This window comes from Nelumbo lutea, chromosome 8, assembly GCF_056320005.1.
Source record: "Nelumbo lutea isolate HS-2025 chromosome 8, American lotus-T2T, whole genome shotgun sequence".
Taxonomy (NCBI): domain Eukaryota; kingdom Viridiplantae; phylum Streptophyta; class Magnoliopsida; order Proteales; family Nelumbonaceae; genus Nelumbo; species Nelumbo lutea.
Genome location: NC_142691.1, coordinates 18,403,432 through 18,691,789, shown reverse-complemented (window position 1 = coordinate 18,691,789; position 288,358 = coordinate 18,403,432). Strand labels below are relative to the sequence as shown.

The 288,358-nt window shown below is 38.8% G+C and overlaps 10 protein-coding genes across 19 annotated transcripts; 3 read left to right on the top strand and 7 right to left on the bottom strand.

The window, feature by feature from the left end:
• Nucleotides 1-3,092: 3,092 nt before the first annotated feature.
• LOC148843125 (3-isopropylmalate dehydrogenase 2, chloroplastic-like) lies at nucleotides 3,093-18,450 on the bottom strand. Its single transcript, XM_088957603.1, has 11 exons — nucleotides 18,230-18,450; nucleotides 17,983-18,112; nucleotides 17,756-17,867; nucleotides 16,950-17,025; nucleotides 16,737-16,825; nucleotides 14,493-14,579; nucleotides 12,646-12,762; nucleotides 12,359-12,466; nucleotides 12,133-12,186; nucleotides 10,451-10,603; nucleotides 3,093-3,454 (listed from the first exon to the last, which is right to left on the bottom strand). The coding sequence occupies exons 1-11, from the start codon at nucleotides 18,432-18,434 to the stop codon at nucleotides 3,365-3,367; spliced, it is 1,221 nt and encodes a 406-aa protein (XP_088813729.1). The 5' UTR covers nucleotides 18,435-18,450; the 3' UTR covers nucleotides 3,093-3,364.
• Nucleotides 18,451-48,042: 29,592 nt separating this feature from the next.
• Nucleotides 48,043-50,269, bottom strand: LOC148843124 (zingipain-2-like). The gene is made up of 5 exons (XM_088957602.1): nucleotides 49,669-50,269; nucleotides 49,310-49,539; nucleotides 48,960-49,088; nucleotides 48,459-48,770; nucleotides 48,043-48,247 (listed from the first exon to the last, which is right to left on the bottom strand). Exons 1-4 carry the CDS (start codon nucleotides 50,138-50,140, stop codon nucleotides 48,510-48,512), a joined length of 1,092 nt encoding a protein of 363 aa, XP_088813728.1. The 5' UTR covers nucleotides 50,141-50,269; the 3' UTR covers nucleotides 48,043-48,247; nucleotides 48,459-48,509.
• Nucleotides 50,270-56,269: 6,000 nt separating this feature from the next.
• On the bottom strand, nucleotides 56,270-128,137 carry LOC148843123 (ubiquitin-like domain-containing protein CIP73). Of its 6 annotated transcripts, none has more exons than XR_016103237.1 (16): nucleotides 127,856-128,137; nucleotides 100,586-100,738; nucleotides 88,201-88,318; nucleotides 86,799-86,906; nucleotides 73,893-74,011; nucleotides 73,693-73,758; nucleotides 73,254-73,415; nucleotides 73,094-73,163; nucleotides 72,818-72,996; nucleotides 66,840-67,004; nucleotides 66,671-66,742; nucleotides 66,456-66,588; nucleotides 65,921-66,346; nucleotides 63,804-64,209; nucleotides 63,530-63,610; nucleotides 56,270-56,529 (listed from the first exon to the last, which is right to left on the bottom strand). XR_016103237.1 is itself a non-coding variant. In XM_088957596.1 (16 exons), exons 2-16 carry the CDS (start codon nucleotides 100,712-100,714, stop codon nucleotides 56,521-56,523), a joined length of 2,055 nt encoding a protein of 684 aa, XP_088813722.1. In that variant the 5' UTR covers nucleotides 100,715-100,738; nucleotides 127,856-128,137; the 3' UTR covers nucleotides 56,270-56,520. The 6 variants fall into 6 exon arrangements, 5 of the variants coding, with proteins under 5 accessions (XP_088813722.1, XP_088813723.1, XP_088813724.1 ...); XM_088957596.1 differs by having other exon boundaries at nucleotides 63,804-63,997; nucleotides 65,921-66,370; XM_088957597.1 differs by having other exon boundaries at nucleotides 63,804-63,997.
• A 14,917-nt stretch (nucleotides 128,138-143,054) lies between these two features.
• LOC148843122 (uncharacterized) lies at nucleotides 143,055-144,747 on the bottom strand. The gene is made up of 5 exons (XM_088958690.1): nucleotides 144,425-144,747; nucleotides 144,281-144,330; nucleotides 144,080-144,161; nucleotides 143,645-143,706; nucleotides 143,055-143,502 (listed from the first exon to the last, which is right to left on the bottom strand). Exons 1-5 carry the CDS (start codon nucleotides 144,486-144,488, stop codon nucleotides 143,296-143,298), a joined length of 465 nt encoding a protein of 154 aa, XP_088814816.1. The 5' UTR covers nucleotides 144,489-144,747; the 3' UTR covers nucleotides 143,055-143,295.
• A 21,741-nt stretch (nucleotides 144,748-166,488) lies between these two features.
• Nucleotides 166,489-168,571, bottom strand: LOC148843121 (P34 probable thiol protease-like). Its single transcript, XM_088958521.1, has 5 exons — nucleotides 167,986-168,571; nucleotides 167,606-167,835; nucleotides 167,230-167,358; nucleotides 166,758-167,039; nucleotides 166,489-166,655 (listed from the first exon to the last, which is right to left on the bottom strand). Exons 1-4 carry the CDS (start codon nucleotides 168,455-168,457, stop codon nucleotides 166,809-166,811), a joined length of 1,062 nt encoding a protein of 353 aa, XP_088814647.1. The 5' UTR covers nucleotides 168,458-168,571; the 3' UTR covers nucleotides 166,489-166,655; nucleotides 166,758-166,808.
• Nucleotides 168,572-173,461: 4,890 nt separating this feature from the next.
• LOC148843120 (E3 ubiquitin-protein ligase MBR1-like) lies at nucleotides 173,462-188,670 on the top strand. Its single transcript, XM_088958721.1, has 7 exons — nucleotides 173,462-173,599; nucleotides 184,752-184,941; nucleotides 185,152-185,817; nucleotides 187,596-187,694; nucleotides 187,810-187,950; nucleotides 188,059-188,276; nucleotides 188,358-188,670. Exons 1-6 carry the CDS (start codon nucleotides 173,547-173,549, stop codon nucleotides 188,215-188,217), a joined length of 1,308 nt encoding a protein of 435 aa, XP_088814847.1. The 5' UTR covers nucleotides 173,462-173,546; the 3' UTR covers nucleotides 188,218-188,276; nucleotides 188,358-188,670.
• A 22,604-nt stretch (nucleotides 188,671-211,274) lies between these two features.
• Nucleotides 211,275-237,177, top strand: LOC148843119 (S-adenosyl-L-methionine-dependent methyltransferases superfamily protein). 5 transcript variants are annotated; one of them, XR_016103318.1, is made up of 10 exons: nucleotides 211,275-211,588; nucleotides 224,319-224,419; nucleotides 224,514-224,654; nucleotides 227,981-228,062; nucleotides 228,363-228,556; nucleotides 232,390-232,501; nucleotides 233,942-234,055; nucleotides 235,151-235,285; nucleotides 235,630-235,769; nucleotides 236,670-237,177. XR_016103318.1 is itself a non-coding variant. In XM_088958114.1 (9 exons), the coding sequence occupies exons 1-8, from the start codon at nucleotides 211,436-211,438 to the stop codon at nucleotides 235,277-235,279; spliced, it is 1,026 nt and encodes a 341-aa protein (XP_088814240.1). In that variant the 5' UTR covers nucleotides 211,275-211,435; the 3' UTR covers nucleotides 235,280-235,285; nucleotides 235,681-235,922. The 5 variants fall into 5 exon arrangements, 2 of the variants coding, with proteins under 2 accessions (XP_088814240.1, XP_088814239.1); XR_016103319.1 differs by lacking the exon at nucleotides 236,670-237,177 and adding an exon at nucleotides 235,956-236,398 and having other exon boundaries at nucleotides 235,681-235,769; XR_016103317.1 differs by lacking the exon at nucleotides 236,670-237,177 and adding an exon at nucleotides 235,956-236,398.
• A 10,690-nt stretch (nucleotides 237,178-247,867) lies between these two features.
• On the top strand, nucleotides 247,868-249,266 carry LOC148843118 (PLATZ transcription factor family protein). Its single transcript, XM_088959307.1, has 4 exons — nucleotides 247,868-247,999; nucleotides 248,110-248,355; nucleotides 248,482-248,622; nucleotides 248,721-249,266. The coding sequence occupies exons 1-4, from the start codon at nucleotides 247,997-247,999 to the stop codon at nucleotides 249,063-249,065; spliced, it is 735 nt and encodes a 244-aa protein (XP_088815433.1). The 5' UTR covers nucleotides 247,868-247,996; the 3' UTR covers nucleotides 249,066-249,266.
• A 7,555-nt stretch (nucleotides 249,267-256,821) lies between these two features.
• Nucleotides 256,822-257,331, bottom strand: LOC148843117 (uncharacterized). Its single transcript, XM_088959374.1, has one exon. It carries the CDS (start codon nucleotides 257,329-257,331, stop codon nucleotides 256,822-256,824), a length of 510 nt encoding a protein of 169 aa, XP_088815500.1.
• A 25,602-nt stretch (nucleotides 257,332-282,933) lies between these two features.
• Nucleotides 282,934-283,413, bottom strand: LOC148843116 (uncharacterized). Its single transcript, XM_088959372.1, has one exon. It carries the CDS (start codon nucleotides 283,411-283,413, stop codon nucleotides 282,934-282,936), a length of 480 nt encoding a protein of 159 aa, XP_088815498.1.
• Between the last annotated feature and the right edge of the window lie 4,945 nt (nucleotides 283,414-288,358).

Here is a 288,358-nt window from a genome sequence, read left to right as displayed (position 1 = left end):
ATTTCATGTTGCATAGAAGCTTCCTAGCTCCTGAGTGGTGGGTGGGCCATCTCATCAATTATCAGCCTAGGCTCACAGCTAATCCCATGCACAAAAGTGTGGTGGTGATTAATCAGTTCAGTTTGGCATTTCTTGAAGTGATGGACCATGGAAATTTCATAGACTGAATACATTTCTGTTGAATTAATTTCATGCTTGATTGAGAGATGTCACCTTCCCCTAATGAAGCAACCAAAAGGCAATTTGATTTTTTTAATAGATGGTGGGTATATCTGAGCAGACCCATCTAGAGAAATGGGGCCAAAATTAAAAGCAGAGGGGATGACTGCAAATTTACTAAAACCTAGGGCACCCAAATGTAATGACAAAATTCAGGAGAATAAGGTTAAAATCTCTCAGCAAAACAGAGTCTGTAACGGTCTAACTCAAACTGCGCCATTCACTCAAGCCAAAGATGCAAATATCTTCACAAATTGAAACCCTAATATTTGATATTTCTATCGGACATTGACATTATTCTTTGATTGTTCTCTCATTGCTTAAGATCCTCAGAGGAATGCAAACCCAACACGTGTTTGGCCTTCAGACGACCCATTTGATCACTCTTGACGACACAATAATTATGGCAAAAGTTGGTCCATTGGAATGTGACGCACACCTCCTCCTCTTCCTCTTCCCTCTTGTCCACTAACAGAGGCACAGCAGTGTGAAACAGAAGAAACTTCTGTGTAAAACTACGATTAATCTCTGCCCACATTTATGTATTGGACCAAACGATGCAAGTTTTGTCTTTTGTTTGTTAAAACATCTTTTGCCCTGGAAAATGTCTGTTTCACTGAGATTTTATTTGAAGAAAAATCTGCTTTGATCTCCCTTGATTTATTTGCTTGTTCGAATATGGGTTTCTTTTTTTTTTTTTTGTGTCCACGGCGTTGGGCAGAAAAAGGTTTCTCTGTTTTCTGTTTTAGGTTTACCTAATGCCAACATTGCAGGGATCGCTTTCAAGTTTCAATTGCTTGGATTGCAGAGCGACACGCAATGTGCCCACAAAACATTACAAGCGGAGGCAGCTTGACCCATAGCGTGGTTTCATGTCATCCAACAGAAGTGAAACTTCAAATCATGCACCGTATAGCTTTTTTAAAACAAGTTTTTCGTGCTCTTGATCTATTTGGGTTCTCACTTTTTATCTGACCCAAGTGGGTGTTCGGGTCAATAATTCCACCATCCACCATTATTTAGCATGTGTTTGGATGCCTGTGCTGTCGTATTAGTACCATTTCAGCATTTTTTGCAAAAGTAGAATTCGGTTTATGTGTAGGCAGTTTCATTTTAATGCTGCCTCTAACAACAAGTAGGCATTTATTCACTGTATTGCTTATGTGGTGTCTAATGACACCTAAATAAAGTGTCAATATAAACATATTCATCATTGTTTTTCTCGATTTTTCAAACAAATCAAATACAAAAGGTTTAGTGAATTTGCGTTCATGGTTCCAAATACATACTTGAACATTGAAAAAGGTCAGTTTGGGAAGAGTGCAAATAGAAATCACGTATATCATAAAGCTTTGTATATGGTACATCTAAATCTTGTACTTGTATACACTGGTATTTGTATTATTTATCAAACATAGCCTGAGAATGTAAACAGTGTGAATTCAAAGCAAATCAGGTGGCATCCAAATTCAAATCCAATAAAATATAAAGGGTTCAATTATGATTCGAAAAAGGTAGCATAATGATTTGAATTCGACTTGATATCCGATAAATCTTTAAAAAGGCTACTTGAATTGGAATTCGAATGAAATTTGGAATATTTGAATTCGAACAATTAATTCAAGTATCTGAATCTGAATCAAATCTAGTTGAATTACTTTATCATTATAAGTTTCATAAAATAAAGAAATAATCTATAATATAATTTTATTAGATAAATAGCAGGTATTTGGATAATCCCATATGTTGTAATTAATTCAGATATTAATTTAATCAATTACTGCATTTAAATTATCCAAATTTGATTGGATTATGTCAAATTTTGAATACAACGTCAGACTTTTCCTATATTGCTCACACAACCTTAATTAAAATGCTATGTAGACCTTGGTACTGAGATACATGGTGCATGGTGGGATCCATCAGGACCAAAGAGAGAGTGCATCAGGTGAACCAGGTTAAATGCCTTTTAATCTTATTGGACTTTTGCGTCACTTTATGCTATTCTCTGCATTGTACATGTTCTCCAACCAAATCTTGCTTTGTTCTTTTTCTGATTCAGTGATATATGAATTGCCAGGTCGTCTTTTTGCTTAGACCACAATAATAGATGCATTCAATCAAATTAGTTTTTTATTGGAATATTTTATTATATTTAAAAAGGCACACTTTGTACGTAAGCAAATGATGTCAGCTTCTGATTGGAATCCGAGGTGATTCAAGAAAATACACGTCGGATTCCAATCAAAAGGTTCACAGAATTTTCTTACGTAAGAACGTGCTTCCCACGCCATAAAAAGATAATGCCACTTTAGCTTAGTATTATTATCTATCTTTATTTATTAGTTTGGAACATGAGAAATACTTGGGATTTGGGAAGTTATGATTGAAATAGGTCCCTCCGAAACCGTTAGATTTCAAAAAATATATATTATTATTTGAACATGGTAGGTAGGGCCGTTAACTGGATTCCCATCTGATGGCTCTGGGTAGTGCCCGGCCATTTGATAACAGCTGAGGTGGCTGAACATTCATTGATCTGAAACAACACCACCATATATTGATATGGCCCCACTTTAAATTAGAGAAAAACGACAGCACCAAATCCAAAACCATAATTCTTGATTTTAGCCCTGCACTAGACATTGTCGTAACAAAAGTAAACTCTATTTGCTTTGTCAAGTTTTTAAAGGAAAAGTTGCGGGTTCTTTAATGGTTCAAGCTGAAATTGGATAGACTACCATACACCCAAACAGCCATACTTTTAAGGGGTTGGTTTTAGGCCTGCCTAATGTCTGAAACTGGTCAAAATCCGAAACGCCCCTTTTATTTAGAATTTCGGGGCCGGCTGATTCAATACGATATGCCCGATATAGAAATTTTAAACCTTGATTTTATTCACGAACGACAAAAATAACAAGTCCTTCAGTACAGAAACTCCCCTAAGGCAATAATATTTAATCACATTTTAGCTTGCAGCATTCCACACCTTCCTTCTTATTGCTTATAAAAAAATAGCTCAAATACAACACAAGCAATATAACTCGATTTGTTCACGACTGCCAAACACCAAGGCTTTTACTCTTGATGAAGATACAGTTTATGGAATATAATCCTCTTACTGCCAATTTTCAGCAATTGGGGTTCATGATTTTCGACTCCTAACAGCAGCCGCTCTTTGAGAATCAACTGCTTTTAGCACTGTTTCTCCCATTTCTTTGCATCCTACCAATTTCTGAAGACAAAAAATTGTTGTCAGTGATAGAAGAACACGAAAATAAAGTACTAGAGAAGAAAAAAGTTTGGAGGTGCTGAATGGACGAAACAAGCATGGAGCCTTGAATGTTGGATCTATGTTTAGTGTCCAAATTCTTTCAGATACTTTTTTAATCTTAGAAACTAATTCACATTTTCTTTGAATATGACACATCGCTCAAGATATAATCTTGGCTTTGGAGACCAACTAGACACAAATGAGAAAAGGTCGTTCACAATCACTCTCAAAATATCCAAGCTATATGACAAAGCAAACGTCCTATCTAATATCATTACCAAAGTAGGAAACAATCATTGTATCTCCACAATCTTTCTATACTCCAACAAACCCGATCTAGCCTATAAAAAATAATGGCAAGACCATGATAGCTTGGCCGTAAAATGAAAAAAAGAGACCACTGCTCAAAAAAAAAAAAAAAGCAAAAGGAAAAAACAGCCCCATGGGTAACTGTCAAAAATTTTAATGATGCTGGAAATAGTACAATGTTGTCTTAAACCCCAAAAAGTGCGGTAAGCCTCGGCTAACACTGTCCCTCATTGCCCCTTGTTTTGCCAAACCATCTGCCAGCCCATTTGCAGATTGCGGAATCCAATTCACTGCTACGCTCAATTCCCCTATCATCTTTTTGATTTTTTTTATCAGTAAAACAGAATCAAAATTTTATTTATTATGAGAAACAACAGAATACAACAAGTCGTGAGGAAAGCAAACCCATCACAGAAATAACTGCGCCCCCCCCCCCCAACTGAAACTGCAAATATGCCCAAAACATTTGTTATCTCTGAACCCCCTGCTTAGCAAGACTGTCTGCCAAGTTGTTAGTAGATCGTCTGACCCATCTAACTTGAACATTCATGTCTTTTGCAAGTCATTTAAAGCATCGGAACACATTTCTCAACTGCCAAGTCACTCCTATTCCTTTTTTAGTCATCCCACTACAATTTTTGAGTCACCTTCAACGATCAGCCTATCAACTCCCATTTCCTTGGCTTTCTCAATCCCACATACAGCTGCCAGAAATTCTTCTCTGGCTGAATCACCCTGCTAAATTGGACCTGAGAACAATGCACAAATAACCCCACCCTCACCTCTCAAGTACTCCAATTCCTGAGGGACCTGGGCTACCCATACTGCTTCCATCAAAATTCAGCTCCAGCCAACCGACCACACCTCTAAGACTTTTTGTTTCCTAGAGGTCTGCTATAGGCCCCCAAATCCTGAAAAAGTCCTCCATTTTGAAGTTCGTGAAGAGTTTCAAGGTCTTAATCCAATGATCCACACTAAGGGTAATGGTCTCTATCATTGTCTCCTCTCCTCCCTAAAGATTCTTGAATTTCTTTCTTCCCACATTGTCCAGACCACTACTGCTCTTGTACATCTCCACAGGATCCTGCCCCTCCTTTTTTGCTCCTAAACACAATAGGGTTAAAACAACCTCTCCAAACTGGCAGGAGGGAACCATCTGCAACTAAAAAGAGAAAAGAACCATTCCCAGATGCAGCAAACAAAGGGACAGGAGATTAAGAGATGAAAAGCAGTCTCACCGTTCAACTTACAAAGAATACACCAATTGGGGGACAAGGACACTTTGGCCATTTCCTCTTAAGCAAGTCACAGGTGTTGATGCAGCCATGGACAACCTCCCAACAGAAGGCACTAATCTTTAGGGGAATAGGAACGAACCAATAGGATAGGAGGGAGAGAAGGGAGTAGAAACAAGAGATTTGAAGGAATTATAGGAGAAAGCCCCAATAAGATAAGGGGACCAAAATTGGGTATCTCTACCCTCCACATCAAAGAAAATAGAGCTAAAAATGTTCAATAAGTTGGGTACATCAGGGATTTCCAACTCTCTAAGGTTTCTGGTAGAGCCCAAATTTCAATTCAGCCTAGAGGAAGAAGGATGATGTTGAATGAAATCAGCCACAACCCTATCTTCAAGGCTAGAAAGAGCAAAGAGGGAGGAAAGTATCTCTCAACGGAGATTCCCCAACCCAAACATCAAACATCCTCTAAAATCCTATCTTGTTGAGAGAAGCCAAATCATATTTTGCAAAACTAAGAAAACAAGGGAGGATACTATGTATAGCTTTCCAAGGTCCAATCAGAGTAGCTCTATATAGACAACCAGCATCCCATCCATTCCTTGATTGCCCATGAATACTAGACACAACCTTATGCCATAAGATCATGTAGGTTCCACTTAGCCATCCAATTACAACTCTTGAATCTCCTTCAACAACCAGAGTTTTGGTGATCACAGATTTTGCCTCTCTTGTGTCATGGAGAATTACACAAGTTTCTGCCTTGATTGAGTCTCCAATCTCTATAGGACCTGAGAACATTAAACTAACGTTTCCTTCCTCATTTCTGAAAAAAGGGCCCACTATACACTACCAAACAAGAAAGAAAAGAGAAAAACAAAAAAACAAAAAGAATCTCATTGTCTTTTCAAGACCCATGTTGCTTATCAATCAAAAATTGATCCATACTCTACTGTTAATTTAGATAATTGCATTAAAGCATGCTATCCTTCAGTTCTATGCAGTTTGCACCATAAAACCCAATATAGCTGGTCCTGAAGGAGACTAATAGGAAGAAGGAACTGAACAACTAAAGTACCCATCATTGGTCACCTTACACAAAGCAATAGCCACACCCTCATGAAACTTTGTCTGAAATCCAGGAGTGGGCTCAAAGCTCCCAAAAAGTTGAACCTGAGAAACCTAGAGCCCGTTTGGGTGGGCTTGTGCGGTGAATGAACAGCATTAACAGAGCTGATTCCAAGAAATAGCCACACCCTCATGAAACTTTGTCTGAAATCCAGGAGTGGGCTCAAAGCTCCCAAAGTGTTGAACCTGAGAAACCTAGAGCCCGTTTGGGTGGGCTTGTGCGGTGAATGAACAGCATTGACAGAGCTGATTCCAAGAAGCTGTCTACGATAGCTTCTCCAGAAAGTTGCTTTTTGGGCTCATGTAAACCTATTTTTTGCTTTCCAGATTTTTACCAAACTTCATGACTTTCTGGGTTTCTTGGCTCATACAATGCCAGAAGACGTTGCATAAAAGCCCTCCCAATTGGGCACCTAAATTGCAAAATGGGAAGCCAAAAAGCAGTACCAAGATGTCTAGAAAATCAGAGGCAAGATGGAACAGGAGCATACACTACCACCCAAAAGTTTTCCAATAGTCAACTAGTAAACGCCTGTCTTGGTCACCTTATGAAATTTGGCCTGAATTCCAGGAGTGACCCCTTCCTCTTCCAATAATCAACAAATTATCTACCATGCACCCTCATAGCAAGGATAAACAAGAGGAAGAGGTGATCACCCTGCTGTGCAAAGTATCGAGTGGATCATATTCGTACCCAAGGCCATGGATACATTGATATACACAGGGTTTGAAGGATTAAAAAGCTTGGGATGATGGGCATCCCTCTGAAGCTAATAATCCATAAGGGGTGTATTGTACCCATATCCATGGTCATGGATACATTGATATATACAGGGTTTGGGGGCTTTGAAAGTTTGGGATGATAGAGGTCATCCCTCTATAGCTGATAAAAAATAAAAAATGTAAAATAAACAAGGGTATTGGCCTCTATTAATATGTGCTGATACCCAATTTTTGGCATCCATTGGTGTCTATCGATGCTTTGATCTTTCCATGCACCTATAGAGCTTCCAGAGAGAAAAAGACCAAAGTCATACTAGTTCAGCTCAACTCATCTCAGCCTTAATCCCAACTATTTGGCGTCAACTGCATGAGTTCTATCCCACCATTAAACTCCATCAAGAGCAACGTTTTCTGTCAATGATAAACAAGGGAGAGAGGTTTGCTTGTTGTTATTAGGAGAGAGAGAGAGAGTTTTGTGATTGAAACTAAGACTACCCATGACTCCAATTCCATATGCTCAACCTATTGTTCAGGAGTTGTGATCCCCACCAACACAACAAAGAATGAAACTGAACTTTGATGGGAGCTTTAGAGGTAATCCGGGCCCTTCAGGTATATGGGGAATATTCGGAGATGAAAATGGCAGAATTGTGGCTATGTTTTCAGGGCCAATAGGAGTGGGGGACTCATTGAGAGCAGAGGTGATGGCCTTGCTTCAAGGTGTAAGATATGCCAAACAATTGGGATTACACCAAGTTGAGATAGAGGGAGACTCTAAACTGTCAATTGATTGATTGCAATCAGGTAAGTTGGGAGCCTTGATTTATAGACAGCCAGCCCATAAGGGAAATCCTCAATATAACAAGGGAGATTGGTGCTTGCTTCAAATGGACAAAAAGATCAGCTAATGGCTTAGCTCATACGTTGGCTAAACAAGGGACTGTAAGGGAGGGTATGTTCTTGGCAGTTTTGCAATAAAGATTACTGGGGACTCAATATCTATTTAGGGGTTGACAGTTGTACTTTATATTGTATTAATGAAGTTACAGTTTCCAATAAAATAAATAAATAGTTGGAAGCAGGACTTTTGGGCACACCATACTTGAGCAAGAAAAGGAGACTAATTTTAGCCTAGTCCTAGATAGAAATAGTTAGAAGCTGATAAATACAAGGGGTATGGGTAGACCCTAAGGCTGGAAGACTCAAGCTCAATTTTGATGGATGCAACCTAGGCAACCCTGGGGAATTTGGAATTGGAAGGGGTTGTTAGAACAGCAAGATTTGCCTCAGTTATTCTGGACCAATTAGACAGGGCATTGTACTAAAGGCAGAAATACGAGCACGCATTCAAGGTCTCAAGCTTATCTCTATGTGTGGATAGAAGAATTTAATAGTGGATTGCATGGATGCAAACTGATGGAGACATCCTTGGAGTTACAGGCCACTGGTTAGACAGGCTCAAGCATTGGGCAGACAGTTGAACAGCTTGCTCAAGTGGGTAACAAATGTCATGGCTGATGCTCTGGCAAGAACATGGCTAACAAGAGATTGCCTCCTATGGAGAGCACCTGGACCGGGTATGAATGTGTAAAATTTATCATGTTAAATTTTGGTACTGTCAAGGTCTGCCTTGTACTCCAAGCAAGGGGTAAATAGAAATCAGGTTTTCTGGACTGAATTGTAATTGGGTAGGGAAGTATTTTTTGATGTTTGGCCTCATTGGGGTTTAACTGTACTGGGGTTTCTTCACAATTGTGAATTTTAATCAATGAAATGTTTTTGCTACCAATAAAAAAAGGTCTGCCTTGTACTTTCCTTTTCTGCTCTGCTTTTGAGTAGGAAGTGTTAATTTCATGATTGAATACAAATAACTGTTATTGACAAAAAACATCCCATCATCTGAGGGACAATGCAGTGCCCATCATCTGGAGAATAATCTAGCATTGCACAAAACAATTCAGGATCACAAAGGATTGGCTAAAAGTTATCCGTCATACTGCTAATGGAGTTAAATGGAGTCCCACTAGTGAGGCAAAAGAAGCCATAGAACATACCTCACCTTTTTTTTTCAAAAGAAAAAAATCGCATGAATCTAAAGCATTTTGCCAATTTTCTCCAATTTAACTCGAAGCCTAAGTGCCTAACTTATGAATATAAGCAAAGAAATTCCAGCTTGTCCACTGACAAGATTTCTAGGTTATTGTCTGATCTCGAGACCAAAAGTGCATCAATTCCCAATATTCCTAACCATTTATTTAATTAGAAATAAAGAATTAAAACCAAATTACTCAGTTTTTGTGTTAAAATACTAGTTTCTTTGGGTTCAACCCACATGTATGCTGCCTTGAACCCTCAAAGAGGTTCAAAGCCTGAACTGAAGCAAAAAAGAACTCAAAATCATGTTCACAAGCAACAAATGTTGATCATTTTCTTGTTCTTTTTTTTCTTTTCCTGGGACAAAAAAGGGGCTCAAACTCTCTATTTTCTGAAATTCTTTTCTTTCTTCCATTTTTTAAGGATATGTTGATTTTTTTATGTTTCAAATGAAGTTTAATGCATTTTTTGCAAAGATTATAGATAGCCCAGCAGCAGTTTAAAGCTCAACTCAGCATCAACTCAGGCCAGCCCAGCTGCAGGATGCACCACTTATATTTTCTCAAGAAAGCTATGTCACACCAGGCAGTGAGCTCCCAGATGTATGAATTCTGTTATAGCTTCCCCGTCCAGATCAGATCTGAGATCATGAGTTCACTAAATACCAACATGATGGAGAAATGGCCAAATGGGATAGTCTTGAAGTTCAAATAACTCCTCTATTTCTGAGGAGGTTGGCTCTCCCTTGAAGAGAACCCTGTGTTAGGCAGTATCCTAATAGGAACATAGGAAATTACCCTAGGATTCATGGTTTTTATTAAAAAATAGTCATCACCTAGCCTAGCCAAAAAGAGAGAGCATTAAAAAAAACCTGAAATTACAAATTTGGAATAAATATGGAGGTTGGATGGGGTAGATTGGACACATCAGGTGACTTTATTTATTTATTTATTATTTTTTGGAGTTCTGGGGAGGTACTGGTTTAGGAAGGCATGAAAATATGCTGCTACTGAGCTACTCATAGAAGAATCTTGCCGCTTGAAAATGTTGATATTGATTATGATTTTTGTTTGAAATTATATAACAAAGAAGTGTCTTTTCTTATCGGACATTGGTTTAAAAGCCTGTTAGGTGGCCTGGAAGCGTACTTATGATGAATATGCTTCATAAGGAGTTCTTGTTATTCATTGGGTTCAATAGTTATTTCAGTGTCTTATTATTACCTTTGTGATCTCTTATCACCAGTCATTGTATCTTCTTATTATAGTTAAAATTTCCCTTTAATAAGAAAACAGATAATAAAGAAAGGTCTTTTCCAGGTAATAAACTTCTGTTAGTGCTTTGTTATACTAATGCTTAGACCTAACCAATCAAGGATGTTAGTAACTTAATCTTGTTTTCAAGGAAGTTAGGACTATTTAGATTAAGGGAGGAACATAATTGAGTAAACTAAAAGTACATATACCTTTCCAGATGAGAATATGTCACCCGTTCGAAATCCTTTATCCAAAGTCTCCATCACAGCATTCTCAATTCTCTTTGCAGCATTTTCTTCCCCTAGGCCATACCTTAAAAGCATAGCAGCACTAAGCACCGTTGCTAGTGGATTTGCCTTGTTCTGCATAATAGGCAAGATATACTAAATTGTCAACTTCAATTACCCCCCAAAAAAAGCTAATTTCTGATGTTGTACTAAACAGCTGAATCTCATTGTTAACTGGAAGAAAACACAGAAAATGAAGCAAAATGAACCTTCATCTATGTGATTCAACCAATTTAAACATGGCAATGTAGGTGCGTAGAACCCTAAGTCACCACAATTGGATGGACTGAATGCGCAGAATGGGATGGAACCATTGGAGTGCCAACTTTGACAAGCTCCAAGATTTTGAACCATGAACAGTGTTTTAAAAGTGTATGGGCCAATTTGCGCCCGAGGCGCAAGGCAAGGTGTGCACCTTTTTGATGCAAGGCACAAAAATACAAAAAATGCCAAGAAGATTAAAAAAGCAAGGCATACACCTTTTGAAAATGCTGCGGCTAAGACCTAGGCACGCACATACCCTAAAATGTGCCTCACCTGCTCTAGGCGCATCTCAGATGGGAAGAAGAATATGCACAGCTCCTATCAATAAATAGGTCTATTTTGACTGGTGTTTTCAAAAGCGCAAAGCACAAAAAAAGTGCAATGGCCATTTTGTGCCCAAGGCACAAGGTGCAAGGTGCAAGGCAAGGTGTGCATCTTTTTTAAGGAATACACAAAATTGGAAAAAAATATAAAAATGCAAAATACAAAAAAAAGTAAAAAATCAAAATAAATTAAGAAAATATTTAAAATAATATTAATTAAAAAAATTCAAACTTTAATTTTAAACTAAAAGTTTTAAAAAACCAATCAACTCAAATTAAAATACATAAACATAGCATAAAACATATTCAAAGTGAAAAATACAAAATAAAATAAAAATAGCATAAAAAACATATTCGTGCATGTCAAACTTTTTATTTCTTTATTTCTTTCCAATTGCATTATTTCAAATAACTAATGTGACGTTAAAAATATTTCATTCCTGATTCTACGAGCCACCTTTATACCAAGCCCCTCGAGGCAAAGCCCAAACAAGTCCATGTTCGCTTGCTGTGCTCGCTCACCGAAACTCAAGAATGAAGAGCCCCCTTATTTACTAATGTTGTCTATTCATTAATCCTGATAGAATATAATTTAGAAGATAATTAAAATTTCAAAATCAATTTTTTGTAGGGATTAAGAATTTAAAACCCTAACATGGATTTGTTAGGGCTTGCTTCAAGGGGGCTTGGTTGGGGGTCTAGGGGCAGAGCCCTTGGCCCAACCGCTAGGCTTAAAAATAGCAAAAAAGCACAAATTTTGAAAAAGGTGCACACCTGGGCTGAAGCGCAAGGTGTACCAGGCGCATGCCTTTCGAAAGTGCTGCACCTGGGGCCTAGGCAAGCCTTTTAAATCACTGATTTTGACAATAAATTGGTCTTATATAAGTGGAACATCAAGAATTTTATGAACTGGTGGTGGCTAACTTTAGACAGCTATTGTGACTAAGCAACAACCACAGGATAAATAAATGCATTTTCTTGTAGCAATGAGAAATATGAATATAACAAGAGTATTACCTGTCCAGCGATATCAGGAGCAGAACCATGGATAGGTTCAAAAAGTCCAGGTCCCTGCAGGAAAAGCACGGAATCAAAGATAGTAATCTAAATAGATAATACAAAAGGTATTAGAGTTCATTCAATTGTCACGAGAAAAGTTGGGAGGCTTTTAGACAATGTATATAATACCAAGAAAATAGAATTTTGAAATTGTAAAAAAAAAAAATCTAGAATCTGCAAATACCGATTCACCAAGACTTGCTGATGGAAGCATTCCTATACTCCCAGTAAGCATTGAAGCCTCATCAGACAAAATGTCACCAAAGATGTTGTTTGTCACAATTGTATCAAACTGCAATAATTAAAACTAAGCCAGCATGAGATACTGTCTTCCATCAAGTTTCAAGATCAAAACCATTTTCTATCACTGTGCACAAAACTTTTGTTATTCTGTTCCTTTCATTGAACTTCCACAACCCCAAATGTTATAAGTAGAGAAAGAACAATTAAATGAAATGGAAAGTTTTGTACCTGCTTTGGATCACGAATAAGTTGCATTGCGGCATTGTCAACATACATGTGTGAGAGCTCAATGTCTGGATATTCAGAGGCAACCATTGTCACTCTTTTCCTCCATAGCATTGATGCCTGCCAATTTCCAAATGACATAAACTTATTTAGTTTCTTTTTTTGTGTTTTTTGACTATGTACTTATCATATGTTCCTACATTAGCAGTACAAAGGAACCAGTTACAAAACCATGACGGCAACCATCTTTTGGGGGAAGACGAGAATGAGGGGAAGTCCTAATGTAGGGCTGATCATGGACCAGTTTGGGCATATGGGCTTTCCGGGCCTAATGAGCAAAGGGTTTGGGCCCATGATATCCAATAATAAAAAATTAATTATTTAAATTTTTTTAATTAAATAAAATATAATACATGAAAAAAAACATGGCACAAGCTCAAGTTAAATTGGGCTTTGGGTCCATGAACAAAAAAGACATGGGCCTCATTTAATTCCTAGAGTTGGTTTGGCTTGGCTTACTTATCCTTTTATAGATGAAGGCAAGGCCTGCCTTCCCATTCTTGAGCAATGTGGAACTTGGAACAATATTAAATATTGAGTGCTACCATTGAGTGTTTTTTCAAGTCCCACATTGCTTAGGCAATGAGAATGAAGGCCTTGCCTTCATCAATATAAAGCCTTGCCTAGGAGGACAATTCACATACTTGAGTTGGCTCTAGTGTTCACACATGAAATATAACATATGAAAAATATATACAACAAAATATAATATATAATATGTATAATATATAATGTATATTTAAAGATATATTATATCATATTACAGGCTGGGCTTGAATATTTGGCCCAAGTCCAGCCCAGAATTTTTTGGGCTTGATGCAGGCCCAATCCAGGCCCGGCTTGCACACAAAAACCTGGGTCCAGGCCCAGAAATTTGCAGGCTGGTTCGGGCTGGGCCAAGAATGATCACCCCTATCCTAATGGTAGACAACTCATAGAATGGCTAAAACAGCAAAGGTGGGCATTTTACATGGTAATCACACCCTATAGAATATGTCTGTAACATGGAACATTGACTATATATAGACAAGGTAGGTAACACAAGATGAACAATCAAAACCAAAATCCAATTTCAACCAATGATTTGCTGCCTGCACAGCAGAAAATGACAAGAATAAGCCAAGATGTTTTCATTATTGGACATAAACTCCAAAACACCACTGAACTGTTTTATCCTTTTGTGTTATCTGCCAGCCACTGAGATAAGATATGTCAAGAATTTTGGCATTTTGAAAAACGCATTGGGGTATAATTATATGGAAAGGGATTTCCAGATTTTGAAAGGTTAGGCCATTACCCAATGTATTATGCAACTCACGGAATTCTAGTAAACAAGTTTATGGAACTCTTCAAAACTTCTCCCTATAGACATATAGGACCCATGAAAAGACACCAAGACAAAGTCAGGCATCTTTTCATGAGTCCCACCTGACCTGTAAAAAAGAAATCTAAGAGTTGCATAAACTTATTGTTTACTAACAATGCACTATATAACTCAGCATTAACAAATAAAAGAGAATCCTATTAGCTTTTTAGAACACCAAGTTTACATTCTTAGCTGTTCTTTTAACATGTATCACACAATGTATGAAAAGAATGTACAAGCAAAGAAGATCCCCAATGCTTAGAAAATATTCACATAAAAAAACCTATTAGCTTTTTAGAAGACCAAATTTACATTTGTTTAGAAAATATGCAATGATAATATTTCTTAGCTGTTCTTTCAACATGCACCACATGATGTATGAAAAGAATGTACAAGCAAAGAATCCCCAATGCTACAAGGTTACCTCCAAAACATTTGCCTTGTCAACAGAACATAGTTTTCCACGTCGCTTCCGAGCAGTCTCAAATGCAACACGAGCAATACGGTCAATCTGATTGCATTTCTAACAATCTTTAGTACAAACTTACAACAGAAAGGTATTACAAAGGGGGAAAAAAGACATAAAAGAAAGAAGATTTCTGCATAAACACCAAAGGAAAAATAAGGAGTAACATAAAAGATTTATTACAATTGAGAACACCTGTGGAAGAGACATCAGATTTTATGGTTACAATGGGTCTTCACCAAGGTTTAGCATTGAGTCCTTATTTATTTGCGCAAATCATGGATGAATTGACTAAACATATTTAGGAGGTCCCACGGTGCATTTTGCTTGCTGATGATATCATTTTAATTAATGAAACTAAGGCTCAGTATGGAAGGAGTACAAATACAAATATGTACAATATAAATACATACAAAATAATACAAAATGTAAGGTTTTGCACTCTACATATTTGTATTTGTACTCCTTCCAAACTGAGACTAACGAAGGATTAAATGCAAAGTTAAGCTTATGGACAGATTTCTTAGAAATAAAAGGTTTTAAATTAAGTAGGACATGTATGGGAGTGCAAATCAAGGTACACTTAGGATTGGAGACCAAGAGATAACTCAATGTGACCTTTGTTGGAATCTTGGTTTGATAATTCATAACATGGGAGAGATTGAAGAGGATGTCACATTGGTCATCCATATAATTAGAGCTGAACGGGCAAAATGGAGGGATGCATTTGGGCTGAGTTTTGTGTGATAGGTGAATACCTCTTGATTAAAAGGAAAAATCTATCAAACAGTTGTAAGACCAACTATGTTGTATGGTGCAGAGTGTTGGATAGGCAAGAAATATGTCCAAAAAATAAGTGTGACAAAACTGTGCATATTGAGATGGATGAGTGGAAAAACTAGATAGAATCAGAAATGAAGTCATTCATAAGAACTTAGAAGTAGCTCCAATAGGTGATAAAATGAGAGAAAGTAGACTAAAATGGTTTGCAAGAATATATACAATCGAAACTAGGAGAATTTTGAAAATATGATACAAAATACAACAAAAGGACACAGCCATCTCAAGTTCTGCTAATATAGGAGCACATTCTAAAGAGTGACATTAAATGAAATTAATAAAACTTATTCTTTTCATATTACCAAATTTCTTTGTTCTTTTAGTGTTACTTTTTACCTTTTGAAAAATAACCTGGCCCAAGTTACCTGGATCCCAGCATATCAAATAGGGAGAAAATGATAACTGGGCTTTATCTCAAATTCATTTCACTGTGAGGACTGAGGAGTAAACACCACTCAATCTAAATAGCAAGTGGAAACTGTCTTCCTTGCTTTTTCCATCTCAACATGAAGGCAAGCTGAAATTAGACAGTATTGCTAAAATGGGTAGTTTAATGGCATAGCAACTTGAATTTGGAAGATTGACAAGAAAAGAAAATGAGAAATTAAATGGTATATTTTCTAGATTATCAATAAGTTTATTAGGTTAATTTCATAACAATAATAAACAAAGAAAAAAAGATCACATCCAAAATCAAATTTTTGGACTACCAGGGAAGTACCCGATCAAAGTTCAACCGTTCTGGACAATCATAAGAAATCCATATATGCATGCATTAAATTCTTCACTTACAATTTTGATCAATTTCAGATATTGAACATTATCTATCTAAATTGGATTCGGGATATCTTTTAAATGGCAGCCCCTATATGGTTGCCAAATATACAAACCTGTCAATATCTCCAGCATACAAATCAAGAAGAGAGAGATAGCCATTTCCTGTCGTAGTCTACTCCAAACTTGTGTGTTATTTGTCTAAGATGTTTTTCAACAGATTGTTCGTTTATGGGGGCATCTCTATGATGGTAAAAGCCTGCAGTTCTTGAAACGATCAGTTTAGATTATATTGTTATCTGAAACCATAACTTTTCATAGAAGTAAAATACTAATTGCTTATTTTGTTTAAAAAAATATAAAAATGTTGATTTTTTTTTAAATCGTGAAATGACCTCGTTTCTCTTTTTTGTTGGCATTCCTATCATGATCCCAATTTAGATGGCAAGCCTATGTCAGCAGTAAAAAAAAATCATTTCACTACATACAGTTACCAAACACCCAGCATATTTTCCATTTAAATATGGTCAGTACAGGACAAATAATTTACATATGAGACAAGTAAGCTGTATAAGACAATTCTGTCACCTCATAAGTAGCGTACACCTCGGTGTTGAAACCAATCTTCTCACCTTTCTCATTTGTTCCAAAACCCCTTGGCTTTCCAAAATAAATTCCTGGTGACATGAAAGAGAGAGAGAGAGAGAGAGAGAAGAAAAGAAATGGTGAAATTTTCAATACAATAGTTGTTATAAGTTATTTAAAAACAGCAGTATTGTCAGTAACATATAGAAATCTAACCTCCAGTAAGCTCTCTGACAACCATGAGGTCAACCCCTTCAGCCACCTCTTTCTTCAAAGTTGATGAGTCAACTAACTGGGATTTTAGCAGAAAAGAAGTAAGCATATAATAGTTAAAACAGCATGTTATTGTAAAACAATCTTCATATGTAATATATCCCTCATTATCAGGGGTGCTGAAGATAAAAAAGGGATTCTTGTTTAAAAAAAAAGGGTGAATATAATCAATATATGCAGTTTTTTTTATATCAGAACGTTTTTATATTAATTATTCTCTTACGTGGCTACACGCTCATAATAATGTTGTTATTTGTCATTAAGAAATTAAAAATACAAAAGAACAAGAGAAACATAATCCAAACTAAAAATACAAGGACAATATGTGATATGAACATCCATGTTTAAGTTCCCATTTGGTTGCAATTAGGATAACTTGGACCATTAGTTAATTCAAGAAGTTCTTCATTAAACTATGATTTGGGCAGATGATCAAATAGCCACACATCAGTAAATGGTGCCAAGCACCAAAGCATGCATCCTCTTGTCTTTTCCTATGCATACAGAGTCTGAGTTTTAGACAATGAAATCTAAACCAGTGCATAACTGCATATATGGAATATACATTTGCTTTCCCTTTGTCCCTCGCAAGTCTCTAACTGGCTAACTCCCTATATCTCGCAGCACAAATATGAATTTAAAACTTTGAAAAATACAAATGAACATAATATCAAGAACTACAGAGTCTACAGACAAACTAGTCCCGGTTATTTAAGAAAAACAGGAAGGAAAAATGCGACATTTATTACTTGTGGCATAACAGTAGCTGGCCTCAAGTTTGCAAAGACCCCAAGTCCCGCCCGAAGCTGAAGCAAACCCGTCTCTGGCTTCAAATGTTTCTCATTATTATCCCACTTATATCTACCAAAAAAAATCAAATTCGTGGGAAATTTATATTGAAACTTAATTTAAAATATGAAAACAAATATAAAACTAATAAACTCAAGGAACAACAACTGAGAAAAGAAAAATTCACCCTCCAATTGCTCCGAGAAGAATTGCATCAGATTGCTTAGCTACCGAAAGTGTTTCTTCCGGCAAGGGAACCCCAGTCAAGTCTAGCGCAGCTCCACCTACAGGCATCTCCTGAAACCTAAACCCGAATCCTGGAAAAATAAATACTCTAATAAGTTGATACTACACCTTCTGAAACTCTAAAACCCTAAACCCCAATTAAACATGGAAAGAAAAAATGAACCTCAATAGAAGAAGCTTCATTGTACCTTCTTGGGATCCTACGAGCTTAAGGACGTCTTTGGCGACGGAGATGACCTCGGGACCAATGCCATCGCCGGGAAGCAGAGTAATGGTGTAGCGTTTGTGTGTTGAGGTCACAGAGCACTGAATCCTTCCGCATTTTGGAAGGCAAGAAGGTCTGGAAGGAACTATGGCCCTGAACGGCCTCACATTGAACTGCAGAGAAGCCATTGATCGACTCCGCCGTGTCAATTGCTAGAAACTTCGACATCAGTTTTATTACAGGCTCTAGGGCGTTGTCAGTGATGTCGACGGGATCTCCTGAACCAAAATTTGTGTACAAATCCTGAGAGCACAGCATCCATCCGTACATAAAGAATATCTCCCCGTGAACTTCACACACGAGTTCGGGAGATATCCCTGATGGGCGGAAAGATGCTGTGCTTTAAGTTTGTACACGATTCCTTATTTCAGCAGAATAGAAAAACGGAAAAATTATATATTTTGTGATTACATGGCATAATTTATAACGCTCTTCTACGGATGATTTGTAATTTTTATATGATATATGTACGGGGTGGAGTTGAAAATAAAAACTGATTTATAAACTAGATTTTATGCTTATTTCAGTTTTAGAAGGTTAACCGCAAATTCGATTTCTGAGGTGGAGGGATCGGTAAAAATCCCCAATTTCAATGTGTCTTGAACGAGTCCGGATCTCCTGCACACGAGAATCCTGTCATGCAGAGGATGTGTGGCGATAAATGTGGGCAGAGGTCGTGTTCACTCAACCTATATTTTTGCTATCTTTTATTGATAAAATATAAGGGTGTGTTTGATTACTGAGAAAATTGGACTGAGAAAGGATAGGTTGAGAAATATTTGAGAGAAAATTTATTTTCTCAGTTAGTTATAATGTGTTTATTTGTTGAGAAAACTTTTGTTAGAAAATCCACTTTCTATTGTTTGTTTTGCAAGAAAATTTATAGGAGAAAATGGCTGAACTTCCGGCCATTGAGGGAAAAACATGGGGTTGGGGAAAAAAGAATATAATAGTAAGAGTCTTCAATCAAACTAAAAGAGTAGGATGATCTTATTTTCCAGATATTGTTAAAGATTCGTTCAATCCTTTCAGTTGCAGGATTTAACAACATTTTCAACGTCTAGACTTGCGGAATATCCTTCACCAACGATGCCTTTTTTCCAGATAAGAGTTCGTCGATGCCTTTTTCTCTAATCGTTGTGAAGACGCTCTTCACCAACGATGCCATTGCATGGCGGGCTGTGGTAGAGGCGGCGGCGTAGACAAACGCGGCGACATGGGATGCGGGCGATCGACCTTACGCCATCACATGGCGGGCTGTGTTGAGACCCTCTTCTCTTTGCTTTTGATTTTGGGAAGGTCGGTCGCCCACGTCCGCGTCTGCGTCCGGCGGCAATTGGGAGGAGTAAGGTCGGTCTCCCTCTTCTGTTATGCTCTGCAATGGTGATTTAGGGTCGGGATGCGGGCATGGTGTGTCAAGGTCTAGGTGGAGGGCGTGGAGTGGGGGTTCAATATAGAGGCGGCACTTCCGGTGGCGACGCTCAGCAGCAGCCTCCTCCGCTAAGGAATAGGCGAATGAGCGAACAGAGAGGAGGTTATGGTTGGGATGCTGGAGGAGGATGTGGTGATGATCGGCGACAGTGGTGGAGGTGGTGGAGGTGCTGATAACAGGAAGAAGATGGTTAGTGGTGGAGAGAGAGAGGAGATGATCGACTTCTTGCTCTGACAAAGCCCGAGCAATTTTCTTAGCGTTTTCTTTTCTCATCGGGGTCACACTGTTTTGGCGCGACCCCACTCACTTAATTTTGGGATCCCGCATTCCTCTTGTTTCTTATCCAAAAACACTGTTTACCAACAAACAAACACAATAAAGGGAGAATCATTCGGGAATATTCCCTTTTCTTATCCCTTTCTCAGTAAACAAACAAAACCTTAGGTTAGAGGTGGTGTCTATAACATGAATGTTTTGCTTATTAAATTCCACTAATTTCTAGTGAAAAATTTTCACTAATTAAATAAATAGCCCATAATTTTAATGATATAAAAACTTATGTTTTTAAAAAATCATAGAAATCAAGCCATATTTTAATCTGTGTGGCAAGCTAGCGTTTTTACCAATAATGTCATCTTGTCACTAACCAAGATGGTAAGAAGATTTCAAGGCAATACATCCACTAATACACCATACTTCAATAACTTATCTTTATCACTTGGGATTTGATAAGAATACCAAAATAATAATAAAATAATAATAATAATAATAATAATAATAATAATAATAATTATTATTATTATTATTATTATTATTATTATTATTATTATTACCATTGTTAATATCATCATGATCATCATCGCTTTAAATTGCTAATGTATAGTAGTAGTTGTAATGAATAAAATTGAACATCAACACAATGATCGTGATATTTATAGAAAATTGGCCAATGAAATTTCCACATGCATCATCAATTGATATGATGTTGCATCATCAATTGATATAATGATGTTACAGGTTTTATATTTTCAGATTTTCACTTGACTAAAAGTGTTTGGTTCCTTTCATTAATTACTGTTACATTATTAATTGTCACTTTTTAGTTTATATTATTCCTCTCACTACGAGCTATATTTAAGATATTAACTCCTAATCTCTTTAATAAAACCTATATTTAAAGATTTTTGTTTATATTATTCCCTTTTTTAGGTCATGCTCATTTTTTTAATGCCTCTTATTGCTTATATACTTTTAAGAGGTATCAAAAGTGTCTAGTTCCCATTTTATTTTCAGCCATAATATGCACCACATTATGTACAATAACAATAATGCTCACTTTTGTTTTCCAAAAATACCTCAAAAGACTATTCTTTTTGTTTATGCTCTAATGGCCCACAACAACAACAATAATACTAATAATAACAATAAAAAAATAATAATGATAATTTAGTACTCTTATTATTATTATTCTTAGTATTGCTACTACTATTATTATTTTATTAATTATGTATGTATTATATAATTATTTAATAATTTATTATTTTGATTAATTAATTAATGCATGATTATCAATTACTAATAATAATATTAATATAAATAATTAATTGTTGCTTTAAGTATTTATTAATAATAATTATTAATTAGTACTAATTATTAATTAGTACTAATTATTAATTATTACTAATAATTAATAATAACTAATAATAATTAATTATTAATTATTACAACAACAACGACAACGACAACGACAATGACAACGACGACAACGACAACGACAATAACAACAACAACAACAACAACAACAACAACAACAACAACAATACTAATAATAATAATAATAATAATTTATTAATCTTATTATTATTATTATTATTATTCCTAGTATTACTATTACTATTATTATTTTATTAATTATGTATGTATTATTTAATTATTTAATAATTTATTATTTTGATTAATTAATTAATACATGATTATCAATTATTATTAATAATTTTAATATAAACAATTAATTATTGTTTTAATTATTAATTACTACTAATAATTAAATTAATTACATTATTAATAATTATTTAATTATTTATTTTGAATATTAAATAAACAATTAATTAATGTTCATTTTCTTAAAAATATTTATTAAATTATACTTTTTATTAATTCCACTATTTATTTATTTATTTGTTAATTAGTTTGTTATGTAATTAAGCAATTTATCTCATTTCTAGGGTTAAAATGGTCAATTGTCATTTTTCAGAACTCAACATTTAGATTTTAGAATAACATTCTTTACATTGAGACTTTAGAACTAAGAAAAGCTCAAAAATTCTAATGCACCTCTAAAGTAATTATTACAATTTTAAAAGCATTTAGATGTCAAACTTCGATGCAGCAGACATGCCCTTAGTAGGGGGTGGTCTTAGTTTAGAATCTATAATTTGAAAAAAAAAACTTCTAGAAAGTGTCACTTTAGTTCACCATTAATGGGCACTACAATGGGTATGAAAATTGTCAAACTTCGTCTTTTTCTTTCTTTTTCTCTTTTCTTCTTCTTCTTCTTCTTCTTCTTCTATGTCCATTAACAAGCAAAAATTTCAGTGATGGGAGACAAGTCTACATCCTTAATGGCTAGAATTCAATTATTGATGTTGTTGTATATCACTTAAATGTCAAACTCTACAAAATCAATGGCAAGCTTTTTGACAATCTTAAAGGAAAGAATTGAGTTTTCTTTTATGGCTTGCATTCTCCGGTTGAACCAGTGCAAAATGTTTATGGTACATCCTCTTTGTCTAGTGACAATAAATTTTGGCATGTAAGGCTGGTGACAAAAGGTGGTTTGTACTTTGAGGTCTAAGGTATTGGATAGAGGGCTAAACAGAAAAGGGGGAAGAAAGGGGAGAAAAGAAAGTGGCCAGACCCCTAGAGGGGCTTCTTACATAGCCTCCAATGAGGGGTCAAGCCAATATAGTTCATTGGGATTGGAATTCCAGTGAGAAAAGGAAGAAAATGGTGGATAACTACATAGGAAAGTGAGAAAAGACTGATATGAATGAGGGAGGGAGAGAGGAAATGGTCTAGCATAAGGATGACCAAGCAAGAGTAGTTTTCAAGCCCCCTTGAAATGGATGAAAATCACCTATTTATAGTTTTTGGGTGCACATCTAGAAGTTTCTTAAGTTGTGTTTTCCCCATTTTCCCTCTTGTTCTAGAATGTTCTTTACACACATTTAAAATCATCTTATTAATTGTCATTTCCATATTTACCCCTTTTGTTATTTAAATCACATGTTTATTTCCTTGCTTAGTTGAATTTATTTCTAGAATGTTCATTTATCATGCACATGTTTATTCTTATCCAATAATGCTTTCTTCGTTTCTAGAACATTCATGCATTAATTTTGTTATTGTGTTGAAATATTCAGCACTTATATTTAATCAATAAAATAGGCTGAATTGACTCGGGTTTGGTTGGCAATCTCCTTACATGGCATTTTCAATGTGTCTTGAACACCATCATTACCTGAGAAAAGGAAATTTTAGAAGAGAAAATGATAGATAAAATAATCAATAAAAGGAAAGCAAAATAATTTAAAACTCCTAGAGCAAAAAAGAAAAAAAAAAACTCCCTTTTCTCTTTAGAGCTTGAAAAATGTGGCTCAAGCACTGTCATTACCTAAAAGAAAAGGAGACTTTAGATGTAATTAAAGAGCAAGCAATGGATAATAATAAATAAAAGGAAAGGAAAATTCAAAATTGCTAGAGCAAAAAAAAAAAAAAAAACAAAGAAGAAGAAAAAACTCATTTTTTTCAGTGCTAGAGAATAAAACAATAGCTTTGAATCAGCCCTCACCTTTAGACATTGGCCGTATTAGAGAGCCAGCATGGCATTTTCTAGGACCTGATTGAGATTTTAGGATTTTAGAGCCATAGATAAAAAACAAAAAAAAAAGAAAACGAAGAAGGGAAAGTTTTCAAGGGAGATAGATACAAACAAGGGGAGGGGTGGACACAATGATAATTCTAAAGGAAGTGGAGCCAGGGGTATATATTATGACTCTGGATCTCCTGTCCACAAGAAACCTGCCTACGTCTACCCACAATACACTACCCCCTGTGAATTGGGAACATCTCCCTTGCATAATAACTATGCAGAGGATGAGATGTTCTCCATGTGTGGCTGCAATAAACGTGGGCAGAGTTCTTGTGGGTAGGAGATCTGGACTCATATATTATATTGATGAAGCCTAAAGGGGAGAAATAACAGAAGAAAGGAGTGGACACAACACTTGTCTCATCCATATCCCATAAGATATTAATTTTGATTCTTATAATAAATAAAAATAGTTAAATCTAAATGGATCTAAATAGATGGAAATGAGAAGACATTTCTCGAGACTCTTGATGTTCTTAGAAGAGAATGTGATCCTCCTCGGGTTCTTCCAAACTTGGATTAGTAGGCTTCTTCACCGCATACGCCATGATTCAGTTTGTTCATTTTTGCTGATGCTTCTCTATGCATACAGTAATAAATCATCCACTCATTCCAAAAACTAATGAAACAATAGGAGTGAATATGACCAACAATGCATATACTATCTTCTCTTGATGTAAAAGCAAGCATATGGCATGAACTTTGAAAGCTGGCTTTTGTTACTTTGTACTTTGGCTTCCAATCTATTTTGAAACTTAAACTTTTGTATAAAATTTGTTTGAAACATGTTGAAATTTCGGAAGTGGCATTGCCCTAGTTCATAATTTCTAAAGGTTAAAAGAGAGTAGGGAAGAAACACCACTAATCTAGTTCGTTTTCGAGAAAGAAGATGATGAATAGTGTATTTTTCAAAGGGTAATTTTGGATTTTGAAATGTTTCTAATTGTACATGAACTCATGGATCAGATAATGTACAAAATGCTAATGGCTGGATTAAAGTGGCACTTTTTGAAAGTTGAGAATGATGACTATATAGGCCATATGAAATTGGCCACATGATAAAAATGCATCTAAAATTAATATAATAATGATTATACATCTAAAATTGGACATATGAAATTGCCATCAGCATTTGATGTGATGACGCTGCATCATGATCTCCTAGTGGATGCATTTATACTTTTATTAATAGTATGAATGGGTTCTATATTTTTCATTCTCATGACTAAAATACCTTATTTTTGAATTTGGTCCCTTCTATTGTTTTTAATATCTCAAAATTCCAAAGTTTATCGAATTAGGGTAACCAAGCAGCTAATCCAATTAGCCACACTGCATCTAGTAGTACAATGCACGTCAGACATTACTCTCTTTAATCCTCAACTTTCCTAGTCAAATTTGTCTGTGAAACATGAATAAAAGGATGTGATGCATCATCACCATTATATTGTGGAGAAAATTGGCCAAATGAAGTTTTCATTTTTTTTTGGATTATGTCTAACCAGTTTAAGCACAACCCAATTTTCATTTTATTATTTCTATTAAGTTTTTTAATTGTAAGCAGGATTTAAATAGACTTGACATTATAATTTTTATTAGTAATAAAATCACTTATAATTACAATATGATTTATAATTAATGATTAATTATTATAATTTTACTATTTCTACTTATTTGTTATCTATTATTTTTCTCTTATTAGATTTTTTAGACATCTTGTTCAACTTATCTTAATTTAGTATTTAGATTTTAATTTAAATAATATTAGAAGAAAAGGTTAGATAATTTTTATGAGAAACTTCCCATGATTTTCTAGCAATCCTATAAACCCGCCTTATGTTTAGACTCTAACAAAAACCTTCTTAGGGCTCAGTTTAAGATAAGTGCACTGGTTCAACCTGTTTATTAACAACTTCTAGCTAGGGAAGGTTTATGTAGGTTTCCCTAAGCCCAGAGTAGATTCTGGTTCAACCTGTTTTGACAGGCCGGATCATTGGCTTCCACCCTTACTTCCCTACTGCTCTCTTTTCCACAGATGCTCCATACAGACCCGAATAAAGAATGTTAAGCCACTGATGTGCATGAATACTTTTGTGCTATCTATACCTTTTGACAATGGGGAAAGGGGAAGGACACAAATGCTAAGCCACTGGTTCCCGGTTTTGACGAGACATCACATCTCCTCCCCACAAGGGGCCGTCCCACAACGCCCCACAGCACATTCACGCCGTGATTTGGGAACATCTCCCGATCGATGATGTTATCATTGGATGTTATCATCGATCGGAAGATATTCCCAATTCAAGGCGGGAATGTGCTGTGGGGCGTTGTGGGGTGGCCCCTTGTGGGGCGGACTCTTTTCACAATCTAATTAACCATCTAATTCTGTTGGAGTCTGATAAAATTTCTAATTTTGTTGATGCTCCCTACATCAGCCCAGCACTATTTGTTGAGAACAAACATGGCTACATTGACATTTAGGCAATGGTCCATGATGAAGGAAGATTTGGCCTGACCTCGTAATCACTCAACATGTGGCAAAGGCAAACAGCTCGACACAACAGCGCACCCAGGGCGCAAGCATCAAAGGGAAGAAACCAGCAGTCCGAACTCCCTACTAGGAGCCTGAACTCCCTATGAGGAGCCCGACCTCCCTACGAGGAGCCCGACCTCCCTACTAAGAGCCCGAACTCCCTACGAGGAGCCCGACTTCCCTACTAAGAGCCCGATCTCCCTACTAAGAGCCCAAACTCCCTACGAGGAGCCCGAACTCTCCCTTAGGCCCCGAGCCACACAAGGCAGTGACCCGAATTGGCCCGCCTCATGGCAGTTCGGGACACTCCCCTATCCGAACTCAAGACCACCTTGTTCGCCACTCCAGCACTTCGCCTCCAGGATGCCAAACTGAACAAACGTACCATACCTGACACTGAGGAGGTCCGTATCCAAGGGCGGTGCACCTGACTGACTTGGGATCTGACGCTTGACAGCCGCACTTCAACGGTCACCTACCACCGCCACCTGCCACCGTCGGTCGTTGACAGCTAGGACCAGCCGGATTGTGCACCATCAAGTGGCGCCATCTGTGGGAAAATGCTTCTAAAAGCCTCCCTCTAGACTCTCATAACCTCTCTTCTTCAAAAACCCCAACACTCATGGCTTCTTCCAGCAACACCGGACGTGGCACGGAGACAAACACCACCGGGGAACAACTTCAAGTCCCCGTGGTGTGTGTCGGACAGTTCACCATCCCCCTTTCGGTGGATGGTATCCCCAGCTTGAATGCGCCACAAGCAGTGGCACCCATAAACCTTCCTGCCATGAGCATCCCCTTTCCTCTCCCTATCAAGACAACCTCTACTGAACCAACTGCCGTCCCCCTGGCAACCAGCCAAACCGGTTGGATGATCTGATGCAATGCAAGCGGGCAATGCAAGCCCAAATGCAACAATTCCAGCAACACTAGCTCCAACTGCACCAAGTACTGCACAACATCTCCCAGTATCACTATTAACAGCAGTTCCACCAACTGCCGCTGAACCAACCACTACTTCCACCTCGGCACCCTGCTCCGAAGTCGGTTAAGGCCTCCCCACAGGATAGACGCCCCCACCAGGGAAAAGCCTCCCGGCCCCAGAACCCCCCTAATAGCCAGGCCTCGTCCCCAGGCCGAAGAGAGAGAAAAATCACCCCCGCCTCGCAGCTCGCAGACGGGTCAGAAACCTTGACGCAAGGTCAACACCTCGGCGCTCCAGGCCCGAGTTCCCACCCACGGAAAACCGATTCAGTTCCCTGGCAGCAGACTACCAGTATTCCGGGCCCATCGAGCTCGGCAACACAGAGACCAGCAGCGCCAGTACCAGGCCCACTCAACAACGAAGGCGTCGGCAAATTCACCGAACTGCCACCCGTGTCCTGCCTGAGCTCAGAGGTAAGGAAGAGACGAGCTCGGACGAGGTAAGAGCTGCCCCGATTCTCTCAGTTCCTTCCCCCTCGCATCAGAACTCTTGGCAGTCCCCTTGCCCAGAGATTTCAAGCTCCCACCTTTGGACAAGTATGATGGGTCCTTCGACCCCAATGATCACGTTGATGCTTTTCAGTCCCAAATGCACCTCGTCAGGGCCTGTGAATCGTGCATGTGCGTGGCCTTCACCACCACCTTCAGGGGGGTAGTCCGCACTTGGTACAGGAACCTGGCCCTTGGGTCGATAAGATGCTGGGCCCAGTTCGTGCAGGTCTTCACTGCACACTTTGTCACCAGCAAGCGATGCCCCAGAACAGAGGAAAGCATCTTCGGAGTAGTCCAGAGAGAAGGAAAATCCATCTGGGGCTACATCAAGCGGTTCAATGAAGCGTGCTTACAGATACCGCAGTTAGACCCCGCGGTGCAGCTCGCGGCGGCCAAGAGAGGAGTAACGCACAAAGAGTTCAAATGGCACATGGTAGCTAACCAGCCCGCAACCGTGGCCGAATTCCTCAAGCTCGTGGATAAGTTCATGAGAACAGAGGAAGAAATCAACCAACGGACCGAAAGCGGGAACGAGAAAAGAAAGAGGGAAGGCGAGCCCTCCAACCCAGTCGATAGAAAAAACCCGACCCGAGAGCCTAAGCCGAACCAGTCGTTCCGAACTCCCTTAGCAGTTCGGACGGATTACACGTCATTAAACACGAGGCAGACCGAGATCTTAATGATGATCAAGGACGCCCCATAGGTAAAGTGGCCACCTCGCTTAAAGGGAAATCTGAACGAGAGAAATAAAAATTTGTATTTTAGTTTCCATAGAGACCACAGTCATAGTATCGAGCAGTGTAATAATCTCCGGGATGAGTTAGAGGAACTCATCCATCGCGGATACTTAAGGAATTTTGTACAACATGATAATAATAATAACAATAAGGCAGGTCGGCAAGGGGAGCACGGAAAGGATGCCCCCGAATCTAGCAGCAGACCAGCCAAACCGTTGCAGCGACAGCCTCCAGAAGAGAGGCCAGTTCGGGGAACCATCCATGTAATTGTGGGAGGTTCGGTGGTAGCAGGGTGTACTTCGGAAGCGGCCCAGACGTCAATTCGCAAAGCGGCCCAAGAGGAACAGAACCCCCCAAAAAGACCAAAGACTGAAGGGTCGATCTTCTATGCGGAAGACGATGCGCGAGGGGTCCACTACCCCCACGATGACGCGCTTGTCATTAAACTAAGGATCAGCGACTTCGAGGTCAGGCGTGTACTCGTGGATTCGGGCAGCTCAACAGACATCCTCTTCAAGTCAGCATTTGACCAGCTACAGTTACAGAGGAGCAAGCTGAAGCCCGCGAACACTCCTCTGGTGGGTTTCAACGGAGAGGAAGTCAGGCCCCTCGAAAAAATAACAGTACCTGTGGAAGTCGGCACATGGCCTTGTGCGGTCAGACTCAACCATGATTTCCTGGTGGTCACGACCTCCTCCCCATACAATGTCATAATAAGGCGGCCAATTACGCATATCCTGCGGGTAGTGGTCTCCACATACTATTTGACAATGATGTTCCCTACAGACTTCGGTGTGGGGGTAGCATGGGGCGACTAGCTCGAGTCCCGCAAGTGTTATGTTGCCGCCCTGAAGGGAAAAACCAAGGTGGCCGACGACCTTCAACTGGAGCGGCCTACGGAGCAAGGCGAGGAACGAGCTTTGCCCACAGAGGAAACAGTCACAGTCCTGACTTCGGCTACAGACCCAGCTCGCACACTACAGATCGGTGCTTCCATCGAGGAACCACTACGAACCGAACTGGTGAGTTTTTTACTTCAAAATTTAGATATTTTTGCTTGGTCTACGGCTGACATGCTCGGTATTAACCCCAGCCTGATAACTCATAAACTTAATACTGACCCTGTAGTCAGACCCGTTAGACAGAAGAAATGCAACTTAGCCCCAAAGCGCTGGAGGGCGGTCGACGAGGAGGTCGAAAAGCTCCTCGCAGCAGATTTCATAAGGGAAGTCCATTACCCGACCTGGGTAGCCAACCCAGTGTTGGTGAAAAAGGCAAATGGCAAGTGGCGCATGTGCGTCGACTACACCGACCTGAACTGAGCTTGCTCGAAAGATTGCTTCCCCCTCGCCAGAATTGACCGCCTAGTGGACGCGACCTCGGGACATGAGTTGCTAAGCTTCCTAGACGCCTACTCGGGCTACAATCAAATCAGGATGGACCAGTCCGATGAGGAAAAAACCAGCTTCATAACCGAGTTTGGCCTGTATTGCTACAAGGTCATGCCCTTCGGGTTAAAAAATGCTGGGGCAACCTTCCAAAGACTTGTAAATAGGCTGTTTCGGCCCTTGATTGGCACGAAGATAGAATGTTATGTAGACGACATGGTTGTCAAGACGCAGTTTTCACAGGAATTAATACAAGACTTAGATTCTATCTTCCAAATCTTGCGTCAATTTAGCATGAAACTGAACTCTAACAAATGTGTCTTTGGTGTCACCTCGGGCAAGTTCCTAGGGTACATTGTCAACCGGCATGGTATTGAGGCCAACCCGGACAAGATAAAGGCCATCCTAGATATGAGACCACCCCGGAAAGTAAAAGAAGTTCAGAGGCTAAACGACCGCATAGCCGCTCTAAGCCGCTTCATGTCCAAATCAGCAGACCGCTGCCTGCCCTTCTTCAAAGCAATCAAAGGCAAAGGGTTCGAGTGGACCCGAGACTGCCAGCTCGCGTTCGACGAGCTAAAAAGCTACCTCGCTAGTGTGCCTACCTTAGCTCGGCCTGAGGAGGGCGAGGTCTTAGAACTGTACCTCTTGGCAAGCGACGAGGTGGTCAGTTCGGTACTAATAAAAGAAGTAGACCGGGTCCAACGACCCATCTATTACGTTAGTAAAATTTTGCAGGGAGCAGAGACAAGGTACCTGCAGATAGAAAAGCTAGCATACGCACTAGTGATAGTAGCTCGGAAACACCGCCCGTACTTCCAGGCTCACACCGTCATCGTCCTGACTAACAAACCTCTGAGGCAAGTTTTACTCAAGCTCGAGGTTTCCGATCGACTGACGAAATGGGCCATTGAACTCAGTGAGTACGACCTCTAGTACAAGCCAAGAACTGCTATTAAGGCCCAAGCCTTGGCAGATTTTATCGCCGAGTGCACGTTTAGCCTCGAAGCCCCTGAGCCGGTCGAGCCTGAGATCCCCAGTTCAGGCGAGCTTGGAGCTCCCAAGCCAATAGAGTCTGAACCTCGTGAAGTAGCAGCCAGTGTAGCATCTCTCTTGGTTAGGCCAAACGCGAATTGGGATGAGGAGCCCTGGATCCTTCACGTAGATGTCTCGAACCAGCAGGGCAGCGGGGTTGGAATAGTGCTACGCGGCCCGAGCGGAACGAAATTGGAATATGCACTACGCTTTGAATTTGCGGCATCCAACAACGAGGCGGAGTACGAGACACTAATAGCCGGGCTGAACCTAGCGCGCAAGGTCGGAGCAAAGCACATAGTTATCTGTAGTGATTCCCAGCTCGTGGTCAACCAGGTTACGGGCGAATATGAAGCACGTGAGCTCACTATGATTGCATACTTGGCAAAAGTAAAGGAGGCTCTACTCAACTTCTTGTCACACTTCATCAGGCAAATCCCAAGGTCAGAGAACACTGAGGCCGATGCCCTGTCCCGGTTAGCCAGCACGAGTCACAACGCCATGAGAACCGTGTACATAGAGGACTTACCTCGGCCCAACATTCTCGATGGGGCAGAAGAGGTCGCTCCCGTCCTTGAAGTAGAGCCGAGCTGGATCGACCCACTTGCAAGCTTCCTGCTAGATGAAACCCTCTTTGCGGACCGCAATGCAGCCAAGAGGGTGCAGCACCAGGCAGCCAAATACGTCATAATAGACGAACGGTTGTACCGACGATCCTACACTCTCCCCTACTTGCGTTGCTTGCGACCTGCCGAAGCCGAGCTCGTACTCCGCTCATGAAGGTCTGTGCGGCGGACACCTGGGGGGCAGAGCCCTCGCCCAAAAGGCACTTAGACAAGGATACTACTGGCCAACGATGAAGGCAGAAGCCGTCGAGCTCGTCAGAAAATGCGACAAGTGTCAGAAGCATGCCAATATTCACCATCAGCCTGTTGCCAACCTCAAGTACCTCACCAGTCCATGGCCCTTTGCACAATGGGGCATCGACCTCCTGGGGCCATTCCCGCCAGCAACAGGTGGGAGAAAGTTCCTAGTGGTGGCAGTAGATTACTTCACAAAGTGGATAGAAGCTGAACCTCTGGCAACAGTCACAGCCCGAAACATACAGAACTTCTTTTGGAAGAACATAGTATGTCGCTTTGGGCTACCTCGGGTACTGATCTCTGACAACGGCAAATAGTTCGAGGATATCAAGTTCTAAGAATGGTGCCAAAATATGGGAATTCGTCAGAACTTCACATCGGTCGCACACCCGCAGGCAAACGGTCAGACAGAAGTAATGAACAATGCCATCCTCCGCGAACTGAAAGCACGACTAGACCGAGCTAAAGGGTTGTGGGCGGATGAGCTACCAAGTGTTTTGTGGGCTCACCGAACTACGGAAAAAACCGCCATGGGAGAAACCCTTTAACCTCACCTATGGCACCGAAACGGTAATCCCGGTGGAAATCGAAATACCTACACTATGACTAGAAGCATATGACGACCAGACAAACGGAGATGAGTTACGCACCAACCTCGACCTACTGGATGAGGTAAGAGACCTCGCGCACATCCGAACAGCGGCCTACCAGCAAAAAGTAGCTCGGTACTACAATGCCAGAGTAAAGAAGAGGAGCTTCCGCGTCGGCGACCTGGTTCTTCGTAAGATCATGGTACCCGAATGCAGCATGGGCAAACTCAGACCAAATTGGGAAGGACCCTACAGAGTAAAGAAAGTACTCGGGGGGGCATACGAGCTCGAAACCTTAGAGGGTACGCAAGTACCCCGAGCATGGAACATCGTCAACCTAAGGCGATACTACCTATAGACCACCAAGCGAAGTGGATAAAATCACCACCAAAACAGGCCACGTGAGCGCGATAACCCAGGCAGGAAACAGATCTGACGTATGGTCAGTTCGGCAAATACGTTCAGTTTGGGAGAAAGAACAACCAACACTTAACCAAAAGAAAAGTCATTCAATTTCAAAGTAAGGTAGTACATTTCAAAAAAAAAAAATTACAGGCCCGGAGCTACTTCATTATCATAAGGCACTTCAACGATACCCGAAGGCCCTGCCTCGCCCTCAGAGTCTGGCTCACCATTAGCAGCATTGGCCATCTTCTGAGTTATGCGCGAAGTGGATATGACACTAATATCGAGCTTGGGGTACGTATTCTAGATCATCCACCGGCTTAGCTTGAAACCCCTTCGGTATGAATCCACCATTAGGTCATCAAAGCTCGGCGAGGCGATGTACTCATCGACAACCTTCTTCTTGGCATCTTCAATACCTTGAGAAAAGATCTACGTCCTCTCCCTAATGTCCTCCTGAAGGTATTCGACCTGATGCTGCAAATCCAGCCTCAGGTCCGCCATGTGCTTCACTATGACTCCCATGGCCTCGGCATCTCTCTGAGACCTCGCTTGCCTGGCCTCTGCAGCACGAGCAGCCGCCTCAGCAGCTTAGGAAGCCGCCTCAGCAGCTCGAGAAGTCGTCTCAGCAGCACGGAGAGCCTCTTCAGCAGCTCGCGCCTACCTCAAGCTCCTTTCCACCTGGGCCGCCAAGGCGTGGATAGAAGAGTTCACCTACCAAAAAGAACGAGTGAGTAACAGCACGACAAGAAGGATAAAAGCAAAAGAGCTCGATAAAAAGTCTGACTTACCACCATGGCATGAGTAACAGCACGGTAGGCCACCTGGTGCAGAGGGAGATCAGTCCACGCCAGCACGACAAGAAGGATAAAAGCAAAAGAGCTCGATAAAAAGTCTGACTTACCACCATGGCATGAGTAATAGCACGGCAGGCCACCTGGTGCAGAGGGAGATCAGTCCACGCAGCGACCTCCTCGGGGAAAATGGCCTCCTTACTCTTCTGAAGAGTGTAGGTCGACAACAACACACTCCTGAATTCCCCTGGGGCCCCCGAGCCCGAGGGCCTAGCTCACGTATGAGCAGACCCAGAGTAAGTAGGAGCACCAGAGTAGGTGGGAGCCCCCGTGTAAGTAGTCTCAGCATACGGGCCCCCTGCCGCTTCTTGCATTGGAAGAGCCATCTCGGGCTTCCTGGGTGGATCCCCCGACGGGTAGTCCGGTACCTTGGGCTCCGCATCCCGGGGCAGCTCGGCGCGAGTTCTCTTGGCAACTCGCTTCCTCCTCTTCATGCCTTGAAACAAGCGCCCACCACGAGTCCCTTTTGAGTCCATCACACCTGCAAAAAAGAGTTCGGCATCAGAAAAAACCAGACAGAACAAAATAGAACCTCCAAGTGAGGAACCTACCCGAACTCAGGCCAGCCGCAATGAGCTTGGCCTCCGTCAGATACTGTTGGCACTTTAGCCCAAGCCGCGCCCATTGCCGGAGGCCCTTCATCGTCTCTTTTTCAAGCGTAACATCGGAGTCAGAGGCAGCCACCCCCCACCCGGTCTGAAACGGCCATCCCAGCACACTTCGCACCTCAAAGTAGTCCCGCTTCCACGCCGGGACCTTGTTAGGAAGATCATGTAAGAGCTTAAAACCCAGGCGAGGAGACAGGTAATATGCCCGCCTACGCCCGGGGAGGAGACCCGCTTGCTTCTTAAGCATTAAGATGGAAGAGAAGATCTCTAAGTCTAAAGGAAAGCCCTGTTCGCTAAATAGGGAGATTGTCCCCACCAAATTACGAATGGAATTCGGGTGAAGCTGGCCGACCGTAACGCCGAAGTGATTCAAAACCTCAACAAAGAGGGGATGGAAAGGCAATCGCAGCCCCTCAACGAGCTGCTCACGGAATATCACGATCTCATCAGGACCGTGTTCCCAAGGAAAGCTACCCGAAGGTATAAAATAAGCGTACTCCCCAGGAAAATTGTAATAGGTAATAAGGGATTGGAGTCCCTCAGGCGTCATGGTCGAGGGGCCAAACTTGTCTAACGTTCGACCCCGACGAGAGGTGGACGCCAAACTACCCGAGGCGACTCGACCTATGGGTTCGAACTCTTCCTCGAGATCTACCTCCAGCTCGCTAGGACTATCAGGGGATGCGACTCGGTTCATAGAACCTGCATCTGACCCACTTGAAGAACCGTCTAAGCATTCCGAGCTAGACATCGAGGAGAGAAGGTAGATTCTAGGAAGATACTCACCCGGAAAAAAGCTTCAACAAGACTACGAGAACTTGAACGAGCGAAAACTTGGAAACGCAAACTGAAAGCCTGGGCACGAGCTGAAACTTGGACCCGAGCTCAAGAGGCAGCACCGAAGTGAAAGTGACTGGGGTCCCCCATTATTTATACCCACAGTGACCAAGAAGCAACAACATAGATCAAAGCCAATCCGACAGCCCACAGTCGCGCTGACTGCACGTCCCCTGAGACCGAGACGTGATTGGCGCACGTCTTTTTGAAACTGATAGAGCATCGATGCACGTCTTTCTGAAACTGACAGAGCGTCGGTGCACGTCTTTCTAAAACTAATAGAATGACAGCGTACGTCTCCTCACATTAAAAGCAGCAGCGATACGTTTTCAAAATTTGAAAGGATGCTTGCTGTCACGTCTCCCAGCGGTGCGGTTTTTTTATTTTAAAATAAAGCGCGCGCTGTCACGTCTGGCAGCATTTATAGGCAGGTCGGCGCGTCTTCCGTCTTCTGGGCGCTCGAAGAAACTAACGCTGACAACGCACCTCGCGCTATCAGTCAACCAAGATTCGAAGTACGGGACAAATCCACCTGCCACCTTGCGAACTCCCCACGCCAAGGCAAGACCCTTGGCACGAGGAGTGGGGGGCAATTGATGAAGGAAGATTTGGCCCGACCTCGTAATCACTCAACACGTGGCAAAGGCAAACAGCTCGGCACAACAGCGCACCCAGGGTGCAAGCACCAAAGGGAAGAAACCAGCAGTCCGAACTCCCTACTAGGAGCCTGAACTCCCTACGAGGAGCCCGACCTCCCTACGAGGAGCCCGACCTCCCTACTAAGAGCCCAATCTCCCTACTAAGAGCCCAAACTCCCTACGAGGAGCCCGACCTCCCTACTAAGAGCCCGAACTCCCTATTAGGAGCCCGACCTCCCTACTAAGAGCCTGAACTCCCTACGAGGAGCCTGAACTCTCCCTTAGGCCCCGAGCCACACAAGGAAGTGACTCGAATTGGCCTGCCTCATGGTAGTTCGGGACACTCCCCTATCCGAACTCAAGACCACCTCGTTCTCCACTCCAGCACTTCGCCTACAGGACGCCGAACTGAACAAACGTACCATACCTGACACCGAGGAGGTCCGTATCCAAGGGCGGCGCACCTGACTGACTTGGGATCTGACGCTTGACAGCCACACTTCAACGGTCACCTACCACCGCCACCTGCCACTGTCATCGCCAGTCGCAGAGACGGCTCCGACAAAAGGGAGCAATGGCGGTTCTGTCCAGTAGAGAGGATGACACCCGAACTTGCAGGAGACCAAAGGTAATCGTACCCAACCTGACAGAAGCTTAGGAGTGAGTGCACGAGGTGGCTATAAAAGGCTCCCTACCCCCAAGAACAAGGTACGTGAACTTTGCGCCACCTGGTTTTATCTTGCCTAAGAATTCTAACTTGAGCTTCGGAGCATTTATACCGGGTTCCCCCCGGAGCTTCCTCATCTTCTCTATTTTAGGCTCCCTATAGCTCCGTTCAGAGGCAAGGTCGTTGACAGCTAGGACCAGCTGGATTGCGCACCATCAGTCCACTTAAATTTTGTGGGGTTGATGGCATTCACATACGGATCCTCAAAGACCTAAAAAAAGCCCACTTTGAATAACCATATAAAGCCCACAACAAGTCAGCACTTAGAGAGACTTCTATACCATTTGCTCCAACTCACCTCAACATATCTTGGATGAGAGTAATACTAAAGAAAGTTATGTTTTTATTTTGGACAAATAAAAAGGAAAATAAGAGGAAGAAAGGAATTTGCAAAAATCCAATCTAGGTAAATTTGCAAAAATCCATGGTTACCTGATATATCTAGTCTTCCCCACAACCGAAAGAAAGCAGCCCCCAGACATATGCTATAGAAGGAATGAGTTCTCACACTGTCACACAAGGGGTGTCAATTGGACTAGATTTGGTCCATTCCGGTCCAGTCCAATGTAAATCCATTACAAAGGGACCAGGTCCAATCTAATCCAATGAATATTATGGACCATTTTGGACTGGTCCAATTCAATGTCTGGACCGCCCAATCTGTTCAAATTTGTTTTAATTTAGATTGGTTTCAATCCAAACCTCCTCCATCGATTCCTATATTCTTATCTTATATCAATGGATTAGATATTGGCTCAATCCAACCCAATCCAATATAAGTTCATTATGGACCAGGACCAATCCAATCCTATAAATACTTTGGACCGTTAAGTCTAGATTGGTCCAATTCAATGTCTTATTGGTCCATCCAATCTGTCCAAATTGATTTTGGTTTGGATGGGGTACAATCCAAAACCAATCCATTAACACCCTTACACACTAAAGTTGTGCTCCTAACTAATAAGAGGGCAATCATTTGAATTGAATGAGTGCAAAGTAAAAAATATGAAATCAATGGTCAGCTGATACATTTCAGGTGAATGCTAAACAAATGGGGAATGGCTAGTGCTTAGTGCGACTCAAAATAGATTTGTTTAGGCTTACTTTGGAAGGAGTACAAATAGAAATATGTAGAGTGCAAAATTTTATATTTTGTACTATTTTGTATATATTTATGTTGTACATATTTGTATTCGTACTCTTTCCAAATTGAGCCTTAAGGATGGCAACGGAATGAGGTAGGTTGCCAAGTCTCCAGTAGGCTGGCAGAGGTAGGTTGCCAGGTCTCTAGAGATAGATCGCCAGGTCTCCGAAGGTAGGTCGCTAGGTTGGTAGACATAGGTCGCCAACTGGGACTCCATCATTTTGGCTAAGGCAAGTCACTGCCTACGTGGTGCCGATGTGTCATCCAGCTATTTTGAGAAGTCACGTGTCATGATATCAGTGGAGGGCCAAATCTGCCCTCATCAATTGCCCCCCACTTCCGATTTGAGGTTAGCTCAGCAAAGGGAGTAGCTTGCTATAGGCCCATTCGACCCAGAATGACTAGTTTGATGAGTTCATAAGTGTCGTTTGCTCCCCAAGTCAGAAGAATCTAGGGGTTGAATGCAACATTACACAGGAATTCACCATCTTGACTATCAGGGCATAGGAGCAAACTCATTTGCTCGAGGAGAGGCGGAGTAGGCACTTTGAGGACATCTATCGTACTAGGGATGCAATCGTCAATGAGTTTGAGCAATTCAGCCGAACACTTTAGGAATGAAGTTTGTCATGCCATCCTCAAGAGGGGCTTCAAACTATGTGACTGCCTCCTTTAGTCACTCCACTTATGTAGACTTCAACGTAATGTCCCTCTAGCCAGTCCTTAAAGGAGTAGCTGACAAGGTCAATGCGGAGCTTGAAACCAAGGTGGAGGATGATTGTAAAGAAGTTGACCAAGTTTGCATGTCTGTCGAGGTGCTGAAAGAGAACTAGTCTTCGTTTCCTTCATTTCTCCTTTTTCTTTATTAGGTCGGTGGTGGGATACCGACGTCCTTTGAGATCGATTTAAGTGTAGTAGCGACATCGTGAAAACGCTGCTGAGCTAGATAGATGGGGGCTGACCTACACAGGTTGGCCTACTTGTTGTCGATGCATTTCAAGGTCGGCTTAGGGGGGCTTAATGCTAAAAGCGGTTTGGCTTCCCCTTAGTAGATTTTCGCCAACGTGCATGTACTGCAAGTTGACTCGTCCAGGTCACCAAAGCGGTTATAATTTTGGATGTCAAAATGATACCGAGCTAAATAGATGGGGGCAAACCTGCATAGACTGGCCTACCTATTGCCAACACATTTCGAGGTCAGCTTAGGGGGCCTTGATACTGAAAGCGATTTGGCTTCTCCTTAGAGTGCAGTTTGACTAGATCGCCAAAGTGGATGATCATTTTGTAGTAGCACGACTGCATCTATGCCATCATGGGGGACAACCTTCTTAGGTATGCATTTGTTGGTCAGTGCTGCACATGTACTGCACCTGCTTCTAGAATTGTTGGCCGCCTGCTCCTACTAGAACCATGGGCGGTCACCTTGAGGGGGTTGCTTTATTGCTTATAGGTTGCCTACACTTGCGAGAACCATGAAAGGATTGGCCTGTGAGGCTGGCTTGATATTCAATTAGCTACCCATTCTCATGGGAGCCATGGAGAGCTCGATCAACAGTGAGGCTATGTAGTTGGGATGGGAGATAATCTAGGCCAAACTACTAAAGCTCGCTCGAGCTGGTCATTTAATTTCTGCCCCCCCTTGTGATACGTGTGTCATTGCTGGTGTTTGAATGGCAAGTCGGTTCCACGGTTGCACTACGTCAGTCCTCAGAGGCGCTGGTTGTCTACTTCTACGATAAGCCACAGGGAGCTCAACCTATGGGGGCAGCTCTACTAACTACAAGTTGCGAACTCGCACGGGAACCTTGAAAGGCTCGACCCATAAGGGTGACTGCAGTCCGTTGGCCGTCGAATCCTGCGGGAACCGCGAAGGACTCGACCATAGGAGCAACCTCGCAAACAGAGCTGATGAGGCTTTGTCTAGGCTGATTATGTGTGTCGCAAGTCGGTTCGTTCAGGTCACCAAAGTGAGTCTCAATTAGGTCTCCAAAATTTTAACATGCCAATTTTCTCTCAGCACCTTGGCCTACAGACACCTCGTCACCTTGGCAGGGTTAACCTGTGAGTAAGGGTGGCAACGAGCCGAGATTTTCACGAGTTGCTCGAGTTCGGCTCGTGAAAATTTTGGCTTGGCTCGGTTTCAACCGAGTTCGAGCTCAAGCTCAATTCACTGGCTCGATTATGAAACAAGCTGAATTCGAGCCTACTAGAGCTCGAGCTTATTAGAGCCGAGCTTGAGCCTACTAGAGCTCGGCTCGTGAGGCTCGCAAGTCGGCTTGAATATATATATATATATAGAAAATAATATATAATAAAAATATTATAACTATTAATTATTGTAATTCTTAAATTTTTTAATATCAAATAAAATATACTTTTATATATAATTTTTATTTTTATAAAATATTTTTTTCTCAAAATTGAGCTCGAGCTTATGAATTTTTGACTCGAACCGAGCTCGAGCTCAAGTTCGAGCCTTGTAGAATAGTCCCGAGTCGAGCTCAAGCCTCGTACTATTCAGCTTGGTTCGGCTCAAATCCACCCCTACATGTGAGGGTGGCTCCACAAACTACTGGCCATCAACTCCCACGTAGAGCATGAAGGGCTCGACCTGTGGAGCGACCTCACAGTTAGGGAGATTCTGTCTGGGCAAGACTGTTGGAACTTGTCTAGGCTAATCATTCTGATTCTCCCCCCCCCCTATGGGTAGGGGTGATCATTTCAGCCCAGCCTGGGCCCGGGCCCACATCAGGCCCGCAAATTTTAGGGCCGGGCTTGGACTTAATGCTTCAAGCCCGGCCTGACCCGCATATATTTAAACTTACACACATTTTGTGTATAATGTATACATATGTATACATGTTATTTTACATTATATTATATATTTTACATATAAATATTATGACATGACATGTATAATTTATCTTATATGTAATATTTTATATTATATAATGTATAAATAAGTTTATATGCATATTATGTCATTTAATATATAGATATGTAATGTTTTATATATGAGTGCCATTGGCACAGAATCAGGCCCGGCCCGGCCCAGGCTTGTATAGACTTGGGCTAGGTCTTATGTTTCAGGCCCGGAGCCCTAGACCAGGCTAGGCCCAGGCCCGGGCCTAACCTGTAGGGTTCCTTCAATCCAAGCGTTGCTGTTGTTGCTTGAGGATGCCATTACCTAAGGCTCAGAGAACGGGTGAGAACTTAGCTTTTGTGTAGCGGTTTCCACATACGACACCAATTGATTATGTGCGATCTAACAACTCCCTTTTAGCTAATGACTCAGATGCTGAGTTGGAGAATCTCTTGCTGGAAGGTGACTCACATGTTGAGCTGAATAAGGCCGAGCTAAGAGGTAGCTCAGATGCCGAGCTAAGTTAAGGATGAACTGTACAGTTTTCTGAGGAGACCTGTAGGGAAATAGTAATAGAGTGCTCAGGTTACTTTACCTGAGGTGGGCACTCTGATGCTTAAATCAACGAATTGGAGATTTTTTAGAGAGCTAGAGAGTTGTGAGAAATAAATTGAACATGCCTTCTAAGGTTGGAAATGAGATCATTATATAGGCATAAGGAACCGAGAGCTTCTTGTAATGCGTTTGAGATTCCTGAGGAACCACGTTCTCCATGTTCGGAGGAGAGGGATAGAGTTCGTTCAATCAACTCCGATGTAGATGATATAGAAAAGTGGGTGTAACATTCGAGCGTCATGGTCCTAGAGAAGTAAAAAACAGTAACTTACTTAAGGAAGAAGTCGGCGAGCATGTCTCATAGGTCACCACCTGGACCCCAATCAGGTTGGAAAGTCGTCAAGGAGGTTGCTCCTCACGTCAAGGTCCCTTGGGCCGGTAACGACAAGGTACTAAAATTGTGTATGAGGTCAGTAGATGGGTCTCCATTAGGTCGGCGGAGATAGGTCTCCAGGTCGAAGGAGGTAGGTCACCAGGTCTCCAGTAGGTCAGCAGAGGTAGGTTGCTAGGTCTCCAATGGGTATCTGGAGGTAGGTCGCCAGGTCTCTAGTAGGTCGGCGAAGGTGGGTCACCAGTTCTCCGGAGGTAGGTTGCTAGGTCGGTGGAGGTAGGTTGCTTGGTCTCCGGAGGTAGGCCACCAAGTTGGAAGAGGTAGGTCGCTAGGTCGATGGAGGTAGGTCGCTAGGTCTCCGGAAGTAGGTCACCAAGTCGGTGGAGGTAGGTCGCTAGCTGGGACTCCATCATTTTGACTAAGGCGAGTCATCGTCTACGTGGTGCCAGGGTGTCATCCAATTGTTTTGAGAAGCCACATGCCATGATATCGGTGGAGGGCCAAGTCTGCCCTCATTAGTAGCCATGTGAAGAAAAAGAAAGTTTCCATTGAATGAAGAGGACAAACTCAAAATTTCTGGCAGGGAGGTCTTTGTTTAGTGATACTTTGAAACCACATGGCTGCATAGCAAAAAACTAAAGCTCTATCACACCAGAGAGACTAGTGCAAAACAAATAGCTTCTCTAGTAGTTCTTCTAAGATTTCCGCATTATTAGTGCCTTCTAGTTTTGTTTTGATGCAAAGACAAGACTTGGAGGCATATATTCTCTTCTATATTCTACTTTCTTTCATCTTGCAACCTTGCATCGGGAATATCTCCCCATGAAATAAAACACATGAGTAGGAAGATATTCCCAATGCAAGGCTATAAAGGCTACTTGAATGGGCGTTGCCCTGACGGACGAAGATCGGCTTCGATCAGGTGCTCACACCATCCCAAGAGCCTCTTGCAACTTTGCATCGGGAATATTTCCCCATGAAATAAAGCACATGAGTAGAGATATATTCCTAATGCAAGGCTGTAAAGGCTGCACAAACTGGCATTGCCCTGATTGATGCTGAACTCTTTCCTATGGTGCTAGATCTCTAATTTCTTTTGATCTTCAACCTGGGATCTTTTACTATTTTCTTGCAAGTTGTCTGCTCCACGCTAAAGTAAAGGTTTTCCTCTGTACGTGTCATCGAAACATGGTGGATCTGATAACAATCAAAAGTCCTTGGAACGAGTCCAGATCTCTTGCCAATAAAAGACATTCCAACACTTGTGATCTTACACTGAATATCTCACACATGGTGGCTCCCAATCTTGGTGAGATGTGTGGTGTCAGATCATATTGGTAGGGTGTTGGAACTTTGTAACTTGTTTTGTTGGCAGATGATCCTAATTGCTTTGGAAGGGCTCGGATTCAACTTGGAAGGATGCAGAGGTACCTGCAAGAGAGAGGACAGCCAGAGGCCTGGGGTGATATCTCGTTACTCTGATGAACAACTCAGTAAGGGCCAAGTTGTCTGAGGTATATTAGGCAATAGTAAATGCAACTAAAAGTGTGTAATGATATGAAACCTACCACTCGAAATTTCCTACTCACTTTTCCTACCCATTTTCTATTCGTCGTGAATTGGAGCCGCACATCTCTATTGTGAATTAAGAGATGTGTGACTCCAATTCATGGCAGATAGGGTGTGGGTAGGAAAGGTTTGTAGGAAATCTAGGCTCGAAACCTAGTTTCATAAAGGTTGGGGATGTTCGTGCCAATCTACACATGGTGATAACGAGTAGGACACTTGGAAGAAAGGTGGGACATGCTTAGGTTACTTGTATGCCACATTTAACCGTGTGTTGAAGAAGCCTGGGCCCAATAGATGGGTAGGTGAGACAAATGCATCACCAGGTGGTTGTCTCTATGTATACGTGGTGAGCTCGGGTGTATTTTTTTGGTGCAGCTCGTCTTGACAAAATGTGCTTCCTTATTCATGTAGAGATAAGTGTATTTCTTCGTTGAGCTTGGAAGGAGTACAAATACAAATATGTAGAGTGCAAAACCATATATTTTGTATTATTTTGTATGTATTTACGCTGTATATATTTGCATTTGTACTCTTTCCAAACTCAGCAACTTACAATTGACAGAGTAACTCAGATAGGATGAGTGTTGGACTCAGTCCGGATCAGGTAGATACATTGATTTCAGCACGTTCAATGAGTACTTAGAAAAATTTTTGACACCTGCCCCTAAAAATACCTCCAACCTATCCTTGAAAAAGATTAAAAACTGTTTTTGACAGTTGTTATAATTTTTATCAAATGCTCATTGAACATACTTACTATATTGTGCCTACTAGATCCGGTCCCAGTTGGACCGTCCAAAATGAGCACTGGTTATCTAAAGTTGCCACGTGTCTTGATCTCACTGACCGAGGTCACTTCCACTCCATCAGGATCCAAAAGGAAAAGGTAAAATGGTGGAGTAACAAGACAACCAACTCAGATGTTGTTGATACAGATATAGCTATTGTGAATGGTGGCCATCTTGAAATAGAAATGCAAAAGCGTGAAGAAGTAGAAAAGTTGGAAGCCTTCCTAGGTTTTCAGGTACAAAGCTCAAGCCCTCCCAAAAACATGCAAAGATGATTAGGAATTTACGATGCAGTTCATATTAATTTTACTTATAGTGTGTGGTTGAAAATTTATTTGGAAGACTTAATGGAGAGGGAAGTGCTTTGAAAATATGACTAGGTAAACTTTTAAGTCCAATAGTTCAGCTTGTGGAGAAAGTTTAGTGTTTTTGCTTGATGTCCTTGCTTAAATCGATTTTCGATTTTCTATTAATCTGTCAGCTCCTCAACAAGTGCCTCCATCAGATTTCCTATTATATATTGATATTTTTATCATCCTTACAAATTGACAATCCACGACTGTGTAAGCAGAAGCAGAAGAATTGAAGCTTCAGGAAGATTGCAAACAGAATGGTGGGTCATGAAGCACAAAATATGCCCACTAATAGATAAAGCACAAAATCTATTCACTCCCTCATATCTAGTGAGGTGGTTCGGACAGGGTTCAATCTATGGTAAGCTGAGCTATTGTGCCGAGCTGTGAAGCCGAGCTAAGAGTTGCTGAAATGAAAGAGAGATTAGAGTGCTTGGGTAAATTTTACCTAGAAAGACACTTCGATGCTTAAGTTAGTGAGTAGTTCTCCTAGAGAAATTGAGAGAGAGTGAGAGCTTATTTGCACATACCTTTTTAGAGTGTCCCTGGGTTCTGTTTATAGTTATTAGGTGTCCAGGTGTCATTGGTCAACGTCTTTGAGTTTTCTACAGAGCTGTTTCCATAGTTTGAGGGAGTGCTGGGCTGTTGGTTGCTAAATTTGTGCGGTAGTGACAGGTTGCCTGCGGGTCTCATGGCGTGTGGTTTGGTAAGCTGTCCCAATAGTTTCAGTAATGGTACTAAATTGGATATGGCACGCGAGACGGTTTCGGGCGAGCTGTCATTGTCGGTGGGCCGAGCTCGCTTCAGCTTAGCCATGCACCTGTTATAAACTACCACATGTTGAGCTGGTGAGCTGTCTTGCTGAGTTGGACGCTGTGTTGCTAACAGCGTCCACGTGTCCTCCATAAAGTGGGTTGATCAAAATGCCCCTTATCAGTGGGCTCTGATCGATGGCTTACAAAAAGTTGTCAACCTTGGTATAAAATCCTTCTTGTCTACACTAACTCAACAAGAATTGTGAATAGTACATATAATGATGATGAAGAAGATTGGATGTGAGGTAGGGATACTTGGTGGACCTTAGATCACACCATGTGGCATTGGCCATATCAAATTCTGGCCGCACACCACCAATTGCTTCCAACCACTCCTAAGGCAAGGTTATCTATAAAGGGGGCACTCACCTCAAGGTAAGAGAGGAAAAGAGAACTATTCTTGGCTGTCAAGGACTAAGCTATGAGCTCTCATCTCTTGCTTGGTCTGACCCCTTTTTAAGCACTCGACTAACTTGGACCATCGGAGTCTCCGCCCCTGGGGTAACACTCAGGGCCTCTGGTGTGTGCTCTTCTCCTGTTTACAGATTGGACCAATTGGCCTCAGACACTAGCGAAATCACCTTGTTGCCCTTGTTCTTATATTTGGTAGCAACAATTGAAACCGTATGTGGGAACATTTTCAAAACTTCTCTCTAAAAACAACAAAACTTAATCCATCAAGTTTCCGATATAGATGATAAGTAAGACAACACTCCTAACGCTTAGAACCTAGTCATGATGAACCAATTCAAGATGGTCCTAGACAGGTTGGACAACCTAGTCGAGTGGTTGGATGAGGTAGGGCGTTCGACAGGAGGCCGCCCCTATTGGGAGCCAGGGGAAACACAATGAACGATCCACCCATGAACCACTGAGCCAATGCCTGATTGGCCAGGGGAATGCCGACAGGCTAGTAAGTCCCCGTAAAAGACCTCTTGTCTCCCCAACCGGAGAGGCAAACCTGTGGGGTCCCTCGCGACTTATCAACAAAGAGTTGCTAAATATTACAACTCCTGGGTCAGAGAGTGCCACTTCAAGGAAGGTGATTTCGTCCTTAGGAAGGTTATGGTTCCTAAGCCCAATGTTGGAAAGCTTGGACCTAACTAGAAGGGGCCCTACAAGATCAAATAGGTGGTGGGCCCCGGTACCTTTTGGTTGAAGTGCATTAGTGGAAGACTAGTACCTTGTACATGGAACCCCGAGAACCTATGAATGTATTATTAATGATGTAAACATGGCTAGTGAAAATTTTGTGAATAAAGTGTACAAGTTCCTAAGTTCCTCACCTTGGCTTGATTCACCCTAGTGTAAACGTTCTTGTTTACAAGTTCCTCTCAATTATTGATAATGATTTTCATTTAAAAAAAAATATTAACTATTGGTAGACAATTGTGTGTTATTTTATTTATTGATTTATAATAATTATTATTACTTATTACTAATAATTAAATTATTGATTGATTGAATGAATGAATGAATTAATTAATAGTTATGAACTTATGTAATCAATTCATACTTAATTTTAAGAATAATTGATAATATGTATAATGTATAAATTATTAATAAATAGTTAGTTACTTAATTAATAATTACATAATTTTTTTTTTGTTTTAAATATTAATTAATTAATATTCATCTTCCTAAAAATATTGAATAATTTATATTTTTTTGAATTCAATTATTTATTTATTAATTTATGTTCATGGTTAATTGTTAACGAATTTGTTTAGCAGTTAAATAAACTATTTCATTTATAGGGTACAATGGTTAATTTTCATTTTTCCTGTAGTGAACCAAGAAAAACTTACCAACTCCAATACTCCTGTAAAAGTAATTATTATAATTTCAAAAGCATTCGAATGTCACAAATGGTTAATTTTCAATCCCCCTTTCTTTCTCTTGAACTATTCATTATAGATCCAAAGAACCCATGCTACGTCCTCACTATCATCACTTTTAGCAACAAGTTCCATCATCGCAATGCATCCTCTAATGGGATTCCATTATTTTAGTTTGTTTGAAAATGCACTTGAAGATTGTAATAAACAGAAGGTTGTGGACCAAAAAGCAGCAACCTAGTAGAGGAGGTTGAATTCCTCTCTTTGATTTTTCCCACATTCAGAGCCCATCTATCTGTATTCTTTTTCCCTCTTCTTGTGTTATTGGAAAGTAACCTTATAGGAAATTAGAGACAAACAAATTGGACAATCCAAAACCACATCGAATATTTCTCCAATCATTAATTTGAAAACAAACAAATGTGAAGAGAGTACTGCAACTAATTTCTTTCTCTTTTTAAAATTTTTAGATTATTTATCTTCTTGTTTGGACATTTTCGAAACAACAGAAGAGGAGTGAGAAGAGGGCAGTTCGAGCAGCACCACTCAAAAGTCAAATGTATAACCCAAATACATTACATCTAAAAGAGAAGGCAAAGATATTTGGAAGGAGGCGCACCATTAGTTGAATTACTAAACATCACCACTGGAACCTAGATAATCTCTCACTGAAAGTCACAAGTGGTTCCTAGCTATCATTAACCACTCAACTCAACAGAAAGCGTACACTCCATTGAGGTTGTATATGCTCAAATGGTCGTTGTTAATTAGAAACCATGTCCAAGCATTTCTCCATATTTACAAATCCATCACAAAAACAAGCTTAAAAGTGTTGTGTTGTTTTATTTTATTTTTCACACTTCACTTTTAAGACTTTCTTTGCTTCTTCCTTTTGCGAATGTTGAGATTTTAGAGAGTGGAAGTTTTGAAAATTTAAAGAATCTTAAAAGGCAAAGGAGTTGTTTTATTGATTTTGTGAGATATAACAGTGCACTACTTTGAAGTTTTTACCTTTAGTTTTGAAATTGGTAAGGGTTTTATTTTATGTTCATGAGAATAATTAAAAGGTGTGTCAACCCTAAATGAATTTAGAATATTCTACATGAAAGTGAATGTTGCGTTTCGGATGTTATAAAGCCATCATTATAATTGCTAACTGAACATATAGTTTGATGACTCGCCTCTGTTATTTTATGCAAGATGCATATATGATGGAAAAAAACATATTGAATTAGAATCGATAGCTTTTTTTTTTTTTTATGGGCTATGTATGGAGTGGAACCAATCCTTTTGCTTTGGATAGCCGTAAATGCAAGTGAAAGATTGAGAGGTTGTGGCCCATATATAAAATATATGATTTACCCCATTATGAAGATCACTAACTATGTGATATTTATTAATTTATCAAACAGTGCTTCCACACATTATTATTTACTACACATGAACTTTAACGAGCCTCTCTCTTTAGTTTTATTAATAGCGACATCCTCCTTCAGCTGGAATGTTATGAAAGGGTTTGGAAGCTTCTTTTATTTATTATAGTTACGCTCATCGAATCTCCACATAAAGTCCTACAAGGAAAATCATAATATTAGCACAATAAATATATAAAAAAAAATAATAATAATAATAACTAAAAAAGAAAGCCATATTCCTTGTTTTAATCAATTTCTTTTCTATCTTAACATGCTTAGCCAAAGTTATTATCAAATCAAAAGCCTGATATTAAACCACTGAAATCCAAAATAGAGGTAAAAGATGAAAGTTAGAAATGCAACCAACCTTGACATAAGGCTAGTCTTCATACTAAACTTTCTGCAACGGCATGAACATTTAAGCCGGGATGGATGTGAATGACGAAGTCGCATATTTCGTGGGATAGCGAATATATGCATTGATGTTGCATACTCCATATGGTAATTTATGGTTTCTTTCCATTAACATATATCCTGAGATGCCCCAGTCATTTCCATATGAGTTCTTAATTATCCAATAATCAGTGCCAGAAGACGTGGTCCCATAACCCACGATCAAAACTGCATGATTGATGCTTGATGGATTGTTTGTTGGGCAGCTTGACCCTTTGTAGATCCCCTGATTGTTGAGCACTCTAACCGATTAATTTGTGATTATCGGACAAAAGTTTTCCTTAGAAAATAAGTCTTTGTGAAAAGATAATGAAAATGGCATGCAAGAAAATGATTAGGTTATGGTAGTGTTGCTTCCCTCTAGATTATTATGTATTCAAATATTCGAAATATATAGAATGCAGTAGTAACTTACTCCTCTGTATTGACTAAAATCTGCTGGAGCTAATATCAATGCACTAACAGGTTGTTGAAAAACTGCACAAAGAATGGATTCTTCATCATTATAAACCAAACTATATCCATCAATTGTTGCTGCTTTAACCTGACCAAAATAGTGAAAAGGGTAGTCGTTAACTTATTATATCTACGCCACTTTGATGTATTATCCAAATAAAAAACCATACAAAGAAGAAATAATAAGTGTTATTGGTTTAAAGTGATAGTTTTTCATTATCTAATCTCTCTCTTTCACACACACACATCTTAACACAACCGTACAACATTGGTAGGAAGAACAATAAATGGATCAAAAAGAAAACTAACCACATCATTTTTGCAAATCCCTTTTTGTCCAATGTAGGGATAATTGTCTTCACTAGATATACCCCCATTACCGATGACCCACTGGAAAGCCACAGATATCCAACCTCCTCGACAATCACCTTTGGGACTACAATCCAGTATTTGTTGTTCTGATAGACTTATAAGGTTTCTAGTGACGATATAGTTTATTCCTTCTATCGCGCCTGCAGATGAGAATGCCCAGCAGCTTCCTACCAAGAAAGATACATCAAAGACTAATTAGAAGAAGACATGGGAACAAAATACAATTAAATTCTAAGCATTTCTAGCACCTTTCGTGAGTAAAATTTAATATACAATTTGCAACTAAATATACTAACCACAATATCCCTGATTTTTAACCTCGGTTACAGCTCCCTGAATTCTCCAATCAAATGTTGAGGGAGGAGTGCATGAAGCCTTAACCCTCGTTTTATTTGCTTCAAGCGACATGAGTTGTGTAGTATTCAATTTTGAAAGATAAATCTCACTAAACTCTTCAAAACTCATATCGGAAAATTGTGTGAGTCCCAAAATATGATCAGATGGCCCTCTCTTGGAGTTCCAATCGATTATGTAAGCCAGCTTACTTTGAAATATCTTGAATCGCCTCTCCTTTTCTTCTAGGCTTGCATACGCCTTTCCATGCTTATGTATCCATCGCTCAAAGAGTAGAGAAATTCCTTCATCCGAGAATATTTCATCAGAATCATAACCCAAAATGGAGTATTGAACAGGAACACCTAAATTAAAGTTGAATAGGGACAAGAGCACTAAGAAGACAAGTATCAAGTTATTTTTCATGACACCCATTGTTGCACCCTCGTGTAGGAGTAAAATGATAAGCAACTAACAGAAGAAGAATGGTTTTTCTTGTTGTAACTATATATCTATATCTATATATATATATATAGCAATGAGACTAGTAGATAGGAACTCTCTGCGAGGAGAGTGGATTCGCTAATCTTGATGGTTATGTTACGAGTTGTTGGGACCAATAATAATGTCCCATCCAGGCCATAAATCATTTGATGATTCACTCAACCTATACGATTACCTTTTTTATTGATAAAATATCAAGGTTGGAGCTGGTGTTCTATAACATGAAAGTTTTGCCCATTGAATTCCATAAATTTCCAGAGAAAAATTTTCACTACTTAATCTATTGGCCATAATTTTAATGATATAAAAACCTATGTTTTTGAAATGGTGTAAAAATGAAACCTTATTTTAATCCAAGTGTCAGTCTAGCGGTTCAACCAAAAACTTCATTTGCTTATTGCCAATGTGTAGTAGTAGTACTGTTTGTTGTTGTAATAGTAGTAGTGAGCAAAAATGAACATCAATACAACGATGATGGTATCTAGAGAAAATTGGAAAAATAAAATTTCCACATCCAACGCCATTTGATATGATGTTGCTTCATCACTTGTTTATGCATCTATATTACTATTCAAGTATGAACGAATGGGGTTTTAGATCTTCAAACTTTCACCTGAATAAAATACTTTAGTTTTGAATTTTGCCCCTTTCCATTGTGATGGTGGAAATTTTATCTTATTCCCTATCATTATGACCTTTCATTGAGGTATTAACTCCCTAACTCTTTCAATCAATACTATATTTAAAGATTTTAATTTGTTTATATTATTCCTTCTCTAAGGCCATGTACGTATTCTCTTAATGCCTCTAATCTCTTATCTCTTAACACAACTTTAACAGGCATTAAGAATGTTCATTTCCAATTTTATCATTGGCATTAACATGCATCACATCATGTACAATATCAATAATAGTCACTTTTATTTTCCAAAAATACCTAGAAAGATTATTTCTTTTATGTATGCTATGATGACCTTGTATAATACCAGTAATAATAGTAATGATGATGATGATGATGATGATAATAATAATAATAGTAATAATAATAATAATAACAATAACAATAATAATAATAATAATAATAATAATAATATATTATCCTTATTACTATGACTACCAGTACTACTACTATGACTACTACTTTATTAATTATGCATGTATTATTTAATTATCTATATTGAATGATGTTATTATTTAGTTAATTATGTAACAATATATTATTTGTATTAATTAATGGTTATCAATTATTGATAATGATTTTAATTTTCTAAAAAAATATTTACTATTTGTAGACAAATGTGTATTATTTTATTTATTGATTTATAATAATTATTATTACTTATTACTAATAATTAAATTATTTATTGAATTAATTAATTAATTAATATTTATGAATTTTATGTAATCAATTCATAATTAATTATTTTTGTTAGTTTTAAGAATAATTGATAATATGTATAATTTATAAATTATTAATAATTAGTTAGTTACTTAATTAATAATTACATAATTATTTATTTTAAATATGAATTAATTAATGTTCATCTTCCTAAAAATATTTAATAATTCATATTCTTTGAAATCAATTATTTATTTATTATTTTATGTTCATAGTTAATTGTTAATGAATTTGTTTAGCAGTTAAATAAACTATTTCATTTATAAGGTACAATGGTTAATTTTCAATTTTCCTATTCTGAACCAAGAAAAACTCACCAACTCCAATACTCTTCTAAAAGTAATTATTATAATTTCAAAAGCATTCGAATGTCAGACTTTGAATACACCTGGTGCCTTTTGTACTGGGTGCTTTTGTCTTCTATCAAATGATGATGGCATACAACCAATTTATTGCTCTACGATATAACAATGATGCATAATCATCATTGTATAAGTTTTAGTTGCATTTTTATACCTTCAACATTATAGATTATAGATTTAAGAGTAAATTGTAGATTAATACCCATACTTTGAAAAGTGTTACTACAATACTGAAGTCAGGCCACCTCCAAAGTATAGTGTACTAATATGCAATTTACTCTTAAATGTATAATCTATAATTTTAAAGGTATAAGAATGCAACTAAATTTAATAGAATGATGATTATGTATCTTCATTACCGTAGAGTAAATTGGCCCTATGAAACCGCCATCATCATTTGATAGAGGCCAAAAGCACCCCAAAAAGCATTTGGTGAAAAAGCAGTAAATGGGTATCCATCAGATGGAAATGAGAAGACTTTTCTCAAAATTCTTGACATTCTTAAAGGAGAGTGTGATCCTAAAGTGGTGAATGTACTCCTAGGGTTTTTTCTAAGCTTGGCTTAGTAGGCTTCATTGTTGTGTAGACCATGATTCAATCCGTTCATTGTTGATGCAGCTTCTCTATGCATACAATAATAAACCATCCACATATTCCAAAAACTACTTAAAAAATAGGAGTGAATGACCAACAATGCCTCTACTATCATCTCTTGATGTAAAAGCAAGCACATGAAATAGCATGCTTAAACTTATACTTTGGCTCCAAATCTATTTTAAAGCTTAAACCTTTATAGGAAATTTGTTCGAAACATGTTGAAATATAGGGACAGGCATTTCCCTCTAGTTCATAATTTCTAAAGGTTAAAAGAGAGAGTAGGGAAGGAACATATCACCACCCCAAAGTATAGGGTACTAATTTGCAATATACTCGTACATCTATAATCTAAAATTTTTAAAAGAATAAAAATGCAACTAAAATTAATAGAACGCTGATTATGCATCATCATTATATCGTAGAGCAAATTTGCCAAGTAAAATTGCCACCATCAATTGATAAATGGCAAAAGTACCTCCCAAAGGCTTTTGGTGAAAAAAGAGTAAATGGGTTCTTTCCTCTAAAAAAAGATAACCAATAGAAAATGCAGTTGATGCGCGACATATGGCTTTTAGCATTTTCAAGAAGCGCTTATTCTTCATATTTCCCTTTTTCAGTTTTAACCATCAAAACTTTTCTTAATATGCAAAAAGTCTCCGCCCACTCTAAAACCCTCTCTCAATCTTTTTTTTTTTTCACTTTTCCTTTCCATTTTCACTACTTCTCACCACTTGTAGCAGCGGCAATCTACAACCAATTTTGACTGCCAACCATTTTTTCTTAAAACACCGAAATCCCCACCACTCCATATCACCCCTTCTTTGTTTTTCCCTTTTATTCTTGTTTGCTCTTAATTAAATGCCTCCAAAAGTGGTTTTTGTGACGAGCCAAGAATGATTCATACGTTTTCTCGTTTTGTTTATACAAAGAGCTTGAATTAGTTAAAACCCCCTTGACATTAGAAACATTAGTTTATGTTTTAATATTCATACACGGTGATGGGTAATATCATCTTTATATTGGCAAAAACCTATTTTGAATAAATATTTTTTTTAAATAAGTGTTTATTTCATCACAAAAAAGCACCTTACCAGGTAGATTTTAAGAACCTTTTTATAAGTGCTTCTAGAAAAGCCCATTTAGAGGAAAGAAGCCCCACCAAATGCAGCTTAAAAGCTTTGAGAAGACACAAGGTATGTTTTAGCCTTTATGAGAAAACTCAGGGTATGTTTAAGTCTTTTACCCTGAATTTAATTAATATAATTTATTAGTGAGAAATACCTTAAATATAAGATTTAATGAAAGAGAATGGTTGTTAATACCTTAAATAAAAGATTTATTGAAGATGAATTAAACAAGGTAAAAAGTAATAATTCAAATTACACTTTAACCCTCACAATTAGAGATGGACTAAATTCAAAACTAGGGGTATTTTAGTTAAAGAAAAGTTCTACACCCTGCTTCATACTTTTTATAGCAGTATAAAAGTATAATTATAGATATAGTTATATAATTACGCTAGTTCAGTTACATGCTCTATAAATCCACATACAACAATGTAATTGTATTTCGAAATTGCACGCATATGCATACTTGGCTTCATCATCGAAGGAACAAGTTCTTCACAGTAATTGTATGTAGTGATAAATCTGTAATCAATAGGGAACATTTCATCACACTAGGCCAATCTCATGTTAATTACCCGGTTCTCCATTTGTCTATGTTTTCTTTGTTGGCTTGATAATTTCATAATATTCTTTTGCAGTTTAATGGAATAAATTTAAATTTTGTCAAAAAGGTTTTCCTTGAAGCAGGCCTGATTTAGAGGTAGGAGACATGTTAGGTTAACTCAATTAATCTATTTTTATAATATCATCTTTTGCATCAATAGGTGCATTGCATTACTTGAGTAATTAATCTAGTACTAGAAACTAAAGGGAGTCCTTGAAAAAAAAATCTGTTATTCTTTGGGTGCCGCTGATTGCTTTCTTTTAAGCTATGGATTCATTAGTTTGTAGCTTCAGAATGTCCTATATTTACGACCTTCTGGAAGATGGGTTCATTAATTTTGCAGCTTGAAATTGTGAAGAACATTGAAAACTTGATCTTTTCGTGTTTTATGAACTGTTGAAAACCTTTTTATGAAGGTATGTTCGTTGATTTTCAGCCTGAAATTTTCCATAACCCCTAAATACATTTTGAAGATTTGTGAGCTGTAGAAGAAATTCTTGTGGGCTAAAATGGGTTATGGATGCTTAGGGGAAGGATTTCCCACTGCTTCAATTGAAGCATATCCATCATCTTCCAAGTATGTTCAGCTTGAAGTGGGATATGAAATAATGAGTTGGTGTAGAACACTTGTGGGTCTCTGGATGAGTCTTGTGCCATTGTAGCAGGTATAGAACACTTGTCACACTCTTTTTTGTCAATTTAAGGGTATTAGTTGGACTAGATTTGGTCCAATCCGATTCAGTTTAATGTGAGTCCATTATAAATGGACCTGGTCCAATCCAATCCAATGAATATTTTGGATCAGTCCAATTCAATGTCTGGACCGTTCACTCTGTTCAAATTCGTTTTGGTTTAGATTGGTTCAATGTAAACCCGGTCCATTGACACCTATATTCTTATGTTATATCAATGGACCAGAAATTGGTTTAATCCAACCGAATCCAATATAAATTAATTACAGATGGACCAGGTCCAATCCAATAATAAATGTTTTGGTCCAATCCAATGTCTTGTTGGTCAGTTCAATCTGCCCAAATTGATTTTGGACCGGACGAAGTCCAATCCAAAACCGGTCAGACAACTGAGTATGGATACACGCTTTTACATTAAGAAGGGCCAAAGGAATAGAATTTAAAGAAAGATGATAGAAAACATGCTTAGATACAAATGCTCTTAAGAACGAGGAATCCAAGAGCTACTTAAAACAGGTGATAACGCTATGATAGTTATCTACTGGAAAACCACTGAAATTGATGTCTTTTTTTATTGTATTTTATTTTGCAATTTCCAATTTTTTGTATTTTCTGTTTTAGCATGTAATATGTATTTTTCTGTATTTTTATATATTCTCTTATTTTCTGCAATTCCTGCATAAATATGCATTAATGCTTGAAGGCTCTGAAACGTGCTTGTATGGAACCTACAAGAAAATCACATCCCACAAACACGAAAAAAATTACGATGTACAATCGTCAGAAATGATGCTTCGGGCAGTGGTAGTGTCGCCCCTTTGAATCGAATGATACACAATTTTTTTCTTTTGTTCTTTTCTTGTGGTAGTGTTGCGTGTGTCGAGGATTATCGATACTTCAAAAATCATGGCCAAACTGATATGCAAGTAAATTCAGTCAGACCCTGTTTATCTTTTTGGACACAGAACCCACACAAAAGGTCATGTATGATCCACCTGGGAAGTGGGGACAGTGAGACACCCAATTGCCGGTTTAGAATAGCTAGAATCCTTTTGATATTATACGAAGGTCGAAGGTCAAGCTATTCTCCTTTTCCAACAAAAATAAATAAATGAAAGACTTTCTACTGACGTGCATACGATCTGAAAGACTGAAATGCAAGATCAACCATCGTGTTCTTGAGAGGCTGAAATAACTAAGCGTGTGAATGTATGCATGTACGAGGTTATAATTTACAGATGGAATTGAAACCAAGATGCCGTTCACAGTAAAGATGTAATTAACTAAATTACGAAGAGAAGATTGAATTTACTACGTAAGGAATGTCACATTATTTTCACATGTTGCTCACAGTAAAACAAAAAAAAAAAAAAGTGAAAGTTTGATACATCCTGCCACTTGTGACCAAAGAGAAAAAAAAATGCCTCCAATTACCTGTACGATGAAGTAGTTGAATCTTGTGATTAGAGTTAAGCATCCATTTTCACAGTTGTATGTTGACCATAGCCGCATTCTTTTGGAACAGATTACTCACTCCTTCTGCATCAAGAACACCAAACTTCAAAATCCTAAGAATTGATGCAACTTAGAATGGATATCCATTTTGAAAACAAGTACATGTTAGACTCCATACAAGGTAACAATTCTTGACCTCTTTATTCTAATAATTCTAATCAATCTTCGGTGGGGTTAAGAATTGATAACCAATCAAACTGGTATTTATGTATCTTGCTTTTTCAGTATCATAGAAGTTGCCTTTCTTTTCTTGTTCAATTCTTTATTGTGATTAGCATAGTTGTCAAGGCAACGGCTAGTCGGGTGCCTAGGTGACAAGGTGCCCTTTGAGGCTCGCCTCGCCTAATCACCTAACAATTTTCTACTTCCTAATATAAAATACTTTTTTATTCATTCTTTTTTGAGATTATAATTATAAAATAGACATTATTAAACTAAAATAATCATTTTGTGTGTTTATATACAATTTCTTTTTATTTCTTCTTATTTATTAGGGTTTAATCAACACAAACATTGCTAAATGCTGTATTGAACCCTCAAAGGCTTAAAAACCTGAACCAATAAGTAAAGAAGAACTAAAAATTTTATCTAATCAGCACATTTTCCTCTTACATATATTCTTCTTCTACTACTTCTGCTGCTACTACTATCATAATTATTTTCTTTTCCTATAACAAAAATAAGGGTTCAGCCCCTATATTTTTTGAATTTTATTTTCCTTCTTCCTTTTCTTCTCATGAATATGTTGATTTTCTATACTTCAATATGAAATTTATACTTTTCTTATGAAAATCATGAATAATTATTAAAGAAATATGGTTATGGTACCCTAGGAAACTACCCTAGAATCTATGTTTTTAACATAAAAAATCCATTGCCTAGGTGACGCCTAGGTGACTAGGCACCCCCAGTCGCCTAGCCTCACCTTGTTGCCTTGAAAACTATGGTGATTAGGACAGTTTTTGAGTGATTATAACCTAGGAAAATGACTAGATATGCTGCGCAAGATAAAATTTGATAGTTTTTGGGTTTCATATAGATTATGGCCTTTGGTTAAAAGAGCTTTTTGGGTTTTATGGGCCATAAGTAGGCTAGACTATGGCCATTGGTTAAGAGGTTGAGATAAATCTTAATGCCTCAACTAAATTCTTAAAACTTTAAATTTTGTAACAGACAATTTAGGTTTCCTTGAGGAGGCAAGTGCTGCAACTAGGGACTTGGGGTGCAGGGTGCTGTGAACAGTCTTTGTTTGAAAATCTGGCATGGAGGAGTGGGAGGACTTCCTTTGTCGTTGTTTGGTTATTTGCTTCTCAGATGGTTGTCCAGATATGGTTGAGGTTGAGAGCTGGGTTTGCCTTATCTTGCACAACCTGCAGAGAAGAGAATGTTTGTCAAGAAGTTGGAAGAGAGTAAGATGCTTCTCATCTCTTCTGAGGAAGAAGCCGGTGGAGCACTGCACTCTGTGAAGTCTTGTTTAAATGGACTTTGTTTCCCCCTGTCCCGGTGGATCCCAATGAGACACTTCAAAAGGCAGAGACATGGACAGTGGTGGATCCGAGTTTGTGGAGTTCCCCTGCATGCCTGGTGCCCTGCTGTGTTCAAAGAAATCGGGGATGCAGTCGGAGGTCTCATTAAGGCAGACCCATCCAACATTTCTTGGAAGAATGTTGATTCTCTTCAGCTGTTCTTTTGGAGTAAATGAGTTTGGAACATTCCCAAAACCACTGAACTGGTGGTCAGGTACCTCCTACGTTTAGCAGTAGAAGATGTCGTTTCTCAGGCAACCGTTTCTGTCAGGTCTGTCACTGGTCGACTGGTTTCCCTGAGGCCCTGTTGTGTTCCCCCATCAGAAGACAGGGTTGATTTGAATTTTCCTGGAGCAAGGCTTTTTCAGGCAGGGACGAATACCAGTTGCGGTGAGTAGCAGGTGAATCAGGAGGCTCCACTCTATATCGTTTTAGTAGAGTTAACAATGATGTTGCAGATCATGCCCAAGGAGAAGACAGAAACAGGTTTTGACCCCAGACATCAATCTATGCACCTATTGGTTCCCAGGAACAATCTGATTTGTCTTTTCTTTGGTTCCAAGCCATTCTCTCCATCGTTGCAATCCCAAGAATTAGTTCTGTGGGGCTCTCTTTGGCAAAGACTTTTGGAGATAAAAAGGTCCAAGTATTTGTGGTAGGCCTCATAATTCTCGGCAAGGTCCTTTTGTTGTCAGAGGGCCCCAAAAGCATTTGATTCCAGCTGATCAGGAAGACTCTATTGACTTGACCCCTGAGTGTCAGCATGCCTGTTTCCAAGTGTTCTCACCTGACCACTGAAGCCTCATACTGGATTGGGCAAGTGGACCAAGAAGATCCACTTTCGGTGGTTGATTGTCACCTCCCTTCTTTTCAGGTGGAGCAATTGATGAATTCTTGCAATTTTCTTGGGGTCTCTTCCATGGATGGTCAAGAAGATCAAGTCTGAGATTGGTTAAAATCCAAAGAAAACAAAGTGGTGAGAGATCGTGATGTGTCGCTGGATCTCATTACAAATCAGGAATCGGATTTGGATTTGTTTAGCACCTCATCCGGTTGTTCTTCTGAAAGTTTGGACTACTTACACGATCTTAGAAGACCCAAACACCTTGTGGAATTTTATGACATTGTGGTAGCAAAGCCTACCACTAGTGGCATTCAGAATGCCAGAGAAATGGATAGAAGAGGTAGAGGAAGGCCTCAATCCATGGCGCACAAAGCACCAAAGGGAGGGGTAGAAGAGGCAGAGGAAGGTCAACGATCAGTAGGGGTGCTCACAGTTCGGTTAACCGAACTGTGGGCTTATTTTTTAAACCGAACTGGTACTACCAATTTCTGGAAAACTGGTAACCAAAATCAAACTGAAGCCAATCAATTAACTGGTTGACTAGTTCGATTAACCGTTGGTTCAGTTCATTAGTGTTTCGGTTTTTTTATATTTACAATATATATTATAAATAAAAATAAAGCCATATAATAAAAAATAGAAATACATATAAAATATTATATTCTAAATAATAAATTATATATCATATATTATAAATATATATATATATATATTTTTTATATAATGCATATTTCTTAATTATAATATATGAATAATATAAAATATATATGAAAAAAATATATACTATACATAAATATACATATAATATATAGAAATATATGTATATCGGTTGTTTCCATTAACTGCCAATTTTTTATATTGGTTAACCGAAACCAAATTGACCGGTTCGATTAACTGAAATTTTAAAGTTTGGTCTCGTTGGTTTGATTTTTCAGTTTTTCTTGCTCACCCCTAGCGATCAAACGATAGAGTTATTTTCTCTTCCATGTTGGCATAGTTGGCCTCAGGTCTTAGTGGCTAGGGTGGTGAGGCTCATTAGGTGTGGGCCCTTTGTTTGTCACCTCTTACTGTTAGGTTTTTGTTGTCTCTGTTTGGACCTAGCAGTCCCTAGCTGGGTGGAGTTCCGATCTGCCGACCACAACACATCGCTGGCCATGTTTACCCAGCTGCACATTGGGACATCTCTTGTACTTTATATCACTGACAACCCCTATTTGCAGTTGGGCAAATGTGGCCAGCAATGTGTTGGTCAGCAGGTCAGGACTCAGCTGGGTGTGGTCTAGGTTTTCTGGGTCCCTCTGTTGTTGCTTGCAATCGTTTTTTGTCGTTTTTGGCCTAGTCCAGTTGGGTTTGTCTCTAGGTTTTTAGGTTTTAGGTGGTCTTTTTTTTTTTTTTAGGTGGGTGGGGGGCTGTTTTTGTTCTTGGTTGTGTATGCCTTGTATACATTGATATAGAAGTAAATTATGCCTTGTATACGATTTTGTTTTTTTTTATCAATAACTGAAACAAATTCATTGATATCGATGTAAATTAAGCATAAGAAATGCAACAAGGAGAGAGAATCTCTCTTTCTCTCCCAAAAGAAAGAAAAAATTACAATACAACCCAGAAGGCCAGAACAGAAGACTTCTTCCCACCCCTTGTTTGGGCCAATGTATCAGCAAAGGAATTAGCATCCCTTTTTACCCATTGTACACAAAACTCAGAGTCTTGTAACAAGATGCCTATTTTCCTTCTCATAGATATAAGCCCACCATCCAGCATCCTCCTCCAGTTGCAACCAATTTATAACCAGTATAGAGTCCCCTCCGACCAACTTACTATTATTCAATTCCTTAGCTTTTTGAATCCTTCCAAAACAACCAAAATTTCAGCCCTCATCGAGTCGCTTACACCAATAGGACCTGAAAATAGCACAATAACCCTTCCCTCCTCATCCCTGAAGACTCCAACAATACCTGAAGGACCTGGATTTCCTTCACTGCTGCCATCAAAGTTTAGCTTTATGAAACCAGAAATTAGGTGGGGACCAAACTAGCTTGGTCACAACTCTGTAAGAAGACAAGCCAACAATTTCAAACCACTTCCTCATCTCTTCACTAGCATGAAAATCCTCAAAAGAGTTTCAACTTCACCCAATGGACCACACTAATCATAATAATTTCAATTAGAGAACTCCAAATTCTTTCAACACTAGAGAAAGTTCTTTGATTCCTTTCTTCCTAAACTGTCCAGCAAACCACTAGCCTTATACACCTCCACAGAGTTCTTCCCCTCTTCTTTGGCCAAGAAAGAAAGAGGCAAACGGGTTTTGTACATTTGGCGGGGAACTCCACCTACACCAAAACAAAGAAAGAAACCATTCCCAAATTGAAGAAGAAAGAGAGTAGGTGATTAATAACTGATAGCAGGACTCACCTTTGGCTTTACAGAGAGAACACCAGTGAGGAGATAAAGGACCAATTGGGTTTCTTTCTTTGGAGCAAGTCACAAGTGTTAATTCTTTCCACAAATAATTCCCATAAAAAAACTCTTATCCTAGGTGGAATAGGTCTACTCCACTCTCTAATAAGAAAAGGAACCCCAAGGTTGTCACTCAATTGAATTAGGGATTTATAGAATGACGCACAAGAAAAAGGACTTGAGAAAGAAAGATTCCAAATTCAAGAATCTCCTCTTGTCGGCTTGAAAATCACTCTCAAGGCTTTGGAGCAAAGACGGAACATCATTCATGAAGTCCACTTCAAAATCCCAAATCCCACTCGAGACCAGATCTTGAATTGGATTGAACCAAAAAAAGAGGAGATAGGTTCATCTTTACGATTTTGATAGACCAAAAAGAGAACGATGTTGGTCCTTTAGGGGAGAGTTACCCAACCAAACAAACATGTTCCCAGAATTTGGCAAAGTTCCCAAAGCATGGTTTATACTTGATAAATGGAAAAATAAAGTATGAGATGGATGGGTTTCCATGGAGAAGCTCATGTAGCCCCAATCTGAAATCCAGAGTCCTATCCTTCAGCCACAAGGCCATGAATGCTGATGACCACCTTTTTCCCACAACTTATCTCTACTCACCTTTACCATGAGGCCAATTTCTTAGTGAACCTCTCAATCTCTGGATTCCAAAAATTGCTATTCCTAGGGCTATCCCCTAAAGGAAGACCCAAATGGGTCAAGGGCCATTGAGAGACCACAAAACCCAAAATTTCCGCTCTCTTAGTTATTTCCTCATTCATATTCAAACCCACAATACAACTTTTGTGAAGGTTGATTTTTTGGTTGCACATTTTTTCAAAGAGCTCTACAATCCGCTTTAAGTTCCTTACTCAATTTAGATCCCCTCCTTCACAATCCAATATTGTGTCGTCAGAAAATTACAAATGAGTAACTAGTATTTCACCCTGCCTACTCTCCAACCCCTTATTAATCCTTGAGAATCAGTCCTCATTACTAATCTCTCAAAAACATCAACAATCAAAGTGAAAATGAAAGGAGAGAGGGAGTCTCCTTGCCTTAAACCTCTGAGGGCTGGAAAATGATCCACCGCCATACCATTCACCAAAATCAAATAGTGACAAGTCCAACCACACCCCAAGATCCATTTACACCAACAACCTCTCTTTTTTCTTTTTAATAGATTAACCTTACATTCCCCCCCCCCCCCAAAAAAAAAAAGGAAAAAAAAAAAAAAGAAACGGTGGCTTCTCAATATTTTTCCTCTTGTTTTTCTCTCTTTTGTTCTTATTGACTAAACCTAGATACTTTAATTTCATATAGGCCATTTCAGAAGTTAAGGATTAGGAAAAAATTTACCATCCTCCAGCTTTCCAATAAGAAAGTTTCGAACATGTAGGATCCAGTAATGTTTTAAAACATGGACGCGTGAAGTGAGGGGTTCCACTAACTGGAGGCATGAGGCATAGTTCAAAACATAAGAGACGTAAACCTCCATAAGAGGGGGAGGAAGGAAGGAAGGAGGATCTCATTTTTCTATATTTTTAATTAAAACTGTTTATATTAAGAAGAAATGAAGATGCATAACACTAGCTGAAAGGATGCATAACACTAGCTGAAAGGGAGGGTCTTGTTGAAGCAGAGGCAAGCGAGCAAAGTGAGCAAGTTTTTAAAACACTGGATCCACCATTTGATGGCTCCTAATTACACAGGTCAAGAAGCCTAAGCCAATCATAGCATTTTTTACAACTAGAAGAATACCAGTAATTTAGCCAATCACAATTTAGTTCTCGAGATCTCCACAGTATCCTTGAAATATGGTGGATCTCTTAATTATGCATGAAGAGGATGACAGACAAACTAACTGTATTTATCAGGATCCTATATTTATTGATAATGTATGTACTAATTACATGCATAACTTAACATTTGCATGTGATATTTAGGGTCAGTGAAATTGAGTATCTCTGCAAATGCATTGTCTCCAGCTCTACAAACATATCTGTTTCTTGATTACCTACATAATTACTATAGCCTATGTTTGGAGTTCAGACTTTTGGTAATCGGCATCTAGTTCCAAAAAAATTTGACAGTCCATATCATTCAATGCAAGATGGGTTGAGTTGTGACTTTTATTAGGCCCAGATCTTGAAGCACAATGAATAAAGAGATAACAGGTGAGAGAGAGAGAGAGAACCTTCTGACGTTTTGAATTTGGAGCAGTCGGAATATGATCACTGCACCTACGCAAGTTCCCAGTGCTAGAGCTCTCTGTGGTCTACGCACATGACATCGTATAATGGAAACTAAATCAGTTATTTGAGGTTCATGTAACAAGAAAAACAAGAGGAAACACAAAAAAAAACACGTTGCCCTTTCCCAGAAAGTTTTTATTATGCATTTAATAAATTGGCAAGGGTCTGGACCTGTTTTCCTCTTATATTTTTTCATGATTGCATGAGTATACTTACTTGTGTTGAAGAACCACAATCAGCTCTATGCCCCGAAGTGTCTATACTTTCTGGTAATATAACATCTTGCTCTGTAGCTGTGATTTGGGATATCACGGGTATAACTTGGCGAAGCAAATTGGATAAGAATATCCCATCATCAGATCCCACTCCAGAGGCTGCATCCCTTGCATCAGCAGCATTTCTGGTTATCCCTACATGTTCAGTAGCAGAGCCAAAAGTCATGCCATGGAAATTAACATTAGCAACACTGATTTGCTCACCAGGAAAAAGAGTCCTTAACAACTGATCAAATCTGTTGGGAATCTATGCTGCAGACTCTCGACCATTTTGGGTCCCACTACTTGACCATTTTGCATCAGTATCATGTTTTTTGACAGTTCTAGCATTCATGGTTAAAAGGTCCCTACAATTCAATTTAATTAATCAGATCTTTTTGATAACTTCCAGGAGTGTTCTAAAACATGTATGTTTTTGTTATCATTTGTTTTTGAAATTGCCACATCAGCAAAAAACAAAAGAAAGTTCTCAAACTGTATTTTTGTTTTGAAAAGTAAAAACAAGTTGGTATTGTTTCAAAAGAAAACAATACATATTTTTTAAACCATCAAAACTACAATTTTTAAAACATGTTAAATAACCAGATAAAAACATGCTCTTTACCTTTTTCAAAAAAAAAAAAAAAAAAAGAAACTCAAGAACATATTTTTGGTTTCAATTTGGAAACAAAAGGCACACATATAAACATGTTTTCTTTGTTGTTTTAAGAACCAATTTGCTTTCAACCCGGTTGGGTTCTTTTTTTTTTATAGAAAATTGCAACAAGGAAAACAGTTCACTTTGGAGAACACTCCCTTGATCACTCATATAATTGAAATTAAATCGAATTTATAACTTCAAGACTGATTGAACCCTTTCTTTTATTGGATCCATTCAGTGAGATGGCTTTTGCTCTGCACTATGGTCCTAAGCCTGAATGGAGAAGTGTTGTGCATGCTTGGCAAATAGAATGTTTGGACTCTTCTTATGTATCTTTTTCTTTTTTTTTCTATTTTAAAGATAGGTAATGAATTCATTGAGAAGAGGAGTAATCTATGAATAATAAGCTACTACTGTAAAATTTTAGTAGCTATGCTCTGAATTTCTGATTATTTGAATCATTAATGGTCTTGTAGTCATAGTTGGATAAGTTAGATTGTAAGTGGGTTTTCCTAATTGGTTTAGAAGTTATGTTAACAAGTTGGAGTTATTTTAGTAGGCTAGAGTCGTAGTCCTATAAATAAGACCTCTCTTTTTGATATCAAATAAAAAGTGAGTTTTCTATTTCTAATGGTATAGTTTATCTAATTTTTTGGATGGTGTTGATTCCTTCAAGAAGCTATTGCATGCTAGTCTTAATAGAACCTCTAGGTTCAAATTCCTAGAGAAGACTAAGTACTGATACATAGGTTATTTTTATCTTCCAGTTTTTATTTTGCAGTAAATCTTGCATCAGTATGGTACCAAAGCAGTTGACCCTGCATCAAGGTGAACAAGAGATCGGATTTTCCAATCCATATGGAAATTGGGAACAATAATAGATAAAACCTTTGATGCAGTGGATTCTAGGAAAAGAAGAATGTAACCTGTATGTATGAGAGCAAGCATGTTGAATTATTGGGACATGAGAAGCTTCCTTGTTCTTTAGCCTTTTGTTATGTTAATGGGCTTTAGTTGTAAAGAGCCAAGGCCGTCATTTATTTCCTTATTCTTTCTGCTGCCTATTAAGGTCATCATTGTTATTTCCTTTTCCATTAGGATGGTTTCAACAAATCATTAAGATGGGCTGGAAAACAGCTATGATCTCTTCCTCCCAAAACCTTCTCTTCTCTCTTTTCTCTTTCTCTCTTCTATTCTGATCTGTTTTCTCTATATTTAAGCACATAATCTCTAATGAAATCATAGGATTTATTGCTACTTTTCTTCCTACTGTAATGATGGAAAAGTCAAGGAAATTTATTGCTATGGACTTTGGCAAATAGGCAAGTCTTTTAAGACCAAAAGTATACCACCCAAAATGACAAAAACAGAATTAAGTTAAAATTACAAAATGAAACAATTAAACCTAAATTTTCTACCTTGATCATTTTGTGGGGTTGTATTTGTTGAATTGACATCTCTTGCAGAAGCATCATGGTTTAATCCTATATTTTGGTGTTGCACTGCAGATTCAGGGCTTGGACATTGCTCAGTTTCAGGAACACTTGGAGGTCGTTCAGAAGCCACTTGGGAACCTCTTGGACTGCTGAAATGGCCAGAAGTTACATGTTGAACCCTAGCAAGAAGTGGATAGAATAACCCTAGAGAACTACCAGATGGATCAGAAGGTGGACGATTGACTGGAGCAGGAACTGCTGCAACCACAGTTCTGATTGGTACTACCCTTACTCCAGACTCTCCAGTAAAAGAATGACCACCTGCGGCCCCTGCTAAAACAGGTCTTGCTGGATTTGTTTGCCCTGGAGGTTGCTGTACACCAGCTTGTTCCCCTTGATTAACATTGGCTGTGGGAATTGAGGACCCAGTTACTAAAATGGATGTAAACGGTTAGAAGAATTGGACACCCAACATCCAAATGTCAACAACATTTTAGGCATAAAATAAAGACAGCACCTGTACGTATCCGTATATCAATATTCCTTGGAATAAAACCAGAAGCAAGAGTACTACCAACCAAACTAGAACCAGAATGTACAGCTCCCATGGGGACTGCACCAAAACTTGTTCCTGGTTGAAAAGGAAGAGGCTGCTCAAACAAAGTTTAATTAGTTTCGGGGGAAGAAAAGAGACCACCATAAAACAAATAATTTTAAGTGTACGAGCATAACCTGCACCATTATAGGATTGGGACCAGATGTTGATATGAAAACTGAGGGTCCAGCATTAACAACAGCCTCGGACTGGTGTAAGAAAACGGCATCACATCACTAGGCCTGTATACATTTTGTTTCTGGAAAATACAGCAGAATACATAAAGGAACTAAAAAATAAACTTACGGGTGTACGGCCCATTCGCAGTGTCATGGTTGCCCGACCAAGCTCAAGTAGTAGAGCACCTAAATTTTGCAAAATAACTCCTGATCTCATTGCATTAGACTGAACTGTCATCCGCATCAGTGGATCAGTCATATTTGCTTGACCCTCCAGTTGTCTTGTAAGTTGCTGTCAAATATAATATGATGCCACAGATTATGTTAAAGCATAAATAGACTTGAATGGTGACAAACAGAAAGAAGAGTCAGAAGAAAACTGGTAACAAAAAGCTTGCTAGTGTAAGTATATGGACAACGAGATAACAGCACATCACATAGTGATCGTAGCACAATGAGGTAACAGCACATTGGCACAGAACAACAAGTGACATATGCCATGAGACAATGCAGTCAGCCATCGCATAGCGATCGTAGAACAATGAGATAACAGCACATCGGCACAGAACAATAACAGACATCTCACAAGTTTATATCAGCTACCTTTTAATAGCACACCACATCGCAACTCCTTATCTCTTTCTCACATTGCGACATCGCAATCCCCCACCTGGTGATTGGCTACCTATCGCTAAGTTCTTCATCAAAGCTCTCAATGCATCCATCGTGTATACATACTCAACTTCCCCATCGCCTTCCCTTATCATATCCTGCATTGTGACACAAGCCCGGCAATATCTGATCACGTGTGTCGGATCTGTATTGCAAGAGGATTGTCACAGTTCCATATTGTACTCCTATCTTGGGAACACCCATTGTGATTTTGTCATAGTTTTACATTGCTTGTCACAAACACAAGTCAACATTTAAGCATTCTTGAGGCAAAACCTCCCCTAGCACACTCACCAAGGAACTCAAAAGGGGCAGATGGGCAGTAACTGCACTCTGCTTACATGTGTACTGACACAGGGTTACATAATTAGGCACTTGGCTAGAGGTTTTCTAGATGCTTCCAAAGGCTTCTAGCCAACTCTGCATGCTTCCAGGCTGTTCCAAAGCATTCTAGGGTGTTCTAGAGTGTTCTCCATGCATCTAAAAAGGGTTGGATTCTGGTGGAACCTTGTGGAACAATCTAGATTTGTGTGAAACGTCCTAGAGTAGTTTGGAGTGGTGTAGACTTTCTCTAGAGTGTTCTTGTACCTTATGAAATGGGCATCCCATAGAAGAGTGTAGAAGGTAGAATGTTCTAGAGGTGCTTCTAGATGATGCCAAGTGTACATAGTTCTAGAGAATTCTTTGAGGAGGTTAGTGTATAAATAGGGGTCCCCTCCCTCATTTACAAACCATCCAAGTTAGATGTAATTCAGATTAATAAATCTGTAAATAAATCTCAACTTTCAGCAAGAAGAAAGTAGGAAGAAGAGAAAACAGTAGAGGGAAGAAGAAGACGAAGGAGAAGAAAGGGAAGAGAAGAAGAGAGTGTTCAATGCCCTCTAATCCTTTTATTAACCTTGTTTAATCAAAGCTAATTACAGATCTTCCCTTAAGTGGGCGGCCAACTCAGCACTTAAAAAGAAATAAAAGAAGTTTAACAGGCACATTAACAAGTAAACAAAATAAATGAACAACTAATAAGAAAATAAACCACTAGGGCCCATTCGGTCCATTCTCTCTACACTCCCCCTCAAACTAAGCATAGATATCAATCATGCCCAGCTTGCTTATATAATGTATCAGCTTTCCTTTTGGAACACCTTTTGTCAAAACATCAGCCAACTATTCTTCAGAAGCAACAAATGGCAAGCAAACATCCCTAAGGCAACTTTCTCCCCTAAAAAATGTCTGTTAACTTCTATGTACTTGGTTCTGTCATGTTGGACCAGATTATGTGCAATGTTAATAGCTGCCTGGTTATCACAATATAGCATCATTGGCTTCTCACAATCAATGCCCAATTCTTCCAAAAGTGACCTAAGCCACAATAGTTCTGACACTCCATGCATCATTGGCTTCTCACAATCAATGCCCAATTCTTCCAAAAGTGACCTAAGCCACAATAGTTCTGACACTCCATGTGCCATTGCCTTGTACTCTGCCCTAGCTAAAGATCTAGCCACTATAGATTGCTTCTTACTCCATGAAACAATGTTTCCTGCCACCATAGCACAGTATCCTAAAGTAGATCTCCTAATCATCAATACATCCAGCCCATTGTATGCTTCCAACTTCATGTCCATGCTTAGCAAACAAGATACCCTTTTCTAGAGTACCTTTCAGGTAACACAAAACCCTCTCTGTAGCTGCTAAATGTGTATCTCTAGGGAATGCATGAACTGGCTAATGAGACTCACTGCATAAGAAATATCAGTTTTACACCTGAATACAGAGCCACTATCTTGCCTTCATTATCTCTAAAAACACCTCCTTATACCAAATGGGCCTGGATTACCTATACAACTTCCATCAAAGTTCAGTTTTACCCTTTGTTGTACCGGTGGGGACCAAACTTCCTGTATCATAGCTTTGGAAGAAGTAGTAGTTGCCACAATACCCCAATTTCTATAAATTTCTTCAGTTGAGAAATCCTTAAAAAGATCACATGATTTCAACTAATGGATAACCTTAGTGGTTACTCCTTCCATTGTCTCAGCAGAACCCAAGTAGAGACTACAAACATGGGGGGAGAGGCACATATTTGGTCTCTTTTTCTGCAATAAATCCAAGGTATTGATTTTTTGGAGTGCCACTTCCTAGCAAAAGGCCTGAATTCTTGGAGGTACAGGGCTACCCCACACCTCCTTTGAAGAAAAGTTCCCTACAAGGTTAGAGGTTTGAAGCAAAATGTTGTAGAAAGAAGAGCAACTGAAAAAACTAGAAGGGGAAGGTTTCCAAATTCCGCTATCCCTACAAGAGCGATCAAGAAAGACTTTCCCTAATTGAGTGATCAAATCATCAACCATCCCCATTTCAGAATCCCTTAGACCTCTTCTCAAGCCCAAATCCCAGGAGTTATCAACAAACACTGAAGAGATCACTTTTCTTTTGTTTTCAAACAATGAGTAAACAGAAGGAAATCTATCTCTAAGGGAGTTTTTACCAACCCAAACATCTTCCCAAAACAAGACTTTATTTCCAGCATAGACATCATATTTGAAATAAGGGAGCATAAGAGGCAAAATACTTCAAATAGCTTTGCAAGGAGAACATCAAGAAGCCCCAAGGTCGAGTCCTGCATCCTAGCCATTATCTGCCAATCCATGAATACTAACAATCACTCTAGACCAAAGTCTATCATGTTCCATCAGTAGTCTCCAAATTCCCTAGTAGAGTCGTGTTTCTTAATCTTATATTTCCTAACCCAAGGCCTCCATCATCCCTACTCCTAGAAACCACCTCCCACTTCACTAAGTGATCCTTCTTAGTGTCCCATGGCTCCCACAAGAAACCCTCATTATCTTCTCCAACTGGTTTGCTACTTTTACCGGAATCTAAAGGTAGACAGGAAATAAACTAGTAGGTTGGCCAAGGTTGACTTGATTAAGGTTATCCTAGCCCCTAAAGAGATGTAATTCCTCTTCCAATTTGCTAGCCTCTTGGAAAATCTTTCAATCATAGGGTAACAAAAACTCTCAACCATTGGGCTCCCTCCCAGTGGTAGCCCCAAATATTGTGAAGGCCAACCCCCCACTTCGCACCCCAAAATCCTAGTTAGGGAATCCACCTCCTCTCCCCCTAAATTGAGCCATGCCACACAATTTTTCCCTACTTTACTTTAAGATTAGACTTCCTTTCAAATTGAAGCACCAATCTTTTAAGTTTCGTAATTCCCCTTACTCCCCATCACAAAACAAGATGATGTCATCTGCAAATTGTAAGTGTGTGACCACCACCTCCTCCCTACCAATCCTCCAACCTCTTATCAAATTGTTAGGATCAGACCTCGAAATCATGGCACTCAAAACATCATCTACTAGGTAGGGTAAAGAGGAATGGGGACAACGTATCTCCTTGCCTAATACCCCTTTTTGCAGGGAAGAAACCCTTACCTACACCATTCACCAGTACTGAGAAATGACATGAAGAAATGCATCCCTTTACCCATCTGCACCATCTCTCCCCAAACCCTCTACGCTTGAGAACTGCTAGTAAAAAGTCCCAGTCCACCATGTCATATGCCTTTTCAAGACCCAATTTGCAAACCAGCCCCTTTTCCTTTCTCCTCCTCTTCACCTCAACACATTCATTGGCAATAAGTATTTGATCTACAATTTGTCTTCCTTCTACAAAGGCCCTTGATACGGTGAGATTAGAGATAGAAGGGTTTTTTTAATCTTATAGCTAGGACCTTAGAGATGACTTTATACATGCTTCCCAACAGGCTTATAGGTCTGAAATCCTTTGGTTGGAGAGCGTACTTCTTCTTAGGAACCAAGGTAATAAAAGTTGCATTTGCTCCCGAATTAAATTTGCCTCTCTCATAGAACTCTTCAAAAACCTCCAACAAATCCTCTTCAATTATCTCCTAGCAATATTGATAGAAGGCCATTGAAAAACCATCAGGCCCAGGAGCTTTAGATCGATCCTGGAGAATATTGCATTTCTCACTTCTTGGACCTCAAATATTTTTTCCAAAGATTCCAATAAGACACTATCTTTCACCCTCAACTCCAAGTCCTTTAAGCTCTCATTAGGTCTCCTTGGGTTGTCTTACACTAATTTGAAGTGATTAACCAGTGCTTGAGCTATATCCTCTTCCCTTGTCAACAATTACCCATCCCACTCCAAATTTGATACAGAATTCTTCCTTCTCCTCCCATTTGCCAACAAATGAAAAAACCTTGCATTGTTGTCCCCTTCCTTTAGCCATTTGCACCTAGATTTTTGCCTCCAACTTATCTCCTCCTTCCTAAGAAGATCTTTTAATTCCTGTTTCAAATTCCATCTTTCCACTATACCTTCTTCCCCCAACCTACTTTTAACTTGTAGTCCATCTAACTCCTGCACTCTCCGACTGATTTCCACTTTCCTTTCCTCTACTCTACCAAAAACCTCTTTGTTGCAAATCTTGAGTCTAGCTTTCGAGAGTTGTAGTTTCTTGTAAAGCCTATATCCTTTCCATTGGAATTCCACTTGGTCCACTTCCCACCATTTTTCTACCTTAGCTAGAAACTTTGGATGAAGTAACCACATGTTTTCAACCGTAAAAGGGCACTAGCCTCCACCCACTTTTTCTTGAGACAACCTGATTGGGCAATGATCTGAAACAGGTCTTGGCAATGCTGTAACACCTAAAATCCCCCATTCAGCTTCCCAATCCACTGTAAAGAGGAATCTATCTAAATGACAACAATTAGGGCTTTCTTGGAAGTTTGACCGGGTAAATTTTGCTTGCTGAAGAGGGAGGTCCCGTAATTCAAAATTTTCCACAAAGAGATTAAGAAACACTCCCAGATTTGGAGGGAGATCCAAGTGAGTGCCACATGACTTAACCAACAAGAGCAGTTGAGTTGTGACAGTACACCAGGCAAGTGCAGGAACTCAAGCACCGAGATAACCGCATGGACACATAACTGACACAAGTGACTCAGATCTAAGAAACTCATAACAGCCTCGTAACAACTTTCCCAAAGAGGAAAAGCTTCCCTCCCTTTCCCTAGGAAAACTATAAATAGTGGATCTCCGAAGGACCTTCTCATGCAATCATAACCTAGACACTCTGCCCCTCTGAAGCCCAAACTTCTCTTATCCCTGCTCTAACTCTCTAAGTTCTCTTCTCTAACCTCAGATCTTGGATCTGTGAAGCCTTCACCCTACAACTGCCCTAGCACGCTTGAAACTACCCTCCGAGCCATCTACCGTCTTTCAGGTAGACCTCTGTGGTGCCTCTCCCCTCGGCACACAGCTAGAAACTCATGTCTCCATTCAGAGCCATGGTTATATATGGTTGGAAAATATCGAGCTTGTAGCAGAATGTCTCCCAAATATTAAAAATTACAGAATAAACAGTTCCAACAAAAACAAGAAGAAACCAAACCTAGTACATACATATAGGCATTCTCCAGCTTGTTCAATGAGCATATGTCGTGTGGAGTGGATCACTTCTGCCAATGATGCTGGTGTAGGTAGACCTGCCTGTCCTGCACTTGAATGTGGTGCAGAATCATGTTCCTGTCCTTCATTACCAGTGACACCAGCAGGTTGAGTATTGTTGTTGTAACTCCTTGCTGTTAATTGCCACATATTAATCAACCATCTCAATAACAAGAAACTTGGAAAGATCAAGACCAGTGAACTTGTTTAGGAATCCAATAGAACACTCACTAATGACATGAAATTCATGCCTCATTCGAGTTAAATACTGAGACAATGTTGCTAAAGAATCAGGAATAACCTACAAAAATAGAAAGAACACAATATGAAACAAACGTCAACAGGAAAGAAGACAACAATACTGTGTTAAGTATAAAGGCATGGAATTTACAGGTGGCTGCAGAGGCCCCAAAGAAACTGCAGATGGAAATCGGAAAGCACCATGCAGTGGATCAGATTGAACCCCTGCAGCAGGCTGGCTAGGTTGAGGTCGCATTGAATCATGTGGAACACTAGCACCAATTGTTCTGTCAATCCTTTCAGAAGCAGACTCCTACCAAAGAAAAGATTAAAGGTGAACGCTTCTGATGCAATATTGACTAGAAAGAGCAGTACTAGGATCAAAGGAACCATTGCTTGGACATTTGATGGATTTCCATCCAGTCTATAAGGCCACATCAATTATTTATAAAAACAGAGAGAATAATGACAGGTGGAAGACACTCATTTCAAGAACCTTATGATTGTAATTGGCTTAAGCTTAAACTAAAATGTAAAGGAGTCAAGGTACAGGAGGTATTCTGTGGTGTTTGCCATTGAAAAATTATTACCCTACGATTGCCCCCTTCACTGTTGCTCCCATTAGTTAAAATAGAACCAAGAACAGCTGAAACAATCTGTTCATACAAAATAAATAAATAAATAAGCAGAAGCATCTATAAAGTGGATTGATTCCATTATAATAAATAAAATGCTTTTATCATAAGATAAGCATAGATTTCTTCAGTTGCATTTAGATTTGAAATCTTACCCGGTTGATATCTGGAAGAGTTCCATCTCCTTGATCAGCTATGTTGAAGGTTCCAAGTACTACACTATGAGCTACCTGATTACCTTGGCCGTGGCTGGCATTTGTGGTAGGCTCACTTGCTGCAAATGGAAATGCTGACAGAGGATAAGTTGCTTATTTCAATTCCTTCAGAAAATTATAAATTCATCATTACCATCTAAGCCCTGTCCCAAACATATGGGGTTGGATACATGAATCCTGTTTTACCATTCCATTCTATTCAGTGCCAAATCCATCATTAAATTATGGGAGTTTAAATCATTTCATACTACTTCCACCCAAGACCTTTCCAACCTGCCCCTAGCTCTTCTTGCCCCTACAACTTGCAACAGATCACTTCTCAGGTGCCGTAGACAGACTTCTATGCATGTGACAAAACCATTTCAGTCTATTTTCTCTCATTTAGTCATTTTAATATTGCATCAGTTTCTTGGAAATAGAGACAGATCAAGTTAAAGCTAAATATTTAGGTATGCTTTACTGATTCAAAAAAAATCCACAATCAGATAATAAGAAATGAACTTTGCCATCAATAGCAAAGTTTTCCAGATTATGATTAGAGATAAATAGTAAAATAAAGGAAACAAATCGATTAGTAGTATCCAGTATGTATCCCTATTAAAAGCTTAAGGCTTCTAGAATTCTATCAGGTAACTCAATTCAAACCTGTTGGTTTTGGTACTTTATCTAGATGATTAAATGCATGGATAGTACCAAACTATTTCAGAGACCATGACAGAGACTATTTATCACTCATCTGCAATTTTGACATGACTAATTTCTTTTAAATGATACATCTTGTACAACTTAAGTACCTAATCTGTATGCTTCTGTTTTGACTCAAAACATAGAACGCAAGATCAAACTTAGCAAGATTTTAGCCTATAACAGTGGAGAGGTGCACAACCTTGGGGAATTGGCAAAGGCAGCAAGACACTGGTCCAGATGGTAGAACAAAATATCATCTTGCAGGCTGGTCTCATTTTGTTTTTCAATGGAAATGGGAGCTTGTCAATAGACCACTTACAGGTATGAAATGACCCCTTGTCAGATAGTGGTGGTCATGCTATCATGGACATACAGGAAGGAAAAGAGAAATATTATGAATATCAAGGTTTAAAATGTTGATGCTGATGGAAATTTCAGTCACCCAAATATAGGACCTTTGTTGGATATGTCATATGGAAATATTGTAAAAAGTATATACATTGTAGAAATATTGTGAAATATGTAGAAATATGCACTAATATTTTGTGAAATGACAAAAGAAGCATTGTTACACCATTCTAGACTATCGTCTTATTCCAAACCATCACACAATGTGTTTCTCTCCACTTACAAGTTTCTCTCTAATAAAATGCTTGTCCACTTCGATGTGTTTCGTCCTATCATGGAGGACTGGATTAGCTGCAATGTTGATAGCAGCCTTATTGTCGCCATTCTCCTAACAGATTTCTTATCCACGTGATTTCAGCAACTTCATGAGACATAGCTTTGTATTCTGCTTCAAGACTAAACCTAGCCACCACACTTTGCTTCTTACTTCTCCATGTGACTAGGTTTCCCCCTACAAAGGCACAATATCCACTGGTAGATTTTCGGTCATCAACTGCCCCTGCCCAATCAGCATCAGTATATACCTCCACCTTTAAATGTCCATGTTTCTGGAACAGCAAACCAGCTCCAGGAAACTTCTTGAGGTATCTGAGGATCCTCTCTGTAGCTTCAAGGTGAGTTGTCTTAGGACTGTGCATGAACTAACTAAGGACACCCACTGCATAAACAATATCAAGCCTGGTCATAGACAAATACAAGAGTCTTCCTACAAGTTTCTGAAACTTCTTCACATCTTTCAAGAACTCTCCCTGACCGTCTCCCAAATGATGGTTAGGTTCAATTGGTGAGTCAATTGGTCTCACCCCCAGTTTGCATGTATCTTCTAGTAGATCTAGTACATATTTCCATTGGAAAACAAAGAGTCCAACCATATAACTCCAAATGGTCATGAAAGAAGTTGATGATCTCTTCCTTGGGGTTAGAACTGGGATGCCTTTCCTGAGTTACCATGGGACCAGCCTCTTGAGATGCCATATTAGCTGAGTTATACCTTTTCTAATTCTGCTGACTTGGTTTCTTGCCCTGATCAGTTGTTGACTTCTTACCCAAATCCTGTGTCCATTTAGGTTTTCCATGGAGATCCCAACAGGTATCTCTAGTGTGTCTTGCCTTCTAGCAGTGAGTGCATCAAAGCTTACTCTTATCATCTGTTCTCTTCTGAGAGTCACCCTTCTTAGAACCACCTCCAACATTAGTATCTGAACTTCCCCGGACAGCTAGAGCAATTGGCTCCCCCTCTGTAGAATTCATCACATTTCTTCTACTTTCTTCTAACTGAACCAAGGCATAAACCTCCTGAACTGATGGCAAGTCTTTACTTCCCAAGATCTGCACCCTAATGGACTCATATGAAGGCTTCAGCCCCAAGAGGAAAGCAAATACCCATTGCTGAGATACAAGTGATTTGTATGCATTTGCATCCTCATCACACTTTCAGTTAACATTTTGATAGTGATCAAGTTCTTTCCATATCGATGTCAGATCCGAATAGTACACCGAGAGACTCCTTTCTCCCTGCTTACAAGTGGACGATTCAGCTTGCAGTTGGTATATCTTGGCATAGTGTCTCTGCTCTGAATAGGTGGACTTCGTTTGTTCCCATATTTCACAAGCAGTTTCAGCCCACATAAAAGTTTTTCTCACCTGTGGCAGCATGGAAACCAAGAGCCAAAACATCACCATACTATTTTCTTGGTTCCATCTATTATATTCAGCACTTCCGCTCTTCGGTTCCTTCACTTTCCCATTGATGTATCTTACTTTTCCCCTAGTAGTGATGTAGAGTTTTATTCCCCTCGACCATTCAAGGTAATTCAGACCATCAAAGGGAACAAAAACCATGGGGAAACTCGTATCCATTCCCCCACTTACCTCATTTTGATTTCCAAAATTCCTTGAAGTAGCAGAATTCTCAGAAGACATGGTCAACACATATTTTTTTATCAAAAACTTCAACTTAGGATCCCTCCTTATATCAGAACAAAAAACTCCACACACAACAAGTGATTAGCCCACCCACACTGCATCTTTTGGACTTAATCTGAGCACAAGACCAGCACCAATTTCCAGAATAAACAAGATGACAGATCTCATTTTCAGACCTGTACAGAGTAGCAGTCCCAGCCTACTAGTTTTCTCAGCAGGTCTACAAGCAATAATCACAAGGGGAGATCCTCACACACAAGGCATCAAGCCAACAAGTAGAGAAAGCAAGTCATGCGTGACCTACAACAGCCTTTCACAGGTACAGGATCACGCGATCCAAAACAAATAGAGGAAAAACCTCACAAGGGTGTGCCAACATTCAGTGGTTCAGGTCAATTCGTTTTCCTCTTGGTACAAGACCAAGGGAAGAGAAGAAAAGAAAAGAAAAGAAAAAAATGGGGCAGTACCAGTTGCAAGTCTGATTCGAACAACTCAAATGTACTCCTTTGTTCCACCCAGATTCAGCAGCTTGGAGAAGACACTTGATCGCCCAGATTCAATGGCCATGCTCTGATACCATCTTGACAGTAAATTTGATTGAAGGTTACAGCAAAGAGAAGAGAAGAGAATAGAAGAGGAGAGAAGAGAAGAGAAGAAGGAAGGAAGAAGTGTTGAGGCAATGGAACAGTGCTGGCGGCTCCAGCTTCATTATAATATATAGGGTGAAAAAATAAGAAGGGAAATGACCCTTGTCCCTCTACTATGTGATAGTACAATAATAGATTAAAATAAATGTAGAGAACACTGATGTGGGCCCCACTGCAGTGGTCCCCACAGTGTTCGTAGGACAGCAGTATTTGTTTCAGTTATAGTAGTGTCAGTTTGCTAATTCAGCTGTTATTTATTTCAGTTTTATTTACTTTCTTTATTATGTAAGTACCAAGGGCAGATGTGTCCTTTCATCATGTACTAAACATAAACCTATAAATATTAAGAGAGTGACGGCGGCAGATCTGTCAAGAATCTGTCCCTCCTTTCAGCAACTTGTGTTCTCTTGCTTCTCTTCTATTCTCTCCCTTTTCTCTCATCTTCTTTTCTGTTTTACAAACCTAAGACCTTTTAGGATTCAAGACTGATTACAGTCTTGATCTTCTACTTGGTATCAGAGCCTATCTAGGGCTTCTCATGTGTATCTAGTCCAGCCGATCACATGAGAACTAGCTAGGGCTGGAAGCCTTGAAGAAGTTTTTCGGCGGCTGAATCTTGGAGATTACCAGGAGAGGTTCGCAGCAGTTGAAGACTTGCCGCAGCCTGCAGAGAGTTGGTAATCAGGAAGAGGCAGCGAAGGTTAGGGTTCAGGTAACCCTAGAAGACAATACACGGAAGGCAAGTAATCAATAAGTAAGTTTGTTTCTTTACTGATTTTTAGAGATTGCAATCAGCCAAGATAGGTTGGACCTATCTAGAAAGAGGGGCCGAACTGTGTTCAAGTTTGCTCTAGGGTTTGGCTTGCCGAACTGTGATTAAGTTTGTGTCTAGGGTTTAATTGTTGGGCCGAACCCTCCTCTTCAAAGGGGATTAGTTTTTTAGGGTTTCACAGTGCCCTACGACAAGTCCTACTGGTGCGGACTGCTTGGAGAGTGCAGCTGAGCACTTTAGAGATTTCAGATCCCTAATTTTCTTCAAACCAACAGTTGAAACCCTATTTTTGCTCTCACAGTAGTGGGCCCCACAGTAGTGGTTCCAGAGAACAGCGTCTCAGGTTGATAGGCGATTGATTTCAGATCAGTTTTGTGTTGGTATTCCTGATCGGATCAGACCAGTTTCAGATCAGTTTCAGATCGGTTTTGTGTTGGTATTTCTGATCAGATCAGATCAGTTTCAGATCAGATCAGTTTCGGATCAGCTTTCATACTTACTTCCTTGACTCTGTTTTCTGGTATAATTGCTCTAACAGTTTGTAGCCACTGAATCTTGATCAAAGATGGAGTTCAAGGGTCAGGGAGATAGTAGTTTTGGAAACCACAGTTATGGTAATGTATCTGAAACCGGGTTTCAGATTACAACTATGAGATTTGATGGGTCAAATTATTTGGAGTGGGCACAATCAACCATGATGGCTATTGGAGGAAGGGAAAAACTGGGTTACCTCTTGGGAGATGTGAAAGAACCTTCCAAGGAGGACCCAATATACACCAAGTGGGTTCAAGAGAACTATTTAGTTATGGCATGGCTGTGTAATTCCATGCAGCCACATATCAGCCGAAATTACTTGTAGGTAAAGACAGCCAAAGAAATATGGGATGTTGTGAAAGAAACCTATTCCCAACCCCTCAATGTTGCCAGAGCCTATGAATTGAAGTGTGAGGTGAACAGCCTTAAACAAGGAGAGAAGCCAGTTTCTGTCTACTTCTCTACCTTGAAATCCTTGTGGCATGAGATTGACCATCTAGAGACCCTTGAGTGGGAGAGTCCCAAAGATGCACAGACTCACAGAAAACAAGTTGAGACAAATAGGGTATTTGAGTTTCTGGCTGGTTTGAATTCAGAATATGACATTGTGCGACAACAGATATTGACAAGAGATAGTGTGACCCTTTCTCAAGCATACTCCTTGGTGCATAGTGAAGAGACCAGGAGGAAAGTTATGATGCAGCCTTAGCCTTCTTTCCCAGTCTTGACAGCTATTAAACCCAAGTCAGGGGGTGACTCAGAAAGGGACCGGAAGAAGGAAGATAAACGGGATCTGATATGTGATCATTGCAAGAAACCCAAGCACACAAAAGATACTTGTTGGAAGCTACATCCTCACTTGGTCCCAGCAAAACTGAGAAATAAGAAGGATAATGCTCATATGGCAGTGAACACTGATTCAACATCCTCATCAGGTACATCCCTGGAGACTTTAGCTGTTGTTCGGGCTGCCCTCATACAGTTGGAAAAGGAAGTTGGAAGTTCAGCTCAGCCATCCCAGTCCCCATCAGCTCCTGCTACATCTGCATTTGCACATTCAGGTACTCGAGCCTCAGCTTACCATGCTTCAACTCCAGGTAATACTGATCACTGCTGGGTAATAGATTTAGGTGCATCTGACCATATGACTAGCTTGCCATCTTTGTTTACTTCTTATCACTTGTCCTCTGGCCGAGATAGAGTATCCACTGCTGATGGCTCTCTTGTTCCCATTTCGGGCAAGGGGGAGATCAAGTTATCGAACACTATCTCTTTATCTTCTATTTTGCATGTTCCTAAGCTTGATACCGACCTCCTTTCAATTAGTAGTATTACCAAACACATGAACTGTTCAGTAACCTTTTTCCCTGACCGATGTGCTTTTCAGGATTTGGAGACGAGGAAGGTGATTGGAACTGGCCGTGAGACGAACGGGATCTATCTGCTTGGGGAGAGTACCCGACGGGAAGAGTCAGTGGATAAGAAGTCTTTTGTTTCCCAGTTTGTGAGTTCGGTTATGCTTTGGCATAACCGATTAGGTCATTTGTCTTTTAAGTCTTTGAAGAGTCTGTTTCCTGCTTTATTTGAGTCTGTAGAGCTATCAGAGTTGAGGTGTCAGAGTTGTGAGCTTGCCAAACATTGTAGAACCTCTTATTCTTTGAGTAATAAAAGGAGTAATTTCCCTTTTGATATTGTGCATACTGATGTTTGGGGGCCATATCATATCTCTTCTATGGGTGGGTACAGATATTTTCTACTGTTTGTTGATGACCATACCCGGTTTTCTTGGGTTATGCATTCTCGGAATGAGGTTCCTGCTCTGACCCAAAACTTCCATCAGATGATTCTCACTCAGTTTGGAACTAAAATCAAAGTCCTCAGATCTGATAATGCAAAGGAATACTTTGCTCAACCATTGACCTCCTACCTTCGTAGCCATGGAGTTATTCACCAGAGCACTTGCCCTTATACACCACAGCAAAACGGCGTTGCCGAAAGGAAGAATAGGCATATCTTGGAGGTGGCTAGAAGCATTATGTTTACCTCCAATGTACCTATTCGCTTCTGGGGTGATGCTATCCTCACGGCAGTTTATCTCATTAATCGAGTTCCTTCTCGGGTCCTTGATATGAGAACCCCCTTTTCCCTTCTTTACCCAGACAAGGAGTTGTTCATTGTTCCCCTTAAAACCTTTGGTTGTACCTGTTTCGTCCAGCTTCTCGGGCCTCATCATTCCAAGTTTGACCCTAAGGCCTCCAAATGCATTTTCCTTGGTTATGCACAAATTCAAAAGGGTTATTACTGCTATGATCCGGTTTCAGGGAAACGGTTTGTCTCTATGGATGTCACCTTCTTTGCGGAGACACCCTACTATCCTAGGGTTTCTCCTCAGGGGGAGAGCAGTAAAAGTGGGGCTGTTTTGAGTTTCTTTCCTCAGGGGGAGAGTAGTGAGAGTGGAAGTGGGGCTGTTTTGAACAGTGAGAGTGGAAGTGGGGCTGTTCCTTTACCTATTCCACTGGGTAATGAAGGTTGTAGTGGTGAGGGTGGTCAGAGGGAGTCGGAGTTGAGAGTCTATCACAGGCGAGCAGGCAGGTTGATCCTAGTCTTCGGCAGTCCCGGCCAGATCCAGCTCCTCCTGCGGCTCCAGATCCAGAGCCTACTGAGATACCTCTCGCTGTTGCCACTTCCCCTCCTGTGGATGACCTTGATCTCCCTATTGCCATTCGCAAAGGGAAACGACATTGCACCACTTCTACAGCTCACAACATCTCACAGTTCCTATCCTATGATCGTCTATCACCATCTTACCGGTCCTATCTCACTTCTATTGCCGATGTCCCTATTCCAAGAACAGTGCAAGAAGCCTTATCGGTTCCAGAATGGAAAGATGCAATGCAAGTCGAAATGGATGCCCTGTTGAAGAATAATACCTGGACACTGGTTGACCCACCAAAAGGAAAGAAACCGGTGGGATGCAGATGGGTATTCACTGTGAAGCATAATGCTGATGGCTTTATTGAAAGATACAAAGCCCGACTGGTTGCAAAGGGATTCACTCAGACTTATGGTATAGACTACTTGGAGACCTTTGCCCCAGTAGCCAAGATGACCACCATTCGAGTTTTGTTATCCCTTGCAGCAAATCATTCTTGGCCCCTGTTTCAGATGGATGTTAAAAATGCCTTTCTGAATGGAGACTTACAAGAAGAGGTTTACATGCAGTTGCCTCCTGGAATCTATGATACAGAGACAGGTAAGAAGGTTTGCCGACTGAACAAGGCATTGTATGGTTTGAAGCAGTCACCTAGAGCCTGGTTTGATAGGTTCAAATTAGCCCTTGGAAGGTTTGGTTATGTACAGGCCCAGTCAGATCATACACTATTCATCAAAAGGATGGAGTCCTCTCTGACACTACTAGCAGTATATGTAGATGATATTGTGGTGACAGGAAATGACAGTCATGAGATTGAGTCTCTCAAGCAGCTCCTTCATCAAGAGTTTGAGGTAAAATATCTTGGTGCACTACGGTATTTTTTGGGTATTGAGGTTGTTAGATCCAAGCAGGGGATTTTTATCTCTCAGAGAAAATATGTTCTAGATCTGTTGGTGGAAACTGGAAAGCTGGGTGTTAAGCCGGCCGATACACCCATCGAACAAAATCACAAGATTAGTGCAGAGGGTGAGGACCCTCTTGAGGACAAAGTTATGTTCCAACGGTTGGTTGGAAAGCTTCTATATCTCTGTCTCACTCGACCGGATATCAGCTATGCAGTTAGTGTTGTCAGCCAGTACATGCACTCCCCTAGAACTTCTCATCTTCTTGTGGCAGAACGAATATTAGCATACTTGAAGAGATACCCGGGTAGAGGTATATTACTCAAGAACAATAATCATATGAGGGTGGAAGTCTATACAGATGTCGATTGGGCTGGAAGTGTTGATGACAAAAGGTCTACCTCTGGATATTGTGCCCTTGTGGGAGGTAACCTTGTCTCTTGAAGGAGTAAGAAGCAGAGTGTTGTTTCCCGCTCCAGTGCTGAAGCAGAATACAGGTCAATGGCTAATGGAGTGGCTGAAATCTTATGGCTGAGGTCACTACTTGAAGAGTTGGGTATTGACTATGAAAAGCCCTTAATGTTGTATTGTGATAATCAGGCAGCTATTAATATAGCCCACAACCCAGTGCAGCATGACAGAACTAAACATATCGAAGTTGATCGACATTTTGTGCGAGAAAGAGTTATATCACAAGAAGTGTGTCTTCCGTACATCATATCCAATATGCAGCTCGCGGATATCCTCACCAAGGTTGTACCGAGGAAGAAGTTAGAGATAGACCTATCCAAGTTGGGCATGATAGATATCTACTCCCAACTTGAGGGGGGAGTGTAGAGAACACTGATGTGGGCCCCACTGCAGTGGTCCCCACCGTGTTCGTAGAACAGCAGTATTTGTTTCAGTTATAGTAGTGTCAGTTTGAGTCAGTTTGCTAATTCAGCTGTTGTTTATTTCAGTTTTATTTACTTTCTTTATTATGTAAGTACCAAGGGCAGATGTGTCCTTTCATCATGTACTAAACATAAACCTATATATATTAAGAGAGTGACGGCGGCAGATCTGTCAAGAATCTGTCCCTCCTTTCAGCAACTTGTGTTCTCTTGCTTCTCTTCTATTCTCTCCCTTTTCTCTCATCTTCTTTTCTGTTCTACAAACCTAAAACCTTTTAGGATTCAAGACTGATTACAGTCTTGATCTTCTACTATAAAAAAGGCTTTAATCAGCCAAACAGACCCTAACAAACATAAAATCAATTATTTTAACACTTTCAACAAAGACAAAAAAGATTATAGAGTAGCCCGGAACATTTTAACATTTTAATATTTTATTAGTATGAAATAATACCATGTATGCATCTCTTTTGGTTCTAATAAATAATTAGAATTAAATCACATTATCCATTTAATATTTTTATTATTATAAAAACGGTGGGTGCAGCAGGCTTTTATGTGATAGGAGAATACCACATAGATTAAAAGGAAATTTTGATAAATAGTTGTAAGACCAACTATGTTGTGTGGAGCAAAGTGTTGGGCAGTCAAGAAACAACATGTTCAGAAAATGAGTATGGCATAAATGCAAATGCTAAGATAGATGAGTGGAAAAACTAGAAATGAAAGGATCAAGAATGAATCCATCCATAGAAACCTAGGAGCAGCTCCAATAAGTGATAAAATGAGAGAGAGACTAAATTGGTTTAGTCATGTGCATAGAAGACCACCAACAGCTCTAGTTAGAATAAGTGATTTGTTACAAGTTGAATGACATAGAAGAGCTAGGGGTAGACCAAAAAGGACATGAGTAGAAGTAGTAAGAAATGATTTAAGCACCAAGAATTTAATAGTGGATATTCTTTTTGATAATTATAATTTAATTTAATAGTGGATATGGCTTTAAATAGAACAGATTGGCAAAACATGATTCATGTGGCCGACCCCATATAGTTGGGATCAGTGTTTTAAAAGGCGTGGAAGGCATATGCCTAGAGGTGTGCCTCCAGGTGAGGCGCTCCCAAAACGCCCTGAGGCGTATGCTAGAGGCGCTTACACCTCTAAGGCGTAAGCCTCAGGTGCAAGAGGCGTAAGCCTCAGGTGCTTTTCTCACGAGGCGTGCTAGAGGCATACGCCTCATGCACATCTTATATAAAAAGACAGAAAAAAAAAAAGAAAAAAGAAAAAAAAGGAAAGGAAAAGAAAGGGAAGGGAGAGAAAAAGAAAGAGAAGAAAAATAAAGGAGAAAAGGAAATAAAAGAAAAGGAAAGGGAAGGGAAGAAAAGATAAGGGGAAAGAAAAAATGTTATGCATCTTTATTCTTCTTAGTATAAAAGATTTTTATTAAAAATAAAGAAAAAATGAGATCCCCCTTCCTCTTCATCCTCCTCCCCTTCCTCCTTACTCCTAACCCCCCTCCACTTAAGGAGGCTTATGGCTCCTTGTGTTCGGGAGGCTTACGCCTCTTGAATTCTGAACTACGCCTCAGACATCTAGGTAGTGGAACGCCTCGCGTCACGCCTCCACGTTTTAAAACAATGGTTGGAATATGGATGACGATGATGATGATGATAAAAACCCAGGTAGAGGCCACTCTTGTGCTTCGTTAGACCTGAAGTTGCAGTGCTTCCAACTCCAGGTATGCAAACTAAAACCTTCTTCTCCCCCCCTCCCCCTTCTTTAATGTCTCTTTTTCACTTTTTGTATGAAATGAAATCTTTTTACTTATGCTTGTACTCCAAATGTATGCTGAGTTGTCAATATATGGTTGGAAATATTATACATTTTTCTTATCAATAACAGAGTCGAATTCATTAAAATAAAAACAAAAGAGTACAAGGATGAAAACAGTGATAAACTCTATTAGCTCTCCAAAAAAAAGAAAAAAGATGACAATATTGCCCAAAAAAGTTGATTTCTTCCCACCCCTTGTTTAACCAAAAAACCAGTAAAAGAGTTAGCATCTCTTTCCACCCAATGTAAGATGACCTCCATGTCTTGTAACAAGTTTCTAATTCTCCTTTTCTCATGAATATAGCCCCACCAACCAGCACCGTCCTCTTTTTGCAACCAATTTATAACCAACTTGGACTCCCCTTCAATCACCAATTTACGGATAAGCAATTCCTTGGCTTTTTGCACTCCTTCCAACACAGCCTTTTTTTGTTTGTTGGAATGATATGGTTGACATTTACCTAAATGGTCAAAATATTAACCAATATATTGTATTTTATTAATTCAAGTGAAGGTTTATGCCAATGGTCTCAACTCTCAACACCAACATATGTTGATCACATTTCTGAAATGTCGTGACATTTTAAACCATAACATTGGAGAGGTGTACAACCTTGAAGAATTGGCAAAGGCAGTGAGGCACTGGAGTGTGATGTGGACAAACTTCTAGCATAAAATCTAGGCTTTCCTTTAGGAGCAGTCAATAGGGCCACCCACCATCTTGGGATGGTCCAGATGATAAAACAAAATATCACCTTGCAGGTTGGTGTGATGATGATTGAAGCAGAACTCAAGTGTGACACAATTGCAAAGACACAGAAGTTTCAAGAAGCATGCTCATTTGAGGTATGAGGTGTTTGTGTTTGTTTCCAAAATCAAGTGTGGAGCATATCTTCCTTTTGCACAGATTTTCTTATTGTTCTGTATGGCAGCAAATACACACTAGCCATTAATCGCTATGAAATGTTTTTTCTTTTACTTTTTTGAGTGCCACCACTGTGAAATGCTGCATTCATGTAATATGGAATTCCTTGTTTTGGAGGCACTCAAATGACTGGGAGATAGAATCATTGTTGCAGCTGCTAACCAATTGGAAGGTCATCCATTGTCATGATAAAGGCCCTTTTCTAAACAATGTGTATAGGATAAAAACAAAACATATCTGATGCCTTTGCCATAGAGATTTTCTAGAAAGATGGACAAGTTAGAACATCTATTGGATTGAACAAGCTTAAACTTTGATGCAGATGGAAAGATGGATTAGCATATACTTCAGTAAATATGTAAAGGTTGTATGATATGAGATAACCAAACCATGATGAATAAATCTCTTTCTTGATTTCCTATGGTTTGATGAGTTCTGTCTGATCATTACTGCTAAAAAACAACAAAAAGGCATGTTGATGAAATCATGTAGAATCATGAAACCATAAAATTAATATTCCCCTCAAGAAGCATTTTGTGATAATATTTACCGATCAAAGTGAAACAGGCTTAGTTAAAGATATAAAAAAATAATTGAAATACTGCCGCAACTCATTCGGCATCTAAAATCAAAGAAATCCATAGGATCTCTAAAAGCATCGCACACCTGAATGATCATGTAAACCCTCAGATCCCATGAAGCCCATTGTGGATGCAGATGGAGGAGGAACTGGTTGTCTGACTACCAAATGCAAAGTGTGCCCATCTTCCACATCTAAATCAAATTAAGAAATCCAATGTTGAATTTTACCAAACTATCACACAGAGGATGACAAAAGTACAGCAGATTAGAGTAGAAAAGGCTCACTTATAATATATTTATAATACTTTGAAGGTCTACAGAAGTAATATCAAGAATCTGAAAAACTGACATCACAAATGTGCTGCACATGCAAAGGTTAATATGCTAAAAATAAAATGAGATAAAAAAAGTGGTGTCCATGGATATTTATTTTTGCTTTCTGGGACATAACCTACAGTTGATAGAAGTAATCATAGACAATCTAAGCCATGATATCAAAAAGGTCAGAAGGTACTTTCTTCATGAATTTGAATAACATTTTCCTTTATATCCAAGTTATTGTAATTCTGTATAAGACATTCCACATATGCAGTATTTGTATGCCAGCATTCAATATTTTTTACCAGCAACAGTAAAGTATAGTTGTATTAATGTAGCAAATTGAAATACTCTAAGCATCCCAAAACCAGGTTAATTATACAAGCATGATGAAGAGAATCAGTCTCACAAATTTCCCTCCCCCAGCCTGCCCTGCCCCTCAAGGCTATGTTGCATAGAATGGTACTAAGGTCCAAAATGAAGAAATGAAAATTAAGAAAAACAAGGGAGAAAAAATAAATTAATAAGAAAAGGATTCTCCAAGAATGTTTAAAGAAAAAAAGGCCAGAAATAGTCAAGATTAGAGTATGGTCCTGAGAGTTAAACAGCTTTAGCTTGATGCTTTCCATCAGTCCTAGCTTCTTAGGATTTTGGCATATTGGTAGGGTACAAAAATTTGATACAATAGCCTACTCAAAATATAAACCCTGCATTTAAATCATGGAAAAGGCTAACTGCACAAGAATGAGAGCTGCCAAGAGTGACAACATGCATTTGGAAAGTTTCAGGTGACAAAGTAAGTTATTAGCAATCCAATCCACATTAAAATACTTTCCGAAATACTAGTAAAAAATTAAAGATGATTTGAGGGCAGAAATGAATGTTTTAAAATGTGTACAACCTTGCAGTGGACTGCTTAAAATGGGAAGCAGACCCTTTTTGGGTAGGTCTGAACCGCAGAACTATGGCAGAAGACTGGTTTGCACAACTCAAACGAGCAAGCCAAATAAGAAAGCTAGAAAGAAAGAACTTAAACAAATTGATGCAATGCAGTTCTGAATGAAGAGGAAGTGAGGAACATTAGCTAAGCATATGTTACCATAACCAATAAAAAAACAGAAGAAACACAACCAATAAGAAAAAAGGAATAAGTAATGGAAGAGGATACGGTAAGCTGAAAGGAGTTGATCATCCTTCAAAACTTTTCCACGGCATATTAGGCGCTGTTGTTCTGATAATACACCAGTGACTGTTGCAATCTGTTCCTTCAACGCAGGAACAGGAACCTGCCGATCATCAAAAATTTGAGAACAAAAAATATTTATCCAATGCAAAGAGAAACAGGTTTTCTAGAAAGAAAATGGATGACCATCACACCATGACAAAATATATTTTTTTTTTTGGAAAAGGTAAAGTAATATTTATTAAGAAAAAGATACACATTGGAGGCTGAGATCAGTCCCAGAAATGGCTAACTGATCTAAAACAACAATTACATGAGCCATCAAGAAACAGAAAATAACACATCTGATACATTACAATTTCTAAATTCAGCAGTCACAAACAGCCATGAAACCAACTCGCCCACCAACTACTGAGATAGATCCTCCGGACTAAGAGACTTGTCATTAAATACCCTTCTATTCCTCTCAGTCCAGATACACCAGATAACCACAAATGGAATCAGTTTCCAGAGAACCTTCCTTTTCTTGCTCAAACCCTTAATCTGCCAACAGTTCAACAACTCTTTAACCGACCTCGGCATCACCCAGCTAATCTTCACAATGTTGAAGAGATGATTCCATAAATGAGCAGAAAACGGACAGTGGATACACAAATTATCAGTGGATTCAATACTGCAACCACATAAACTACAAGACAAGTCTGGGATCTGAATGCCTCTTCTCACCAGATTTTCCTTGGAAAGACCCTTATTTAGAGCCATGGTCCAAACAAGGAAGCATGCTTTTGTCGGCCTGTTTGGATTCCATATTTGCCGAGCTGGGAAATCAGACCCACCCCTCCTTCCAATCAAAGCAGCCAGGGATTTAACCGAAAATAGACCATCTGAATTCCACCTCCAAAACCACTTGTCCTCCAAATTATAATCCAGAGTGTGATTTTGGAGACATGACAGGAGATTTGCTGCCTCTTCCACCTCCCAATCAAAAAGATTTCTGCTGAAAGAGGGAATCCAAAGAACTGAACCATTCGAAATGCTATAACACTCAGCAACTGAGGCCTCTTGATGCACACTGAAATAAGAGCGGGAAGGACTCAGCAAGAGGAACATCTGAGAATCAAGGGTCCTTCCAGAATTTGGTCCTATTACCATTCCCCACCCATATTGAGACTCCATAGGTCTTCATAATCCCTTTCCAAAGGGAACTACCCCAGTTATGAGGAGGATCCCTAGTACTCCAGTTTACCCAACTCACACCATACTTACTAGCAATGAGAGATCTCCATTAAGTATCAAGCTCTACAGAAATATCCATATCCATTTACCGAGCCGAGCAGAGTTAAAATTTTTCAGCTTCCTTATGCCTAGCCCCCCCCCCCCCTCAGATTTGGGGAGGCAAACTTGCTCCCAACTCACCAAATGCACTTTTTTTTCCTCCTCCCAGCCTCTCCAAAGGAAATCCCTTTGAAGTTTTTCAATCTGATTTGCAACCTTCTTAGGAATATAAAACAGAGACAGGAAATAGGTAGGCAAATTGGAGAGAGTGCTCTTAATCAGAGTCAACCTCCCAAAAGAAAGATATTTCGCCTTCCAAGAAGCCAGCTTCCTTTCCAATCTCTCAATAACTGGGTCCCAAATTGCAGAGGAACCACCACTAACCCCTAGCGGGAGGCCCAATATTTAATTGGAAGGGAACCAATCTGACAAGCCAAAATATCTCAACATTCAGCTAAGTTAGAGACTTGGCCAACTGGGATGATCTGGCTCTTCTTCTAGTTTACTTTTAGCGCTGTAATCACTTCAAACCAAGATAGGGTTCCAAGGACAAGTTCCACCTGAGAGGGAGAGGCATCCACAAAACATAGAGTATCATCTGCAAATTGAAGAATGTTCACCTTCGCTCCCCCCGGCACCATAGCAAAACCAGCCCACTCTCCCGAGCCTGCAGCTTTAAGATACCATGACAAAATCTACATAGGCTTAGCTTAAATATGAGCTATATGGGGTCAATTACAAGAATCCTATTCCATCATTGTGAACCATCAAGACCCAAGTTTTCTGTGCAATCATAAGTCCTTAAGTCGTTTTTTATCAATTCAGACCACACTCTCTTTGATCCTCTCCTTACTCCATCAGAGCCTCCTACTTGAACCCTGCAGTCATTGATATTCATCCACATGATCTAAGTCAACTTTCCCTAATTTTGTCACTAATAGGAGCTACTCCTTGATCTTCTCTAATGTGTTAACTTCTGACTCTGCATGTGCATTTTTTGGGGGTGAGGGTATCTAAGTTCAAAAATGCTTGATCAATCTCCAATTGCTTACCATCAAGCCCCAAATAAGGGAGAAAAGCAATGTTAAGACTCAGAACGGACTAAAAAGCAGAACGCTTAACGGGTCACCATTTTCCCGGTTAACCAGGTAGTTAGCCTTTTTCTTATCAGAACGATTATCCCATTCAACTCATGAAAACTGTCATTTAACTGGTAGTGGAAAGGCTGTTGGTTCCCAATTTTCATGGTCTGACCATACCATCCATTCCAGTCCAAATCTTGCAACACTGGAGAAAAGTTCTTTCAGTTTCCATAGCCACTTCCCGATCCAGACAAAGTTTTAGTTGAAAAATCCAAGGCAAGAGACCATACATGCACATGAAATGCAAGATCACAAGAAACTATTACCCTGGTAAATCAGTTTTCCAGTCCAATTTGGTCCTGACCACACTTCCCCAAGGAAAGGTTGGTAGCGAGTGAATTAGCAGGCCTTGCGAGCCATCTAAACAAGATGTTTCACTCTAGCTGCCAGGGCCATCACCTCCATGAACAAGTATCCCAAACTAGAAGATGACGAGGACTACAATTCATATACCCACATAACAACCTGGGAATTCCCATAAACCTCATTATCTCCATGCCCAAGGAATGCAACAACCTGAATCCCCAGAGCAACAGTAATATACTAATATTCAATAATAATTATTTTTTCTTTTAACAAATCAGTAATAATATTAGATATGACTTGGTATAATTGAGAATTTCCAAATGTACTAACATGGACAAATAAAGAGAGATGGGAGGTAAAAAACCTTGCTAGAATGCTAGGTTTTGAGGTAGGAGATTGACCTTTACAGTATTTGGGACTACCTTGGTGGTGGTGGTGGGGGGGAGGGGGGGACCCAAATTCTGATAGCTTCCGACATCCATAGTGCAAAGGTTTACAAAGAGGCTTGCAAGGTGGAAAAGAAGTTATATTTCTTTAGGGGGTAGGATAACTCTAATAAAGTCAACCTTGACTAATTTGCCAGTCTACAACCTATCTACCTTTAGGATCCCCACCAAAGTGGCCAATCAACAAGAGAAACTAATGAGGGGCATTTTGTGGGACCCAAGATGTTAGGCACCACTTCAAGGGGATGCTACCTCCTGAGAAAAACAAAAGACAGAGAGAGAGAGAGAGAGACTGAGAGAGATTGCTTGAATGATTTCCCCCCTTCTTATTCCTCTTGACCTTTTATACTGTACATAAGTATTACATCAAGATCAAGACCCGGTAATTACATCCTTGTTCAACTGAATTTGCCGATGTGGCTCCTTTCTTTCTCCTTCTAGAATATACTTGTTGTATTATTGGTTTGGCTGCCAAACGGCATCACTAAAAATTCAGTGACCATAGTGTATATGGAAAGCCATTTTGTGAATGTCATGTATATGCATTTTCACTTGATGATAGCCCAATCAGAGATCCAATTTGGAGAAAATAGCCGCAGACTATAATTCATTTAGCAGTTCTTCAATGACTGGTATAGGAAAACAGTCCCTTACTGGTATAGGAAAACAGTCCCTTACCGCAGACTATAATTCGTCCCGTTTTTTGACGAGGAGCACCAGGGCTGAAAATGGGCTGGAACTCGGCCTGATAAATGTCTTTTGAATCAGCTCCCGAACATGCTTCACAATCTCAGTTTTCTGAGATGGGGAGTAGCGATAGGGCCTCATGTTTGTTGGGGCTGCCCCGGGTACCAGCTGGATGTGATGGTCATGTAGGCGATGAGGTGGCAAGGCCTGCAGTTCCTAGAAAACATCCTCAAATTCTGCTAATATTTTATGGAGTTGTGACTGCTTCTCCTCAGGTAAGTTTTCAGTTTGGGGTGATTGTAACATCAGCACAGTGGGCTCTAAGCCCATTCGCAGAATGATGTGATTCTGGCCTCGACTACAGCCCCTTGTGATTGTTCTCAGGCTCTGTTGTTGGAAGGGTGCTGGTTGAACCCCTTGTGAATGATAAATTTTATCCTCCGGGTGAAATCCATTGTCATGTGTTGCCAGTCACAAATGACTGAGCCCAGCTGTTTCAGCCACTATTCCCATCACGATGTCAGCCCCACTGGATTCTAATGGGTGCAGGTCAACTCTTACTACATAATCCTGAATTTGGATTGGTACTTCTTTGCAAATTCCTTCGCACTTGATGTGGTTCCCATCTTCCACATACACGTCAAATGGGGAGACATAATGGGCTTGCAGGCCCAACAGTTTGGTGAGGCTTATGGTGATGAAGTTATAAAACTCCCTATATTTTCCAATCTTTTTCTGCAGATAATATAAATTAAAATTTGCAATATGTTGTTCACTGTTCGGTTTCCTCCCTCCCTGGTGTGGGAGCATTTCCTGAAACCTCTGGACATCAGCTGGGTTATGCCAAGGTCGGTCAAGGAGCTGCTGTGCTGTTGGAAAATTGAAGGCTTAAACAAGAAAGGAAAATTAGTGTGGAAGACCATTCCTGCAGCTGCTTTGTGGTCCATTCGGGCTGAAAGGAATAATAGAATTTTTTATAATAGAGCTAAAAGTCTTGAAGAGTTGGTGCAGAGAACTGTGGGCAAGCTTATCTCTTGGGTGTCTGTTACTGAGGATTTTAAGCATCTGAATTTGTCTCATTTGTTTCGTTCTCAGTCTTGGTGGAGTCTGTAACCTGATTTGCTCCCAGGCCATCTTTTTGGCCTGGGTATTGTTGTATTTTCTCCTTCTTGATTGAATAAATTTACCTTACCTTTTCCCAAAAAAAAAAAAAAAAATGTTGCTTCCTGTTCTACATCCTTGGTACCAACACTCTCTTATTGGTCCCCTCCCTATGAAGGCTAAGTTAGGCTTAACTTTGATGGTTGTAGCTGCAGAAATCCAATGCATCAGGCATTGGGGGAGTTTTAGACACCATGATGGCAAATTAGCAGCTTTATATTGAGGACCTATTGCAGCTGGTAACTCTGTAAGAATAAAATTATTGGCAGCTCTTCAAGACTAAGAATAGGGAGGGACATCCACCTAAACTGACTGGTAGTAGAAAGTGAGTCAAGGACTATTCTTAGGAGTCTCAAGCAAGGGAGTAAGGGACCTTAGCAGTATAGACATTTTTTGAGGAAAAAACAAACACCTTGCTGGAGTATTGGAAGCTTCATTCCATCAAATTCATAGAGGAAGAAACTGTTTGGCAGATGGGATAGCTAAACAGAAGGCTAACAGATCTAAAGTGTACTTGGGGATTATCCCAATCCAAGGTGGGATGTACAAAATGCAAATCCTAAGTTTAGTGAACTGAGAAATCCAAACTAGATTGTACTGTGCATATTACTCGATTCTTTTAATAATGTAGAGAGACTGGGCCGAATGGGCCCTAGTATCTATTCTTTTATTCTTATAGTGTGTTATTTATTTGTTTGTTAATGGGCCTGTCTTAGTGGGCCTGTTATTTCTTTTGTATAAGCTTACTTTAAGTTTCTGCTTAGCTGGCCGCCCACTTAAGGGCATACTTGTAATTAGCTTAATGAATGAAGACTAACAAAAGGATTAGAGAGGGGAGAGAGGAGATTATCGAACTCTTCTTCTTTCTTTTTTTTTTTTTTGATAAATATCGAACTCTTCTTCTTCTTCCTCTTCTTTTCTCCATCTTCTTCCTTTGTACTGCTGTCCACTACTTTTCTTCTACTTTTCTCTCTAATTTTAATCAAGTTTATATCAGTTTAGATGACTGATTCACTTCTTGGTATCAGAGTAGGTTTCTTTCTTCCCTATTTTTTCTTTTTCTCTTTTCCCATACACCCTCCGGTTAGGAGAGTGTATGGAGAGATAGGTTCTCTATAGTTCAGAGGATCTTTTGCCTAGTTGGTAAAGAGTTTGGAGAGTTGAAGTCTGACCAAAAACAGCCAAGAAGTGATGCTGTATTTTTTTCTGCCCAAAACCCTAGCTGATTAGAGAGTTCCGAAGTTACAGGTAAAGAAGAAGCTTTTGGTGTGGCGCTCAGTGCTTGGGAGGTGTCTTTTGACTTCTAAAAGAGGGAGGTTCAGTTCTGGAAGAGATAGGGAAGCTCTAGTAGGAGCAGCTGCATCTTCTCCCTAGTTTTCAAACATTTGGGTACTGTTTTGACTTCAAATAAGTTTATAAAGACTAAAACCCTAGTTTTTTTATTTTCATTTGATCAATGGAGCAACACGGAAGTGAGTTCAAGCAGATGCTAGTATCCAGGCTTGGCTCGGTGGATTCCATTTTAACTGGTGTGACGACAATTAAGTTAGATGGAACCAATTATCTTGCTTGGGCATAGTCTATACGGATTTATGTCTGTAGTAGAGATAAATTAGGGTATCTCATAGGCAATAAGGTGAAACCCAAAGAGACAAACCTTGCATTTGAGAAATGGATGCAGGAGAACCATATAGTAATAGGATGGTTGGTCAACTCTATGCAGCCCCATATAAGTCAGCATTATCTTTGGACATCTTTAGCCAAGGAGATCTAGGATAGTGTCACAGAAACCTATTCACAGAAGTTGAATGTGGCAAGAGCCTACAAGCTAAAAAGTGATGTGAAAAACTTAAGACAAGGGGGAGAAGAGTGTGGCAATTTACTACTCTATGCTGAAATCACTATGGCAGGAAATTGATGTTATGGAGACAGTTGTATGCAAGGTTCAAAATATCGATACGCCTGATACGCTGGTAGGGGCATATCGAGCGAATCGATACACATTTTGGTTGTTTTTTTTTCGCAACCGGTTCAGGGGGGGCAATTTAGGTCTCCTCTACCCCCTGAACTAGTCAGATCTCCGATACACCCACTATAGGGGCATATTGGAGGGGTCCCGGAACGATACGTATCGACCGATACGGGCCGATACGTGTTGATACTTTGAACCTTGGTTCAAAGTATGCAAGGTTCAAAAGTATGGAGACAGTTGTATGCAAGGTTCAAAATATCGATACGTCTGATACACCGGTAAGGGCGTATCGAGCGAATCGATACACATTTTGGTTGCTTTTTTTTTCGCAACCGGTTCACGGGGCCGGTTTAGGCCTCTACCACCTGAACCGGTCAGACCTCCGATACACCCACAATAATGGTATATCGGAGGGGTTCCAGAATGATAGGTATCAGCCGATACGGGCCAATACGTGTTGATACTTTGAACCTTGGTTGTATGGAAGAGTGCAAAGGATTTAGAGACATTTAGGAAGTTGGTGGAACGAAATAGGGTGTTTGAGTTTCTTACAAGACTCAACCCCGAGTTTGACATTATTCGGTAGAATATTCTGGCCAAGGATGAGGTAACTCTTGCCCAGGCATATGCTATGGTAAGCAGTGAAGAGAGTAGGCAGCAGGCTCAGTTATAGAGTCCACCTACTAGGTGTGCACTTGGGCGGGCCCAACCCGAGCCCAAGCAGGCCCAACTTGGAATTTTACACAGGTTTGGCTTGGATTTTCAATCCTCAAGCTGGGCTCGAGCCCAAGAAGTCGGACTTTTTTATTTTTCAGGCTGGGCTCGGGCCTAGCGCTTAGGTAGCCCGAACCCGGCCCAATTATATGCATTTATACATACATATATATGTTTATGTGTGTATGTAAATGTTGCATACATATTTACATACATAAATATGTGTATATATATTTGTATAAATACATTTGTATATGTATAATTTTAGTGGGTTCATTGACCAACCCGAGCCCGTCCCGGGCCCGAGCCCAATCCAAATATGCATCAAATTACAGGGTGGGATGGGCTCAGGTTGGGAAAATTGGGCTTGACCTCAGGCTCGGGCTCGGGCCTTAAGCCCAAATTTTAGGGTCGGACCTAGGTTGATCATAAACCCGGCCCAACCCACCCGACTTGAACCCCTACCACCTACAAAACACTTTGCACATGCTGGAATAAAGGAGAAGGGTCCAACTGAGAAGAAAGAGCTGATATGTGAATACTGCAAGAAACCAAGGCATACTAAGGGCACTTGCTGGAAACTTCATCTAGATCTTCTACCAAACAGGTTTAAGAATAACAACAATTTTAAGACTGGTCAAACAAAAAAGCCTAAGATTGCTAATGTTGCCATAGTACCCGAAAGAGGGAATAAGGAGAGCGAAGAAAGTCAACCATGGAACAATTGGCAGCAATGAAGGCAGATTTTGAAAAGTATGGAAGGTTGTTAAATCACTTGGAAGTCATTGTCTCTACATCCCACTCTTCAGGCAACACATCATCATCATCCGTGTTTGCTCACTCAAGTATTTGTGCTTCTACAAACCATGCTTTTGTTTCAGGTAATCATAAAATCCCTTGGATCAATGATTCGGATGCATCAGACTATATGACCAACTTGTCTAACCTCTTTTGTTCATATCACCTTCTCTCTGGTAAAGAGAAAATACCTCTTGTAGATAGGTCTCTTGCTCCCATCTCTGGCAAGGGTGACATCAAGACCTCTGACACCCTTATTTTATCCTCTATTCTTCATGTCCCCAAACTTAATACAAATCTTTTATCTGTTAGCAGCTTAACTAAATGCATGAACTATAGCATAACCTTCTTTCCTACTCATTGTGTTTTTCAGGACCTGAAATCTCGAAGGATGATTGGGAGTGGTCCTGAGGCGAATGGAATATACTTGTTCGACACACCTAAGAGGATCTTTGGACCACCTCATGGAGTAGCCTTGGAGTCAATTTTGTCAGAGTTCATTGATAGAGTCATGTTATGTCATTCTCGGTTTGGCCATTTGTCTTTTTTTGCTTTGAGTCATTTGTTTCCAAATATGTTTAAGAGAGTATCTCTATCAAGTCTTCATTGTAAGTCTTGTGAATTTGCAAAGCACTGTAAACAATCTTATTCAATAAGCAATAAAAGATCCATTTCTCCTTTTCATATTGTGCACTCTGATGTGTGGGGGTCATATCATTTGCCTATTATGGGGGGTTACAAGTACTTTATCCTTTTTATTGATGATTATTCTCATTATACTAGGATTTATCTCATGAGATCTTGGGATGAAGTACCAACTATTGTGCAAAAATTTCATGAACTTATCCTTACCCAGTTTAACACCCGAATCAAAATTTTCATTCTGATAATGCTAAGGAGTATTTTGAGAAGAACTTCTCATCCTATCTTGAACCTTTTTGGGTTATTCATCAAAGTTCTTGTTCCTACGCTACACAGCAGAATGGAGTGGCAGAAAGGGAGAACCGTCATGTGGTTGAGGTTGCCAAATCCCTCCTTTTTGCATCCCATGTTCCTATTAAATTTTGGGGAGATGTTGTCCTTACTACTACCTTTTTTATTAACCATATGCCTTCCCAGGTTTTGGGCTTCAAAACCCCTTTTAGCCTTCTCTTTCCGGATGAGGATCTCTTTTCTCTTCCTCTCCATGTTTTTGGGTGCACCTGCTATTTACATGTTCACAGCCACCAAGGCACAAATTTGAACCTAAGGCTCGTAAGTGTGTTTTTCTAGGATATGCCTCCACACAGAAGGGATATTGCTATTTTGATCCGGTCAATGGCACCCGTTTTGTCTATAGGGATGTCACATTTGCTGAGTCTACTCCTTTCTTTAGTATTCCTCCTCAAGGGGAGCAATTTGAGGAGCCCTTTGCTATGTCTCCAGTAGTTCATCTTCTTGTTCCTTTTGAGTCATCTGCTGAGTTGTCCTCTTCTCCCACTGTGACTACCTCGAGGATTCCTGCTCCTCCTCCTCCTCCTCCACCACCTCATCCTATAATTCCCTCACACCCTGTTCTCCAAAGGTGGTACCAAAGACACAGATTCAGGCATGGGCAAGTTGTTTCCACTCCTGTAGAAGAGCCTCTTGCTTCTCCCATCATTACTAAGGTAACAGGTCAGCCTTCCTCTGACCCATTTACTTCCTTCCCAAACCTTGATCTTCCTATTGCTCTTTGCAAAGGCAAGAGGAAGTGTACAACCCATTATATCTCTAAACACCTATCCTATAGCCTTCTATCCCCTTCCTACTACTCTTTTCTTGCTTCTAATTCTTCACATGTGATACTCAAGTCTGTACCAGAAGCCCTACCTAAACCTGAATGGAAGGATACTATGATGGCTGAATTGGATGCTTTGCATAAGAACTATACCTAGGATATTGTGGATATTCCAGAAGGGAAGGAATCAATGGGTTGTAAATGGGTATTTACCATTAAATATCATTTTGATGGCTCTATTAAGAGGTTTAAGGCCAAATTGGCTGCTAAAGGCTACACTCAGATGTATGGTATTGATTATCTTGAGAATTTTGCTCCTGTGGCTAAGATGACCACAGTCCGGGTTTTGTTGTCCCTGGCTACTACTTTTGATTGGCCTCTCCCCCAATTTGATGTTAATATGTCTTTACTTTCGAGAGTGTATGGAAAGGAAATGCAAGGGAAGGTGTGTAAACTGCAGAAATCCATTTATGGTCTCAAACAATCCCTTCGGGCCTGGTTTGAAAGATTCAGGGCTGCTCTTGTCTCATTTGGTTACAAACAAACTCAATCTGACAATACCTTATTCTTGAAAAGAAGTAACTCTTTGGTAACTTTTCTGATTGTTTATGTTGATGACATTGTGGTCATGGGTAACGACACCCAGGAGGTCAGTAAACTCAAAAAGTTTCTTAACTCTGAATTTGAGATCAAGGGTTTAAGAGATCTCAGGTATTTCTTGGGAATTGAAATTACTAGATCTAAGGATGGTATTTTCATTTCTCAATGCAAGTATGTTCTTGACCTCCTTGCAGAGACTGGTAAACTTGGTGCTAAACCAGCCTCCACCCCTATCGATCCCAATCATAAGCTTTCTGCTACAGACGGTGAACTTTTATCTGATAGGGGAGTGTTTTAGAGACTACTTGAGAACTTTTATCTGATAGGGGAGTGTTACATCGGATATTTCCTATGCAGAGTGTTATTAGTCAGTTTATACATTCTCTCAGAGATACACATTTAGCTACAACAGAAATAGTTCTGTGTTACTTGAAAGGTACTCTAGGGAAAGGTATTCTATTTGTCAAACATGGACACATGAAGCTGGAGGCATACACTAATGCTAATTGGGTCGGATGTATTGATGATTGGAGATCCACCTCGGGATATTGTGCTTTCATCGTAGGGAACATTGTTTCATGGAGGAGTAAGAAACAGTCTGTAGTTGTCAAATCCTTTGCTGAAGCAAAATCCAGGGTAATGGCACATGGTGTGTCAGAATTACTATAGATGTAATCACTTTTAAAAGAATTGAGAGTTGACTATGAAAAGCCAATGATGCTCTACCATGACAACCAGGCAGCTATCAACATTGCACATAATCCTGTTCAACATGATAGAACTAAGCACATTGAGGTTGATAGACATTTTATACGGGAAAGAGTTTCCTTAAGAGAAGTTTGCTTGCCATTTATTGCTTCAGAATAACAGTTGGCTAATGTTTTGACCAAGGGAGTTCCAAGAGGGAAGCTGACACACTATATAAGCAAGCTGGGCATGATTAACATCTATGCTAAGTTTGAGGGGGAGTGTAGAGAGACTAGGCTGAATGGGCCCTAATATCTATTCTTTTATTCTTGCAGTGTGTTATTTATTTGTTTGTTAATGGGCCTGTCTTAGTGGGCCTATTATTTCTTTTGTATAAGCTTACTTTAATTTTCTACTTAGCTGGTCGCCCACTTAAGGGCATACTTGTAATTAGCTTAATGAATGAAGATTAACAAAAGGAATAGAGAGGAAGAGAGGAGATTATTGAACTCTTCTTCTTCCTCTTCTTTTCTCCATATTCTTCCTTTGTACTACTGTCCACTGCTTTTCTCTCTAATATTAATCAAGTTTTTTATATCAGTTTTAGAGGACTGATTCACTTCTAATAAATTAATAAAGTTTTTGTTAATGATAAAAAATATATGTGTAATCCTAATGTACAACAAAGAAAGGATCATATATAAAGAAGGAATAAATGGCACTCACATCATTAAGAAAGAAGTAATAAAAAATCAGAACCACCAAAAACATATTAAGACCAATGATTAATTAGATTAACAACCAAAAAAACTAATGGTATTACACATTTATTCACTCTCAAAGTGTACGTCTGAGAATCCAAAGTTTTTATCTTTATCTCCACGGTAGCCTCAGAACATTCAGCCTCAGCGCCCCCAGAAATCAATACTTCATTGGCATCATTGGTCCCCATCCTCTTCAGAACGTCACTTTGCACCTATAAGGGACCCGACAGTGAAAAACAGCATCAGAATAAGAAGCATTGCATCACAATAATCAATTCTACGGAAAATTGGGAACAGAAATACTATCTCTGCATATTGTTCTTTTTCATTTTTGATAAGTCTATCTCTACATATTGTTACTATTAGTTCAAAAGACCATCAAGTGGTCACTCAGAATACTACATCCCAAATTCTAAAAACAATCTCGAGAAGCCAGATGGGTATTGAAAACATTGCAATCTGACAGACTATTCTTTATAGTGCCACTATTTTCAGGGAAGATATGTTACTTCCGACAATTCTGACAGAGCAGAGAGGAATAACCTACAAAATGTTAAGAGTGTTTGACCAAAACAATCAAAAGTTTAGGGCTGCAAATGGTCTGTTTGTTTGAATTAAAATTCAATCCAGTTAAGGATGGCACTATAAAGAGCTGCCACTTGGACAGTTGATGGAGCAAATGCAGATTTTTTTTTTATAGAAAAGATATCACATTTCCATTAAATCAGAAAGAAATTACAAGAACAGTCCACCACTACCTTGATGGACAGTTGATGCTGCCTCTTCAAACATGGAACACATAAAACACATAATCTAAAGCAAAAGTACATGACTACTGATACAAATTTACAGTTGAGCCCAAAATAGTGTTTCCCTATTTGTCCCTTGTTTTGCCAATCTATCAACAAAGGCATTAGCTGATCTCCTCACCCACTGTACAGTAACAGACATGTTCCTTGTCAACCATTTGTAGTTCTTTAGCTCATTCTCGTAACCCCACACGACATCCTCCGGATTATTTAACCACTCCACCACTACCTTGAGTCCCCTTCAATCAGCAACTGCTTCACAACCAAGTCTTTTGCAAGGAGGACCCCTTGTATGGCAACGAGCAATTCTGCCTTTAACAGAATTCCCAACGCCCAATGGTCCAGAGTAGAGGAGGATAACCTCTCCAGCCTCATTTCTCAAAACACCTCCCAACCCAGATGGCCCTGGGTTGCCCAGGCTACTCCCATCAAAATTCAGCTTCAAAAAACCTTGAGGAGGGTAGGCCCAGTTTGTAGAAACCCTTTCCTTTGAAGATGAACAGTTTGCTACTGCTAACTAGTTCCTCCATAAATCATTAAAAGAGAATTGGTGAAACAGTTCCATAGTCTTTAACCAATGTATTGCCCTATTCATAGTGAGTCCTTCAAAGGACAAAACATCAATAGGAAGGACAGGAGAGTTTAGATTTGAGAGAATTCAAGTCACTTTTATGTGAAATCTTTCTATAATCAGATGGCAAGGCAAGAAGGTAGCAAAAGTCCCTACTAACGTGATATAGAACAAATCTGTGCCCTCCAAAGTAGCTTTCTATCTTTGGGAGGCCTATTTAAAAAATATACTAACATGGGATAATCTGATGAAGAGAGGGATGCAGGTGGATAGAGCTGATTGTGAACTGTGTGCAGAGATTATGGAACCGGCTGATCATATTTTGCTAAATTGTAAATTTCCAACTCAATATGGTCCAAGATTTTGAAGATTTTGCTGTAGATGGATGTTTTCCTGCAACAATTCCAGGCTTCTTGAGGGGGTGGAGGATAGAAGGCTAAAATAGAAGAAGAATAGTCATCTGGAACAAGTACCTGCTGTCTTTTGGATGATTTGGCAAGAAAGGAACAATACAATTTTTCAAAGGTTCAGCTGAAGTAGTATGCTCAAAGATAGTTGGAAAATTGTATTCATGGATTGGTATACAAAAACTATTTAAAGGAAAAGATTACAAGTCTTTTTGTTATTTTTATATGAAAATCTTTTTGTTAACTGTCAGGATTGAGGGTTTAGGGAACATGGATGTATCCTTTGTAAATTCCCTTTGTACAGCCTACTATAGGGGCTCCTTTTTGCTTTAATGAAACTCATAAATTACCTTCTCTCACTTTCAAAAAAAAAAAAAAGGATCTAAGTATATCTAATTCAATCCAATCCATTTGCAACACTACAAAACCTGCGATGCAAATTAAAGTTGTCAAAATTTTAGAACCATCCTCCTAAACAAGCATAACATAATGACGAATTAACTTCCACATGGAAAAAGTTTGGTAGTTGAGTTATTTAGAGAAGAGGCCCACATGAGCAAGGAGTGCTCCACATGGCAGTTCCCCCCAGGCCATCATCCTCTAGTAATAGGAAATTGCAGCTAAGCCCTTGCCACGTATCTCTCCCCCCCCCAGCATTCTAATTTTATATTTTCATTATTTACCATAATCAAATAATTAGCACTTACATAAAATAATCATATAAAGTGCTTCATCTTGTTCCGATTTAAAAACAAAAAATGGAACAAGCAGAAGCACAGCCTATCATTTCTTCTAGGTTTTTCTTTTCCCTAATAAAATCTGAATGCTTATAAGCAATTGAGGAAGTGAACAGAGCAGAAGAGAAGAAGACAATTTCTATGGAAGAAAAATTCAGAAGGACAAGGCGAAACTGGATTTCAATAAGGTTTGCTACCAAGAAGAAATCAAATGGAGATAAAAATCCAGATGCCTATGGCTGAAACAGAGGGATAAAAACACAATTTTCTTTCACAAAATGGCTAATGGGAGAAGAAGACAAAATCTTATCAAGAGACTGGAGGAAGGGGATTAGGTGTTGAGGGAGAGGGAAGAATCAGAAGTGAGATCATCAACTTGTACAAGAACCTCTACAAAGAAAGGTGGAAAAGGAGACCAAAGCTAGATGGACTGGATTTCAATAAGGTTTGCTACCAAGAAGAAATCAAATGGAGATAAAGATCCAGATGCCTATGGCTGAAACAGGGGGATAAAAACACAATTTTATTTCACAAAATGGCTAATGGGAGAAGAAGACAAAATCTTATCAAGAGACTGGAGGAAGGGGATTAGGTGATTGAGGGAGAGGGAAGAATCAGAAGTGAGATCATCAACTTATACAAGAACCTCTACAAAGAAAGGTGGAAAGGAGATCAAAGCTAGATGGACTGAATTTTATATCACTATCCCAAGAAGATGTTAGCCATCTGGAGGCAGTTCTTATTGAGGAAAAAAATTTTAGTGCTATCAAAGAAATGGAAGGGGATAAGGCCCCCGGCCTAGATGGTTTCACGATGGAATTTTATAAAAAAAAAATGCTGGAGTCTCATCAAGGGAGACTTAATGAAGATGTTTGAAGAGTTACACCAAAATGGAGCTTTAGAAAGGAGCTTAAACTCCACTTTTTATCTCTAATCCCCAAGAAGAAAGGGGCTTCTTGCTTAAAGACTTCAAACCTATAAGCCTAATTGGCAGTGTTTATAAAGTGATCACAAAGTGCTGTCTAAAAGATTGAGATCAGTGATGGGGAAATTGATTTCAGATTCTCAAGGAGCTTTTTTCAATCGGAGGCAGATCATCGACGGGGTTTTAATAGCAAACGAGCTGACTGATTCAAGGCGAAGAAATGGAAAAGTGGGAGTCCTATTCAAAATAGATTTGGAGAAAGATTTCAACCATGTAAATTGGGAATACAAGGACTATATGCTTATGAGGTTTAACTTTGGAAGGAAATGGAGGAACTAGATGAAGGTGTGCACAAACACAGCAAGCTTCTCAGTGTTAATAAATGGCAGCTCGGCAGGTAATTTTCACAGTTCCAGGGGAATGAGACAGGGAGGTCCTCTATCTCCACTGCTATTCAGTTGCATAGTGGAGGCCCTCAGCTCAATGGTGAGCAGAGTGACTGAGGGGGGCATCTTAGAAGGCTTCAAAGTGGGAGAGGAGTCGGGGTGTTACTTCTTTTTTTTTTGAAAGGTAAGGTAATTTTATTAATAACAGAAAAAATGATACAACACGGTCCTCGCTAGAGAAGGACTGCCCCAGGAACAGATCAGATTACAGACTCAAAAGAAACCAACTCAAATTACTGGCAGTAGGAGATGGTTCCAACATCAAGCAATTGGCAGAAGTAGTAGGCTGCAAAATGGGGAAATTGCAGATGAAATACTTAGGAATGTCTCTCAGGGAAAGATGCATTTCCAAGAAAATTTAGGAGCCAATGGTGGTGGAAAAATTGAAAGGAAATTAGCTTCTTGGAAGCCAAGATACCTGTCAAAGGGTGGAAATTAAACCTAGATAAAAAGTGTGTTTTCTTCTCTTAAGGTGATTTATCTAAAAAAGGAAAAGTCATCTGGGGAGTAATTCCACCAGCAGCTCTACGGACAAGTTGGACAGAGAAGAACAAGAGGCTTTTAGAGTATGTTGAGGTTTTAGACAGTTTTGTGCAGTTTGTAGTGTAGTTTTTGATTATTTATTGTTTAGATAGGAAGTGGGGACCACAGCACACTTGTTGGGTCCTTTTGTGCGGTTATTTTAAGTGTTTTATGCTGTTTTATGTGTTAGCCGCCCTATAAGGGCATATTGGTCTTTGTACTCTTTATTATTTTAATCTATAAATAATAGTGAAGAGAGCAGCCAGAATTATTGCTCTCTTTTCTCTCAAATCTCCTCTTCTCATTCTTCTCTCTTTCCTTCTTCTTCAAGAAATATTCTTCTTCTTTTACAGATTTTTATTTCAGCAATCTTTTACTTGTTATCAGAGCTCGGCTAGGGTTTCTTGGAGTTCTTCCATGCAGTCCTAAACCAGCCGATTGCATTAGGAGATAAAGGGTTGATCGATCTTCTTCAGATTGCCCAGTTCTTGGATTTTTTGGTGTTTTCTAGTCATCAAGAGGAGGATCTATGTTTTGGCATCAAAATCATAAAGAATTGAAGTGTTGGGAAGAGTCCTAGTCAAGTTGGACTCTTCAATTTTGATCTAATCTTAGGGACACTCATGTATCGTTGGACTTCTCTAGGTATTCTATAGGGGGTGGTTAGACTTTTAAGAATTTCTGAGCCCTCTGGAGTGACTGATTCATATTTCTCTCCAGTAGGAGACAGTGGGAGGAGAGAAATTTCTGTCCGAATAGGATTTTCTTCTTCCAAAAAGGTATGTTACCCTTGTGTGATGAGATCAATTTGATCTTGGAGGCTTCTTACCTAGTTTTGAGCTGTTTGAAGTTAAATGGAGAGTTGGAGTACCGTGCATAAGTCCACCAGTAACATGGGTCTGGCTGTTAGAGGTAGTAGTGATATTTTTTTGTCTAGAATCATTACTATAGTGAAATTTGATGGTACAAATTACCTAGAATGGGTACAATCAGCCAAGATGGCTATTGGTGCTCGTGGGAAACTAGGGTACATCACTGAGGAGGAGAAGAAACCTGAAACAGATCCCTCTCAGTGGGTACAGGAGAATTACATGGAGATAGACTTGTTGTGTAACTCTAATGTTACCTCACAATGGTAAAAATTTCTTGAGTGTTAATACTGCAAAGGAGATTTTGGATGGAGTGACTGAAACCTATTCCTAGAAACAAAATGTAGCTAGAGCCTATCAATTAAGGAATCAGGTGATTAGTGCAAAATAGGGAGATAGACCTTTTGCCATGTATTTCTTCACGTTGAAAACTCTTTGGCAAGAGATAGACCACTTAGAAATTGTGGTTTTGGAGAGTATGAAGAATGCAGCAACCTATTAGGGGTTGGTAGAAAAGAATTGGGTTTTTGAGTTCTTGGTTGGGTTGAACCCTGAATTCGACATTGCCAGACAATACCTCCTTTCTAGAGAAAGTGTGACTCTTTCTCAAGCTTATGTCTGTCTCTGGAGAGAAAAGCAAGAGGAGTGTCATGTTGAGACAGCCTGGGATTGATTAGTCAGCTATGATTAGTACAGTCAAATCGAAGCCAAATGGAGACAAAGGGAGTAGTGAGGCTAGGAGGGAGGACAAGAAAGACTTGGTGTGTGACTATTGTAAGAAGACAAAGCATACCAAAGACACTTGTTGGAAGCTTTACCATCATCTCATACCAACTCAGGTCAAAAACAAGAAGGGAAATGCAAATGTGGCAATTACAAGACTCTTCAAGACCCCTTTCCCAAGCTGATTTGTAGCCCATTGCAATAGCAGCAGTAGAACTGGACTGGAGAAGTATGGACATCTTATGAGTAAGAAGGATTCAGCCAATTCTAGTTCTTCAGATGGGTAGTACAGTGCAGGAGACAATCACACTACTTCCTTTGCTCATACAGGTAGTTCATATGCGATTGCAAATCATGCATCCACCTCAAGTAAGGAGGGACCTTCCTGGATTATAGACTCAAGAGCACCTGAGCACATGACCAATATATCTACCTGTTTTAGTTCTTACCAATTGTGCTCTAGTAAAGATAAAGTCTCTACAGCAGATGGTTCCCATATTTCAATTGTTGGGAAAGGGACTGCTAGAGTGACTAATGACATTAGACTCCATACTAATCTTCTTTCTATAAGCACTCTGATAAAAAATTTGAACTATTCAGTGACCTTCCTTCTTGGTAATTATGTCTTATGGGATCTGGAATCAAAGAGGACGATTGGGAGTAGTTGTGAGGTGAATGGGGTCTACCTTTTGGATGAGATTCCAAGACATTAGAGTCATCATGTTAGTAACAGCAGTGGTAGTGGATCAGAGTCAGTGAGTCAGATTATGCTCTGGCATAATCTTTGGGTCTTCTTTCTTTCATTTCATTAAGGTCTTTGTTTCCAAAGTTGTTTGAGTCTGTTCAGTTGTCTAGCTTAGAATGTGAAAGTTGTCGATTAGGAAAGCATTATAGACATTCCTTTAAGCCAAGTAATAAAAGTTCCTTTGCTTTTGATATTGTTCACACTAATGTATGGGGACCTTACCACATTTCTTCCATGGGTAGTTACCGTTATTTTCTCTTATTTATGAATAATCATACACAGTATTCTTGGATATACTTGATGAGATCATGTGATGAAATACATATTTTGCTGTGACAATTCTACCAGATGGTTCTCACACAATTTGGAGTGAGGACTAAAGTCTTCAGATCAGATAATGCTAGAGAATACTTTGAGGACTTGACAACATATTTTTTGGAGAATGGTGAGGTTCATCAAAGTAGTGTGTATACACCAAAACAAAATGGGGTAGCAGAGAGGAAAAATAGACACATTGTGGAGGTGGCAAGAAGCCTTATGGTGTGTGCCTCAATTCCTATTTGTTTTTGGAGGGATGCAGTTCTCACAGCTGTGTATCTGATTAACCGTGTTCCTTCACGCACTTTGGGGTTTAAAGCACCTTTTAGCTTACTTTTTCCAACTATGGAGATAAACCATATGCCTTTAAGAGTCTTTGGGTGTATTTCCTTTGTTCACATTCTTGGTCCTCATCACAAGAAATTGGACCCAAAGGCCAAGAAATGTGTTTTCCTTGGGTATGCTTAAAACCAAAAGGGGTATTGTTGTTATGATCTAGTGATAGGGAGCAGGTTTGTCACTATGGATATTACCTTCTTTGAGTCTACTTTCTTTTTCTCGAGTGGTTCTCCTCATGGGGAATGTTTTGGGGAGGAGAACTCACAGTCTATCCCTCTTCTTGTTTCATTTATTCCTTCATCTGATCCTTCTGTTCCATCATCAACAACTCCAATCCCACTTCCTAATCCACTACGGCCAGCTTCACAGTCCTATCAGTGTTGACAAAAGAGGGTTGACTCCACACATGCTTAGGTAGAAGAACCTACACCATTCTCCGTTAGTCTATCTGAGATCCCAAGTTCAACTGATACAATTCCAGGTATTTCCCTTGAGCATGAGCTTGTTATTTCCCCTAATAATGATGTTTCTATACCTAACATTGTTGTTGCAGCTGATCCCACTGATCTTGATCTTCCCATTGCACTTCGCAAAGGGAAGAGAAAGTATACAACCCATTGCATTTCACACCATCTTTTCAATAATGCCTTATCATCCTCCTACCATACTCTCCTTTCTTCCTTGGATTCTGTGTCTATACACAGGAATGTCAATGAGGCTCTCTCCAAACCTAAGTGAAAAATAGCTATACAAGAAGAAATTAAAACTTTTGTTAAGAATTAGACAAGCTAGATAGTTTATCTTCCTATAGACAAAGAGACAATCGGATGTAGTTGGGTGTTTACTGTGAAGTACAGGGCTGATGGCAATATAGAAGGGTACAAGGCAAAGTTGGTTGCAAAAGGGTATACACAAACCTATGGTATTGAAAACCTAGAGACTTTTGCACCAATTGCTGAGATGAGTTCAGTTCAAATTCTCTTGTTCCTAGTAGCTACCTATTCATGGCCTCTATTCTAGCTTGATGTTAAAAATACTTTTCTTAATGGTAATCTGCAAGAGGAGGTATATATGGGCATTCCAACTAGTTTTTATGAAATGTTGGTAAGGGAAAAGTTTGCAAGCTGAAGAAATCACTATACGGTTGAAATAGTCACCTAAGGCATGGTTTGACAGGTTCAAAGGGGCACTTATCCGTTTTGGGTACACACAAACTCAATCCGATCATACTCTCTTTGTAAAAAGGAGAGAGGCACTCTTGTCAGTATTGATTGTATATGTAGATGAATTAGTTATTATAGGAATTGATCTAAAGGAGATTGATGCACTCAAGAAGTCGATACATCAAGAGTTTGAGATCAAGGATCTACGTGAACTGATATTTTCTAGGAATTGATGTTGCAATATCCAAGCATGGGGTTTTCATCTCTCGAAGGAAGTATGTGTTAGACTTACTACAAGAAACTGGGAAGATAGAAACTAAACCAATTGATACTCCTATTGACCCAAATCATAGAATTAATGCTTTGGATGGTGAGTTGGTTAAGGATGTGGGAAGATATCAGAGGATGGTAGGTCAGCTACTAAATTTATGTATGACACGTCCAAACATTTCCTATGTTGTTAGTGTGGTGAGCCAGTATGTGCATGCTCCTCGGGTTAAACTCTAGGAAGCCATTAAGAGGATACTAGCATACCTGAAAAAGCATCCTAGCAGAGGAATCCTTTCTCAGATCATGAAAATTTAAAACTAGAGTCTTACACAAATGCAAATTGGGCAGGTTGTTTAAATGACGAGATCTACATCAGGGGTATACACCTATGTGGGAGGAAACTTTTAGTGAATATATGAGGTCTCTACTGAGTGAGATTGGAATAAAAGCTGAAGAGCCCATGATATTATATTGTGACAACCAAGATGCAATCAATATTGCCCACAATCTAATTCAGCATGGCAAGACTAAATACATTGAGGTTGATAAGCACTTCATAAGAGAAAGGGTGACAATCATAAAAGTTTACTTGCCTTATGTCTCCTCTGAATTACAGTTGGCTAATATCTTCACCAAAGGGGTTGCAAAGAACAAACTTGAACACAACCTACACAAGTTGGGAATGTGTGACATTTACTCCCAACTTTTTTTTTTGGAAAAAGGTAAAGTAATTTTATTCAATGAGAAAGTAGATTACAACAAGATTCAAGCCAATTAGATCATCCTAGGCCAAAAACAGATTACAAGAACATCCATGATTTAGTACAAAGTAGGAGAGAAACATTCCGACTTTTAAACTCCTCATTCACCAACACCCAGGAACAAATCTTCCCCGCCATTTTCTACACAATCTCATCTGGACTTTTTGATTGATTACAGAAAATTCTATTGTTTCTTTCCATCCAAATGGACCAAAGAACAACCTGCGGAATAGTATTCCAAACAAGCCTGCATTTCTTACTAAGACCCTCCAATCTCCAACTCATAAACAGCTCCTTCACAGACTTAGGCATAGCCCAACACACCTCTAGTTTCTCGAAGAAATGTTCCCAGATTGAAGAGGAAATCGGACAGTGAATGCACAAATGATCTATAGATTCAGCACCCATGCCGCATAAAACACAGAAGGGATCAAGAATCTGAACACCCCTTCTCTCCAAGTTGACCCTAGTTAAACAGTTATTCAAAACCATTGTCCAAACTAGGAAGTTAACCTTGGAGGGACAGATGGGGTTCCAAATATGCCCATCCGGGAAGTTCTCCTGACCTGAGCTGCACATCTTAAGGAAAAGGGATTTAACTGTGAAGCTACCATCTGCATTCCACTTCCAAGTCCATTCATCTTCCATACTCATGTCAATTCTCTGATTTTGAATCTGCCCCAACGGACCTACATACTCCTCCACTTCCTAGTCTAGCAAATTCTTCCTACATAGGGGAGTCCAAGTAAAGGAGCCCCTAGAGGTACTAATGTTATTAGCAACTGAAGAATCTTGATTCACTGCAATTTGGAACAGTCGGGGAAAAGCATCAACCAAGGGACCTTCCTCACACCTGGAATCCTTCCAAAACTTAATTCTATCCCCTTTTCCAACTTTAAACTTCCCCGTTCACAAAAAGAGTACCGAACTTAGAATCACCAGCCCAGAGAGAGCTACCCCCAAATGAAAGGGGATCAAGAGTTTTTCAATTTCCCCAATGTTAGAATCACCAGCCCAGTAGCTACACCAAGCATTTCTCTCATAAGCAAATCTCCCAACTTGAAGGGGAGTGTTGAGGTTTTAGACAGTTTTGTGCAGTTTGTAGTGGTGGTTTTTTATTATCTATTGTTTAGATAGGAAGTGAAGACCACAGCACTCTTGTGGGTCCTTTTTGAGCAATTATTTTAAGTGTTTTATGCTGTTTTATGTGCTAGCTGCCCTATAAGGGCATATTGGTCTTTGTACTCATTATTTTAAACCATAAACAATAGTGAAGAGGGTGGCGAGAATTATTGCTCTCTTTTCTCTCAAATCTCCTCTCTTCTCTTCCTTCTCTCTTTCCTTCTTCAAGAAATATTCTTTTTCTTTTACAGATTTTTATTTCAACAATCTTGTACTGAGGACAAGTACAATTCAGAAGACACAATTTTATAAATTTTTTGGGGAAGAATCTACTCTTGGGTGGTTCTGTGGTTTCACACAAATATTTCAAGAACGCCATACAATACTTTTTTTTGACATCTGCAATATTTTTGTATTTCTTGACTAGAAATCTTTGGGATGTATAAAGTTTCTTTGTTTTCCTGCTCAGTGCCTTACTGTGCAGGTCTCTGTAATTTTGTTTTTCTTATTTAATGAAATACTTGACCTTTTCTCAAAAAAAAAATCTGGATGCATATTACATGTTTGATGAATGGTCTAAAATGAGTCTTGCTGAGGTACTAGTTTATCTATATATTTGAGCTTATTCAAGCTTGTTTCTCTGTCTTGTATTTCCCTCTTTCTATATTTTTGTGTTGCCTTGTCCCTTTGGGGCTTTTTCCTTCCTGGTGAGGAATTTTCTCCTTATTGGAGGCTTTGATTGTGATTTGTTATTGGCTTTCATTGATCTCTGTTCCTTTGCTTATTTAGCTTCGTTACTGGTTGAACTTTTGTCTCCTTGTTAGCTGTTTCTTGTGTGTATCTGAGATGCTTAGATTTGTGTTTTTCTCTGTGTTGAGGCTGGCCTGTTACAGCCTCAAGGGGCAGGATGTTGATTATGAGTTAGAATTGTTGGGGCCTTAGTCGAGCACTAGCAGTTCGTGTGATTAGGAATCTGGTTTCCCAAGAAAATATTGGCATTGTCTTTCTTTCAGAAATTAAAATACCTAAGAAGAAGGCCTATAGAGAGGTTGTTTCTTTTAATCTTACAAATCTTCATATTGTTCCCCCTGAAGGTCATGCTGCTAGACTCTTGGTGATGTGGAGAAATAATGTGGATATTAATTTAATTCTTGCTACTACAAGGTACTTTCTTTTCTTGGTCAATTCTAATCTTGTTAGCAACACTTGGCTTCTTATTTTTGTCTGTGGTGAATCTGTTAGATCTAGGAGAAATAGATATAGGCCTGACTTTTGTAATCATGTTAAGGATTTGAATTGCCCTATGATGATTATTGGGGATTTAAATGAGGTTTATTGTTATTCTGGAGATGATTTATCCATGATGGACTTGAATTGTTTGAACATGAGTGGTATGAGTAGATCTATAAATTCCAAAAGTTGTAGAGTCATGTTTGAACATGAGGTATACTAGGCTTAATATGTGAAAAGGAATTAATAAATTACTAAAAGGTTGGATAGATTTTTTTAGCTCTCATGATTAGATCGAACTTTATCCCAATGCTTTGGCATCTACTTTGCCTAAATGGGGGTCGGATCATAATCCTATCACTGTGAATCTTAACCATGAGTTCAGTCAAAGGCCTAAACCCTTAAAATTTCACAATATATGGTTGTCTGATCCTACTTTTTTTATCAAGGAGAGTTGGAACTTTGATATAAAGGGTTATGCAGGGCTTAGGACTTGTTGAACTGGATAGGATTAAAAGAAATGTGAAGTCTTGGAACCATAGACAGTTTGAGGATGTAAGAAGAAAGCTTAAATTTTAAGAGGAAAGAGTTGATTTTCTAAATTGAAAGTAGGATTAGTACAACAATAGGGAGAATGGGGAACTTTGTGGAGGCCAATCAGTGGAGAAGATTTCTAAAGGTGGAGGCGAAAAGCTTTCTGATGGAGGAACTAAAAATCAGAGGACAGACCAGTATGAAAATCAGGGAAGATAAGAAGGCTTTAGTACCGTTGGTTGGTCTGGACGTGCTAGAATGGTTCGCAGATTTTATAGCAAAAGCAAGTGCAAGAGGAAAGGAGAGAAGCTGGAAAGAGCTCACCACGAAGGTGGGAAGAAGATATCTGGTAGAATGCAGAAGAAATCATAAGGGGTCATTCATAGCGCTCTCGGAGATTTTTGACAAGAATAGGAAACAACTGGTCTGTTTACCTGAAGGAAAAAAGAGTCAGGGGTGGATGGAGATAGTAAGAGCTCTGAAGGAATTTGCATCAAGAGTTAAAGCAGAAAAGAAAATAGGCTCAGAAAAGAAGAAGGAAGAAGAGGAGTTTTCAAGAACAGTAGTCAATATTGAATCTCCTAGGCAATGTGCCTCTACCTTGGTGCAAACTGGAACTAACGCAGCTCTGTTAGTAACAGCTGAAAGAGGAGATTGGACAAGGAAGCTGATTGTCAAAATAGATAAACCATCTAGAGGATGGAAGGAAATTGTGGGTACTTTTACAAAACACTTAAAGTTGAGAACAGAATATACCCTTACACCCTTTGACACATGTAAAGCCCTGCTGGATCCACTTGAAAACAGAGTAGAAGTTGAAGCTGTATGTCTATAGGATGATTTTGGCTCGATTTATATCTTCAGGTGGTCCCCTTCTTCCAACTCAAAGGTATTCTTGATCTCAAACATAGTTTTCAAGGCGCCAAGGCGAGGCTGGGCGTCAGGGGGGCGCCTTGTCACCTAGTTGACTAGACGGGCACCTAGGTGTCACCTAGGCGTTGGATTTTTTTATATAGAAAACATAGATCCTAGGGTAGTTCCCTAGGTACCATAGCCATATTTCCTTAATAATTATTCATAATTTTCATAAGAAAAGTATAGAGTTCATGTTAAAGTATAGAAAATCAACAAATTCATGAAAAGAAAAAAAAAAGAAGGAAAATAATATTCAAAAAATATAGGGGCTGAACCCTTATTTTTGTTATAGGAAAAGAAGAAAAGAAATAGTAGTAGTAGTAGTAGTAGTAGACAAAATTTTAAGTTCTTCCTTATTAGTTCAGGTTTTAAAGTCTTTGAGGGTTCAATACAGCATTTAGCAATGTTTGTATTGATTAAACCCTAACAAATAAGAAAATAATAAAATGAAATTAGTATATAAACACACGAAATGAATATTTTAGTTTAATAGTGCCTATTTTATAATTATAATGTCAAAAATAAAGAATAAAAAAGTATTTTACAATACATAGTACAAAACTGCTTGAAGATTAGGCGAGGCGAGCCTCAAAGGGCGCCTTGACAACTATGATCTCAAATGGGGTGGTAGTGCGTATCGTGGGTTTACCTTTCCAACTTTGGAAAGATGAAGTTGCAGAAGCGATAGCAGTGATGTGTGGAGCGAAATTCGAGGGTGTATTCTGGGGAGATCTCAGGTCTGCAGCTATCCTGTTGAATGGAGTCAAGCCCAAGGATATTCCTAGGAAAGTGAATGTGAAGGTGGAAGGTGCTTTCATGGAGGTGTGGTTGGCTTCCTCCATGGAAGCCGAACTGTGGAGGGAAGATAGGAAGAAGGAAGATGCAAAGGTTGAAGATGAAGTCTTGCATGGCAGCAAAGGATTGGAGGACCTGCAAAGGAAGGAAAGTTATACAAAAAGAGCGAACAAAACTTGGGAAGTTCAAAAGACTTGCAGAAGATGGAGAGTTTGAAACGTGCGCAACAAGCTAGCTGCTGGGCCGCTGACAAATCTTATGCCCATGCAGTTACAAGTGGCGCCTATTACAAATGATATTCTGCGAGAAGGCCAGTAAAAGTTAGGAGGTTATGCTGAAAATGGGGAGATCAAACAGTCGGGCCAAGGGGAAAAAGATAAAAAGAGGTTTGGTGGGCCCAGAACTCTAAAAGTTGGGCCGGCTAAATCGGAAGTAGGGGGTATTGGGCTCTTTAAAGAAGGCCCTAAAAGATCAAGGGCGGAGGCTTTAAATGGGCCGCAAAAATCAGACCCACTTAAGGCGGGTCAGGTGGAAACAGGAAGCCCATTCCAGGGGCCCAACCCAAAAGCTAATTACTTAAAAGGGCGCATGACTAAGCATGTGCCTTTGATAGATGGTTATTACCATCTATCTTCTTCTTCTTCAAGTGAACAGACCGAGCAGCGGGAAGACTGAACTCGGCGCATACTAGAGCTTCGAAACAATGGATTCCGACGGTAAGATTAGAGAAGTCGTCACCAGAAAAGCGTAATCCAAGGTGTGTTAAATGAAGAGATTTAGAGGAAAGAAGGAGGGAGCTCTCTGAGAATGAATATTTGAGCGATTCTGAATCGGATGATTCTGAGAGTCTAGGTAGCATCGATCTCAGCAGATCAAAGGACACTTATGAAGAAGATAACTTTCGTACGAAAGTATTATTTCAGGAGGAGGGAGATGATTCTCAAAGTTTTGAGGGAGACCTGAAGAGTATGATGGAATGGCAGAAAGCATCTACAGTTGGGACTCAGGTTCTGTCTATACCTGCAAGGGAGATTAACTTCTTAGCCCAGGGAGAACAGGTTATGGGTTTGGAAAGAAAAAACTCTACCGGATTGCTCTGTATGGTATCGCCTAAAGCCAGACAGCATTGGAAGACTAACTCGGATGCGGAAGTTGACAAGTTGTTGATCTCCCATGAAAATTCTCCTAAGCAGATCAGACCACAGGAGATAAGATTAGACTTGCCTCCCTATGTCGGTCCTGTTCCCTTGGAACAAGCTCATTTGGTTCCCAACAATGAAGGTAATTTTGTCAATTCGATTTTAGTTACTGATGCTTTTCCTGTGGTTGAAACAGATACTCCAGTATTCCGAAAGGAATCTTTAGGCGAGGAGGAAAACAGAGAGCTTAGCAATGGTGAAGGTGAGAGGAGTGAGGGAGAGTTGGAGTTAAGAAGAAGCGGGAGGAAGAGTTAGAAAAAATATGGGAGCAAATCTGTGCATTATTGGAGTATAAAGCAAAGGAGGAGGGGTTAGATGATAGGGAACCTGAAGCAAATTTTCAGAACAAGGAGAGTTACAGAAGTTCTAGGCTAGGGGGGAGGTGGGTGAAGGCAGTGGGTCGGCTAAAAAGATAGAGGGGAATGTGAGAAGGAGAAAGAAAAAGAGATCAGAAGTGGAGAGACTAATATCAGATATAGAGGGTGATATCGAGTTTAGTGGAAGGGGAGAGAGAAGGAAGGGTTCTTTGTGAGATGGGACCGGGTTAGTAAGGGGCGTTTGAAAGGAGTTTTACTATGAAAATCATTAATTGGAATGTGAGAGGGCTAGGTAGTGCAAGAAAGAGAAGGGCAATTAAAGACCTGCTGAGAAGAGAGAAGCCTGATATAGTCGTGTTACAAGAAACCAAGTTGGCAAATTTGGAGAGAAGATGGGTCAGAAGTGTGTGGAAATCAAGAGGAGTGTGCTGGACTTTAGCTCCCTCATGGGGAGCCTCGGGAGGGATAGTGACCTTGTGGAGGGAGGATGTTGTAGAATCCGTGGAAGAGCTTATAGGGAGATTCTCTGTGTCTTTAAAATTCAGAAATGTGGAAGATGGATTCATTTGGTTGTTAACTAATTTCTACAGGCCAAATGGTTATAGAGAAAGGAAGGAAATGTGGGAGTTGTATGGAATTCAAGGCTTGTGGGATGGACCATGGTGCCTGGGGGGATTTCAATGTAATCAGGTTTTGTAATGAATCAAATAATCCCCAAAGATCGATTACTATAAGCATGAGAAATTTCAATGAATTAATTAACACCTGTGGGCTAAAGGAATTACCCCTTCTACAAGCTAATTTTACATGGTTCAATTTCCAAGAAAACCCCCTTTGCTCCAAACTTGATAGATTCCTTTTTAATGTAGAGTGGGAGGACCATTGGAGGAATTTGGTGGGTAGAACCCTTCCTAGAGTTACATCTAATCACTGCCCTATATTATTAGGTCAAGAAATTCTAGGCTTTAAATCACAACCCTTTAGATTTGAGAACATGTGGCTGACTCATCTGGACTTTGAACGGAACGTTGGTGAGTGGTGGAATGAAGAATTATGAATGAGCAAGAAAGGATTTTGAGAAGTAGCTTAAAAAAGGAATTGAATGAAGTTCTTCTTAGAGAAGAGATTTCCTAGAGGCAAAAGTCAAGACACAAATGGATCAAAGAAGGGGATGGAAATACAAAAATTTTCCACGCGTTGGCTAATGGGAGGAGAAGAAAAAACTGTGGCCAAATTAGAAGTGGATGGGGAGGAAGTCACAAATCAAGATGAAATAGCAAAAGTGTTGGTGGATCACTTTAAATCAATTGCACAAATGGATCAAAGAAGAGGATGGAAATACAAAATTTTTCCATGCATTGGCTAATGGGAGGAGGAGAAAAAACTGTGGCCAAATTAGAAGTGGATGGGGAGGAAGTCACAAATCAAGATGAAATAGCAAAAGTGTTGGTGGATCACTTTAAATCAATTGCAGGGAAGCCATTGAATAATAGACTAAGGATGGAAGGTCTAGATTTGCCCACGCTGTCTGAAGAGCAAGCAATCTGGTTAGAGAGAAGTTTTGAAGAAGAGGAAATTAAGCATGCAATATTTTCAATGGACAGATCCAAAACCCCTAGGCCGGATGGCTTCACCATGGCTTTTTATCAAAACTGCTGGAATGTGGTAAGAGAAGACCTTTGTGCTGTGTTTAAGGAATTTGAGGATAATAACAAAGTAAGCCCTAGAGTTAATGCTACTTTCATAGCTCTAATCCCTAAGAATAAAGAAGCAAAAAATCCTAAAGATTTTAGGCCGATCAGTTTGGTGACTAGCATTTACAAAATCCTGGCTAAAGTGTTATCTTTAATGATTAAAGCAGTGCTACCCTCCATCATTAGTCAAGCCCAGGGAGCATTGGTGCAAGGGAGACAAATAACAGATCAGATTCTAATAGCTAATGAATGTGTGGAGGATATGAGAAAGTTCAAAAAGCAAGGTTTTGTTTGTAAGCTGGATTTAGAGAAGGCCTATGATCTTGTGGATCGGAGTTTCTTATTAGAGGTCCTAGGGTGTTGTGGGTTTGGAGTTAGATGGTGTAATTGGATAAAGGGCTGCATAAGTTCTTGCCACTTTTTGATCTTGGTTAATGGGGTAATCAAGGAGTTCTTCCCAACTTTTAGAGGGATAAGGCAAGGTGACCCCCTTTCCCCTTTCCCCTTCCCCCTTTCCCCTTTCCTCTTTACCCTAGTTGCAGATGTTTTCAGTATTTTGATCTCTAAGGCAGACATGGAAGGTATAGTGAGAGGTTGGAGGATAGGAAGGAACGGGATTAAGGTGACCCACTTACAGTTTGTTGATGACCTAATAATCTTTTGTGAAGGGGGTGATAGGAGAATAATTAGTAATCTCAAATCTTTGATTAAGTGCTTTGAGAGAGTATCAAATCTTAGAATAAACATGGAAAAGAGTTGTGTGGTGGGTGTGAATCTGGATGAGAGGACTATTGAGTTAGTGGCTAAGTATCTAGGTTGTCCCATTTCCTCTTTGCCCTTACAGTATTTAGGTCTTCCTCTAGGAGCCAACCCTAAGGAGAGCACCTTTTGGGCTCCGGTTCTGGAAAAGTTTGAGAAAAGGTTAGCCTCGTGGAAAATGAACTATATTTCTTTAGGGGGTAGAGTTACTTTACTGAAAGCTTCCTTAGCAAATCTGCCGATTTATTACTTCTCTATGTTTAGGATTCCTGTTAGGGAGGCCAAGAAGTTGGAGAAATTAATGAGAAATTTTCTTTGGGAGCAAGGGGAGGAAAAAAATGATCACTTAATAAATTGGGGAATAGTGTATAGAAGGAAAGAGGAGGGTGGGTTGGGATTGAGGAACTTAGTTTTGAAGAATAAAGCACTCCTAGGTAAATGGTTGTGGAGATGGCCCTTAGAACTAAAGAGACTATGGCATGAGGTGATAAATAGTATACATGGCAGCTCAGGAAATGGATGGGATGCTGGTGTATCACGCCGAGCCACATTGGCAACTCCTTGGAAAGCAATTCAGAGTATTCTCCCTTTTTTCCTCAACTGTATCAGGTATGACGTCAATTCTGGTACTTCTGTTTTGTTCTAGGAAGACATATGGGTGGGCAATTCTGCCCTTAAGGACAGTTTCCCTTCTCACTATTCCCTTTCTTGCTACAAGGGTAAAACAATCTCTCACTTTCTTCCAACATCTGCTTCTCCATCCTCTCTAAATTGGGACTTTGGGTTTTGTAGGGGCTTGAGGGATCATGAACTCTCTTGTGTCTCAGACCTTTTGTCACTACTTGAAAGTGTTTTTTTGGACCCTTTAAGATCTGATGTGAGACTTTGGTCCCCTAATCCAAAAGGCTATTTCACATGTGCTTCTTTCTTTAAGTCCCTTTGCTCTCCCTCAGAACAAGTGGGTTTCCCAGCTAAGGAGATTTGGTCTAAACCTGTTCCTCCTAAAATTATTATTTTCTGCTGAAGGTGTTCTATAAGAAAATCAACACTTCAAACTTATTACAGAAGAGAAGGCCTTCCATGTGTCTGTCTCCTAATTGGTGTGTATTTTGCAGGGCTAATGGTGAGGATTGCTCTCACTTACTTTTAACCTGTTCTTTTTCTGTTGCCATTTGGGGTTGGATCTTTGCTTTGTTTGGTTGCAGATGGAGTTTGATCACAGTCATAGATCAGATCTTTGACCCCTCCTTCTTTGTGTGGCCCACAAAAATTGGTAAAACAATGTGGAGGTGCATTAGAGCTACTGCTTTGTGGACAATTTGGGAAGAAAGAAATGTGAGGATTTTCCAAGAGGAGAGGAATATTCAGAACGTAAAGGATTGCATTTTGACCAGGGCAATCCATTGGTTGAGATCATTGGACTCCTTTAAAACATATTCCTTTGATGACATTTGGAGGAACTGAATTGCTGTGGCTAGTAGCAGTAATAGGAAGAACAGGGTACCAGCTGTGTGGGTGCCTCCTTCAGAAGACTGGACAAAGCTGAACTTTGATGGTAGCAGCCAAGGAAATTTGGATCCATCAGGGATAGGTGAGGTGCTGAGAGATAAAGATAGTAATGTATTAGCTTTATTCTCAGGCTCCATGGGTATAGGAGACTCTATTAGAGCTGAGCTTCTAGCGGCAGTACAAGGTATTCAGATTGCAGACCAGTTAGGAGTTCAGAATTTGCTTATTGAAGGAGACTCCAGAGTCGTTGTGGGTTGGTTAAAAAACCCAGCTTCAGTTATTTGGTGCTACAAGGATCTTATGAGGAAAGCTAATACCATAGCGGATGGGTTAGCTAATACTGCCTTCAGTGGGTGGATAGAACAGCTAATACCATAGCGGATGGGTTAGCTAAACAAGGGGTATCAAGGGAACATTTATTCTGGGCAGCGCTGTAAACTTTCGTTTCCTAGTCTGAGGTATACTTTGTTGTTGTTGTGGAGAGGTACCAGCTTGTGCCTCTCCTTTGGGAAGGCAGTATTGTAATATCATTCTGATTATCATGAATAAATTTTCAATCATTTATCAAAAATAAATAAAAGAAAGCTTAAATTTTAGGATAGTCAATTACTCTTCCTTGAGTCACTTCCTTGCTCGTATGAGAGGTGGTCATTAGATGGCTTGATTGAGCTTGTTTGGAAGATAATCAAGTGGAAATCTTGGGGAAAAGGTTTGAGGAGGTTGAAATTAGGGAAGCAGTTTTCTCTCTGGATAGATCTAAGGCTCCCGGGCCTGATGGATTTACAATGGCTTTCTATCAAAATTGTTGGGAGATAAGTAAAGATGCTTTGATTAAAGTTTTTAGGAGTTCCACAAAAGGGGAATAATCAGCCTGGGGATGAATTCAAACTTCTTAGCCTTGATCCCAAAGAAGAAAAATGCTACTTAGCCAGAGGATTTCAGACCTATAAGCCTAGTGACTAATACCTATAAGATAATTGCCAAGGTACTATCTTTGAGACTTTAAAAGGTGCTCAACCTCTCTCATTTCCCAATTCCAAGGGGCTTTTATCCAAGATAAACAAATGGTTTATCAAATTTTAATTGCTAATGAATGTGTGGAGGCCCAGAAAAAATTAAAGAAGAAGAGAGTAGCAATCAAGTTGGACTTGGAGAAAGCCAATGATTTAGTGGATTGGGATTTCTTGATTAAGATTATAAGGAGTTATGGTTTTGGGGTCTTATGGTGTAAATGGGTCAGATGTTGTTTGCAAACAAGTCACTATTCTGTTATAGTTAATGGTTCGGTAGTTGATTTCTTCAAGGGGCTTCGAGGTCTTAGACAAGGTGATCCATTCTCTCCCTTTTTCTTTATTTTGGTAGCTGAGGTCTTAAGAAAGCTGATCTCTAAGTCCAACTCTTTGCAGTTGTTTAAGGGATGGGTAATAGGGAGAGATCGAATTTTGGTTTCCCATTTGTAGTTTGCAGATGATATCCTTGCTTTCTGTTATGGAGAATGCAAAGATGGGGTGGAAAATCTGAAGTTAGTAGTGAAGCTCTTTGAGAGGTTATCCAATTTGATAATCAATTGGTCTAAAAGTTTATAGGCAGGTATCAATTCGGAAGACGATGTTCTGAAAGCAATGGCAAATTCATTAGGTTGTGAGAAAGGAAATTGGCCTCTATGTTACTTACAATTACCCCTTGGTAGCAACCCCAAATCGATTAGTTTTTGGACCCCAATGGTGGAAAGGTTTGAGAGAAGGCTAGCAAGCTGAAAAAGGAAATATTCCAATTGGAGGGAGAATTACATTAATCAAGTCCACCCTAGCGAATCTTCCAGTGTACTACATGTCGGCTTTTAGGATGCCTCAAGCAGTGATAAGAAGAATTGAAAAGATTAGGAGATATTTCCTTTGGGATCCTAGGGAAGGGAAAAAAAGATCACTTTAGATGGGAAAAGGTGGTGCAGCTGAAGGATGAAGGAGGACTGGGCATTGGAAATATTAAGTTGAAGAATATGACTTTATTGAGTAAATGGTTATGTAGATTCCTAAAAGAAAATGAGAAGTTGTTGCATAGAGTTATAACAAGTATCATAGACCATCAAACAATGGGTGGGACGCGAACTGGCTTGCATAGAGCTACTTTGGCTGCTCCCTGGAAATATCCATGACATCTTCCTGTGTTCCTCACTCACATCAGGTATGACTTGGCTTTGAGTCAAAGAATTAGGTAATCCCTGACCTAGATATCCTCCCAAAACCTAATTCTTTGACCCAAGTCATACCTGTGTTCCTCACTCACATCAGGTATGACTTGGCTTTGGGTCAAAGAATTAGGTTTTGAGAGGACATCTAGGTCAGGGATTACCCTTTATCCGAGGTCTTTCCTTCTCTTTTTGATCTCTCCAATCTCAAAGAAAAACTTGTGTGTGATTTTATCAGCTCTTCCTCCTCCCAATCAGGCTTGAATTGGAATTGGGCTTTACTAGAAATCTTAAAGAGTCAAAAATTTCCAACGTTCCTGCTTTGCTTAGCTTGTTGAATTCAATGGTCTTGGGGGATGGTGGTTCAAATTCTAGAGTGTGGGCCCTTAATCAAACAGGGTAACTTTCCTACAATCTTTTTTATCTCTATTGTAGCCACCTTCCACTCTCCTTTCCCTGTTAAGCAAATTTGGTCTCAACCCATTCCTCCAAAAGTCAGTGCTTTCTAGTGTTTTGTGCCTCCATTAACACATGTGATATGCTTCAAAGGAAAAGACCAAATTAGTGCTTGTCCCCATGTTGGTGTTTCTTATTTGTAAATATTGGGATGGTTTTCTTCTTGGGCTTGTTGTTTCTGCCCACAACTTCTTGTTGTACATCTCCATTTTAATTTAATGAATCAATTTTTGTGTTTCTGATAAAAAAAAAAAGATAAAAAGAATTATTTTTAATAGGTAAAAAGATAAAAGGAAATTTATGAGGTTTTCTCTCAAAGGAACAAGGTGTTAGAATAGGAGGAGAATATATGGAGACAAAAATATCGTTGAATTTGGTTGGAGGCTGGGGGCAGTACATGTTTTTTTCACCTGTCTACAATGGCTAGGGGGAAAAGAAACAGAATTGTTTAAGTCTACTAACAGTCAATGGCTAAGCAATCATATATTAATTACTGAGGAAATTTGCGCATATTATAGGAACTTGTTTTCTTCTAAAAGTAGCAATAACCTGGAGCAGCTTAATCCTTTATTTGCATCTGTAATTTTGAGAATGAGAATATGGAACTAGCTAGGACACCTTCTTTGGAGGAAATTGAATTGATGATGAGGAGTCCTAGGAGACTTAAGGCTTTGGGGCATGATGGAATTTCTACTCTGGTCTATCACAGGTTTTGGGAGATCACAAGCATACACATTGTGAATTTTGTTCAGAAGTCTTTTACTTATAAGTTGTTAAGAAGACTTAATCACACCTTTATTGTTCTGATTTCTAAATGTGATTGTCCTTCCCAAATTAAAGATTTTACTATTTTAGACCAACTAGCCTCTGCAATGTTCTTTATATGATTATTGCCAAACTTTTACCTAATAGTTTGAGACCTTTACTTGATAAATGTGTCCCTCCATTTCAATCAGCCTCTTTGCCTAAAGGTACATGTCTAATAACATCATTGTTGCTAATGAGATATTTCATGGCATGAAGAAGAAGAAAGGCAGAGAAGGCTAATAGCTTTAAAGTTAGATCTTTCAAAGGCTTATGACAGATTAAAGTGGGACTCTTTGATACATATTTTGAATCTATTAAGGTTTAGTAAAAACTGGTGCAATATGATTATGATTAGAGAGTGCATTTCATCTAAAGTTTCTCTATGTTGATCAATGGGATCTATAAAGGCCTCTTTAATCCATCTCACGATCTTATCAAACTTATATGTTGAACTACTGCCCAACTAGGCACCACTTCAAGAGGATGCTATCTCCCAGAGAAAAGAAAAGGGAGGGATGAGAGAGAGAGAGAGAGAGAGAGAGAGAGAGAGTTTGTAGGAAAGAATTCACATGTAATCTAATTACTGCCTTCACCTTTTTATAGATTCTTTACATCAAGTTGTTACATTCAGATTGATCAGTTACAGAGTCTAACATTGTCTTGATTCCCATGTCATTAGGTTGTTAGACAGTTGCAGCCACCTGCTGACATGGCTCCACTCTCCCATGCTCTTCTCAAATATACTAGCTAAATAATGGGCTTAGGCTGCATTTGGCATTCCTTATTTTAAGGACTTATCTCCTTTTTGCTGTTAAAAACTCAATGTTCACAAGGGAATTTTAACTGCAAAAAGGAGATAAGTCCTTAAAATAAGGAACACCAAATGCAACCTTAGCTCTGTTAGCCAGCCCTTGTGATGAGCTGGTCTGTCCCAGACCTGGGTTTCTAACATCTTGGGCAAAGAGATCCTTTATTTCCCTACTTCTTCATTTTGGCTATGGAGGGCCTTTCTAGGCTTCCGTGTAAAATGGAATCTGATAGAAAGATTGAGGATTTAAGGGTTGTTAAAGGAGCCCCTACGGTGTCTCTTTGTTTTTTGCTAATGATATTATTATTTTTTTCAAAGCTTCTAGGGTTGCCACTGGTAATATTTTGGATGTTCTTGGTTTATTTCATAGTATGTCTGGGCAGATTATTAACTTCCAAAAATCTGGTCTAATATAGCAGCAATTTGCAGTTGCACTGTAGAAATGGAAAATTAGTGCTTAGGATGTTAAAAATGAGGAAGTTGGATTTAGATGGTAAATATTTAGGTATTCCTTTGTTGTAGAGGAGGCAGAAAGTTCCTTCATTTATGTTTTTGGAGACATTTGGACATAAATTGCTATCTTGGAAGGCTACTAGTCTGTCACAGGCTTGTAGAATGGTTCCTCATTAAGGGCCCATTTGGCACGTCTTTTTGGGAAGATCTTCTGGTAGCTCTGACAGTCAAAAGACGCATTGAGATTTTGCATGAAGATCTGAGTAGCCCGAAGCACGTTTCGCAGAAGCGCGTCTTTCCATTCGTCTTCCCGCATCGCACAAGAATAAAACGCGAAAGACGCGAGAAGCTTCATTTGAAGCTTCCCAAAATCAGCCCAAAATGGGCTTTTCGCGTCTTTTCAGCGTTCCGTCTTTTGGCGACTAGATCTTCTGCATGCCAAACGGAAATAGCCAAAAATCGGTCTTCCCAGCTTGTAAACAGCCGAAAGACCGCGTGGAAAGACACGCCAAACGGGCCCCAAGTATATCATACATTCAATCCCCATACATTGTATGTCTGTTTTCAGCCTTCCTTTTAAGATAGATAATGAGATGACCAGTCTCAAAGAGATTTCTAATGGAGGCAAGATGGTTCCTTTGTAGATTTTAAATAGACTGCTTGGAATGCTTTATGTTTACCTAAGAGACTAGGTCAGCTTGGTTTTAGACAGACCTAGGATATGAATAAAGCTCTTTTTGCTAAGTTAGTAGGGAGATTTTTAGGTTCTAATAGGGCTTTATGTGTTCAGCTACTTAAATGAAAGTACCACAAGGATGGTGTTTTTCCTCAATAAGGTTAGGTTGTCTGGTTCCTTGTGTTGGAAACTTGGAAAGCTATTGTTAGGGGGAATGAATTTAATTAGAGATCATATTGGATGGCAGATTAGGAGAGATTCAGTGAAGAGTCCATGGGTTGTGCCTCGGATTTATGATGGATTGGGGTTTTACACCCCTCATGGACCACAAGCTAGAGAGCACAGGACTTTGAATGTGCAAAGCTTAATGAATGAGAGGTTGGATTCTTCAAATATTAATTCTTGCAGAGTGATTTCCCGAGAAGGTAGTTGAGGACATATGAATACTCATGTGTTTAAGAATCCAAAAGAGAATGAGTTGATTTGGAATGGGGCTAAGGATGGTATTCTGTTGGTTTAAAGGTTTTATAACTGGAATGTTGGTTCAAGGGCCACCTTGGTTGATCCTCTTGCCTTCAGAGTTCAGAATTAGTAAGCTTATTTAGCACTTAAAGATTCCTCCAAGGTTTAGGCTTTTCTCTTGGATGAGTGATGAGGTGTTTTTAGCTTCTAAAAACAATTTGATTTACCAGCGAGAGGGGGTATGACCATAGACCCTGTGTCTTCCCTGCAGTGAAAAAGTTGAGTCATTTTTCATTTAGTTTTTGGTAATGTCCTTTTGCTAGGGCATGTTATTTTGGTTCTTATTGGGGTTTAAGACTAAGTCAATTCCAGCAAAATTCTGTTTTAACATTAGCTCTAATGAGATGAAAGATGTTTATGTTTGGTTGATATTTTGTGTTTATTATATTTGGCAGGCTCAAATATATATATATATATATATATATACACACATATATATACACATATATATATATAAGTATATATATTTGGTTGATATTTTGTGATTATTATATTTGGCAGGCTCGAATTATATATACAAGGGTGAGTATAAGAACAGAGTTCTAAGACTAATTATTTGTTTGCTCAAGTTTATGTCTTTTTCTTCATATCCAGGAGCAGATTATGTGGAGCCCTCCACCTAGGGATTTCCTTGAAGTTAATTGTGATGGAGGCATTGGAATGGAGGGTTAGGGTTATTACAGGTGTGTTCTAAGAACTGATTCTGGCCCTTCTGCATTTTCTGCAAGGGGTAATTTTTTTATTAAGGATGGTGTAGTGAAATCAGAATTAGTGACAATCTGGAAAGGCCTTTTTGCATGGGAGAGTGCAGCTAGCAATTTTTTGGTAGAAACCAATGCTTTGCTGGTGCTTAAAGATGTATCAGGAACGAGCTCTGTTATTGCATGGTCATGCAGGCATCTGTTGGACTTCATTGACTCCATTTGTGCTAGTTTTAATTGTGTGAGGTTTAGTCATATGAAAATCATAGGAAATAGGGCTGCACATGAGATAGCTTCTTGTGCAAAGTTTTTCGAGGAGGATAAGGAATCTATTTCCAATTTTTTGAAAGTTGGATCCCACCTTTAAGGAAACAAAATATGGCCAGTAGGTACCATGTCACAGAATCATGTAAAACTGCCTAAAAATAATAGGCATTGTGCCACTATATCATAATTCATAAAAAAAAAAAAAAAAAAAAACAGCCTACACAATCTATTAATTCCTAACAAGAACAATGCATTCCATCAACCATACTTCTGCCATCCCAGAAAGGCACCCCCTTTCAGCTCAAGCACTTAAAATTAAAAGAGACTATCAAATCAATCACTTTGTCTGTATTGACTAAATTTTTATACCAAAGAATGCACCTGTCAGTTTCCAGTTTCATTTAAGTCGGTAAAACCTCATGCCAATACTGAAGTAATTCCAGCGTCCCATTCCGCAACTTTTCTTGTTCCAAACTGAAATCCTACCCATTGAAACCCTAGAACTCCTCTAATCTCATTAAAATGTACGTTTCTTTTCGGAATTTAACGGATTACATCAATACGTCCATAACAAAACTAGGGTTTTCCGAATCAGAAACCCCCACAGACGAACGCCTGCATCTAAATCCCGTATTGCATGCACCTCCCAATAATACTGGAGCAGATATATTTGCAGGAAAATCAAACAAATAAATGAAAAAAAAAGTGAAATAAAATAAGAAGGTGATCGATCAATCCGATTGAACAAAGAACAAGGGGAAATCAAGATTACCTGAGATGGGCAGTATCAATGAGAGCGTATTTGGAAGGAAGAAACGACGGGAGGGAGAGAGGGGGAGCGCTGGAAATGATTTCTTTTCTCCTTCCTTCTCTCTCTCTCTCGCTGTGTTTTCTCTCTCTGGCAATGGGTTTTTGTAACTTTCTCTTCAGGCGTTCGATGCAATTACATTTGAAGGTCAAGTTTTCCAGAGGCATATCATACGGTGACAGGATCTGCTCCTCACAAATAAGCGCTTCACATGCACATCCACCGTGCATTAGAAACATCTCCCGTGAATATAAGAACCAAAGATGTTCCGAATATATAAGATGTGCGTGTGAGACGCCTGTAAGGCGCCAGGCGCTAGGTGTTAGGAGCAGATCCAACGTGGACAAACTACAAACTACAAAGCTCTACAAGCGATCCATTTTGAGTCAACAACCACTGACCCGGCCCGGAATAATCCGGGTTGGTCCGTTGGAGTCGCTGACCAACTGATTGTCCAGCCGGGCCCGATAAGCAGGCCCACAGAAACACCTTTCCGGCTTGGGTTCAACTATTCTCAATCTAGTTTCAAATAGGGGTCTAAGTGCTTAGCCCAAAAAATTGTGGGTATAGGCTCTATCCTCTATCTTGGCATTTTCCAACCCGCCCCGCATAAAACAAGTTTCCAATCTGGCATTGACTGATCTCAATTTTCAATCATATCTAAAATTAGAGCATAGTCTACATGTTAAGCCATTCACTTTTGGTAATTATTTTTTAGTTAAATAAGACAATGACCATTTTAACTATAAAAATACATTATTAAAAGGGGTATTTTTGTCTCATCCGCAATTTTTCTTAGGTGGGAAAGTTATTTATCCATGGAAAAATTATTTACCCACCGAGGAGATTGGTATCACTTACCCAACAAAATAAATTTTCCCCGGTCCTTACATAAATCTGAAAAAAAAAAAGAACATTGGTTTCTTGGTCAATGGAATTGACAATCCCATTCACCAACTTTTCCCCTCTCAAAATCCAAAAAACAAACACCCCCTTAGGGTTTCTTTGTGGGTAATAAGGTCTATATTTTAATTTGACTTTTTTCAAATTTCCAAGTTGTAAATGACTTGATATTTTTTATTTTGTTTAGTTCTGGTTTTTGAAGTGCCTCAATGAGATATGAAACCTTTTTTTTCTTTTGTTGTTCTTCACTTCTTCTCTTGTTCCAACTCTCAACGAGTTGGTGGAGATTGCCTTCATCTTATGTAAGAAAATATATGATCTTTTTATGAATGGTCTGTTTGACAACAAGTGAGGTAGCTGAACCGTTGAACTAAATGGGTTGTTGTTTTAGCTTTTAGTGAATATAATTTAGGTTCAATTTTTTTATATTATTGGCAAGCCCTAGGTAATTTAAAGCACTAAATTTTGGGAAGCTTCAAATGAAACTTTATGGCACTTTTGCATGATAGATAGCCTCTAAACGTGTTTTAAAAGCCCAATAGACTGAGTTGCATATCACGTGACCTTATGTGCAATTTAAGACTTTTAAAACACGATAATCTAGTACCCAAACTTTCATTTTGCGACAACCTAGTACCTACCGTTAATGGACCGTTAGTTATGTATATCACGTGACCTCATGTGCAATTTAAGACATTTAAAAATGTCAGGATTACCCTTAGAAGTTGTTCATCATCTTCTTTCTCAAGAAAATGAAAGAGAGGCAAACAATTGCTTCAAGCTCTAGTAGACCTCCAATCATTGGATAGCAAGCATTTTCCACTGAGTCCTCTAATACAACGCACACCAACCCGCCAAGCACATCCAAGCACAACCCTAGTTTCATTGTGTTGATCGGGCATGTCGAACTAGTTGAAGATGGAGGATTTGTCCCTGGAAGTCCACTTCCACCTCCAAAAGGTGGTGTGTAAGACCACTACCACTGCTACCTCCTGAAGGAGGGTACTAACAGAGATTCCACTTTTCTACTTCTAGAGAAGTTGCTCCATTTCTCAAAAAGGTTTGTGTATGCCAGCTTGTTGTGGACTGGCTCTCTCTCTCTCTCTCTCTCTCCACAGCACGAAGAAAAAATGACTTAACAGCTTTATCTCTTCTTTTTTTCCTTCTCTAAGTACTTGAGCTGGTATGTGGTCTGCGACATCGCCATTACTTACTTTGAGCCTCTTATTTTTACTCTGTTCTTATCTCTTAATTTTTCTTTTTCTTGCCTTTTAGCTTGTGGGCTCGGTCTATATTTCTAATTTCTAAATTCGTGTTTTCTATTGGGCACTGCCACCAAATTTCCTTGATTCCTTTTATTCCCTTCTGACCCACATTGCATTCTCTGCATCAAACCTACAGTTCCATTTTCAACCCTTTTCAAGGTTATATATATGGAGCTTTCCTCTTAGACCTCCCCTGTGCTCACATTGTCTTGAAGAACAACTTCAATGCAAGCAAAACGATTAACTTGTTTGTGTGTAATCATTCAGTGTTCTTGCCTTTTTAAATTTTCTATCTTCTATTTGTGGGTCTTCGAGCTTGGTTTGTCTAGCTGAGAACAAGCTAGGGTCTTTCGGTGGGATTGGATTATGTAATTCTGTTGTTGGCTTGATGATTGTTTGTATTCCATGAATACAAATCTGCTCTTCTCTGTCCAGTGTTTGTTAGAATTGCACTTTCTCACCTTATGTGCAATACTCAAATAATGTAATTTATCCAGATATTAGATCGCCAGTCCCTCTAATGTCACTGATGTTGCTCAATCCGAGGTAGTGCACGAACTGAGGATGGCAATCAGATAGTCCTTACTGGTAGGTCGGGGCCAAGCTTCAAGACCTACGATCAAGGAAGAAGTCAGAGGCCCAAGGAATTATCCTCGGGTAAGTACTCTGATGCTCAAGTCAGTAGGAGGTGGTGGATGGTCGGGCTGAGCTATAGGGATGCTGGTCTGGGCTAATTAGCAGTTTTGGTGTTAGAAGTCAAGAGAGTCCCTTACCTTGAGCATGGAGTACCTTTTTATAACTAGAGGGTCTGTATCCTGATCGAAGTAGGTTTCTAGGGAAATCGGGGCAGAGTTCCTCGCCAAGGTTATAGGGGGTAGATTCCTACTCATCGGCGGAGTTGTCTTACCATCCCTATCCGCTAAGCAGGCTTATCCGTGAGGGGTGTAGCTGACATGGTCGACGAGATCATGGCAATGTTGTAAACCGAACGAACTATGCTGACATGGCCAAGCTGTGACAAATGGCCAGGGGCCTCATGGCTAGCTCATCCATGTCCCCAACAGTCACCCTTCCTTCTCCTGAGCCATTGAAGAAAGAGTATCCCAGTTGACTGAGTTGTCAAACAAGATGGAAGAGACCTTTGTCCCTTTTTGCGGAATCAAGAATGACTTCAATGGAAGGTTGATGTATTACAATTTACAAGCAAGATTGGAGTAGTGGTGTCAAGGAAGGCTTCAGATATGTATTAGTCTCTGGTATAACGAAGCCTTTCATGATGTTATAATACAATGGTGATTATTAGCTTCTTGAGGTATGTATTAGTCTCTAGCATAACGAAGCCTTTCATGATGTTATAATATGGTGGTGATTATTAGCTTGGTAACATTCATCAACTTGTTTTAGGATTTTGGCGCCCACCACGTAAATTAAACGAATGTACGTCGCTCTTTGCCATGCTATGGTGGGGATAGTGGGTGAGAACAGTACGGTGGGTGATGGGGGGCTTTTGGCAATCTCAGGCGGGGGTGAGGTGGTGAGCAGTAAAGATAATGAAAATGAAGAATCATGCAGTAACTCTAGAACCCATGAATCCCAAACTCAAATGCTTTTAGGATTGCAAGTGTTCTTTTGCACAAAAATCCTTGAAATCGTCGAAACTGATTTCTCCTTTATTTCCAGGGAGCTCGAATCCAGTAACTGAACAAGAATTGGAACCACACCCTGTGCAACAACGATTAGGATGCTCTTATCATCCTCATGGAGCAACCCAAGCAAGGAATCCATGGCAACATTCTTAGACTAGCAAATTAGAGGGACGGATAGGAGGAAAGCTAAGTGTGAGGAGAGGCAAGACAATGAATAGGCGGCGCTGTCGGTTTGGTCTTATCGGATGGTTGATAAAGAAAATTAGATGACACTTGAAGGGAATTTTTGTCTTTTTGCATGCCACTTAATGACTGGTTAACGCCATGTACTAAATCGTCGTGAAATGAAAGTTCATGTACTAGATTGTCATATTTTAAAGTTCAGATACTAATAAATTAGCACTCAACGTAAAGTACAAGGTACCTATATTGAATTTTCCCTATTTATAATGATATTTAATATAATTATTTTTCCCTCCAAATTCTAAAACAACAAATCACTCAATAGTTGACACTCAATAGCTAGGGCATCGTTTCTAAGTTTCTAGCAGAGGAAGAGTAATCGTTCACTATTCAAAGCCTTCTCTTCAACAACAACTAGCACCATCTCTAACAACAACTCCAAAAAGATGTAGAACCACCACTCAAAAAGTAGTCATCCAGATTAACTTTCCAAAGACTTTCTCCAAGGGAACCATGCCTGGGTTAGTCTTCAATCTACAAGACTTGTGAAGAGCTTTTCGATTTCTTTTGCCAAAGCTGAGACTAGACATGTTCATAGGCCGGGCTCGAGCTAGGCTTTCACTCTGCAATACGCAGATTTTTTAAGGCCCGAGCCCGAGTCCGGCCCGACCATCGGGCCTACAACTTGGGCCTGAGCCTGACCCTCATAAAAAGCTCGAAGCCCGGGCCTAGGCCCAAGCCCGAAGTATATAGCTTATGTCATTGTTGAAGTGACTGGAGAAAGAGAGAAATTATAAAGAAAAAAAATAAAAAATGTATATATATATTAAATTATTAATATATATATTATAATAAATATTATATAAATGAATCGGGCCAGGCTTTTTTGGCAAATCCCGAGCCCGACCCAACACACAATTGGGCTTGGTGTTTTGGGCCCGAGGTCAAGCCCGCGACCCTAATTACACGTCCAAGCCTGATCGGGGTGCGGGCTACCTGGCCCATGAACAGGTCTAGCTGAGACCTCTCCACTGTTGATTTGTGAATTGACGATAACATAACCGAAAGATTAGAAACCACATTTTCAAAATCAAATTGGTTCCTATCTCTCCATAATTCCCACAGACAAATAGAAATAATGGCTATAGTGGAATCAAGGTTAGCTTTCCCAAAGGATTCCAGAACTATAAAAAACCAACTCAAGAAGGGTGTTTGCTCTAGGTTGGAGGAAGGATTAATTCCTAAACCACCCTTACCAGATACATCTAGTTTTTTCATAGAGGAGAGCATGAGTAACAGACTCAACATAGTATTACACCTTGGACTAGGGCTACAAGTTGGGCTGGGTTAGGTCGGGTTGAGGCCAACCCTAAGTTCTAAACCGCCAACCCAACCCAACCTGAATCAAGTTGGGCCCAACCCAACCTTCTTCTCATCCCTTAAAATCTCATAGGATTTCCCAATCTTAGATTTTAACTCAACTTTTGCTACATATATTAATCCTATGTTTTATTAGTATTCGTTTCTTGATGTTTGTATTGGTTCTTTTAGTACAAAAAAAAAATAAGTGTTTGAAATGACTAGTTTATTATGAGTTATGACTTATAATAGATCTTTTGTGGGCAACAAGTTATGGGTGGAAACAATAGAGAGGAGATGAAGAATAAAGATATTCAAAAAACATAAAAGTATCATGCATCTAAACAAATCAAAGTATGATATATATATAAGATTTATTTACATATGATATGTACTATAGAGTCGGGTTCGGGTTGGGTCGGATTGGCTGAGGAGTTAACCCTAACCCAACCTAAAGTAAAGTCGGGTTTTTGAATTTCAACCCCCGACCCAACCCAATCTGACTTTTTCAGGTTAGGTTAGGATTGGGTTTGGGCTAACCCGACCTAAGTTGCAGCCTTACCTTTGACACAAGGCTGAAGTTACAATTCCCCTTATGGAGAGGTTCTTGGCTAGTACAAGGCCTTCAGACAAGCTCTCCAAAGGAACTGTTTAATCTTAGGCTCCACTGGAATGGTCTAAATTAGCTTCCAACAGACTTTGATTGAAGATGAGGAGGTAGAATTACTAGAATCTACTAAATCTAAGGCTAAAAAATGAGCATATTTTACTGAGAAGATTCCCTTATTGCTTAGGTACCATGAAAATTTGTCTTTTCATCCTTCATCAGCAAGCTCAATTTCCAAAATTTTGTGAGCTTCTATAGGAGTAAAGGTACTCCTGATTTTCTCACCATTCCAACATCTATTATTTTAGAAATTAATTTGGCCATAGTAGAGATAATAGAAGGGTTAGATCTTGGACCAAATGGCTCAAAACCTTTAAGGTCAGGGATCTAGGGGTCCTCCCAAGGATCAATGTTTGACCCTTTGTTTCCTTTCCACACAATCCCTTTCTTAAGCACTTCCTTGCCTTTAATGATACTCTCCACCCCATGAGGGACTTGGCTTTAGATTAACATGCAAGAAGGGGGTGTTGGTAAAGTACTTAGCCTTTAAAGATCTCACCCACAAGTTGGTGGAGTCCCAGAAAAGTCTCTAAGCTAGCTTGGCTAGCAAGGCTAGGTTGAAAGCATACAGGTTTCTGATCCCCAACCCTCCATTGAGTTTGTTTTTTCATATTTGGTTCCAAACAATCCACCTAATTTTCTTTTTGCTTCACATTCAACAATAGTTTGTAAGGATTGTCGAAAACATTTAAAAGAAATAATTATCTAATTTTTGCTAATGTTTAATTGGTAATGGCTAACTTGATTGTTGTGTATGGAATTTTAAGAAAACAATTACTTGTTTGTTATTAATTCAATAGCAACTTTCAAGGATTATTGCCTAAAATATTTATAAAAAACAATCATTCAATCATTCAATTGGCAACAATTAGTATGGTTGTTGTATATGGAAGGGCAACAACTACTTGATTGTCGCACATTCAACAACAATTTGCAAGGGTTATTGCCTAAGATGATTACTAGAAACAATTGTTCAATTGTTGCAAATTTACAATTGACAACAGTAACTATAATCGTTGTCTATGGTATCATTAGGCAACAAGTAGTCATTTGTTGCTAAAAATTCATATGGACAATGTTTTTACTAATTGTTGCTGAAATAAAATTTTCAGCAACAATTCTAAATGATTGTTGGAAAACACCATTGATGCTAATAATTGTGCCAACTATTGTTAAAAGAGATATTTCACAATAGTTGATTGTTACCAAAAATCTTTAACCACGGCATTGTTACAATAGTCGGTTCAATTATAAGTAAAACATTTGACAACAGTTTTTGACTATTGCTAAAAGTCAATTATTTTGTAATGTATCTCCCCCACCAGAATTGTTTTTTGGATTTTCAATATTTCATCACAAATATTTTTTGACATGAGAAAACAAGACATGTATTAAGTTGGGATTGCTGTTAGAATTGACTTTAGTAAGATTTCCCTCCCCGTTGAGGACATACAATTTCCTTTTCCAACCAAAAGCTTTGTTTGCAACTCTTTCCTTGAGGTAACTAAATAAAGAACACTTCCTTCTACCTATCTGTGGATAGTCTCCAAGATAGATGGAAGGGGTTTTAACCTTTAACCTTTTTTATTTTAGGGAGTACCTTAAACTTTTGGGGTAGTGTCAAATTAGTACCCAAATTTTCAAACGTGTCACTGCAATACCTAAGCTTTTAAAAAGTGTTAAGTTGGTCTCTGCCGTTAACCGACCGTCAATCTATTAAAAATGTCAAAATTACCCTTCAAAAGAAGACACTGTTCATTGTCTTCTACCTTGAGACTGAACCAGTTATTTTCAATGAAAAAGAGAAAAAAAACATGAAATATGATACAAGACAATGACTTCATTAGTCTAGAATCTCAAACACCTCAACCGGTTTAGTCTCAAGCTAGAATACAATAAACAATGTCTTCTTTTGAATGGTAGTTTTGACATTTTCAACAGATAACTGACGATCGGTTAATGACGGAGACAAACTTGACACTTTTTGAAAGTTTAGGTAATGCAATGACATATTTAAAAATTTGAGTACTAACTTGATACTACCCCCAAAGTTTAGGGTATTAAAGTAGAACTTTCCCTTTATTTTAAGCATCTTTGCCATCATATTTTAAAGCACGGGTGGAAATTTGATCTGTTCATGTTTCATTAATCTCGACTTGTATGAGCAAGAGTCGTTAATTTTACTTTTTATATATTTTTTCCAAATGCACGTACAAGAGGAAGAGACAAAGGGAGATGAGTAGAATGCAAATTGCAAAGAGAGGGAAAATAAATGTAGAGAGAAAATTCAGCAGAAAAATAACTTGATTGTTATTATTATTATTATTTTGGTTGGTTTTTTCACATGATTGTCCTGACCTGAATCCAATATATATCATGATAGACATCGTACCAACACAATGGGCAAAATTGTGTTCTTGAGATAAATATAAAAGTAACTTCACTTGATGCTGCTTCTGTTACTATAGGTAATAATAGAATGTGATTTCTTTCTTTCTTTCTTTCTTTCTTTTTATTTTTTATTTTTGTGTTTTTGAGTTCCAATAAAATCAAATCAAAACCATCGGATTTTAAAACAAATTGATTCTTAAAACAAATATGCAGAACATGGTATTCTATACATTGTTTCCACAATTAAAACTAAAAACATATTTTTGAATTTCTAGTTTTAAGAACATGTTTTTTTTTTCAGTGATTAATATCATGTTCCATAATTCATATAATGTCTATATTCATTCCAAATTTTGGTTTTATTTTAAAAATGATTATGTTTCAAAAGCATGGATGGTCTTTTGAAACAAAATCGATTTGTTTCTACTTCTCAAAATAAAAACGTATATAATTCCAGAATGTAATTCAATTTCTTAGTTTTTTTTTTTGTTGATGAGGCAAATTTTAAAAATAATTGAAAACAAAAACCTTTATGCTGTAGGACACCCCCCTAATTAGATGAGTCAATAGGTGTTTGGACATTTGATTTCAAGAATCAAATTTGTCATAATTCTTAGATTTTAAATGGTGGCTTAGTGTTTGTCCTAGCCCTAATAAGAAGCTTGAATCCATTGTATCATCAGATCCTTATTCCTTGAAGAGAATTGTTCGAGTCATAACCCATGTATTGGCCTATAATACATTCATTTTCACTGTTTGGTTTGAAGGAAAAATTAGGGAAAGGAAAGGAAAGGTAGGGAAACCTTTACAAACCTTGTATAGGTTTTTCTACCTTTCCCTTCCTTTCCTTACCATTTCCTTCAAACGAAACATAGCGTAACAGATTCATAGGGGATCAAAATCAAAGAAAGTCTGCATCAAAATTTTCTGCAAAATTTTCACCCTAAAAATAGAGAAAAAGGGTGCAACTATAGTTTGAATGATGTAACACGAGTTGCCTTTACCGTTATCTTTAGCATATAGTGAATAAAAAATAAATAAATAAAGAGCTATAGAAATGGAAGTGGACAAAGATCTGAATGTGAGCAATTGAACAACAGGTCATGTGGCATTAAATGTGTCCTTCCAAAATGTTGATGGGTCATTTCCAAACAATGATTTGTTGTATTTTTGAGACCCCCACTTTGGATCAGATTATATATAAGGGCCCCTTTTGGGAGAGCTGAATATTTGGTTGAGTTGCTTTTACTTAAAAGATTTGGTTAAGCCATTAAAAAAGCTTCAGCACATAGCATCGAATGCTATGTTTTTGAACAATTATTTTATGATTTCTAGGTTTTCACCAAACATGACTTATAGGCTGTTCAATTGGGGATAACTTTGCAAAGTGAGAAGCCACTATATGTGAAATAAGTCTTCCCAAACAGACACTAAGGCACTCAATTTCCTTAGGACAAGGACATTTGATAAATTTGAAAAGAATCATAGGTGCTTTTCTATTTTTTAGAGGCTTTGAATTCATAAGTTTGCTTGTGTTGGATCAACCCTTTACCATTTGAAATTCATTGATTTTACTTTTTACTCCTAAAACATACTATTTAGAAATGTTGAGTTGAATTTGCATTATCTCATAAAAAATAAATTTTCAACTTCAAAATAATTAATGACTATAAAAATATTAAAATAATTAATAATTTACACAAATAAAAAATAATGAAATAATTTAAAGTTACTAGTTAATAAAAATAATTTATAGTTAATAAACAACACAAGTAAAATTAATAAAAAATAATTAATGTTTAATACAAATATTAAGATAATTATTAATTATTAATTAGTAAAAATAATTTATAATTAATAATAACAATTATTATTATTAATAATATTCAACTGCCGCCACTGCAACTTGTAGCGACGGTGGTGAGAAGACAGGAGAGAGAGAGAGAGAGAGAGAGAGAGAAGAAGAAGAAGAAGAAGTAAAAGGAGATAAACTGTGGCCATGAAAACCTACTTGGAGCTTGGGTTCACGAGCGACGTTCTTCCTTCTCATCCCTGAGAGTGAAAACACGAATAGCTTAGGTTTTTTGGGTTGGGGTTAAAGCATGTAATTTCAAAAAGAGTTGAAGGGTAATTTTGACCATGCATCGACTCTGAAACGTGTATGAGCGCATTAAGAGCCGACCCGCGCGTTATCATTTTCAGATCTGAAAACAAAATTTAGATAAGTTTTAAGAGGAAACACCAAACAGGTCTAAAGTCTAAAAGGCAACGCTTTCAGACCTCAGATGTTCGAAAAGTGCTAGAAAACGCCACCTTGAATAAACTGGTTAAACTTTAATGCATGGTGATCCCATTGGCTTCCCATAGTTCCTCTCACATGAACCCCACAAGATATCCCATCTGTGCATTGGAAACATTCCCCCCATGACAAGTGTTGAAATAGTTTATTTTATTTCTTATCTATTAATTTTGTCTTGTTAGGGGTTGTTTGGTTGGTTAAAGCCTTTTTTATTTTTCTGTTATTGTACTTCACTTATAGCAGGGGCACAAGGGTCTTTTCCCTTTTTATTTTAGTCGCCCTACATATACTAATAGAAGCCGACGCCACCAACACTGTTCCATTGCCTCCAATCTTTCTTCTTCTCTTCTTCTTCCCTTTTCTTCTCTTCTCTTCTCTTCTCTCTTATTTTCAATTGTCTTTATTGCCAAGATGGTATCAGAGCAAGGTTATTGAATCTAGGAGATCAGGTTTCTTCTTCAAGTTGCTGAATCTAGGTGGAATAGAGGATTGAATTTGGGTTGATCAAATCTGATCTGCGACAATAAAGTTGCAATCAACATTGTAGCTAATACAGTCTTCCATGATAGGATGAAATACCTTGAAGTGGACAAGCATTTTATTAGAGAAAAATTTGCGAATGGAGAATTATGCACTCCATATGTTAACTTAGAAGAACAACTTGCAAACATTTTCACCAAGGGTCTTCATTATGTGCAGCATAATGATTTGTGTGACAAGTTGGGCATGCTTGACATCTATGCTCCAACTTGAGGGAGAGTGTTGAAATAATTTATTTTATTTCTTGTCTATTAATTTTGCTTTGTTAGGGTCTGTTTGGTTGGTTAAAGCCTTTTTTATTTTTCTGTTATTGTACTTCACTTATAGCAGGGGCATAAGGGTCTTTTCCCTTTTTATTTTAGTCACCATATATATACTAATAGAAGCTGGCACCGCTAGCACTGTTCCATTGCCTCCAATCTTTCTTCTTTTTCTTCTTCTTCTTCTTCTTCTTTTTCTTCTCTTCTCTCTTACTTTCAATCAGCTTTATTGCCAAGAACAAGTATGGGAGAAGTTCCTAATGCATGCTGAGTTGTGTAATGTGTTGTGGGGCATGCATGTATGGGGTGCCTCTGTGGGGAGCCAATATGGACTTCAATGCATGGCACTACTGGTAGGGCCTAGGTTCATCCCTGCCCCCATTTTTAATTTATTTTATTGTACCTGAAAAAACAATAACAAGTTGGTTTTGTTTAAAAAAACAATTAATGTTTTTTAAATTAACATGGTAGTTTGTAAAAAAAACAAATGTTGCAGTACATATATTGTATGACTTATGAATGTTGATAAGATATATTGTATGATTTAAAACAAAAAAAAAAAAAAATTCAAACTAGAAACTCAAGAAGCTCTTTTTTGTTTCAGTTTTAGAAACAAAAAATACATTTACATATTCAAGAAAACCTTGTATTTTATATTATATTTAGTATGTATTTACACTCTACATATTTGCATTTATACTCTTTCCAAAAATCAAAACATATATATCTATATATATATATATATATATATATCTATCTATCTATATATATATATATATATATATTTAAAAAACCATTTATTTTCAAAACAGATGATTTTAATTTCTATCTCACAATAAGAAATATACCCCTTAAATGCTCTATTTTCATGGGTTTGGATATAGGAAGGGAATGCTGCCTGCTGCCAAGTGCTCTATATTCATGGGCGACAATCACTGAATCAAGCAATGTTTTACAGTCACATTATCTTTTGGCAATGTTATGATCAGACCTTGACTGGCCCGCACCAGTTAAACTACCAGCCTCTGTCGTAAACGAGTCAATACTCTGAAAACCCGATGGTCCAATTGCATCAACCAACAAGAATTACATGCCCACGTTCTGTTTGTCATTTTGTCTTCTTGCTTTTTTATACTTCGCCACGATTTTGAATATTCATGCCTTTAATGGAGGACGGATTTTTTTTTGGCTAATGAAAAGAGAACAGTACTCTCTACTCTGATACAGTCTACGATTCTTATTAAAGGCGTCTAACCCAACAAAAGTACTGCCCAAAATTAAGGCTTGATTTTTCATTGCATGTCAAGAATCGATCCAGGTGGAGATTCCTTGTATAATAGTTAGGCATACTTGGCATCAATAATGCATACATTTGAAGGGATCAATTATGTAATGAAGCATGCCAAATCTTGGTTAGCCTTACAAAAAGGGTTTCCTCCAAAGTTTTTTATGTGAAGACTGTGACACATTCATGCACATTCACCTTATCAGGAGCCAGGAGAGGCCAACCCACATGGCCCATGTTGGCCCATGTTGTACTTGTGTTGCTCATTCAAAGACAGCCCCACCTGATGACTCTTAAAATCAATAAGGCCCATGGTTTTAAAAACCGAACCGGATGGGACGGTTGGACTGGTAGACCTGGGAACCAGTCAGGCAACCAGTCAGCAGGCAATCGGTTCCGTTTCATTCTAAATTTATTTTTGGCCAAAAATTGTTGGTTTGGTCAACGAATTGCTGACTTGGCTGATCGAACCATCGACTTGGATAATGATTTTTGGTAATTTTTTATTTTTTAAAATCAGAATAAACCATCTGTTTGAACCAGACAATCAGATCATTTGGCCCAGAAACCCGTCTTCAACACGGTTCCATGCTTGGTCTGTTTTTAAAACCTTGATATGGCCAATGGTCTGTTGAGACTACAGAGTAGAAGGTTAGGTCATCCAATCTGGTCAATCTTTTTTCCTCTGGATGAGAACCATTTGAAGTTTTAGTTTTACTTAGTCAAAGCTAATTATCAAGCAATTCCTGACCCAACCCATCAAACAGACCATCTTGGGTTGTTGAATATGAGCAGTGGTGGAACATTATCTTCATCCAAAGCGAGCTGCTGGTCATAATATCTTTTCAGTTTCTATGTTGTTCGGAATTCCATTTCCATTTGAATCCGACCTTACCTACCCAATTGCCAGCTAAAGGACATGGCAGGGAGGTCCATGCAGGGAACTGAGGGAAGAGATGATGGCGACGCAACCAACACCTGTGGTCCTAGCTAGTGTTAGTGTCTCCTAATCGTTAGGGAACCGGGCTTGACTGGGGTAGGGATCTGCTACCAATACTATCCTAACAAGCCACTACAGCCGCACATTGAGAACATCTCCTTGTCACTGATGAGGAAATCTTTCTGATGTAAGACTGCGATGACTGTTTGGGACGTTGTTGGCACCTTGTCTTGGTAGCTAATCCAAATTCACTGACCAACCCCTTCCATGCATGAGATCTAGCTAAATGTATATTTGCCATTTGGCCGCTTACTGCCTACCGGGAATCTCCCGTTGATAGATTGAACCATGTGCCACCGGCCCAAGAACACGTGAACCACATATAATAGTGACTAGCAAACAATAAATGCAACATGGAAAGCCCACCCAAATCTCCTTATTGGTCCTTTTTTTCTAGTACATGATCATTGAAATTAAAATGTTTTGTTACATACTACTAAGGTCTTATTTGGTTCGCGTGAATAGGGGTTTAGAACCAAAATCAGATTCCAACTGTTTGGTTGGGTGGATTTAAAATTCTATTACCATTCCTGGTGGAATGGCATTCCCTCATCCCTCCCTCTCCTTTGGGAGTGAAATCTCATTCCAGAAGATTTCAATTTCTATTTCAATTTCTGTCTGAACCAAACAGACTATGGGAATAGACCATTCTAATTCCAATTCTGAAGGATTTCAATTAGATTTTGATTCCTGTTCTGACTACGAGCCAAACAGATCCTAACATACCCACTACTAAATTGAATTGGGATCAACTCTCATAAAGCACGCCTCACACCGTCTCATAGCCACATCCCACCTTGTATTAGGAACATCTCCCCACGAATAATAAGTACAAATACGGGAGATATTCCCGATGTACAACAAAGACATGTTGTAAGATTGGTGTGAGCTCTGTGAGGAGCAGATCCGGACTCTACTAAATCATGGCTTTTCTTGGTTGAAATATCCATCTTATATGAAACCGTGACAGGGCCGGGGCCGGGCTGATAAAAGGCTTAGGGAATTAATTGTATGGAAGGGTAGGCCCATAAACCATAATGAGGCTGGTCATGAAGACCCATGATTTTCATGTGAATAAGTAGACCTTGCGCAGATGATCGCACCATTTGATTCAATGAAACACCAATTAACAGGGGTCAGCGATGAAGATAAATCCAAAACATCACGTGAACTGCTTTTTATTTTTAAATTTCAATCACTGGTGTGTCTTTGTTTCTTTGGGGGGTTGCAATAAGCAGATTTGAACTCCTCCATGGGTGCAATTTTGAACCAAGTTCTGAACGTTGCACCATATATGGTTTAAAATATTAAATAAACAGTTGACAATTCATCTCTCTCTCCCTCTCTCTCTCAAGTAAACAGATATACAAAGAAGAAAAAGATTAAGCTCATGTTATTTTGGTAGCTTCCATATAATATAACTGTTATGGGTACAATGAGAACCGAAGCTCAGGGTTCTTTATTATGTACTCAATTATCAAAATAGTGTAAGAGTAATAGAATATACTATGTACAAGATCGAACCTAACCCTAAAAAGATGCAGCATTTTCGGTAATGCTGTCCAGCCTCTATGCTTTAGTAGCCTTTTTGGGAGGTTGTTACCATTCAGTTGTGAATAGGAGGTTTTCTCCTTATAGGAGAATAGTCCATCCCCGCTATGTCTATGATGTCGGGATAGTGCTTGGGGCTAGCCTCCCGGCGTTCCGAAACCGGCGGCGACGATTCAACGGAGAAGTTCTCTTCGTTGCCACCAAACCCTTGGTCGCCCTTTTGGCGCTTCGACGTGGGTTTCCCTCCATTATTCTTGACACTCTGTAGATAGAGCATATATACAATCACATAACAAGAAAGAGAAAGAAAAGAAGAGAAGGGTTCTTTATTTAATCCCTGTTATTACTATATATAGAAACTGATCAACTTTGATTTCTTTTGCTAGCTTTAACGACGCACAAACCTTTGAAGTAGTAGTTGTGGTAGAAGTAGAGATTGTGTTGGTCATAAGATTTCTACTCCTTCCTGCAGCAATAGATAGAGAGCTACTTAAGATTTGACTGAAGCCTGGAAAAAAAAAGAACTTTTGCGTGTAATTAAGTTCTCTTTGTATGTTGGTTGATAGAAGCTTCATCAGATGAACAGCTCATTTATACATGTAGTAACAAGGGAGAAGCTCTGTGACAAAATTGCTTTGTGAATTGAAGTACATTATCATGGGTTTATTATCATCAGGTTTGAGTCAGTCCTAAATGTTATTAGGGCTAGAAAGGAAACATTAGAAAGATTCAATGGTGCCTGGGGTTGTGACTCCTAGGTCCACAGTAATCTTCATGAATGGTCGGTAGCCTGTGGTGTGCTTCCTTGGCTACCCTAGAATGCCTTCTCTTCATGGTACCTGATGAACAGTTCCCGTCTCTGCACGGAACAACCTCGCCAAGAACACCAGCATTTGCTTCAATCATACTGTTTTCCTTCTCCTGGGATCATACCAAACAGTTCACAACTAAAATCAGAGCTTGAACAGAGAAATACAAATCAGAAAAGCACTTCCAAACTTCATTTGAACCCATTAAAACCTGAAAAATCTAATACCCACCTCACTTTTCTGATGAAGAGCTGATTTTAACCCTTGTTCCAAACGAATTCCTTTAAACAAAAAACAAAAACACAAACCCAATGAGTTGCCAGGTTCAAACAGCAGCCATAGCTTCCATGTTGAAGTGTTGAAATAAATACATACCTTGAGTCCCAACAAGGAGCAGCAATAGAAGAGAGATTAGTAAAGCACAATAAGCTGGCTTCATTTCAGGAAAGTTTGTGATAAGAAGTGGAGATAGAACAAGAGATTAGAATGGGAGAGTAGAGGAGAGGAGAGAGAAAGTTTAGAATTCCAAAACTAAGAAACAGAAGTTGGATCCAGTTTTCTTTCTTTTATTCCTTCATTCCAAGAGCTTTGAAATGTGCGAGGGACTCTGTGAATGGCGGATAACATGGTGAATTCTCAACTTCAATACCTATATATATACGCCCTTAACAAGTTGCGACACACTTCTGTTTATCGAAGGGTGAGACAAAAATATAAAATAATGATAAATAAATAAAGGCTCCTTTTTTCTATCAAAAATAAATAATAATGTAATAATAAATACAGAAAAGGGAGAGATATGAAATGACAAGTATGAAAAAGTACAATAAATTTTCCATATTTCCTTAACTACCCCACTCTTTTAAGGGTTGATGTCCCACTTTTAAGGGAATGGGCACCCGCTTTAGGCCTCTCAAGTCACCACATTGGTCCCCTAAAAGGCATTTTACACCTCATACCACTTTGTCTCTTCTTCATTCTAATCGGCCCAATGGGCCCACTAATTGAACGGGTATGATCAAATGTATTTAGCCCATCAATCAATTCAGTTTCCAAATCTCTAGGAGCAAGGACTTTTTGGTAATTATAGTTCTCTTTTGTCCCCAGCCACAAATCTAGATTTTTATCTGTTTATATTAGAATAAAATAAGTAAATAAAAATTAATGGGATATATATTGCAGGCAAGTCAGCAACAGTTGAGTATTTAAGGAAAAGAATGAATGAATTAAGCCACGTCAGCAGGCAGTGAAGACAGGAGAAGGCCGCTGTCCACGTGTCGTTAGGACATGTGGAGTAACATTGACGGCGACAGACAGCGTTGAAACTCCCTATCCACGATCCCTGACGGGTCGACTTATTGCCGTTAGCTGACGTCGGCAGTTTTGTCTCTAGTTGCCTTCTGAAGCGGCCAATCCACGCGGACGTCGACATCTCGTCTCTACAATGGCGTGACGTGGCACGGAAAGCTCCACGTGGACACTGTGACTTCACGCGCTTTGTCTGAACTTTGTTCAGCAGGAAGACATCTTAATGGAGACTTGTGTCGCGGCACATTAAAGCCTTTCTCTCAAATCTAACAGCGACAGCTCTTCTCGGATGTGCGCCTTTTATAGCCGCTCGATCTCCCCCACGTCTCGGCTTTTGTGATCCCATGTCTGACGATGCATCGGGATACCATGTGCTAGCATGCTTGTACATCCCATCAATTGATCGGGTCTATCCGATTGAACCGAAACGATCGAATCAATTATGTCAGTTCAGATTAATTTTGTTTGTGTCTCGATTAATAATTGGGTCAGGACCCATTATTACTGTTCCAAATAAAATAAGACCCGAACCGGTTAAATTGTTAATGATATATAACGGCTTCCTGATTTGGAATTTAAAATATTTATTTTATCGACATATAAACGGTTATTATTTACATCATTTTTATTTAGGTTACATAATCAAAAATGGAATTCCAAGTTATTATAGAATAAGTATATGATCGGGTCAGACACGATTATCCCCACTAATAATCGATTCGAATTGGTCTATTTTATAGAAGTGATTAATAATTGGTCGGATCTGATCTGGACCCAACCCATTTACGGTTCTAAGATCACTTGACTATCCAATAGCTAAAAATTAGATGGATTGAAGTCGAGCCATTCAACCGTAGGTAGAGAGGGTGGTTGGTCATTTTGAGTTAAACCCGATCTACTGGAATTTTAGGTTCATAACAGACAAATTGACTAGTTTCATATTGGTGCTGTCCGAACCGATGTGGACGTATGACAGATAAAGTTTTGCCAATATGGATGAGTTGAGATGGAAGGACGATATGGTGCACTGAGCAAAATTTGCAATCAAAGTACGGACAGAGATATTAAAGAGAAAGTTCCCGGGGGAAAGCACTCCAATGCCCAAATCCATAAGAGGTGGGAAAAAGATCAGCCGGGCCAAACGGTTAAAAAAGAATTAATCCGAACTGAATAGGATTGAGGAAGCAGGAGAACAAGAAGGCTAGAGAGCGGAAGAGCCTAGAAAGAGTGTACCTTGATGGGTTCATAATGGACAAATTGACTAGCTTGATACTTTCACGTGTACAGCCAATCGGTTTGATGGGTTCATCCAATTTTGGTCCAACCTGCAGCTAACCTATTAGAGAACACTACAAAAGAATTTAATCCTTGCTTACAGCAATATACTTACTTGTTATATACAGTCGGGTCGAGCTGGTCCAGTGCGGTAGGACCGCTTTCTGTGTACGCAAGCAAGCAGAAGAGCTGACCTAACCAAGATACGGCGCCCCGACCCGGAGTATGGGTCACAATGCTCTCCCTGTCACATTGTTTGTACAAACGTCAAAAAACATTTAATTTCAAAGCAAAATATCGGCCGACACAGCGACATCTCATGCTTTAAGAGAAGAACATGGAGCCAAAAGTCCAAACCAACTTTTCAAAATTCTTGCAGGTTGCATGGCCAAATAGCTGTGTATGAGTAGGTCTCTGAAGAACATTGAAAGTGAAAGAGAAAACCACTCAAAAAAATTTAACGAATTCCCAAGTTGAAACTTCAAAAGTTCAAAGTCCCAATGATTTGAATTCACTTTGTGAAATAGTTAAAAATGAGAGAGAGAGAACTGTAAAGAAGTCCTTATTTGAAGGTTGGGTGGAGTTTCAAATCTTAAAATATATAGGTCAAGTTGCAGGCAGTGGCATGCAGTTAATCATGATTTTGAATTCTTATACGTGTCGGGTTTTGATGAGATGGGTTTGTTAGACTTAAAAATAATCCATTTAATATTGATGGTTGATAAGTGATCATGGACCACATTAGGGTTGACAAAATGCTGTTAAATTAACACTTATTTATTAAATAATGCCGGCTAATAGTACATATAAAATACTTCCCACCGTTGTTTGGTGTAGTGGTAATATCTGAGACTGGCAAGTGTGAGAATGCAAATTCTAGTTTGAGAGTGACTATTTTGTGAAAAAAAAAAACAAAACAAAACAAAAGTTATGTAATTAGGACGGACATTACCCACTCCACCTCATCCAAGATTGTAGATAATTGAGACCAACTTCCCTTAATTGTCTTCGGCTAAGTTTGAAAATGCTTAAATAATAAGCACTGAACCACACCAATAACCATTTATTTGTAAAAAAAAAATATGTGATTAAAATTATTGATTTTTAGTTTTTATTTTTTTTATGGCCTACCTTAACCTGCCACGTAATTTAAAAATAAATACATATGCTTCCCCTGTTTAAAATATGTGATTTTTTTTCACTAAATTCTCATAAACACTTAATAAATACTTGTTTTTAAGCATTTATTTTTCAAATAAGCACTCTCAAACTTAACATTAATCATCCAAAAGAGTAGTTTAAGATCTAGATGATTTAGGATTATATTAAGCATTTAGTCAACTAACCTGAATTAATTTGGAAAAAGAACAGGTATGCCAAATTCTGAAAGACAGACATCTGTGTGTAAGAACTGTTGTATCAAGAGCCAGTCCAGCTCATCTAGATGCCTGAAAGGCTTAAACTATATCAAAGAAACTTCCTACTAGAGGTGGCAATTGGGCGGGTTGGGTTAGAGTCGGTTTGGGTTGAGTTTTAATTTAAACCATCTAATCCGTTAACCCATTAATGACCCATTAAGATTAAATTAAATGGGTCAGGTTCAACCCAAACCCGTTTGACCTAACACATCCCGTTCGACCCGCTAATATATAATTCATTAAATGATACATATAAATTATAAAAAAAAGTGTAACATAAATTGAAGAAAAGTACAGGGATTATAGAAAAGAAAAAGAAAAAATAACAGAAATTATATGAAAGTATTAAAAATTATAGAAAAAATAGAGATCGACTTTAGTCAGAGAAAGGCCCCTTCGAACAGTGTTCCAACAGCCTTTACAACCTTTCATTGGGAATATCTCTGTACTTCTGTGCTTTATTTCATGGGGGCATATTCCCAATGCAAAGCATCGATGGCTGTTCGAATGGACTTTGCTTTGACTGAATTCGGTCTCGAAAAATTTGTAAAAATAAAAGCATTGCAAAAATCATTTATAAAATTAAAACATAAAAATGAAGAGAAATTCCAAAAAAAAAAAAAGAAACCACAAATCACACAAAAATAATAAAATTGTAAAATAGTATAACAAAAATTATAGAAAAATATAAAAATGAAGAAAGCAGAAATTATAGAAAAAATAACAAAAACCTACTAGTGAAGGGGCGGCTCTAGTAATTGAATATTTCATCGCAATAGTGAATGACGTTGGAGTGGGGGCTCATGTGATCATCATTTCCAATGCAAATAATGACAACACCCGACTCAAACCCTTGAGTTCATCTCTGCCCTCTGATTTTTTCGGTTTATTGATCATCGAGATGAACGAATGAATAATAAAAAAAAATAAGGCATTACTGCTTTGAGAGATCCATTGATGTTGTCTCGTTGACCCATTTGATCACCACTTACAAATCATGGGAGAAAAGAAATGATCGATGCATTTGTTGTCTTGGAATCTCAGACATATAGAAGTTTGAAGCACCCGAGGGGAATAGCTAGAAGCAAAGGACAGATTAGTTGATTAAACTAGAGAGAACTCAGAACTCCTTTGTTGTGGCTTCTCCTCTGTTGCGGATCCCATTATAGCTAGGAGCCCTTTCTCTTTGCAATGTCCTTTGTTCTCCTCTGCTATTGATGGTGTAAAATCTGGCCGGTCTTAGTTGTCAACGACCTTGCCTCTGATTGGAGCAACGAGGAACCTGAAACAGAGAAGATGAGGGAACTCTGGGGGAACCTAGTGAGATTGCTCTGAAGCTCAAGTTAGTATTCTTTCAAAGGCAAGATAAAACCAGATGGCGCAAAGTTCATATACCTTGTTGTTGGGGGTAGGGGGCATTTTATAACCACTTCACGCACTCAGTCCGAGGCTTCTGTCAGGTCGGGTATGATTACTTCTATGCTTCTACCAGTTCGGGTGTCATCCCTTATGCTGGGACAGAAACGCCACTGCTCCTTGTCGGAGCCGTCTCTGTAATTGGAGATGGCGGCGGCAGGTGGCGGTGGCAGGTGGCCGTTTGAAGTGCGGCTATCAAGCGTCAGATCCCAAGTCAGTCAGGTGCGCCGCCCCTAGATACGAACTTCCTCGATGTCAGGCATGGTACGGTTGTTCAGTTCGACATCCTAGAGGTGAAGTGCTGGAGTGGTGAGCGAGGTGAAGTCTTGAGTTCGGATAGAGGTGTGTCCCAAACTGCCATGGGGCAGGCCAGTTCAGGTTATTGCCTTTTGTGCTTGGCTCGTGGCCTAAGGGGGAGTTCGGGCTCCTAGTAGGGAGTTCGGGCACCTAGTAGGGAGTTCGGACTGCTGGTAGGGAGTTCAGACCGTTGGTAGGGAGCTCGGACCGCTGGTTCCTCCCTTTGGTGCTCGCGCCTTAGGCACGCTATTGTGTCAAGCTGCTGCCTTTGCCACGTGTTGCTTAATTACGAGATCGAGCCAAATCTTCCTTCATCAATTGCCCCCCACTCCTCGTGCCAAGGGTCTTGCCTTGGCGTGGGGAGTTCGCGAGGTGGCAGGTGGATTTGTCCCGTACTTCAAATTTCGATAGCGCAAGGTGCGCTGTCAGGGTTCTTTGGGTTTCCCGAGCGCCAAAAAGGCGGGAGATGTGCCGACCTGCTTGCAAATGCTGACAAACGTGGCGGCGCACACTTATTTCAAAATTCAAAAAAGTGCGCCACTGGAAGACGTGACAACGGGTCTTTTCGAATTTGAAAAAATGCGTCGTTGCCGTTGGTAAGGTGAGGAGATGTGCGCTGGCGTTCTATCAGTTTCAGAAAGACGTGCGCCGTCGTCCTGTCAGTTTTAAAAAGACGTGTGCAGGCATTTTGTCAGTTTCAGAAAGACGTGCGCCAATCACGTCTCGGTCTCAGGGGACGTGCGGTTAGTGCGAATGCGGGCCGTCGGATTGGCTTTGATCTGCATTGTTGGTTCTCGGTTACTGTGGGTATAAATAGTGGGGGACCCCAGTCACTTTGTCACTTCTGCGTTTTGCTTCTTGAGCTCGCGTCCAGGCTTTTAGTTCGCCTTCAAGGTTTTTTTTTTGCTCGTTCCGGTTTCTGAAATTTGTTCAAACCTTTTTTCGGTTGAGTACTTTCCTGGAATCCACATTTTCTCCTTGGTGTCTAGCTTGGATAGCTCAGACGGTTCTTCAAGTGGGTCTGGTGCAGGTTCTACGAACCAAGTTGCATCCTTTGATGGCCTTAGCGAACCTAAGGTAGAACTTGAGGAAGAGTTTGAGCCCGTAAGCCGAGCCACCTCGGGCAGTTTGGCGTCCACCTCTCGTCAGGGTCGGATGTTAGACAAGTTTGGTCCCTCGACCATGATGCCTGAAGAGCTCCAATCCCTTATTACCTATTACAACCTGCCTGGGGAGTACACCTATTTCATTCCTTCAGGTAGCATTCCTTGGGAATACGGTCCTGAAGAGATCGTGATATTCCGGGAGCAGCTCGCTGAAAGGCTGCGACTACCTTTCCACCCCCTTCTTGTCGAGGTCATGAACCACTTCGGCGTTACTATCGGCCAGCTTCACCCAAACTCCATTCGTAACTTGGTGGGGACAATCTCCCTATTTTGCGAATAGGGCTTTCCTTTAGACTTGGAGATATTCTCCTCTATTTTAATGCTTAAGAAACAAGCGGGTCCTGTTCTCGGGCGTATTACCTGTCTCCTCGCCCGGGTTTTAAGCTCTTGCACGAACTTCCCAACAACGTCCCAGCGTGGAAGCGGGACTACTTCGGGGTGTGAAGTGTACTAGGGTGGCCGTTTTAGACCGGGTGGGGGATGGCCACCCCTGACTTTGGTGTTACGCTTGATAAATAGACGATGAAGGGCCTCTAGCAATAGGCACGACTAGGGCTAAAATGCCATCAGTATCTAACGGAGGCCAAGCTCATTGCGGCCAACCTGAGTTCGGGTAGGTTCCTTGCTCAGAGGTTTCTTGTTTTTCTTTGTTCTTTCATTTTTTCTGATGTCGAACTCTTTTTAGCAGGTGTGATGGACTCAGAAAGGACTTGTGGTGGGCACCTGTTTCAAGGCATGAAGAGGAGGAAGCGAGTCGCCAAGCGAACTCGTGCCGAGCTGCCCCAGGATGCGGAGCCTCAAGTACCAGACTACCCGTCAGAGGATCCGTCTAGGGAGCCCGAGGTGGCTCCTCCAATGCAAGAAGTGATAGAGGCCCCTTATGCCGAGACTACTCACACGGGAGCTCCCACTTACTCTGGGTCCGCTTATACGCGAGCTGGGCCCTTAGGCTCGGGAGCCCAAGGAGAATTCAGGAGCGTGCTATCACCGAACTATGCTCTTCAGAAGAGTAGGGAGGCCACCTTCCCCAAGGAGATCGCGGCATGGATCGATCTTCCTTTGAACCAGGTCGCCTGTCGTGTTGCTACTCATGCTATAGTGGTGAGTCAGATTTCTTATCGGGCTTCTTTGCTTTTATCCCTCTTGTTGCCGTTCTCTTAATCACTTGTTCTTTCCTTTTGGTAGGTGAACTCTTCTATCCATGCCTTGGCGGCCTAGGTGGAGAGGAGCTCGAGGTAGGCGCGAGCTGCCGAAGAGGCGACTTCCTAAGCTACTGAGGCGGCTGCTCGTGCTGTCGAGTAGGCTGCTCGCGCTGCTATGGCTAGGCAGGCAAGGTCTCAGAGAGATGCCGAGGCCATGGGGGTTGTTGTGAAGCACATGGCGGACCTGAGGCTGGATCTGCAACATCAGGTTGAATACCTTCAGGAGGACATTAGGGAGAGGACGCTGATCTTTTCTCAAGGCATCGAAGATTACAAGAAGAAGGCCGTTGATGAGTACATTGCCTCACCGTGCTTTGATGACCTGATAGTGGACTCGTACAGAAGGGGATTTAAACTGAGCCGGTGGATGATCCAGAACACGTACCCTGAGCTCGATATCAGTGCCATATCCACTTTGCGCATAACTCAGGAGATGGCAATGCTGCTGATGGTGAGCTAGATTCCGAGGGCGAGGTAGGACCTTCGGGTATCGTTGAGGTGCCTTCTGATAATGAAGAAGTAGCTCCGGGCCTGTGAATTTTTTTTTCAATTGTACGCTCCCTTATTTTGTAATGGAATAACTTTTCTTTTGGTTAAGTGTTGGTTGTTCTTTCTCCCGAACTGACCATATTTGCCGAACTGACCATATGCCCGATCTATTTCTTGCCCGGGTTACTACACTCGCACGACCTGTTTTGATGTTTAATACTTAAGTCTCCGCTTCGCCTGAGCCTTTGGCTGACTTTTCTTTGCTTGCCTATGTCGAGGTTCCTTCGTTAGCTCAGCATCCTGGCCCTTAAGCTCTGGTAGCGATTTTGTCCACTTCAGTTGGCGGTCTATAGGTAGTATCACCTTAAGTTAACGATGTTCCATGCTCGGGGTACTTGTTTTCCCTCTAAGGTTTCGAGCTCATATGCCCCCTCGAGCGCTCTCTTTACTCTGTAGGGCCCTTTTCAATTTGGTTCAAGTTTGCCCACGCCGGGTTTGGGCACCATAATCTTACGGAGAACCAGGTCACTGACTCAGAAGCTCCGCTTCTTTACTCTGGCATTGTAGTACCGAGCTACTTTCTACTGGTAGGCCGCTATCCGGATGTGTGCGTGGTCTCTTACCTCATCCTGTAAGTCGAGGTTGGTACGTAACTTGTCTCCGTTTGTCTGGTCGTCATATGCTTCTAGTCACAGTGTAGGTATTTCGATTTCTGCTGGGATTACCGCTTCGGTGTCGTAGGTGAGGTTAAAGAGGGTCTCTCCCGTGGTGGTTTTTTCTTTAGTTCGGTGAGCTCATAGAACACTTGGTAGATTGTCCGCCCACAACCCTTTAGCTCGGTCTAGTCGTGCTTTCAGTTCGCGGAGGATGGCTCTGTTCATTACTTCTGTCTGACCGTTTGCCTGCGGGTGTGCAACCGATGTGAAGTTATGACGAATTCCCATATTTTGGCACCATTCTTGGAACTCAATATCCTCAAACTGTTTGCCATTGTCAGAGATTAGTACCCGAGGTAGCCCAAAGCGACATACTATGCTCTTCCAAAAGAAATTCTGTATGTTTTGGGCTATAATTGTTGCCAGAGGTTCAGCTTCTATCCATTTTGTGAAGTAATTTACTGCCACCAGTAGGAACCTTCTCCCACCTGTTGCTGATGAGAATGACCCCAGAAGGTCGATGCCCCATTGCGCAAAGGGCCACGGGCTGGCAAGGTAGTATCCTTGTTGAAGTGTCTTTTGGGCGAGGGCTCTGCCTCCCAGGTGTCTGACACACAGTCCTTCATGAGTGTCGCGGAGTACGAGCTCGACTTCGGCAGGTCGCAAGCAACGCAGGTAGGGGAGCATATAGGACCGTTGGTACAACCGTTCGTTTATTATGACGTATTTGGCTGCATGGCGCTGCACCCTCTTGGCTGCATTGCGGTCCGTAGGGAGGGTTCCATCTAGCAAGAAGCTTGCGAGTGGGTCGATCCAGCTCGGCTCTGCTTCAATGACGGGAGCGACCTCCTCTGCCCCACCAAGAATGCTAGGCCGAGGTAAGTCCTCTATGTACATAGTTCTCATGGTGTTGTGACTCGTGCTGGCTAACAGGGACAGCACGTGAAGGATCCAAGGCTCCTCATCCCAGTTCGCGCTTGGCCTAACCAGGAGATATGCCACACTAGCTGCTACTTCACAGGGTTCAGACTCTATTGGCTTGAGAGCTCCGGGTTCACCCGAACTGGGGATCTTGGATTCAACCGAACCAGGGGCTTCGAGGCTGATTGTGCACTTGGCGATGAAATCTACTAAGGCTTGGGCCTTAATGGCAGTTTATGGCTTGTACTAGAGGTTGTACTCGCTGAGCTCGATGACCCACTTCGTCAGTCGATCGGAAACCTTGGGCTTGAGTAAGACTTGCCACAGAGGTTTGTTAGTAAAGACGATGACGGTGTGAGCCTAGAAGTATGGGTGGAGTTTTCGAGCTGCAATTACCAATGTGTATGCTAGCTTTTCTATTTGCGGGTATCTCGTCTCTGCTCCCCACAGAACTTTACTAATATAATAGACGGGCCGCTGGACCCGATCTATTTCCTTTATTAGTACCGAACTGACCACCTCGTCGCTCGCCGAGAGGTACAGTTCTAAGACCTCACCCTCCTCGGGCCTAGCTAAGGTTGGCACAGTGGTGAGATAGCTCTTTAGCTCGTCAGACGCGAGCTGGCAGTCTCAGGTCCATTCGAACCCTTTGCCTTTGATTGCCTTAAAGAAAGGCAGGCAGCGGTCTGCCGATTTGGACTTGAAGCGACTCAGAGCGGCTATGCGGCCGTTTAGCCTCTTAACCTCTTTTACTTTTCGGGGTGGTCTCATATCTAGGATGGCCTTTATCTTGTCCGAGTTGGCCTCAATACCGTGCTGGTTGACAATGTACCCTAGGAACTTACCCGAGGTGACACCGAAGACACACTTGTTGGGGTTCAGTTTCATACTAAATTGATGCAGAATTTGTTAGACAGAATCTAAGTCTTGTATTAATTCCTGTGAGAACTGCATCTTGATTTACAAGTCTTTGGAAGGTCGCCCCAGCATTCTTCAGCCCGAAGGGCATGACCTTGTAGCAGTATAGGCCGAACTCGGTTATGAAGCTAGTTTTTTCCTCATCGAACTGGTCCATCCTGATTTGGTTGTAGCCTGAGTAGGCATCCAAGAAGCTTAGCAACTCATGTCCCGAGGTTGCGTCCACTAGGCAGTCAATTCGGGGGAGGGGGAAGTAGTCTTTTGGGCAAGCTCGGTTTAGGTCGGTGTAGTCGATGCACATGCGCCACTTTCCGTTTGCCTTTTTCACCAGTACTGGATTGGCTACCCAGCTCGGGTAATGAACTTTCCTTATGAAGTCCGCTGCGAGGAGCTTTTCGACCTCCTCGTCAACCGCCCTCCAGCACTCTGGGGCTAAGTTGCGTTTCTTTTGTCTAATGAGTCTGACTTCAGGGTCAGTGTTAAGTTTGTGAGTTATATGGCCAGGGTCAATACCGGGCATATCGACCGCGGACCATGCAAAAATATCTAAATTTTGAAGTAAGAAAGTCACTAGTTTGGTTCATAGAGGCTCCTTGACGAAAGCACCGATCTGTAGCATTTGAGCCAGATTTGTAGCTGAGGTCGTGATCGCGACCGTTTTCTCTGTTGGCGAAGCTCATCCCTCGCCCTGTTCCGTAGGCTGCTCCAGTTCGAGGTCATCGGCTGCTTTGGTTTTTCCCTTCAGGGCTGCAACATAACACTTGCGAGACTCAAGCTGGTCGCCCCGTGCTACCCCCACACCGAAGTCTATGGGGAACTTCATTGCCAGATAGTAGGTGGAGACCACTACTCGCAGAATATGCGTAATTGGCCGCCCTATTATGGCATTGTATGGGGAGGGAGTCGCGACCACCAGGAAATCGTGGTTGAGTCTGACTGCGCAAGGCCATGTGCCGACTTCCACAGGTACTGTTATCTTCTCGAGGGGCCTAACTTCCTCTCCGCTGAAGCCCACCAAAGGAGTATTTGTGGGCTTCAGCTCGCTTCTCTGCAACTATAGCTGGTCAAATGCCGACTTGAAGAGGATATCCGACGAACTACCTAAATCCACAAGTACGCGCCTGACTTCGAAGTCGCTGATCTTTAGTTTTATGACAAGCGCGTCATCGTGGGGGTAATGGACACCTCGTGCGTCGTCTTCCTGAAAAAAGATCGTTTCTTCTGTCTTCGGCCTCTTTGGAGGGTTCTGTTCTTCTCGGGTTGCCTCGCGAACTAACGTCCAGGCTGCTGCCGAAGTACACCCTACTACCACCGAACCTCCCACTATCACATGGATGGTTCCCCGAACTGGCCTTTCTTCTGGAGGCTGTCGCTGCAACGCTTTGGCCGGTCTGCTACTGGATTCGGGGGCATCCTTTCCGTTCTCTCCTTGCCGACCAGCCTTATTATTATTATCATTATGCTGTACAAAATTTTTCAAGTATCCGCGACGGATGAGTCCCTCTATCTCGTCTCGGAGATTATTACACTGTTCGGTACTATGACCGTGATCTCTATGAAAACTACAGTACAAATTTTTGTTTCTCTCGTTTGGATTACTCTTTAGGCGAGGTGGCCACTTTACGTATGGGGCGCCCTTGATCGTCATCAAGATCTTGGTTTGCCTTGTGTTTAACGGCTTGTAATTCGTCCGAATTACTAAGGGAGCTCGGGATGATTGGCTTGGCTTCACGTCCCGGGCCTGGTTTCTTCTATTGCCTGGGTTGGAGGGCTCACTTTCTCTTTTTCTTTTTTTGACATCGCCTTCGGTTTTTTGGTTGATTTCTTCCTCTGTTCTCATGAACTTGTCCGCGAGCTTGAGGAATTCGGCCACAGCCGCGGGCTAGCTGGCTACCATGTGCCATTTGAACTCCTTGTGCGTTACCCTTCTCTTGGCCGCTGCGAGCTGTACTGTGGGGTTTAATCACGGTATCTGCAAGCATGCTTCATTGAACCGCTTGATGTAGCCCCGAATGGATTCTCCTTCCCTTTGGACTACTCTGAAGATGCTTTCCTCGGTTCTGGGGCTTCGCTTGCTGGTAACGAAGTGTGCGGTGAAGACCTGCACAAACTGGGTCCAACTTCTTATTGACCCGGGGACTAGGTTCCTGTACTAGGTGCGGGCCACCCCCCTGAAGGTGGTGGTGAAGGCCACACACATGCCCTAGCGAGGTGCATTTGGGACTAGAAAGCATCGATGTGGTCGTTCGGGTCAAAGGACCCATCATACTTGTCCAAAGGTGGGAGCTTGAAGACTCTGGGCATGGGGACTGCCAGGAGTTCTGATGCAAGGGGGGAAGGAACTGAGAGAATTGGGGCAGCTTTTACCTCGTCCGAGCTCGTCTCTTCCTTACCTCTGAGCTCGGGCAGGACACGGGTGGCAGTTCGGCGCCTTCGTTGTTGAGCGGGCCTGGTACTGGCACTGCTGGCCTCTGTGTTGTCGAGCTCGATGGGCCTGGAGTGTTGGTAGTCTGCTGCTAGGGTGCTGAACTGGTTCTCCGTGAGCGGGAACTTAGGCTTGGAGCGCCGAGGTGCTGACTTTGCGAGCGAGGCTCCCGACCCACCTACGAGCTGCGAAGCGGGGGTGATTTTCCTTTCCTTTCGGCCTGGGGATAAGGCCTGGCTATTAGGGGGGTTCTGGAGTTGGGATGCTTCTCCTCGGTGAGGGCGTCCAACTTAAGGGGAGGCCTTAACCGGCTTCGGAACAGGGTGTCGAGGTGGAAGCAGTGACTGGTTCAGAGGTAGTTAAGGGAACTGCTACTGATAATGGTGTTGAGAGAGGTGGTGTAGTACTTGGTGCTGCTGGAATTGTTGCATTTGGGCTTGCATTGCCCGCATGCATTGCATTAGGTCATCCAACTGGTTCTGGTGGGTTGCTAGTGGGATAGCAGTTGGTTCAGCGAAAGTTGTTTCGATAGGGAGTGGAAGAGGGATGTTCAGGGTAGAAGGTTTAGGGGCGGCACTGCTTGTGGCACATTCAAGCTGGGGATCCCATCCACCGGAAGGGGGATGGTGAACTGTCCGATGCACACCATGGAGACTTGGAGTTGTTCCCTGGTGGTGTTCGTTTCTGTGCCACATCCGGCATTGCTGGAAGAAGCCATGGGTGTTGGAGTTTTTTGGAAGAAGATGAGGTTATGAGAGTTTTAGAGGGAGGCTTTTAGAAGCGTTCCCACAGATGGTGCCAATTGATGGTGCACAATCCTTGCGGTCCTAACTGTCAATGACCTTGTCTCTGATTGGAGCAACGGGGAGCCTGAAACGGAGAAGATGAGGGAACTCCAGGGGGAATCCGGTGAGATTGCTCCGAAGCTCAAGTTAGTATTCTCTCAAAGGCAAGATAAAACCAGATGGTGCAAAGCTCACATACCTTGTTGTTGGGGGTAGGGGGCCTTTTATAACCTCTTCGCACACTCACTTTGAGGCTTCTGTCAGGTCGGGTATGATTACTTCTGTGCTTCTGCCAGTTCGGGTGTCATCCCTTCTGCTGGGACAGAACCGCTACTGCTCCTTGTTGGAGCTGTCTCTGTAACTGGAGATGGCGGTGGTAGGTAGCCGTTTGAAGTGCGACTGTCAAGCATCAGATCCCAAGTCAGTCAGGTGCGCCGCCCTTGGATACAAACTTCCTCGGTGTCAGACATGGTACGGTTGTTCAGTTCGGCGTCCTGGAGGCGAAGTGCTGGAGTGGTGAGCAAGGTGAAGTCTTGAGTTCGGATAGAGGTGTGTCCCGAACTGCCATGGGGCAGGCCAATTCGGGTTATTGCCCTTTGTGCTTGGCTCGGGGCCTAAGGGCGAGTTCGGGCTCCTAGTAGGGAGTTCGGACTGCTGGTAGGGAGTTCGGACCACTGGTAGGTAGCTCGGACCGCTGGTTCCTCCCTTTGGTGCTCGCGCCTTGGGCGCGTTGTTATGCCGAGCTACTGCCTTTGCCACGTGTTGCTTAATTACGAGGTCAGGCCAAATCTTCCTTCATCAGCTACCAATACCATTATCTTCATTTTCATTTACCATGGCATCATGGATTTGGTCACTTTCATGAACATCAATGATGATACAGGTTTCAGACTGATTTTGATTTGTTGTTTTTTGAGCTTACAAACAGTAGTGTTTGCAAAGAAAACCCTAAAAGATTTTTTGTCTATTGGAGAAGACGGACGAGGAGAGAAGAGAATGTGCCTATCGAAATTTACAAAGACTAACAGGGTTATCCGTTGGATATTCATGACCCAACCCACTCATACCATTAGGTCTCTCCCTTGTTTGGATTACCCAACCCACCAGACCCGAAACTAAATGGATACAACCCAATTCACCAATTAATGGTTGGGTTGGGTTGAAAATTTGCATAAATGAATCAATCAATACACAATGAGTGACTTCAAGTAAAGGAGTAATCCATGAAGTAATATTTCAAAACCCTATTTAGACTTTTGACTAAAAAACTTTGTGACATGTGATACATATATGACAGTTACATGATCTCTCTTAGTCATGAACTCGTGAAGTCAATCAATTTGAGTCTTCTGAGACAAACCCCAGATGAATGGTGTCGATCGTCACACATCCTCTATAAACATTACTAGCTTTGTCAAAGCTGTCTTCTGTCTTCATGCTTACATACAAACAAGTAATACCTATCCACACTGGTTCAATAACTTTTACACATACAGAAATCTCAAATCTTCCTAGCCAAACAACAAATTAAAGTTATATCTCTTTTAGCTACAAAGCAAGGGGTAGGTCTCCATCCCCATTTCTTCTGCTTTGTCCCTTCAACCATCTCAGTAATGAAACCTTCATATGTGCTCTGATACACTGTCACATGGAGTGTCCCCCTTCCCCATCCTTCAACCTATGTACCACCCCAGCCTACATAAGAATGTGGCTTGTCCGGTGGATTTTCTGGTGAACATTGGCTGACCACGTGTCTGATGATGATTCGACATCTTTGACCCTCTCTTGACTTTCTTACATGCTTATGATTAGACTTTTTGGGAGAATGATTTATCAGCCCAGCTCAGAATTCTTAGCCCCACCGTAATGGGGAAGAATCCTGACAGTAGATTGATGCTAAATTCACGGGCAGGATGCAGTTTATAGGGGGCTATTAATAGACTATAAAGGCTGTAATTTCAGAATTTTGGATTGGACTGCAATATACTTTTCTCGACTTTTTTTGGGCTTGTTTTCTTCCCTACAGAAGTTTACCATCAAAGAAAATTTGACTATGATGCTGAAAAAGACATGATATGGGAAAACCTTATAACCAATAAACTGGATCATATAGATCATGGTTTTCAAAACCGGACCAGATTGGATGGTTGGATCGAAAAAACTGGGATACGGTCATGTGAACGGTTCCGTTTTCCCCAAAAACTGAATTTCCCCCCCAAACCATTGATTTTAATCAACAAACCGCTGAACGGGCGATTAACCATTCGAACCATTCAAACGGTTTTGACCATTTTTTATTTTTTTGATTTTTTTTGATTTTTTTGTCAGAATGATCTGAGCGTTCAATTCGAACGATCTGACTGTTCGACCGGTAACTGGACCCCTGACCGATTCAGTCAATGGATCGGTTTTAAAAACAATCATATAAATGATGATTAATTAAGTGAGTTTTCATCAAAATTCATATAGCTTTGATTGATCAAATCCTTTCCTGTATCATGTTTTTCTGGTATATATCATAGATTTTCCCAAAGTAAGACGAGTCAATTCACCCAGATCAACTAGTTCAATCCTCTTTGATCAAGAAACGCAATAGTTCCAATAAGCTATAATTAACCAGACCCACATGAGGGCAGATGGTCAGGACCTAGGTTTCGTCAGGTCTGGTACCGGGAGGTTGGTAGGCAGACATTATAATTAAGCACAGCTTATAAACATGTGGCTGGGGTACGTTAGAGTTGAATGTCGGAATCCAACATTTAATGCGTCTTACCTAAAAGGATCTGTTTGCAAGAAAAATAAATATGACTTGGATGTTTTCAATCATGGATTTTTATTGCATTTATTTGGATAAAAAGAAAATATATATTTTCATAAAATTCATGGAGACATGTTCTCATGTGCATTAATCACTTATTTTAGACCGGAACCACACCAATAAACATTTGTATGTGTTTGGGAAATAAGTTCAAATTATGTTTTTTTTAGGAAATAAGCTCAAATATGGCTAATTATTTTGGCTTTTTTTTTTCAAGCAGTATTTTGAAAAAAATGCTTATTGTGTTTCTGACTGTCTTGACCTGTCATGTAACTTTTAAAATACCTATGCTACATTTAAAAGAATCACTTTTTACCAAAAACTCTTAAGTGCTTATTTATCCAATAAACACTTAAGCATACATACATATGTTTAGGCTTGAGCTATGGTTGTGACCATTCAGAGGTGGTCCTGACCATGCATGTGACTGTTGAAGTGCAGTGCTTGAAGGACCATATGTGGGTCCTCATGTCAAGCCCTATTTGCAAAGCATATCCCAGTTGAGTTCTCATTCTCTTACCAACCAACCATCTATTCTTAGCCTAGCTTATTGTAAGTTAAGCTCAAGGATTAAAACAAGAAATACATTTTTGTTGCAGATAAAATAATCAATTTTGGCCCATCTCGTAACAATAACAGACAATTAGGCTATGTTTGGTTTGAAGAAAAAGGTAGGGAAAGGAAAGGAAATGCAGGAAAAACTATATTAGATTTGTAAAGGTTTTTCTTTTTCTTTCTTTTCCCTACTTTTTCCTTCAAACCAAACATAGCCTTAGGGAAGGTGATAAAACATGGAATTATATGGCAAGAATCACACTCCATTTGGATCTCCAACCAGTCTCGACAACCACACTTTGAACATCAGAAAATGCTTAACTTTGAGATGGTATGACATTTTGGTTCATGGGTTCGACTATGATTCCGGAAAGACATAATAACAGAAAATCTTGTGATCAACCAATGAACATCATAAAAGTGGTAACCGATCACATGGTTTTTCATCAAAATTCATGGTTGGGATTGTGATTGATCAAAGCTTTTCTAGTATCATGTCTTTTTTGAATTTATACATTTCCCTTGTTCCTATTTTTCAGTTTTCTCTTTCAAATCACATTTCTCTTTTCCTAATACTATTTTATGTTCGTTTGGGGGTGCTTATTGGATAAACAAGTGCATATCCTAATAAGCTCTTGTACGTATTTGGTAAAAAGTGCATTTTTCAAATGGGGTAATAATGTAATATAGATATTTTGAAAATTATGTGGTGGGCCAAAATGAGCGAAAAGCATAATAAGTGTTCTCTTTTTGTTTGAAAAAAAATCAAACGTTTGACCTTATTCAAAATAGGCTTATTTCCTGGAATAAAAACTTATTTAGTCTTAGCCTAAAATAAGCATTTTTTCGATAAATACTTAAAAATAAGTACTCTCAAACGGGGCCTTAAAGCCACAACAAAGGGGAATTAACAAGCTTACAAATCAACGTTTTGAAGTAATGAGGACACATTCCATGAAGTGGTGTAGATCTCCTCAATACGTTGAATCTAGGGTTTCGACATTTCTCTTTGGTACCTTATGTTGTTGTGGCCTGTTCACGTGTCTTATTAAAATGAAATGATTTCATTGTGATTTTTCTTTACATCTTAATCAGAGCACAAGTTGACAGTCATCTAAGGATTAATGAATTTATTTCTGGTTATAAGTAAACAATGGAATGATCAATGAAGTCATTTTAGGGTTTCTTGAAATGAACTCAAAAAGTCTTCTATGACTCAATACTGAATTACGTACGTTTAGGATATTTTTTTTAATTCAAATTTTTAAGGCAGCCGCTCCTCCACTTGAGTAAAGTTTGTAGTTGAATCCAAGGTTTTTGAACTTCCGTTGACCCGGATGGCAGACCGTTAAGCCTAGGAACTGTCTTGGCAATCGGTTCTATTTTATCTCAAATCTAGTCATTGGCCAAAAACTGTTGAATCAGTTAATGATTCGTTGACTTGGGCGGTTAAAACATCGAACCACCGACCCATTTAATTATTTTAATTTTTTATTGTCAAAACGGACTATCCATTCGAATCAAACAGTCGAATCATCAACCCAGAAATCAATGGCCAGAATGGTTCCCTTTCGGAATCATTTTTTAAAACCATGGTTGAACCCATCTACAATCTCTTTATTCAAATTACTATTCCACAAGTCATATATATGCCAATAATTGTGAGGCTTAGCTCTTAAATATGCATGCATTATGTGTCATCCAGTAGTGTGATTGATTGTAATGGTGACTGTGTTATTTTACAGGACTAGCTACTATTGTAGCGAGAATGAAATGTATAGTAACAAAAAGGGTAAAAGACTTAAACCTCCCTTGAGGTTGTTGATTAATACTTACACCTTCTAGGATTTTTAATAGAACTTTTTTTCTCTTTATTATTCTTTATATGATGCCGTTAAGATTAATGGAATCAATAAAAGACATTTTTTCTCTTTATTATTCTTTAAATTTTCAAATGAAACCCTAAACTGTAACATACTGGAAAAAATAAGATGGGATGTTTTACGAAGTTCTCCATTGAAGCAAGACATATATCCATGGTTCCCCTTAAATCCTACTTGTTTTCCATTGAGACATTGTCATTGTGATGAAGACTTCTAACCTGGAAGGAAATGATAAATTTGCAAGTTCTAATAAATAACAGAAAATACACGAGCCTTGATTATTCAATTTCAAGGTTTCAAGTTCAAGGCCTAGCCGGGGGCGGTGCCTCAGAAAGACTCACCTCGACATCAGTAAGAAGCAAGATAGGGGGCAAGCGCTCCTTTTACTCGTGGCCAAGGCCGAAACCTCTAGGTAGAAGAAGCCTCCATGTCGTCCCACATAGGGAAGAAGGAAAAGCAAATCGATGCCACCACAGTATGGATGACGCACTCTCTTTGACCGAAGCCGAGGTCCTCAGCTCAAACCTCCACCACGGCCTTGAGAGTGGGGGAAAATGATGTAGGCACACATGGTCCAAACCAATACCATGCATGTATGCAATAGGCAACGGCGTTTAGGGCAGACCCAATGAGGGCGGGCGGCCCAGAACCAATGGTGTGGCTGCACGTGGTGGCCTCGAATGGTCGCACTCCTCGAGGCCGAAACGCATCTTGACTGTCCGAGCCCACCTATCTCCAAGTGGCCTCAAGTATAAATAGGGGGCAACCTCCCCAAGGTAAGCATCTAGACTCAAGATTACCAAGAAGTCTCCAGTTTCCCTTGTGGCCTCGTTTGAGCGTTCTCACCTTAGACCTCGTCCACCTAGTGTTTCACCCATACTAACTTAACCATCGGAGTCTCCACCTCGGGTTAGCACCCGGGGCCTCTGATGTTCTCTCTCCCTCTCTCTCTCTCTCTCTCTCTCCTCATGCATGATCTACAGACCTTGGACTCTTCAACCAACCCTCAGCTTGGGAGTGAAATTACAATGTTGTCCTTAGACCATAATGATAATAATAATAATAATAATAATAATAATAATAATAATAATAATAATAATAATAATAATAATAATAATAATAATTATTATTATTATTATTATTATTATTATTATTAATATAATAAGTGTGAGTTTTAATTATTTAATTACTATTAATTTATTAGTTTTATTATTAATTAATTAATAAATGATTATCAATTATTAATAACTATTTACATTTTTAATTAATAGTGTGAGCTTTATGTGTACACTAAATTATTTTTTAATTATTAATTTCTATTAATTGAGTACTAATATCTTACTAAATTAATTGTATGTAATTATGTAGTTAATTCAGAATTAATTATAAGAATAGGTAAAAATAGATAATTTATTAATTATTAACTATTTGTAATTTACTTAATTAATATTTTCTAATTATATATATTAAATATTAATTAATTAATTCATGTTTAATTTCTTAAAAATATTGAAAAAAATCATAATTTTTATTGATTCCAATATTTATTTCTTATTCTATTATCATTTTGTTGATTAATTAGTTTGTTAAGTAGTTAAATAAACTATCTCTTTTCGAAGGTTGAAATGGTCAATTGTCATTTTTTAGAATTTGACATTTGATATTTGAACAACATTCTTTACATTCAATGTTTAGAACTGAGAAAAGTTCACCAGCACCAATACACCTAAGTAATTATTACAATTCCAAAAGCATTCAAATGTGAGACTTTGATGTAAATGAATAGACCCTTAATATCCTATACTTAGGGGGTAGTCTCACTTTAGTACTTAAATTTTAAAAAATTCTACTACAATACCTAAATTTCTAGGAAGTTGCATTAGCCTAGTACCAACCATTAATAGTTATTGCAATGGGTAATAGAATTACCAAAGTGCCCTTTGCTTTTTTTTCTTTCTTTTCTTCTTCATCTCCTTATTTGATCATTAACAAGTAAAAGTTTTAGTGATGAGAGAAAAATCTACATCCTTAATGGACAAAATTCAACTGATACTATTAAATATCACTTGAATGACAAACTCTATAAATCAATGGCAAACTTATCTACAATGTTAAAGGAAAGAATTGAGCTTTCTTTTACGACTTGCATTCCCTAGTTGAACCAATGCAACATGTTTGTGCTACATCCTCTATGTCCAATTGTAGACACCCCATTTTTGCACCGTTAAATCTTACTGTAGTGCTTCAACCTTCAAGCAAGCATTAGCTAACCTTTTTGCCCTCGTAGGGGCATTTTTGGAAATTCACTTGAGTTTAAACTTTAGGGTCCAACACATTAGGTGCGTAGAGCCCAAAATTCTAAATCCAACAACACAAAGACCACCCAAATAAGACACCTTTTACCCCTTCATACTTAATATATGAAACATAAATATTTGTTATAATTGGGTCTATCGGGTTAGATCCAATCGTCCTAAGAACTAATCGGTTTGGTTTTGTGTCCAAAACTTACAGAATATCGAGTCCGGTTCTGGGCCTAGGTCCTCTAAATTTCATGTTGGGTCGGTTCCGGTTCTAGATGGTTTTGTCCCAGACACGAGTCGTTGACAACCCTATGTAGAGACAAGTTTTGAAGTTCGGATACTAACTTGACACAACCCCCAAAGTTTAGGGTACTGTTAGGGAGATTTCCCTTTTTTATTATGCAAATATGCACATATATATATAGTGTAAAAACATATTTAATTAAAATAGATCAGTTGAACTCAATTGATAGCTTTGTTGTGGTCTAGGGAATGGAACCAATCATTTTGCTCAAGATAGCCATAAATGCAAGTGAAAATTTGAGAGGTTGTGGGCCATTTGCTTCTGATTTACCCCCATTATGAGATTGTGGAAACAAGAAGATTACTAACATTAGGATATTTATTGATTTATCAAATAGTGCTTCCACACATATTTATTTACTACACATCAACTTCAACAAGCCTTTCTTCAGTTTTATGAACACAAACATCCTCGTTGAACTGCTATGTGATGAAGTGATTTTGAAGCTTCTTTTATTTATTGCATTCCTACAAGTAAAATCATAATATTAGCATGATAATTGTGAAAAAACAATAACTAATATGCAACAACACCAATCAAATAAAAAGAAGCCAGTCTCCATACTTAACCTGCAGCAAAGGCATGAGCAATTCAGTCGGGATGGGTGTGAAAGACAAAATCTAATTTTTGGTGGGATAGTGAACATATCGATTGATGTTGCACACTCCATATGGTAAATTATGGTTTCTTTCCATTAGCATATATCCTGAAATGCCCCAGTTAACTCCATATGAGTTCTTAATTATCCAATAATCAGTGCCAGTAGGTGAGGTCCCATAACCCACGATCAAAACTGCATGATTGACCTCTGATGGTTTGTTTGTTGGGCAGCTTAGTCCTCTGTAGATCCCCTGATTGTTAAGCACCGTAATTAATTAAATTATTATTATCGAATAAAAGTTTTCCTTAAAAAATAAGTCTATGTGCGAAGATAATGAAAATGGCATGCAAGAGTAAATATTAGGTTATGGTACTATCGCTTTCCTCCATCTTATTATGTATTAAAATCTTCAAATTACGTGTAATGCAATAGTAACTTACTCCCTTGTAAACACTAAAATCTTGTGTAGCTAGCATCGCTGCACTAACAGGTTGTTGAAAAACTGCACAAAGAATGGATTTTTCATCTTGAGCAACCCATTTATATCCATTAATTGTTGCTACTTTAACCTGGCCAAAATAGATGAAAGGTGAGTTATTAACATATCGTCTATAATTCTTTGACGTATGAGCCAAATAAAAACCACACAAAGATAAAATAATAATGTTATTGGTTTAAAAAGGAAATTTATCCTGATTTTTAGAATCAAACACGAAAGTGATGGTTTTTTGTTTTTTAATGTCTCTCATACGTATTTGACACAACAGTATAATATCAGTAGGAAGAACAATATAGATGGCTCAAAAGAAAGCTAACCATATTGTTGTTGCAAATCCCTTTTCGTCCAATGTAAGGATAATTGGCCTCACTAGTTATACCCCCATTTTTGATGACCCATTCGAAAGCCTTAAATGGCCAACTTCCGTGACAACTGCCGTTGGGATCACAATCCAGTAGTTGTTGTTCTGAGAGACTTTTAAGGTTTTTGGTGACAATGTAGCTTATTCCTTCCATTGCGCCTGTTGCCGAGAATGCCCAACAGCTTCCTGCCAAGAATAATACATCAAGGACTAATTAACTAAGAAGAAGTGTAAGTAAAAAGCAAAACGGGAATGAAATACAATAACACTGTTAGCAATTTCTGGCACCCTTAAAGAATAAAATTTAATATACATTATGCAAATGAATATACTAACCGCAAGTTCCTTGATTTTTAACCCCGGTTACAGCTCCATGATTTCTCCAATCAAACGTTGAGGGAGGAGTGCATGAACCCTTAACCCTCTTTTCAATTCCTTCAACCGACATGAGTTGTGTAGTATTCATTTTTGAGAGATAAGTCTCACTAAACTCTTCAAAACTCATATCGGAAAACTGGGTGAGTCCCAATATATGATCTGATGGCCCTCGCTTGGAATTCCAATCGATTATGTAAGCTAGCTTACTTTGAAATATCTTGAATCGCCTATCCTTTTCTTCTAAGCTTGCATAAGCCTTGCCATGCTTCTCCATCCATCGCTCGAAGAGTAAAGCAATTCCTTCATCTGAGACTATTTCATCAGGATCATAATCCAAAATGGAGTATTGAGTAGGAAGGCCTAAATTAAAGCTAAATAGGGACAACAACACCAAGAATACAAGTATCAAGTTATTTTTCATGGCACCCATTATTGCACCTTTGTGTGGAAGTAGAATGATAACCAACCAAGAAAAGAAGACTGGTTTTCTTATCGAAACTATTGCTATATATAAAGCAACGGGTGTAGTAGATAGGAACCCAGAATGAGGAGAGGGGATTGGATAAACTTGATGGTTATGTTACGAGCTAATGGGACCAATAATAATGCCCCATTCAGGCCATAAATCACGTGGCAATTTACTTAACCTGTATAGTTTCCATCTTTTTTATTGATAAAATATAAAGGTTGGAGGTGGTATTCTATACCGTGAATTTTTTCCTATTGAATTCCACTAATTTCCAATAAAAGAATTTCACTCATAAAATCTATAACCCATAATTTGAATTGATGCTGTTAAAGATAATGGTGAGGTCAAAGTTGAAACTTCTAAAGTGATGAGGCCAAAGGTCCAATCTACAAGCACAAAAAAGACATTTGAAGCCTTGGGGTGTGGTCTCAGGGGCGAGGTGGTAAGAGTGCCACAACAGTTAACTGCGTTAGGAAGCGTAATAGAGTTAACTGGGTAACAAGTCCCTTCTTATTGTTGAACACCTCCGTAAATGAGTCTATTGTGCTTTTCGAAATGGGTCCGCACATCGGGTACCATTGTAGATTAGGGTCATTAAGGCGATGACCACATGGCCGAGCGTTACTCTATCATAAATTTGTGAAGGAAGCCCGAGCAACATCGTAATGCTTATTCTTAAGGCCTCTCATTAAGCTGAGGAGGAAATAACCTTCTAGGGTCTGTGTGATAGTGATGTTGTCCTAATGGGCATGCCATTTCTTCTCGTAAAATTGCTATATTATTAATGATACAAAACCTATGTTTTAAAAATGGCATATAAATGCTAGTGGTTCAACCAAAATGTCTTTTAGTTGTTAACTAAAGATTGTAAGAAGATTTGGATCTTAATATAAAGGTTGTATGGCAATAAATCCAATAATCCACCATACTTCAATAACTTTTGTATTTTACTTGGATTTTGATAAGATTATATAAATTATTATTATTATTATTGTTATTATTACGACTATTGATAATATCATCATTATCATTATTTCAAATTATACATTGTAGTAGTAGTAATAATTGTAAATTGAGCATCAATACAATGATGATGATATATAGAGAAAATTGGTCAAATTAAATATCCACATGCATTATCATTTATATGGTGTTGCATCATCAATTTCAATGATGATGTTGCATCAATATCACTTGTTAGCTGCATCATTAGCAGTACTATTAAAGTAAGAATGGGTTGTCAATGTTTAGACTTTCACTTCACTAAAATACTTTATCTTTTGAACTAGCCCTTTCTAACTTGTACATGTCGAAAATGTAGTCCGCATTATCCTTTTAAGTTTATTTTATAACCGCTTATTTTGACCAGTATTTGAGGTATTAACACTCGATGACTCAACGAATCTATATTTAAGGATTTTAATTTGTTAATATTATATCTTTTTTTTTTTCCAGTTCGCTTTTGCTTCTTATTCGTCTTATCTCATAATAACTTTTGGAGGGATACAGAGAATTTGACTCCCTTTTATCCTTAACGTTAATTTGCATCATCATATATAATGGCAAAAATCCTCACTCATATTTAAGGAAATGCCCTAAAATGTTATTCCTTTTATGTATGCTACGGTGACCTAATAAACAACAACAACAAAATAATAATAATAATAATAATAATAATATGAATAATATCATTATGTAAGCACTAAATTAAATGTTTACATTTAATTTGTAATAATTGAGTACTTCTATTATTATACTTAATTAATTTTATGTAATTATGTAGTTAATTCATTATTAGTTATAAGAATAAGTAAAAATTGATAATTTATACATTATTTTTTGTTTACTTAATTAATATTTTCAATTATTTATTTAAATATTAATTAAATTCATGTTTAACTTCTTAAAAATATTGAAAAAATAAAAATTTTCTTAATTCCAATGTTTATTTCTTATTCTATTATCATCTAGTTAACTGGTAAGTAGTTTGTTAAGTAGTTAAATAAACTATCTCTTTTCTAGGCTTGAAATGGTCAATTTTCATTTTTCTAGAATTTGACATTTAGATTTTTGAACAACATTATTCACATTCAAGGTTTAGAATTATGAAAAGTTCACCAGCACCTATACACCTCTAAAGGTAATTATTACAATTCCAAAAGCATTCAAATGTAAGACTTCAATTAGTAGACCCTTAGTATCCTATACTTAGGAGCAAGTCTCACTTTAGTACTTAAATTTTCAAAAGTTCTACTACAATACCTAAATTTCTAGGAAGTCACATTAGCCCAGTACCATTAATAGTTATTGCAATGGGTGGTAGAATTATCAAAGTGCCCTTTGCTTCTTTTTCTTTCTTTTGTTTTCATCTTCTTATTTGATCATTAACAACTAAAAATTTCAGTGATGAGAGAAAATTCTACATCCTTAATGGACAAAATTCAAATGATACTATTAAACATCACCTGAATGTGAATCTCTAAAAATCAATGGCAAACTTATCTACAATGTTAAAGGAAATAATTGAGTTTTCTTTTACAGCTTGCACTCCCTAGTTGAATGTATTTTGATCCTTTTTCATTTGTAGTTGAAAACATGATTAGCATTCAGATTTTCACGTTATAGTCATTCTTCTCTTTTATTGGGTGTTCCATTAGTTACATTACATTCATACATTTATATTAATATAGCAAACAAGTTAAAAGTGTTGTGATTTGCTTAATCATCATATTGTCACTCTTTTCAACAATTCTGTTTAATTTGCTGTAATCCACTATCCTCACCTCTCTTACTCTTCCTATTTTTTATTTTTTTGTTTCCTTTTAATCCCCGTTGTTGGATTTCTTTCATTTACTTCAGCATCTCACATTAGAGTATTATAGACTTCCCACTTTACCTGTCCCTTGGTCAACTAATTGATTTCTTTAGCTTTCTTAAATATATTTGTTTGTCATGAGTGGGCACTGGCTCTTGGCTTTGTGATTCACCATGACATCATGTGCATTTAATAACCCATTGCCCATTCAGTCACTTTCCTCACAACATTGTTATAGCTATTGTGACAATCTCTCCTTATAATTGGCTTTGTTAGCATCTTTCAAACCATCTTGCCCCATGCATTGCTCAATAAAATCAATAGCCAGCTACGATCTTGCACCGGTGACAGGCATATTGCATTATAGCGGGAAACATGCATAGGATCACAAATTTCAAAAGTTTGTTTCATTAAAAAATCATTTCTCATTTTTTGCTCTTATTCAGAAAGTTTGATATTGGCATCCCATTTTTGCGCCGTTCAGCCTTTAAGCATGCATTAGCTAACCTTTCAGCCCAAGTAGAGTCATTTTTTGAATTTCACAAAAGTTTAAACTTTAGGATCCAACACATTAGGTACATAGAGCCCAAAATTCCTAATCCAATGGCACAAAGGTCACTCAAATACGACCCCATTTACCCCTTCATCTTAAGATCCGAAGATGAAACTAATCACAATCGTCCAATTAGGGTCATATTGTTCATAAACTACATCTCACATTCAGTTAGAAATCGAACACCATAGATACATAGAGCCTAATATTCCAAATCCGACAACACTAAGGTCACCCAAAACCGGCACCATTTACCCCTTCATCTCAAGACTCAATGCCATAACTGATTTAGATCCTATGATCGGGATCATTTTGATCCTAAACCTCATCTCACATTAATTTAGAAATCAAACACCAAATGTATGATAGAAGCCAAAATTCCAAATCTGACACCATTTATCCCATCATCTTAAGAGCCATAGCCAGAACCGAATCAAATCATCCGATCGGAATCATTTTGATCCTAAACCTCATTTTACATTAACCTAGAAATTAAGTATCATATTTACATAAAGCCCAAAATTCCAAATCCAACAATACCAAGATATAAATATAAGGTGGAGCCCAAATCCAATCTGGGTCATTTTAAAGTGGAGTACGTCCAAAATTCATCGGCTTTTCAATTGTTTATATTTATAATATATTTTATATAAAGCATATAAATATATAATAAAAAATAGAAATATATAGAAATATATGTATACTTGCCAGTCTATTCAGGTAATTGCTGGTTTTTCTTGCTCACCCCTAGTATTTATACTTTGAAAAGTGCCACTACAATACCTAAATTTCTAGAAAGTGTCATTAGTCCAACACCATTAATAGGCATTACAATGGGTAGTAAAATTATCAAATTGCCCTTTGCTTCTTTTTCTTTCTTTATTTCTTTCTTTCTTTCTTTCTTCTTCTTTATATATCCATTAACAAATAAAAATTTTAGTGATGTGAAACAAATCTACATCCTTAATGGCCAGAATTCAACTGATATTGTTAAATATCACCTGAATATCAAACTCTACAATGTTAAAGGAAAGAATTGAGTTTTCTTTTATGAATTGCATTCTCTAGTCGAACCAGTGGAACAACATGTTTATGCTACATCCTCTATGTCCAGTGACAATAAACGTTTGGCGATTTCAATGCGGCTGGAACACTATCATTACCTGAGAAAACAAATTTTAGACTTGCAAGTGACAGATAATAATCAATAAAAGTAAATAAAAATTCAGAACTCCCCTCAGAGCAAAGATCAAATAAAATAACAAACAAACAAACCATCAACAAAACAGAAGTAGTGAAGAAATTGAACCAAATCATTAAACCATGAACTGTTTGGTTCTATGAGGATTAACCTTGAATGCTTTTCGTACTCTAGTTTTTCACTTCCATTTGAGGCCACATCACCACATTTGAGTTGAGGCAACAAGTCAAATTGTAAGAACTTTTTTGTGACAAAAATACCCTCATTAAATGCACTAAATGACTCGATTTCAATGGTTCGTTAATTGCCGTTGCGTAGCCCCTGCCACTATAACCGCTAAACCACATTTAAATTAACCTAAATTCACTCCTTTATTAAATTTGATTCACAAATGAATAAACCCGCTTTCTCTTTCTCCTTGACAACAAGTCCATTTCTCTTGACTCCTTTCTCTTCTCACATCCATCATTGTGATAGAATCATGCACCAACCTCCTTCTCAGATGCTGCCCAGTAATCCTCAAAATCAATTCATGTAAGTTTAATTTTTGTTTTGTGGAAGAAGATATTATGGTATTGATTTTCACAGTTCATTCTGATTATTGGACTCGGTTTTCGGCTTGGAAGCAAATGAAAACAATTGCATGGGGAAGAAAATTGCGAAAGACTGGTATTTTGATGCCTATGGATGTTATTTTTGCAAACTTCAAATCATTGCATTGTTTCCTGGGTCTCCAATTTGTTTTCCTTGTGTTCAAATCCTTATTCTTTTCTTTTCTTTCTTTCTAAATTCAGAGTTGGAATCACTTGTTTGAGAAGTTATTCTGCATTTTCTTTTGAAAATTGGTGAAATTTCTCCAAACAATATGAAGACGAGAGAGATGGTGAAATTTCTATTAATAAGAGAGGAAGACCTTAATTTCCTCCAAAGAAAATGCATCAATTAAGACAAAACTGAGAAGTTATCATCCCAAAAGTTCTCCCGACAATGAAATGAGAAAACAGAGAGCTTCAGGCCTGCAAACTCCTTATGATTGCTTTCCCATTGGAATAGGGATCTCTCCATCCACCTAATTAGCAGCTTAAACCTGAGAGCTCTTTGCATTAAAGACCCTCTCATTGGGTTCTCTTCAAATGAATCAGCAAATGACTAATGAGATTAGTTTCCTCAAAATATTCCCTCCCTTGCTGAATGCTTTGCATTTCCGGGCAGAAATAAGTGATGAATTGAGGTCCTGTTGAGTTTAAACACTTTTAAGAAGTGCATCCACCCAGGTGCTATAAGAGAATTAGCAATGAATTAAAAAGTGAAGCACCAACTCCTCTCCCCTGATCACACAGTTTGCATTGATTCGTTAAAGTCACCCCTTTGGGTTGGAGATGATTGATTGATAGTAAGAATCCTGTCCATAATTGCAGTCCGTAAGAACAAAATAGTGTTAGGTGGAGCTTTGGATGACCTTGGAGGACTTTCATGCTCGCTCAATTTGCTGAAGAAAGATTAGATAAAGAAGACACTCTTTTTGGATTCCAACTAGGGATGGAAATTTCTACCCTACCTGGTGGGTATCCACGTTGACGGGGTGGATTTCCATGCTTAAAGGACGGGTTTTGGGGTGGAGACAGATTTTGGGATTTTATAATCTGTTCATGTGCGGGTAGGGTATGGTATTAGGCCAAACCCAACCCTCCCGACCCGCATATTGTTGGAAAGCATATAAAATTTATGTATTAGGTGTTGAATTTAATAATATTATGAATTTTACGTGAAGGATAATTGAGAGTCTATGTGTTTTTTATATGTTTTAATCAAATAACTAGTAGGGACCCCGTGCATGCACAGGAAAATCTAAAAGATTTAATAATTTTATTTTTCATTTAATGTTAATTTATATAAAAAAATAATTATTGTTAATTGAATATGAACAAATATTTTTTAATAAATTTAGTTTTATTAATAATTTGTAGTAATTTTAATATGAAATTTTGATTAACTTTAAATAAATAAAAATAATTATAAAAGCTAAAAAATTTTATTAATTCCACTAATAATTAACAATTATATAGGAATGACAATAGGGTGGGTTTAGGGCAAGGCACCCCATCCCTTTCCCTGCCCTATAGTCAAGACACTCTACTCCATCCTTGACCCGTCCTCAATGTCACATGGGTTTAGAGCAAGGTAACCACTCCTCAAAGGCACCCCGCTCCTCATCAAGGATGGAGAATCCTTGAATTTCGCTGCCCCGTCCCCAATATTGGGTAGGTTCAAGTGGATGTGTAAATTGGGCCATGTTGGGTGGGCACGACATGACCCGCATGTGGCCTGCACAAAGTGCGAGACGTGCCATGTTGGCCTATGAGGCATCCCGAGCCATGCCTCCCTCCTCTAGGATAATTTGGGGCTTTGTTCAATATGACCCACAGCCCAAGCCTACACGGGCCCGTGTCGGGCCGTGGATCAGGCTAGCCCATGGGTCGAGCCTTGGGCTAGGCCATGCCGCGCACCAAGCCAAGCTCAAGGCAAGGCACCACTCTCCATCCAAGGTTTTTAAAATTGGAATGGATAGGGAATTGTTTTGGGGTCAAACAATCTGACTGTTCGATCCAAACGGATGACCCGCTTTGACAAAAATAAAATAAAAATTTAGAAAAACAAAAAAGGCCAAAAACTGTTGTCTATGTTGACGGTTCGACCACCTAGTTCAGCAATTCGCTAACCAAATAAACGGTTTTTGGATAAAAAGCGATTTTGAGGTGAGATGGTGTCCAGATCTCAATTTTTCCGGTCTAACTATCTAGTTTGATCTAGTTTTGAAAACACTATCCCCGTCAACCCAATATTCAATTTGATGATAGAAATGATCAAAAGGATGCATTGAGTATCAACCACATGGTAAATTTCTAAAAGTACACTAAATTGTCTTTAATATTCAAAAATGTAATTTTATGAAAATTTTGGAAAATTTATTGTACTTGTGTAATTTTAATTTTTTTCAAATTTATTTAATTTTTGCTTAAATAATTTATTTTCTTTTTAAATGGTTTATTTACAAAATTATACTAATTTATCTTATAATTTCTAATATAAACTAACCAATAATTTCCTTTTTTCCAATAGTATACTAATTCATCTTAATAATTTGTGTAATTATTTGTTCAAATTATAGTTTCCATTTCCCATAGACATTTATCTTTAATAATTTTCAATAATTTGCATGATAATTACATAATTTTTCAATTTCCAAAATTCTATCAAATGTAATAAATTTTCCTAAAATTTCCAAAATATTCTTATAATTTTCAATAATTATTTAATGCATTTCAAATAAACTTTCAAAAACTTTATATCTTTTAATTTCAAAAATGTAGTTTTATGAATTTTTTTGAGAAATTTATTACATTTGTGTAACCATGGGTATTTATTGATTTTTTTAAATTGTTATTAAATATATATATATATATATTTATTTATTTTGTAGTTTACTAACAAAATTACACTAATTTATATTTTTATTTTTCAATATAAATTAATTATTAATTTCATTTTCTAACATTATAATATTTTGTTCCCCCATTTGTATTTGGTTATTAATTATACTAATAACAATAACTCAATTTTTATACTTTTTGATAATTGTTAAATATAATTCTCAATTTTACAGATATTAGTTAAAGAGTTTTCATTTTCTATAAAATGTTGTTAATGAGTTAATTAATAATAATATTTATTAATTTTTGGTAATTTACTAACGGTACAGATATTAGTTAAAGAGTTTTCATTTTCTATAAAATGTTGTTAATAAGATAATTAATAATAATATTTATTAATTTTTGGTAATTTACTAATGATAGTAATAAGAATATTCAATTTTTGGTAATTTACTAACCATATTTATTAACTTTTGGTAATAACACTATTTAATACTCATTGAATATGGGTGGGATTAAATATTAACCGTATTTAACTATTTATTAATTAATATGAATATTTTAAATGAGAGAGAGTGGATATAGATTGGAGTGATGCATTTTAGGAATTGATTAGGGAGTGGGGCAACATGATACTTTCTTATTGGTTTAAATGAGATAACTTAGGAGAGAGATTATAGAAATATTTTTAGGTAGTTGGGGTGACATGGCTTAATGGGAGTGGTGTGAAGGGGAGAGGAGAGAAAGTCAAAGAGAATGCAGGGTGCGGATAATGGAGCAAGGGGAGGCATGGTGACGAGGACCCGTGCTTTGTTAAGCGAAACTTAAACAATAGAAATACATAAGAGTATTATAATTGTTTTATATTTTAACTTTTTAATAAACAATTCGATCATACTCAACCCAGGTTGGCCAGTTTTCTAGTATTTCAGATCGACTTTGGTTTAATAAATATATACTAATATTTTATATTTAATTTTTCAATACGGTAAAGTAGGAAAATTCCCATATTCGTTAGTTTAAAATATTTTATATCACAGATTTAATTTTTGTAATTTATTTTTTAATAATATCATTGTAATTTTTGAAATTTAAAGTTAATTTTTAAGTTTAAATCTTTTGAACAAACAAACTAAACCAAAAATAGACCCAAATCAATACAACCCGAGTTAGTGGGTTTTCGCTAATGGTCAATCGATTTTGAGTGACAAAGTGCGGACTTGACCAGATCGATTTGGTTGGTGAAACAACCTACAACTGAACTGAACCAATCATTGAAGACTCCTAATTTCAACTAAATTTATAGTCTAAATAACAATAGTTTAATCTCCAATAATTATTGAAATTTTATAACCAACGTACACAATCATTGAAAATAAGTTTATAATGAAAATATAATAGATATAAAATAAAAATACAGTAATTACAAAAATATAATAAATAGTTAAAATATACTAAATTAGTCAATAAATAGTGTAATCTTAAATAATAGTTTAATCTCAAATAAGTATTAATGTATAAATTATAAAAAATATATAATTACTAAAAAAATTATAACAAAAATACAATAAATACGATAAATTAAATTTCAAAAGTTAAACAATAGTTGTTTAATCTCCAATTATTATTGATAATTTTCTATTAAGTAACAAAAATAAAAAGGCATTTATAAATAATTATTGAAAGCATATATTTATAAAAAAAATAATAAATAATTACTGAAAATAAAGTAAATATTAATTATAGTATATATAAATGTATAATGAATATACACTATTATTGTAAAATTATTACTAATAAATATAATTTTTTGATAGTTATTTTCTATAACTATTAATTGATATAAGTGAAACTAGTTATTTACAATATTATTTAGTTCTTGAAATAATATTTTTATTTAAATTATTAAAATATTAATTATTTATTGAATTTAATAATCCACTAAATTGTAATTGTATTATTATTACATAATTTGTTATTAATTTTGTAAAATATTAAATTATTATTAATATGAATATTATGAATTCTATTATAATTATTTTTCTACTTTTAAGATTTTTTAAAAATTTATTACATAATTTCGTTATTTTTAACTATTTAAAATTTTTTCATGTTAAATATTTTGTTATTTAAATATTTAAATAATATATAAAATATTTAAAAATATTCATTATTTGAATTTTATTTATTTTATTGTTATTACATGTTATTAAATATTTTGTTATATTATTTAGCTATTTTTAATGTTTTTTTAAGATTTTTAGTTATTGAAATATTTAAATAATGTTTTATTTTTTAATGTTAAATTTTTATTATGTAAATAACATTTAAATTGAATAATTCATAAAATTATAATTTATATTGTTACTACATAATTTCATGATGAATTTTGTAAAAATATTGAATTTTTAATAATATGAATATTATTGTCTATTCGTTTTTTGTGTTTTGAATAAATATTTTAAATTTAGTATATAATTTCGTTATAATATTTAAATAGCTCTGAATTTTTTTAATTGAAACTTTCTTTTAGATAGATATAGATAAAAAGTGGGGGAGAGGATAAATAGGAATTAGAGATAGTTTAGGAGGGAAACTTTGTACTAAATTGGAGATAATTGAAGAGATAAATAGGAATTAGAGACAATTTAGGAGGAAGTGAGGGAAAGTGGTGCCACTTGGCTAAACATTAGAAAAGCTTTATGGTTGTTAGAAATAGTTAGGTATATGTGATTTTCTTATTGGTTTAATGGGTAATTATATGGGATTAAAAAATAAAAAATTAAAAAAAAAACAGAAAATTAGGAATGGGGGTTTGAAGCAAGTCGACCTTAATGTTCATTTAAATAAATTTTATCAAAAGAAAATAAAAATAAAATACCATTTTTTCCCCAAATAAGACAGGCAACCACTCTATTGGCTATATTTGGTCAATTTTGTTTTTTGTACAAAAAAGTGATAAGGGTATTTTTGGATTAAAAAATCATGGTCCTAATGACAAAACAAACACTCCTTAATGAAAGGTTGATTAAGTAAATAAGTTGTAAAATATATGAGATATTTTATTAAAATAAAAACTATAAGGTAGGTTTAAGTAAATATGTAAAACTCTAAGGTGTGTTCTACTAAATGACCTTAATAGAAACACATAAGAGTAAGGGTGTCAATGGACCGGTTTTGGGTTGGACTCTATCCAAATCAAAATTCATTTGGATGGATTGGATGGACCAATAAGACATGTTGAATTTGGATGGACTGGACGGACCAATATGACATATTTGGATTGGACATGATCTGTCCATAATGAATTTATATTGGATTGAACCAATATCTGGTCGATTTATAGAAAATAAGAACATAGGTGTCAACAGACCAGGTTTGACTTGAAACCAATCTAAATTAATAGGAATTTGAACAGAATGAACAATCTCTAGACTGGTCCAAAATATTCATTAGACTGGATTGGACCAAGTCCATTTGTAATGGACTCATAATGGATTGGATCGGATTGGACCAAATCCAATCCAATTGACACTCCTACATAAGAGTATACAACTATTTTATATTTTCGAATTTATAAATAATTAATAATTATTCATATTTTATATACTACTTTAATAAAATTTTTATAATACAAAAGTAACAATAATTAATTTCAGTTAGGTTTATTCATTAAATTGATGAAACCGACCAACCCGATCAACTTGACCTGACCATATTGGATTAGTTTTGCTTTGGCCATTTGTAAATCGACCAAAATCGGATGACTTGACCGTTGATATATATTAATATTTTGTATTTTAAATATAACTTTTAATAGGAAAAAGTGAGAAATTTCCAATATTTCTTAGTCTAAAATGTTTTATATCATAAATTTCATTTTTTAATTTATTTTTTAATAGTTGCACTATAATTTTTAAAATTTAAATTTAATTTTCAAGTTTAAGTCTTTTGAACCAATTGAACAAACCAAAAAATCGACCAAAACTAATACAATTTGAATGGGTTGATTTTCACAAATGGTCAGTCGGTTTCAACTAACCAGGTTAATTTGGTTGGCAAAACAACCTACAACCGAACCGAACCAACTCATGAACACTCATAATTTCAGATAAATTAATAGTCTCATCTTTGATAAATAACAGTATTTTAATCGCCAACAATAGATGAAAATTTATAGCGAAAAGACACAATTATTGAAAAATATATTGATAATGAAAAAATACAATAAGTACTAAAAATATATTAAATTAGTCAATAAATAGTATAATCTCTAATAAATATTAATCAATAAGTTATATAAAAAATACAATAAATACAATAAGTACAATAAACAAAATTTAAAAATTTCAATAATAGTAGTTTAATCACCGATAATTATTAAAAGATTTTTGATAAATAACAAAACAAAAATAAATTTATACATAATTATATTGAAAATACATTTATCACAAAAAACAATAAATAATTACTAAAATACAATAAATATTAATATTAGAATATATAATTATATAATAAATATATATCAAGAGTTTTAAATTATTATTTATAAATATTAATTTTTATGAAAGTTATTTTCTCGAATTATTAATTGATATAAGTGAAATTAGTTACTTATAATATTATGTAAAAATATTAAATTATTATTAAAGTTATTTAATTATTAATTTTGTAAAATAGTAAATTATTATTATTTTCAATATTATGTTATAATTATTTAAAATTATTAATAATAAATACTGTAATTAATAAAAACACTATAATTAATTAACAATAATTTAATACCGAAATTAATAAAAAACACTATGATAATAAATATTGTGATTAAACAATACCATAATTAATAAAAAAAAATACTGTCAAATGTTGTTATTTAACAAGAGGTAGCTATAAATTTTGTTAATTAAATGGACCGGGCAGACGTGTCCCGCATATGCTCCATGACCCACACCGATATTTAAATACGGTTAACTAAATGGACCGGGTCGCACATGCCCCATACCCGATGGTTAACCATCATCATCTTCACCCGAATAATGTCTGGTGTGTTTGCTCGATTGAGCGAACACAGTAGAGTAAAACCCGACTTAAACAAACGAAAAAAAAATATTTGCAGAGGATGGCAGAGTCAATCAGCAAGTCTCCTGATGATGTTTCTTTTTGAGAAAGCATTTAAAGAACGAAAACCATAGGCAATCAGAATAAAAAACCATTTAGGCTCAGTTTCGGAGCAGAACAAGTGCAAATATGTACAGCGTAAATACATACAAAATAATACAAAATATAAGGTTTTGAACTCTACATATTTGCATTTGCACTCCTTCCAAACTCAGCCTTAACGAACGAAAACCACAGAGTCGATAGGGGTGTGAGCACCCTTTCCAGCTCAGTTAACGTGTTCACAGCTTTGTATATTTGTACTCTTTTGAGCTCAGTTAAAAATAATGTTTAGCTAGTTTGTTTCTTTTTAAGAAAGAACTGAGTAAAAAACGACTGAAGCATAACAGAGTAAAAAACGAAAATAATAACAGAGAAAAAACGAAAAAAAAAATAGAGAAAAAAATGATAGAGCATACATGTGGAAAGAAGATGGCATCAGAGAACTCCAAAGAAGTCTTGGTAGAAAGAAGATGGCAGTTGCTAGAAACCCGACGACTGCAAACACGACTGAAGCAGTGCCCTCCCCTGCTTCGTCACCTAAAAGAGCAAAAAATAACAGATAAAAAATGAAAAAAAAAAATAACAGTGTTAAGAATCTGTTAAAAAACGAAAAAAAAAATAACAGAGCAAAAAATGAAAAAAAGAACAGATAAAAAACGACAAAACATAACATACCTGTGGAAAGAAGTCTTTGACCGGTAGAAAGAAGACGGCAGCAACTAGAAACCGGTTGACTGCAAACACGAATGCAAGCCATGCACTCCCCTGCCTCGTCACCTAAAAGTTAAGAGAGAGAGAGAGAGACTTATCTTAGGAAGACTTCTACTCTGTGAAGAGTCTTGAAGACTCCTACTCTTAAGACTCTTATTATGCTAAGATATCTAAATGAGAGAGTTTAGGTGTCACTATGTGAAAGGGAGAAGTGGAAAATTGAATTAAAACACTCTTATTTTATTGGGCAGTTTTTAAAATAACATGGAATTAGAAAAACAAAAAATTCAAAAAAAGTATATATATATACTTTTTGTTGTTTGTTTGTGTTCTTTTACTTATTTATTTCTTAACATGAAGCTAGATACAGGTTCTAAACCCAATGGGGAGTGGGGAGTGGGGGGTGGGTTGGATTCTAAAAATTCAACCAGTTACAGGTTTTGGAGCAGGTACAGATTGGAAGGTTTAGGGAGACAGATAGGATCTAAAATTTACAAAACCCTCCCAAACTTGCCCTGTTGCCATCCCTAATACATTCCAACTAGCACATATGACCTTCAATATTTGGCTCGATTTAAGCCCTAGAAATGTCACTTAGCAAGTTGATTAGGTCCTCCTCTTCTCCGTCTTAATATTTCTTCTCAATAGTGGACTCCACACAACCTCCCCGACTACAATTTCATAACATTCTTTACCTGTTGCTACCTTATTTAAAGCCTAATTGAATGCCTGAGTGTGAGATAGGCGCAGAGGTGTTGATCTCCATTTCTCACTTCAAAAGTAATGAGTTGATAAAATTCTTCCATAATCTTCATTGCGCCGTTCCATGTTTGACCCATATGAACTCTATTCACATCAATTAACTAGTAATGATCATCAATTCCATATTTGCAACAAATGATTTTCCTTCATATATAACCCATTCCTTTGGGTATCAAATCGCCATAGCCATTTTCCCACTATTGCTTTGTTCATTTCATGATGAAGCTTTATACCCACTCCACCCATTCCTTTAGATTTGCAAACCAAGCAACTAGATGGAATTTCTTTTTATCATTAATCTTATCCCGTAGGAAATCCATTCTAGCCTTCTCGGGAATTAATCACCAATGTTGGACTTGAAAACAAAGAGAAGTATGAAGGAGGGATTTGATAGTGCTTTGAAATGTGAGTGACTTTACCATCCTTTGACAAATAACTCTTTTTCCAGCCTCTCAGTTTGTGAAAATTTTCAATAATCGGGATCGATCTACAACTCATCGGATTTATAATCTTTCAATAATTGACAAATAACTCTTTTCCCAGCCCCATGTTTTTAGCCAAGAAATACAGCCCAATCATTATTATTTATCATTAATTTCCTAATTGGAATTAATTTGCTCTTCCTCATATTTATCTTTAGCTAAATGCTACCTCAAAATAGATCAACAAATATCTTGAAAAAAGGCAAGTTTTATGCTCTACTTTTTAGAAAAATAATTGAATCACTTGCCATCTATAAAGCCCCCATCCTCTTATTCTGTCATTTTTACTAATCTATTAAGGGGCCTCCACAAAAAGGGGAAAAAAGTACCCCATTATCTTAGATCCATTTTTCCTTCAAAGTAAGCTTTTGGAGTTCCATAGATCAGCACTAAAAATTTGGGATGGCAAACAAGCTGTGGTCCATGACCTCCACTTAAGACAAAGCCCATCTGTCTCTGAAGATAATTCAAGAATCCTCATTGGACATGGTCGTAAGTCCAATTAACAGATAACACCCAGCTCACCTTAATGAAAATATGAAATCTATAATCTATACATTCATTTACAATGAGAGCCTTGTCCAAAATTTGATGACCCTCCATAAAACCACCTTAAAATGGAGAAATTAGCTCCACCAAGAAACCTCTTAATCAATTTTCCTATACTTTTGAGATTATCTTGTAAATATTCCTAATTAGGCTAATGGGGCGATAATCCTTTAGATCTTCCGCATCTCTTGCTTAAATTTTGCTGCCCATGGAATGGAAGAATTAATGAAATTCTAGCGTCATATTCATCACTTCCTACTTCAGAAATGGCCAACACAATTTTATAGAATTCTATAGGAAAGCCTTCTGGACCTGATGTCTTATCCCCAGTTATGTTTTACAAAATTTATGTTTCACAGGAAATTTAGTTCAATTCTATTAGGAGTTCAATGGGTTTTATTGATAGAAACTTATCTAGAACAGTAAGGAATTTGTAAGAATGAGAAGATTCAAGGCATTACTTAGAAAAGAATGTAGAGGCTCAAATTTTGTTGAGTTCCTTGTTATATACCCCTCTTAGCTACGATACTTTCTGAACTGGATGAGATATCAGATTGAAACGAATAAAATGTTTTATTGTTTTACATGCAGCAATGGAAGAAATGAAGAAAATAACGACAGTTCAAGCTGTTCTCGTAGCATTAGTTGTGAATTAGGTGAACAGAATAACATTGTAAGCATTTCTGACCAACGAAGGGATGATGGAATCCGAGTGGATAATGAGCTTTCATTGCTTCATGTAGGATCGAGAAGGGCTGACGGCATGCATGAATCTGATCATGTAAGTTTGTTATACATTATTTTTATAGAGTTTATTCTACATAATTCCAAGAGGTATACAGATTAGGTAAATTTAAATCTAGTGCTAGCTATGTCTTTCTTTTAATCATGTGGATTTAAATCTAGCGCCAAGCCATTTATAACAAATAAAGTTAACTTGCTTGATACCTCTTTTAATCCCTCTAGGTAACTTTAAATTTGTGTTGTGCAGACATGTTCATCCTCACCTGGAAGGTCATTAGCAGTTGATCAGATGTCAAACATACACAACACAAGTTTGCGTCAAGGAGACTTATATTCAACCCATACATTATATTTTGAACCAGATATGTTGCCAGTCAGAGCAAGCCCAACAAATAATTCAATGACCACTGCTTCATCAAATGCTGTAGTCATTTCCAGAAGGGTGCTGCCTCCATTATCAGAGGCCTTTCCAAGGAGGTTGACTGGTCGTACCCCAGAAGTAGCACAACTCGCTTTATCAAATATAATTGATAATATTAGAAGCATTGTATCCGGTTCTCATGATCCGTCAAACTTAGAAACTCAATTACCACCATCTCTTAGCTGCATTCTTTACCATCATCTTACTCTTTCTCGAATCCCTCGTTCACTATCTGACATTGTCCAGAGCTCCTTCCTACCTGTCAATGGACTTACTACTCCCTCAAGTGAAAATGCTCCAGCTCTTCAACTTGGTGAAGTTGCATCTACTTCTGATGAAATTGGGATACAAAATGAGTTTGATATTTTGAGCCAGCAATATTTGCAGTCAATGACCTTCCTACATAGGTTGGCCGGTGGCTTGTTAGAAGGTTCAATATTGTTTAGGATGTTAACAGGTGGTGGTGGGGGGCAGTTTCGACTATCATCTGAGGTTTGGTTTTAGCTCTTATGTGATGCAAAGTTCTTTACTGGCTAAATATCCTTTTTTAATCATTGCTCCTATTGCAAAACAGAAATGTTGATAGCTTTATTTTCAAAAATAAAAAATAAAAGAAGAAGATATTGGTAAAGATTGATTACAAGAGTAATTTTACTACTTCCAGATGAAGGTGAAGGTAGCTTTTTCAAACTTTATTAGAGGTTCAGTTTACAACAATCCACTTTTACAAATTACACCATATCTTAGTCTTTGTCCAAAGAAGTGCACAACCTATCATTAAGTCTTTGATTTTTTGCACTTGGACATGCTATCAACTTTGAAGGTTATAGACATAAACTTGATTGATGTTTGGAAATTTCTTAGTCTTTCTAAAATACATGGAACTTACAAGACAATTGACAAGCCATCAATGATTCATTTAGAACCACTGGCATTTGATCAAGGTGCTCACACAATTTGCAGCCACCAATGAGCATGGTATTTTACTTATGCATGCCACCAATTTGTACCACCGAGCCTACACTCATCCACCCAATATCTTACTCAAAAGGTCTTCAGCCAAAATGGATCCAATTGAATTGTTTTGAACCTCATCGTTGCCAAGATTCATTTGCTGCTATTGATATTGTTACCTTCTAATTTTGCATGTCATGAGAATTTAATAGCTAGCCTTTCATGTTGTAGACAGGTTGCCACTATCCATGTGTGACTATTGGGTGCCACCAGCCCTGACCAACCTGGTTGGATTGTTCTTTGAATGAAAGATTGACTAGCTCATTACATGGCCAATGAACAACAACTTCTTCGGTTGCTATTGCTTCTTGTGCAGGATGATACAACATAACTACATCATTTATGGGCCTCTTGCACAACTACTTTTTATGTGATTGAATGCTAGCAATCACAATGACATTGGACATGAGATTTCCTCTTGGACAAGGAATTCTATTTTTTCCTTTTCTTGTTTATTTGCAAGATCTTTTAGGTTGGATTCAACAGTGAGATGGGTTTGTTGTAAAGGTTCATATGCTCTGATTTGGATTTTTTTCACCTTTCTTAATCTGTTGCTTGTAGTCAGTCATTAACCACCTTTCTTGGCTGAGTTTTTCGGCCCATAGTCATTATTCATGCTTATCATTACTTATGGTTATGGTTTTACACAAGTGACATCATGATATTAATCTAGCTAAGACATATGGACGACACCTCCCTTATAAAAATAATTAACAGATATATATTTAACCTGCAAAAGCAGGTAAATTATTGGTTTTACATTTCAAATGAGTAAGTTAAAGATAGTTTATATGATATTATTAATAATTAAAATAATAATACAATAAAATTAACTTTTTCCTGAAGATTATTGTCCATCCATAGTCTTGGAAATATCTTTAAGATGGGAAAAAAGGCAGGATTATGTATTTTTCTAAAATGAGCTTCTGCATTATTTGCGTACAAATAATATTCTCATACCATCAGATTGAACATAAAATCAATTGGCTCTTGGTTAATTCTTACTGCTTAAGTGTGATTAAAGATGCATTTGGTTTATTAGTGTCAATATATTCAAGTAACAGAATGAATATTCATTTCCTGCTTACTAATATTCTGTATTTTAATATTCTCTAGATGTTTATTTGTCTATAATTGAAGCTCATTCTTTCTACTAAAAAAGAAAAAACAAACTCATTCTAAGGTTTTAAAAGTAATCACATCCAGAAACTTACCTTTCCAATCGTGTGATAATTACTTGGTGATAACATGAACAGGACAATTTAATTCTTAGCCAGCCACCTCTATTGGACATAGCAAATTTCTATGACCGTTATGGAGACATGAGGGTAGATGTGGATAACATGTCTTATGAGGTAAGACTATAAACCTTTTTTCTTTTTGTCACTGTGTGATCTGCTCCATTCTTTTCTTTTCTTTTTCTTTTTTTTTTTTCTTTTTTTGTATCATTTATCTTCCAATCTTCCATAGGAATTATTAGCTTTGGAGGATCGTATAGGGAATGTCAATACAGGACTATCTGAAGAAGCAATTACCAGGTTTCTTAAACAAAGTACATATTTTTTATTATTAGAGGAGAATTCTACAAAGGATGCTTGCAGTATTTGCCAGGTAACCATGCCAATTTGAGTTAATATTTATGGAAGTAGTAAGCTCTGTTGCAGATCTTTGTGTAACAAACCACAACCTGTAACATTCTTTAATTTGTTTTAATAATAGGAGGAGTACTTGGAGGATAATGAGATGGGAAAGTTGGACTGTGGTCATGCCTTCCATGCTTCATGTATCAAACAGTGGCTAAGATGCAAAAATCTCTGTCCTGTTTGCAAATCCACTGGTTTAACTATTTGTGACCCCAATATGTTCAGAAACTCATAAGCAACATGGTTTTGCATCTTCTGCATCACAACTTCTTTTCTTCAAACAAGTTATTACTGGTAAAGTTTGTATGCAATCTTACTTTTCCACCATTTATTTATTTCTAGTGTTAAAAAGTTATGGCTGATGTACATGTGCAGATTAGTTGTATTTAGTAGCTGGCATTACATAGTGACAAAGGGACACCATCTTAAGTGAGGGATGCTGTGAAAAAATGATTATGAGGCATCCTCAATTTTAGGCAACTGATCAATACTGAGAAGAGAAAGTTTCCAATCAAGCAGCTATTATCAAAAGTTATCTGGGCAGCAATCTTATGGGGTTGTTAGTGAAATCACTACCTTGAATCTATGAAAGGATAATCCTACTTATTGTGTAATTTCAAACCTGAAAGGTTAACATGTACAACTTTAATATTAAAGTAATGAGAAAGTTTCTGTTAAATGTGTATAATTGAATTCTGGCCCAGCTTGATCCATCAATCATTATAGGAGTGATAGAATGTAGATAAGATAATTAAGTCATTAGGTAATTGAATTTCTAAGGTACCAATTATTACTTGAAATCTCTCAACGCTTTCAACATGCATGATAATCTATGCTTTCAGAAGACTTGGACAAAATATGTTTATGTTCAAGTTCTTTCATTATCTTTTATGATTTTCATTTGAGGAAAAGGACAAGGTTGTAGTAAGAAATGACTTAAAATACTCATATGGATATGGTGACACTGAATAGAATGGAATGGTAAAACAAGAATCCTGTAGCTGATCCCATATAGTTGGGACAAGGTTTAGATGATGATGATAATTAGAGAAGGTTAAAAGATCTCTTCTTTCTACTCTTTATTTCGATCAAGTAGGAATATTTATTGGCTTGTATATATAAATTCATAAAAGCATAAGATATAAAGAAATAGAAAAAAAAAAAAAAGAACTCTTGCAAAAGCTGCTTGGATGAGCATTAAAAATGGAAATTAACATTAAAGTATGTGGGTAATAAAGCTTCCAAGAAAGATTAGGTGAAGCCCATAATCCTGTAACTCTTGTCAAATAGATTATGCATATTCTGATTGTAAGAAGACTTTAACCATGCATTTCAATCGACTAGGCTTTAAGCCCATTTGGGAGGGCTTTAACTTTGATCTGAGTTGTGTTGACTGAGCCGCTTTGAAGAAAGTTGATTTACTAGCCATGTCTTTTGTTTTCAACTTGGGTTTTGGAAATTTATAATGTAGAATAAAAGCTTTGTCCATTGAAAACAATTCCAAAGCCTATGGGGTTGAAACAACATCCATCATCCTTATCTGCTAACAGAAAATTGTGATCTTAGGACCCAACCCCCCCCCCCCCCCCCGGTGGGGGAAGCATCAAGTCTTACGAAGTTACAATCCATAGTCTTATACAAATGGGTCTTCGTGTAGTTCATGGTAAAACCAATTGTTCATTCAAGAAAACAGCAAAGGTGCCCTCTGCAGATATTTTTCATGAGGAATTGGAAAGTTCCATTTCAAAAACTAGAAATACATCAAGTTGTAAACCGGTTTTAAGAGAGATTTGATTAGATCGAGGTCCTTTTGTAGTTAACAGTTTTATCAAAAGTTGATGTCGAATCACCCTTTTGTAGGAGACTAGGATTACTGCAACTGGTACTTCGGAGTATCTATCTACAAGAGCTGATCATAGTTAATCCAGCGATCGATCAAGAGAGTATAATTCAGAGTTCTATTCTCGGGCTTTTAGGGGCGCAATTCAGACAAGTCTGGGTGGGTTTAAGCTCAATCCACTCAATCCAGGCCTGAGCCCGTGGTCAATCTAGGCCCAACCACACTGAAATATGATGCATCGCTCTGGCCCAGGCTGGGCTTAGATAATCAGCCTATACTAAAATTTGAGATAAATATGTGTGTATGTATGCATACAATATATAGCTGGGCTCGGGTTGGGAAAAGGTCAGGCCAAACCACCCAACTCAAGGGCTGCAAAACCAAGCCCACTGAAGTTGCACTCCATGGAGAAGAAATGCTCTGGTTTAGTGAAGGGAAACCGGGAAAAGAAGGCTTTGGTTGAATTGGTGACTGCTAAACTAAGAAGAGTTAAGAGGCATAAAGAAACCTTATCTTTTAATTTTTTTTCATGATTTTAGTTTACCTCATTTTACACTAATGAGCTGTACCTTAACAAATTTGGTGAAAGTCCTTAAGAAATTCCCCCCAACCTTCTGCTCTCTCTAATTTTCTATCAAAGCAAATACAGCCTAAACTGGTGCTTATTAAACATATATGACATATCTATGTACCTTATTGCGACAGCTGGCAGCGCATCAGATTGACCAATAGGCTAAATGCTTATCATCTTGGCTTGCATGTTTGTTTAACAAGGGTGTTGAGGCGAGGTTAGGCTGCATTTGGAAACGATGCAAATAAGTGTGAATGCAAATATGTAGTGTGTAAAACGGTCCATATAAATTGTAAAGTTGAGTTAATTTTGCACTGGCAAATTTACCTTCTTACCAAACAGACTTTTAGCTGCAATGGATGCAAATACAAATTCCAATAAAGCATATGCCTTTTTTTTATCAAAAGCCTACTTGAATACAAATTTACTTCTTTTTTATTGATGTACTTTTACATCTTATTATCAATGTAAATATGCATTGGAAAATGTGTTTTTGGTAATTTGTCAATGCATAAATGTAATGTTACCAAACACAAGTAAAAGTGAACCAGGGTGCAAATTTACCCTGAACCGGGATTTACACTCCATTTGCATCGTTTCCAAACGTAGCCTTAGGAAAAAAGACCTACTCAAATTCCACCAGAAAGGCTTAGGCCTTGAGTTGTTTGAGGCTTACACCTTTGGGCTTTTGGCCTCAAAATGTCCAATGATTGGGCCTCAATTATCTAGCATGTGAATGTTGAATATGAAGGTTTATATAGGGGTAAAATAGAAATTTAACACAGAAAAAGAATGTCTTGCTTTGTACGTATTGGCATATTGAACTAATAAATAAATATATGAATAACATATAAATACATATGAAAATAACTTGCTTTATTGTTCATATTCTTACCCACTTCCCATTTACCTCATTGTTGACAATTTATTTCTTCTAAAGTATATACATCACATAGGTGGTCACTCTTCATTAATACATACAATTGCAAGAAATGAAATTGGAATTCCTTGCTCTTAAAACACTACTGGTTCATATTCCTAAACTGAAAAGTTTGACGTATATGGTTTCATTCTCTAAGTGTTTAGATTTTAGGGGAAAACTACTTTGGTTAAAATTTTAACCCATTCAAGGTTCAAAATGTGATATGCCCTGTATTGGGTGTATTGTATTATATCTTTGCGGCACCGATACCCCTTTTTAAGGTATTTTTAAATTTTTTAATAATTAAATAACATAAAATTAACCTTTTGTGAAATTTTGAAAAAAATTAAAAAAAAATGTGCATGGTTCAAAGTGTTGATACTTAATACACCCCTTTCGGTGTATTGGGGTGTATTGATACTTTGAACTATTAAGCTATTTCTAATGTATCAAACAAGTGATATAATATCTTAATTTTATGTTTTTATATTTTTATTGTTTATGGATTATATTCTTTCTTTTTTGCTCAAGACATACACCTTGCCCCTATGAAACCTACCTGATGTAACCGTTTCTGGTCACGTACCAATTTTTTGTGATGTATAATTTTTTTTGGCTAAGTACCTCGTTATTTGACCTGACGGTGACATGCCTTGGTGATGAGTTACTTGGTGGTGAACCGCCTAGTGGAAAACTGCCTGGGGGCGAATTGCCTAGTGGCGAGCTCCTTGGTGGCGAACTACCTGGTGGCAAATTGCCTAGTGGCGAACTGCCTGGTGGCGAGCTCCCTGGTGGCAATCTGCCTGGTGGTGAGCTCCCTGGTGGCGAACTACCTGGTGGCGAACTGCCTGGTGACGAACTGCCTGGTGGTGAACTGCCTAGTGGTGAGCTCCATGGTGGCGAACTACCTGGTGGCGAACTCCCTGGTTGCGAACTACCTGGTGGTGAACTACCTGGTGGTGAACTCTCTGGTGGAGAGCTACCTGGTGGCGAGCTCCCTACTAAGTGGCCTGTGACTTAGAGAATGGTGGAGCTCCCTGGTACAGCGCAACCCGACTGCCCTCTGCATGAGGTGGTCTTCTTTCTTTTGTAGGCAGTGGGAGCTGAGGGACCTGCGAGAACTCCATCTTTTCCTCTTCTTTGTAGGCGGCGGGAGCTGAGGGACCTACGAGAACTCCATCTTTTCCTCCTCTTTGTAGGCCGTGGGAGCTGAGGGACCTGCGAGAACTGAATCAGAGGACCCGAGGGTATTTTCCCGACGGAGGCTCTCCGATGCTTAAGTTAGCACTGTGATTGTAGAGAGCTTTGAAGATGATATTGGAGAAATGAGAGAGCTAGAGAGCAGGGATTACCTCCATTTTCTCCATCCTCCTCCCCTTTGGGGGGTGAGGTCTTTATATACTGGAGTCCTCGCGGGTTAGGTGGGTGAAAAGCCTCCAAATGGTAAGACTCGTCACATCCCATCAGAACTAGGGTACGGTGGTGAACTCCTCGAGGTCGTCAGGCTGGCGTTTGTGTCAGGCCCCCAGGTCGGCGCCTGTGTCAATCGGCAGGCCGATGTCTGGGCCAGGTTATCAGGTCAGCGCCTATATCAGTCGACGGGTCGGTGTCTGGGCTAGGTTGTCAGGTCGGCACCTGTGTCAATCGGCATGTCAGTGTTTGGGCCAGGTTGTTAGGTTGGTGCCTGTGTCAATCGGTAGGTCGGTGTCTGGGCCAGGTTGTCAAGTCGGCGCCTGTGTCAGTCGGCAGGTTGGTGTCTAGGCCAAGTTGTCAGGCAGGAGATCTTCCTGCGATACGCCAAACTACTCCTGTACCGAGCTACCCTACAAGTGGCGAGCTGCCCAGGGGAGTTATACCGAGCTGCTTGTGGCGAGCTCTGCTGAACTGCCTGGCTCTTTGGCAAGCTCTTTGGTGAGCTACCGAGCTCCTTGGTGAACTACCGAGCTCGTGGGGTATGCATGCCAAGTTTATCAGTGGGCGTCTTATGGGCGGCTAGGTCGGATCATGTGCTAGGGTGATCCAGGTCGGCCAGGTCGTGCAAGCCGCGCTAAGCCGCGCGTAGGTCACGCCAGGCCTCGCAGGCCGCGCACAAGTAGCGCAGGCCGCATGCAGGTTGCGCCAGGCCGGCCAGACCGGTGCCCGGGTGGGTCACCAACTTCGTAAGTTGTTGCCTGGGTGTATGCCTAGTTGTCACGAGGTGCCATGTGTTGCAATTTCACTGGAGGGCCAAATCTGCCCTCATCACTACCTGCCTCGCCTCTGCATTTAGCCTTTTAAAACCTTGGTTTGTCCACCACAATTGTTGATCCTTTGGACAATTTAACCATTAAAAATAAAACACGCGCACACACACACACACACACTAAGGCTGCATTTGTTTGCATTGCAACTCCATTTTGTTTATTTCTAAGAATCTTTGGGTTTATTTGCCAAGAATCTTTGGTTCAATTTTGTCAGTGACCTCCCTTATTCTAAACCCCAATTTGTATGGGATAATGCAATAACTATTTAAAATTTACATATAGACTCAAGACATAGTATGCATCTATCTAGTATTTTGAGAAAAAAAAATGAAAAATTAGCACTTACTTTAAGATAACACCGTTTAAAGAGAGTAACTAAAACATCCCAAAAATCCCCCCCAAAAAAAAACATATACAAAATACTAACCAAATAATGTGAGAGAGGAATATAGTGGTGGTGTCAATAGAGGAGGAAATGGGTGGTGGAAGAAGTTAAAAGATGCTAGTTCCGCAAGAGGAAAAATCGAAATATAAAGAATACGAGAGCATTACGTACTGGTTTCAATGGACAAAACCGGCAAGTGGTGGTCGGTGGTGGGTCTCTAGTCAATAGTTAGCAACAAATGGCAAAGAAGAAACATAGTTTCTTTCCTATAATGGTAAAAAATAAGAAATATTAGGGCATGCAATGTATAATATCACATACCCATTTTTGTTCATCAACAGATGGGGACCATCCATGTATAAAATGCATTGTCGATATTTTGCATCGGGAAGGTCCCTATCCACAATGTATTGGGGACAGGGACCATCCCTAGTAAATCAAATTTCTCTTGTTATTGTGGGTAGGACTAAAATGGGCCCACCCACGATATAAAACAATATTGAACACCACCTAAGTAGGGCCCTGTTTTTATGGGAAAGTGGAAAGAATAAAGGGGAGTTAGAGATAATTTAGAAATTCCTATAAACAAGGATGTAAATGGGTGGGGCTCTAGTGAAAGGAGAGGATAAATAGGAATTAGAGATAATTTAGGAAAGAATAATTAATCTTTTTTTAAGAAATATGGCCAAGTCCACTTTTGAGATGTTCTTTGTTGAGAAAATAAGATGCCACTTGCCTATGTAAAAGTGTACAGCTTCTTTGGAAAGTGGAGTTTTATGTTTTTATATTTCTACTTTATTATGAGAGTGGGAAGAACCACTTTTGAGATCTCATTTCTTGAAATAATAGAATGTCACATGTCTAAGTCAGGGCTCTAATCTGACCACTAACTTTTTTGAGAGTGGAGATATGTAGTCTGGATATCCTGCCCACAAGAATCTTGCCCACGTATATCACAGCCACACATGGAGAACATCTCATCCTCTGCATAGTATTATGCAGGGGGAGTTGTTCCCAATTCACGGGGGTGGTGTATTGTGGGTAGGCGTGGGCAGGAGATCCGGAGTCGAAGGTAAGAGTGAGAAGATGATTTTTTTTATTTTTTTCTTTTAATTAAGGTAGCTACCACTAACCTTTTTGAGAGTAAAGGTAACTATCGTTTAAAGCTCATGCTTTTTATTGAGTGGGCAAATACATGTTTGAAGAAGAAAACATTTATTTAAAAATGGAAGTAACAACTTTTCAAATGTGTTTTTATTGAAAAAATAAGATGCCACTTGTCTTAATGATAAGATGATTTTTTGTTTTTTTTTTTCTTTTTTAGTGGAGATAACAATCACTAACCTTTTTTAGAGTTCAGATTACTACTATTTGTAATTCTTAATTTTTTTTAGTGGGTAGACATTCAAAAAGGTTAGCGGTAGTTATCTCTACTAAAATGGAAAAAAACAAAAAATTATCTTCTTACTCAATAAGTGTGGCATCTTATTATCTTTAAAAGTGGTTAGCTAAGTAAAGAAAAAAGCTTTCTTATTTAAATTTGTCTTTGCATTACTTGGGTAATGCGTTTCTCCAAGTGTTTTTTTTTTGGAAATGTTATCTAGGTAATTATAAATAAACATTTGTTTTAACCAAAGATAATTCAGATTAGATACGAGAACAAGGCAGTTGTCATTTTATGTGGGTGCATAAATAACTTATCCACCCTCCAAGAAAGTATTCTCTCTAGAAAAAAAAATACCATGGCCTCATTGTAGCGCCGACCAATCATGGAATTATTGCATTTTTGTGGGACCCACCTATATAATTCTTATTTTTACTACTAAAACAAATGGGGCCAAAAAAATATGAGTTTTAAATGGCAGTTACCTCGACTCTTAGTAGTAGTTATCTCCACTAAAAAGAAAAAATTTATCTTAACACTTTTGACATGCTCTTTATTGAGAAAGCACTTAAGATGTCATTTGTTCGAGTGAGAAGATGAATTTTTGTTTTTCTTTTTTAGCGGAGGCAACTATAAAGGTAACTACTGTTAAAACTTATGCATTTTTTTGGTCATCTTCATTTTGTAATAGAAACTAGCAGGGACTTGTGTGATGCACGGAAAAATCTAAAAGATTTAATAATTTTATTTACTATTAATTAATATTAAATTAATAATCAAAATGTGTTGTTAATTAACTAAAAGTATTCAAAGTTATTGTTAATATCTAAAATTTTAATAATTACATTTTTCGTTTAATGTTGATTTAAAGAAAACAATGATTGTTAATTTAATATGAACAAATATTTTTAATAAATTTAGTTTTATTAATAATTTGTAATAATTTTAATAATTGTTATTATTTTTAAATGAAATTTTGATTAATTTTAAATAAAAAAATAATTACAAAAGCTAACATTTTATAAATTTAACTAATAATTAACAATTATATAGGAATGACAACGGGGTGGGTTTAGGGCAGGGCACCCCATCCCTATCCCTGCCCCATAGTCAAGACACTCTACCCCATCCCCGCCCCGTCCCCAATGCCAGGCGGGTTCAGGGCAAGGCAACCACTCCTCAATGTCAGGCGAGTTCAGGGGCAAGGCATCCCATCCTCATCAAGGATGGGGAGTCCTTGATTTCCCCTCACCACCCCCAATATTGGATAGGTTCAAGTAGAGGTGTAAATTGGGTTGTGCTGGGCTGACACGGCACAACCGGCACTTTGTGCAAGTCGTGCTATGATGGCCCACGGGACATCATAGGCCGTGCCTCCCTCCCCTGGGATAATTTGGGGGGTTGGTGTCATGTTGTGCTAGGGGCCCAAGCCTGCACGGGCTTGTGTCATGCTATGGGCCGAGCCTTGGGCTAAGCCAGCCGTGGACCAGGGCCAAGCTACGAAATGTCCATTTAAAAAAAATTGAAAAAGATGTTTAAATTTTTATTCCATATGATTTTTTATATATACAATTGTTTATATATACAATTAGACATATTCATGAGTCGAATAGCCCCATAGCCCGACCTGGCCTTACCCATTATTTTTTAGGCTTGGACAAAATTTTAGGCCTATGGTCAAGCTCAGGCTTAGGCTTGGGCTTGCACATTTTCTATTGATAAAAAGGCCCGTCTTAATTATAAAACTATAATTTTTTTACAAATTAAAATTTTTATTTAATTCTAGTCTAGTATAAAAAAATATATAACATCTCTATATATATTAATATAAAATTTGGTATTTAAATATTATATATATGCATATAACTTCCAAGTTGAACTTATTAGGTGTTATTTAGCTTGGGCCCTATCCGCTAAAGCCATCATTGGACTCCAATAGTTTGATACCCAATTAGACTTCAAATTTAATTATCCCCGATAATGTGTGGGTATGGTGCATATCTCAGCTATACCTAATTCGAAAGAAAATAGTTGCTTGAGCCTACAAATTTATAGATCTAACTAGGTTATGTTAAGTTATAAATGATTTGTTACTTTTTATTATTAATTATTAAAATATTGTTAGCTATTAAAATATTATAATTATTAAATTACTATATTTATTTAAAATACATTAATTTTTAGAAATTATCATATTTTTAGAAATTAATATTTATTAAGTTTTGTTAATATTTATTTTTAGTAAAAGTTTAATAGATTTTTAAATTAATAATTTTTTTATTGTATAACTTCAACCTATTTATATTATTTGACTTATATTATTATTATTCTCTCTCTCTCTCTCTCTCTAGATCTCTTAAATGTAAGAATAACGTGCACTAAATAAGAGGCATTAGAAAACCCAAAGGTATCTCTCCCGTAAATGCCTTTTTTAAATGTAATAATAACATGCATTAAAATAAGAGACCTTGGGAAACCCAAAGGTCTCTCTCTAAATAGCTTCTCTCAAATGAGTGACTACAATGAGGCCTATGAAAAAACACCTAACCTAGGTAATGCAAAACAAATAAGGCATTTGAATGGGTAAATACGGTTTGAATATGAAACTTTTGTGTAAAGGTAGAAGTACCCACTTTTGATATGCTTTCTTAAAAAAATAAGATGTTACTTTTTCAAGTGAAAAGATAACTTTTTATTTTTTTTCCTCTTTTTAGTGGAGGTAACTTCCACTAACATTTTTAAGAGTGGAGGAATTACCACTTAAAGTTTATATATTTTTTTGAGTGGGTAAACACATGTTAAAAAAAATTATTTGAAAGTAGAAGTAACCACTTTTGATATGCTCTTTCTTGAGAAGATAAGATGTGATTTGTCTAAGCGAGAAAAATATTTTTGTTTTTTCTTTTTAATAAAAATAATTATCTTTAACCTTTTTGAGATTGAAGGCAAGAATAAAAAGGAATTGTTTTAGTAAAGGTAACTACCATTAACCTTTTTTGAAGTAGATGTAACAACTCTTTAAAATTTAATACTTTTTTGAGTGGGTAGACATATATTGAAGAATGAAGTTTTTATTTGAAAGTGAGAGTAACCACTTTTTAGATACTCTTTCTTAAAAAATAAGATACCACTTATTTGAGTGAAAATATGATTTTTTTTTTTTAGGGAAGATATCTACCACCCAACCTTTTTAAGAGTTGAGGTAACTAGGCTAATACTTTTATACTTTTTTGAATGAGTAGACATATGTCTGAAGAATAAAACTTTTATTTGAAAGTGAGTACTTACTTTTGAGATATTCTTTCTTGAGAAAATAAGATGTCACTTGTCTCATGAGAATAGATTTTTGTTTATTTTTCTTTCTAGTGAAAGTAACTACCACTAACTTTTTATGAAAGTGGATGTAAGAGTAAGAAAATGGATTTTTTCTTTTTAGTGGAAATAATTAACCTTTTTGTGAGTAAAGATAACAATCACTAATCATTTTTAAGAACAAATGTATTAAAGCTTTTTTTTAGTAGATAAACACATGTCTAAAGAATGGTGTTTTTATTTAAAAGTGAAAGTAACCACTTTTCATATGTATTTTCTTAAGAAAATAAGATGCAATTGTTTAAGTGAGAAGCTCTTTACTATGAGGGTTTTTCTTTAATCTTATATCTATATATATAACCTAAAAGTAAAAGGTTGTATGGCCGATGCATTTGTCAAATGGAATCTTCTTATATAACCTAAATGAAATCTTATAATTTTATAATCTCTCATTTTTCATGCTTTTAACCATTGTCGTTACAAATTTAATTAATTACAATGATGCCATTGAATAAAACAAAAAAATAATAATAACTTATCATTTCTCCTTTTTCTTCTTTCATATTTGATACTAAACATGTAATTATTTACAATGGTGTCACAACCAACTATTTACAATAATTCCACTAAACTTCTATATTTTTCATATTTGTTAAAAGTTGTCATTATCTCATTTTATTTACAATTAGGCCATGCTCTGCGAGTTATGCTTTCCTCCCCTAAGATACTTTAGGAGGTCAGCCCGAGCCTATGCACGCTTGTATCATGCCATAGGTTGGGCTGGTTTGAAAGTCAAGTTGTAAGCCATGCCAAGTCACAAACTAGGTTAACCTATGTTTTTTAAAAATTCTAAAAAAATAATAAAAATTTAATATAAATTAAAAAAATACATAAAATTAAAAATATCTTAAAATTTTATTTTATATGAATTTTGATGTGCACAATTGTTTATATATGAAATAATATAATAGAATTGTATATTATATAATTATTGTATATAATATATGACTCGAGCTCGCATATGTGCGTGTTATGTCGTGGGCTAAGCCATGTTTTTTTTTAATTTTGAAAAAAATGAAAAAATTAACATAAATTAAAGCAAATAGACAAAAAATTAAACAAGATATTAAAATTTTATTTTTTATGAATTTTGATGTGTACAATTGTTTAAATACACAATAATAAAATGAAATAATTATTGTGTATAATATACAACCCGAGCCCGCACGGGCCTATGCCATGCCGCGAGCCAAGTCTTAGGCCAGGCCAGGCCACTGGGCTAAGCCTATTCATGGGCTCGGTAGTGCGATAGTTCAGCCTGACCCATTAACAATGCTAAATTAATTAATTAAATAATTTGAGATAGCCTTTACCAATCTTGTGTTGATAATACATAAAGTTTTATTTATTTATTTACTTATTTTACTAAATTATTTAATTAGTTAATAATTTAATAATCTAACAAATTATTATTGCTAGCAAAGTATGATAGAATCGTGTATATATTTACTCTCTCACTTGATTGTCTATTTATCTCATTTACTTTACTAAATTTATTTATTTATTAAATTAAATTAATTATTATTTAACTATTTACAATTATTCTACTATATAAAACAAAAATACAATTACAAAAGTCATCTATCTCTCTTTCTTTCTATTGCCTGTTGGCTATGATTATTTATTTATTTATTTTATCAAATTAAATAATATTATTATCCATAAATTTTTATTTATTTTAAATAGATATTTTTCTAATAAACTTTTTATTAAAAGATTTACCTTTCGCAATTTTTTTTCCTATATAATAATTTACCTTTGACAAGCCAGTTACTATCATGTTTTGCCCCTACAACGCAAGGGCCCCTCCGCTAGTACATACTAAAATTAAAATGGGATACGAATAAACCTCCTATGCTAAGAAAATGGAATCTTTTAGTTTCTATGCATTAAGAAAATGGTATCTAAGCATGAATTTTGTTATTTATAGCCTTAAGTCCATACTAATTACAAGTGTCATTAAAGCAATCATTTCATCTTTTTTAGTTGTGCATATGACATTGAGTTTTCATATTAATTACAAGAGTGTCATTTAAACTCTATTATTTGTAATAATGAGCTTTTTACTAATTATAAGAATGCCATGAAAAGCAATCATTACTTTTTTAGTTATGCATATGACATTGAATTTTTTTTATAATTATTAGTGTCATTAAATAATAATTTGTTAGGATCTTATAATTTGGAGGGAAGATTCAAATTACAAGAATCTTAAACTCGCTCCTTATGGTTTTCTTTTGTCTTCTTTTGGCTTTCGATTTTGTCCTCTTATAACCTCTTGAAGCATGTGAATGACTCTTGTACCACATTGCTTGGGAAAAAAGGCGGACTTGAGTATATTACTAAATTGCTATCCCTAAGGGTAGGGACCCATAGGAGGAGATACACTATTTGTAGACACCTCATTTTTATGCCCTTAGTCTTTATCTATCTCTCTACAACACTTTGATCTTTAAACAATGCTTCCACCCTCCTCTCAATCGACTTAGGGGTGTATTTTTGGGACTTTTGCTTTAAATCACCAAATTAATTCAATCAAACCAACAAATAGGTAGAGCCTCAAATCCAACAATACCAAGATCACCCAAATTTGATACCATTTATCAATTCATCAATTTGTTGTCTTTTAAACTAACAATTGGAGGGATCACCAAATTAATCCAATCAAACCAACAGATAGGTAGAGCCTAAAATTCCAAATCCAAAGATACCAAGATCACTCAAATCCAATACCATTTACCGATTCATCCTAAGACCCGAACTCAAACTGTTTTTGATCAATCATAATGCCCAAAATGGCATCCCCCATGATAATGGCATAGGCATAATTTTGATGCTATTTAAACTAACAAATGGAGGGATTATGTGATTTATGCTATACTAATGAGACAAGAACGTCTTATCCTTTGAGAGTCTAGGTGGAGTCTTACTAAGTGGAGTTTCCTAGCTTATCTTGCTAGGTGGAGTGACCTTTCTTATATTGTAAGCTTATTATTAATCCAAAACAAGTTTGTATTACACTCTAATTCCACATGTCTATTCTTCATAGATAACCTCTAAGATTTCCTTTCCCAACTTAAAAGAAACTCTAACCACAACCATTGATATTTCTACACCAAATTTCAGTATTAAGATTTAATGCAAGATAAGCCCAAACTTCTCTATAAATAGAGGTCTTTTCCAAATCCAAAGACACGAGAGCTTAGAGGGGGATCCTATACAAGAACTTAGAAAGGGAGATGCCCTAAATACAAGAGTTTACACAAGAGAGCTTTCTCAAAGTGCCAAGAGGGAGAAAACTCTTTTAATGAGAGTTGGGTGCAAGCTTGAAGTTCAGATTGACAAGTAGAAAAGCAATGTACGTGTAGCAAAATTAATCACCATCTTGGCTAGCTACATTTCGTCATCACCCACATAGGATATGGAGGAAGAAGATTCTATCGGTTGCCATCAGGGTAGTTATACCATCATATACATATATACTTTGCTAGCTGTTAGCCCTCTTTTTCTCTCAATGCCTTTCAAATCTCCCATAAAATGCTATAGAGAAAATCTTAAAAAAGTAAAAATCTGACAAGATAAAGAGATAATGAGGTTTACATTTAGAAGTCATTCACTTATGTTCTTAATAAAATAGTGAGGTTTACATTTATAAAGGTAGACAATGATGGATGGCAACATATTTATTGTCAACGCTAGAAAGTTAATAATAATAATTTATTACAAAAAGCTGCTAGTATTACAAGTTTGCTACATGCGAAAATTGGAAAAAAAATTCTTTTTTAACTTGGGTTTAAAAAAGGAGAATACCATTTCGGTTTCGAATTGATTAAATTGGCTTTAGGTACATTAAGTTTTTGCTCAGTTTTCTATTAAGTTTGATCGGTTTCAGTTGACGTATAAGTGGTTGTTTGGCATCGTTGCCGTTTTCTGGAGCAACAACGTCATATCAGCGTTACATTGGAAAAAGCAGTACTCCAGGAAATAGGCATTTGTTTGGAACCATTTTTCAAAAAAAATGGTGCTCCGAGCCATACATTGGAAACCGGGAAGCCATGGCTTGAAACAACGCCAAATTTGGTGTTTCTTGGAGCTGCAGCTCGTTGCTGCCAACAAGACAGTGATGTGGCACTAATGTGGCACAGTAACGATTTCTGATAGTAACGATTCCAAACAAAAATAAGCGGTGCTTCCAACCACACATCAGCAGCACTGTTTTCTCAATACCAATGCCAAACATAAGTCAAGCCAAGATGCTCAATTCGATTGGCAAAAATATGTGAAACTGAACCAACCAATCCGTGAACAGCCCTAAAGATGCATATAATTTTGTTGGGCCAATTTCTGATAGGTTAGGCTTGGTCTAGGGAGTGGATTAATTAATTGAATATGGTATTGTATTTTGTTTTTATATGTTCTCAAAAGTGGGTTGTGCAAGGGATGGGCTTTGTGGCTCTGTAGTTTTTAATTGTCATAATTTATTGGTTTTGATGGGCAAAACTTGGTCTTGGGGGTGGGTCGTGGGCTCGTGAACCATAGGTAGTTTTGTCTTATTTTTATATGTTGTGAGATGTTATAGTTAAGTCAAATTTATTAATATTAATGTAAAAATATTAATGCACAACAATCATGTTATATGTTTTTTTACTGAACATTCTATAGAGATTTTAGTTTTTTTTAATCTTTTATCATACTTTTTTGTCTACATGCTCAGTACAGGCATCCAAAAAACTCTGCACACTAAAAACACATGCAGGTTGGAAAAACATAACTTAACATATATATGAGAGATATTCCCGATGGAGTTCAGATATTTTTTTGATGCTGGCCATATTTACACAGCCACATATTGGGAATATCGGCAATATAAAAATATAAGAGATGTTCCTCATGTGTGAAATTAGGAATGGTAACGGGATGGATTCAAGGTGGGATGTATATTTCCTATCCCCAACCTCAACTTTGAAACAAATCTCTGTGCTTGTCCCTGATCCTTGCTTGAGATAAAAATAACCCTCCATCCCCAATCCTCAACAAGATAGGTTCCTTGTTAGGGGACCCAAATGGCCGAATCCCCAAAAGTTTAAAATTAAAATTATTTTTTAAAAATAGATTTACTTAAAATAAAGATTTTTTAAATATAAAAATATTTTAATATAAATAATAATTATATATATTTAATATATATAATTGAGGTTGGTGCATGACAGAAAACTTACTCCCCCATCCGACTTTCCCCATCCCTGTTCTGGTCAAGTATCACTAGGGGTGCAAATGGATTGAAATCTGATCCTATTTTTTCAGATTCAGATATACTCCTATTGGATTTTCAGATTGGGTTGGATAATAGGATCCTATTGAAAAAACGGATTGAATTTGAATCAACCTCCCTATCCGATTAGATCATATTGTATTTTTTCTTTATATAAAATATTATATTTTTATTTTTTTAGAAATTAAAATCAGATCAGATCATATTTGGATGTCCAATATTATTAACATATTTGAATTAAAATATGTGTTTGTCAGATCTAATTGGATATTTGAATTAGATCATATATGCTATTTGTTTGTACTGTTAGGTTGTATTTGGATATATTGTATTTCGAACCCGATCCAATCTGCTTGCATCCCTAAGTATCACTATGAATTAGGGTGGGCAAATGGATTGAATTCAAATAGAATCAAGCAATAACCAAATTCAAATCCGATTAGAAAATTTGATATCCGATGGATATTGAAAATTAATAATCAATTGAATTGAACATTCAATTCGATTCAAATTCAACCAATTGCTTATTTTGGGTAGTAAATAAATATATAAAATAAATATTTTATTTATATAAAGTATATAAATATATAAAATATTTATACAATTTAATTATTAAATATATAAATTATATAAAACATTTAAATGTTTCATATATTGTATATAAAAAATTAAATAATCAATCAAAATTGAATATTTATTGATGTAACCGTTTCTGGTCACGTACCAATTTTTGTGATGTATCAATTTTTTTGGCTAAATGCTTCCAATTAGCTTGTGAGGATGGTGGAGCTCCCTGGTGTAGCGCAACCCGACTGTCCTCTACGTGAGGTGATCTCCTCTCCTTTGTAGGCGGTGGGAGCTGAGGGACCTGTGAGAACTCCATCTTTTTCTCCTCTTTGTACGCGGCGAGAGCTGAGGAACCTGCGAGAACTGAATCAGAGGACCTGAGGGTATTTTCCCGGCTGGGACTCTCTAGTGCCTAAGTTAGCATTTTGATTGTAGGGAGCTTGGAGAGAAATGAGAGAGCTAGAGAGCAGGGATTACCTCCATTTTTTCATTCTCTCCCCCTTGTCTTGGGGGGTCAGAGTCCTTATATAGTGGTGTCCTGTCAAATCAATCGTAACAACTTCTGTCAAGTAAGGCGTAACCACCTCTGTCTCTCTGTCGTAGCCTTACTACCAGAGCTGAGGTGGCAGGTGTAGGTAGCTGCTGCAGAGCACGGCCCTGCCAATCAAGGGACAGCTCTCAAGACTGGCAGGCACAGCGCCGCCTAGCGAGAGACATGGGCGCAGGTCTCCGGATCTGTCAGGTACGATTGTCAGGTAGGAGATCTTCTTACGATATGTCGAGCTACCCCTAAGTGTCGAGCTACCTATGTCGAGCTGCCCCTAAGTGGCGAGCTCTTCGTAAGACGCCAGACTGCCTGCGGAGTGGCCAGCTGCCTGTGGCGACCTGCCTATGCCAAATTCCCCGAGCTATGTCGAGCTGATTGTGGCGAGCTCTGCCAAGCTGCCTATGGCAAGCCATGCCGAGCTGTCTGTAAGTGGCAAGCTCTACCGAGATGCCCGAGCTTCTCGAGCTGCTCAGTTGTCAAGAGGCTGCACTTGGTTTGCATGAGGTGCCAGGTTGTAACAAGTGTTCTCTTCGCCGCGCTTTCAAGTGCCAACCACCATGTCTATAGCCGCCACTCCAGCGTCCAAGTGTGTGCCATGGGTGGACTATTTATGTACTTTTGTATAGGGGATTGCCAATGGCACTATTGTAATATTGTAGTATTCTTTTCCACCTTTTTGATGTTTCTTATTGTCACTCCCCCAAAAGCTTAACGTACTTTTTGAGGGTAGGTAGGTAGTCGAGTGAGTTCATAAGCGTGTAAAGGTTAAGCATGAGATCCCCTCGACACTGTATTGTGTGCTTGTGTTTGCCACTGATTATTGCAATACAAATAGCCTTTTGCTAATTTGCGTTCCATCTTGTTGCCTTTTTGTGTGTGTTTGCTTTGTTGCGTAGGCTTAGTCGCCCCTTTCGAGTGCCGCACGGGGCCCCAACAATTATCCCTGTGACAGTTGGTATCAGAGTAGAAGCTCCTCTTAAGCAATTCAACCCGCGATGTGAGTGACAACATGAAACACAACAAGGACATCGTGGTGGAGATCGAGCATGGACTCTCCACAGCCCATGAGGCCGATGATGTGCCCACCGATGACATCAACAAGGACAAGGAACCAAAGCCCAGCAAATGTGAGAAATCTTCCAACAAGCATGCAGTCGTTGAGTTGTGCATGCTACGTTGTGAAGCCACCGTAGGTGAGATGCGAGACTCGATAGACGAGCTGCATCAAAACATGGAAGCCATGGACAACACACTAGTCGAGATTGAAGGTCGCTTGAGTGGAGTTGTGGACGAGGTCCGAGACATAATCAATGGCACGCTCAAGCAAATTTGCAGCACTGCACACCAACAAGAAGCAAGCTCCTCCAACTCGCAGGTCCAAGACAGGCTTGATAGTTTTCAAGCCCAGCTCGATGAGATGAAGAACGAGTGGGAAACGTGGAGAAGAAGCACCTCCACATCAATGGCCGTCCAGGCCCAACTAGATGAAATGAAAACGGAGTGGGCCTCAATGAAGTCCGCCGCATGTTCATCCTCCGACACCCAAGCTCAATTAGAGGAGCTCAAAGCAGAATGTGCAATCCTGAAGAGGGCCGTCGCTAATCCAACCAGCACTTCCTTTACACATACTCCCTCCCACATCAAGATTAGGGAGCCAACCCCCTATTCGGGAACCCGCAATGCAAGAGAGCTTGACAACTTCCTGTGGCAAATGGAACAATACCTTGCCGCCGCCAATGTGACTGATGAAATGACTCAGGTACGTACTACTACTATGTATTTGACTGATGTCGCTATGTTGTGGTGGCGCAGAAGGTGTGTTGATATAGAACGTGGTACGTGTGTTATCCGTACCTGGGCTGACTTTAAAAGAGAGCTGAAGAGACAGTTCTACCCAGAGAATGTGGAATACCTCGCTCATCGCAAGATGAAGACTCTCAAGCACGGCGACTCCCTCCATGACTATGTCAAAGAGTTTTCAGCCCTCACATTAGAAGTCATCGATATGTCAGACAAGGACTTATTGTTCAACTTCATGGATGGTATAAAGCCTTGGGCCAAGCTCGAGCTCCAATGACACAATGTTCAGGACCTTGCCTCCGCCATGGCCGTGGCCGGACAACTTAGTGAACAGAGATTGTCGGATGATGAAGGAAGCAGACCAGTCAGCCCGCATACCACACATTTGAGTGGGGGAGATAGACAACCCAGTCCCCCGAAAGAGAAGCCACCCTTCAACCACAAACCAATCGAGCACCATAAGGGGAAGCAGCCACAAGGAAGTCAAAGCTACTACAACAACAGATATCAAGGGAGACCAAGCCGTCCTCCCATTTGCTACATTTGTGAGGAGGAGCACTTCACCAGGAATTGCCCAAAGCGAGCAAAGTTGAATGCCCACATTGCCAAGCTAAGTGATGATGAGCAGAGTGATGAGGAACGGAGTATCCAGGTGCCAAGAGTGGGCGCCCTCCAACTTTTCAATGCCATGAAGAAGAAAGGGGCTACCTCTAAACAGCCCTCCTCAGTCAAAAGAGGACTGAGGTATGTTGATGTAACCATTGGCGGGAGGCCAACCAGGGCCCTAGTTGACACAGGGGCCACTCACAACTTCATATCCATTGCAGAGGCCAAGAGACTAAACTTGGCCATTTCCAAAGAGCCTGGCTGGCTCAAAGCAGTTAACACAGGTGCCAAACCTATTGAAGGCATGGCTCGCCGAGTAAGACTACAACTCGGTACCTGGGATGGAGAGATTGACCTCTCTGTCGTCCACATAGATGATTTCAATATTGTCCTTGGAATGGACTTCATGATACAGGCCAAAGCTACACCGGCGCCTCACCTCGACACCCTGATGATCTTGGATGAGCAATTACCTTGCATGGTTAATATGATCGGCACCGCCAGCACCAAGAAGAAGCACGTCTCTGCCTTACAACTCCAACACCACCCTCCACCATTGTTGGCAGAGAGATCTACAACTACCACCATTGCAACAGGAAGTGATCACAGCAACTCTGGGAAGAAGTCAGCGTCAGTGCCAGTGCCGCCACAACAACAGTAGTGGAAGCCACCGTTGCAGTAGAAGCCGCACACACCCACAACTGGTGGGCCCAACAAAAGACCCAAGGCCGTATCAAACTTTGCCCATGCCTACTACCACAACCATCGGAGAGAGCGAGTCCCACCCGAGCCATCTAGGGACCACATTCACATCATCCCTCAAGATAAATTTCATAGTAGCCTTGTGAATCACCCTTGGGGAAAAATGCATGGGAACCAATACCCTAACAATCCAAAATACCATTTTGACCCAGCCTTGGCCACCAACTTTCCTACCACCATCAGGAACAAGTCAAAATCCTACCTTGAAGTAGCCAAGCAGGGACTTAACTTAGGGACTAGCCATAGGTTTTCCCACCATCAAGAACATCCACTAGCAACCTACCCAACCTACTATCTGGGCCTTGGAAAAAACCTGGTTCATGGAGCAGTCGAAGAACCTTCTTTCACCAACAACAAGTTCAAGCCTCAAACAGAAGATAGTCTTCGAGGACGAAGACTGAATTGAGTGGGGGAGACTGTAACAAGTGTTCTCTTCGCCGCGCTTTTAAGCGCCAACCACCATGTCTACAGCCGCCACTCCAGCGTCCAAGTGTGTGCCATGGGTGGACTATGCATGTACTTTTGTATGGGGGATTGCCAATGGCACTATTGTAATATTGTAGTATTCTTTTCCACCTTTTTTATGCTTCTTATTGTCACTCCCCCAAAAGCTTAACGTACTCTTTGAGGGGAGGTAGGTAGTCGAGTGAGTTCATAAGCGTGTAAAGGTTAAGCACGAGATCCCCTCGACACTGTATTGTGTGCTTGTGTTTGCCATTGATTATTGCAATACAAATAGCCTTTTGCTAATTTGCGTTCTATCTTGTTGCCTTTTTGTGTGTGTTTGCTTTGTTGCGTAGGCTTAGTCGCCCCTTTCGAGTGCCGCACGGGGCCCCAACAATTATCCCCGTGACAAGGTGTCACAATTTCATTGGAGGGCCAAATCTGCCCTCATCATTTATCAAATTGAATAAGGTCATATTTGAATTCAAATCTAATTAGCTATATGGTATAAATAAGATATCTAAATTTGACCTATTAGAAATTCGAATACTGAATTCGATTTGATTATTTCAAATCTCAAAATCAGATTTTCAAATGTTGTGCTAATGCAATCCCATCCCGACATCCCTGCCATTGGATCGGAAAGCTTGATAATGATACCCAATGAAAAGCGAGGAAAATTGCCATCCCTACTTCTGATGTGGGCTGATGCAGTTTTACTTGCAATTGCAGTAGATCAATGGTGCTTGCAATAGGGTGGGTATCATCCCTCCATTTACCAAATTGTTGACAAGAAAATTAGGAACCGTATATGCTCTTTCTCTCTACACAAAAAAAAGGGTAAATTACAAAGACCCCCTTGTACTATGGGGTCAGTGACAAAGACCCCCTATACTTTAGTTTCCAACAAAAGCCCCCTGAACTTTAGCCATTAGACAAAGACCTCCTCTATTAGTATTCCGTCAGTTATATTTGAAAAAGATTTTCATCTGACTATTTAAAGTTTTGTAAATGTCCAAACTACCATTTTCTAATTTATTTTACCTTTTTCTCTAATTTATAGATTCATCTTATTTTTTTAACACCTACTAGCTTAGTGCTTATGAGATCCACCCCCTTCTCTTTCTTCTATCCTCACTGAAAACCCTTCTTTCATTTTCAAAATTAAATACGACAATAAAAATTGCCTCACAACCTTTCTCCATTGCCAACACAACCTAGAACTGCTGCTAAACACCAGCCGCCACCTAATTCATTTGCAAGAATCCCATGCCCTTTCCTGAGCCTATCTTGAGTCACTACTTGGAATACTAGGTAAGCGTATTGATCCCTCCTCATAAAGATCCATTTTTCGATGACTTCGTCTTTTTCTAGCCATTACCCTAGTCAGAACTACGACCAATCTATTTAAGATTGAAGATTAAACAGGGGTTGATTATTCACTGTTGGAATTGTGTTCTTTTTTTCAAACACTTTCCTAATTGTCTTGATGTTCTCAAGAATTAGAGTTTTTTCACTTAGGGATTCATGTCATTCAAAATATTGTTCCTTTAATTTTGTAGATGCCTATTTAAACTATGTAGAAGTATAAGTGGTCAAAAAATTTTCTTTTGGTTAGATGTCGATGGTTGAGGGATTTGAATTCTTATAAGGAAATGTAAATAAGTGATAGACTATGTTAGTATTTGACTAAAAGACTGAGGTCATAACATGTCCTGCAATGGACTTTGTTATCACGTTGTTCCTAGGAATATCAATGTCTTCCACAATCACACTTTGATCACCATTGATGTTAGTGGTGTCAACATATCCTTTTTTATATTTCTTTGGAAGTAGGAAGAATGAATGGAGGAAGTTTCATAGATTTTGGTCGATTAACCACAATAATATTGGGAATTTTATTGCTTAAATTTTGATATTCACTCACGCCAATCTTAAATATTCTGATCTCTCCACATAAGGCCATATCATATAATGTCATATACCCACAGCGTCACAACTGTCTTTACCAACAAGACTAGCTCTCTTGTTTTGGGTTGTCGCTGATTGCACCATAGCAATTGGACTGCTTTTGTGGGTCTCTCCAAGCACCAGGTTTTTTGTAGGACGACATTGTGGTAGCATCTTTGGGTAAAATGGGTTTATGTGCAAGTTCATTAAAGATCGGGAACACATCCCCATATGTGATCCGCTTCTTTTTCGGTGACAATCAAAATATTTTTTTGGTTGGTTAGGTTTTAAGAGAAAATGGCAAGAAAAAGAAAATAAAGAAAGTTTAAAGGGGTATTTTGATAATTTAACGTTTTTTTTTTATTATGTGACTTAACGGCTAAAGGGTTATTTCTCTAATGAATAAAATTCAGGAGTCTTTGTTGCAAATGAAAGTGTAGGGTCCTTTGTCACTAATCCCATAGTACGGGTGTCTGTTATTAAGGACCAACAACGCCGCACATCAGTGGGCCAGTTGATTTGGCAGTGATGGAGATGCTCCCGATTTGCGGCTGGTTTTAACAGATACGGACTCGATTAATCAGACGAATTTTAATATTTTAGTATTTTATTTTTCATTTTTGAGGTGCACGTTTTACTTCGTTCGCACACCGTTTCCACAGAAAAAAAATGGCAACAAAAACTCAAAAAATTCAGAAACAAATAGGAGAACAAAATAGAAAGACAAATGAGATACAAGAAAGCAGAGAAACATCCGACAGGACCGACACCGTCGATCAAAGACGGCCATGGCTTCTGTATCTCTTCGCCCTCTCCACCACACCATCCTTCCAAAAAACTCCTTCCCATGCTTCAATCCACAGTTTCAAGCTTGTTTGTCTGCTTTCTCTTCCCGTTCTCCTTTCAAAATCCGAGCCAGTTCTGCAGTCGCCACCGAGCCGGTATTCTCTCTTCTCCAAGTCTCCAAGTTTTCTCTTTTACCATTTTCTTTCTCTTGGTTTAGGTCTGATTTTTTTTTGTTCTAGATCATGTTATATCGCATTTTATGTTAATTTGTGGCTAAAATATGTCAGTTTTTATTTGCTTAGTTTTCTTTAATCTTAGAAAATAGAGTTGGCATTTGGTGCCTTTTCGGTGGATTTATCCGGAGAATTCATGGATGGTCTATACTTACATATGCTACATAGAGCAAATGAACAAATATGTAAGCATTTATAGCATTCTTCACACCTCATTTGTATTATACGGATGCTCTTTATGGTAATTTCTGCTTCTCTTTAGATGGTTTCTTCTCCAGTTTGTATAATTCTGTATTGAGTGAGTCTTAGAGAGTATCATAAATGTGTGCGATCATCTTATGCTTCATTAATATATATACACACACACACACAGAAACTCATATATTAAGAAAAGAAAGGATTACATACAGCACTCCGGAAAGCGGTAAAATGACTTAACTCTCCCCAAGAGAACAAGAATGAAATTACAAAATAGCCCAAAACATTTGCTCCCTTCCCACCCCTTGCTTTGCCAATGTATCTGCAAATGCATTTGCAGTTCTCTTCACTGAATGATACTGAACTTCCAGCCCACTGGATAACCACTTAACCTCCCTCCTTTCATTTGCAAATTTCTATAAACCACTATCTTTCCCTAACCAGTTTACAATCAACATTGAGTCTCCTTCAAACACTAACTTTTGAACGTTCAGCTCCTTTGCCTTTCTTAACCCTTCCAAAACAGCGAACATCTCAGCTCTAAGGGAATCACCAACCCCAATGGGGCCTGAGTACATAGAAACCACCTTCCCATTTTCATTTCTGAATACACCTCCAACTCCTGACGGTCCTGGATTCCCTTCACTACTACCATCAAAGTTTAATTTAATAAAACCTGGAACTGGTAATGACCACTGAGGGCTGAGGGCTCACAGCTGAAAGAGCTGGATCAGAATTTGCCACCTCCTTCCAACTATTAAGCAGCATCCCAGTGGAGATATCAGCAAACAACACCACTGGTTTTACCCATTGTATCACCCTAATTGTTATAATTTCAACGATATCTTCATTCTTCCTTTCCTTATCAGAAAATATCCTTAAATTCCTTTCCTCCCATAGAGTCCAACATATGGCAGCTCCTAAGCATTTCCACAAGATTTCCCCCCTCTTTTGGCCACCTAAAGAATGAAGCAGCAAACAACCTTTGTATACTTGGAGGAGGGATCCACCTATAACCAAATAAAGCCATAAACCACTCCCAAATAACAGAACCAAACGGGCAAGCGATTAATAAGTGGTAGGGACTTTTACCATTAGTCTTACATAGTATGCTCCAATGTGGGGACAAGCACCGATTAGGCCTTTTCCTTTGGAGTAAGTCACAAGTATTACATCATTCCAAGAAGGCTTCCCAACAAAAAGCTCCAACCCTTGGAGGGATTGGTTTACCCCATACTTCTTTTACTGGGAAAGTTTGGGCAATGGAATTGGCAGGTTGCACCAAAGAGGCAAAGACTTAAAGAAAGATGCACAAGAAAAGACACCGGAAAGAGATAAGGTCCAAATTCTATTGTTCCTTTTTGAAAGATCTAAAACCACCCTCTTTAAAACCTGAATTAACCCCCAAAACATTTTCAAGTTCTGAATCCCTAATGCCTCTTTTAAGACGAAAATCCCAATTGAAACCAAAGTTGGACTTAGAAGGGACCAAGAAGTTAGACAAAGTTCTCCCTTTATATCGGGAGAAAGAGAAAACAAAAGGGAATTTGTCTTTTAAAGGCATTTCACCCACCCAAAAATGCTCTCAGAATTTCACCTAGTTTCTAGAACAAAGGTCATACCTGATGTGCTGTAGAAAAGAGGGAAGAATGGCATGTATGGATCACTAAGGAGAGGTACTAGTAGCTCTTGCCTAGACCCCAGAGTCCCAGCCACCATACGCATGCCCATGGATGCTCAATATTACCTTACTCCAGAACTTGTCTCTTTCTCTTGCTAGCCTCCACAACCATTTTCCCAAGAAAGCTTCATTTCTCTTCCGAATGTTGCCTAATCCCAAGCCTCCACCACACCTACTCCTAAACATTATTTCCCACTTCACCCTATGGTCTTTCCTATCTTCCCTTGGTTCCCACAAGAAATCTCTCATCAGTTTTTCCAACACTTTGCTTACTTTCTTTGGAATCCTAAAAACAAAAGGGTAGTAAACGGGCAAGCTAGACAAGGTGGCCTTAATCAAAGTGATTCTACCACCCAGAGATAGGTAGTTCTTCTTCCAAGAGGCCAACCTTTTTGTGATATCAATTACTAGGCTTCAAAAGCTATTCTTTCTCGAATTATCCCCCAAGGGCATTCCCAAGTACTGCAAAGGCCATTGTGATACCACACACCCCAATAATTCAGCCTTCTCCATCATTGCGCTTCCTCCATATTAATCCCCACTACACAACTCTTATCAAAACTCACCTTCATGTTTGACATTTTCTCAAAGGTTTGAACTACCAACTTCAAATTTCTCACCCATCTAATATTGTCCCCTTCATAGAAAAGAATTGTGTCATAAACAAATTGTAGGTTAGTGATAGGTATTATTATCTTGCCCAACCCTCCGCCCCTTCACTAGGTTCCTCGAATCTGCCCTCTCCATTAACTTCCCCAACACATCTACAATCAAGGTAAAAAGGAAGGGAAAAAGGGGGTCTCCTTGTCTAATTCCTCTAATGGCTTGAAAGTGATCTACTACAGCTCCATTTACCAAAATTGAGAAATGACATGTCTCTATACAACCCATGATCCATTTGCACCGTTTCTTCCCAAACCCAAACTAATCCATCACTGGCATTAGAAAAGACTAATCCACCATATCATAAGCTTTCTCTAGGTCAAGCTTGCACACGATTCCTTTCTTCTTTGTTCTCTTTAAATCTTCCACACATTCATTAGTAATTAAAATTTGATCCACAATCAGCCTATTTCCCACAAAAGCCCCTTGGTTCTGTGAAATTATGCTTGGAAGCACCTCTTTAATTCTTTGAGACAAGACCTTAGCAATGATTTTATATAAGCTATTTACCAAATTGATAGGTCTAAAGTCTCTTGGATGACTTGCTCCAACTTTCTTTGGGACTTGAGTTCAACCCCAAATTTGTTACCCCCCTTTCAAACAATTCATGAAAAACTTCTAGGATATCTGGTTTCAGTATCTCCCAACAATCCTGGTAAAGGGCCATTATGAATCCATCTGGCCTTGGAGCTTTGGATCTGTCCATTGCAAAGATTGCTTCCCTTATTTCCTCGGCCTCAAAGCTTCTTTCAAGCCACATCTTAGCATTTTCAGATAGTTTTTGCTAGTCTATCCAACCAAATCCTTTGACTTAATGGTCTTCTATAGATTGACTTAAAATGCTCCACAAAGGCTCTAACAGTCTTAGCCCGGCGTGTAAGTGTCACCCCATCCACCTCTAGTTTGGAAATAAGATTCTTTCTTCTCTTGCCATTGGCCATTGCATGAAAGAATTTGGTGCTTCTATCTCCCTCTTTCACCCACTTGTGCCTAGACTTCTACCTCCAACTAACTTCTTTATACAAAATGTCCTCAAGTTGTTTCCTAAGTTCCCATCTCACTTGCTTATCCCTCTCCTCAAAAGAACCCCCCCTTTCCTTAGCATCCAACTCCTCAATTTTACCAATCACTTCTTGCTTTCTTTTCTCAATTCTTCCAAACTGAAGGGTATTCCATTCTTTAATCTTTGCTTTTAACTCCTTTAACTTTCAATGGAATTCCATGCCCTCTCAATTGGCCCTTGGATCACTTCTATTCCACAAGTCATAACCACCCCTTTGTGTTCCTCCCAATCTGTTGCGAATAAAAATCTGTCCAACTTTTAGCAGATTGGATTTGCTTGTAAATTAGACCAGGTGAAATTTCCATTAAGTAGAGGAACCTCCTTCAACTCAAAATTATTAATGAAATTGTTAAATTTCCTCATACTAGTATTGTTTCCTCTTCTCACACTAGTGGACTCCTCTATGAATTTAGTGACATTAAAATCTCATCCTAAACACCACGGGCCCTCCCGAGGTCCTCTAATATCCCCCAATTCTTCCCACAAACTACTTCTCTCCCTGTACCCAGTTGGTCCATATGTGTTTGTCAATACCCACTCAAACCCATCTTTCTTTTGTCTAAACTTAATGGAAACAGTGGACCTCCCAATCAACTCTTCCACCCCCTCCATGACTTCTTCTATCCACATTGTTACTATTCCTCATGAGCTTCCCCAAGATGGGCTCATTGTCCAGTTAATATCCCTTTTCTTCCAAACAGCTCTTGCCCATCTTCCACCAAACTCCATCAACTTTGATTCTTGTATAAGCATAATGTCCAGATCTGCTCTTCTTTTTTTTTTTTGATAAATAAAATCATCTTCCATTAATTTAATGATTGGTTACATGAAAATCCCCTTAGAGGTGCGAGATGCTGCCTCTCCGAACAGCAAATACAAAAACTACAACAGAGATTACATGAATGTTGATGTTAAACAAGAGTTACAGTTGTGCCCAAAACAATGTTTCCCTATTTATCCCTTGTGTCCAGATCTGCTCTTCTTATCACTTCCTTAATTCTAGCTCTTTTTCCTTACACCCCAAGCCCCTAACATTCCAACTTAGGATTTTCATTTCCACTTCTATGCACCCCCTTTCTCCTACCCCCTAATTATTCCCCCTCCTCTCCTTTCTCTCACTAAACTCCTTATCCTCCTCTACATCTCGCCTTAGCCTTTCAGCTTCACTTAGCTTCCTCTTTCTAACATTCCCCTCTTCCTTTCCCTTTCTTAGGAGAACCTTCGAATCATTAGGGTTCTTCATTTTACAGCCTAATTGTTCTACAAAAACAGCAACCAAGTCTTCTTTTTCTTTTTCCTTGGTACCACCTCTCTCTCCATTGCCCTCATTTTCCTTATTCCCTAACTCCTCTATCTGTAGATTCTCAATGTCTCTCTCTACCTCTCTTCTTTTAAGATCTCCCAAAAAATTTTCAACTAACCCCCAGATCCTTTCCCCTCCCCTTCTTCCTCACCTTCCTTGCAACTCCTTTCCTCCCTGCTAACCTTCCAACTCCCACCCTGGGCTTGCGGCAGAATGGGTGACTGGGTATCTGGAATAGAGACACCAATCAGAGGACAAAGGTTAGTAGCAAAATGGGAAAACACAACCATACCTTGGGTGGGCTCCAGGAGCGGTTCAACTGAAGTGCAAGGAACATGTTATGGGCCCGGGCGTAGGATCTCGTCACAGGTCGGTCCACGGGGAAAAGCTCCTGTTTTCCCTTGTTCCTCCCCTTCCTAGCTGAACCTATCTTGGCGTCCTAGAGGGTGATTTGTCCAAGAGATCACCGAACTCTCCTTTTACTCTCTTTCTTGACTGGAAATTTGATATCTTTATTCAATAATTTCAGCTCCTTAAATAGGAGATTACAGGAGGTAAGAGTCCTCCTTGTAGGAAGACTCCTTGATAACTAAACTGCTTACAGATAAGATAGATAAGACTCCTAGATAAGACTAACTAAACTGCTTACAGATAAAATAAGAGTAAGAAAACAGATAAGATAAGGTAAGATGAACTGTGGCTAGCTAGATAATTTGCTGAGGGTCCCACGAATGCGTTCATAACATTACTCCCCTCCTGGACTATGAGTTTGTCCTCAAGCTCGAAATCTGGATATGTGTCTTGGAGGGAATCCAGGATAGGTGGAATGATTTAGCCCTCCTGGATCGGATTCCAATGAAGGGGGTTCATCCTCATCGTCCTCTTGTTCCACCAGGAGGTAGAAAAGTCTCTTACACTTGTGCCCTGCTGAGTAGAGTTCATCACAATTAAAACACTGTCCTCTCGCCCTGCGTTCTGCCATTTCAGACCTGGACAAGTGCTTAATAGGGGGTGCAACAACGCTGCTCCCCTCACTGGATGCTGATCTGGAATTGTGGCTCGTTTGTGGCTTCCGTTCTTGGTTGGCTGCTGAAGATGGAGTCATTCCGAGTGGTTCCGGAGATGCCCATGCGGATGGAGGCCGCCCCATAGTGAAGGTTCCGCGGCTGAGCTGCATCTTTCGTTCGAAGGCGCGAGCTAGATTCATGGCTGTAACCAGGTTGGGGGGGTGTTGCATCTCCACATCCACCCTCAAGGGTTCTGCTAACCCTGTGGTGAACATGTCTACTTGTAGGTCCGGTTATACCGAAACTGCTCTGGCAAGGAGGGTCTGGAATTGGCGCTAGTATTCAGCCACTGTTCCCGTCTGTTTGAGGTTGATCAGTTCACCTAACGGGTTGCTCATCAATGGGGGCCCAAACCCGAGGAGGCAGTAGGATTTGAATTGGGTCCAACTAAGCCCGAGTTCCTCCTGCTCCAATTTATAAAACTAGAGCTGCGCCTCCTCCGTCATGTTGAATGCGGCCAAGCTTACCTTGTCGTTGTCCCCTGTCCGTTGGTTGCAAAAGAACTGCTCGCATTTGTACAGCCATCCCAAAGGATCTCCGGCGCCGTTGTATGAAGGGAACTCCAGCCTGCTGTACTTGGGAACGACCGCAGCTACCGGGGCGACGACCTGCTGTTCACCGGACGACTCTGTTAAGTCTGGTTGGCGGTTGTTTGTGGTTATAGCCCCCTTTGGATTCCTCTCCTTGTTAGAGAAATACGATTCCAGCAAGCGTCGCAGCTCCCGGACATCGTCTTTGACCTCACGAACCTCCACGCTGGTTTCCATGAGCCTATGCTCCAGTTCGTGGACCCTGGATGATAGCTGCTCCAGATTTCCCATGACGGTTGGCTCTCATACCAAGTTGTTATGGGCCCAGGCGTAGGATCTCGTCATGGGTTGGTCCACGGGGAAAAGCTCCTGTTTTCCCTTGTTCCTCCCCTTCCTAGCTGAACCTATCTTGGCGTCCTAGAGGGTGATTTGTCCAAGAGATCACCGAACTCTCCTTTTACTCTCTTTCTTGACTGGAAATTTGATATCTTTATTCAATAATTTCAGCTCCTTAAATAGGAGATTACAAGAGGCAAGAGTCCTCCTTGTAGGAAGACTCCTTGATAACTAAACTGCTTACAGATAAAATAGATAAAACTCCTAGATAAGACTAACTAAACTGCTTACAGATAAGATAGATAAGACTCCTAGATAAGACTAACTAAACTGCTTACAGATAAAATAAGAGTAAGAAAACAGATAAGATAAGGATAAGGTAAGATGAACTGTGGCTAGCTAGATAATCTGCTGAGGGTCCCACGAATGCGTCCATAACAGAACACCTGCCAAGGAGTTCATATTTTGATCATCTGTACTTGGCTTCCGGCAATCACCACCTACTTTCTCACCGAAAACCTACGTTTTGCTCATTACTTGGTCGGTTGTACCCTTATTCGATTCCAGATCAGCTCCCCCCCTAGCCAAGCCACACTTGGCATTGTTTAAACCTTTCAGTTCACTTGGCAGAACCTGAACAGGGGTAATAACTTCTGTATTTTGAACATCACTGAATAGGAGGCTTGTATCCAGCACTTCGTCCTCAAGGGCCATCACTTCCGTACCCTCCAAACTGTCTGCTACCGAAGCATTTGAAGAGAGATATTCCTTGTCATCATATGTCTCGCAATCTATCCACCCACCATCTTCTACATCCACATCCTCCGTGTGCTCCCTGGAATATCTTGGGTTTGGGTAATCTGTACTTTTCATTTCTGTCTCCTGTTCTTTGAGAGGGGGCCTTGGAAATCACTGTAGATTATCCTTAGTCGACTTCCTCAAGTTCTTTGTCGACTTAGCCTTGTTTGGAGAAGAAAATAGACCATAGTTTTAGTCTATTGTCTTCCCCCTTAGTGTGTCGCTCTCGTGACTATTAAGAGTGTCACTTGAGCCTTCCTCCCGGTTCAACCTCCTGGACAGCCCAGCCTGTACCCGGTTTGGTCCATTTCCACTATTATTATCAGACTGCATTAGCTTTCACTCCCCCTTCACTACATCAGCAAAAGAGGGCCCCACTCCCTGACCCTTCGAATTGAAAATTTTTGAATGATTTGCTTTTTCTGGGCTACTGCCTATGAGTACATTACACACCAACTGTTCCCCTTCCCAGAATGGAATATCTCCTTTCTTATTCCTTACAACCTCTCTCCTCTTGCCACATAAGCTCCTGCCCTCCATGTCATCATTGTCTTCCCCCTTCGAGCAAATCCTCCACAATGATGCTTCAACTTCTGTTAGTAACCAGACCTTCCTCCACATAGCATCAGAGAAAATGTCCACCACGCGAGGAACATCTTCTGGCTTTATTGCACGCACCTTCATTTCGGTCGCTCTCAGGTTGTTGAAGTTGCAGTCCTCCATTAAAGCTCCCACTGCAGAGATTATTCTTTCCACTGTCGTCTTCTTCCAGAAGTTAAATGGCAACCCAACTAGCTTGATGTTGAAGCTTCCCACTGAAATTTCCTCTTCATTGCAGGACATGCCAATCTTCAATAACAATCAAGCCATCCTGGGTTTCGAGTGAGGAGAACTCAATCTTTTCGCCCCCAATATCAAGAATGTCTCTGCTGTCGCTAAATGGCACCACCATAACAGACGAAGAAAGGCCAAACTTTTCCACCACTGCTTCCACAACTGGCTGCCAATCCACAATCTTCTTACCAGCAGAAAGCACATATCTAGACTCCCACATTCCTTTGTCCATTTCCATCTTCAACTTTTGTGATTTTAAGGAACAAAAGGTTGTAGGCTTCGAACACCGTTCTTCCTCTGCTGCTTTGCTACTCTGTTCACCACTATTTTTCCTGGCAGCCTCTAAATTCTCCTCGTTCTCTTTCTCCGGTAATGTCTTCTGAATAATGCTCTCAACTTTCTCTGTCAAGACAAGATACTCCTGCAACTTCTCCACAAAAAACCTCCATCCTGACTTTTTAATCCTTTCTGGAATGCGTGTTCCTCTATCTTCTCCTAAGCATTCTGTCACCATTATAAACCAATCCTTTTTGTTCTTTCTTAGTTCAGCTATAAACCTCTTCCTCTCAATCTTCAAGTGGCCCTTCCATCCGTTCTCTCTTTTTTCTTTTTTTTTTTTTTTTTTTCCATGCAAAGCTCCATCCATGAAGCCTTTCACCCAGACCACTGTGTCCCTGAAGAGAAAAATGGTGGATTTGTTCTCCTCCCTGATGATCTTCAGGCAGACCTAGCCGTTGTTTCTACACTCCTCAAAAACAAACTTCTTTGCCCTCGAAAGCCAGGTCCCTTCTCCATCTCGCAACTGGCCTGTAGTTTGTAGCTCCCTTCTTCATAATATGCCCATGACACTCCAGTTGATTAAAGGTTGCTAAGAAATGTCTACTTCATGTTTATACTTTATATAGCTAGGCCTTCATGAAATTTTGAGTTGTCTCTCCAACAAACAGACGTATCCTGTATTCTTGTCTATGTTTTTTTTTTTTTAATTGTTATTATGAATTTATGATATGAAGAAGGGAAGCAAATTCACTGTAGTAGTTGCTTAAAATCTGAAGTGTAGACATTTCGCTATACTTGGTGGTCATTCTTCTTGTGTTGTAGAATAATTTTAACAGCATTACGGTTGTAAGAAGCAAGCAAGATGAACTGTGTTTATTAAGCGGGGATGTAGTAGAGTTGTGTGATTGTGGTTTCTGATTGTTGATTGTCTTGCATACGTAGCCAATTTGGTGATTCCTTTTTCGTTTTTATTATCAATTTATGTAACAAATCCAACTGTTTTTTAGGTGAGAAATCATACTTTTGACATAGCTTCAGAGAACACTATAAATAATAGTTAACTGGAGTTTCGTTGCTTTTATATCTCTTGCAATGCCTTCATTTTATAGTTGACTCAGTGAGTGGTCAGCAGGTTATCAGGTAAGTTGAACATGGGTTCAGAGTTCAGGTTATTATAATATAGTATTACTGATTTTACCTACCTAGCAGGCTGGCATATATCCCTTTTTAATTTTTGGGTTCAACTGTCAGTAAAGATTTTCCAACCATAGATATGTGTTCAACCGTACCGTTCCTTCCCAACTCAGGCAAGTTCAAGTTTGCTATACATGCAGCTGAATTTTTATAACAACTAAGGGTTCAAATAATGGAAGCACGACAGTAATTCATGAACCTGGGAGTTGCTATCCCAATTTAATCAGTTTGCTGATTAAAAAAGCAGGGGAAGGGGGCATTGCTGGATTTTGTGTGGCAGAAAATAGCCACCAGATTCTTTTGCTGCTGCCGTTCACAGATGAATCCCTCATCTTTTTCTGCTCCTATGCTCGTGATCTCATGTTCCTAGGTGCCTTTTTATTTGTTTTTGAAGTTGTACCGGGGTTGAAGATTAATTTCCAAAAAAAAGTGAATTGATACCAGTAGGCTATGTGACATTATGACTAATATTACTGAGTTGGCGACATCTTTAGGATGTAGAATAGGTCCACTCCCATCAAAATGGTTTTCTTTGGGTGCTAACCATAGTTCCAAGTCAATTTGGGACCCTGTTATTGAAAGAGTGAGGCAGAAATTAGCTGGGTGGAAGAAAGGATACATCTCAAAAGGAGGCATGGTGACTCTTATCCAAGGTGCCTTATCAAACCTTCCTACATATTACCTATCCTTGGCCCATGCCCTAAGTTCAGTGATCCAGATGCTTGAGAAAATGAGGAGGAATTTCTTATGTGAAGGCAAAGATGAATACAAGAAATTTCACCCTGTTTGATGGGATGAGGTGGGCCTGCAGAAGGCTAATGGGGGTATAGGCATTCATCCTTTACATCTAATGAATAAAGCCCTCCTTTCAAAGTGGTTGTGGTGCTATAGTAGTGAAAAGGATGAATTATAATACTTTACCTTTAAAAAAAAGGATGAGTTATGGCGGAAGTTGATAAGTTGCAAGTATGGTCAAGCTGGCCTTGGTTGGGAAACCAACCAAACCCCATAATCATATAGATCAAGCATTTGGAAGGGTACCGCAAGAAATAGGGAATGCTTCTTCAGACATATATCTTTTAAACTTGGTAATGGTGAAAATATCCTCTTTTGGAAGGATACTTGATGTGGCAACAGTTCTCTGTTCTCTGCTTATCCTAGTTTGGTATGCTTTGATTGAAGGCAAAGAGGCCAAGGTTAGTGAATGTTATGATCTCCTTGGGAAGCATATTGTTTGGAGCCTGAGACTGAGTAGGAATGTGGATGATTGGGGTATACTCCATTCGGCTTCCATGTTGGTTGCTTTGGACCAGATTACGATCAAACCCATTTCCGAAGTTCCCATGTGGTGGACAGGGGACAGATTAGGTACTTTTTCAGTTAAAATGTTAAATCTCTTTTGCTACTTCTGTTAAATTCAAATGGGGATCTGGTTCCATGGAGGTGGATATGGAAAGGCAAAGGCCCCTTTAAGGTGTCTTTCTTCATATGGACAGCTATCAAAGGGGAGATCCTCACAATTGACAATCACAGAGCTAAAGGTATGATCATTAGTTCATAACCAATTGGTGTTGTATATGTATCTCAGCTGAGGAGACAGTCCCAGCATCTTTTGATTCATTGTGAGTATGCTCGGAAAATTTGTGTCTGTTGTTTGGGTCTATTTGGTTTTTTGCTAGGTATTTCTATCCGACTTGCACTGTTTATTCTCTGCATGGAGATCTAGAGCTTTCAGTAGTCATGGAAGAATTCTATGGAGTACTGACCTTGGCAGCCATCTGTTTGTATATATGGAAGGAGAGGAACTGCAGATCGTTCGAGAATATTAGTTTATTTGCTGAAGCAGTGTGCACCAAGGTGGAAAGAAGCATTGTTAGATGGCCATCTATTACCAAGGAGTTTGCTGGGTTCAAGTTTTCTCATTTTGTTTCTCAGTGGGATAGGCTAGTTAAGGATGGTAATTTCAGTTTGTAACCAGATATAATGGAGTAGTTCTCTTTTTGTATGTTTATATGCTTTGCTTGAGGAAATCTCTCTTGATTTTCTTATTATAATATAATTTCACCTTTCCAAAAGAAACAAAATATGGGAAAATGAATTCTTTCCTCACGAAATTTGATAGGAAAACAAGTTTAAATTTTTTACTTTAGTCGTTTGTTAATATTTTTTTATTTTTGATCAGTTTCAAATTCCTACCACCTTCTTAACAAAGAATGGAAGCTTGCCCTCTTAAAGTGAAGAATGGGTTTAATAAAAACCAAATCATCTTTTAAATAGTTTCTGCATAGTAGTTCTGAGAAGAATTCCTAAAGATACATTGTCTTTAACTGTCTGACTTCTGACAAGCAGCTTAGTGATTTGTCCAATTAGATTCAATTGACTTGTTTTATTGGGTTGGCTTAGCTCCTTGGCCAACCCATCCCAAGGCCAAGTTATGGTCTGAATGGCTAAACTTTTCGTTCTAGTCCTGGTTTCAGATTTTGCTTCAAAGTACACTTGAAGAGAACACTTGGATTTTGTTACCTCTCCTTAACTTCTCATTGAAGCAATGAGATATTTACAATGCTAAATCTTTATTGTCCCTTATGCTTTCTATACTGAGAAATATTAAATACTGGAACAAAATTCTTCTTCTTTTGTATTTTTCACGGCTTCCTTGTTCTTGGAAACATCATTTTTGTGTTAATCAAGATTTTCTATTTTCAGGTTACAAGCACTCAGCAGAATTATGCATTGGAATTTGAAGTATTTGCTTGCCCAGTCTGTTATGAGCCTCTAATAAGGAAGGGCCCTCCTGGATTAAACCTGTAAGTTGGATTACATGATGTAACATGCAATATCTGTTTCTCTTTACATGGCATTCTTGCTTGTTTTTCAATCTAAAAATCAAGTAAACTGCAGGCCAGCCATCTATAGATCTGGTTTCCAATGTCAGAGATGCAACAAGAAATACTCCAGCAGAGACATATATTTGGATCTCACTGTTATTGCTGGAACGAAGGAGTACACTGAGTTCAAGCCAGCTAGAACTGAGCTGTTTAGGTACGAGATAGTGAATTTGGATTAGCTGAACGTGATGGCTGTTCAGTGAGCTGTGGAACCAATGATAAGGTTCCACGCCAATAATAAATTCATGGAACCTTATCATTGGTTCCACAGCCCACTGAACAGCCATTGCGTTCAGCTAATCCTTGCTCCAAGAAAGTGGTGTTCATGCTCATTGCCTCATTTATTTAGAGTGTACAGAATTTAGTGATCTCCAGTTTAATAATCATTGAAAATTTTGAATACTTTTATTTAATTGAAAGCAATTTTAATTTATGATGCTGGCATTTAAACCAAAGTTTCTATTTTGGAAGTAATGCAGGCCTTGGTAACTAACGTAAAAGAACAATAATTTATTTGATATATAAATTACACACACACACACACACACACACACTACTACTACTAGGTGTTGGACAATGAAACAGGGTTCTTGACATGGGAACTATGTTACAATTGTTACAAGGTCTTTGTAACCAGTGTTTATTTCAGATCTATCTGGATATGTCCTAGTTCATGCAGCTCAGCAGCTGTGCATCACAAAAATAATTTGAGTTAGATAACTAAATGAAAATTTTATGAATGATATATAATGGATATGAATAGGTGATGTATGGTCAATTTTCCTATGAGTAGAAAATTTTTCATGTGTTGACATGTTCATATGCCAAAAATATCTGCATGGAAAAATTTGAAATTGTGGAGTGTTATACTTTACATTTTTTTTCCTGGAAAGTTGTTGTAGTCCAAAGCGGTGAAAGATTACAAGATAATCTTTGAAGTATTGTATTGATATGAGAACATGGTGTTACATCAGCACCCTTTTACACCAAGGACCTGTACAATAGGAGTGTAAAAAAGTATGGTTATGTGTATCTGTCTATCACAAATAATTTGTATGGATGCAGACATTATTCTTCTCGTTTTGGTGAAAGAGAATTATCTTCATCCTCATAGTCTTGGTAGCATTCTCTTTGCTAAAAAGTTGCAAGTTTATGCCTTTTTCTTTTTTTTTTTTCTCTATTTTCCCATATTCTTTTTTCTCTTTTCCTTTTGGTGAAATCACTTTGTAAATCTCCACCAATTCCACTTTCTGTTGTCCTGTTTCACCCACCTTATCCTCCAAATTGAAAAGGAATACCATGTAAAAGAAAAGAGTAAACAATCTAAATGATTGGTGCTATGATTGGGTAATTATTTTCTTCATTATGTTTTATGGTTTGATTTCAACACTGGATAGAACTTTGATTATTAATTATTTATCAATTTATTGAAGTGAAAAATAATTTTATCTATTTTTCTCTCCCTTAGGGCAATTCAATTTCTTGAGAAAATAAAAGGATTTGTTTACCTTTGTGTGACACATGTCCATGTAAAGGTCTTTTGGTAATTGATTTGAAGCAAGGTCATGGGTCAAAGAAAGACAGCTAGAATGCTAAATAGAATGGTTTTCTTTTTCTACTTATGCAATTAGAATAGGTGGTCCTTTTCCTCCTTTCTCTTCTCGAATAATAAATATACTAAAGTTTAGATTTCTTAATTGATTATGAGCGTGAACTCCCTGTTAGTTGTTGAATCTGAAACAAATATTGGTTTTGATCAACTATGGAATTACTATGATAAGCATAGATACTATCTAGTGATAAAACCAGTATCATATACAGAAACTTTGTCTTTATTACCATTATTGCTGTATATTCCTATGGTGATACTTCATCCAAGGCTTTATATTTGTATTCTTACTTTTAGTGTTTGTAAACTTTGACACTGCAACTTTACATGATGACATTGTTATAGTTCGAGGTTCCTCTTTCATTTACATTTTGGATGTGAACAAAAATGGGAAATTTATCATCATCTTGAAGAGAGGACCCAATCATCCAACCCTTTTTTCTCTTAGAACCAGTAGACAATTTGTAGTTTTCCCATAAAATTATTATCAAATTTTCTGTGTGCATTCTGTTGTGGGTGTTGATGCACATTTTTTTTTTTGGTAAAGCTGGCATGTTGCTATAAGAAGACAAAAGGTGCACGTACTTTTTAACAATACAAGTCATACACAAATATTGTCCTTTTGTAGTGGTATTACTTGGCTGTTAATTATTGGTGTATGCAGTTCATCAAAAATAGGATGCCACCAAATTGTCTAGCCATTTTGTTCTCAATCAACTCTGCCTAGGGTTCAAGTTATAGCATCCAAGAAACCAAATCATTTATTTGTTTTCTTCTTTACAAATCAATAAATTGTGGCTCTCCATGTGCACTTGGTTAATATTCTGCATATATGTTGTTATATAATGTCCTACTAGTTTCTCTGGCGTGGAGCATTTGGTTGTCTTTTTTCTCACTTGGTAACTAAGAATTATGAAAAGATAGTTTCGTAGCACTTTTTTTACCAATTCAAATAGTTGTGGTTTTTATTATGCTATTTTTAGGTTATGAATATTTGATGGTTAAATATCAATCTATTAAAATCAAGGATGTAATAAGGTTACACAAAATGGACATACTAAGAGGAGTTTATCTATGGTTTGAAAGTGAAAAAAGATTGTCTTTCTCATGCGTTCATGGGACACCTAGTTCATTGTTAAAGTCACTGATTCAGTAATATTAGCCATATTATCCTTGTTCTAAAATTCTATAAAAGATAAAGCTCTCAGCTTGTTTATTTAGTTTATTTTGTTTTATTGCCCAACACTCTGCTCCATACACCATAGCTGGCCTTACAACTGTTATATCGGATTTTCCTTCTAATTTAAGTGGTATTCACCTATAAGACTCCGGATGTGACCCTCCATTTTGCCCATCTTCCTCTAATTCTATGGGAGACATCCTCAATCTCTCCTTTGTTATGAATTGTTGAACCAAGGTAGTGGAAAATGTCACATTGAGTTATCTGATGGCCTCCAATCCTAAATATACCAGAAAAAGTTGTATCCATTTTATATACAATTTAATTTGACATTAATGAAATACATCAACATTTAGCTAAATCAGGTTTAGAGATGAATTTTTGGACAGTGCAAATAGCTATCCAGATATTTGAGTTTTTTTTTTTGTTGATAAAGTCCTATTTTTTGTACATATTCTAGTTGAATGAAAAATTACCTTTTCTCAAAAAAAAAAAAAAGAAAATAAATCAACATTTACAATTTTGGTGCATTATGTGCTTCTAATCATGGTGAGATTATCATCTTAAAATCTTTTGTAATGGCAGTTTGAATTAATCAAATAAAATGCATTTCTATTTTCCTTTCAATTGAAAATTTAATCGGCATTTAGATTATGAGTTAAATCCTTGTCTTTGTTTTCATTTGTCTTAGGAGCCCACTGGTTTCTTTCTTGTATGAGAGGGGGTGGCGCCAGAATTTTAATCGCAGTGGCTTTCCTGGTCCTGATGAAGAGGTAGTGTTATGTACTTTGTGTTCTCTTCAAGATTTAGATGCTGTAAATAAATCCAATAACTTTGTTGTTTTCATTTTAATGGAATGAATCAGTTGGTGAAAATGATTATCCCACATTTATTTGTAAATTTGCTTTCCCTGTACCATTGTGAATTGTGATGATGCCATTCCATTACATAGAGAAACAACTGATGGAATGAAGTGGCCCGAAGGACTATTATCATCTGTGTTTCATTATCCTTCTCAGAGATTCAAATCATGTTGCTGGCACTGATCATGTGACCTCTTTCACTTCGTGCAGTTCAAAATGGCACTAGAATACTTCAAACCTGCAGAAGGTGGTCTTCTTGTAGATGTCAGCTGTGGGAGTGGTTTGTTTTCAAGAAAGTTCGCTGAATCTGGGACCTACTCTGGAGTTATTGCATTGGATTTTTCTGAGAATATGCTACGCCAGTGTTATGATTTCATCAAGAAAGATGATAACATCCTAAATTCGTAAGTTTTTTCTTCCTTTCTTTCTCTGTTTAAAACACATATGTTATTTTTCCTAATATTTATCTTCTCCCTTATGGTTAAATCTTGATGGAAGGAAAGGGGTTTCATTCAAAGAAGTAAAAATGCAGCAGTGGTTAGAAGCATGTGGGGGGATGGACAATGCAGGTGGAGATGTTTAAATGCTTCAGGAACAGCAGGGGGAATTCTAGTAGTATGGAATTCCAATACTGTCACGATCAGTGACTCCATGGTTGGAAATTACTCGGTCTCCATTGAAGTTGTAGGGATGGGAGATTTCAAAGGGATAATTACCGGGGTGTATGGCCCAAATGGTGATGCTGAAAGGCAGAACTTCTGGGAGGAGCTGGACAGAATAAGGAGTAGGGGTAATATTCCCTGGTGTATAGGCGGAGATTTTAACATTATAAGATTCCCACAGGAGAAAAATAGAGGTGTGAGAAGGACTACGGGGATGCGGTCTTTTGGTGAGTTTGTTTACAGACATGGTCTGGTGGACTTGCCGTTGTCTGGTGCTAAGTTCACTTGGACTAATAACCAAGGCAATCCTACTTTAGTTCAGCTTGATAGATTCTTGATGTCAACAGAGTGGAAGGAAAGTTTTTCTAACTTGTTTCAGGAAGCTCTACCAAGACCTGTGTCTGATCATAGGCCTATTCTTCTTTGGGGGGAGGGCCTGAGGAGGAAGCCAGTTCCTTTTCAGTTTGAACACTTGTGGTTTCAGGAGGCTGGGTTTGAAGAGAAGTTGAAGGAGTGGTGGTTATCTTTTGAGGTAGAAGGCTCAGGATCTCATATTCTTGCAAAGAAGTTACAGATGTTGAAAGAGAAAATCCTAGACTGGAAGAAAAACAATCTCAAGGCAGTAGAACTCAAAAAAGGAGAGTTGTTAAGCACCATTGAAGAGCTGGATAGGAAAGAAGAGTTGGTGAACCTATCTGAAGAAGAGAAGGCAGTTAGGACTGAGGCAAAATTGTGTTTTGACAAAGTAGCATATCAGGAAGAGATTAAATGGAGACAACGGGCTAAAATCTCTTGGCTGAAGGCGGGAGACAGAAATACAAAGTATTTCCATGCAGTGGCTAATTGTCGAAGAAGGGAGAATACTTTGAAGAAGCTGCAGGTGGGAGACAGGATTATTGAGGAGGAATCTTCTATTAAAAGGGAGGTGGTGAAATTCTTCAAGAACCTGTATAAGGAGGTGTGGCCGGTTCATCCAGGTTTGAATGGGAACCTGTTTGAAGCCCTCTCCAACAATCAAAGAGAAGGCTTAGAGAAACCTTTCTCAGAAGAGGAAGTATGGGGGGTTATTAAAATTCTAGAGGGTGAGAAGACTCCTGGACACGATGGGTTCACAATGCTGTTCTTCAAGTAATGTTGGAGTTTCATTAAGCCAGAGGTGATGAAGGCTATGTCGGATTTCCACGAAAGAGCATCCTTAGAGCGTAGCTTAAATGCTACATTTATAACTTTGACTCCAAAGGTTTAGAATCCGATGCGTATCTCTGATTACAGACCAATAAGTTTGGTAGGAGGTTTCTACAAAATTCTGGTGAAATCCCTTGCTAATAGAATGAGGAAGGTACTTCCTGAGATCATTTCAGAGGTGCAGGGGGCTTTCTTGCCCAGTCGACTATTACTAGAGGGTGTTCTTATTGCTAATGAGCTGGTAGACTCGAAGTTAAGGAGTGGCAGCACTGGGGTGGTATGCAAAATTTAACTTAGAGAAGGCTTACGATCATGTGAACTGGAGGTTTCTTGACTTGATGTTGCAGAAAATGAACTTTGGCTAGAAATGGAGGAATTGGATCAGAGTGTGCATATCCACTGCTAAGTTTTCTGTACTTGTGAATGGGTCATCTTCTGGTTTCTTTAGAAGTTCGAGGGGTCTTCGACAGGGAGACCCCCTCTCTCCCTTGCTGTTTATCTATGTGGTGGAGGCTTTAGCTAGATTAGCTAAAAGAGCTGTGGCTGAAGGCTGTGTGGAAGGTTTTAGAGTGGCAGAGGAAGGAACCGTGGTCCCTTTTCTATAGTATGCAGATGATACTTTATTCTTTGTTCAGGCAGAAAAGGAGCAGTTAAGTAATCTTTGGATGATTCTGGTTTGGTTCGAGGTAATCTCTGGTTTACGGGTGAATTTTCAGAAAAGTGAAATTATCCCAGTTGGGGAGGTCAATAACATCCAGGATCTGGCTGCGGAGCTTGGGTGTAAAGTTGGAAAGCTCCCTTTCAGGTTCCTGGGTCTTCCAGTTGGAGCAAAATGTCACTCCAAATCCATTTTGGACCCGGTGATTGAAAGGATAGAGAAGAAGCTAGGGGGTTGGAAGTCCAGGTATTTATCCAAGGGAGCTAAGATTACTCTGCTGAAAAGTGTCCTAGCAAATCTACCTATCCACTTTTTATCTCTGTTTCCAATCCCAACACAGGTGGCTGAAAGGATGGAAAAGCTAGAAAGGAAGCTCTTATGGTGTGGGAAGGATGGTGAACAAAAGATCCATCAGGTTAAGTGGGATTCCATATGCAACCCTGTCTCGGCAGGGGGTTTAGGAGTAAGAAATTTTAGGCAGGTAAATACTGCTCTCCTAGGTAGATGGTGGTGGCTCTTTAATTCTAGCCCCCAAGCTCTCTGGAGGCGGATAATTGCGGAAAAGTTTGGAACTAGAAACTATGGATGGGATCCCGGACTTGCACCCTCGCCTTCTGGATGCTCAGTTTGGAAAGGAATTGAGAAGATTTATCCTCTTTTTATCCAAGGGATTAGGATTAATTTAGGGGATGGCAAGAGGATTAGTTTCTGGCGAGACACCTGGTGCAATGGTGTTCCCCTAATGGAGGCCGTCCCGTCGCTATTCCTTATAGCAGAAGACAGGAATGTGGTGGTGGCAGATCAGTTTGAGTGGTGGGGAAATACAGGATACTGGTGTCCAAAATTTAGGAGTCATCTCAACGATTGGGAATTCTCTGATCTGTTAGAGCTGCTACAAGCGATTCAGGAATATCAACTGAACCCAAACCAGCAAGATACCAGAATTTGGAAATGGACTAAGGATGGGATTTTCTCAGTGAAGTCATTTTATTCAAATCTGAGTGCTGGTTCGGCTCAGGCTTTTCCTTGGAAAGAGATTTGGCTTCCTCACATTCCTACTAAAGTCTTCTTCTTGGTCTGGACTGCAGTGCATGGTAAATGTCTCTCCAAGGAGCAGTTAATCAGGAGGGGTCTGGTGGATCACCCATTTATTCATTGTGAGGTTGCCCATCTGCTGCTTTGTCATTTCTGCTCCCTGCTAAATGTGAGGTGGTGCTGCCCCAAGTCTTTAGCTGAACTGCTTTTCTCTTGGAAGTTGACAGGCTTAAGTAACAGGGGTAAGGTGTTATGGTGTATGATCCCTCATGTAGTGTTTGGGTCCTGTAGAAAGAAAGAAATAGTAGGATTTTTGAAGGTCAAGGGTGCTCCTTGGATGAGTTGGTGATTCGGGCATTGGCTACTTTACATTCCTGGCTGTCAGCCAAGGACTCGTTTAAGCATATCCCCCACCATCAATACTTTGATTTGGGTTTTTTGTTTACTTGATTTAGTTGGGGGTCTCTTGTATGTATTTGGGAGAGACTGTTTTTTCGGTAATTTTTTGTATAGTTGCTGGCTGTACATGGAGTTTTGTGGACCAAAGGCTGTAATATGTTACAGTTATATGCATTAATACAATTACCTTACTTTTTCTCAAAAAAAAAAAAAAGTCCTGACGGAAGGAAAAGATTGTGGCCTTTCTGTTTTCATTGGTTCTAGCATCTGTATTTATGTTTTATTTGTGAATGTGCAGAAATATTGCTCTTGTTAGGGCAGATGTTTCAAGGCTTCCCTTTTCATCGGGTACAGTTGATGCTGTTCACGCAGGTGCAGCTTTGCATTGTTGGCCATCTCCTTCAAATGCAGTAAGTGTATCTTCTCCAAGTTATATATGACTTTTTTCTTGATAACTTGCAGTGTTCATACAGTTCTCTTCTGTCATAGTTTCTTTTGGTTCTTTTGATGTCTTTATTTCCTCTTCTTTTACTTTGATTGGACCTTCAGAGGAGTTTCTCTCAACAAAGTTATGAAATTACACTGTTAAGTTTGTACATTAGTTATTACTGCATATTAGAGATTGAAGCATTAGCAAATTTGTGACGTGTTATAATTTTAGATAATACCAAGGTTCAAGTGAACACTACTAAACTATCTTCTTTTGGAGTAGGGATGCAATTTGGGCTGACTTGGGCTTAGCATTTGATTTTGAAAGGGCTCCATCTTGAGGCCTAAGCTCAATGCAGTGAAATCCTTCAAACTGGGTACCTGGCTGATTTGCACCCCTAGTTATAAGGCACCCGTCAATCTTTAGCATTATTATTAGGGTAAAATACAAAAACCTCCCCTGAAGTTTCTGACAATCATAAAAACATCCCCTATAGTTTCATTTTAACAAATACCTCTCCTGAACTTTTGAGAAACTCAACAAAAACCTCCCTTCCGTCACTGTCCCAGACAGAAAACGTTAGATTGATGCACCAGTTTTTTCCAAATATCCATTCTACCCTTTTATAAATTATTTTACATACAAAATTACTGAAATAATCTCATTTTAACTCAACAAAAAAACATATTTCAATAATTTTGTATGTAAAATTACTGAAATAATCGTTAAAAGAGGTTTTTGTTGAGTTAAAATGGGGTTATTTCAGTAATTTTGTATGTAAAATAATTTATAAAAGGGTAGAATAGGTATTTGGAAAAAAACTGGTGCATCAATCTAACGTTTTCCGTCTGGGACAATGACAGAAGGGAGGTTTTTGTTGAGTTTCTCAAAAGTTCAGGGGAGGTATTTGTTAAAATGAAACTATAGGGGAGGTTTTTATGATTGTCAGAAACTTTAGGGAAGGTTTTTGTATTTTACTCCTATTATTAATACTGATACATATAGTTTATTAATACTGATACACTAATGCAAGGTTCCAACCAGCTGGTTGGTAAGGTCTCCTGTTGGTCGTAAGCGGAGACTTGGGATCGAATCCCACCTGCACCTGGGTTGGGGGATGGGCTACCCCTCGTTGTGTAGCCCTTCAAAAGATATAAAAAAAATTAATACTGATACACTAATAATATACCCATGAAGAAGTCTAATGAAGAAATTTTATCCCATTAGCCTGGCTGAGCCCAAGAGATTTCTTGATTGTTGGGCCTGAAATTTAGTAAGAATAAATATATCATCAAATCCTTCTTTCTGTTTTCCAATTGTGTCTAGTTTGGCTTTCTCTGGATTGTAGAATTATCCTTTATGCAAGCACACATGTAAACACAAATATGCATTTATGGTTGCATTCGTTTGTATTGGCCAGGTTGCTGAAATCACTCGTATCTTGCGAAGTGGTGGTATCTTTGTGGGAACTACATTTTTGGCACCTCGCTTTGGTGACTCGTTCCGATCTGAGATATATAGAAACTTAAGACAGGTAAAATGCTCTTTCTTTTTCCAACATGTCTAGCACTTTTTCTTTCAGGAAGTGGCAAGTTTCTTGGTGACATCTTACTGCCCTCAAGGAACTGTGTATTCACCAATAGACCTGTTCATGGGCCAGGTAGCCTGGCTTGGCCCATTCTTTGTCAGGCTTAGACATGATTTTAGGCCCACGAGCTTGGGCACTAGGCCCAACTTTTCTGGCTGGGCTCGGGCTTTCTCAAAAAAAAAGCCTGACCCAATAATATTTTATATAATAAAAAAATATTTTTCTTGGTTCCTCTTCTCTTTTCTCAAGAAATGGTGAATGTGTTCGGGCTGGGCTCAGGCTTGGGCCTGAATGTGTTCTGCTAATATAGAGGTAAAGCCCGGCCCAGCCTGTGCACAAGTCTATTTGTCAATGTGGTGATTGAATGTTCTATTCTGCATGTCAGCTCAAATAACTCCCAATTTATAAGCCTGCCATTTTTAACTACATTGACCAAGATCCAAAATGTGAATTTTGTGAGAGTAAGTTAAAATTAAATGTGATGTGTAAGAAAGCCTGAAATCATAGCCTACACGGTGTACCTCTTGGCCTTATCCGTTTATCCCTTTGCACTTTGATAGGAGTTCTATGCAATGGTTTGGCAGTATGTATGAGGCAATTTCCTGAAGATGAGCAACTGTTTTTCAGGGAATAATACCTATTTTCATCTATTCTTTTGCTGCATATTGTAGTCTTCTGCAAGCTTATATTGGCAATTGCATATGAAATAGGATAGGAGCCACATTTTGAATGACTGCAACTCAGTGGATCACTTTATGATGAAAAACCAAAGAAGGGAAAAATACCTTATTAGGATGACCATATGCATTAATTCCCGACAATTCCTTGTATCCTTGATTGTCCAAAAGAATGCTATAGTGATTTCAGAGCCATTGACTTGAGTGTCCCACCATGCACATGGACCCTTTTGTGCAAAATATGAATGGTAAACTATCCTTGAAGCAAATAAATTGCAACTTATTAATTTCCCTGTATATTCTATATAATCAAGATGAATTTTCCATTGGCTATTTTTGTGATTGATGGAGGATGGTTTTGCAGCTAGCAAGCAACGGCTACGGCTATCTCACTGAAAAGGAAATAGAAGACTTGTGCATATCATGTGGTCTGATCAACTATACTAGCAAAGTTCAACAGTCCTTCATCATGTTCTCTGCACAGAAGGCTTGAAACTAGGTTGGTTTGTCAAGATTTTTCTCTTTTATGCTTGTTTATGGTCTAACTTTTTAGAAACCAGTACAGAGTTGGCTGTGTTGAACTGAACAGGAACCTTTACCAGGTCCATTCTCTGAACTGAAATAACATAGTGAAAAACTGGTTCAGCATTGTTGAGTTGTATGGTTTAACTGCAAAAACTGCATTGAAATTTCTCATTCAATGATGGTTCACCTTGAAATGGTTTTTCTACTTGACTTTTATTTTTTCAATTTTCTTTTGGACACTGTATTTGGTTTTATGTGGTCACACTTATTGGTCCTAAGAGATTGGACCTAACCACCCTATTTTCTGTTCGCTGACAGGCCTGGTTTTTGAAAAACAAATGTAATTCATTGTTTACATTCTCCTTATAGAGGCAACATTTCAATTCCAAACACGACTACAATGACGAGAAGATTCTGCAAAGCATGCTGCTGAGTCACAACTGGATTAACAGGCAGATGTGAGCATAGTGCATATTTTCCTTTTCTTGATGGTTGAAGTAAATGATATTACTATTCCATACTGTAATTTTGGGCTTTGAAGCCTAAAATGCACCATATTTCATTATGTAAGACTTTTCTCGAAGGAATGAAAACATTTTCTTTAAATAAAATTAAGTGGGTGACAGAAATGGGTTTTCTTGCAGAGGGCCCCAGAACCAAAATCTGTTTACTCTTCTTGATCAAAGTTGGTACTGACTAGGGGAGTTTGTTAAGTGCAGTAAAGCACCATTATCCACGATCATCCTGTAGCTACCAACATAATGTAATTCCTGTTCAGTCTGAATTTCAAGGGATTTACAAAACGAACTATTACATACATGACACTATGGCAGAAGGCTACAGGCATCAAATTTCTGAACGTAAAGAGGTGATTTAGGGCAGAAGGTTACAGGCATCAATGGAGGGTATCACAAACTTTCTTATCTACTTGAAGCCCAAGCTGTACCCTTTCCAGTTTCTGTTGTGTGCCCTTCACAATTCCCTCCATTGAGTTGACAAGTTTCACACTTCCAGGAGCTGTGCTATTAGTGGCATCTTGAAACTGTGAACTTATTGAATTCAATAAAGATGTTTCCTTTAGCATTAATTCATTTTTCTCCAAGAGAGCATTATAGGTAGCATAGTATTTACCGGTTTGACGAAGTTTTTCCTGGATCTGAACATACAATTTTGAGAACCGGCGCTCATACTGAAATAGTTTTGTTTGAGATGGCCTATCATCAAGCTGCCTCTTTAGCACTAAAGTTGTCCTCAGTCATCAATGAATTAGTTTTGTTTACATTCTCCTTTAGCATTCGAGACCTTGCCTATCATCAAGCTGCCTCTCCAAGCTAACCCTATTTTTTGTTCACTGACAGGTCTGGATTAGTTTTGTTTTCCATAGTCAAGGTCTCGAATTTGGTTAGCTTGGAGAGGATATGGACATCCCATTGATGATGAGAAGTCCGGAGGATTTGAAGAGAGTGCAACAGGAACTAGTGGACGTGGTGGGTCTGGAATGAAGAGTTCAGGATTTGGATCTTGAGAAGCTAACTTTAGCTGTGTAATAAAAGAGAAACTCCGACTCCACCTGCCCATCTCACTCCACGAGACGGTGGAGTCACTGGCTACCTCATCTCGAAGCAAGCACGGGTGGTGATGGGCGATCAACCGAGACCCGTAAGCCTGGGACTAACTGGAAATGTTTAAGTGGTTGTTTGGCATCGATGCGTTTTAGGGCCGATTCATTTCTTAAAGAATGCTGAAAGGTCAAAAACCGTTTTGGTACCGTTTCAACCTACAATCTATTTGGTTCTGTTTCATACCACATCATCAAAATAGATTAAGTAATATTAATACACATATTAAAAAATAATATTTTTTAAATCAGAATATATTAATACACCATCAAAATGGATTAAATAATGAAATTTATTTAAGAGGGTTTTGGTGAGAAGCGATACACCGTCACACCTTTAATTTGACCTGTCTAATTTCCAACTCATATGCTAGTAGGATTCATGTAGGACAAACGTTCTTGAATTGGTGGGGCGATTCAAGAAACGTCAAAAAGTTGTTTCAACTAAAAAGTAAATTTTTGAATATCGAGACAATCATTTTTCGACCATTTCTTCAAAAAACGCCTTTCCAGACGCATTTTTTTGCTGATTCCGTTTATTTGCTGATGTATAATGCCTGCCACCTCAGCAGAAATGGATTGGCATCGATACCAAACACCATCCAAGCCTGAAGTAAATCATCTACCAAGTATTTATACGGCAAGTAGATCAGTTGTCTCCACTTAGTGTCTCAAAGCTATTACTTTTATTGTAGCCATTTCAGCTAACTTGAACGGAGAAGACAATGAATAGTGCAAAGAGGGTAGTTTGGGCAATTAGAAAACTTTAAACTGTTGGATGAGATTTTTTTCGAAGTTAACTAACAAAACACTAACGGAAGGGGTCTTTGTCTATTGACTAAAGTTTAGGAGGTCTTTGTCGCAAAAAAAGTAAAAAGGAGAACTTTGTCAGTTGTCACTGACACCATAGTACAAGGGGGTCTTTGTAATTTACCCTAAATTTTAAATCAAAAGAAAATATTAGGTCCGTTTGGTTCGTGGGAATAAGGTTTTGGAATCGGAATCAGAATGGGCCACTCCGATTCCAATTGTTTGGTTTGGCGGAATCAGTTCATTCCTATTGAAATGACATCACCCCATTTGAGGGAATGACTATCGCCTTTTCTCCCTTGGGAATTGATAAGGGGTAATTTGACCTGACCCGTTAACATGTTGACACGTGGAGCGACTTATTGATTAGGAGACATCTCAGTATTTCAGACACCTTAGCATGCCAAGTCACCTTGGGCACCTTGGGCTAGTTGGCTAAGACCGGGGTCCCGAGGAGCTTGCATGCACCGACCTACCGAGGTATCACGTAGCCCTCTTTTAGAAGCTAGCCAACTGTCTCTGACCTCTTTGGGATCACGTTGCATGACAACGGACCTTATCCTTATCCTGCTCGGATCGGAAGGACTCAGATAAGGCTTATCAGCTCACACAGAGTCCATCTTCAAGTACAGAACAGACTTTGAGTTACGTAGGCCAGTGATCTCGTACATGTTTTGTGAGGTCTACGGCAGCTCGTCTATATAAGGGCATCACCTCCAACCTCATAAAGGACACACGATTTAGCTCTCATTTTCTCATACTTACAAGCAACCTAGCTTTCTGCAAAAACTCTTCACTAACTTAAACATTAGAGCACCCACACCGGGTAAAGTATGTTGAAACCTCTGATACCACTTTCTTGTAGTTCAACCGACCACATAGTAAATTGACGTCCGAGCTGCCTTCTAGCATGGAACGACCAGATCGTGCATCATCAGGAACGAAATCCTATTCTTACTGATTTCAATTCCCACTCCTATTCTTTTCTAAATCAAACAGATTATGGGAATATACCATTTTGATTCTGATTCCGGCTGCAAACCAAATGGACCCTTAGTTTATTCATATTTAATTGCTTCTGTCTCTTGAATTAGGTGCTGGACGTGCTGGTTAATCTGTATTGGATTTTTAGTAAAAGGCATAGGTGGAGGTGAGGCGGTTTAGCCAAAGAGCGAGGCTTTAGCCTTGAAAAAAATAAAAAAAAATCATGAAACCCTTTTATAAATAAAAAAAAAAACATAAAAGAAACGATATTAACATACTATTGTACAACTTACATACCTTTTCAATTTTTCTAGACCTTTCAATCTATATTTCCATGCAGGATTCCTAGGAGACTGGAGAACCATATTTTCGATTATGATATGAAAAAGATATGGAATAAACTAGAATCATAAACTCTTCTCATACCATATCTTTTTCAAATGGGATTTTCTACTCACTTTTCCTATCTACTCTCTACCACTTAAATTGTAGCCACATATCTCTATTATGAATTGAGAGATGTGTGGCTGGCTGCAATTCACGGCCGGTAGAAAATGGATAGGAAAAGTGAGTGGGGAAATCTAGGTTCTATCTTTCCCGCATCATAAATTTTCCTGAAAAAAATAAAAACTCGTATATAAGGTATTATTTATCAAAATTCATGGATAGATTTTGGTTGGTCAAAACTCTTCTCATACCATATCTTTTTCAAATGGGATTTTCTACTCACTTTTCCTATCTACTCTCTACCATCTTAAATTGTAGCCACATATCTCTATTATGAATTGAGAGATGTGTGGCTGGCTGCAATTCACGGCCGGTAGAAAATGGATAGGAAAAGTGAGTGGGGAAATCTAGGTTCTATCTTTCCCGCATCATAAATTTTCCTGAAAAAAATAAAAACTCGTATATAAGGTATTATTTATCAAAATTCATGGATAGATTTTGGTTGGTCAAAACTCTTCTCATACCATATCTTTTTCAAATGGGATTTTCTACTCACTTTTCCTATCTACTCTCTACCATCTTAAATTGTAGCCACATATCTCTATTATGAATTGAGAGATGTGTGGCTGGCTGCAATTCACGGCCGGTAGAAAATGGATAGGAAAAGTGAGTGGGGAAATCTAGGTTCTATCTTTCCCGCATCATAAATTTTCCTGAAAAAAATAAAAACTCGTATATAAGGTATTATTTATCAAAATTCATGGATAGATTTTGGTTGGTCAAAACTCTTCTCATACCATATCTTTTTCAAATGGGATTTTCTACTCACTTTTCCTATCTACTCTCTACCATCTTAAATTGTAGCCACATATCTCTATTATGAATTGAGAGATGTGTGGCTGGCTGCAATTCACGGCCGGTAGAAAATGGATAGGAAAAGTGAGTGGGGAAATCTAGGTTCTATCTTTCCCGCATCATAAATTTTCCTGAAAAAAATAAAAACTCGTATATAAGGTATTATTTATCAAAATTCATGGATAGATTTTGGTTGGTCAAAACTCTTCTCATACCATATCTTTTTCAAATGGGATTTTCTACTCACTTTTCCTATCTACTCTCTACCATCTTAAATTGTAGCCACATATCTCTATTATGAATTGAGAGATGTGTGGCTGGCTGCAATTCACGGCCGGTAGAAAATGGATAGGAAAAGTGAGTGGGGAAATCTAGGTTCTATCTTTCCCGCATCATAAATTTTCCTGAAAAAAATAAAAACTCGTATATAAGGTATTATTTATCAAAATTCATGGATAGATTTTGGTTGGTCAAAACTCTTCTCATACCATATCTTTTTCAAATGGGATTTTCTACTCACTTTTCCTATCTACTCTCTACCATCTTAAATTGTAGCCACATATCTCTATTATGAATTGAGAGATGTGTGGCTGGCTGCAATTCACGGCCGGTAGAAAATGGATAGGAAAAGTGAGTGGGGAAATCTAGGTTCTATCTTTCCCGCATCATAAATTTTCCTGAAAAAAATAAAAACTCGTATATAAGGTATTATTTATCAAAATTCATGGATAGATTTTGGTTGGTCAAAACTCTTCTCATACCATATCTTTTTCAAATGGGATTTTCTACTCACTTTTCCTATCTACTCTCTACCATCTTAAATTGTAGCCACATATCTCTATTATGAATTGAGAGATGTGTGGCTGGCTGCAATTCACGGCCGGTAGAAAATGGATAGGAAAAGTGAGTGGGGAAATCTAGGTTCTATCTTTCCCGCATCATAAATTTTCCTGAAAAAAATAAAAACTCGTATATGGATTAAGGTGCATATCTTCAATAATATTTGATTTTCAGCAATTGCTATGTGGTTATCATTTAAACCTTTTAATGTATATGATTATTGGTTGTTATTTATCTGGGTTTTAATTGATCAAACTCTTTTCATACCATATCTTTTCCACATCATATAATTTCCCGGTTACTGGATGAAATCATTTCTTGAATACCTTTTGATTTTCAATTGAATTAAAAATTAACATCATGTAACGGGTTAAAACAGAAACAGGAAGAATTGTCCGGCAAATATAGATACTAGAAATTTAGGCTGTGTTTGGTTTGAAACAAAAATTATGTCCTCATCCTTACGTTTTTCTTTAAACCAAACACGGCCTTAGATCAAAAATAAAAGAAACTAGGCCAGTTGAGGGGCTTGCAATTGCAAGATGATTTCAAATCAATATTCAGGAATAATAGGTAGATGAGTGAAGAAAATAAAATAAGATTGAGATAAGGTACTTTTAAGGAAAAAGTTATAGATTAACTAAAAAGCATAAATGAAAAAACCAAGTCCTTGCGTGAGAAACCCCATTATATTTTATTGAAATATTAGGGAGAAAAATGGAGAAGTCAATTAGGAGTTGTACAAAATCTTCAATTGCACAAAGAGAAGAAATGTGAGAACCTCTGTCTCTCTCTCACACACACATCTGTATATTTATTTATTTGTCTTGATTAAGAGATTAACGGCCCATTTAGGGTCCAGAATTGGAATTGGAAAGGAGCATTTCGGTTCCAACTGTTTGGTTGGGCGGAATCGAAATTCTATTCCCATTTCTATTGGAAAGGTATTTCTCCATTTGAGGGAATGGTCATTCTCTCCCTCTCACGAATGAAATCCCATTCCAATTGATTCCAATTTCCATTTCAATTCCTCTTTGAAGTAAACAGACTATGGGAATAAACCATTTTGATTTTGACAATAAATCAAACGGACCCTAAAAGTCTTCCATATCTTATGTAATGTTTTAGTACAAAAGGAAACACTGTTTTTACACATATATCAAGCCATAGTCTTAGTAGGCTGCATGAAAATGAGGCTTACAAATGCCTTGGCATGGCATTCGCTTCAAGGTGTATGCCTTGCCTTGCAAGGTCAAGGCTTGAGCCTCACAGACTCACAGTGCAACTGCACATCTCTCCCCTTTCGGAAGTGCAGAAGCAGCTTCCACAGTCAGCTGGGAGGATCTGGATCCCATCTGATTAAGCTGGATATGGATCACAAATAGACCCATTACCATCCAAGTCACCATGCAAGTTCCCACCAGATCTCAAGCATAGAACACATCTATACTCAACCCACAGAAGATATAATTGCATTTGATCCAAAAGTGAAATTCAAACTGTATTTAGAGCTGTAAGTTCAAGAAAAAGCAAGTTGAATGTGATCTAATAGGATCCGAATTTGGATCCATATAACTAAAATCTCACACTTACAGAACAAATCCAAATCCACACAAATTTGACAACACTGTAGCTGTAGTCCCAAACATTATAGAGAGAAATGAGTGACTTAATGGAATCAAAAAGCAGTGGAAGTACCTTCATCTTCATTCCTTTGGGTGCTCCAAATGGGAAACAAAGCCAAGCCAAACATAAAAGGATGCCATTGCCATGTGATCTCAGCCCTTAAAAAGGGCAATAAATAGAATGGGCCATGTGAGGCTTAGCCCAAAACTTTGACAGAGGGCAAAAGTGCATCTCTGTGGATCCCCTCGTGCACTCTGATCCTCTCTGCTTTGCCTTTTCTGGCCCCCCCTCGTGCACTACTGACCCTTTGACCTTTGACCATTACAGAAAATAAATAAATAAAAAGAAGAGAAAAGTGGAACATAAACAAAGGCAAAAAGAAGAACATTTTGGGCTTGGGACGGTTGGGGTTGGCCAAAAGGAATATTTTTGATCAGTCCAAGATGACCCAACTTTGGACATTAATTGGAACCCCAGACCCTACTATCCTTGCACGTGAGGTTCACTATAATTATATTGCATCTCCAAGTACAACCCCAGCACATGTCACGTGACCTGTCCACCTCCCTCTCATCTCCCTCCAGGATGGTTTGTACTTATTTTTGTAGTACATGCTGACATATGTGTGATCCGTGATGATGGGCTCCAGGGAATGATCCAACGGTCACCAAAAGGAGTTCGGTTGGTGGTGGTTGGTTAAACACTTTAACCAGAACCCCAAGATTTTATTGGGCTAGACTAGGATAAAAGGAAGATGCTGTATTTGATGGGTCAAAACCCATATATATATATATAGCAAGCCTAGAAACCTTTTTCATTTGGATCTTTTCATTTTGGCTGGAGTTGTGAAATTGGATTGACTTGACTTACGGAGGAATTCGAGCTGGTTGGAGTAGATTGGGACCCACCTATCACATAATGAACACCATGGTCCCCCCCCACCCCCACCCCATCTACACCAGCCCAAGTGAACCCTTTTATTGCCAAGAGAGCTTAGCTCGACATCCAAACAAATATGAGATCAGGACTTCATTCATCGGATTCTGATACATATATGACTCAGACCAGACCAGACCAGTGCTGGAGGTGATGCAGGCTTTAAGCGGAGATGATTCTTTAATATTTAGGGTATACGGAAAGATCTTGATGGTCTGAGTTTTGAAATAAATTGCTACATCTAGGCTCCACATGGTCTTGTATAATGGAAGACTTAACCATTTACCTGATTATTAGGTGAATGATATGGTTGTCCTCTAAGCTCCTTTGAAATACCTCCTGTACAGAAGATCAGATGTATAGGGATCTATCCTTTTTAACAGTTCATGAGACCAACTTCAACTAGGCCTGAATACGTAGGCCAAGCCCCATCTGTTTGTATGTTTGTGTGAGAGAGAGAGAGAGAGAAAGAGAGAGAGAGGCTGGGTTCTTGTTGTTTTTGTTGTCTCAAATTCAATCTGGGTACGTAGTGGGTACCAGCCGTAGGTAGATCATGTAGGATGGTCTCTACCCAATTTCACACAAGCCTTGGATCAATGTCTTAAAACTGAAGCAGAAAATTAGTGGGATCAGTTTCAACAGAGAGATTGGACATTGTTATACAGGATGTTTATTGAGCCAATGACAATAAAAACCAGAGAACAGCCAAGCCGGTCCCCCTGGTTGTTTCAACTTTCAACAGAGAGAAACAGTTGTAAATTGCAATTGGATGATTAACTTCACTACAGTTAATAAATCTTATTTCTATATTTTGGGTCGTTTCAAGAAGAAAAAGGAAGTTTACTTTTCTAAATTACAATTTATTATTTTATATTTGCTTCATGATTTTTTATACTTATTCTCAAAATATAGATTAGAAATGCCCTTTTTCTAGACCATTTTATTTTTTATTTGATATTTAATTATATTTAAATGTTAAAAAATGTATTCAAGTATAACATTAATTAGGAGAGAGAAATTAATACATGGTTTAGGGATTCTGTATATAAGAAAACTCTGAAAAACGGAAAGGAATGCTAGAAACATGCAGGCAGCATATAGCATAAAGCCATAAACACCGAGGCTGGTGTTTGTGCATCACGAGGACACTCCCTTGTTTGGTGAATACAATTATAGAAATGTGGGGAGTGATGGTGGTAATATTAAACAACCTCTCTCTCTTTATATCGTATTTGCTGCATGCACATCATGCGCGTATACTTGGCATTTAGATTCTAATTAAAAAAAGGGTCATTTACTAAAACACCCATATATATATATATTAAAATGAAGACCCTCCCTCTACAACAAAAATTAGTTAAAGATCTTGAGTGCATACACTTTACTGGCTTGATCTAGTATCCTACATCTTACCATGAGACTGGGACCCATCATTAAAGTGGGACCTGTTATGTATGGGATGTATGGTGTGAGATCATGTTGGTAGAGGGTTGGAATGTGTTTTGTTGGTAGGTGATTCAGACTCTCAGGTAAGTGCTCACATTTTACCATAGGTTAGAATGATATTTCTGTTTTATTTTCTTTTAATTAAATTTGTTCTAGTGGATGTTTGGATCAAAACCATAATTTTTTACTTCCATCTAACAAAACAGAAGGTGAATTAAGTAAATCGATTGCAAACTACAGGGGTGTTATAGTAAAATAAATACCATAGGCATATTTTTGTAAATTCATGAAACTATATATGTGCAATTTAGTAAATGACCCTAAAAAATAATAAATTTATGAGAGGAGTGTTTACAACAGAAAATAATTAAATAGAAGAGTGGCATTAGTAGTTGCCTAATTACATGGCATTTCCTAATTTTGTTTTAAAACATTCCACAAAAAAATCCTGAACTTTTTCTTTCAAGCATAAGGGGCCGTTTGGATAAAACTCCAAAACCTGGTTGGATTTAAAAAATCGACCCTATAGTCTATATCCAGCCTTATAAAATCCTTTATAATTTTCAATTGTTTAGGTTCTGACCAGTCTACCAAATTTTAATTACCACCTATAGTCACAGGATTAATCGAGTTACAGGATGCGATTCGGGAAGGAATATTGCATGTCGAATTGATTATGAAATCCCCATCAGAATTCAACCCAAATGCCTTACAGAGATTCTCATTTGATTCTTGGCAGAATTTCTACATTCTGAATTTTACAAAGAAATTAATTCCCACAAGAATCATGAACTTGCTTCCAGCTTAAGTATCCCAGAATGTAAAAGCTGTGGAAAGTGAGATGATAAAGAAATAAAAAATAGAAAACCTGGATTTTGATTCTAGAGGAGTGGTGATTTGGGCACATCTAATTAATAGTAAATTAATTGTCTGTCAAAAATTTATGGGTACCTTTTGTCTTTTCAAATTCTCAGCAGTGAAGTGTGCTTGAATCACTTTTCTTAATCAAAAAGGCATTTTTGACATATTTCTTAAAGTATACCTATCGTTTAGGAATTGACTAATTCTATCTTTGTTTTTTGTATATTATCTTAAAATACTCTTAATTTTTGTGACAATTATCTAAAACTTCCCTTATTATTAACTTTTCATCACACCCCGTCATTAATATATTTTCTAGAAATTCTTAAAATATCCTTTCTGACAAATTGTATAAGTCCATTCCATCTCTCGGAAAATCCTGTTGTATCGCTTTCGCTTCTCCCCCAAGGTTGCTCTTTGTCTTTGTGGGAGAGGATGCTGATGTATCCTTGGTCACTGCAGCTGCCACCGGTGACTATGTTTCCGTCATCGCAGTTTCATGTCGCACAGTGGTGGCAATGGTAGTAATGGCCACAGGGGCGCTGGAAGTACTGAAAATGGTGTGACAGGGGAGCAGAGAGAGCGCAAGCTTTTAATTGGAGAGAAAAAGAGAACTCCTTCAAAAAATTTTCTTATAATTGAAAATTCGAATCAGGCCAAGCCAAGCGTCGACGATGACTAACGAAACACAAACATAGGTGTCTGAGAAAGAGAGGAGATGGGGGCATGGCACACTAGATGACGGAGCATCTACAGCTTTATTGTTTCTTTGCATTGATCCATTTCAGCAGATCATTTACAGCTTTTCTAACAGTCTTCAAGCTAACCCTAGACGACGGAGCAAAAGAGTTGTTTGAAGTCATGGATGGTCAATGAAAAAGATATCGACGACTCTTAGCAAAACAAAGGAAGACAGAGTTGGAGGTTTTTCTTACTCTGGTCTTGTCTGGTCTAAAACCCTATCAAGTTGGAGGCTTTTTTCTGTGAAGTTTTAGTGGGTAATTAAGCACTAGAATTTCCATCAACTACGATGAAGAAGATGGATAATTGGGTACTAGGGATGTCGAGATGCAGTAGACAAAGATAGGCATACTTTTGAAAATTTAAAGAAGAGTAGAGGGTAGATAGTCTTTTTCATATTTCCGTTAACAGTCGTTAATAACAGAAAATGATTAGTTAATTATGAGAAAATTTAAGGAATTTGTCCAAACAAATAATCTTTATCATTAAATAAACTCTGGTGAGAACCCAGAGCTTAATTAATTAACTGTAGCATTAATTCCGAGGAGTTTTTGATTGTTTGTGATGTTTTTCAACAAAACTGAATCATGAAGCATGGTTGCAGTTGCATGCAGACAGAGAAGTGGTTGAATGTTAGCCATGGTTGACACCCCAAAACCTAGCTTTTTCGTACATGTTTTGATTTAGTTTGTTTTTCCTCTGCAATTGCTGATTGATTAATGGCATGCATCCGGTGGTCTGGGCCCACTGTGCATAACTGCATACTATGAGCCGGTTCCACCCCAGATATTTTCCTTTAAATAAAACAAGAAAAGAGGGTACTATACAGTAATGCAATCAGAAGTATCAGAGCAGGCAAGTCTGAACTTTTTTCCTTGAACCCTTTCCCCATTTTCTTATAGAACTCAAATGTATGAATCAGATGGTTGAGAAAATTGTATAAGATATCAATCATCACTTGATAATATATCAACTATCTTGGATGGTTTAGATCATCCCACAGCCAGCCATGAGTCCTATATGCAATGGGACAAGCAGCATAGGCTGGCCAATTGATAGGGATCAGACGGTCCTGATATTCCTTGCATTGGGTCACTTTGCTCCACCACATAGTAACCATGAAAGAAGAATCAAGAAGCTTTTTTTCTTGGGTAGCTGAGTCAATAGTAGATTAGTTTAGGGTTAGAGCTCTTGAGCCAAGAAGAGATAAATAGTTTAAAGAGTAAGGAATGGGGGACACAGAAACAGCGCGCCCACGTTCTCCTCATATCTTACTCTCTTTCTTTATTGTTCACTCCAGTCCTCTTGACAAAATGCTGTGTATCTCTCTCACCAAGGAATAAATATATATAAATACCCTTTCTTCTCTTGTGACCGTCCTCCATAAATACTCTCTTATCTCCATACCTTAATCCCTCTCTTACTTTGGTGATGGCCTTGGTTCATAACTAAGGAGGGAGAGCCATCATCATCATCATTGACATCGTCAGTCGTCGGTGGGTCGTTGTGGTTGATGTGATCATGGTGGGTTTCCTCAGTATTACTCCTGCTCAACTGCTTCTTATAATGAATTCAACCCACCTTGTTTCTTTGATTCTTTCTACCGATTTGAATCGTTTTGATTCTTTTTGCAGGGAATTCAGAAGCCCGCATGGTTGGAAGCCCTCTACACACAGAAATTCTTCGTGGGGTGTTCGACGCATGAGACTGCGAAGAAGAACGAGAAGAACATATTGTGTTTGGATTGTTGCACCAGTATTTGCCCCCACTGTTTGCCCTCCCACAGATACCACAGACTCGTTCAGGTTCGTCGATACGTATATCACGACGTAGTTCGGCTGGAGGACCTTGAGAAGCTCATTGACTGCTCTAATGTTCAGGTGATCGGTTGAAGGAAATTGCATCTTCTTCTTTTTCTTCTCCTCAGTTACCGCGTTCTTATCAATTACTAATACAATACTACTTCTTGGTTTGAATATAATTCTCTGTTAATTCTTCTCTCTCAGGCCTATACCATAAACAGCGCCAAAGTGGTGTTCATCAAGAAGAGACCCCAGAGCAGGCAGTTCAAGGGCTCTGGCAATTACTGCACCTCCTGCGATCGAAGCCTGCAAGAACCTTATATCCATTGCTCTCTGGGTTGCAAGGTAAGACTCATCATGTCGAAGCATTTGATGTTTTCAGAAGAATTAGTCCCAATCAATATAATCATATATATACTTGATTCATTGATATATATGATCAGGTGGATTTCGTACTGAAGCATAAGAAGGATCTCTCTCCATACTTGAGGACATGCAACTCGTTACAACTGAGTTCGGATTTCCTGGTTCCTCAGGACGCCGGAGACGAGGAGGCAACCAACGAGACACCGCGTTCCACAATCGTAGACTGCGACGAGCCAATGAGCACATCATCGTCGGGGTCATCTGGGTCTGAGAATATGAGCGTCGCGTGCACCGACTTTGTTCGCAAGAAGAGAAGTGGGTTGTACGTGTGCGCAAGGTCAGCTAGCAGGGTTTCAGACGAAGACATGGCCACAAGCATTAGTAGAAGAAAAGGCATCCCTCATAGGTCCCCACTGTGTTAGCACCAATTTACCAAAGAAAACTTAAATTAGAACAGACTACTTCTCTCTAGTTCTTTTTCTTTATTTCTTTAACCGACTTCTATTGCCCTCTCTCTCTCTCTCTCTCTCTCTTTTCTTTCTCTCTCTAAGTTTTTATTTAATGTAATTAATTAAGTTATAAAGTAATTAAATATCGGTCGGGGGGGTTTGTCTTAATGGCATCACGTGATTCCCAATTCCGAGTTTTAACGTTTGTACATTTTCCGAAGGCTTTCTGAATATTTAATTGGAGGCACCATGTTCTCTGTAAAAACCCTAGATACCTCAATTTCTCACGTTATATGGCCATTTTACTTTCTCAGGCTCAGTTTGGAAAATTACAAATATAAATATATACAGTGAAAATATATAAGGTTTTGGATACGTATGGGGGGTTATGGACGTAATGGCCATGCATGAATATATATAAACATGGTCCCATCTCCTGTGTGCATGAACTGCTTAATCATCCAAGTTTCTATTTTTCATCAAAAAAAAAAAAAAGAAACCAAGATGGACATCTTTGATTTAATGAGGGTACCCTTCAGATGAAGGGATGGTTTTAATAGATTTGCTTGGGACTTGATTATTCATATCTTACTACTTTTCGGTTGGGTAGAGAGAAAAATAGAGAAGTATACATAAGACCTGATAAGTGATAACCCACCTAGACTTTCAAGTAGCTAACTTCCATTTAAATGAGTTAATCAGTTTATTATTCGATGAGAATTACTTCTTCTTCTTCTTCTTCTTCTTCTTTTTTTTTTTTTTTTTTTTTTTTTTTTTTTTTTTTTAAGTTTTGGCCTTTCATTCTGTCTGTACATGCATGAAAAAAAATGAATCCATCTTAACCAAAATGGATTTGATATGTTTAGCACATACCAGAGAAATTGTTCTCCATTCCTGCTAAAAATTGGATTATAAATTACTCGATTTCTCATTACAAAAACTCCTGAGAAATTGATGAATTTTTTCATGGTCTGTTACAGTCAGCTGGATGCTCGAAAGGTGCACTCGTGTTCCTATATTATGATATTAGTTTATGACTGTTTTGAATTAAATTAAGGAGCTAATGTTCTTAATTAATTATTAAAAAATCCAAAATCTTTGTCACCCACCTCATGATCAAGTCCTAAAAAGTAATTTTCTGAAAGGGTAGGGACTCCTTTGACTTTGACTGCAACAGACAATTTCGTCGCTCTCCTCCAAGAGGCTAGAGACAGACAGAGAGGTGCCGAATTTGCATATTTGACCAGTCAAAACTCTTCATACGCTTATCACAGTCCTAGAGATATACAATTACTATAAGATTCTTTTTTGTTTCCTTTATCTATTGTTTTCTTTCAAAGGGTCGAGCTTTTGTGCTTTAATTCTTTTTAAAGGGTTGAGATCTTGTTCTTTACCTCTACAACCAATGTGTTTGTAGTGAGCTTAGCTAGTTCTTCTAAGTGGTTCACTATCCAAAATTTATCCATTTTTAAATGATTTAATATGAACTATGCAATTAAAATGATTTTTAGAAGGGGTTTAGACCCCTTTTGGTTTTATAAAAAAAAAATTAATATACATTCTGATGTTTGACCCGGATTGAACTGGTTGATTATGAGAATCATATTTCCTGAGGCCGGTTTGCAAGGCCCTTTTGTGAAGAAGGAAAAGGGGACTGAGTTGTTGGTTTGGACAGGATATCTAAATCAAATTTAAGTTATACAACCCTACTCAGTGAAAACTAAATGGTAGGTTTCAGCAGGTTGCTATTATCACTGATGGATTAATTTAGGAACTAATAGCCTTGGTTACTATCATCGCTGTATGGGTGTTTTCTTGATACTCTTTCCTTTTCTTTAGCTATATAAAGCTTCTTTTTTAACTTTTGTCAATATAATTCCTTTCATGTTAGCAAAAGAAAGATGCTGTAAAAGCTATAGAAAAATGATTCAAAGAAGAATATATAGATTTCAGGATTTTATGTTTGTTTATTTTTAATCTTTTAGTGGCTATACTTGTAAGGAAACAAATAATCTATAAATTATTTAAATTGATACTAATAAAAGGGAAGGATACACAAACCTACTGAGTTTTTTTTTTTTTTTTCTGTATTTATATAGGACTTATTAGTGGCCATAGGGTTCCTCAGACCATGCTGAAGCACTTATATAGTTCATTGCAAAAATCAGAGAAAAAAACAATCTTAATCTTCTATTGAAGTCCATTTCAAACACACCATTGTTCACTCCTCAAGACTATAGCCCAGGCTGCAAGGGTCCAATCAAAACACAAACACACATTGCCCTTGTTTGGGATGATAATAGAATGGAATGAAGTGACCGATTTCCATTGGTCTGCTGCTGCCTAGGATAGGCTACAGGTAGTTGCTACTGCAATAGTGAACTATAAATATTTGAGTAGATGAAAAGGAAAAAAAAAATGAAAAGTCTGTTGGGCTTCACAGAAAAGTTGGAGCTGGCTAGCTCAATATAATGGTACAGATGAGAAGCGTCTGTATTTCTTAAATAAAAATCTCCCTTAACATCCAAAGTCAAGTCCAATATGGGCCCGCTCATACAATTTCTTATTAAGTTCTCATATGCATGAATTCTGAGTGGGAATAAAACCAAGAACCAACTTAAATTAATTTTATATTAATTCCTAATAATCTCCTTATAATCAATAATACTCTGACTCATTCTAGATAAAGAAAGGCTAGTGAAACAGCTAGACTTGTCCTCTTATGATCTAACTTGTTTTATTACTATCTAGAAACCTCTCTTAAACCAAGAATTTGAATGTTATTATTCTACAGGGAAGAAAATCCTCTATAAGCTCAAATCTCTATGTGCCAATTGATCTTACAAAGGTAGCTCTATTCAAATTAGTCTCTTGAGTCTTAGTACAAAGTGAAATCCTTAGGCTGTGTTTAATTGCAGTGCAATTTTATTTGTATTAGTACAAGTGCATGTAAGTGCAAATGAAAAAAATGTAAATTCTTGTTTAATTTCGTTTTGGGTTTTACTTTATTCTGCTTCATGTTTTAATTTACTTCATTTGCACTGCAATCAAACAAAATAAGCTAAAATTTAAAACAAAAATAGGTCAGAACTTACACTTAAATCATTTGTACTGCCATAGTTTTGTATCTAATCTTTTGCTTCATGAGCTTAGGCTGTAGCATCATATGCTTGAGGGGATAGAGAACTCCTTGGATGTTCAGAGTTAGTAATTTGATGAACTTAAGACAAGGAAACATGGAGCTGGTACACTTGGTCATATGATAAAGAAGAGTAGTTTATAGAATAAAAATAAGAGCAAGTCTTCGAGAGTGATGATTAAAAATGAAAAAGATGATTATTACATATGAAATGCTATAGCTAAATTTCTAATTACCCTGCTTGCTATGGCCATGATGGTACTTTTGTTCTTTCAAGTACTTTTCCATTTCCATTATTTATTTGAAATATAATATTTAGCATTTGATATTAGGTCTAGTTTGTTTGCAATGCAATTTTTGATTTGTTTTTATTCATTACCCTGGAATTTTCATATATATATATATATATATATATATATATATATATATATATATATATATATATCTATAAGGGAATGCAAATGAGTTAAATAAAATTCTGATTTATTTTTGTTTCAAATTTTCTTGTGAAAGTGTTTCCCCAGTGAATCAATTGAACTTTTTTCTCTTTTTTAGAAGGTAACTGATCACTAAAGTGAATCAATTGACTCAAGTGTGCAAATTAAAGTGGACAAAGTATCAAATTGATCCAGCTGACTCCTGAGTGGAACTGATCTCAAAATTAACTCCATTTGTTTTAAAATAGATTCTTAGAAGAGAAATCCAAATTGCAAATTTACAAGGAATAAGTGAAAAATACCTAGACTGTTCCATGCCATTATAATTCAATGGTTCATAGCAGAGTTACTACTGAAAAAAAAAATTCTGCAATAGTTTTTTGAAATACAAATTTGTAATGCTTGTCTTAAAAATATAAAAATAGAAATGAAGTATTTACACATAACCCCCCCCCCCCCCCGCCCAATATCTTAAAAATAACAAATTGGTTTTGCAACCAAACACAAAATGGTAAATGCTAAATAAAGAAGATGGTTAGAATGGCTGGCAGCTTATGCTTATCTTTCCATTGTTACAGTCATAAAGGTGATTGAAACAGTTATTGCTGCTTTCTCAAAATTGTGGACTATTTATCAAAATGTGAATTTGGGTATTTGTTTTGAAAATAATTAATTAGCACTAAAAGGTTTAATGGTATAATTGAGTGAAACTTTTTTTTTGAAATCCATAATTGAGTGAAACTGGAATAGCAGCTTTTGTAGTGGAGATAATAGTTAATAAAGTCCAATGTTTTCTAGAGTAATTTAACAATATAATAATGTGGTCCTAATCCTACTGTTATCAAAATGACTATAACGACCATTTATAAGAGCTTAAGAGAGTATGTGAAATACACCCCTTTTCTTCCTTTCACACTGGTCTCCCTCTCTCATTGGAACCACGTGCTCCATGTTGCACAGAAGGATGTGTTCATATTTGTTGGTTCAATTAATGAACACAAGTTGTTTTCATATATTGCAGAGAGTATTGATCCAAAATTCTAACAACAAAGAAGATGGTTAACAACTACATATATTATCTTCAAACCCTACTTCTCTTGTTTACAAGGAAAATACATTTTTTGGACCAGCTACTATGATTTATGACTAATCCTCATATTAGGAAGATTAGAAGACATTGAAAAGGTCAAAATGTCTTTCCTTCTACAGTAAAGTCCTCTTTCTCCTTCTCTGATTCTTTTTTTAATCTTTGTAATATCAAGTTTCTTGGATGGGGATCAATTGTCAGTAATACTGACACAGCGTGAAGCACTTGACCGGGCGAACAAGCACCAGATGATTGAGTCGGCTTCAGTCTTGAAGCCTCATGAAAGAAAGAACTAGGCGTAGCCTTAGTAGAGAAAGAAAAAGGTGATAAGAAATTCTTGTGTGTCATTGAGCTCAGAAATTGAAGTATTTATAATACATATGGGTAGACTTGTAGACTAAAATAACTAGGTGAACTTGACTTCTAAAACATCTTTGAATTCTTCTTCAGTATGCTTTTGACGTCCACCGTTCGATAGCCACCATCATCCGATGCATGTTGGATGTCATAAGGAGTCCTCTCTAGACGTGAGCTGTCGCCATTATTCTATGCATGTTGGATGACATAAGGTCTCTCTAGACGTGAGTTGTCATCGGTTGGTTCGGTGGGTCTTGAGCTGGACCTCCATCATTCTCCCCCACTTGGGAAGAACTCGACCTCGAGTCATGATCTGGGTATGCAAGTGTCGCTTCTGGTAAATAACGATGAAGATTAGCAACATTAAATGTTTTAGAAATACCCATGTGATCTGGCAAGTCCACTATGTAAGCATTGTCATTGATCTTCTTAATAATCTTGTATGGACCGTACTTCTGAGGCTGTAGCTTGCTATGCTTCCCAACGGGTAGGCGTTCCTTCCTTAAGAACACCATGACTTCATAACCAACGTCAAACACCTATTACCTGCGATGCCTGTCAGCTGCGAGTTTATACTTTGCATTGGTCCTTTGATGTTTCCGCTGTACTTCCTCCTGTACTGACTAAATCTGTCTTGCCAGCTACTTTGCTGACGTACTAAGGCCTGGTACCCTGAGTAGCTTCACCAAGTCCAACGCATGGTTAGGGACTTTCATATAAATAATATAAAATAAGGATCTACCTGTAGAACTACGAACTGCATTGTTGTAGGCAAACTCTGCTTGAGCAATGGCAAAGTCCCACTGGTTCAGCCTCTCTCTGCAAATACTGCGGATCAGGTTACCCAGAGTTCGATTTACCACTTCTGTCTGCCCATCAGTTTGCGGATGAGCTATACTGCTGAAATTTAATGATGAGTCAAATAACCTCCACAAGGTCATCCAGAAGTGACTTAGGAACCTCGTATCTCGGTTTGATGTAATGGTCTTAGGTACCCCATGTAAACGGACAATCTCCCTGAAGAATAGTTTGGTTGTTGCTATTGCATCCGCGACCTTCTTGCATGGGAGAAAATGGTCCATCTTGGAAAACCGGTCAACAACCACAAAGACGGAATCCATGTTTCATGGAGTCTTTGGTAATCCCACCACGAAATCCATAGACAAGTCTTCCCAAATAGTGGTAGGAACTGGTAAAGGCATGTAAAGACCAGTATTTTGGGCCTGTCCCTTAGCTGCCTGACATATATAGCACCTACTCATGATAGTGGTCACATCTCTTCTTAGTTTAGGCCAGTAGTAATGCCCCTTGACAGCCTCAATCATCTTGTCCCTCCTGAGGTGTCCTGCTAAGCCGCCTCAATTCAAATCCCTGATGATTTTTCTCACGAAGGGAGATGCAAGGAATGCACAGTTGGTCCCCCTTCATAAGAAATCTACCATGTACATAGAAAATCACCTGTTGGCTGTCTGTTCATGCATTTCTCCCAAACCTGCTTGAAGTCTTCATCCTGGGCGTACAAATCTTTCAAACATTTAAAGCCCACAATTTCGATACTAAGAGTCTTAATTAGGGCCTCACGTCTACTCAAAGCATTGGCCACTGTGTTCTGTTGTCCAGCCTTATACACAAATTTGTATGGGAATTTATCAATAAAAGCAGACCACCTAGCATGCAGATCACTCCTCATCTGTTTTTGCTTACTTAAATACTTAAGAGCTTGATGGTCGGTGTAGAGGACAAATTCTTTAGCAATCAAATAGTGTTCCCAGGTCTTCAATGCTCTCACAACAGCATAAAATTCTTTATCATAAGTGAACCACTTCTTTCTAACTTCACGTAACTTCTCACTAAAGAAAGCAACTGGTCTCGTCTTGTGATAACACAGCCCCTATGCCCACTCCGCTAGCATCACACTCAACCTCAAATAATTTGTCAAAGCTTGGTAGTGCTAAGACAGGAGCGGTGCATAACTTCTCTTTTATGAGAGCAAAACTTTGCTCTTGTTCTTCTCCCCACTGAAACTTACCCTTCTTCAAACACTCAATGGTAGGAGCTACAATACTGCTAAAGTGTTTGATAAACCGCCTATAGAAAGTTGCTAACCCATGAAAACGCCTTACTCGGTGACATTCGTTGGGGTTGCCCACTCCCTAATGGCTCGCACTTTCTCCTCATCCACTTTAATTCTATCATTGCTTACAACGAAACCCAAGAACAATAACCTATCACTCATAAAATTACATTTCTTCAAATTAGCATATAGTTTATTTTCCCTTAACGCACTCAATACCCCTCGGATATGTCCTATGTGCTCATCAACAGATTTTCTATAAATCAAAATATCATCAAAATATACCACCACAAATTTACCAATGAAAGGGCAAAGTACCTGATTCATCAGTCTCATGAAAGTGCCTGGTGCATTAGTTAGTTCAAAAGGCATGACTAACCATTCAAACAATCCATCTCTTGTCTTGAAAGCGGTCTTCCATTCGTCTCCGGGATGGATTTTGTTCTGATGATAACCATTCCTGAGATCGATTTTGGAAAAGACCACAACCCCATGAAGTTGATCAAGCATGTCATCCAGCCTAGGAATGAGAAACTTGTAGCCAACAGTGATCTTGTTGATTGCTCTGCTATCAACACACATCCTCCAATTCCCATCTTTCTTCGGTGTTAATAATGTCGGTACTGCACAAGGACTCATGCTAACTTGGATGTGCCCTTTTTCAACAGTTCCTCTACCTTCTCCCATAAAATCTCATTCTCTTTAGGACTCATTCTATAGTGTTGCATATTAGGTAGGCTAGCATCAGGAACAAAATCAATGTGGTGCTGAATGTCTTGCATGGGTGGAAGCTTATTGGGTAATTCGTCGGGAACTACATCATGAAACTCGTCGAGCAGTCCCTGCACTTCCACTAGAATTTTGTTCTCCCCTAGTGGTTCACTCATACTCTCTCCTTTTATAACCAGTAAGTGGACCTCGTGGGTGTCTTTACAATCCCTTACAAACTCAGAGTGGTGATGTGTTATGGTAAGTAAATTCCTCTCCTCTACCTTTGAAGCCTTGGTTTGGTTCTTTTCTGCCATAGGTAATAGTGTATAGCGCACACCCCCTTTCTCGAGCTGGTATGTGTTCTTCCTACATAGGTGTTTGGCATTTGCATCAAACTGCCATGACCTACCAAGCAAAATATGGCAAGCATCCATATCCACAATATCACAATAAACCTCATTAGTATATTTACCAATAGAGAATGGAACCTTGCAGTGCTCCTCCACACGTACGCCCCCGACTTCCCTGATCCAACCAATCGTGTAAGGGTTCAGGTGTTTCTTAGGAAGTAGTTGCAGTTTCTGTACCACATCCCTGCCGATGATATTTTCCTAACTACCGCTATCAATAATTAATTCAAATAACTGGCCCTGTACCATGCACCTAGTGCAAAACAGCCAATGTCATTATGTGGCATCTTTACTTCTCTAAGATAGCATTAGCTTCCTCACAACACACATGTACTCTTTATGCTCATAAGTACCTTCTTCGTCCTCTCCATCGGGTCCACAATATACTTCGTCATCACCAACTTCTTCCTCATCCCTCTCCACCATGTTAATTGTCTTTCTTCTAGGACAGTCACTAGACCTTTGCCCAACTTCATTGCACTTGAAGAACTTAAAAGGAGCAGGTTTTGCGTAGGGATTCATGGCTTTAGGAGGGTTTAAAGTATTACCTTGAGTGTTTCCTCCCGTTGTGGCCTTACTGGTGTTAGCTGCATTCAGCGAGTGAGAGGGTTGTACTCCTTGGGTTGGCTTGCCCTTGTCGACTGCTGCCGTCCTGTTGTCGTTCCCACTATACCGTCGATAATTATCGGCTCGGGTCCTCTCTTGGAATATTAACTCAGCCTTCAAAGCTAAGTTCCTGGCTTCCTGCACACTCAGAACCATCTGGACTCTAATCTTGTCTTGGATTGCAAGTTTCAAACCGCTCAAATAACGGGCTGCTTGTTGATTGTTGCTTTCCGGCAGTTGGTTCCTTTCAGCTAATTTTAGAAATTCTGAGGTGTACTCATTCACACTTCTTGTTCCCTGCGCACACGGTTGGTACGACTCAAACATATATTGCTCATAATTAGGAGGCAAAAACCTACCTCTTATTAATTGTTTCATGCGTCTCCATGTTCGAACTGGACCTCTTCCTTCTCTGATCCGAGTCTCCCTCATTCGTTCCCACCAGACAGATGCTCCTCCCTTCAATCGAAAAGCTACTAGTTTCACCCTTCTTTCTTCCGGGATCTCCATGTACTCGAAGAAATGGTCGACCTCGGTGATCCAATCTAGAAGGCCCTCGATATCCAGATCTCCACTAAAAGTAGGGATATCCACCTTGAGTTTAAACTCATCATCATTCCGACGGAGATTAAAATCGCCTTGATTTCGCCAATTCCTACCAGTCTTGCCATCATCGGGAATAACTGGAGCAACACCGAACTCTAGCTCATCGTCGCTATCATCATCAATAATAGGGTTCTTGGGTATAGGATCAATGATTGGCCTACCATGGTCGTCTTCTCCAGCTTGGTGCAATGCATTATCCCTATTCCTTGGAATATCCTCCCGCAACAAAGTCTGTAGTTGTCCAACGATATCTGCCAATTGTTGCTCAATGTTACAAGTGGCTATTTGCTGCTCTTCGATTGCTCTCCAAACAACTTGTAACCCCTGATCTCTGTCACGGGGTTGGTTGCGACTACTACAGTCCTGGTTGGCCATCTGACTGAGCGAACTCCCGCTCTGATACCAGCTGACGCAGCGTGACGCACTCGACTGGGTGAACAAGCATTGGACGATTGAGTTGGCTTCGGTCTTGAAGCCTCATGAAAGAAAGAACTAGGCGCAGCCTTAGTAGAGAGAGAAAAAGGTGATAAGAAATTCTTGTGTGTCATTGAGCTCAGAAACTGAAGTATTTATAATACATACGGGTAGACTTGTAGACTAAAATAACTAGGTAATTTAGGCTTGTAAAACAACTAGGAACTTGACTTCTAAAACATCTTCGAATTCTTCTTCAATATGCTTTTGACGTCCACCATTCGATAGCCACCATCATCCGATGCACGTTGGATGTCATAAGGAGTCCCCTCTAGACGTGAGCTGTCGCCATTATCCTATGCATGTTGGATGACATAAGGTCTTGAGCTGGCCCTCCATGAAACACTTAGGTCCCATTTGATTTGTGAGAATAGGAGTCTGGAATTGGAATTGGAATGGCTCAGTCTAATTCCAACTGTTTGGTTGATGGAATCAGAATCCATTCTTACTCCCAGTAGAACGGTCATTTCCTCCCCCTGTTTTGGGAATAAAATCCCAATCCAGCTGATTCCAATTTCCATTGTAACCAAAAGGACCTTAATTTATTTAATTAATTAATATTTTTCATATGATGTATGCACATTCTTTATGAATGTATGTAGGCATTCATAAAAAATAAAAAAGTCAAAAGCTATTGTCTAACGCAAATGGATTGACTGTTTGACAGGTTAATAGGTTGTTGACCAAATCAATAGTTTTTGACAAAGTTCCAGTTCAAGCGTAAAATGGATCCGGTTGTTATAACGATCTCTAAGTCGAATGGTCTAACCTTCCAGGTAACGATGGTTCAAAAACCTATATTAATTTTTAAGATTTCTTTTTTATTTATATTTTGCTGATGCCTGGTGGAGGATGCGTAAATACATGTCTAGCTCTAGCTAGAGAGTGGCAACATTAATCAGTTGAACATTAAGAGAGCTGGAAACTAGGCCATTCTTCGCATGAATCTTGCCTAGACTTCATGGAGTCTGTCTTTGGCATCATAGTTGCTAGCAGTTTGTTAATTGCTCTACAACGTAGAGCCTTGGGCAACCATGGAACCTAGTTTTGGCTTCTTTTGAGTTTTGAAGCCAGAAACAAACAAAAATCCAGCTTTTCTGTGGAGTCTTAAAATTGATTAAAACTGATCTCATCGACACAACAATATCTAGCTATGTATATATATAGAAATATATAGATATAGCTTAAACGCAAAGGATGATCTAGACCTTGAGTCTCAACGTGTAGCTTTAATTTACATCTCTGCTCCAGAAATGCCTATACAGAGCACATGTTCAAGGGCTTGAAAATTCTACCATTTGATGAGTTTTGGATAATTCCAGAGTTCATAAACAGACACTGTTTGATGATTTTAGGCATTCAAACGTGTAAAATATGCGATGGGCCTCGATATTGCGGAGGGACGAAGTACTCAATAATTAACCCACGTACGTAGAACATCACCTAATCTTATGAGATGGGAGGGTCAATACCTCAATCTAATTAATGAATATGCAGAGGTGGATTAATTTAGATTGGATGGCCGGCCAGATGGGTCAAGACTCATTCAATCAGTTTGTCTTCTGGCTTCTGTGATCTCTAAGGAAATTAAAATGAGGAGAAATCCACCATTGAAGTTCAGATATATAATCGTATCTAGTCTTCAAAACAAAACCCATATAGAATAAATAAGAATTTGTCCTCCAATCGTTTCACAACAGTGTTCTCATATACGTTGAAGATAAGACAAAAAAACCCAAGATTTTGAATTCGAATTCAAGCCAAAACGAGCAAAAACATTGGGTTTTGTTCGTTTTTTTTTTTTCAATCCATTGAACCATCTTAGTCAGTCAAATCGTGACGAAAATCTAATGACGACAAGGGTATCCAGTTGTGCAGTCTACTACTATATAGCCTATAGGCACTTAGACGAGGATTGTGAAACGCAGACATGAATGTTTCATCCAAGCTCGATATCCTCCCAATGGACACTACGAATGGAGATAGTGCTCCATAACAAGTTCTAACATGTTGACGTCTCAGTTAGTCCTTTCTGCTGGAAGAAAATTGGTGCATATAGCGATTCTCGTTTACACTTGAAAACCAACTTCCAGAAACCTTAATCCAATTAGAGTCATTCTAAATTGAATTCACATCTCCTACCCACAAGAACCCCTATCGGCCCATTAACTTGGATCGCATGTTATTATGGCTCAGTTTGAAAAGAGTACAAATATAAATATGAATAGTGTAAATGCATACAAAATAATTAAAAAAAAAACAAGGTTTTGTGCTCTACAAATTTGTATTTGTACTCTTTCCAAACAAAGCCTATGTGGCAAATGGGGCATCATTGCATTTGGACCCTTGGATTTCACACTATATATGACACTATTTAGGGGGTGTTTTACAACTTGAATTGTTTTTCTTGTTGCTCATTCCAAAAACAAATCAGAACCATCTGATTTGAAAACAATATATTGTTTCTCAAAACAAAAACACACACAAAAAGAGGAAAACATATTCTTGATTGTGCATTTTTTTTTTTTGTTTTTTCACAACTGAAACAAAAAATCTGTTCTTTAAATTTTATTTTAAAAACATGTTTTCATGTAGTTATTTAATAACATATTCCATAAATCATATAATTTCTACACTACAAGATTTATTATTTTTTAAAAAACCATTATTTTGATGATTTCAAAAACATATATTGTTTTTTTAAACAAAACTTTTGAAAAAAAAACAGTGCTCAACATGTTTTTATTTTTTCACTGGTATGAGAATTTCAAAAACAAATGAAAACAAAAGCGTTCGTGTTGGTGTTCTGTAACATGAATTATTTCCTTTGTTGTGATTTCAAGAATTTTTTTTTAATGATTCAGTGATTTAGAAAAAAGTTGGGCCTAGAATAAAAAATGCAAAAAACACTTGTGGGTTATGCCATGTTTTCTTCTTTTTACAAGACTGAAATAACAAATGTGTACTTGAATTTCTACTTTCAAAAAACATGGCTTTTGGTATTATGTTTCATGAAGAATAGAATATTCAAATAGAGGTTCTGATTGCTATATATGGATATCAGTTTTCTTAGATCCAGGTCCATTCAAATGTGGGTTTGGTATGATATAAAGGAGCTTTAAAGCAAAACTTGTATGAGGATCTATGGAAATTCTGATGTGTGTGGCCCACATCATCCCTTCGGAAAAGAAACCATGCATGTTTTTGTTTATGGAAAGCATCCTTTTGTTGGGTGGCATTCTTTAGAAGCAAGGGAAACAAAAACGCTTCTGATGGAGAACATCCTTTAAAAATGTGATAAAGAGGTTGTTAGTTTGTTATGAATTGATTAGATGAATATAGCATTACTTTAGATAGATTTAATTTCAATCAATTACTTTAAAGTCTACCTATTTTTAATTGGTTCAGGTTTTATAAAATATACTTTCATGTTTAACAATTACATTTGTTTGGTGCACGATGCAACAGATGCATCATAGATTTTGCCTAGATGTGACAGGAAGAAGATTGAGGCATGGAAATTAATGATGAAAATTAAAATGTCTACTTCCTTTCTTATGGTTGTATAGGGATCTCGGCCCAGACTGTCCATAAAACAAGTCAAACCAAAGGCTAGTATGGGTCATTTCAGCCCAAACAATTCTCTTTTATGGATCTACCTATTGAATTGTTTAGGGAAACCTAACGATCAAGAATCTTTATATAGAAATATGGCTGTTAAACCAAAATAGACCCAGAATTTCCTCTAGACATCATTTTTGCATGGGAAAGTTTCAACCCAAGAACCTTACCCTAACTTTAGAAAAACCCTTCTTTTATGGACATTAGGGCTGCAAGTTGGGCCATGTTAGGTTCGGTTGAGGCCAACCCTGAAGATCTAAAGATTCTAAACACCCAACCATAACCCTAACCTTAGGTTGGACTAAGGTTGGGTCAACCCAACCTTCTTCCCATCCCTTAAAATCTTATAAAACTTCTTAATCTCAGATTTTAATTCAACTTTTACTTTCACTATATATATTAATCATATGTTTTATTAGTATTTGTTTGTTGATGTTTTTATTAGTTTTTGTAGTACAAAATTCGAAAAAACAAAATGTGTTTGAAATGACTTACTTTATTATAAGTTATGGTTTATGATAGGTCTTTTATGGGTTAGTAAACAGCAAAGAGGAGATGAAGAATAAAATATTCAAAAAGAATAAAATATATTATTAAGGTTTTAGTTTTTTTTATTAGGATTAAGTGAAATGATTATCTTAAAAGAAAGACATGATAGTATGTAGTAGGGGCAATACAACTATAACAAATCAATGTATGATATATCATATATAACATATTTCTATATATGACATGTACTATAGAGTCGGATCCGAATTGGGTCAGGTTACCCAAGGGGTCAACCTTAAGTCAATCCAAAGTAAAGTTGGGTTAAGATTGGATTTGGGCCAACCCAGCCCAAGTTGCAGCTTTACAAGAGATCATCATAATCATCATCATTATCATCTTCTTCTTCTTCTTCTTCTTCTTCGCCTTAGTCCAAAGTCTTTTGTTCACAATGTATTCAATTCCTCAATCCATATCACACTCACCATGTTTTGGCACTCCTGGAATGATGTTTGCGGTGCAAATTTTCCATGTTAGCTGTATTTGGTATGAGTTCAAAAAGCATAGGCATTGATGTAAATGCAAGTTCGGTCAAAAGTTAGAATGCAAACTTGCTTTGGTTTTACAGTGATAAATTTTACTTGACCAACTTTAAGTACAAAAATTTACTTCTACTTTTTTAATCAAACTTTGCTCCTTGATTGTAAAAATATATAAGTAAAATACAAATAATTTCATTACAAAGACTATTCTTACCAAACAATTGCAAAATCAAACTGAAGCAAAAATTCACCTTAATTTTGTGTTTGCACTCATACCAAAAGCAACAGTATCTCCTACTTGATGGGCAGTTTTGAAGCCAAAATCATCCCTCAATGTGGCAAAAATAGCATAGTTCATGTAATCTAGAACCCCAAGTTTTGAGAGGAGGAAATGCTTTCCCAATATGTACCATACAAATATTTGTACATGTTCTTGTGCTCTTATCGTGTGTATGCTTTAGCTTTCCAATAGAGGCTCTGAGTTTTGAATACATTTGAGAATATTATCATTGTACAGTCTTTTTTTGCTATAAATTATATAAGGAAAATAATTAAATATGTGTGCTCCTGGAGTCCGGACAACAGCCTTGCATTTGCATGCCTAGAGAATGGGCCGGGCCACACTTGGGCCACCCAATTTCCACTTGTAAATGCAGATAACCCCGTTCTGTTTTATGGGCCGGGTCACATGTAGACTGTAAATGCAGAACCTCATTTTCTTAGAACTAAAAAAAATCACATTGAAAAACGCCCCTTAAGTTTGTGAGGCTTGGTTCATTTACATTTTCAGCACAAGAATTATTAAGTGTGACGTACAAATTGTTCAATTAGTTACAAAAAATTGAAGATTTAAATAAAAATATGAATGCACATGGTTTGTGATGCTAACAAGCATGCTAAAAGACCACTTTAGCCTTTTAACTTATTTATGTGATGAAACGAATGTTTGGGTCAAACAACATGATTAATATGTTATTCCCATAGGTTTAGTTTGGAAAGAGTATAAATACAAATGTATACAATATAAATATATACAAAATAATACTCAAGATGAAAGTTCAAAGTATTGATACGGTAGGGTGCATCGGGCTGTATTGGTGTTTTTTTTTTAAGTTTTATTTATTCATTTTTCAAAATCAGTTCAGAGGAATCGGTTTAAGTCCCAACTACCCTCTGAAATGTATCAATATTACTAGCTGATACATATCAATACTTTAAACCTTGCTCAAGATACAAGGTTTTGCAATCTACAAATTATGTATTCATACTCCTTCCAAACTGAGCCATAATTGCAGATCATCTCCGCCCTATAAGAGTACATCAGGCCTCTGCTTTTGCAAGGCTCAATACCCTCTCCAACCACAAGAGATGATATCCCGCAGGGACACCAACATGGCCCTATCGGCTATGGACCAACCAAAGAATATGAAGTAGAGAAGAATGTACGATACAAGAGCCTTTGTCATTTGTCAGTTTTTGAAATTAAGCAGTACTGTTCCAAATGCATCAATCGAAGTGCCTGTAATAATCTGCCTGTCATTCTGTTCTTTGATTGCACAAAAAGTTAGTCTTATTGGTCATATGGCTAGAAATTCTCCAAGTGAAAACTGTTAAAAGAGATTAATTTGAAATTTGCCTCTAAGATATGATTTCACCTTTGGCTGAGTTTGATTTCGGTGTAAATGTGAATTAAGGTAAATCTCTACATTTGTTTTCAGTGTAAATAGGGATTGGTGTAAAACTTCATAATAGGTTTATATTTTTATTATTTATTTTTAATGTAAAGTTTTTATGGTAAATCGATGTAAATCATCTAATCGGCTAACTTTTCTATCAATAATTGATGTAAATGTACATCGGTTTACATCAATTATCATATAAAAAAACCTCCAATGGTCCACTAAAATTTTAAACCCATTAATTGGTTTTTCCATCGATTGAATTTCACATTGATCATTTCTCCACCGAAATCAAACAAACACAGCCTTTGTTTTTTAATTGATTTTTCAAAATTTATTCAAGGTGGAGGCGCAACCACCTTAAAATTTATTAAAAAAATATTTATTTTATTTACATCATCATCTGAGCCTTATTCTAACTCTTTGGGGGAGGGGGGGGGGGCTCCCCGGGGGGTGCCATTGGAGAGATGATCGGTTTTCGAATGGATTCCGTTTGATTTGATAGCCATTGTATACCATTTAAGGGTTCGGGCTTGGTGTTTAATACACGTTGGGCACGATCCGACTCATTAGATCCAAAACGTCGGAGGTGACTCCGGATCTAAACATTCGCTTGCTATATACATAATTTTAAGTAAAAGGGCCAACCCAATATAAAATAATTTGAAACATTGTCTCATTTGGCGTACTTTTTACTGTATAAGGCATAGATTTAGAATTCAAAACTCCTAATATATATGTTATAACTTATTATATAAGGTGAAAATAAAGTGCTATGTAGTGGCTAAAAGGATTCGAACACACATCTCACAATAAGAGGGAACGACCATCAAACCATATTGCCCATTATATCAATTCGTTTTGTTTATGACGTGTAACAAATATAAGATAATAAGACCTTCGCCCTACTTCTTTCATGAATTACGAATTAAAATGTTCCTATTTCAAATAGGCCATAAGCATGTTCATTTGGAGAATTTTCAGGTTAAACGTGTAAGTAATTGTAGGGAAATTATTGGAGAGAAGATGGTATGTAGTTGTGGGGCCCACCTTGAAAAAATGTATATGGGGCCCATCTTGAGAAAATGCATGTTTGGCCAACCTTGAAAAAATGTTTGTGGGGCCATCTTGAAAAAATGTATGTGTGGCCCACATACATTGGAGAGAAGCTGGTATGTACTAGTGGGGCCCAGGCGTGCACTAGCTTGGGCGTGCGTGGGTGCGCGCGCGCGGCGGGCTGCGATCACGGGCGTGCGGTGGGCTGCGTGCGTGCATGCGTGGAGGGGTGCATGCACGCGCGCGCCAGCCTGCGAGCACATGTGGCGGGGTGCATGTGCGCGCAACTTGCTGCGTGAACTGCCACGTGTGGGTGTGTTCCTTTTTTATTCTAAGCAACCCCCATCCTCCAAAATTATTTTTCATATTTTTCTCCAGTTTTGGTAATTTTTAGATATTAAAAGCTAATATTTTTCTCAAAAAATTTATTTTAATTATTTTTATCATTTTTCAGTCCTAACTAATGCCACTTGTCAAGTGTAATACCAATCTAAGCCGTACATCTCAAGATAACACACCCCAGTATGATTTTTCAAAAATGTGAGGTTTCCTCCTAGTAGAGCCCCAAAAGCTTTACGTACTCTTTGGGGGGGGGGGTGCTCCTCGGGGGGTGCCATTGGAGAGATGATCGGTTTTCGAATGGATTCCGTTTGATTTGATAGCCATTGTATACCATTTAAGGGTTCGGGCTTGGTGTTTAATACACGTTGGGCACGATCCGACTCATTAGATCCAAAACGTCGGAGGTGACTCCGGATCTAAACATTCGCTTGCTATATACATAAATTTAAGTAAATGGGCCAACCCAATATAAAATAATTTGAAACATTGTCCCATTTGGCGTACTTTTTACTGTATAAGGCATAGATTTAGAATTCAAAACTCCTAATATATATGTTATAACTTATTATATAAGGTGAAAATAAAGTGCCATGTAGTGGCTAAAAGGATTCGAACACACATCTCACAATAAGAGGGAACGACCATCAAACCATATTGCCCATTATATCAATTCGTTTTGTTTATGACGTGTAACAAATATAAGATAATAAGACCTTCGCCCTACTTCTTTCATGAATTACGAATTAAAATGTTCCTATTCCAAATAGGCCATAAGCATGTTCATTTGGAGAATTTTCAGGTTAAACGTGTAAGTAATTGTAGGGAAATTATTGGAGAGAAGCTCGTAAGAAGCTAGTATGGGGCCCATCTTGAGAAAATGCATGTTTGGCCCACCTTGAAAAAATGTATGTGGGACATATTGAAAAAATATATGTGGGGCCCACATACATTGGAGAGAAGCTGGTAAGACAACTGGCAAAAAGCTGGTAGGTAGTTGTGGGACCTAGGCAAGCACTAGCTTGGGTGTGCGCGGGAGCACGCGCGCGGAGGGCTGCGTGCGAGCACGCGTGACGAGGTGCATGCGCGCGCGCGGGGCGGGGTGCGTGCGGCACGGCTTGCTGCGTGAACTGCCACGTGTGGGTGTGTTCCTTTTTGATTCTAAGCAGCCCCCATCCTCCAAAATTATTTTTCATATTTTTCTCCATTTTTGGTAATTTTTAGTGAATAAAAACTAATATTTTTCCTAAAAAATTTAATTTATTGATTTTTATCATTTTTCAGTCCTAACTAATGCCACGTGTCAAGTGTAAGACCAATCTAAGCCGTAGATCTCAAGATAACCCACCCAGCATGATTTTTCAAAAAATGTGAGGTTTCCTCCTAGTAGAGCCCCAAAAGCTTAACGTAATCTTTGGGGGGGGGGGTCCTCGGGGGGGCGCCATTGGAGAGATGCACGGTTTTCGAATGGATTCCGTTTGATTCAATACCCATTGTATACCATTTAGGGGTTCGGGCTTGGTGTTTAATACACGTTGGGCACGATCCGACTCATGAAACCATATGGCCTATTATATCAATTCGTTTTGTTTATGACGTGTAACAAATATAAGATAATAAGACATTCGCCCTATTTCTTTCATGAATTACGAATTAAAATGTTCCTTTTCCAAATAGGCCATTAGCATGTTCACTTGGTGAATATTCAGGTTAAACGTGTAAGTAATTGTAGGGAAATAATTGGAGAGAAGCTAGTAAGAAGCTAGTATGTAGTTTTGGGGCCCACCTTGAAAAAATGTATATGGGGCCCATCTTGTGAAAATGCATGTTTGGCCCACCTTGAAAAATTTATGTGGGGCCATCTTGAAAAAATGTATGTGCGGCCTACATACATTGGAGAGAAGCTGGAAAGAAAACTGGCAAGAAGCTGGTATGTAGTTGTGGGTCCTAGGCGTGAATTAGCATGGGCGTGCGCGGCGGGCTGCGTGCGTGCGCATGCGCGGCAGGCTACGAGCGGGCGAGCGCGGTGGGTTGCGTGAACTGCCACGTGTGGGTTTGTTCCTTTTTGATTCTAAGCAACCCCCATCCCCCAAAATCATTTTTCATATTTTTCTCCATTTTTGCTAATTTTTAGTGATTAAAAACTAATATTTTTCTCAAAAAAATTATTTTAATTATTTTTATCATTTTTCAGTCCTAACTAATGCCACGTGTCAAGTGTAAGACCAATCTAAGCCGTAGATCTCAAGATAACCCACCCCAGTATGATTTTTCAAAAATGTGATGTTTCTTGCTACTAGACCCCAAAAGCTGAACGTACACTTTGGGGGGGGGGGCTCCCCGGGGGACGCCACTGGAGAGATGCTCGGTTTCCGAATGTATTCCATTTGATTCGATAGCCATTGTATACCATTTAAGGGTTCGGACTTGGTGTTTAATACACGTTGGGCACGATCCGAATCATTAGATCCAAAACGTTGGTGGGGACTCCGGATCTAAACATTAGCTTGCAATATACATAATTTTAAGTAAAAAGGGCCAACCCAATGTAAAATAATTTAAACATTGTCTCATTTGGCGTACTTTTTACTGTTATAAGGCATAGATTTAGAATTCAAAACTCCAAATATATATGTTATAACATAATATATAAGGTGAAAATAAAGTGCCATGTAGTGGTTAAAAGGATTCGAACACACATCTCACAATAAGAGGGAACGACCATCAAACCATATGGCCTATTATATCAATTCGTTTTGTTTATGACGTGTAACAAATATAAGATAATAAGACCTTCGCCCTACTTCTTTCATGAATTACGAATTAAAATGTTCGTATTCCAAATAGGCCATTAGCATGTTCACTTGGTGAATTTTCAGGTTAAATCTGTAAGTAATTGTAGGGAAATTATTGGGGAGAAGCTGGTAAGAAGCTGGTATGTAGTTGTGGGGCCCACTTTGAAAAAATGTATATGGGGCCCATCTTGAGAAAATGCATGTTTGGCCCACCTTTAAAAAATGTATATGGGGCCATCTTGAAAAAATGTATGTGTGGCCCACATACATTGGATAGAAGCTGGAAAGAAAATTGGAAAGAAGCTGGTATGTAGTTGTGGGGCCTAGGCGTGCACTAGCTTGGGCGTGCGTGGGCGCAAGCGCACGGCGGGCGATGAGCGGGCGCATGCGGCGGGCTGCGAGCGCACGCGACAGGGTGCGTGCGCACGTAACGGCCAGCGAGTGCGCGTGGCGACATGTGAGCGCGTGCGGCTTGCTGCTTGAACTGCCACGTGTGGGTGTGTTCCTTTTTTATTCTAAGCAACCCCCATCGTCCAAAATTATTTTTCTCCAATTATGGTAATTTTTAGTGATTAAAAACTAATATTTTTCACAAAAAAATTATTTTAATTATTTTTATCATTTTTCGGTCCTAACTAATGCCACCTGTCATGTGTAAGACCAATCTAAGCCGTAGATCTCAAGATAACCCACCCCAGTATGATTTTTCGAAAATGTGAGGTTTCCTCCTAGTAAATCCCCAAAAGCTTAATGTACTCTTGGGGGGGGGGGCTCCCCGGGAGGCGCCATTGGAGAGATGCTCGGTTTCCGAGTGGATTCCATTTGATTCGATACTCATTGTATACCATTTAAAGGTTCGGGCTTAGTGTTTAATACACGTTGGGCACGATCCGAATCATTAGATCAAAAACATTGGTGGTGACTCCCTATCTAAATATTCGCTTGCAATATACATAATTTTAAGTAAAAGGGCCAACCCAATATAAAATAATTTGAAACATTGTCTCATTTGGCGTACTTTTTACTGTTATAAGGCATAGATTTATAATTCAAAACTCCAAATGTATATGTTATAACTTATTATATAAGGTGAAAATAAAGTGCCATGTAGTGGCTAAAACGATTCAAACACACTTCTCACAATAAGAGGGAACGTCCATCAAACCAAATGGCCTATTATATGAATTCGTTTTGTTTGTGATGTGTAAAAAATATAAGATAATAAGACCTTCGCCCTACTTCTTTCATGAATTACGAATTAAAATGTTCTATTCCAAGTAGGTCATTAGCATGTTCACTTGGTGAATTTTCAGGTTAAACGTGTAAGTAATTGTAGGGAAATTATTGGAGAGAAGCTGGTAAGAAGTTGGTATTTAGTTGTGGGGCCCACTTTGAAAAAATGTATATGGGGCCCATCATGAAAAAATGTATGTTTGGCCCACCTTGAAAAAATGTATGTGGGGCCCACATACATTAGAGAGAAGCTGGTAAGAAAACTGTCAAGAAGCTGGTATGTTGTTGTGGGGCCCAGGCGTGCACTAGCTTGGGCGTGCGCAAGCGCGCGCGAGGTGGACTGCGAGCAGGCGCACACGGTGGGCTGCGTGCGCGCCAGGCGGGGTGCATGCGCACGCGCGCACGGCGGGCTGCGAGCGGGTGCGCGCGGAGTCCTGCTTGTGCGTGCGGCGGGGTGCGTACGCGTTCGGCTTGTAGTTGTGGGGCCTACCTTGAACACACATCTGACATTCAGAGGGAACGACCATCAAACAAAAGTGACATTTAGAGGGAACCCACCTTGAACACACATTTGATTCGATAGCTATTGTACACCTTTTAAAGGTTCGGGCTTGGTGTTTAATACACGTTGGGCACGATCCGACTCATTAGATCCAAAACGTTGGTGGTGACTCCGCATCTAAACATTCATTTGCAATATACATAATTTTACTGTTATAAGGCATAGATTTAGAATTCAAAACTCCAAATATATATGTTATAACTTATTATATAAGGTGAAAATAAAGTGCCATGTAGTGGCTAAAATGATTCAAACACACTTCTCACAATAAGAGGGAATGACCATCAAACCATATGGCCTATTATATCAATTCGTTTTGTTTATGACGTGTAACAAACAAAAGATAATAAGACCTTATGCCTACTTTTTTCATGAATTACGAATTAAAATGTTCTTATTCCAAATGGGCCATTAGCATATTCACTTGGTAAATTTTCAGGTTAAACGTGTAAATAATCGTAGGGAAATTATTGGAGGGAAGCTTGTAAGAAGCTGGTATGTAGTTGTTCGGCCCATTTTGAAAAAGTGTATGTGGGGCCCACATACATTGGAGAGAAACTGGTAAGAAAACTGGCAAGAAGCTGGTATGTAGTTGTGGGGCCCAGGCGTGCACTAGCTTGGGCGTGTTTTCGTGGCATGCTGCTTGAACTGCCACGTGTGGGTGTGTTCCTTTTTGATTCTATGCAACCCCCATCCTCCAAAATTATTTTTCATATTTTTCTCCATTTTTGGTAATTTTTAGTGATTAAAAACTAATGTTTTTCCCAAAAAATTTATTTTAATTATTTTTATCATTTTTCAGTCATAACTAATGCCACGTGTCAAGTGTAAGACCAATCTAAGCCATAGATCTCAAGATAACCAATCCCAGTATGATTTTTCAAAAATGTGAGGTTTCCTCCTAGTAGAGCCCCAAAAGCTTATTTAAGTAAAAAGGGCCAACCCAATGTAAAATAATTTAAACATTGTCTCATTTGGCGTACTTTTTACTGTTATAAGGCATAGATTTAGAATTCAAAACTCCAAACATATATCTTATAACTTATTATATAAGGTGAAAATAAAGTGCCATGTAGTGGCTAAAAGGATTTGAACGCACATCTCACAATAAGAGGGAACGCCCATCGAACCATATGACCTATTATATCAATTCGTTTTGTTTATAACGTGTAATAAGACCTTCGCCCTACTTAATGACTTACGAATTAAAATGTTCCTATTCCAAATAGGCCATTAGCATGTTCACTTGGTGAATTTTCAGGTTAAACGTGTAAGTAATTGTAGGGAAATTATAGAGAGAAGCTGGTAAGAAGCTGGTATGTAGTTGTGGGGCCCACATTGAAAAAATGTATATGGGGCCAATCTTGAGAAAATGCATGTTTGGCCCACCTTGAAAAAATGTATGTGGGGCCCACCTTCATTGGAGAGAAGCTGGTCAGAAAATTGGCAAGAAGTTGGTATGTAGTTGTGGGGCGCAGGCGTGCACTAGCTTTGGCGTGCGCCGGCGCGTGCGCGACATGTTTTGAACTGGCGCACGCGGCGGGCTGCGTGCTTGCGCGCGCGGCTTGCTGCATGAACTGCCACTTGTGGGTGTGTTCCTTTTTTATTCTAAGCAATCTCCATCCTCCAAAAATATTTTTCATATTTTTCTCCATTTTTGATAATTTTTAGTGATTAAAAACTAATATTTTTCTCAAAAAATATATTTTAATTATTTTTATCATTTTTCAGTTCTAACTAATGCCACGTTGTCACGGGGATAATCAGCGAGGCCCCGTGCGGCGCTCGATGGGGTCGAGAAAGCCTATGAAAGCAATCAACAACACACACCAGGCAACAAAAATGCACACATATTAGACAAAAGGTAACTTGTATTGCAGTAATCAATGGCACGGCGGGCTTCGAACAGGCACGCGCGCGCGGCGGGCTGCATGCATGCATGTGTGTGGCGGGCTGCGAGAGGGCGCGCGCGGCGGCCTGCGAGCGCGCACGGCTTGCAGCGTAAACTGCAACGTGTGGGTGTGTTCCTTTTTGATTGTAAGCAACCCCCATCTCCAAAATTATTTTTCATATTTTTCTCCATTTTTGGTAATTTTTAGTGATTAAAAACTAATATTCTTCTCTAAAAAATTATTTTTATTATTTGCCAGTCATAACTATTGCCACGTGTCAAGTGTAAGACCAATCTAAGCCATAGATCTCAAGATAACCAACCCAGTATGTTTCTATTCCAAATAGGCCATTAGCATGTTCACTTGGTGAATTTTCAGGTTAAACATGTAAGTAATTGTAGGGAAATTATTGGAGAGAAGCTAGTAAGAAGCTGGTATGTAGTTGTGGGCCCCACCTTAAAAAATGTATATGGGGCCCATCTTGAGAAAATGCATCTTTGGCCCACTTTGAAAAAATGTATATGGGGCCATCTCGAAAAAATGTATGTGGGGCCCACATACATTGGAGAGAAGCTGGTAAGAAAACTGGCAAGAAGCTGGTATGTAGTTGTGGGGCCCAGGCGTGCACTAGCTTGGGCGTGCGCGGGTGCACGCGCGGCGTTCTATGACTGCGCACGGCAAGGTGCGTGCGCACGCGGCTTGCTGCGTGAACTGCCACGTGTGGGTGTGTTCCTTTTTGATTCTCCCCATCCTCCAAAATTATTTTTCATATTTTTCTCCATTTTTGGTAATATTTAGTGTTTAAAAACTAATATTTTTCTGAAAAATTTTATTTTACTTTCTTTTATCATTTTTCTGTCCTAACTATGCCACGTGTCAAGTGTAAGACCAATCTAAGCCGTAGATCTCAAGATAAGCCACCCCAGTATGATTTTTCAAAAATTTGAGGTTTCCTCCTAGTAGAGCCCCAAAAGCTTAACATACTCTTTGGGGGGAGGGCTCCCCGGGGGGGCGCCATTGGAGAGATGCTCGGTTTCCGAATGGATTTCGTTTGATTCGATACCCATTATATACCATCTAAGAGTTCGGGCTTGGTGTTTAATACATTTGGGCACAATCCGACTCATTAGATCCAAAACGTTGGTGGTGACTTTGGATCTAAACAATTGTTTGCATTATACATAATTTTAAGTAAAATGGCCAACCCAATATAAAATAATTTGAAACATTGTCTCATTTGGCGTACTTTTATTGTTATAAGGCATAGATTTAGAATTCAAAACTCCAAATATATATGTTATAACTTATTATATAAGGTGAAAATAAAGTGCCATGTAGTGGCTAAAAGGATTCGAACACACATCTCACAATAACAGGGAACGACCATCAAACCATATGGCCTATTATATCAATTCGTTTTGTTTATGACGTGTAACAAATATAAGATAATAAGACCTTCGCCCTACTTCTTTCATGAATTACGAATTAAAGTGTTCATATTCCAAATAGGCCATTAGCATGTTCACTTGGTGAATTTTCAGGTTAAACGTGTAAGTAATTGTAGGGAAATTATTGGAGATAAGCTGGTAAGAAGCTGGTATGCAGTTGTGGGGCCCACCTTGAAAAATGTATATGGGGCCAATTTTGAGAAAATGCATGTTTGGCCCACCTTAAAAAAATGTTTGTGGGGCCATCTTGAAAAAATGTATTTGAGCCCATCTTGAAAAAATGTATATGGGGCCCACATTCATTGGAGAGAAGCTGGTCTGAAAACTGGCAAGAAGCTGGTATGTAGTTGTGGGGCCCAGGCGTGCACTAGCTTGAGCGTGCGCGGCCGTGTGCGCGGCGGGCTGCGTGTGTGCGCGCGTGGCTTGCTGCGTGAACTGCCACATGTGGGTGTGTTCATTTTTTATTCTATGCAACCCCCATGTGCAAGTGGTTACTGTGGTTCCTCCACATGCGGTGATCAATATTAGAAAACACTAAACTCCTGATAGCTATGAATATATAACCCCAGCAAGTGCACTAGTTATCAAGTAGTATAATAATATCGTTCCCACGGGGATTTAACGAAATAATTCCATCTTCTCCAATTATTTGGACAATCAATATTCAGATTTGAGCAAGAACTACTGAAATAAAGACTTGAAAAAAAAATGGAAACAAAGGTGATCACTAACCGAATATGCAATGGATGAAATCGCTAGAACTTTTGGTCCACCTAACCAATGTAATCAATATTGATGGGTTTGATTAACCAAGATTATTTGTCATTCCCATAAGCTGAGGTCTTTCCAATTTTATTCAATATTCTCTCTTGAGATATACTAAACCTACGCCCATCAGGTAACCCTTCGACCTCTCGAGTAGAGCTCTCAAGATGGGAGTGCATTAAGTCCAAGAAAACCATTAAATTCAAATGAATCATGTATATATATCTCTATATATCATTCAATTCACACTATGAATTATTCAGTAGATTATGTGGATTCCTCTCTCGATTCATTCACATAACTCAAATCAATTAAGAGGTGGCCAAGCTCTTAATTGCATTAAGCACAATAATTCATAGACTATTCCAATCTTATCCTAATTCTATTTCTAATCTTATCTTATCTAATGAACTGCCACAATAATTCAAAGATAAGACTATTCCAAGCTCTTAATTGCATTAAGCACAATAATTGCATAAGATAATAAGACCTTTGACCTACTTCTTTAATGAATTATGAATTAAAATATTCCTATTCTAAATAGGCCATTAGCATGTTCACTTGGTCAATTTTCAGGTTAAACGTGTAAGTAATTGTAAGGAAATTATTGGAGAGAAGCTAGTATGAAAGCTGGTAAGAAGTTGATGAACGTACAATTTATCTATAATTTTTGAGTACTTTAGCATGGATTTTTATGCCGGTTTTATTAATTTTTGCCTTAATTTAGCTTAATGCTAAGAATAAGTTCAGGGATAATTAATCCAAGAAAAAGAAGGAAAAAGGCAAGAAAAGAAGGTTCAAAAAGACCAATTTCAGTCCAGCCCGGTTATGGAAGCAAGAGAGAGCACTTCGGCCCAAGAAGAGCAAGTGAATTCCTTGAGAAAACCCAAGAAAATAAAGCCTAGCTATGAGTAGAATTCGGCCCAGCAAGGAAGGCCCATTCTCAGCCCAAAAGAGCAGCTCAATGTATAGCTATCATGTGCTAAGAGAGAGCCTAAGTGCAGCCCAAATAGCAGCCCTTAGGAGGCTTTCAAGAGAGCTCTAAAAGTTCAAGAAAGGGGTGTAATACACCCCATTCTAGAGGCTTCAAGAAGGGGGCAAGAGCCCCCTTGAAAAACTATATAAGGAGGCCTCTAGGAGGGTGGAGAGGTGTTCAATTGCTTGAGAGGAAGGCTCTCCCACTCTTAGAGGTTCGAGCACCTTGAGAGAAGAGAAGAGAAGAAGGCTAGGCGCAAGGAAGAAGAAGAAGAAGGGCTGAAGGAAGTTCAAGACAAGTAAGCTAGAAGAGAAGGTGAGTTCGAATTGAGGGTTTGTGATTCAAAGATCTTTTGTAATAAATCATTTGTAGTTTCATTCTCTTTTGATTTGAATTCAGTTTCTTTGTTATATTTTCTTTATTCTTTCTCCTTGTTTCCATTCTTCCTTGATGTATTTCAGCTTGTAAAATTTCAGTTCAGCAATCTAATTCTTTTTGATTCATTCAAATGGTCATGAATTGTACTTGAAATTTCTTGAATAAGGGTGTTATTGTAGATTAATTCGGCCAACTAACCTTCAAAACTCAGATCTAAATTCTCAGATCTGAGATTGCAAGATCTGAATTGCTTGAAAGAGAATTCAGATCTGCAATTTTCAGATTGGCTGAATGGATCTAAAGCTTGGAATTCCTAGAGTGCTTGAGAGAGACTCTAGGAATATTCAAGAACTGAATTGAGTGCAAGGTTAGAGATAACTTGCACAATTCAGTTGGTGATCAATTCAGATTTGAATTGATGACGTAGAAGTGTTTGAAGAAATGCATGCATGGGGATTAAATTCTTGCTAGAGATAGAAGAACCGTCACTCATGCATAGGATGAACATGCGCTTGAGAGAGGCTGTTTATGACCTTGGGGCTTCACCAAACCAAAGCTCAATCATGATTTATTCGAATGATCCAAATTGATAGATTGCTGAATTCTGAGATTGACATTTACTGCTTACTCTTCTAACCTGATTTGAAGGCAATTGGGCCAATGATTTAGATAGATTTTAATTTAGGATTTTTTAGCTTTCATTAAAGTTTTGATTTATTTGTTGATCAGATAAGAAGTGCTCAATTTAGTATTGGTAATTGTTTCCTAAATCCTCGTGGGAACGATACTTCACTCACTACTTTATTACTTGAACGGCTAGTGCACTTGCTAGTGTCACAATGAGCCACACATCAAAGTTGGTATGTAATTGTAGGGCCAAGGCATGAACTGCCTTAGGCGTGCGCGGGAGCAGGTGTGCGCACGCAGCGGGGTGTGTGCGTGCATGCACGGGAGCAGGTGTGCGCACGCTGCGGCGGCTGCATGCGTGCGCGTGCGTGGCGGCTGCGTGAACTATCATGTGTGGCTGTTCTGTGGTGCCCCCATGGTGTGTGTCATGGTGCAAGTGGTTACTGTGGTGCCTCCACATGCGGTGACCAATATTAGAAAACACTAAACTACCATGGTGTGTGTTAAACGACGTGTTAACACTACATGTAGTGTTTTGTACTGTTGCAGTGGCAAAGCTGTAACACATCGTGTAGTAGTTTACAGCCGTACTACACCCACCTACACACACCATGTCTAGTGTAGTGTTGTAACACTACCACTTGTGTTAGGTGTGCCAATTCCACCTTTGCATAGTGTGTAATTTACAACCCTACTACACCATTAACACAGGGCGCAAGTGGGTGTGCATCGTGGTGGATGTGCTGACACTGCACACAATGCCCCATGCTGCATCATTTTGGACTGGGTGTGCACACTCACATTGCAAATGGTGCCTCATGTTGTGTGTCTTGGTGCAAGGGATGTGCACACGCACAATGCACTTGTGACCATTGTTGCTCTTTCAACATATCACCCATACACACCCCCATGTCACCGCTTTGGTTGACAGTCCCAAACTTGTCTTTATGCACCTTTCTTGCATGAGACTAGCTCATCTTTTCATAAAAGTAGTGTGGGAGTGTTCCCTTTTGATTCCATGCAATCCCATTTCCACAAAATAAATTTTCCTAATTTTTTATAAATTCTAGAAATTAAATATTTGTGAAAAACCATTTCTATCAATACTTTTCGGCATGAAACCAGCTTATTTTGGTGCACAAATTTTTTTGTAGGTGTTCCAAGCAACCACCCATCCTCCAAAATTATTTTTTTTCAGATTTTTCTTAATTTTTGTATTTTTTAGTGATTAAAAATTTATATTTTTCTCAAAAAAATTATTTTAATTAATTTTATCATTTTTCAATCCTAACTAATGCCACGTTGTCACGGGGCTAGTCGACGGGGCCCCGTACGGCACTCGATTGGGGTCGAGAAAGCCTACAAATGCAAGCAACAACACACAAAAGGAAATAGGAGTGCACACAAATTAGACAAAAGGCCACTTGTATTGCATTAATCAGTGGTAAGCACAAGCACACAGTACAGTGTTGAGGGGATCTCGTGCTTAACCTTTACACACTTATGAGTTCACTCGACTACCTACCTCCCATCAAAGAGTACGTTAAGCTTTTGGGGTAGTGACAGAATAATACATCAAAATATTGTACATGCATACTACTATTTACATAATTGCCATTGGCATACACCCCTTACAAAAAGAGTACAAGGACCCAACCCAAAACACTTAGATGGCGTGCTGATGGTGGCTGAACCGTCATAGTCTCCCCCACTCAATTCAATCTTCATCCTCATAGATTCTTCCTCAGGTACTCATCCCGCTTCTCTACGAATGGAAGGAGGTCTTCTGCTAGCTCCCATGTGTCTTCTTCTGTAGGTCCCTTCCACTTCACCAGGTACTCCCATTCTGATGTTTGGGAGGATTGGGACAACCTATGGTTGAGGATGGAGTCGAGGGATCGGTTCTTGGGTGGTTGGTAGGATGGGTGTGGGCGTTGACTTTGGTTTCGGGAGGTATCTTGGTTGTCGGCATGGTAGGGTTTAAGTTGGCTTACATGAAAGACAGGGTGTACTTTTAGCCAATGGGTAATTTGAGTCTATAGGCTGAAGCTCCTACTTTGGCTATTATTTTGCAAGGTCCCTCATATTTTCTCACAAGCCCGAGGTGTACTCTTCGAAAGAACCTAAGGCAATGGGTATGGAGTTTTACTAAGGCCAGGTCACCTATTTGGAAGTTCTCGGGTCGTCTACCCAAATCGGCCCATTTCTTCATTCTTCTGGAGGCTTTCTCTAGGGAGGCTCGAATGATGTCAAGGCATTCTTTCCATTCCCTGGTGAAAGTGAAGGCTCAAGGGCTTCTTCCTTGATGGTCGTTGACAATGCTGTGCGGACATCTTGGTAGTTGGCCGGTGATGACTTCAAAAGGATTTTGATTGGTGGAGGAGCTCTTTTGTGAGTTGACGGAGAATTGTGCAATGTCCAGCAATTGAACCCAATTCTTCTGTGTAGCTAATACAAAATGGCGGAGGTACTCTTCAAGGAGGGAATTCATTCTCTCTGTCTACCCATCTGACTCTGGATGGCTGTTGCTAGAGAAGTTCAAGTTCAAGCCAAGAAGCTTGAATAGTTCTGTCCAGAAAGCACTAGTGAATCAGGGATCTCGATCACTAACAATGTTCTGTGGGACTCCCCAATATTTCACCACGTGCTTGAAGAAAAGGTATGCCATGTCTTCAGCTGAAAGGTGCCTTGGTGCTGGGGTGAAAGTGGCATACTTAGAAAATCTATCAACGACAACAATGATGGATGCATAGTCTCCCACTTTAGGAAGACCGCTGATGAAGTCCATGGAAACACTCTCCCAAGGTTGTGAGGGAGTTGGAAGAGGTTGTAGGAGTCCAAGAGGCTTGGCACGCTCAGGCTTGTCTTGCTGGCAAATCAGGCATGTCCTTGTGTATTCTCGAACATCTTGCTCCATATGAGACCAATAGTAGGCATGTTGTAGAAGTGCCAAGGTACGCTGCCACCTGGGGTGTCCTGCCCAAAAGCTGTCATGACATTCACGTAGGAGAGTCTTCCTCAAGTCTTCAACTCTCGGTACAAATATCTGCCTTCCCTTTGTCAAAAGAAGGCCTTCTTCAACCCAAAACCGCCTAGTCTTCCCTTCACGAGCCGTTGTCAATAGGCTCTGAGTGATGGGGTCCTTCTGGAGTCCTTCCTTGATGCTCTTAATGATGTCCAGTCTGATCTGGCTTTGAGAGGGACTTTCACCTATGGATAGTGCTGCAAGTTCGACCTTCTTGCTAAGTGCATCAGCGACCCTATTCACCGGCCCTGGCTTGTACTCTAGAGTCATGTCAAACTCCACTAAGAAATCTTGCCATTGAGCTTGCTTAGGGCTCAGCTTCTTCTGCGACTGAAAATAACTAGTAGCTATGTTGTCAGTCTTGACCATGAACTTGGAGCCAAGCAGGTAGTGTCGCCATGTGCAGAGGCAGTGGACGATGGCTGTCATCTCCTTCTCTTGCACAATGTACCTCCTCTCTGTATCATTCAACTTGCGGCTTTCAAAGGCAATGGGATGTCCTTCTTGCATCAAGACCCCACCAATGGCAAAATCAGAAGCATCTATGTGTAGCTCATACGTCTTGCTTGGATCAGGCAAGTCGAGGACAGGTTCAGCTGAGACAGCTCTCTTCAAGTCATCAAAAGCTGTTTGGCAACATTCACTCCAGGTCCACGTACTAGTCTTCTTCAGTAAGTTGGTGAGGGCAATGGCTCGTGCTGAGAAACCAGAGATGAATCTTCGATAGTAGTTCACGAGGCCAAGGAAGGAGCGAAGTTTGGTGACCCAGGTGGGCGGTGCCCAATCTTGAATGGCCTTGACTTTAGCTGGATCCATGCTAATTGTGCCTGCTCGAATTATATGTCCAAGGAAGCCACCTCTTCTGTGGCAAAAGAACATTTCTCCTTCTTAACAAATAGATTGTTGTCCCGCAAGACCTGAAAAACAGTACGGAGGTGGTCAACATGTTCCTCCAAGGTTCTACTGTAAATTACAATGTCATCAATATACACAACCACAAATTGGTCTAGGTAGGGATGAAATATTCTGTTCACCAATGTACAAAAGGTGGTTGGAGCATTGGTGATCCCAAAGGGCATGACCCAAAATTCGAAGGACCCATATCGTGTAACACAAGCTGTTTTGTGTTCATCTCCTTCAGCTATGCGCGCTTGATAGTACCCCGACCTCAGGTCTAGCTTGGTGAAGTACTTGGCCCTGCTGAGCTGGTCAAAGAGGTCGGCCACCAAAGGTATGGGATATTTGTTCTTGATGGTGAGCTTGTTGAGAGCTCGGTAGTCAATACAGAGCCGAAGAGATCCATCATGCTTCTTTTGAAACAGGACTGGTGCTCCAAAAGGGGCCTTAGAAGGCCGAATCAATCTAGCATCCAACAACTCAATCAACTGCTTTCATAGCTCGGCCAGCTCAAGAGGAGACATTCTGTATGGCGGGCGTGCCGGTGGTTTGGTTCCAGGCTCCAACTCAATCTTGTGATCAACTTCTCTCCTTGGGGGAAGCTTCTTCGGCAATGTGGGAGGCATGACATCCTGAAATTCTTCTAGTGCCATAGCAATCGCTGGCGGGATATGCCCGGTTGGTTGGTCAGGCAAGTCGGAGTCCACCAATGTGGCTAGGTAAGTGGCATGTCCTTTCCGCACTCCATCCTTGAGTTGCAATGCTAAGAGCATCTTGGGGGTGGACGTGATCTCTGGCACAACTGGAACCATGCAAGGGGTCTGATCTTCGAATATGCACACTTTGTTGAGGAAAGGCATGGGCACCGCCTTTACTTGAGTTAACAAGCCCATGCCGAGAACAACCTGAAAATCATCCATGGGCACGACAGAGAAGTCTATCGTCCCTTCCCAGTCACCAAGTTACAAGACCACCCCATGAGCTACACCTTGTATGGGTTTGGCATTAGAGTTCACAGCCTTCAACCATCCGACTTCCTTGGTAGGTGCAAGTTTTACTCGAGATGCCTCCTCCATAGAGATAAAGTTGTGGGTAGCACCTGTATCCACCATGGCTCTTGTTGGCTTACCATTCAAGCGAATGTCTACATACATCAGTCCCTTTGGCTTGAACTTCGATGCTCCTTGCGGGCTCGTCTTCTTCTTCATTGCATTGAGTCTTTGTAGAGCCCCCATTCTTGTCTCCCCTAGTCCCTTCTCCTCCTCGCTATGCTCATCATCAATAAGCTTTGCGAGCAAGGCATTGAGCTTCCCCCGACTAGGACAATCCTTAGTCCAATGTTTTCCCTCACAGATGAAGCATGGTGCTGGAGGTGTTCTCTTCACAAACTGGCCACCCCTGTAACTAGAGTCTCCTTCGGGTCTCCTGTAGAACTTCATAGTGTTGGGTTTACTTGGCCCAGAGTCTCCCTTGGGCACGTAGTAAGGTTTCCCATCACCTCCAACCTTCCCTACACCTTGATATGAGTTGGGTTTGGGGCCGTCTTTGCTTGGTCGTCTGCTGTCTACCAGTTGTTCAGCAACGGCCATGGCTGTGGCGAGGTCCTTCACACCTCATCTCTAGAGTTCAAGCTCGGCCCATTGTTGTAGGCCATCCATGAAGTTGAAGAGCAGGTCCTTATCTGACATGTCCGTGATCTCGAGCGATAGTGCGGAGAACTCCTTCACGTACTCATGCAATGAGCCCGTGTGTTTTAGGTTTTTGAGCTTCCGACGGGCTTGGTACTCCACATTCTCTGGATAGAACTGGCACTTTATCTCGCTCTTGAACATGGACCAGGTATTAATGGAGCATAATCCTCGCTCCGCATCGGCACATCTCCTGCGCCACCATAACATAGCAACATCAGTAAGATACATAACAACTGTACGCACCTTGGCCGCCTCCTCAACAAGTTCAGCGGCGGTGAAATATTGTTCCATTTGCCACAAGAAGTTGTCAAGCTCCCGGGCATCGCGGGTCACTGCATATGAGGTAGGCTCGTGGACTTTGATCTTTGGAGGGGCTAGAGCAGCAGGTGTGCTGGCTGTATTGGCCATTAGCCTCTTCAGAAGGGTCACTTTGCCCTTCAAGTCTTCGAGCTAGATCTATAGGCACTTCACCAAGTCTTCTAGTGGGTTGTCTGGCTTGTTGGAACTATCATCGGACTGGTCCTCCAATCTTTCCATGACCGAAGCTACGGTCTCAAGGTTGAGTTGAAGCTCGTCCACGCAGTCACAAGTTTCTCCAACCACTGCTTCACAGCGCATGATGCGCTTGTCCATGGTTGCAAGCTTGTCAATTGACTTATCACGCTTGCTATGCTTTGAGCTGACGCCTTTGTCTTTGGGAGAGCTATCTCTAGGCTCATTCTCATAATAAACCCATGAGATCCCTTCTTGGATCTCCTCTTGCGTGTCACGATTCTTCATCAGACTGGTGTTGTTGCGGGGCACGACAGGGACTCGTTGGGCTTGACAACCGCTAGTGTCAACGTGGCTCTGATACCAACTGTCACGGGGCTAGTTGACGGGGCCCTGTGCGGTGCTCGATTGGGGTCGAGAAAGCCTACAAATGCAAGCAACAACACACAAAAGGAAACAGGAGGCACACAAATTAGACAAAAGGCCACTTGTATTGCATTAATCAGTGGTAAGCACAAGCACACAGTACAGTGTCGAGGGGATCTCATGCTTAACCTTTACACGCTTATGAGCTCACTTGACTACCTACCTCCCCTCAAAGAGTACGTTAAGCTTTTGGGGGAGTGACAGAATAATACATCAAAATACTGTACATGCATACTACTATTTACATAATTGCCATTGGCATACCCCCCTTACAAAAAGAGTACAAGGACCCAACCCAAAACACTTAGATGGCGTGCTGATAGCGCTGATGGTGGCTGAACCATCACAACGTGTCAAGTTTAAGACCAATCTAAGCCATACATCTCAAGATAACCCCAGTATGATTTTTCAAAAAAGTGAAGGGTTCGGGTTTGGTGTTAAATACACATTGGGAGTGATCCGACTCATTATATCCAAAACGTTAGTGGTGACTCCGGATCTAACCATTCGCCTGCAATATACAGAATTTTAAGTAAAAGGGCCAACCCAATATAAAATAATTCGAAACATTGTCTCATTTGGCACACTTTTTACTGTTATAAGGCATAGAATTAGAGTTTGAAACTCCAAATATATATGTTATAATTTATTATATAAGGTGAAAATAAAGTGTGATGTAGTGACTAAAAGGATTCGAACACACATCTCATAGTAAGAGGAAACGACCATCAAACCATATGGCCTATTATATCAATTCATTTTGTTTAAGGCGTGTAACAAATATAAGATAATAAGACTTTCGCCCTACTTCATTAATGAATTATGAATGAAAATATTCCTATTCCAAATAGGCCATTAGCATGTTCACTTGGTGAATTTTCAGGTTAAACGTGTCAGTAATTGTAGGGAAATTATTGGAGAGAAGCTGGTAAGAAATCTGGTAAGAAGTTGGTATGTAATTGTAGGGCCAAAGCATGCACTGGCTCGGGCATGCGCGCGCGGCAGGCTGTGTGAACTGCCACGTGTGGCTGTGCTGTGGTGCCCCCGTGGTGTGTGTCATGGTGCAAGTGGTTACTATGGAGCCTCCACATGCGGTGACCAATATTAGAAAACACTAAACTACCATGGTGTGTGTTAAACGACGTGTTAACACTACGTGTAGTGTTTTGTACTGTTGTAATGACAGAGCTATAACACACCGTGTAGTAGTTTACATCCCTACTACACCCACCTACACACACCGTGTCTAGTGTAGTGCTGTAACACTACCACTTGTGTTAGGTGCACCAATTCCACCTTTGCATAGTATGTAATTTACAACCCTACTACACCATTAACACAGGGCGCAAGTGGGTGTGCATCATGGTGGATGTGCTGACACTGCACACAATGCCCCATGCTGCATCATTTTGCACTGGGTGTGCACACCCACATTGCAAGCAGTGCCTCATGTTGTGTGTCATGGTGCAGTGTATGTGCACACCCACAATGCACTTGTGACCATTGTTGCTCTTCCAACATTTCACCCATACACACCCCATGTCACCGCTTTGGTTGGCAGTTCCAAACTTGTCTTTGTGCACCTTTCTTGCATGAGACTAGCTCATCTTTTCATAAAAGTAGTGTGGGAGTATTCCCTTTTGATTCCATGCAATCCCATTTCCACAAAATAAATTTTCCCAATTTTTTATAATTTCTAGAAATTAAATATTTGTGAAAAACCATTTCTATCAATACTTTTCATCATGAAACTAGCTTATTTTGGTGAACAAATTTTTTTGTAGGTGTTCCAAGCAACCCCCATTCTCCAAAATTATTTTTTCAGATTTTTCTCAATTTTTAGTGATTAAAAATTAATATTTTTCTCAAAAAATGTATTTTATTTAATTTTATCATTTTTCAATCCTAACTAATGCCACGTGTCAAGTGTAAGACCAATCTAAGTCGTACATCTCAAGATAACCCCAGTATGACTTTTCGAAAAAGTGATGTTTCCTCCTAGCAGAGCCCCAAAAGCTTAACGTACTCTTTGGGGGGGGGGGTTCCACTTGGGTCGCCATTGAAGAGATGCTCGGTTTCCGAATGGATTCCGTTTGATTCGATACACATTATATACCATTGAAGGGTTCGGGTTTGGTGTTTAATACACGTTGGGCAAGATCCGATTCATTAGATCAAAAACGTTAGTGGTGACTCCAGATCTAACCATTCGCTTGCAATATACAAAAGTTTAAGTAAAAGGGCCAACCCATTATAAAATAATTTGAAACATTGTCTCATTTGGCACACTTTTTACTATTATAAGGCATAAAATTAGAGTTCGAAACTCCAAATATATATGCTATAACTTATTATATAAGGTGAAAATAAAGTGCCATGTAGTGGCTAAAAGGATTCAAACACACATTTCACAATAAGAGGAAACGACCATCAAACCATATGGCCTATTATATCAATTCATTTTGTTTAAGACATGTAACAAATATAAGATAATAAGACCTTCGCCCTACTTCTTTCATGAATTACGAATTAATATGTTTGGTTCTGCTATGAAATATGGGATTCTTTGCCATTGCAATAGCTGATTTGCTATCGCAGTAGATTTCAGTAGCACCAACCTGTGGTTCTCCCATGTCATCAAATATCCTTTTGAGCCATATAGCTTGGCTCGTTGTTATTGCTGCTGCCATATATTCTGCTTCAACTGATGATTGGGCCCAAGAAAATATCCTTGATCCAATTGTGAAAGCATAGCCAGATGTTCTTTTCATGTCATCTACCAAACCTGCCTAGTCACTATTTGTGTAGCCAATGAGCTTAGAGTCATGTGTGACTTTGTACCAAATTCCATAGCTCTTTGTACATTGCAAATACCTCAATATTCTTTTAGCTGCTCCATGGTGGACTTGACTTGGATTTTGCATTAATCTTGATAGTAAACTAACTGCGTACATGATATCTGGTCTTGTAGCAGTTAAATAGAGAAGACTTCCAATCATACTTCAAAATTGTGATTCATTTGCCTTTGGTGAGCCATCTTCCTTTTTGAATGCTTTAGTGTTGTCTAATGGGGTGGAGGTTGTTTTGCACCCCTCCATTTTGAATTTCTTCAAAAGAGTTTCTGTATACTTCTTTTGTGAGATGAATGTCCCTTCTTTTGCGTGAGTTATTTCAATTCCAAGAAAGTAGTGCATTAGGCCCAAATCAGTCATCTCAAAAGTCTTCATCATGTCTTCTTTAAACTTCTTGACCATCTTCTCATTATTTCCAGTATAAATGAGATCATCAACATATAAAGAAACAATGAGAGTGTTATTTGTACCTTGAGTCTTGATATAGAGTATTGGCTCACTATAGCTCCTCCTGAATCCTTGCTCCAAGAAGTAATTGTCGATTCTGTTGTACCAAGCTCGTGGAGCTTGTTTTAAGCCATATAATGCCTTCTTTAATTTGAGAACTTTGTCTTCTTGTCCTTGCACCACGAACCCTTGAGGTTGCTTCACATAGATTTCCTCCTTAAGATAGCCATTGAGGAAAGCAAATTCTACATCAAGTTGAAAAGTTTTCCATTTCTTCTGTGTAGCTAGTGCTATCAATGCCCTGATTGTGTCAAGGCGAGCAACTGGAGCAAATGTCTCATTGTAGTCGATACTGTATTGTTGTGAGTATCCTTTGGCAACTAGCCTTGCTTTAAGCTTCTGGATTGAGCCATTTGAGTTAAGCTTTGTCTTGTAGACCCACTTAACTCCAATAGTGTCTTTGTCTTGTGGACGATCCACAAGCTCCCAAGTCTCATTTTTTTCGATCATTTTTATCTCTTCATTCATAGCTTTTCTCCATTTTTCTTTCTTAAAAGCTTCTTCAAAGCTTTCTAGTTCTATGATCATCAAGTTGCATGTTTCATATATTTCTGTTAAGGATTTAGTTCGCCTTGGTGTTGAGTCTGAAGTAGACTATGAAGCTTGTTCCGGTTCCGATTGTGTTGGCGAACTAATTTGATCATGATCTTCTTCAATTCTTTGACTTGGTAATAGAGGCACGTTGATAGTCTTTCTTTCAACTTTTTTTGTCTCCCAATTGTATGCAGCATCCTCGTCGAAGCTTATGTCTCGATTAATTATGAGTTTTTATTTCCTTAAGCTATAGACTCGATAGCCTTTTGATTGAGTGCTATAGCCTAAGAAAACTCCTTTCTCATTCTTCTCATTTTGTTTGCCTCTTTTCTCTTGTGGGACATTTGTGTAGCATATGCATCCGAAAACTCTGATATACTTTGCTGATGGCTTTTGCCCACTCCAAACTTCAATTGGTGTCTTATACTCCATTCTGATAGCAGTGCTTACTACCTCTGCACAGATAATTTTGGGAAAACCCTTTTCCATGAGCATGGCTCTTGCAGTCTTCATAAATGTTCTATTTTTTCTTTCAGATACTC

Excerpts from the sequence above, each read along its gene's own strand:
- LOC148843118 (XM_088959307.1), top strand. Across the intron at positions 248,356-248,481 it reads TTGACTGCTCTAATGTTCAG|GCCTATACCATAAACAGCGC; the intron begins GTGATCGGTTGA and ends CTTCTCTCTCAG. Across the intron at positions 248,623-248,720 it reads ATTGCTCTCTGGGTTGCAAG|GTGGATTTCGTACTGAAGCA; the intron begins GTAAGACTCATC and ends ATATATGATCAG.
- LOC148843121 (XM_088958521.1), bottom strand. The coding sequence starts at position 168,457 with ATGGGTGCCATGAAAAATAACTTGATACTTGTATTCTTGGTGTTGTTG. Across the intron at positions 167,836-167,985 it reads TAAAAATCAAGGAACTTGCG|GAAGCTGTTGGGCATTCTCG; the intron begins GTTAGTATATTC and ends TATTCTTGGCAG. Across the intron at positions 167,359-167,605 it reads GGATTTGCAACAACAATATG|GTTAAAGTAGCAACAATTAA; the intron begins GTTAGCTTTCTT and ends TATTTTGGCCAG.
- LOC148843116 (XM_088959372.1), bottom strand. The coding sequence starts at position 283,413 with ATGGCCAATACAGCCAGCACACCTGCTGCTCTAGCCCCTCCAAAGATC.
- LOC148843123 (XM_088957596.1), bottom strand. The coding sequence starts at position 100,714 with ATGGGGACCAATGATGCCAATGAAGTATTGATTTCTGGGGGCGCTGAG. Across the intron at positions 88,319-100,585 it reads CTTTGAGAGTGAATAAATGT|GTTCCTGTTCCTGCGTTGAA; the intron begins GTAATACCATTA and ends GATGATCGGCAG. Across the intron at positions 63,998-65,920 it reads AACCCCACAAAATGATCAAG|GGATAACCAGAAATGCTGCT; the intron begins GTAGAAAATTTA and ends CTGAACATGTAG.
- LOC148843125 (XM_088957603.1), bottom strand. The coding sequence starts at position 18,434 with ATGGCTTCTCTGCAGTTCAATGTGAGGCCGTTCAGGGCCATAGTTCCT. Across the intron at positions 18,113-18,229 it reads GCTCGTAGGATCCCAAGAAG|GATTCGGGTTTAGGTTTCAG; the intron begins GTACAATGAAGC and ends TTATTTTTCCAG. Across the intron at positions 12,187-12,358 it reads CAGCAAGTCTTGGTGAATCG|GGACCTGGACTTTTTGAACC; the intron begins GTATTTGCAGAT and ends CTTTTCCTGCAG.
- LOC148843120 (XM_088958721.1), top strand. The coding sequence starts at position 173,547 with ATGCACCAACCTCCTTCTCAGATGCTGCCCAGTAATCCTCAAAATCAA. Across the intron at positions 173,600-184,751 it reads AATCCTCAAAATCAATTCAT|CAATGGAAGAAATGAAGAAA; the intron begins GTAAGTTTAATT and ends TTTTACATGCAG. Across the intron at positions 187,951-188,058 it reads ATGCTTGCAGTATTTGCCAG|GAGGAGTACTTGGAGGATAA; the intron begins GTAACCATGCCA and ends TTTTAATAATAG.
- LOC148843117 (XM_088959374.1), bottom strand. The coding sequence starts at position 257,331 with ATGGATGCTTGCCATATTTTGCTTGGTAGGTCATGGCAGTTTGATGCA.
- LOC148843122 (XM_088958690.1), bottom strand. The coding sequence starts at position 144,488 with ATGAAGCCAGCTTATTGTGCTTTACTAATCTCTCTTCTATTGCTGCTC. Across the intron at positions 144,162-144,280 it reads CTCTTCATCAGAAAAGTGAG|GAGAAGGAAAACAGTATGAT; the intron begins GTGGGTATTAGA and ends GTATGATCCCAG. Across the intron at positions 143,503-143,644 it reads CCACAACTACTACTTCAAAG|AGTGTCAAGAATAATGGAGG; the intron begins GTTTGTGCGTCG and ends CTCTATCTACAG.
- LOC148843124 (XM_088957602.1), bottom strand. The coding sequence starts at position 50,140 with ATGGGTGTCATGAAAAATAACTTGATACTTGTCTTCTTAGTGCTCTTG. Across the intron at positions 49,540-49,668 it reads TAAAAATCAGGGATATTGTG|GAAGCTGCTGGGCATTCTCA; the intron begins GTTAGTATATTT and ends CTTTCTTGGTAG. Across the intron at positions 49,089-49,309 it reads GGATTTGCAAAAATGATGTG|GTTAAAGCAGCAACAATTGA; the intron begins GTTAGTTTTCTT and ends TATTTTGGTCAG.
- LOC148843119 (XM_088958114.1), top strand. The coding sequence starts at position 211,436 with ATGGCTTCTGTATCTCTTCGCCCTCTCCACCACACCATCCTTCCAAAA. Across the intron at positions 224,420-224,513 it reads GGCCCTCCTGGATTAAACCT|GCCAGCCATCTATAGATCTG; the intron begins GTAAGTTGGATT and ends AGTAAACTGCAG. Across the intron at positions 232,502-233,941 it reads GGCCATCTCCTTCAAATGCA|GTTGCTGAAATCACTCGTAT; the intron begins GTAAGTGTATCT and ends TGTATTGGCCAG.